This window comes from Drosophila miranda (genome assembly GCF_003369915.1).
Source record: "Drosophila miranda strain MSH22 chromosome Y unlocalized genomic scaffold, D.miranda_PacBio2.1 Contig_Y2_pilon, whole genome shotgun sequence".
In the NCBI taxonomy this organism is placed as follows: domain Eukaryota; kingdom Metazoa; phylum Arthropoda; class Insecta; order Diptera; family Drosophilidae; genus Drosophila; species Drosophila miranda.
Window position 1 is genome coordinate 23,400,935 of NW_022881614.1, and position 288,358 is coordinate 23,689,292.

The following is a 288,358-nucleotide window of genomic DNA, read 5'->3' on the forward strand; positions in this document are numbered from 1 at the left end:
AGAGCTTAAATAGTGTACAAATTAACGCTCCTCAAGTGGTGGCCTACAAGGATGCAGATATAAGAACAGACGTTGTCTGTAATGAGACTCTTGATATTATGAAATCCCTGCCCGACTTTGAGGGAAAGAATGAAACCTATGTCTCATGGAGGAAGGCTGCGCATACCGCATACAAAGTTTATGAGAAATTTGACGGTAGCTCAAAACATTATCAAGCTTTAGGAATACTGAGAAACAAAGTTAAGAACTCAGCTGATATGGTACTCTCTTCTTTCGACACTCCCCTTAATTTTAAAGCCATTATAGATCGACTAGACTTTACGTACGCAGATAAACGACCAATATACTTAATTGAACAAGAGATGTCAACGCTCCGGCAGGGAAATTTGACATTATTACAGTACTATGACGAAGTAGAAAAGAAACTGACCCTCCTTATAAACAAAACAATTATGACTAACGAAACCACTGTAGCTTCTTCATTGAATGAGAAATACAGAGCGGACGCTCTACGAGTGTTCATCTCAGGAACCAAGAAGACTTTAAGTGATGTTCTATTCTCGGCAAGACCAAAAGATCTACCCTCTGCTTTGGCATTGGCTCAAGAAGTTGAGGCTAATCATGATCGATATATGTTCGCTTCAAACTACGCCCGTAGCATAGAAGAAAAAGCTCAGAGAACTGAACAAAGACAGCATGGCAGAGAGAATTTAATGACGGACACAAGGCAAAGACAACTAGGGAAACTCCCACAGTATAGGAAACAAGAATTTTTACCAAAATCAGAACAGGTCCAACCAATGGACGTGGACACATCCTCACGTTTTAGGCAGACTACTCAGTATCAACAAAATAGCGCGCCTCAGAGACAAAACCAGTGGCAAAGTCAGCAACAAAACAACCAATCGGACTACAACAACCAGGGACAAAAAAACAAGCGACCGAACAATAGTAGCGCACGTTTTACGGGACCGAAACAACAAAGAATTAACCACGTAGAAGCAGAAGATACCCTACTCGATCAGGAAGAACAGGATTACCAAACTATAGCAAACGCCGAAGTTGATGGCATAGAAAACGACCTTTCAGATTATGACCATATTAATTTTTTAGACATAACTCCTTGCTTCCGTTCATAGAAAGGACAGTAGCAGGGAGAACAATCAAATTACTCATAGATACAGGAGCTTCCAAAAACTACATAAAACCATTAAAAGAACTAAAACATATTACCCTAGTAAATAAACCCTTCCGAGTGAAGTCAATCCATGGCTATAGTGGCATAGACAAAAAATGTATAATGCACCTTTTCAATACCAACTCAACATTTTTTTTACTACCAAACCTCACGACATTTGACGGTATAATTGGACTTGACCTATTAAAACAGAGTGACGTTCTACTGGACTTAAAGAATAAGAAATTAATAACAAACTTCGGTTCCGAAACAATCCAATTTTTAAAATGTGCAAACATAAATTTAACAAATGTCGAGGAAATACAGGTCCCTGAGACTATATCCCAAAAGTTTCAGCTGATGTTAGGAAACCGAACAGGGGTTTTCGCAGACCCAAATGAAGCACTCCCATATAATACAAATATCATTGGCACTATCCGAACAGAAAATGAAGATCCCATATATTCAAAATTGTACCCATATCCAATGGGCGTTTCAGAATTCGTAAATGCAGAAACTCAAGACTTGTTGAAAGGTGGTATAATACGACCGTCTCGGTCACCATACAACAACCCCGTTTGGGTTGTAGACAAAAAAGCTACCGATGAACAGGGAAATAAAAAAAAACGTTTGGTCATAGATTTCAGGAAACTAAATTTAACGAGGGGGAACGTTGTGAGTTGCTGCGGACACCGCAACTCTACGGTTATTCCCGATACTAAGTCAGTATGGCTCTCCTCCGGCAGACGCCGCTAATATTAAACGACACGACAAAGAGTGCGTGCGAGAGAGACAGAAAATCAGATTCAGCGCCCCCTTTGTGGGGGCGGAAAAGGGTGGGGCGAAATTCTGAGATAAAAGTTTTATAGTTAGATCTAACAGAAGTGCGGATACCAAATTTGGTTACTCTAGCTTTAATAGTCTCTGAGATTTGTGGATGCCGCAGATTTTCGTCCTTTGCGGGGGCGGAAGGGGGTGTGGCGAAATTTGGACACGAAACGGTCAAGGTCCGATATCACAGGAGTGTGGATACCAAATTTGGTTGCTCTGGCTCTTATAGGTTCTGAGATCCTTGAACTCATATTTTGCAATTGACAAAACCGACCATGAATGAAATTGTTTTCTTGATTCTGGCTATAATCATTAAACGATCTGGTTCAGATTTTGCACTGTAGAGGATATGGTCATCCTCACCGATTCTGCGTTTTTGGTTTTATCGTATCTTTAAAAATGTGGATGCCACAGATTTTCGTCTTTTGTGGGGGCGGAAGTGGGCGGGGCGAAGTTTTGAAATATTTTTGTAGCAGTGACATATCACAGAAGTCTGGATCCAAAACATCGTTGCTCTAGCTCTTATACACTCTAGAACATATAGTCATCCTCTACGATTCTGCGTTTTTGGTTTTATCGTATCTTTAAAAATGTGGATGCCACAGATTTTCGTCCTTTGTGGGGGCGGAAGTGGGCGTGGCGAAGTTTTGAAATATTTTTGTAGCAGTGACATATCACAGAGATCTGGATCCAAAACATCGTTGCTCTAGATCTAATAGTCTTTGAGCACTAGGCGCTGAAGTGGACGGACGGACGGACGGACGGACGGACGGACGGACGGACGGCAGAACGGACAGACGGACGGACGGACGGACGGACGGACGGACGGACAGACGGACAGACAGACAGGGCTCAATCGACTCGGATATTGATGCTGATCAAGAATATATATACCTTATGGGGTCGGATGCCCCAGATTTTCGTCCTTTGCGGGGGCGGAAGGGGGTGTTTCGAAATTTGGACAGGAAACGGTCAAGGTCCGATATCACAGGAGTGTGGATGCCAAATTTGGTTGCTCTGGGTCTTATAGGTTCTGAGATCCTTGAACTCATATTTTGCAATCGACAAAACCGACCATGAAACCTGTGTGTTAGAGAAAAAAAATGAAATTGTTTTCTTGATTCTGGCTATAATCATTATTCGATCTGGTTCAGATTTTGCACTGTAGAAGATATGGTCATCCTCCCCGATTCTGCGTTTTTGGTTTTATCGTATCTTTAAAAATGTGGGTGCCACAGATTTTCGTCCTTTGTGGGGGCGGAAGTGGGCGGGGCGAAGTTTTGAAATATTTTTGTAGCAGTGACATATCACAGAAGTCTGGATCCAAAACATCGTTGCTCTAGCTCTTATAGTCTTTGAGCACTATGCGCTGAAGGGGACGGACGGACGGACGGACGGACAGACGGACGGACGGACGGACAGACGGACAGACAGACAGGGCTCAATCGACTCGGCTATTGATGCTGATCAAGAATCAAGGTCGGAAACGATTCCTTCTGGACGTTACACACATCCACTTTTACCACAAATCTAATATACCCCAATACTCATTTTGAGTATCGGGTATAAAAACGAGGTGGAACGTTGTGAGTTGCTGCGGACACCGCAACTCTACAGTTATACCCGATTCTAAGTCAGTATGGCTTTCCTCCGGCAGACGCCGCTAATATTAAACGACACGACAAGGAGTGCGTGCGAGAGAGACAGAAAATCAGTCTGAGCGTGACTTCGGGGGCTGCGTAGCCAGTGCAAATTGATTTGTTCCTTTTGGCTATAAAAATGATCTGATCTGATCCAGATTCAGCAATCTGATAGATATGGTCATTATCTATGATTCTGCGTTTTTAGTTTTCTCGAATGTGCAATATTGTGGATGCAACAGATTTTCGTCCTTTGTGGGGGCGGAAAAGGGTGGGGCGAAATTCTGAGATATACGTTTTATAGTGAGATCTAACAGAAGTGCGGATACCAAATTTGGTTACTCTAGCCTGGCATAGAAAACGACCTTTCAGATTATGACCAGATTAATTTTTTAGACATAACTCCTTGCTTCCGTTCATAGAAAGGACAGTAGCGGGGAGAACAATCAAATTACTCATAGATACAGGAGCTTCCAAAAACTACATAAAACCATTAAAAGAACTAAAACATATTACCCTAGTAAATAAACCCTTCCGAGTGAAGTCAATCCATGGCTATAGTGGCATAGACAAAAAATGTGTAATGCACCTTTTCAATACCAACTCAACATTTTTTTTACTACCAAACCTCACGACATTTGACGGTATAATTGGACTTGACCTATTAAAACAGAGTGACGTTCTACTGGACTTAAAGAATAAGAAATTAATAACAAACTTCGGTTCCGAAACAATCCAATTTTTAAAATGTGCAAACATAAATTTAACAAATGTCGAGGAAATACAGGTCCCTGAGACTATATCCCAAAAGTTTCAGCTGATGTTAGGAAACCGAACAGGGGTTTTCGCAGACCCAAATGAAGCACTCCCATATAATACAAATATCATTGGCACTATCCGAACAGAAAATGAAGATCCCATATATTCAAAATTGTACCCATATCCAATGGGCGTTTCAGAATTCGTAAATGCAGAAACTCAAGACTTGTTGAAAGGTGGTATAATACGACCGTCTCGGTCACCATACAACAACCCCGTTTGGGTTGTAGACAAAAAAGCTACCGATGAACAGGGAAATAAAAAAAAACGTTTGGTCATAGATTTCAGGAAACTAAATTTAACGAGGGGGAACGTTGTGAGTTGCTGCGGACACCGCAACTCTACGGTTATTCCCGATACTAAGTCAGTATGGCTCTCCTCCGGCAGACGCCGCTAATATTAAACGACACGACAAAGAGTGCGTGCGAGAGAGACAGAAAATCAGTCTGAGCGTGACGTCGGGCGCTGCGTAGCCACTGCAAATTGATTTGTTCCTATTGGCTATAAAAATGATCTGATCTGATCCAGATTCAGCAATCTGATAGATATGGTCATTATCTATGATTCTGCGTTTTTAGTTTTCTCGAATGTGCAATATTGTGGATGCAACAGATTTTCGTCTTTTGTGGGGGCGGAAGGGGGTGGGGCGAAATTTTGAGATACACGTTTTATAGTAAGATCTAACAGGAGTGCGGATACCAAATTTGGTTACTCTAGCCTTAATAGTCTCTGAGATTTTTGAATATCCCCAGATTTTCGTCCCTTGCGGGGGCTGAGGGGGTGTGGCGAAATTTTGAAACAAACTCGTCTCGGTCCGATATATTAGGAGTGTGGATACCAAATTTGGTTGCTCTAGCTTTTGTAGTCTCTGAGATCTTGGCGCTAATGTTTTACTCTAAGCAAAGCCGCCTATGCTACGTGTGTGTTAGAGAGAGACAGGGCGAGAAAAATTGAAATTGTTTTCTTGATGCTGGCTATAATAATAATACGATCCAATTCAGATTCCGCAGTCTTAAAGATATGGTCATTCCCTACAATTCTACGTTTTTGGTTTTCTCATATCTTTAAAATTGTGGATGCCACAGATTTTCGTCCTTTGTGGGGGCGGAAGTGGGCGGGGCGAAGTTTTGAAATATTTTTGTAGCAGTGACATATCACTGAAGTCTGGATCCAAAACATCGTTGCTCTAGCTCTTATAGTCTTTGAGCACTAGGCGCTGAAGGGGACGGACAGACGGACAGACGGACGGACGGACAGACAGACAGGGCTCAATTTTCTCGGTTATTGATGCTGATCAAGAATATATATACTTTATGGGGTCGGAAACGATTCCTTCTGGACGTTACACACATCCACTTTTACCACAAATCTAATATACCCCAATACTCATTTTGAGTATCGGGTATAAAAACGAGGTGGAACGTTGTGAGTTGCTGCGGAGACCTCAACTCTACAGTTATACCCGATACTAAGTCAGTATGGCTTTCCTCCGGCAGACGCCGCTAATATTAGCCGACACGACAAGGAGTGCGTGCGAGAGAGACAGAAAATCAGTCTGAGCGTGACGTCGGGCGCTGCGTAGCCAGTGCAAATTGATTTGTTCCTTTTGGCTATAAAAATGATCTGATCTGATCCAGATTCAGCAATCTGATAGATATGGTCATTATCTATGATTCTGCGTTTTTAGTTTTCTCGAATGTGCAATATTGTGGATGCAACAGATTTTCGTCCTTTGTGGGGGCGGAAAAGGGTGGGGCGAAATTCTGAGATAAAAGTTTAATAGTTAGATCTAACAGAAGTGCGGATACCAAATTTGGTTACTCTAGCTTTAATAGCCTCTGAGATTTGTGGATGCCGCAGATTTTCGTCCTTTGCGGGGGCGGAAGGGGGTGTGGCGAAATTTGGACACGAAACGGTCAAGGTCCGATATCACAGGAGTGTGGATACCAAATTTGGTTGCTCTGGCTCTTATAGGTTCTGAGATCCTTGAACTCATATTTTGCAATTGACAAAACCGACCATGAAACCTGTGTGTTAGAGAGAGACAGAGCGAGAAAGAATGAAATTGTTTTCTTGATTCTGGCTATAATCATTAAACGATCTGGTTCAGATTTTGCACTGTAGAAGATATGGTCATCCTCACCGATTCTGCGTTTTTGGTTTTATCGTATCTTTAAAAATGTGGATGCCACAGATTTTCGTCTTTTGTGGGGGCGGAAGTGGGCGGGGCGAAGTTTTGAAATATTTTTGTAGCAGTGACATATCACAGAAGTCTGGATCCAAAACATCGTTGCTCTAGCTCTTATACACTCTAGAACATATAGTCATCCTCTACGATTCTGCGTTTTTGGTTTTATCGTATCTTTAAAAATGTGGATGCCACAGATTTTCGTCCTTTGTGGGGGCGGAAGTGGGCGGGGCGAAGTTTTGAAATATTTTTGTAGCAGTGACATATCACAGAAATCTGGATCCAAAACATCGTTGCTCTAGATCTAATAGTCTTTGAGCACTAGGCGCTGAAGTGGACGGACGGACGGACGGACGGACGGACGGACGGCAGAACGGACGGACGGACGGACGGACGGACGGACGGACAGACGGACAGACAGACAGGGCTCAATCGACTCGGATATTGATGCTGATCAAGAATATATATACCTTATGGGGTCGGATGCCCCAGATTTTCGTCTTTTGAGGGGGCGGAAGCTGGTGTTTCGAAATTTGGACAGGAAACGGTCAAGGTCCGATATCACAGGAGTGTGGATGCCAAATTTGGTTGCTCTGGGTCTTATAGGTTCTGAGATCCTTGAACTCATATTTTGCAATCGACAAAACCGACCATGAAACCTGTGTGTTAGAGAGAAAGAATGAAATTGTTTTCTTGATTCTGGCTATAATCATTATTCGATCTGGTTCAGATTTTGCACTGTAGAAGATATGGTCATCCTCCCCGATTCTGCGTTTTTGGTTTTATCGTATCTTTAAAAATGTGGATGCCACAGATTTTCGTCCTTTGTGGGGGCGGAAGTGGGCGGGGCGAAGTTTTGAAATATTTTTGTAGCAGTGACATATCACAGAAGTCTGGATCCAAAACATCGTTGCTCTAGCTCTTATAGTCTTTGAGCACTAGGCGCTGAAGGGGACGGACGGACGGACGGACGGACGGACGGACAGACGGACGGACGGACGGACAGACGGACAGACAGACAGGGCTCAATCGACTCGGCTATTGATGCTGATCAAGAATATATATACTTTATGGGGTCGGAAACGATTCCTTCTGGACGTTACACACATCCACTTTTACCACAAATCTAATATACCCCAATACTCATTTTGAGTATCGGGTATAAAAACGAGGTGGAACGTTGTGAGTTGCTGCGGACACCGCAACTCTACAGTTATACCCGATTCTAAGTCAGTATGGCTTTCCTCCGGCAGACGCCGCTAATATTAAACGACACGACAAGGAGTGCGTGCGAGAGAGACAGAAAATCAGTCTGAGCGTGACGTCGGGGGCTGCGTAGCCAGTGCAAATTGATTTGTTCCTTTTGGCTATAAAAATGATCTGATCTGATCCAGATTCAGCAATCTGATAGATATGGTCATTATCTATGATTCTGCGTTTTTAGTTTTCTCGAATGTGCAATATTGTGGATGCAACAGATTTTCGTCCTTTGTGGGGGCGGAAAAGGGTGGGGCGAAATTCTGAGATATACGTTTTATAGTGAGATCTAACAGAAGTGCGGATACCAAATTTGGTTACTCTAGCCTGGCATAGAAAACGACCTTTCAGATTATGACCAGATTAATTTTTTAGACATAACTCCTTGCTTCCGTTCATAGAAAGGACAGTAGCGGGGAGAACAATCAAATTACTCATAGATACAGGAGCTTCCAAAAACTACATAAAACCATTAAAAGAACTAAAACATATTACCCTAGTAAATAAACCCTTCCGAGTGAAGTCAATCCATGGCTATAGTGGCATAGACAAAAAATGTGTAATGCACCTTTTCAATACCAACTCAACATTTTTTTTACTACCAAACCTCACGACATTTGACGGTATAATTGGACTTGACCTATTAAAACAGAGTGACGTTCTACTGGACTTAAAGAATAAGAAATTAATAACAAACTTCGGTTCCGAAACAATCCAATTTTTAAAATGTGCAAACATAAATTTAACAAATGTCGAGGAAATACAGGTCCCTGAGACTATATCCCAAAAGTTTCAGCTGATGTTAGGAAACCGAACAGGGGTTTTCGCAGACCCAAATGAAGCACTCCCATATAATACAAATATCATTGGCACTATCCGAACAGAAAATGAAGATCCCATATATTCAAAATTGTACCCATATCCAATGGGCGTTTCAGAATTCGTAAATGCAGAAACTCAAGACTTGTTGAAAGGTGGTATAATACGACCGTCTCGGTCACCATACAACAACCCCGTTTGGGTTGTAGACAAAAAAGCTACCGATGAACAGGGAAATAAAAAAAAACGTTTGGTCATAGATTTCAGGAAACTAAATTTAACGAGGGGGAACGTTGTGAGTTGCTGCGGACACCGCAACTCTACGGTTATTCCCGATACTAAGTCAGTATGGCTCTCCTCCGGCAGACGCCGCTAATATTAAACGACACGACAAGGAGTGCGTGCGAGAGAGACAGAATTTCAGACGGACAGACAGACAGGGCTCAATCGACTCGGCTATTGATGCTGATCAAGAATATATATACTTTATGGGGTCGGAAACGATTCCTTCTGGACGTTACACACATCCACTTTTACCACAAATCTAATATACCCCAATACTCATTTTGAGTATCGGGTATAAAAACGAGGTGGAACGTTGTGAGTTGCTGCGGAGACCTCAACTCTACAGTTATACCCGATACTAAGTCAGTATGGCTTTCCTCCGGCAGACGCCGCTAATATTAGCCTGAGCGTGACGTCGGGGGCTGCGTAGCCAGTGCAAATTGATTTGTTCCTTTTGGCTATAAAAATGATCTGATCTGATCCAGATTCAGCAATCTGATAGATATGGTCATTATCTATGATTCTGCGTTTTTAGTTTTCTCGAATGTGCAATATTGTGGATGCAACAGATTTTCGTCCTTTGTGGGGGCGGAAAAGGGTGGGGCGAAATTCTGAGATATACGTTTTATAGTGAGATCTAACAGAAGTGCGGATACCAAATTTGGTTACTCTAGCCTTAATAGTCTCTGAGATTTGTGGATGCCCCAGATTTTCGTCCTTTGCGGGGGCGCAAGGGGGTGTGGCGAAATTTGGACACGAAACGGTCAAGGTCCGATATCACAGGAGTGTGGATACCAAATTTGGTTGCTCTGGCTCTTATAGGTTCTGAGATCCTTGAACTCATATTTTGCAATTGGCAAAGCCGACCATGAAACCTGTGTGTTAGAGAGAGACAGAGCGAGAAAGAATGAAATTGTTTTCTTGATTCTGGCTATAATAATTATACGATCTGGTTGAGATCTTACACTATAGAACATATAGTCATCCTCTACGATTCTGCGTTTTTGGTTTTATCGTATCTTTAAAAATGTGGATGCCACAGATTTTCGTCTTTTGTGGGGGCGGAAGGGGGTGGGGCGAAATTTTGAGATACACGTTTTATAGTAAGATCTAACAGGAGTGCGGATACCAAATTTGGTTACTCTAGCCTTAATAGTCTCTGAGATTTTTGAATATCCCCAGATTTTCGTCCTTTGCGGGGGCGGAAGGGGGTGTGGCGAAATTTTGAAACAAACTCGTCTCGGTCCGATATATTAGGAGTGTGGATACCAAATTTGGTTGCTCAAGCTTTTGTAGTCTCTGAGATCTTGGCGCTAATGTTTTACTCTAAGCAAAGCCGCCTATGCTACGTGTGTGTTAGAGAGAGACAGGGCGAGAAAAATTGAAATTGTTTTCTTGATGCTGGCTATAATAATAATACGATCCAATTCAGATTCCGCAGTCTTAAAGATATGGTCATTCCCTACAATTCTACGTTTTTGGTTTTCTCATATCTTTAAAATTGTGGATGCCACAGATTTTCGTCCTTTGTGGGGGCGGAAGTGGGCGGGGCGAAGTTTTGAAATATTTTTGTAGCAGTGACATATCACTGAAGTCTGGATCCAAAACATCGTTGCTCTAGCTCTTATAGTCTTTGAGCACTAGGCGCTGAAGGGGACGGACAGACGGACAGACGGACGGACGGACAGACAGACAGGGCTCAATCGACTCGGCTATTGATGCTGATCAAGAATATATATACTTTATGGGGTCGGAAACGATTCCTTCTGGACGTTACGCACATCCACTTTTACCACAAATCTAATATACCCCAATACTCATTTTGAGTATCGGGTATAATGAAGAATGGGTAGGGGGTGGGGGTATGGTACACTAGGGCGCGGGAAATGAAATAAAAGCTGTTATTTGTTTGATTTATACCACAAAATATAAAATTTACAATAATATAATTACACATTTATTTCCTTATTTTAAACAGGTTTATTATAAATTATAAAAATTATGCAAACGCCGTCGGTTCTCGACTTTTTTGTTTATTATAACTAAAACAATGATGTATCTAAATATACAATATAAGAAAAAATATATATATACTTAAATAAATATGCATAAATATAAATGCAATTGGTTTTACATATATTTTAAATCAATTGTCAATCGCGCGCTTTCCGACGGGAATCTGCCAAGCAAAATTTAGATGCCGGTCGCACCTTGAATACTCTCATGGACAATACCCATAAATTTTCTAATTCAATTATAAAATATCTTATGTACATACATATGTACATAAATATTAAAGTTTTTTACATTCGTATATTTTATTTTGATATATTTAATCTGCATTTTATGCTCTCACGGTTCGGGCAACGCGAAGGGGCACATGCCCATGCGGCAACACAACGGACCTTTTATAGGTCCAAGTGAGCTTGGGGGCGGGAGGCACTTATCCCCCCCCTCCCGGCTACCGCCTTAACCTAACCTAATCTGAATTTCGAGACAAAGTCTCACAAATTCAATTTAAAAAACGACGTGGAACGTTGTGAGTTGCTGCGGAGACCGCAACTCTACAGTTATACCCGATACTTAGTCAGTATGGCTTTCCTCCGGCAGACGCCGCTAATATTAAACGACACGACAAGGAGTGCGTGCGAGAGAGACAGAAAATCAGTCTGAGCGTGACGTCGGGGGCTGCGTAGCCAGTGCAAATTGATTTGTTCCTCTTGGCTATAAAAATGATCTGATCTGATCCAGATTCAGCAATCTGATAGATATGGTCATTATCTATGATTCTGCGTTTTTAGTTTTCTCGAATGTGCAATATTGTGGATGCAACAGATTTTCGTCCTTTGTGGGGGCGGAAAAGGGTGGGGCGAAGTTCTGAGATATACGTTTTATAGTGAGATCTAACAGAAGTGCGGATACCAAATTTGGTTACTCTAGCCTTAATAGTCTCTGAGATTTGTGGATGCCCCAGATTTTCGTCCTTTGCGGGGGCGGAAGGGGGTGTGGCGAAATTTGGACACGAAACGGTCAAGGTCCGATATCACAGGAGTGTGGATACCAAATTTGGTTGCTCTGGCTCTTATAGGTTCTGAGATCCTTGAACTCATATTTTGCAATTGGCAAAGCCGACCATGAAACCTGTGTGTTAGAGAGAGACAGAGCGAGAAAGAATGAAATTGTTTTCTTGATTCTGGCTATAATAATTATACGATCTGGTTGAGATTTTACACTCTAGAACATATAGTCATCCTCTACGATTCTGCGTTTTTGGTTTTATCGTATCTTTAAAAATGTGGATGCCACAGATTTTCGTCTTTTGTGGGGGCGGAAGTGGGCGGGGCGAAGTTTTGAAATATTTTTGTAGCAGTGACATATCACAGAAGTCTGGATCCAAAACATCGTTGCTCTAGCTCTTATAGTCTTTGAGCACTAGGCGCTGAAGGGGACGGACGGACGGCCGGACGGACGGCGCTACGGACGGACGGACGGACAGACGGACAGACGGACAGACAGACAGGGCTCAATCGACTCGGCTATTGATGCTGATCAAGAATATATATACTTTATGGGGTCGGAAACGATTCCTTCTGGACGTTACACACATCCACTTTTACCACAAATCTAATATACCCCAATACTCATTTTGAGTATCGGGTATAAAAACGAGGGGGAACGTTGTGAGTTGCTGCGGAGACCGCAACTCTACAGTTATACCCGATACTAAGTCAGTATGGCTCTCCTCCGGCAGACGCCGCTAATATTAAACGACACGACAAGGAGTGCGTGCGAGAGAGACAGAAAATCAGTCTGAGCGTGACGTCGGGGGCTGCGTAGCCAGTGCAAATTGATTTGTTCCTTTTGGCTATAAAAATGATCTGATTTGATCCAGATTCAGAAATCTGATAGATATGGTCATTATCTATGATTCTGCGTTTTTAGTTTTCTCGAATGTGCAATATTGTGGATGCAACAGATTTTCGTTCTTTGTGGGGGCGGAAAAGGGTGGGGAGAAATTCTGAGATATACGTTTTATAGTGAGATCTAACAGAAGTGCGGATACCAAATTTGGTTACTCTAGCCTTAATAGTCTCTGAGATTTGTGGATGCCCCAGATTTTCGTCCTTTGCGGGGGCGGAAGAGGGTGTGGCGAAATTTGGACACGAAACGGTCAAGGTCCGATATCACAGGAGTGTGGATACCAAATTTGGTTGTTCTGGCTCTTATAGGTTCTGAGATCCTTGAACTCATATTTTGCAATCGACAAAACCGACCATGAAACCTGTGTGTTAGAGAGAGACAGAGCGAGAAAGAATGAAATTGTTTTCTTGATTCTGGCTATAATCATTATTCGATCTGGTTCAGATTTTGCACTGTAGAAGATATGGTCATCCTCCCCGATTCTGCGTTTTTGGTTTTATCGTATCTTTAAAAATGTGGATGCCAGAGATTTTCGTCCTTTGTGGGGGCGGAAGTGGGCGGGGCGAAGTTTTGAAATATTTTTGTAGCAGTGACATATCACAGAAGTCTGGATCCAAAACATCGTTGCTCTAGCTTTTATAGTCTTTGAGCACTAGGCGCTGAAGGGGACGGACGGACGGACGGACGGACGGACGGACGGACGGACGGACGGACAGACGGACGGACGGACGGACAGACGGACAGACAGACAGGGCTCAATCGACTCGGCTATTGATGCTGATCAAGAATATATATACTTTATGGGGTCGGAAACGATTCGTTCTGGACGTTACACACATCCACTTTTACCACAAATCTAATATACCCCAATACTCATTTTGAGTATCGGGTATAACAACAGATGACAAATATCCCATTCCCAATATAGTTTCTATATTATCCAACTTGGGAACAGCTAAATACTTTACAACCCTAGATCTTAAATCTGGATTCCATCAGATTTTACTTGCAGAAAAAGATAGAGAAAAAACAGCTTTCTCCGTAGCAAATGGGAAGTATGAGTTCTGTAGACTCCCCTTTGGCTTGAAAAATGCACCTAGTATTTTTCAGAGGGCCATTGACGACGTGCTCAGAGAGCAAATTGGGAAAACTTGCTATGTTTATGTCGATGATGTAATCATTTTTTCCGAAAACATGGAAAGCCATGTCAAGCATATCGCATGGGTCTTAGACAAACTGTACGATGCCAATATGAGAGTTTCGCGCGAAAAATCGCACTTTTTCAAGGAGAATGTCGAATACTTAGGATTTGTCGTCTCAAGTAATGGTATAAAAACATGCCCCAATAAAGTGGAAGCGATTCGTAACTACGAACAACCAACCACTTTGTTCAACGTCAGATCATTCCTTGGACTTGCAAGTTACTATAGATGTTTTATTAAAGACTTTGCATCCATAGCTAAACCCATAAGTGACATCCTTAAGGGCGAAAATGGCAAGGTAAGCGCCGGACATTCAAAGAAAATACCAGTCAAATTAGACGAAAGTCAGTGCGCGGCATTCAATAAACTAAAAGAGATTCTGGCATCCGAAAGCGTAATGTTACTCTATCCTGACTATCCTTCGACTATCCTTCGGTCTGGGAGCCGTCTTATCACAAGACGGGAAGCCAATTACCATGATATCAAGGACACTAAATGATAGGGAACTTAACTTTGCAACAAACGAAAGAGAGCTGCTCGCTATAGTTTGGGCTTTGAAAAACCTCAGAAACTATCTATACGGAGTAAAAAATTTAAATATTTTTACAGACCATCAGCCTCTAACGTTTGCAGTTTCTGATCGCAACCCAAACGCAAAAATAAGACGTTGGAAAGCTCTCATAGACGAGTACAATGCAAATATCTTCTACAAGCCAGGAAAAGAAAACTTCGTCGCTGACGCACTATCACGACACAACATCCATACCTTAGAAGATGATGCACAGTCAGACAGGGCCACAATACACAGCGAAATATCACTTACATACACTATAGAATCAACAGACAAACCAATCAACTGTTTTCGAAACCAAATTATAATAGAGGAACATGAAGTAGCTTCAAATCGCACAACCATTTTGTTCGGTGAAAAGATCCGACATACAAGTAGTACATATTTCTCAAGTAGGGACTCGTTAATTAAAAAAATAAGTGACGCTGTCAAAAAAATGTCGTAAATGCAATCCACTGCGAATTACCCATATTAGCATTCATTCAACATAAATTAATAGAAACATTTCCAACAACAATATTCCGATACACAAAACATATAGTAAATGACATTTTGGACAAGAACGAACAAAAAGAAATAGTTATTACAGAACACAATAGAGCCCATAGGGCGGCACAGGAGAATGTAAAACAAATTTTACAAGACTATTTTTTCCCGAAAATGACCAAATTAGCAGTCGAGGATGTTGCAAATTGCAAAATTTGTCAAACGGCCAAGTACAACCGACACCCACAAAAACAAATACTTGGGGAAACACCCATACCCTCGTATGTGGGCGAAATGCTACATATCGACGTATATTCAACCGATAAAAAATATTTCCTCACATGCATAGACAAGCTTTCAAAATTTGCAGTTGTCCAACCCATCGCTTCAAGAACAATAGTTGACATACAATCAGCAATTTTACAACTTATCAATTTTTACCGGAACACCAAGACGATCTATTGCGATAACGAACCTTCCATAAAGTCCGAGACAATAAAATCATTATTAAGTAACCAATATAACATTCAAATTATAAATGCTCCACCACTACATAGTACTTCCAATGGACAAGTCGAAAGATTCCATAGCACCCTTAATGACATTGCGAGATGTTTAACAGCCCAAAGGAAGCTTACAAATACTGTGGAAACGATACTTCAAGCAACTATTGAATACAATAACACAGTTCACTCCGTAACGAAGAAACGTCCGGTCGATGTAATTCACTCGTCCTCCCCTGAACTTGAGGTGGAAATCAGGAATAGAGTTCATAAAGCACAACAACTCCAAATGAAAAAACTGAATGAAGTAAGACATGATAGACAGTTTCAAGTAGGTGACACAGTCCTTGTAAAAGCAAACAAACGATTAGGAAACAAACTGACACCTTTGTACACCGAAAATAAAATCGAGGCAGACTTGGGGACAACGGTCCTAATAAAAGGAAGGGTGGTCCACAAGGACAATTTAAGATAGACATCAGTTCATAATGAGTTCATATTCCTCTTCACTATTCAATATACAACAATAATAGAGGATACAGAAGAGTTAAGAAACCAATTCCTACAATCGCAAATGAGACATTACTTTCAAGAAACAGAATAATTATTTCATAATTAAAAGCATTAATGTTATCAGTTACACTTGCAAAGATAGGAATTGTTAACCCTTCCGTATTAGACTCTCACGATTTGAGAAGAATAATTAATGAACACTCTACGAATTTAACTATTACTGATTTAATAGAGGAAGCTAAAATCAAAGTTTTATTTAATAATAAACTCTTTCCTAAGCCTTAGGCTGGCGAAAATCCTCTAGCTGAACCCTCCACGAGGGTGCCGGCTGGGCAATGGACACTGCATTACCCGGGACAAGGGTAATGCACTGTCGCTTGCTCTGTCCGGGGTAATGCAGTGTCTAGCTAAGGCTATGGTCCGGCGTCTTCCCGATTCAAAGTCGGGGGAACCGAACCAGGGCCATGGCTAGAGGTGCCTGGCGGTCAGGCCTAAAACGCTAGGGGGTGGTCCCCCCGAAAAATATTAACCAGTATGGACCCTCGGGCCAAATATGGAGGCGAAGAAGGAGAAAGCACGGGTTGGGATGTCAACCCAAACGTCGGTGGGAAGCGTGACTGCTACCACCGGCGGGCACGGGGAGGAGCAATCCTCTCTGCGTGTCGCCAGCGGTCACACCTCAGACTTGGCGGGAGCAGGCCAAGTCAGTTGTAAAGCTACTGCCACAACAACAACAACAAAAACAACTCACTCCGCAGCCTGCAAGTTGAGCCGCACAGATGCCGTAGTCGACACAGACACGGATCTGGAGAGCGTGCTCTCTATGAGCAGGACGGAGGAAGAGAGCCTTCTCCGCTCACCGGAACCAGGCACCAGCTCCCTGCGTAGGGAAGGGCCGAAGCGTTCCAAGGAGGGGATGAAGGCCAAAGCACAATACAAAGCGGCCCTCAATATCAAAAGCCGGCTGCAAGGTAAAGTAGACATCTCCCAGGAGGAGAAGGTCAAGCTAGCCTGGGCCGAGCAGCGAGTAGAGGAGGGCCGACTACATTACGCCCAGATGCCACAGATGAGGGCGTCGAATGGCGAATATGCCAATAAGGTGGAGGAGATGATGGCCACCAAGAGGCAACGCTCGACTGAGAGTGCCATTAAAGACACTCCGGCGAGCAAGCGGCAACGCGGGCCCAAGAGTGCAGCCCCTCCACCGAAAGTGGCCAAGAAGCCATCGAAATCGAACGCGAAAGTCAGTTATGTGACCAAACGACATTTGATCGTGGCACTCATCGACCGGAGCGAGGAAAACGGCAAGATGTCAGCGGCACAGTGGAAGCTTGTGCACGCGCGTCTCGTCGACGCACTGTTTGCACACATGGAAGAAGACCCCGCGGCCCCTATGCCCACGTTCGATGGTGCTGGGTGGCTAAATGGGGTTAAGATCCTAAAGTGCAACGACGATCCAACCCTAAGGTGGCTGACGCGTACGGTCTGCCAACTGGAGGCGATGTGGGAGGGGGCCAAGCTGGAGGTTGTGGACCGGGAGCTTATCCCGTCCAAGCCTAAGGCGAAGGTACTCTTCCCCATCACAATCCAGGGAGACCGAGCGCTGAAGCTCCTTCAGCGGCAAAACGCGGACGCATACCCTGCAGGTAGGCGAGGTGGAAAAGGACTTAGGTCTCGAGTCCAACGTGGAGGCCGCCCAGGGTCTTGCGCTTGAGGACGAAGACGAGGAAGACGGTGACCTGACGTTAGTAGTCAACCCGTCGGATGCAAGTGAGCCAGCCACCCATGCTGAGTGTGCTGCAGCTAAACTTGCATAAAAGCAAGGTAGCGTCGGCGGAGCTCCTCATCGCCATGGAGCAAGGGCTCGCCGACATAGCTCTAGTCCAGGAGCCCTGGATTGCGACAGGCAATTCAGTGGCCGGACTAAAGTCCTCAAAACACAAACTGTTCTACGCAACATCGGTAAGCAGGAACAGAACCGTCGTACTCGTACGAAAGGGAATCCATGCTTACCTTATGTCTTATTACAGCACGGATGACCTGACGGTTGTGATGCTGGAAAGCGAGGAAAAGCGCCTTCTGGTGGCTTCCTGCTACATGGCTCACGACAGACCCGCACCACCCGACGAACTCAGGAGCCTGGTGACAGAAGCCGGCACCAAAAACTATCAACTCGTCATCGGGACGGATGCCAATGCCCACCACAATGTGTGGGGAAGCACCGACATCAATGATAGAGGTGAGTCACTCTTAGACTTTATACTTTATACTAATCTATATATAGCAAACGTCGGGGAGGAGCACACCTTCGTGGGTCCGACTTCATCCAACGTGCTAGACCTAACACTAGCAACGGGAAACAGTACTACGGTATCTAGCTGGAGGGTCCTTGAAAGACCCTCCTTCTCAGATCACAAGTACATTCAGTTTAAGTGCGGCTTCAAACATTCTTCGAAGGAAATAGTCTATAGAAACCCCCGGAATACAAACTGGGAAAAGTTTAAAAAGACAGTTACTTCGAAGCTCGCGAGTCCGGGCACAGTGAAATCCGCGGAGGACATAGAGAAGTCTCTAGAGACCCTATCCAACGCGTTGCTGGACGCCTACCACACATCGTGCAAACCCTCGAGGACGAAGAAGAGGTCCAAGCCACTCTGGTGGAGCCGGGATCTCTCTCTTCAAAGGGACAACCTCAAGGAATTCTTTAAGATCGCCAAACAAGCGAACGAAGGGATCGTCTATGAGGAATACAGACTCCTACTCAGGAGCTACAAGAAGGAAATACGTAAAGCACAACGGAACTCGTGGAGGACCTTCTGCTCCAACATCGAGAAAGTACCAGAAACCGCACGGCTACGGAAGCTGCTCTCTAAGCAGCCTACCATACAAAGCCAATTAAAGCTAGATGACGGACAGTGGACAGAGGGCAGTGACGAAGCCCTAACAGCACTAATGGAGGAACATTTCCCTGGTTGCACCGAGGTCGCTGATGCCAAAGAGCACCAGGACCTAGCAACCGAGAAACAACACCCCCCAACAGATTTGTTAACCACCAAGCGAATCCACTGGGCAATAGACTCCTTTGCGGGCACAAAAGCACCAGGACTTGACGGGATATTTCCAGCCATGATGCAGATGACCAAAGAGGCGATTACCCCATGGCTCTCCGCAATATTCACAGCTTGTATAAGTACTGGCTATATCCCTATCCAATGGAGAACCTCGAGAGTTGTCTTCCTCCCAAAGGCAGGAAAGTGCAGCCATGCGAGTCCCAAGGACTATAGACCGATAAGCCTTACCTCCTTTATATTAAAAACGCTAGAAAAGCTGCTGGACGTACACATCAGAAATGAGGTAGGGGGACTGATGTCAACCAACCAGCATGCCTATACTAAAGGGAAATCGGTGGAGACCGCACTACATTCGGTAGTAGCTACCATTGAGAAAGCCCTTCACAATAAAAAGTATGCACTGGGAGTATTCGTGGACATCTCCGGAGCATTCAACAACGTGGCTACGGAAGCAATAACAAATTGCCTGGTAGCAACTAATACACACCCAGCAATCAACCTGTGGATAAGGAACCTCCTAGGTTGCAGACGGGTGCAATCAGAGTGGGGCACGGCTTCCATGGTGAAAGAGGCACACAGAGGCACACCCCAGGGTGGAGTCCTGTCGCCCCTCCTGTGGAATCTGGTGGTCGGCGACCTCATCAAGAGATACGAAAGGAAGGCCCCAATAATAACAGCTTATGCGGACGACATAAGCATACTTATTACGGGTGTTTGCCCATCGACCCTCAGCTCACTAATGCAACGAACACTCAGGGAGATACGCGAGGGGGCGGAAGAAGTAGGACTCAGTATCAACGCGGACAAGACGGACCTCATCCTCTTTACCAAGAGGTACAAGGTACCGATATGGGGCATAGTTCAATTGGAAGGGAAATGAACAGATCAACTGATTACATGACCCCCCAAACATGCCTCGACGTAAAAACAACTGCATCCTTGGGACCTGAAGACTGGAAAATCGGAAGAGACCAAACGGAGCACCTCAATATATATACGGACGGCTCCAAGATGGACGGAGGAGTAGGAGCGGGCCTATACTGTACAGACCCTGAGATAAGGCTGTCATATAAGCTACCGGACCATTGTAGCATATTCAAGGCAGAGGTTTTTGCCATCAGGAAAGCAGCGGAAGTCGCTCTTCTCACTGAAAGAGCACACGATGCGGTCAACCTATTCGTCGACAGCCAAGCGGCGATAAGATCCATGCACTCGTCCGCAGTCAGTTCCAGAAATGTCTTGGCGAGCAGGGAGGCACTAGATACCCTAAGCACGACAAAGTCAGTGCGGATCTACTGGATTCCCAGCCACCAGGGCATCGAAGGGAACGAGACGGTGGACGTACTAGCTAAGGAAGGCGTCGGGCTGGCGAATACGAGAACCGAGAACGTGCCTGTCTCACTCAGAACGCTGCAAAGCGATCTAGAAAAGCAGGCCGGATCACAAACCGAATGTAGGTGGAGGAGTACCACCGCCTGCAGAACCTCGAAAATCATGTGCAAGGAACGCAATGACAAACTCAGCCACTACCTGCTGCACCTACCACGGAAGGACTGCAGATTATTAGTGGGAATATTAACGGGCCATTGCCTGGCTGCGGCGCATGCAACAAAGCTAGGCATCACAAACAGAGACAGTTGTAGGAAATGTGACGAACCTGGGGCAACCGAAACCCTGGAACATCTCATCTGCAACTGTCCTGCTCTCTTAAGGGCAAGGAGGAAGTACCTGGGCGCCCCAGTGCTGGCATCACTGGAAGATGCCTCCAAGAGGACGCCACAGCAACTACTGGCCTATGCGAAAAATACCTCGATCCTCGAGGACTTCAAAACCCACTAAACACTGCCGCGAAGGTTCATACCCCCCCCCCCCCCCCCCCCCCCCCCCCCCCCCCCCTATCCGGACAACTAAGGGCCATACTGGCCTATGTGGGGCCCCCTCTGAGGGCCGTCCGGGTCAACCTAACCTAACCTAAGCCTTACCTAGTTTGCAAAAAAAAAAAAAAATATTATGTAAGGTTAATCTGTAATCACCCTGTTGAGCACAACGGCATCACAATTAACTTCGCCGAAGACGAAAAATTGCCGACGGTGGTAACCATGTTACAGCTATCGGAAACTGCGCTACCACTCTTACAACAACATTCTGTAAAAAACTTCCCTACACAACTTGTGCGCAGCAACTACACTCCGGTGTCATCGCGCACTGTCCAGCCATCTCGAACCTGTAACACGCATCGATGATGGCATAATCATCATAAACGACATAGTGGATACAATCGATAAACCGAACTACGCGAGGAAGTCTCCAGGATCAACAGTATCCACATTCCTCGACATAACAAACCATGAAGACGTACCGAGCTTGCCGTACTTATAAAGGTTAAGTATGGAAACTTACGACACATCGACCAACTGGAATCAGGACTCGTAAGAAGACCGATAATATCTGGATTGGCTCCGAGAAACAGACGCCAACGTGACCTCCAAGTGCTAATTGACGGCTTAAAGGAATCCGAGGACGTCTTCCACTTAAGTGAAGGAGGAGGTAACACAATCGATCGAAAAAATATATAAAAACAAGATCAGCCGTTATACAGGGTATGTTGCCCAGCGACACCGGAGTTTTGGGTACGCAACAATGCTGCAGAACGAGCAGTGAGCGTCGGGAGTGCTGGGAACTTACTTGTAAGCAGTAGAGGAGTTCGGGGGGAGAAATCAACCGCCTATCTCAAACCGAATAAAATAAAATAAAAATTGAAAGAAATAAAATTAAAATTTACATGCATTAAATGATTGTCAAATCGTTATCTCCTGCTCAAGTTGGATATTTGGCCCACACAGTCTATAAAAATACTATACTATACTATTTCCAATAGTCATTTGTGGTGCTTAAATGTTTGGTATTATCGAAGGGAGGTTAGGTACTGTACTACCAAATCATAAAGATAATGATGTGAATAATAATTTTAATTCCCGATATGTCCAGTTTCGGCTTGGGACTTTGGCCCCTCTATAAATATAAATAGATATGTACATATGTATGCACATACTCGTATGCTGTCGTCTATTTATGTAAGGTGGCGCATTCTCTCGCCACTACTTCAGTGTGAAGAACTTCTCTCAAAAATTTCAATTGAATCTTATCAGGGTTACATGGGTGGTTAGCCCGATTACGTGTGTACTTACTTCAGACGATAAACGGCCTGAAAAACAAGTCTTATATGATTTGATTTTATAACATTAAAATGACCAAACCTGCGATAAGCAACAATTGAAAGGTTTTATCGCGTCTAACTATTTATAGTTGAAAGTGCAAGCATTCATACTATCATGGCTATCTAAATGATTGGTCTGCCTTAAAAGTCTGGAAAAAGAGTTAATTCCCACCAAGCCCAGACGAATGAAAGAGATCACAAGATGGCTCGTATATCTCCAGCGTGGACTTTGAGCCTCGGCCACTTGAAATTGCGACGATACGACCATGGCAGCACCAGCGCCAGCGCCAACGACGCATGTCTAACACGGCCGAGACAAAGGCAAAGCAAGGGAAAGGCAAAGACAAGGGTGGGGGGAACCAGTCGGGCCTCTCTGAAATATCATTCACAGCTGCCGCGGCAATTAGGAGGTCAATAGTACCTATCCTACCTGAGCAGCTTTTCAACTTAGGTAAACATTGGATTGGGGATCTGCCATTTGTTAGTCTTCTCTTTTGGATAAGGTTGTTTTCCCCTTAAATGCATACATACATATGTGTACATATGTACATTCTAGTGTTGTGTTGCTCATGAGTGAGTGAACAAAAAAGAGTTGTTCACTTAAGTGAGCAACTGTGCATGTTCCTTCCAAGTTGTTCTTTTTTGTTCACTTGTTCTTTGTTGTTCCCTTGTTCTTTTTTGTTCACTTGTTCTTTGTTGTTCACTTGTTCTTTTTTGTTCACTTGTTCTTTGTTGTTCACTTGTTCATTTTTACTCACTTGTTCTCTACTCACTTTTTGCGCAATTTTGCTCCTCAAAGGGCATTTTGCGATCTGGCAGCTTTGCTTTTTATATTACGGGCAAAGCTGTTTACAATTTTGAAAAATTCTCTATGTCGCTTATGAGGAAGTATAGTGAGATTTGGAACCATTTCGAGGAAGTTGGACGCCAGGAAGCCAAGTGCAAGTATTGCAAATCTATTTTGAGTTGCAAATCTCAAAGCAACTTAAGCCGCCATTTAAAGAGCAAGCACCCGGCGTCTATGGAGCCCGTTATCCGACAAAACACCGATGGCTCGATTTTTGTGCAAAGTGCGCAACCAAAAATAACAAGCTTTGCTGAAAGGCCTGTACCAGCGAGCAAAGCGCAGCAGATTGCTCTGCAACTTGTACGGATGATCGCCAAGGGTCATCACGCCTTGCGCTTGGTCGAAGAACCAGAATTTAAAAAATGTATTTCACGATGTGTCGCACGCCCCAAACTACATATAAGCTTCCGACGAGGAAAACATTAACCAGCTCCTTGATTCCCAAAATTCGTGACGAGTACACTGGGACGATAATAGAAGAACTACGTGCGGCCGCAGCGGTGTGCTTAACTACAGACGGTTGGACATCTGTAACCAACGAAAGTTATCTGGCTGTCACAGTACATTTTATCGATGAGGAATCAACGATGCTGACCTCCTATACAATTGCTTGTCAGGCCTTTGAAGCGTCGCACACTGCTGCGAGTCTGTGCAGCTTTTTGGAAAAAATTGTGACTGAATGGGATCTCAAAAACAAAGTCGCAGCAATAGCATCCGATAATGCACACAACATTGCTCTTGCTATTAGAACCGGCAATTGGAGTCATATACGGTGTTTTGCTCATACCCTAAATCTAATTGTCCAAAAAGCTCTAGATAAAATGAGCAGTGTGCGCAGAAAAGCTAAAGCTATAAGCGAATATTTTCATCGCAGCTCATCAGGCTTAAAAAAGCTTAAAGATTTGCAAGCGCTGCTTAAGTTGGCTGACCTCAAACTAACACAGGATGTGCCAACACGTTGGAACTCAACGTACAAAATGTTTGAACGGCTGTCTATCCTGAAGGAGGCAGTCGTGGCAGCTCTGTCATCAAGGACAGATTTAATTTTGGTATCAGAAGACTGGGATGTCATTGATGGAGTTCTTCCCGTATTAAAGCCATTTTATGAAGTTACAGAAGAGATCTCAGCTGAAAAAAACGTAACATTGTCAAAAATAATTGCTTTGACTGGATTACTTCAAAGAAAAATGGCTCAAATATATCCAACAGTTAAAAATAACCTAGTTGCCGAAGTAATCAACGAAATCATAAACGAGATGGACGGCAGGTTTAACGATTTCGAGGCTAATATTTTGTATGCGGAGAGCACTGTTCTGGATCCCAGGTTCAAAGGACGCGCATTTAAATCTGCGGAGGCCTTTAAAAAGTCAGTAGCGGATATCAACAAAAAATTGGCTCAAACGACACTCCCTGAACCTCCACAAGAAGCTTTAAGCAACAAAAAACAAGAAGAGGACACAATATGGGCTGAATTTGATACCACTTTTCAGCAAGTAAGCCAACCCACCAACAATACGGCAGCATCCATAAGAGAAATGGATAAGTACCTGGCTGAGGAGTACATCAGCCGAAAAGATGATCCATTGGTATGGTGGAATCAGCGGAAAGCGCAATACCCGCTACTTTATAACTATATGCTGAAGCGCCTCTGCTTAGTCGCCACCTCAGTGCCATGCGAGCGCATATTTTCAAGTGCAGGCGAAAGCATACGTAAAAGGCGCTCCCTTTTAAAGTCAACAACCGTTGAAAATTTAATTTTTTGCATAACAACATGTAAATCGGAAGTGAGTTCAACCTAATTTGTACTTGATTGCTTGTTTGCTTGATTAACATTTTTTTCTCTTATAGCGCTAAAATAAAGAAAACGAAAAGTATAAGAATTCCTATGAAAGGATCTCCTTTTTTTTAAGTTAGTATAAGAATTCTGTTCGGAGCAGAACCCAGGCGATTAGCTGCTTGCCAAATAGCACCTAATTCTTGGCCCTCAGCCGCTTATTTTGTTTGTTACTTATGTCTATGTCACTCATTTGTTTGTTAAAGCTTTGCGCTTGCTTGCCCTGCTAAACGCTCTCTGCCAGCTCGCTCTTCGCTATCTCCGCTTTGCGTCTGCCTACCGGCGTCGGCCGAGCGAAGCTGCGCTTAGCGATCGGAGCGGCAATGCAAAGGGCAGGCAAGCCACTCTTGCAATTTGAATGTCACGCATTAAAGAACATATCGTAATTTTATTTCTGCGCCGAGTTTTATTTAATTCGAAATAATTAGTCGGCCGATTGGGGATAAAAAACATTATCTCCACATAAAATTTGGTGACCCCGACGTGATCTCTGAGTTGCAGTGTCAATTAATAATCATTCGCGATCGACATTTGTTAGCCCTAGCAAATTTTCGGCGGTTAAGCACAATTCGGTGCTAAAACACACTTACTTACACCTACATACACGCATTGCTGGCTATTAATTTCTCTGTCGCGACAATTCGGTCAGTGCAGTGCGGTAGGCAGTGCAGCGAACTCACTAATACACACAAGCGGAGTACAAAGCGGAATCGGACAGCTCGCACAGCCGCACAGCTAAAGGCATTAGCTGTAATCCCTTTGCTTTCGGTTCCCACGTTTATACGTATACAGGGTGTCTTTTTCGGTCGTGCTGAGTGACTCTTTTAAAACCTCAACATGGCAGCACCTGAGCCTACCAATGTCGCGAACGCAGCAATGCCGAGTGATGTAGATTTCTACAAGCACAAGGCCGAGTCCATCGCGCGCCAACTAAAGGCCATGGATCGCTTTCTCACCAAGGAAGAGCTTGCCGAGCTAGATGAGGCAGAACTTCAAGCTCGCTTAGAGCAAATCGAGCGAATGAATGCGGATTTCGATGCCGCTCAAACGAGCCTTGAAAGGCTGGATTTCCTGCAGTTAGCCCATGATGCCCGACTGGACTTTTCGAATGTTTATGTGAAGGTTAGGTCCAGGCTGTCGCGGGAGTTGATGGCTGCTCGCACGGTAAATGTTGCCAATTGAACGGCTCGGCATACTCTCGAGGGGAATTCGTCGTTGTTCGCCTATAATAGTATAGGCCGTGCTCGAATGCCCGAGTTGCAGCTTTCGCGATTCGGGGGAACTATATGGATTGGCCAGAATTCCACTCGATGTTCGCGACAATGGTGCACAAAGACCATCGTATACCAATCATCGAAAAATTCCAATATCTTCGTGGATGTCTAGATGGTGCTGCGCTGGATACGATTCGTTCCTTGGAACTTTCTGAGGAGAATTACGACAAGGCGTTGAATTTGCTAATGTTGCGATTCGATAATAAACTGTTACATTTTCAGGCACACGTCAAGGCTATTTTCGGGCTGCAAGGGGTGGAGAAGGGCTCAGCTATCGGCTTGCGCGCGCTCAGCGACAAAATCAATTCGCACTTGCGTGCACTTCAGACCTTGGCGACCCCGCAGGAGATTTCGGATGGGTTGCTGATCTTCATCATAGGCACGAAACTGGACCACAAAACAAAGGAGAAATGGGAAGAGAACTTGCCGACGTCAGGATTGCCTCGGTGGTCAAGCATGGCCTCATTTTTGGAAGCGAGATGTCGGATGCTGGAGAATTTGGCATCAGCCATGGCAACAAGTCCTAGTCAACAGGTGGGAGAAGACAAACCTGTTACCCTTATCACCTCCAGTAACGACCATCCTAACCCCATATGTAACCATTGCAATTCCTCCGAGCATTACATATCTAGATGTCAGGCATTCCTGAATCTCTCTGCGTTTGAACGATACAAAGAAGCAAAGAAGAGCCGCTTGTGTTTGAACTGCCTCAACAAAGGCCATGAATTGCAGAGGTGCAGGTCAGGACTTTGCAGGCATTGCCAGGCCAAACATCACACGCTACTCCACATTCCATCGGGAACTGGTGCTTCATCTTCCTCTTCACCGGCCGAGGAATCGATCCAGCAAGAGGCCGCGACTGTGCTTCTAGCAAGCGGGTGTTCTAGCCCTCCCCCCTCGATCCAGAAATCTCAGCCTAGCCAGAACGTGTTGCTACCTACTGCCCTCGTCCATGTAACAGATCGTTATGGAGCACTTATCCCATGTCGTGCCATTTTGGATTCTGCATCACAGGCAAACTTTGTAACATCTAGACTTGCTGATCAGTTGCAGTTGGATCATCGCTCGTCTTATGTTCACATCTCTGGAATCGGAGATTCCATTCTACCTTCGAGCAAGTCTGTACATATAGTTGTACAATCCCAGGACGCAAGCTATCGAGCTTCCTTCGCTGCAATTGTCACCAACTCAATTACGGAAATGCAGCCTAACTTCGGCGTAGACGCAAAGGATTGGCCAATGCCGAATAATCTAAAACTAGCTGATCCTAATTTCTCCAAGCCCCAACGTATCGATCTGTTGATAGGTTCTGGTTTGTTCTTCGATTTAATGTGCGTCGGACAGATTCGACTATCGGCCCAATTGCCAACATTGCAGGAGACAAAACTTGGTTGGATAGTATCAGGAAGCATTGATAGCTCGGAGAATAAGCGTGCAGCTTTAACCGCTTTTGAAAATTCCTCGTGCATCTCTATTGACGATTTTCGACCCACAACGCTGGAGTACCAAAACTTAGAGCAGCAATGCAGGAAGCAGCTGCTCGAGTGCCAGGTGCAAGTGGAAAAACTGCGATCGGAGAATCAGGAACTGCAGCGCGAACTTTTCCATATATTAAAAACCTACATATCCACGCCAAATGAAATTCAACTTTCAACAGTTTCTACATTGCCAAATTTCCTGCCATTCTGTGCAATTACAGAGGTTCCCGATGATCAAGACGTAATCACGACAAGCCGCCTTCGTAAAGACGCGCCGATTGCTGCGTTCGACGATCATCCCAGCGTAGCCGCCAGCTGCGCCCAAGCAAGCATCTTCAAGAGGGCCGTTGGAAAAATAGCGGTTCTGCCCCTTCAGGATGGATCTGTTGAAAGCCTTTGCCTTCCAACGGGGGGTGAATGTTCGGAGTAGAACCCAGCCGATTAGCTGCTTGCCAAATAGCACCTAATTTTTGGCCCTCAGCCGCTTATTTTGTTTGTTACTTATGTCTATGTCACTCATTTGTTTGTTAAAGCTTTGCGCTTGCTTGCCCTGCTAAACGCTCTCTGCCAGCTCGCTCTTCGCTATCTCCGCTTTGCGTCTGCCTACCGACGTCGGCCGAGCGAAGCTGCGCTTAGCGATCGAAGCGGCAATGCAAAGGGCAGACAAGCCACTCTTGCAATTTGGATGTCACGCATTAAAGAACATATCGTAATTTTATTTCTGCGCCGAGTTTTATTTAATTCGAAATAATTAGTCGGCCGATTGGGGATAAAAAACATTATCTCCACAAATTCCTATGAAAAGATCTCCTTATTATACCCGATACTCAAAATGAGTATTGGGGTATATTAGATTTGTGGTAAAAGTGGATGTGTGTAACGTCCAGAAGGAATCGTTTCCGACCCCATAAAGTATATATATTCTTGATCAGCATCAATAGCCGAGTCGATTGAGCCCTGTCTGTCTGTCCGTCCGTCCGTCCGTCCGTCTGTCCGTCTGTCCGTCCCCTTCAGCGCCTAGTGCTCAAAGACTATAAGAGCTAGAGCAACGATGTTTTGGATCCAGACTTCAGTGATATGTCACTGCTACAAAAATATTTCAAAACTTCGCCCCGCCCACTTCCGCCCCCACAAAGGACGAAAATCTGTGGCATCCACAATTTTAAAGATATGAGAAAACCAAAAACGTAGAATTGTAGGGAATGACCATATCTTTAAGACTGCGGAATCTGAATTGGATCGTATTATTATTATAGCCAGCATCAAGAAAACAATTTCATTTTTTCTCGCCCTGTCTCTCTCGAACACACACGTAGCATAGGCGGCTTTGCTTAGAGTAAAACATTAGCGCCAAGATCTCAGAGACTACAAAAGCTTGAGCAACCAAATTTGGTATCCACACTCCTAATATATCGGACCGAGACGAGTTTGTTTCAAAATTTCGCCACACCCCCTTCCGCCCCCGCAAAGGACGAAAATCTGGGGATATTCAAAAATCTCAGAGACTATTAAGGCTAGAGTAACCAAATTTGGTATCCGCACTGCTGTTAGATCTAACTATAAAACGTGTATCTTAAAATTTCGCCCCACCCCCTTCCGCCCACACAAAGGACGAAAATCTGTTGCATCCACAATATTGCACATTCGAGAAAACTAAAAACGCAGAATCATAGATAATGACCATATCTATCAGATTGCTGAATCTGGATCAGACCAGATCATTTTTATAGCCAATAGGAAATCAATTTGCAGTGGCTACGCAGCGCCGGACGTCACGCTCAGACTGATTTTCTGTCTCTCTCGCACGCACTCTTTGTCGTGTCGTTTAATATTAGCGGCGTCTGCCGGAGGATAGCCATACTGACTTAGTATCGGGTATAACCGTAGAGTTGCGGTGTCCGCAGCAACTCACAACGTTCCCCCTCGTTTTTATGTTAGTATAAGAATTCCTATGAAAGGATCTCCTTATTTTAAAGTTAGTATAAGAATTCCTATGAAAGGATCTCCTTATTTTTATGTTAGTATAAGAATTCCTATGAAAGGATCTCCTTATTTTTATGTTAGTATAAGAATTCCTATGAAAGGAAATAAAAAGTTTGTTTTTTTCTTATATACATGTTTTTATACCCGATACTCAAAATGAGTATTGGGGTATATTAGATTTGTGGTAAAAGTGGATGTGTGTAACGTCCAGAAGGAATCGTTTCCGACCCCATAAAGTATATATATTCTTGATCAGCATCAACAGCCGAGTCGATTGAGCCCTGTCTGTCTGTCCGTCTGTCCGTCTGTCCGTCCGTCCATCCCCTTCAGCGCCTAGTGCTCAAAGACTATTAGAGCTAGAGCAACGATGTTTTGGATCCAGACTTCTGTGATATGTCACTGCTACAAAAATATTTCAAAACTTCGCCCCGCCCACTTCCGCCCCCACAAAGGACGAAAATCTGTGGCATCCACATTTTTAAAGATACGATAAAACCAAAAACGCAGAATCGGTGAGGATGACCATATCTTCTACTGTGCAAAATCTGAACCAGATCGTATAATGATTATAGCCAGAATCAAGAAAACAATTTCATTCTTTCTCGCTCTGTCTCTCTCTAACACACAGGTTTCATGGTCGGTTTTGTCAATTGCAAAATATGAGTTCAAGGATCTCAGAACCTATAAGAGCCAGAGCAACCAAATTAGGTATACACACTCCTGTGATATCGGACCTTGACCGTTTCGTGTCCAAATTTCGCCACACCCCTTTCCGCCCCGCAAAGGACGAAAATCTGGGGCATCCACAAATCTCAGAGACTATTAAGGCTAGAGTAACCAAATTTGGAATCCGCACTTCTGTTAGATCTCACTATAAAACGTATATCTCAGAATTTCGCCCCACCCCCTTCCGCCCCCACAAAGGACGAAAATCTGTTGCATCCACAATATTGCAGATTCGAGAAAACTAAAAATGCAGAATCATAGATAATGACCATATCTATCAGAGTGCTGAATCTGGATCAGATCGGATCATTTTTGTAGCCAAAAGCAAGAAATCAATTTTCAGTGGCTACGCAGCGCCCGACGTCACGCTCAGACTGATTTTCTGTCTCTCTCGCACGCACTCTTTGTCGTGTGGTTCAATATTAGCGGCGTCTGCCGCAGGAGAGCCATACTGACTTAGTATCGGGTATAACTGTAGAGTTGCGGTGTCCGCAGCAACTCACAACGTTCCCCCTCGTTTTTTTTTATACCCGATACTCAAAATGAGTATTGGGGTATATTAGATTTCTGGTAAAAGTGGATGTGCGTAACGTCCAGAAGGAATCGTTTCCGACCCCATAAAGTATATATATTCTTGATCAGCATCAATAGCCGAGTCGATTGAGCCCTGTCTGTCTGTCCGTCCGTCCGTCTGTCCGTCCCCTTCAGCGCCTAGTGCTCAAAGACTATAAGAGCTAGAGCAACGATGTTTTGGATCCAGACTTCAGTGATATGTCACTGCTACAATAATATTTCAAAACTTCGCCCCGCCCACTTCCGCCCCTACAAAGGACGAAAATCTGTGGCATCCACAATTTTAAAGATATGAGAAAACCAAAAACGTAGAATTGTAGAGAATGACCATATCTTTAAGACTGCGGAATCTGAATTGGATCGTATTATTATTATAGCCAGCATCAAGAAAACAATTTCATTTTTTCTCGCCCTGTCTCTCTCTAACACACACGTAGCATAGGCGGCTTTGCTTAGAGTAAAACATTAGCGCCAAGATCTCAGAGACTACAAAAGCTAGAGCAACCAAATTTGATATCCAGACTCCTATATATCGGACGGAGACGAGTTTGTTTCAAAATTTCGCCACACCCCCTTCCGCCCCCGCAAAGGATGAAAATCTGGGGATATTCACAAATCTCAGAGACTATTAAGGCTAGAGTAACCAAATTTGGTATCCGCACTCCTGTTAGATCTTACTATAAAACGTGTATCTCAAAATTTCGCCGCACCCCCTTCCGCCCCCACAAAAGACGAAAATCTGTTGCATCCACAATATTGCACATTCGAGAAAACTAAAAACGCAGAATCATAGATAATAGCCATATCTATCAGATTGCTGAATCTGGATCAGATCAGATCATTTTTATAGCCAATAGGAACAAATCAATTTGCAGTGGCTACGCAGCGCCCGACGTCACGCTCAGACTGATTTTCTGTCTCTCTCGCACGCACTCTTTGTCGTGTCGTTTAATATTAGCGGCGTCTGCCGGAGGAGAGCCATACTGACTTAGTATCGGGTATAACCGTAGAGTTGCGGTGTCCGCAGCAACTCACAACGTTCCCCCTCGTTTATTTTGTGGCGGTAGGTCAGTCCATCAAAAGACCCAAAACAAGAGCCAAACTCAAATTTCAGTTCTAGCGGCCAGTAATACTAAACACACACACGCAAAGTACGTGAGAATGCATGTGCACCCATACACTAAAACATGCTGGTGGCAAAACAGAACCAGACCTGAGAGAGTTCAAAAAAATCTGAAAAAGCATACAATCACATATTTTTGTCGAAACATATTGCGTGTGTACTAACACATGCAAAGATGTTCTCTCTGCGCTCTCTCTCTCTCTCATGATGACGTCACTCTGGGGTACTGAACGCGCTAGCCAGTGTGTGACGCTTTCGTTGTATGAACTGGCACATCTATATACTGTATGGTTAGTGGTACAACACAACAAGGCAAAACTTCCCATCTCTAAGAAAATATAATGATATTGACAAATTCTTTGAAAAAGAAAACATCAGCGCGTACCAAACACTAATTGACTTCATCGACGAAATTGATGTAAAGCTATAAACAGTACTCCAACATCTTCTATTCTTTGACTTGGCAATTTCCACCTTCAAAAGGCGGGCGGCCAAATAATCCCAAGCTACTCACGGGTAGCTTGGTAACTTAAACCCTAAAAAAAAAAAAAAAAAATAAAATAAAATAAATTTAATTGATTTCCAGTCCGTGACGCTACATACCGACGTGGGCGACATCAAAATAGAGCTCTTTTGTGATGCTTGCCCAAAAGCCTCCGAGAATTTCCTCGCCCTGTGTGCGAGCGACTACTACAGCGGCTGTGTCTTCATTCGAAATATAAAGGGATTCATTTTTCAGACCGGCGATGAACAGGTCTCACCGGCTCCGTTGTTGTTTTTGCAGCACACTGACCGCGGAATGGTTTCAATGGCCAACAATGGGCCGAACGCCAATGCCAGCCAGTTCTTTATCACGTACGCCGTCCAGCCGAACCTCGACCTGAAGTACACGCTGTTTGCTCGCGTTATCGACGGATTTGATGCCCTGGATGAGCTGGAGAAGCTGCCGGTTAACCCCAAGAACTACCGGCCGCACGTAGACAAGAAGATCAACGGCGTAACCATACACGTCAACCCCCTGGCGACGTAAGAGACCATGAGAACAAAGACAAATCCGTTTGCTTAAAATGAAACGTATTTATAGCTCTTAAGTTACATGATATCTTCACTAACAGACTAATTGGTTGAGAAACATACATAGAATATTGTGCAAAAGGGTCTAGGACTAAATCAGCCGAGTCAAAATAGTTAATATAAAATTGCATTGCTTTTAGAACTTTTTCATAGACTTTTGCACTTAATATGGAACTTACAATAGACAAATGTATAAGATGGATGTTAAAACGATCAACTAAAAAAGAGAAAACAAATGCTAACAAGAATCTCATACTACATGCAACTACATGGATTATGTGGAGGCGACGTTTTGGATTGATTTGGCGGGCTTCGGATGATCCTTGATGTGCTGCTCGAACATGCTGCGAATGTCGGCCAGTGCCTGGGAGATGTTCTCGGAGCCGCGTTGGACATCCTGAAAGATACATTTCGATCAGTTGGAGCTCGATTAGTAGTAATAAAAGCCAAGCCTTACCGTTTGCTGGCATGTTGTCTTTGCTGAGATATGGAAGAATATCAGAGTTTCTCCAGCTATGATGTAGGAGACACCATAACCGTCGTCGGCCACAGGTCCAAAGCCACCTCCGGCACTGATGCAGTTCGGATGCTTCTTCAAATCCATCTTTGGCGTCTGCCCATGGGGGGTCTGACTAGTCGACAAGCGCCACGGCTCGCTGAGCACTTCGTTGAGGAAGGGCGAGTCCACTTCCAAGTACTTGGACACAACGTACAAGCAGAAGAGATGCCTGTCAATGCCCCGTCCGCACATGGAATCCTGATAGCCCAGTTGGTGGCGATCGCAGGCTGCCTGTAGCATCTTGACGCGGTCGTCGTTCTGCGAATAGAAAAACCAATTAGGATTGGATCGAACTATATTATGGGCCACCTCTTACCGATATGCTTTGGTTTTGCATGGCTTTGACCCACGCTGCGGACTCGATGGTACACGGGCGCACTGTCTCAGTTCTACCCTCGCGGAATAGGCGCGTCATCGAAGCCTCATATGTCAGGGAGAATCGTCCCGCATCTCGGTAATAGGCCAACTGCAGGGCCATTTGAATGTAGGCATCTGGGGAGATGCGGCACTTATTCATGAATCCCTTGCCGTACTCCTGGTGCACCAGAATGCGCAGATTCACCTCATTGCTTAGCTTGGTCACGTCTATGGTGGCCTCATCAATTTTGGACAGGCAAGGTGTAAGATCCCAGCTCAGTCGTGTGGGCAGTGGGGGCTGGAACTCAGGTGTGCCCTTGGTGTCGCCAGCCTCGTCGTATCTGCAGGGTATGCGTTTGATTAGATCAAGAAGTATTTCTTTTTCTGTGAGGCAGTAAACGAAGGCAACGTAATTAAGAGGCTATGGTTAACCTTACGAAACAATGGTTAGTCACAGGAATATGGGAGAATTAGTTTGTGTTTGCGTTTTAGGTTGCTGTGGAATACAGTGTTCTGGGCTGGCTACATGGTAAGAACGTTTTCCACTGTATATCTGCCGCATACGGTGAGTGCGACAGTTTGAATGCATTTGAGAATCTTAAACATGTGCAGGCCCTCAAGGTTTCCCAAACCCACCTTTAATTACAATTTGAATTGTTTGGAAATTAAGTGTTTACCCATAAATATCATCACCAAATATATACTCCCATAGATGACCCAAAACCGGTGCATCGGCCCTATAAAAAATGCGTAAATTAAATCAATTGTTAGGCCACAACCAGAGTTAATTAAAAATATGTATGTATGTATGTTCATGTCAAAACCAAAGTCAAGAACTCAAATTGAACGCATCCAACCGACACCGACGCCGTCAAACGTAGGCGCGGTACAAAAAAGATCACTTTACCCATCCGATACAAGATCGTCGACGATCAGGTTCTCCCACATGTGTGAGGCAATGGCAGCGTCAGACCTTGGTCTGTGTGGGTTTCAAATTGTTCAAAGAATTTAGATTACGGCAAATCAAGGATACGAAACGAGACGAAACGTCTTTGTCTGAAAATAACAGAGTGGGAATTGCACTTACCAGGTGTGCTCCGCATTGAAGCCGACGCGTCCATTGGTGGCCACACAGACGGTGAAACACTTGTCGAACCAACGATTGTAGCCGTCGCCGTGGAGCAGCTTCTTTCCGAAATTGTCGAGAAGCTCGGGCCGCTCCAGATCAAATTCGAATGGTTCATCGTCCAGGGAGAGGACAAAGGCAGCAGATTCAATGGTCCGCAGGGAGAAATGGTTAACGCCTCGCGAGAAGAACGTGGTCCGAGCCTCGGCCCACTTCGAGCGATTCCAGGCGGTGAGTGCAGCCAAATGCTCCTCACCATCCAGGGGAGTGGCCTTGGCCTTTAGGATCTCCTCGATTTGACTAGAAAGAAGCAAATGTTAGTTTATAATTGTCTTGGGAATCTGATCACGGACTCACACTTGCAGCTCGAAAGGACGCAGGATGCGTCCCTTGTGGTAGATGATCATTTTATAGTAGCAACCCTTGTGCAGCACCACAATGTGATTGGAGTCCTTGTAGTGAATGATGCGATCTGTTTCCAAGCCCGGAACACGACCCGTATTGAAGGTGCCTACATACTGCCAAGAGCACAGAGGAATCATGCCCTGGACCATGATCTGCAGCAGAGAATTTCTTAATAGGTTTCAAGTGTTATATTGTTGTTTCACTTACAGGTTGCAGTTCCTGGTGCTCAATGAGACGACGGAAATTGAGAAGCATGTGGACCACGTTGGCCGCCCTGGCTGCCTGTTTGTTGGTCAGGTTCATGAAGATGGCATCCGTGCCGTAGAAGTTGCTGTTGACACAGAGGGGGCTGCGGCCGCGCAGATAGACATACTCCTCCCACCAATCGGAGACGTAGTTGGTGGACCCCCAACTCTTGTGGACGAGGTACCATTGCAGCTTCTTGCCAATATTCTGTTCGAACTCTTTGGCCAGGCGCTCCATTCTCGAGTAGTTATCATCGTCCAGCAGAGGTCGCACACTGCGCAGGTATCTCGTCATGGTGTCCTTGACGGATGGCAGCGGCAGACGTGGCAAGGAACCCTGAAAGGCTTGTTCCAGCTGGACAGGACTCGCACCACAGCCACCCACAACATGGTGGGCAGCGAAACGCGACTTCCCGGGGCCCTGGACTCATACATCCAGCCCTTGTACATAAGTAGAAGCTTCAGTGTGTAGCGCATGATGAAACAAATCGAGAGCCAGATCACCAGGGCAGCCAGGAAGCAGGCAGTTACCTGCCAGTTAGTTGTGTTGGAGGGAAGATGAACGAGTCCTCTGTTGGTCAGGTTGAAGGGAGCCTGGTAGCCGGCAAAGTGCAATCCAAGGGCAATGGCCGATATAAGCCATAGAATTTGGATGTGGGCCGGATAGACGCCGTTGCGCACGCCATTCTGAAACGAGGATACGGAACGGTTAATCCAAATATATCATTATCAAATGTATCGTTAAGCTTACCCTGGCACGAGCCAAGCGCTTCTTCCAGGAGCGGATTCCCGAGTTCCACACAAGATTGAGCACCGCGTGGTCATAGTTGATGTCGAAGCCCTCGTGGGTGATGGCAAACGAGAATGCAACGGCGGCATGGGCTTCAGCCATACCTGCAGGCAATCGGTGACGTCACACCCAATGTAAATGTTCTGCAGGAGATAGAGGGTTCAAAATAGGTTAATGTCTGCGCGATAATCTCTTCTTTTGTCTTAAACACTACGAGTTTGTATGTGTGAGTATTTCGTCATAATAACCACTTAATAGCTGAGCTGATAAGATATCTTTTGTATTGGCCAGACATCTGAAATAAGTGATTCATGTGTTGACCATCATCTTGGCCAGTTACCCAAGCTTAAATGGAATTTAAATGCGCTGCAGATCGTAAAACTACTTTCGGAATGCACTTTGCCATATTCATGTACGGAGGAGTGCAAAGTTCAGCAAAATATACTCGGATCTCGTTTAATAATTTGATTCGCTTCGCGCGATTCGATGTCATAACATTTTACATGCAATTGATGATTGACGTCACTGAAAGCGGTTTCATTCAAGCGATAACCCCAAACGAAGTTTGAGATAGCGTCCCTCTGGGACTCTAAGTCTGGGCAGCAGCACCCAGACGATTTTATAGCTAGCTGGATTGCTGATCACTTCTATATATGTTGGGTGGATAGGGTAGAAAGCAAACAGTTAAAATTTGGCCAAAAAAACCGACATTCGATCACTTGTAGCAGATCCAGTTCCTGTTTATATTGCAAACTGATTTGAGACCTACGAGTATTTGCTGTGTATAGACTCGTAATCGTATGCATTTTCAGTTTTTTAATTGTTATTGCTCAGCGTCTAATACTATAAGACAGCTATTGAAATTTATTCGTACGCCAAAGCACACAGCACATACATGTGTATGTATTGCTGTGCATTTCTACTTATAGTCTTCTATAACTATACAAATAGTAATATAGGGGAATTCTAATAATATCAATCACAGTATAGTGTTGCATGCGTTATGTTTCTAGATCAGATCAGATAAACCTTGGAGCGAGGTAAGCAAAAATGGCTGTGAAGGTCAGTGCAGTGGGTCTTTTATGCTATTGTCCATGTCCGTGCATATCAATAAACCAGTTCCAAAAACATCGAAGATCCCTTCAAGATATAAATTCGTTTTCGTTTGACCCAGATCGAGGCGGCGACGACTATGCGACGATGCCTTATAATTTGAGCAGCGCGCTGCCGGCTTTTATTTGTTTCCGTATGAGCGAGAGAGCAGCAATCACAACAGCAGCAACAGCAATAGCATAGACTAAAACAACAAATTCAAATACGATTTGCTGCCTTTTATTATAGTCGTAGTCGCAGCAGAGATCTCTTGCGCTGGGCCCGACACTGTGGTCGAGACGGTGCAAAGTCCAAACCGATTTTTTCATCATTGCTGTTCTGTGATGTGATCTGTGGTTTTTTAGATTGACCTTGCCTTCCCCATTCCCCCGCCCACTGTGTGTGTGTGTGTACGCGCGGGGGTGGCATGTGGCGGTGGGGCCAACACGGGTTTTATGTAACAAGCTACAAGTCCCCACCACAGCTGATAAGGCAGCTATCTCAAATTGATATGTATTTTTCAACTATCAAAAACATGTGGGAGAATTTGGGTCAAAAGAGAGAGAGAGGGAGAGAGATCATAATAGGAAAAGCAAACCGAGAAAACCCGCAAAAATGCCACAGTTGCAGAAAAAATGGCACTGTTTATCCACTATTTGTGTTTCTTCGCTGCGTTCGTTACGGTCGACCTTCAGCTTAATGGAAAACAAACCTTCTTTGTCAATTCAAATGTTTCCGAAGCCAATTCTCGAAATCACTTTCAAATTAATATCACTAACAGTGTTTCGAGAGAGAAACACACAAACAGCACAATGGGATTTTTATTCGAACAGCGAGTTCCCTTTAGCCTTGCCGTTTGCGGTTGGTTTGCGGGACCAGAAAAACAGAAAACAACTTGATCACTTGAACGGCCGAGCGCCAACTGAACCAAACTGTGCTCGCTGCACGCGCATGGCGCATGCCATGCAGGCGGCAAGAGACGAGTTTTGTGTGTCTGTGTGTGGGTGCGTCACGAATCGACGGGCTCGTGGAGTGTGTTGACCGATGCCGGCTTTTCCCCACGGTTCCTCTCCTCTCTGAGTGGATCGATAAAGGCTTATCAGAGTTTAGCAAATGGAGATCCTATGGTGGAAAATATATCTACATATTTACCTGCATTAAATGATTGTCAAATCGTTATCTCCTGCTCAAGTTGGATATTTGGCCCACACAGTCTATAAAAATACTATACTATACTATTTCCAATAGTCATTTGTGGTGCTCAAATGTTTGGTATTATCGAAGGGAGGTTAGGTACTGTACTACCAAATCATAAAGATAATGATGTGAATAATAATTTTAATTCCCGATATGTCCAGTTTCGGCTTGGGACTTTGGCCCCTCTATAAATATAAATAGATATGTACATATGTATGCACATACTCGTATGCTGTCGTCTATTTATGTAAGGTGGCGCATTCTCTCGCCACTACTTCAGTGTGAAGAACTTCTCTCAAAAATTTCAATTGAATCTTTTCAGGGTTACATGGGTGGTTAGCCCGATTACGTGTGTACTTACTTCAGACGATAAACGGCCTGAAAAACAAGTCTTATATGATTTGATTTTATAACATTAAAATGACCAAACCTGCGATAAGCAACAATTGAAAGGTTTTATCGCGTCTAACTATTTATAGTTGAAAGTGCAAGCATTCATACTACGCCCGTGGGGGGCTTGTGAAACTTGTGTAGTACGCAATTCGGCGGCCAAGGCTGATAAGGACGGGCGCGCAGTCCGATAATTCTAGGAATTGCCAAAATAACCTAGTGCAATCAGCGACGCGTTGGCACTTCTACCTGGTTGGCATGTCTGGGAGGCCTATGGCTATCTAAATGATTGGTCTGCCTTAAAAGTCTGGAAAAAGAGTTAATTCCCACCAAGCCCAGACGAATGAAAGAGATCACAAGATGGCTCGTATATCTCCAGCGTGGACTTTGAACCTCGGCCACTTGAAATTGCGACGATACGACCATGGCAGCACCAGCGCCAGCGCTAACGACGCATGTCTAACACGGCCGAGACAAAGGCAAAGCAAGGGAAAGGCAAAGACAAGGGTGGGGGGAACCAGTCGGGCCTCTCTGAAATATCATTCACAGCTGCCGCGGCAATTAGGAGGTCAATAGTACCTATCCTACCTGAGCAGCTTTTCAACTTAGGTAAACATTGGATTGGGGATCTGCCATTTGTTAGTCTTCTCTTTTGGATAAGGTTGTTTTCCCCTTAAATGCATACATCCATATGTGTACATATGTACATTCTAGTGTTGTGTTGCTCATGAGTGAGTGAACAAAAAAGAGTTGTTCACTTAAGTGAGCAACTGTGCATGTTCCTTCCAAGTTGTTCTTTTTTGTTCACTTGTTCTTTGTTGTTCACTTGTTCATTTTTACTCACTTGTTCTCTACTCACTTTTTGCGCAATTTTGCTCCTCAAAGGGCATTTTGCGATTTGGCAGCTTTGCTCATATTTGCGTTTACTTCACACTTTTTATATTACGGGCAAAGCTGTTTACAATTTTGAAAAATTCCCTATGTCGCTTATTAGGAAGTATAGTGAGATTTGGAACCATTTCGAGGAAGTTGGACGCCAGGAAGCCAAGTGCAAGTATTGCAAATCTATTTTGAGTTGCAAATCTCAAAGCAACTTAAGCCGCCATTTAAAGAGCAAGCACCCGGCGTCTATGGAGCCCGTTATCCGGCAAAACACCGATGGCTCGATTTTTGTGCAAAGTGCGCAACCAAAAATAACAAGCTTTGCTGAAAGGCCTGTACCAGCGAGCAAAGCGCAGCAGATTGCTCTGCAACTTGTACGGATGATCGCCAAGGGTCATCACGCCTTGCGCTTGGTCGAAGAACCAGAATTTAAAAAATGTATTTCACGATGTGTCGCACGCCCCAAACTACATATAAGCTTCCGACGAGGAAAACATTAACCAGCTCCTTGATTCCAAAAATTCGTGACGAGTACACTGGGACGATAATAGAAGAACTACGTGCGGCCGCAGCGGTGTGCTTAACTACAGACGGTTGGACATCTATAACCAACGAAAGTTATCTGGCTGTCACAGTACATTTTATCGATGAGGAATCAACGATGCTGACCTCCTATACAATTGCTTGTCAGGCCTTTGAAGCGTCGCACACTGCTGCGAGTCTGTGCAGCTTTTTGGAAAAAATTGTGACTGAATGGGATCTCAAAAACAAAGTGGCAGCAATAGCATCCGATAATGCACACAACATTGCTCTTGCTATTAGAACCGGCAATTGGAGTCATATACGGTGTTTTGCTCATACCCTAAATCTAATTGTCCAAAAAGCTCTAGATAAAATGAGCAGTGTGCGCAGAAAAGCTAAAGCTATAAGCGAATATTTTCATCGCAGCTCATCAGGCTTAAAAAAGCTTAAAGATATGCAAGCGCTGCTTAAGTTGGCTGACCTCAAACTAACACAGGATGTGCCAACACGTTGGAACTCAACGTACAAAATGTTTGAACGGCTGTCTATCCTGAAGGAGGCAGTCGTGGCAGCTCTGTCAACAAGGACAGATTTAATTTTGTCACCAGAAGACTGGGATGTCATTGATGGAGTGCTTCCCGTATTAAAGCCATTTTATGAAGTTACAGAACAGATCTTAGCTGAAAAAAACTTACCAGTGTCAAAAATAATTGCTTTGACTGGATTACTTCAAAGAAAAATGGCTCAAATATATCCAACAGTTAAAAATAACCTAGTTGCCGAAGTAATCAACGAAATCATAAACGAGATGGACGGCAGGTTTAACGATTTCGAGGCTAATATTTTGTATGCGGAAAGCACTGTTCTGGATCCCAGGTTCAAAGGACGCGCATTTAAATCTGCGGAGGCCTTTAAAAAGTCAGTAGCGGATATCAACAAAAAATTGGCTCAAACGACACTCCCTGAACCTCCACAAGAAGCTTTAAGCAACAAAAAACAAGAAGAGGACACAATATGGGCTGAATTTGATACCACTTTTCAGCAAGTAAGCCAACCCACCAACAATACGGCAGCATCCATAAGAGAAATGGATAAGTACCTGGCTGAGGAGTACATCAGCCGAAAAGATGATCCATTGGTATGGTGGAATCAGCGGAAAGCGCAATACCCGCTACTTTATAACTATATGCTGAAGCGCCTCTGCTTAGTCGCCACCTCAGTGCCATGCGAGCGCATATTTTCAAGTGCAGGCGAAAGCATACGTAAAAGGCGCTCCCTTTTAGAGTCAACAACCGTTGAAAATTTAATTTTTTGCATAACAACATGTAAATCGGAAGTGAGTTCAACCTAATTTGTACTTGATTGATTTGATTTTTTTAAGTTAGTATAAGAATTCTGTTCGGAGCAGAACCCAGGCGATTAGCTGCTTGCCAAATAGCACCTAATTCTTGGCCCTCAGCCGCTTATTTTGTTTGTTACTTATGTCTATGTCACTCATTTGTTTGTTAAAGCTTTGCGCTTGCTTGCCCTGCTAAACGCTCTCTGCCAGCTCGCTCTTCGCTATCTCCGCTTTGCGTCTGCCTACCGGCGTCGGCCGAGCGAAGCTGCGCTTAGCGATCGGAGCGGCAATGCAAAGGGCAGGCAAGCCACTCTTGCAATTTGGATGTCACGCATTAAAGAACATATCGTAATTTTATTTCTGCGCCGAGTTTTATTTAATTCGAAATAATTAGTCGGCCGATTGGGGATAAAAAACATTATCTCCACATAAAATTTGGCGACCCCGACGTGATCTCTGAGTTGCAGTGTCAATTAATAATCATTCGCGATCGACATTTGTTAGCCCTAGCAAATTTTCGGCGGCTAAGCACAATTCGGTGCTAATACACACTTACTTACACCTACATACACGCATTGCTGGCTATTAATTTCTCTGTCGCGACAATTCGGTCAGTGCAGTGCGGTAGGCAGTGCAGCGAACTCACTAATACACACAAGCGGAGTACAAAGCGGAATCGGACAGCTCGCACAGCCGCACAGCTAAAGGCATTAGCTGTAATCCCTTTGCTTTCGGTTCCCACGTTTATACGTATACAGGGTGTCTTTTTCGGTCGTGCTGAGTGACTCTTTTAAAACCTCAACATGGCAGCACCTGAGCCTACCAATGTCGCGAACGCAGCAATGCCGAGTGATGTAGATTTCTACAAGCACAAGGCCGAGTCCATCGCGCGCCAACTAAAGGCCATGGATCGCTTTCTCACCAAGGAAGAGCTTGCCGAGCTAGATGAGGCAGAACTTCAAGCTCGCTTAGAGCAAATCGAGCGAATGAATGCGGATTTCGATGCCGCTCAAACGAGCCTTGAAAGGCTGGATTTCCTGCAGTTGGCCCATGATGCCCGACTGGACTTTTCGAATGTTTATGTGAAGGTTAGGTCCAGGCTGTCGCGGGAGTTGATGGCTGCTCGCACGGTAAATGTTGCCAATTGAACGGCTCGGCATACTCTCGAGGGGAATTCGTCGTTGTTCGCCTATAATAGTATAGGCCGTGCTCGAATGCCCGAGTTGCAGCTTTCGCGATTCGGGGGGAACTATATGGATTGGCCAGAATTCCACTCGATGTTCGCGACAATGGTGCACAAAGACCATCGTATACCAATCATCGAAAAATTCCAATATCTTCGTGGATGTCTAGATGGTGCTGCGCTGGATACGATTCGTTCCTTGGAACTTTCTGAGGAGAATTACGACAAGGCGTTGAATTTGCTAATGTTGCGATTCGATAATAAACTGTTACATTTTCAGGCACACGTCAAGGCTATTTTCGGGCTGCAAGGGGTGGAGAAGGGCTCAGCTATCGGCTTGCGCGCGCTCAGCGACAAAATCAATTCGCACTTGCGTGCACTTCCGACCTTGGCGACCCCGCAGGAGATTTCGGATGGGTTGCTGATCTTCATCATAGGCACGAAACTGGACCACAAAACAAAGGAGAAATGGGAAGAGAACTTGCCGACGTCAGGATTGCCTCGGTGGTCAAGCATGGCCTCATTTTTGGAACCGAGATGTCGGATGCTGGAGAATTTGGCATCAGCCATGGCAACAAGTCCTAGTCAACAGGTGGGAGAAGACAAACCTGTTACCCTTATCACCTCCAGTAACGACCATCCTAACCCCATATGTAACCATTGCAATTCCTCCGAGCATTACATATCTAGATGTCAGGCATTCCTGAATCTCTCTGCGTTTGAACGATACAAAGAAGCAAAGAAGAGCCGCTTGTGTTTGAACTGCCTCAACAAAGGCCATGAATTGCAGAGGTGCAGGTCAGGACTTTGCAGGCATTGCCAGGCCAAACATCACACGCTACTCCACATTCCATCGGGAACTGGTGCTTCATCTTCCTCTTCACCGGCCGAGGAATCGATCCAGCAAGAGGCCGCGACTGTGCTTCTAGCAAGCGGGTGTTCTAGCCCTCCCCCCTCGATCCAGAAATCTCAGCCTAGCCAGAACGTGTTGCTACCTACTGCCCTCGTCCATGTAACAGATCGTTATGGAGCACTTATCCCATGTCGTGCCATTTTGGATTCTGCATCACAGGCAAACTTTGTAACATCTAGACTTGCTGATCAGTTGCAGTTGGATCATCGCTCGTCTTATGTTCACATCTCTGGAATCGGAGATTCCATTCTACCTTCGAGCAAGTCTGTACATATAGTTGTACAATCCCAGGACGCAAGCTATCGAGCTTCCTTCGCTGCAATTGTCACCAACTCAATTACGGAAATGCAGCCTAACTTCGGCGTAGACGCAAAGGATTGGCCAATGCCGAATAATCTAAAACTAGCTGATCCTAATTTCTCCAAGCCCCAACGTATCGATCTGTTGATAGGTTCTGGTTTGTTCTTCGATTTAATGTGCGTCGGACAGATTCGACTATCGGCCCAATTGCCAACATTGCAGGAGACAAAACTTGGTTGGATAGTATCAGGAAGCATTGATAGCTCGGAGAATAAGCGTGCAGCTTTAACCGCTTTTGAAAATTCCTCGTGCATCTCTATTGACGATTTTCGACCCACAACGCTGGAGTACCAAAACTTAGAGCAGCAATGCAGGAAGCAGCTGCTCGAGTGCCAAACTGCGATCGGAGAATCAGGAACTGCAGCGCGAACTTTTCCATATATTAAAAACCTACATATCCACGCCAAATGAAATTCAACTTTCAACAGTTTCTACATTGCCAAATTTCCTGCCATTCTGTGCAATTACAGAGGTTCCCGATGATCAAGACGTAATCACGACAAGCCGCCTTCGTAAAGAAGCGCCGACTGCTGCGTTCGACGATCATCCCAGCGTAGCCGCCAGCTGCGCCCAAGCAAGCATCTTCAAGAGGGCCGTTGGAAAAATAGCGGTTCTGCCCCTTCAGGATGGATCTGTTGAAAGCCTTTGCCTTCCAACGGGGGGTGAATGTTCGGAGCAGAACCCAGCCGATTAGCTGCTTGCCAAATAGCACCTAATTTTTGGCCCTCAGCCGCTTATTTTGTTTGTTACTTATGTCTATGTCACTCATTTGTTTGTTAAAGCTTTGCGCTTGCTTGCCCTGCTAAACGCTCTCTGCCAGCTCGCTCTTCGCTATCTCCGCTTTGCGTCTGCCTACCGACGTCGGCCGAGCGAAGCTGCGCTTAGCGATCGAAGCGGCAATGCAAAGGGCAGGCAAGCCACTCTTGCAATTTGGATGTCACGCATTAAAGAACATATCGTAATTTTATTTCTGCGCCGAGTTTTATTTAATTCGAAATAATTAGTCGGCCGATTGGGGATAAAAAACATTATCTCCACAAATTCCTATGAAAAGATCTCCTTATTATACCCGATACTCAAAATGAGTATTGGGGTATATTAGATTTGTGGTAAAAGTGGATGTGTGTAACGTCCAGAAGGAATCGTTTCCGACCCCATAAAGTATATATATTCTTGATCAGCATCAATAGCCGAGTCGATTGAGCCCTGTCTGTCTGTCCGTCCGTCCGTCCGTCCGTCTGTCCGTCTGTCCGTCTGTCCGTCCCCTTCAGCGCCTAGTGCTCAAAGACTATAAGAGCTAGAGCAACGATGTTTTGGATCCAGACTTCTGTGATATGTCACTGCTACAAAAATATTTCAAAACTTCGCCCCGCCCACTTCCGCCCCCACAAAGGACGAAAATCTGTGGCATCCACAATTTTAAAGATATGAGAAAACCAAAAACGTAGAATTGTAGAGAATGACCATATCTTTAAGACTGCGGAATCTGAATTGGATCGTATTATTATTATAGCCAGCATCAAGAAAACAATTTCATTTTTTCTCGCCCTGTCTCTCTCTAACACACACGTAGCATAGGCGGCTTTGCTTAGAGTAAAACATTAGCCCCTAGATCTCAGAGACTACAAAAGTTAGAGCAACCAAATTTGGTATCCACACTCCTAATATATCGGACCGAGACGAGTTTGTTTCAAAATTTCGCCACACCCCCTTCCGCCCCCGCAAAGGACGAAAATCTGGGGATATTCAAAAATCTCAGAGACTATTAAGGCTAGAGTAACCAAATTTGGTATCCGCACTGCTGTTAGATCTAACTATAAAACGTGTATCTTAAAATTTCGCCCCACCCCCTTCCGCCCACACAAAGGACGAAAATCTGTTGCATCCACAATATTGCACATTCGAGAAAACTAAAAACGCAGAATCATAGATAATGACCATATCTATCAGATTGCTGAATCTGGATCAGACCAGATCATTTTTATAGCCAATAGGAAATCAATTTGCAGTGGCTACGCAGCGCCCGACGTCACGCTCAGACTGATTTTATGTCTCTCTCGCACGCACTCTTTGTCGTTTCGTTTAATATTAGCGGCGTCTGCCTGAGGAGAGCCATACTGACTTAGTATCGGGTATAACCGTAGAGTTGCGGTGTCCGCAGCAACTCACAACGTTCCCCCTCGTTTTTATGTTAGTATAAGAATTCCTATGAAAGGATCTCCTTATTTTAAAGTTAGTATAAGAATTCCTATGAAAGGATCTCCTTATTTTTATGTTAGTATAAGAATTCCTATGAAAGGATCTCCTTATTTTTATGTTAGTATAAGAATTCCTATGAAAGGAAATAAAAAGTTTGTTTTTTTCTTATATACATGTTTTTATACCCGATACTCAAAATGAGTATTGGGGTATATTAGATTTGTGGTAAAAGTGGATGTGTGTAACGTCCAGAAGGAATCGTTTCCGACCCCATAAAGTATATATATTCTTGATCAGCATCAATAGCCGAGTCGATTGAGCCCTGTCTGTCTGTCCGTCTGTCCGTCCGTCCGTCCGTCCGTCCGTCCGTCCGTCCGTCCGTCCGTCCATCCCCTTCAGCGCCTAGTGCTCAAAGACTATTAGAGCTAGAGCAACGATGTTTTGGATCCAGACTTCTGTGATATGTCACTGCTACAAAAATATTTCAAAACTTCGCCCCGCCCACTTCCGCCCCCACAAAGGACGAAAATCTGTGGCATCCACATTTTTAAAGATACGATAAAACCAAAAACGCAGAATCGGTGAGGATGACCATATCTTCTACAGTGCAAAATCTGAACCAGATCGTATAATGATTATAGCCAGAATCAAGAAAACAATTTCATTCTTTCTCGCTCTGTCTCTCTCTAACACACAGGTTTCATGGTCGGGTTTGTCAATTGCAAAATATGAGTTCAAGGATCTCAGAACCTATAAGAGCCAGAGCAACCAAATTTGGTATACACACTCCTGTGATATCGGACCTTGACCGTTTCGTGTCCAAATTTCGCCACACCCCTTTCCGCCCCCGCAAAGGACGAAAATCTGGGGCATCCACAAATCTCAGAGACTATTAAGGCTAGAGTAACCAAATTTGGTATCCGCACTTCTGTTAGATCTCACTATAAAACGTATATCTCAGAATTTCGCCGCACCCTTTTCCGCCCCCACAAAGGACGTAAATCTGTTGCATCCACAATATTGCAGATTCGAGAAAACTAAAAATGCAGAATCATAGATAATGACCATATCTATCAGATTGCTGAATCTGGATCAGATCGGATCATTTTTGTAGCCAAAAGCAAGAAATCAATTTTCAGTGGCTACGCAGCGCCCGACGTCACGCTCAGACTGATTTTCTGTCTCTCTCGCACGCACTCTTTGTCGTGTGGTTCAATATTAGCGGCGTCTGCCGCAGGAGAGCCATACTGACTTAGTATCGGGTATAACTGTAGAGTTGCGGTGTCCGCAGCAACTCACAACGTTCCCCCTCGTTTTTTTTTATACCCGATACTCAAAATGAGTATTGGGGTATATTAGATTTGTGGTAAAAGTGGATGTGCGTAACGTCCAGAAGGAATCGTTTCCGACCCCATAAAGTATATATATTCTTGATCAGCATCAATAGCCGAGTCGATTGAGCCCTGTCTGTCTGTCCGTCCGTCCGTCTGTCCGTCCCCTTCAGCGCCTAGTGCTCAAAGACTATAAGAGCTAGAGCAACGATGTTTTGGATCCAGACTTCAGTGATATGTCACTGCTACAATAATATTTCAAAACTTCGCCCCGCCCACTTCCGCCCCCACAAAGGACGAAAATCTGTGGCATCCACAATTTTAAAGATATGAGAAAACCAAAAACGTAGAATTGTAGAGAATGACCATATCTTTAAGACTGCGGAATCTGAATTGGATCGTATTATTATTATAGCCAGCATCAAGAAAACAATTTCATTTTTTCTCGCCCTGTCTCTCTCTAACACACACGTAGCATAGGCGGCTTTGCTTAGAGTAAAACATTAGCGCCAAGATCTCAGAGACTACAAAAGCTAGAGCAACCAAATTTGATATCCAGACTCCTATATATCGGACGGAGACGAGTTTGTTTCAAAATTTCGCCACACCCCCTTCCGCCCCCGCAAAGGATGAAAATCTGGGGATATTCACAAATCTCAGAGACTATTAAGGCTAGAGTAACCAAATTTGGTATCCGCACTCCTGTTAGATCTTACTATAAAACGTGTATCTCAAAATTTCGCCGCACCCCCTTCCGCCCCCACAAAAGACGAAAATCTGTTGCATCCACAATATTGCACATTCGAGAAAACTAAAAACGCAGAATCATAGATAATAGCCATATCTATCAGATTGCTGAATCTGGATCAGATCAGATCATTTTTATAGCCAATAGGAACAAATCAATTTGCAGTGGCTACGCAGCGCCCGACGTCACGCTCAGACTGATTTTCTGTCTCTCTCGCACGCACTCTTTGTCGTGTCGTTTAATATTAGCGGCGTCTGCCGGAGGAGAGCCATACTGACTTAGTATCGGGTATAACCGTAGAGTTGCGGTGTCCGCAGCAACTCACAACGTTCCCCCTCGTTTATTTTGTGGCGGTAGGTCAGTCCATCAAAAGACCCAAAACAAGAGCCAAACTCAAATTTCAGTTCTAGCGGCCAGTAATACTAAACACACACACGCAAAGTACGTGAGAATGCATGTGCACCCATACACTAAAACATGCTGGTGGCAAAACAGAACCAGACCTGAGAGAGTTCAAAAAAATCTGAAAAAGCATACAATCACATATTTTTGTCGAAACATATTGCGTGTGTACTAACACATGCAAAGATGTTCTCTCTGCGCTCTCTCTCTCTCTCATGATGACGTCACTCTGGGGTACTGAACGCGCTAGCCAGTGTGTGACGCTTTCGTTGTATGAACTGGCACATCTATATACTGTATGGTTAGTGGTACAACACAACAAGGCAAAACTTCCCATCTCTAAGAAAATATAATGATATTGACAAATTCTTTGAAAAAGAAAACATCAGCGCGTACCAAACACTAATTGACTTCATCGACGAAATTGATGTAAAGCTATAAACAGTACTCCAACATCTTCTATTCTTTGACTTGGCAATTTCCACCTTCAAAAGGCGGGCGGCCAAATAATCCCAAGCTACCCACGGGTAGCTTGGTAACTTAAACCCTAAAAAAAAAAAAAAAATAAAATAAAATAAATTTAATTGATTTCCAGTCCGTGACGCTACATACCGACGTGGGCGACATCAAAATAGAGCTCTTTTGTGATGCTTGCCCAAAAGCCTCCGAGAATTTCCTCGCCCTGTGTGCGAGCGACTACTACAGCGGCTGTGTCTTCATTCGAAATATAAAGGGATTCATTTTTCAGACCGGCGATGAACAGGTCTCACCGGCTCCGTTGTTGTTTTTGCAGCACACTGACCGCGGAATGGTTTCAATGGCCAACAATGGGCCGAACGCCAATGCCAGCCAGTTCTTTATCACGTACGCCGTCCAGCCGAACCTCGACCTGAAGTACACGCTGTTTGCTCGCGTTATCGACGGATTTGATGCCCTGGATGAGCTGGAGAAGCTGCCGGTTAACCCCAAGAACTACCGGCCGCACGTAGACAAGAAGATCAACGGCGTAACCATACACGTCAACCCCCTGGCGACGTAAGAGACCATGAGAACAAAGACAAATCCGTTTGCTTAAAATGAAACGTATTTATAGCTCTTAAGTTACATGATATCTTCACTAACAGACTAATTGGTTGAGAAACATACATAGAATATTGTGCAAAAGGGTCTAGGACTAAATCAGCCGAGTCAAAATAGTTAATATAAAATTGCATTGCTTTTAGAACTTTTTCATAGACTTTTGCACTTAATATGGAACTTACAATAGACAAATGTATAAGATGGATGTTAAAACGATCAACTAAAAAAGAGAAAACAAATGCTAACAAGAATCTCATACTACATGCAACTACATGGATTATGTGGAGGCGACGTTTTGGATTGATTTGGCGGGCTTCGAATGATCCTTGATGTGCTGCTCGAACATGCTGCGAATGTCGGCCAGTGCCTGGGAGATGTTCTCGGAGAAGCGTTGGACATCCTGAAAGATAAATTTCGATCAGTTGGAGCTCGATTAGTAGTAATAAAAGCCAAGCCTTACCGTTTGCTGGCATGTTGTCTTTGCTGAGATATGGAAGAATATCAGAGTTTCTCCAGCTATGATGTAGGAGACACCATAACCGTCGTCGGCCACAGGTCCAAAGCCACCTCCGGCACTGATGCAGTTCGGATGCTTCTTCAAATCCATCTTTGGCGTCTGCCCATGGGGGGTCTGACTAGTCGACAAGCGCCACGGCTCGCTGAGCACTTCGTTGAGGAAGGGCGAGTCCACTTCCAAGTACTTGGACACAACGTACAAGCAGAAGAGATGCCTGTCAATGCCCCGTCCGCACATGGAATCCTGATAGCCCAGTTGGTGGCGATCGCAGGCTGCCTGTAGCATCTTGACGCGGTCGTCGTTCTGCGAATAGAAAAACCAATTAGGATTGGATCGAACTATATTATGGGCCACCTCTTACCGATATGCTTTGGTTTTGCATGGCTTTGACCCACGCTGCGGACTCGATGGTACACGGGCGCACTGTCTCAGTTCTACCCTCGCGGAATAGGCGCGTCATCGAAGCCTCATATGTCAGGGAGAATCGTCCCGCATCTCGGTAATAGGCCAACTGCAGGGCCATTTGAATGTAGGCATCTGGGGAGATGCGGCACTTATTCATGAATCCCTTGCCGTACTCCTGGTGCACCAGAATGCGCAGATTCACCTCATTGCTTAGCTTGGTCACGTCTATGGTGGCCTCATCAATTTTGGACAGGCAAGGTGTAAGATCCCAGCTCAGTCGTGTGGGCAGTGGGGGCTGGAACTCAGGTGTGCCCTTGGTGGCGCCCGCCTCGTCGTATCTGCAGGGGATGCGTTTGATTAGATCAAGAAGTATTTCCTTTTCTGTGAGGCAGTAAACGAAGGCAACGTAATTAAGAGGCTATGGTTAACCTTACGAAACAATGGTTAGTCACAGGAATATGGGAGAATTAGTTTGTGTTTGCGTTTTAGGTTGCTGTGGAATACAGTGTTCTGGGCTGGCTACATGGTAAGAACGTTTTCCACTGTATATCTGCCGCATACGGTGAGTGCGACAGTTTGAATGCATTTGAGAATCTTAAACATGTGCAGGCCCTCAAGGTTTCCCAAACCCACCTTTAATTACAATTTGAATTGTTTGGAAATTAAGTGTTTACCCATAAATATCATCACCAAATATATACTCCCATAGATGTCCCAAAACCGGTGCATCGGCCCTATAAAAAATGCGTAAATTAAATCAATTGTTAGGCCACAACCAGAGTTAATTAAAAATATGTATGTATGTATGTTCATGTCAAAACCAAAGTCAAGAACTCAAATTGAACGCATCCAACCGACACCGACGCCGTCAAACGTAGGCGCGTACAAAAAAGATCACTTTACCCATCCGATCCAAGATCGTCGACGATCAGGTTCTCCCACATGTGTGAGGCAATGGCAGCGTCAGACCTTGGTCTGTGTGGGTTTCAAATTGTTCAAAGAATTTAGATTACGGCAAATCAAGGATACGAAACGAGACGAAACGTCTTTGTCTGAAAATAACAGAGTGGGAATTGCACTTACCAGGTGTGCTCCGCATTGAAGCCGACGCGTCCATTGGTGGCCACACAGACGGTGAAACACTTGTCGAACCAACGATTGTAGCCGTCGCCGTGGAGCAGCTTCTTTCCGAAATTGTCGAGAAGCTCGGGCCGCTCCAGATCAAATTCGAATGGTTCATCGTCCAGGGAGAGGACAAAGGCAGCAGATTCAATGGTCGGCAGGGAGACATGGTTAACGCCTCGCGAGAAGTACGTGTTCCGAGCCTCGGCCCACTTCGAGCGATTCCAGGCGGTGAGTGCAGCCAAATGCTCCTCACCATCCAGGGGAGTGGCCTTGGCCTTTAGGATCTCCTCGATTTGACTAGAAAGAAGCAAATGTTAGTTTATAATTGTCTTGGGAATCTGATCACGGACTCACACTTGCAGCTCGCAAGGAAGCAGGATGCGTCCCTTGTGGTAGATGATCATTTTATAGTAGCAACCCTTGTGCAGCACCACAATGTGATTGGAGTCCTTGTAGTGAATGATGCGATCTGTTTCCAAGCCCGGAACACGAGCCGTATTGAAGGTGCGTTCATACTGCCAAGAGCACAGAGGAATCATGCCCTGGACCATGATCTGCAGCAGAGAATTTCTTAATAGGTTTCAAGTGTTATATTGTTGTTTCACTTACAGGTTGCAGTTCCTGGTGCTCAATGAGACGACGGAAATTGAGAAGCATGTGGACCACGTTGGCCGCCCTGGCTGCCTGTTTGTTGGTCAGGTTCATGAAGATGGCATCCGTGCCGTAGAAGTTGCTGTTGACACAGAGGGGGCTGCGGCCGCGCAGATAGACATACTCCTCCCACCAATCGGAGACGTAGTTGGTGGACCACCAGCTCTTCAGGACGAGGTACCATTGCAGCTTCTTGCCAATATTCTGTTCGAACTCTTTGGCCAGGCGCTCCATTCTCGAGTAGTTATCATCGTCCAGCAGAGGTCGCACACTGCGCAGGTATCTCGTCATGGTGTCCTTGACGGATGGCAGCGGCAGACGTGGCAAGGAACCCTGAAAGGCTTGTTCCAGCTGGACAGGACTCGCACCACAGCCACCCACAACATGGTGGGCAGCGAAACGCGACTTCCCGGGGCCCTGGACTCATACATCCAGCCCTTGTACATAAGTAGAAGCTTCAGTGTGTAGCGCATGATGAAACAAATCGAGAGCCAGATCACCAGGGCAGCCAGGAAGCAGGCAGTTACCTGCCAGTTAGTTGTGTTGGAGGGAAGATGAACGAGTACTCTGTTGGTCAGGTTGAAGGGAGCCTGGTAGCCGGCAAAGTGCAATCCAAGGGCAATGGCCGATATAAGCCATAGAATTTGGATGTGCGCCGGATAGACGCCGTTGCGCACGCCATTCTGAAACGAGGATACGGAACGGTTAATCCAAATATATCATTATCAAATGTATCGTTAAGCTTACCCTGGCACGAGCCAAGCGCTTCTTCCAGGAGCGGATTCCCGAGTTCCACACAAGATTGAGCACCTCGTGGTCATAGTTGATGTCGAAGCCCTCGTGGGTGATGGCAAACGAGAATGCAACGGCGGCATGGGCTTCAGCCATACCTGCAGGCAATCGGTGACGTCACACCCAATGTAAATGTTCTGCAGGAGATAGAGGGTTCAAAATAGGTTAATGTCTGCGCGATAATCTCTTCTTTTGTCTTAAACACTACGAGTTTGTATGTGTGAGTATTTCGTCATAATAACCAATTAATAGCTGAGCTGATAAGATATCTTTTGTATTGGCCAGACATCTGAAATAAGTGATTCATGTGTTGACCATCATCTTGGCCAGTTACCCAAGCTTAAATGGAATTTAAATGCGCTGCAGATCGTAAAACTACTTTCGGAATGCACTTTGCCATATTCATGTACGGAGGAGTGCAAAGTTCAGCACAATATACTCGGATCTCGTTTAATAATTTGATTCGCTTCGCGCGATTCGATGTCATAACATTTTACATGCAATTGATGATTGACGTCACTGAAAGCGGTTTCATTCAAGCGATAACCCCAAACGAGGTTTCAGATAGCGTCCCTCTGGGACTCTAAGTCTGGGCAGCAGCACCCAGACGATTTTATAGCTAGCTGGATTGCTGATCACTTCTATATATGTTGGGTGGATAGGGTAGAAAGCAAACAGTTAAAATTTGGCCAAAAAAACCGACATTCGATCACTTGTAGCAGATCCATTTCCTGTTTATATTGCAAACTGATTTGAGACCTACGAGTATTTGCTGTGTATAGACTCGTAATCGTATGCATTTTCAGTTTTTTAATTGTTATTGCTCAGCGTCTAATACTATATGACAGCTATTGAAATTTATTAGTACGCCAAAGCACACAGCACATACATGTGTATGTATTGCTGTGCATTTCTACTTATAGTCTTCTATAACTATACAAATAGTAATATAGGGGAATTCTAATAATATCAATCACAGTATAGTGTTGCATGCGTTATGTTTCTAGATCAGATCAGATAAACCTTGGAGCGAGGTAAGCAAAAATGGCTGTGAAGGTCAGTGCAGTGGGTCTTTTATGCTATTGTCCATGTCCGTGCATATCAATAAACCAGTTCCAAAAACATCGAAGATCCCTTCAAGATATAAATTCGTTTTCGTTTGACCCAGATCGAGGCGGCGACGACTATGCGACGATGCCTTATAATTTGAGCAGCGCGCTGCCGGCTTTTATTTGTTTCCGTATGAGCGAGAGAGCAGCAATCACAACAGCAGCAACAGCAATAGCATAGACTAAAACAACAAATTCAAATACGATTTGCTGCCTTTTATTATAGTCGTAGTCGCAGCAGAGATCTCTTGCGCTGGGCCCGACACTGTGGTCGAGACGGTGCAAAGTCCAAACCGATTTTTTCATCATTGCTGTTCTGTGATGTGATCTGTGGTTTTTTAGATTGACCTTGCCTTCCCCATTCCCCCACCCACTGTGTGTGTGTGTGGACGCGCGGGGGTGGCATGTGGCGGTGGGGCCAACACGGGTTTTATGTAACAAGCTACAAGTCCCCACCACAGCTGATAAGGCAGCTATCTCAAATTGATATGTATTTTTCAACTATCAAAAACATGTGGGAGAATTTGGGTCAAAAGAGAGAGAGAGGGAGAGAGATCATAATAGGAAAAGCAAACCGAGAAAACCCGCAAAAATGCCACAGTTGCAGAAAAAATGGCACTGTTTATCCACTATTTGTGTTTCTTCGCTGCGTTCGTTACGGTCGACCTTCAGCTTAAGAAAACAAACCTTCTTTGTCAATTCAAATGTTTCCGAAGCCAATTCTCGAAATCACTTTCAAATTAATATCACTAACAGTGTTTCGAGAGAGAAACACACAAACAGCACAATGGGATTTTTATTCGAACAGCGAGTTCCCTTTAGCCTTGCCGTTTGCGGTTGGTTTGCGGGACCAGAAAAACAGAAAACAACTTGATCACTTGAACGGCCGAGCGCCAACTGAACCAAACTGTGCTCGCTGCACGCGCATGGCGCATGCCATGCAGGCGGCAAGAGACGAGTTTTGTGTGTCTGTGTGTGGGTGCGTCACGAATCGACGGGCTCGTGGAGTGTGTTGACCGATGCCGGCTTTTCCCCACGGTTCCTCTCCTCTCTGAGTGGATCGATAAAGGCTTATCAGAGTTTAGCAAATGGAGATCCTATGGTGGAAAATATATCTACATATTTACATGCATTAAATGATTGTCAAATCGTTATCTCCTGCTCAAGTTGGATATTTGGCCCACACAGTCTATAAAAATACTATACTATACTATTTCCAATAGTCATTTGTGGTGCTCAAATGTTTGGTATTATCGAAGGGAGGTTAGGTACTGTACTACCAAATCATAAAGATAATGATGTGAATAATAATTTTAATTCCCGATATGTCCAGTTTCGGCTTGGGACTTTGGCCCCTCTATAAATATAAATAGATATGTACATATGTATGCACATACTCGTATGCTGTCGTCTATTTATGTAAGGTGGCGCATTCTCTCGCCACTACTTCAGTGTGAAGAACTTCTCTCAAAAATTTCAATTGAATCTTATCAGGGTTACATGGGTGGTTAGCCCGATTACGTGTGTACTTACTTCAGACGATAAACGGCCTGAAAAACAAGTCTTATATGATTTGATTTTATAACATTAAAATGACCAAACCTGCGATAAGCAACAATTGAAAGGTTTTATCGCGTCTAACTATTTATAGTTGAAAGTGCAAGCATTCATACTACGCCCGTGGGGGGCTTGTGAAACTTGTGTAGTACGCAATTCGGCGGCCAAGGCTGATAAGGACGGGCGCGCAGTCCGATAATTCTAGGAATTGCCAAAATAACCTAGTGCAATCAGCGACGCGTTGGCACTTCTACCTGGTTGGCATGTCTGGGAGGCCTATGGCTATCTAAATGATTGGTCTGCCTTAAAAGTCTGGAAAAAGAGTTAATTCCCACTAAGCCCAGACGAATGAAAGAGATCACAAGATGGCTCGTATATCTCCAGCGTGGACTTTGAACCTCGGCCACTTGAAATTGCGACGATACGACCATGGCAGCACCAGCGCCAGCGCTAACGACGCATGTCTAACACGGCCGAGACAAAGGCAAAGCAAGGGAAAGGCAAAGACAAGGGTGGGGGGAACCAGTCGGGCCTCTCTGAAATATCATTCACAGCTGCCGCGGCAATTAGGAGGTCAATAGTACCTATCCTACCTGAGCAGCTTTTCAACTTAGGTAAACATTGGATTGGGGATCTGCCATTTGTTAGTCTTCTCTTTTGGATAAGGTTGTTTTCCCCTTAAATGCATACATACATATGTGTACATATGTACATTCTAGTGTTGTGTTGCTCATGAGTGAGTGAACAAAAAAGAGTTGTTCACTTAAGTGAGCAACTGTGCATGTTCCTTCCAAGTTGTTCTTTTTTGTTCACTTGTTCTTTGTTGTTCACTTGTTCATTTTTACTCACTTGTTCTCTACTCACTTTTTGCGCAATTTTGCTCCTCAAAGGGCATTTTGCGATTTGGCAGCTTTGCTCATATTTGCGTTTACTTCACACTTTTTATATTACGGGCAAAGCTGTTTACAATTTTGAAAAATTCCCTATGTCGCTTATTAGGAAGTATAGTGAGATTTGGAACCATTTCGAGGAAGTTGGACGCCAGGAAGCCAAGTGCAAGTATTGCAAATCTATTTTGAGTTGCAAATCTCAAAGCAACTTAAGCCGCCATTTAAAGAGCAAGCACCCGGCGTCTATGGAGCCCGTTATCCGGCAAAACACCGATGGCTCGATTTTTGTGCAAAGTGCGCAACCAAAAATAACAAGCTTTGCTGAAAGGCCTGTACCAGCGAGCAAAGCGCAGCAGATTGCTCTGCAACTTGTACGGATGATCGCCAAGGGTCATCACGCCTTGCGCTTGGTCGAAGAACCAGAATTTAAAAAATGTAGTTCACGATGTGTCGCACGCCCCAAACTACATATAAGCTTCCGACGAGGAAAACATTAACCAGCTCCTTGATTCCCAAAATTCGTGACGAGTACACTGGGACGATAATAGAAGAACTACGTGCGGCCGCAGCGGTGTGCTTAACTAAGGACGGTTGGACATCTATAACCAACGAAAGTTATCTGGCTGTCACAGTACATTTTATCGATGAGGAATCAACGATGCTGACCTCCTATACAATTGCTTGTCAGGCCTTTGAAGCGTCGCACACTGCTGCGAATCTGTGCAGCTTTTTGGAAAAAATTGTGACTGAATGGGATCTCAAAAATAAAGTCGCAGCAATAGCATCCGATAATGCCCACAACATTGCTCTTGCTATTAGAACCGGCAATTGGAGTCATATACGGTGTTTTGCTCATACCCTAAATCTAATTGTCCAAAAAGCTCTAGATAAAATGAGCAGTGTGCGCAGAAAAGCTAAAGCTATAAGCGAATATTTTCATCGCAGCTCATCAGGCTTAAAAAAGCTTAAAGATATGCAAGCGCTGCTTAAGTTGGCTGACCTCAAACTAACACAGGATGTGCCAACACGTTGGAACTCAACGTACAAAATGTTTGAACGGCTGTCTATCCTGAAGGAGGCAGTCGTGGCAGCTCTGTCAACAAGCACAGATTTAATTTTGTCACCAGAAGACTGGGATGTCATTGATAGAGTGCTTCCCGTATTAAAGCCATTTTATGAAGTTACAGAAGAGATCTCAGCTGAAAAAAACGTAACATTGTCAAAAATAATTGCTTTGACTGGATTACTTCAAAGAAAAATGGCTCAAATATATCCAACAGTTAAAAATAACCTAGTTGCCGAAGAAATTAACGAAATCATAAACGAGATGGACGGCAGGTTTAACGATTTCGAGGCTAATATTTTGTATGCGGAGAGCACTGTTCTGGATCCCAGGTTCAAAGGACGCGCATTTAAATCTGCGGAGGCCTTTAAAAAGTCAGTAGCGGATATCAACAAAAAATTGGCTCAAACGACACTCCCTGAACCTCCACAATAAGCTTTAAGCAACAAAAAACAAGAAGAGGACACAATATGGGCTGAATTTGATACCACTTTTCAGCAAGTAAGCCAACCCACCAACAATACGGCAGCATCCATAAGAGAAATGGATAAGTACCTGGCTGAGGAGTACATCAGCCGAAAAGATGATCCATTGGTATGGTGGAATCAGCGGAAAGCGCAATACCCGCTACTTTATAACTATATGCTGAAGCGCCTTTGCTTAGTCGCCACCTCAGTGCCATGCGAGCGCATATTTTCAAGTGCAGGCGAAAGCATACGTAAAAGGCGCTCCCTTTTAAAGTCAACAACCGTTGAAAATTTAATTTTTTGCATAACAACATGTAAATCGGAAGTGAGTTCAACCTAATTTGTACTTGATTGATTTGATTTTTTTAAGTTAGTATAAGAATTCTGTTCGGAGCAGACCCCAGGCGATTAGCTGCTTGCCAAATAGCACCTAATTCTTGGCCCTCAGCCGCTTATTTTGTTTGTTACTTATGTCTATGTCACTCATTTGTTTGTTAAAGCTTTGCGCTTGCTTGCCCTGCTAAACGCTCTCTGCCAGCTCGCTCTTCGCTATCTCCGCTTTGCGTCTGCCTACCGGCGTCGGCCGAGCGAAGCTGCGCTTAGCGGTCGGAGCGGCAATGCAAAGGGCAGGCAAGCCACTCTTGCAATTTGAATGTCACGCATTAAAGAACATATCGTAATTTTATTTCTGCGCCGAGTTTTATTTAATTCGAAATAATTAGTCGGCCGATTGGGGATAAAAAACATTATCTTCACATAAAATTTGGTGACCCCGACGTGATCTCTGAGTTGCAGTGTCAATTAATAATCATTCGCGATCGACATTTGTTAGCCCTAGCAAATTTTCGGCGGTTAAGCACAATTCGGTGCTAAAACACACTTACTTACACCTACATACACGCACTGCTGGCTATTAATTTCTCTGTCGCGACAATTCGGTCAGTGCAGTGCGGTAGGCAGTGCAGCGAACTCACTAATACACACAAGCGGAGTACAAAGCGGAATCGGACAGCTCGCACAGCCGCACAGCTAAAGGCATTAGCTGTAATCCCTTTGCTTTCGGTTCCCACGTTTATACGTATACAGGGTGTCTTTTTCGGTCGTGCTGAGTGACTCTTTTAAAACCTCAACATGTGATATGTCACTGCTACAAAAATATTTCAAAACTTTGCCCCGCCCACTTCCGCTCCCACAAAGGACGAAAATCTGTGGCATCCACAATTTTAAAGATACAAGAAAACCAACAACGCAGAATCGTAGAGGATGACTATATGTTCTAGAGTGCAAAATCTCAACCAGATCGTATAATTATTATAGCCAGAATCAAGAAAACAATTTCATTCTTTCTCGCTCTGTCTCTGTCTAACACACAGGTTTCATGGTCGGTTTTGCCAATTGCAAAATATGAGTTCAAGGATCTCAGAACCTATAAGAGCCAGAGCAACCAAATTTGGTATACACACTCCTGTGATATTGGACCTTGACCGTTTCGTGTCCAAATTTCGCCACACCCCCTTCCGCCCCCGCAAAGGACGAAAATCTGGGGCATCCACAAATCTCAGAGACTATTAAGGCTAGAGTAACCAAATTTGGTATCCGCACTTCTGTTAGATCTCACTATAAAACGTATATCTCAGAATTTCGCCCCACCCCCTTCCGCCCCCACAAAGGACGAAAATCTGTTGCATCCACAATATTGCACATTTGAGAAAACTAAAAACGCAGAATCATAGATAACGACCATATATATCCGGTTGCTGAATCTGGATCAGATCATATAATTTGTATAGCCAAAAGGAACAAATCAATTTGCACTGGCTACGCAGCGCGCGACGTCACGCTCAGACTGATTTTCTGTCTCTCTCGCACGCACTCTTTGTCGTGTCGTTTAATATTAGCGGCGTCTGCCGGAGGAGAGCCATACTGACTTAGTATCGGGTATAACTGTAGAGTTGCGGTCTCCGCAGCAACTCACAACGTTCCCCCTCGTTTTTTAGTTGCTTCTTTTTCAAACAAGTTTCCATGCGATTCGTAGAGAAAATTCACTATTCGGTGCTGGCCGGGACTTGCGAACTGGTTGGTTTTGAATTTTGTCTGTGCGGGGGAGGGGTAATTGGGCAGCCCAGGTCGCTGGGGCAACAGAATCAGGCATTTTAAGGGTAATTTACCCAAATAAGAATCGGAAATGGGTTAGGGTTAAGGCTAATGGATTCACAAGCACTTACTAAGTTTTTGGTGAACGCAAACGCCCACCGTTGTAGTCTTGAAGTGAAGACAGTCTACGGATTCTTTTCTTAATCCAAATGCACATATCAAAGATCACAACTCGAAGAAAACAACAGAAAACAGCACAAAGCGCGGAAAAGACCCAAGAGACAGACGACGAAAACGGCAAAGGCGCGCGCGCAATGTTGTAAGCGTTCCGGTGGTTAAGAGAGAATGAGACTCGCTCGGAGAGCGGCGGCAGCAACAAGCGAGAGAGTTTCGACCATATGATCGAAGCAACAACAGAAGGGTTACTGCTGCAGCATACACGTAAATCCACACGTTACATACACAAATGCAAGTTCCCGACTACTGAGATATATTTAAACAGAGCAAGAATGCGCTTTCAAGCTTAACATCGTTCACTTGTACCGGTGTCTTAGATTAAATATAAACTGAAATTTTCAGATGGTTTTTGATATTAAGGAAAGTGGAGTCTTTTTGATCCGAGTATGGGCTGAACTACTCGACTGGTGCTGCCGACTGTTCGCCATCCTTGTCCTTGTTGGATAGGCCACGTATGCAGACGTCGTAGACAACCTCTTCGATCTTCTTCACGTCGTATTTGAGGGCATCAAAGCGTTTGCGTAAGCCGTCGTTCTTCAGATTGAGCAATCGAAAGCCCGTGTTCAAATCTCCAATAAAGTGCGAGATGTTCGGGGGGCGCTCATAGTCGCCCATCGTGACGGAATTCGTGGCAAACCGCGAGAGCTCCGACGCAAGCTGCAATATGCCCAGCAAATAGTCCTCGACGTCCAAGTGGAAGCCTTCACCGGGCTTGGTCTTCACTGTTGACAGAGCAATCGAATGCAAATTAAAAATGCTAAAGGCAGAAAATGTTTAATCCACTCACAGCCCAGCATTTCGGCCACTGTTTCGCGAGTCACCAAAAAGCCCGCCTTCAAGTAAATGACCAAAGCAATAAGAAGGTCCAGTGATCGGAGTATCTGGAGAGAGCAGAGCATTACACACCCACATAGGGGACCAAATATCTCTGACTCACCTGTAGTATTGCCCTGGTGGCACCAACGTGGCCAATTTTACATACTTCTGGGCACAGGCTTCGATTAGCTTCCGGGCCGAGCCGCAGGCGCCGCTAACTAAACGATAAAGGAGTTAGTGAGACCGACCAAGTTGCAAATGCGTCACCTACTTTGGCTTAAATCGCTGTGAATTATGTATCTGATTATCAACTTGATTTGCGCGTCCTTCGCCAGATGCTCGATTTCCCTCACCACAAGGCGGATATTCTAAAATGAAGGTTCCGGTAAAACTATTTTTTGGGTCTTGTAGGGCCACTTACCGCACGAAGCTCCTGCTCGTTGTCTATATACTTCTGGTAGTTTGAAAACATATTTATATTCACGAAATTCGTCATTTTGTTGTCTTTTTGATTGTTTATGCCGGTGTGGACGCTAGAGATGGGTGCAGAATAATGCGATAGTCAAGTCGCCATATCGATTATTAGGCAAGAAATCGATTGGTAGACGCAGTGCTGGAAAACGCTTTTCACATCCGAAGGCTTCAAGTTTCAATTAAAATCAAATAAAGATTGTGAAAAATGTCCTACGTACGTTCTCATCCACTTAAAGGGACCTACAAATATATTGAAGTTTGTTTTTTGCAGGGTCAAGGCTACAATCCCTACAATCAAGGCTATGCTGCACCGCCAGGCGCCTTTCCACCCCAAAACTCGCAGGTCTCCTCACAGGCACAGCAGTGGTTCGCTATGGTGGATCGGGATCGATCTGGAAAGATCAACGCTTCCGAACTGCAGGCGGCGCTGGTAAATGGACGTGGCGATCACTTCTCGGATAACGCATGCAAGCTAATGATTAGTAAGTTGTCTATTTTGGAGTCTCTATTGTGACGTCAGTCATCAGTGTGACGGCGTGAAGGAACTGCCAGCCGCCCCAAATGTAGAAGCACACGGGCGTGTTGGCTTAGATCGCCGGTCAGACACTATCTCGAATGTTTACCTAACTTTTGATACTTTTTATTATGTTTATTCAATCGCACTTAATGGCAAACTTACCCACTACTTGAAGGCATGTTCGACAACGACGCTAGCGGAACCATCGATGTTTACGAGTTTGAAAAGCTTTACAACTACATTAATCAATGGCTGCAGGTCTTCAAGACCTACGACCAGGACTCCTCTGGCCATATCGAGGAGAGCGAGCTGACTCAGGGTAAACTATTATAAATCATAATGCTATCATCGGTTGATGGTTACTAATGGCTTTTTCTTGCCCACAGCCTTCACTCAGATGGGCTTTCGGTTTTCGCCGGAATTCATCAACTTTCTGGTGAAGAAGAGCGATCCACAGACCCACAAGGAGGTTTCGGTGGACCAGTTCATTGTACTTTGTGGGCAAGTGCAGCGCTTCACGGAGGCCTTCCGTCAGCGGGACACACAGCAAAACGGAACAATCACTATAGGCTTTGAAGACTTTTTGACTGTGGCAATCGGTTGCTCATATTAAACTTCGAGCGAAGCAACTGTTCCAAAGCAATCAAAACTCTTGCACACGGCACAGCCTTCAAACACATATTTCTTATTCCGTTTACTGTGCATTTTGTTTAAATTTATATGGTGTTTTCTAGCTTAGATATTCATCGTCCTCTCACAGTCATGTTATTGCAATCTCCTGGTTCCAGAATCAGCTTTCAAAAGTATTTGTTATTACAGCTCGACTAACACATAGTACAAAGTGTCTTGCGCCTAAAATAAAGTACATATATTTATAAAACGAAATTTAAATGGTTTTATTGAAAGTAAAAATTGCATATCAAAAGTTTTTTGTAGAATAATAACCTTATCTTAGCAGTTTCACTGCCCCACGACTATATGTGTATATTCGTTGATATGTACATACATATGTGTATTGTATCTTCTTCGTGTATGCACGTTACTTATGGTGTTGAAAATTTGAGCGATTCAGTGTGACAATACAAAGCTTATGAGTAATGTACATATGTACGAGTATGACAAAACATTTAGACATTAATTTTGTTTTGGTTTTCGGCTTGGGAATCGTGAAGTGTTCCCTATTTCTTTTTGGTCATAGGTATACCATTTTTAAAGTACAAAAACTCAGTCTTTAAGTTGATAAATGTATGAATCGAATGTCTTAAGGGGAATAACGCAAATAAGATAATGGCTTTTCCAATGGCAAGTTCCAAACGATTCTCTGTAAAACTAGATCAGTCAGAGTACGGGTACATGCATATGTATGTCTATCAATAAAGATGGCATCGATTGAGGAGATCCGAGAATTGTCAAGGGTTTCTGTCTTAGGAAGCTTGATCAAACTTAATTAAGAGATCTTTGGGGCGGCAAGGGCGTGGAAATGTGTTTCGGGGGCAGGATCTTATAAATGTTTCGAAAATACAGATAAAGAGCCCTAAGAATACTTTTATTTCTGGACAACGGTGAAATGTTTGATAATATCTTAGTAATTAGTTGCCTTTTAAAAAAGATGCTTGTAAATATGTTGGGCATAAAAATCCTTAACTATAAAATTGTATAAAAATAAAGTCAATCGTGTTTCTCACATCTCACATAAGCTTATCGAATATCAGATTCAAAGTGTAAAATAATACGCGGCGTGAAATATTACTCGGTTTGCAGTTGTTGTCGTACGTTGCCTTAGGTCTAATTTGATTATCTGCTTGATTAGATTGGTTTACGAGTGCTTATATTATATAAATTATTACATTACAAGTAAACATTAAATATTTGGGATGACACATAAATGACAAGAAATATTATTCGTTAATTCGTCAAATCAAGACAAAAATGCGAGAGATTGCAGGTCTCCCTTGTGGTTGGTATGTGTATATGTTGGACAGGGTTACAAGTTAAATGGAAGATTCAGTTGGTCCCCATAAAAGTATTATTTGGTATCAAATCGCAAGCAGAGAGTTCTCTCCTACTTATTGCAGCCGCTCACGCCGTCGCCCTTCATGGAGTATTTGGAGCGGCGTTTGCTGGGCAGCTGGGGCAAGTCGGTGTGGTGTTTCCTGACATGGACGCCAAGGTTTCCGCGCTGCTTCGACTTATACGGGCAATAGGGACACTGGTGAGATGGCTCCTTGCCACCGCACTCGACATTCTCATGGCGACGCAGCGTAGACTTCCAGCGATATTTCTTGCCACAGTGACGGCACTCGTACACTGGTTCGCCATCCAGGCCGATCGCATTGGGACTGGTGATGCTCCCGTTGCTGCTGCTTCCACCATAGTCACTCAATGTGAACTCCAGATTGCGAAAGACTTGGGACTGGGCTTCCAGTATGGAGTTGGTGGATCCTCCGTGGGCACTCAAATGGAACATGTTCATCGAGCTGTTGCCGCACTTGCTCCTGCTCTGTTCCATGAGATGTATATCGTCAAAGGCATGGAAGCGGCCATCATCTTCATCCTCCGTTGATGATCCCGGCTCGTTCTCGCACTCCGAGTGGCGCAGATCCCGCTCCTGCTGCTTGCGCAAGAGGTTCTCCAATATTTTGGTTGGCGTGGTCTCGTTTCCAATTGCAGTCTCGACCTCCTCCTTGATGCGACGCTGACGTGCTTGCTGGCGCATGATCTCCTGCGCTCGAATCTGTTGCTGGAAGCTGTGCAGACCATTTCGCATCAATGCTTCGGCTATGACAGCCGCCTGTGGCTTCGGCGTTGGCGCAACTGGAGCTGTGGTTTTGTTGGCAACCAACACAGAAGTTGGTATGGCCCTCTCCCCACCCAGGCCAAGGCCCGTGGGGACCGCTGTCTTTAGAGAGTACTTGTTTCGCGGATGAAATGATGCAGCGCCAGCGGCAGCGCCCATGATCTCATCAGCATTCAAGTTTTTTGAAGCCGTATCGGAAGCGGAGCCGTAGACGGCAATGGCAGCTATGGTGGAAGGCTCCAATGTCTCGCCGGAAGTGGGAGACACCTGGCCATACTGAGTCACCTCTGCGTGGTCCAGTTGCTGCTGCTTGGGCACCTTGGCCGACTTGGTCTTGTAGAACTCGAACAACATGTCCGAGACTTCAGACACAGACAGACGCTTGCTACGCTGGAAACTGCGCTGGATCTCTACTGTTCCCACTCCTGGGGCGGTGTTCTCCTTTCTGCTTAAGTCTGCAATCGGAAACATATTTTTGATTAGTTTTTGGCAACAAACAATTATTTTTTTTTATTTTTAGATTCGCCTCTTTCTTTTCTAGTTCCTTCAGTATGAGCTTTGTCGAACGACTGATGAGTTGTGACAAATGATAAAAGGCTGCTTGGGTTAATGTTAGTGTTACGGCATGGAAAAGTGTTAAATGAAAGCATGCAACAAACTAAAAGCAAAATACGGTAAACTATTAGGTATATTAAGTAACGCAAACACATGTAATTTTGGTTTAGAATTAAATAAACAAGGGTACACGTAATTGTCACTTTTATTAATATTTTTAACACATTTTTGGCATAAATTAAATATGTAGCTTTTTTAAGACGGAGCAAATAATATTAAAATTGTTTTTGGTTTTTTTTTCTGTGGTGCTTCGATGTGATGATGTAATGATGATGTTGGAGATGTTTGTGGTGGGTGAGTTTTTTAACCGAAACCATTTTAAATGTATCTCATTACCTGCTATATCTGTGAAAATAGAGAAGAATAGGTTAGTGATGTCTTGAATTTCGATTCAATGTTTCGCTGGTATATCCATAATAGAGCTTCGTTGGTGTGTCTGAATCCACCTGTAAATAATCACAAATTCAGATTAATCAAATGGTTTTTAATATATGTTCCAGTGCTATTTGCTGTGGCTATTCGCGGATGGCTGGGTGCAGAGCTTTTGTTTATGCACTAATATCACAGTCGAATATTTATATAATGGCTAAGTCAACCTTTGCCAGCTTTCCCTTGCGCCCGCCACCCACGCACAACCAGCCGCGAAAAGCATCCACACTGCAACACAATCGAAACAGCACTAGTCGACGTAGCCTAGCTTACGAATTTCCAATCCCATCCAAGCACGAAGCGCAGACAACAACGTATTCGAGTCCTAAATCCTATGCGCAGCTGCAACGCGTACACACACGCACACACACACACTCAGGCGGTCGGAAAATTCTCGTCTTTGTGTGCGCGTGTGTATCTGTTGCACAGCAAGTGCAGGCCATCGCCTGCGAAGAATCCTTGATTTATTTTTACTCTGGTTTTCTACCTAACTCAACAGTTGTTGTTTTTGTTTCCGCTGTTCTCGTGCGTTCTGTTGTATCTTCAAATACATATGCATGTGTGTATCTATGAGTGCCGTGGCACAGACAGTTTAAGAGCGTGAGAGGAAAACTTTCTCTGAGAATAACTCTCTATTTGTATGTGTGTTTGTGAGAGAGAAAGCAATCCGAGCAGGCGCTCACAGAGCTTATGTCTAGCTTCCGGTGGTGTTTTTCTTGTTTATCCATACATATGCATGTTCACATGCATACATCTGTTCACAAAACAGTATTTCAAGGTCAGCCTAGGAAAACTTAAGGGAGGCTGACAACAGAAATGAATTTCTTTACATGCTCTTGTTCATGTATGCGTGTTGTGGAACTGCAGCTTGAAGCTGTTTCGTTTCTTAAGACCCTCACAGACATAATCAACATTTTCCATCGAATTTTCCTGGAATTTATCCCACACAAATAGCTTCGGAACCAGCCCTTAAAACTTGTGGGTCCTCATCGGGTCCTGCCAGTGCACGTATATATTTTTTTTTTTTATTGGGAAAACAATTTATATTTATAAAATAACAATTATGGATGGGAAGGGGCGGGGGGGGGGGGGGTCCGCTCCCGCGGGACTGCCGCTAGGCATTACTTCGCGGTGCGGGCTGTGGGGTCATCCTTCTGGCTTAGTTTGTCCGGCTTCGCTCCAGCCTGCGCAGCTCCTTGATCACGCTTGCTGCCATGTAGGCGACCGCGTTCCAAGATTGCTCATCGGCTAGCATCTGGGCGGTGAGGGTGTCCACACTCACTTCTGCAAGCGTCTCCCCTAGCCTCGTTCGATCTTGCGAGAAGCGGGGGCATACAAAGAAGACGTGCTCTGCATCCTCGTCGACTCCAGGCCCGCAGCAGCTGCAATACGGGTCGTCAGCATGCCTAAAGCGATGCAGGTACTGCTTGAAGCAGCCATGCCCCGTCAGCAGTTGGCCCACATAATGGTCCATTTGGCCGTGCCTTCTTCGCAGCCATGGGCTAAGCTGGGGAAGGAGACGTCTGGTCCACCTCCCTTTTGCCGCTTGGTCCCAGCGCCGTTGCCACTGGGCTATAGTGCGCTCTCGCCGCTCGCTGGCTACCTCCACTCCGCTCTGCCGCTCAGCTGCCAGGAGATCCAGTGGGACCATGCCTGCCACAATAAGTGCGGCGTCTTCAGACACCGTCCGGAAGCAGCATGTAACCCTCAGGGCACAGCGTCGGTATGCGCTTCTGCAGTCTCTGCTGTATGTGGAAACCATCATTGCTGGTGCCCACACTGCTGATCCATATAAGATTATGGAGGTGAACACCCCAGCGACGAAATGCCTGCTACGCTGCCGTGGTCCCCCTGTATTGGCCATCATCCTGCTTATGGCCGCCGTTGCTGCAGTCGCTTTTGCGCTGGCGTATTCCAGGTGGACCTTGAAGTTCAGCCTCTGGTCCATCATTACCCCTAGGTACTTTAGCGCAGGCTTGGTCCTGATGATCGTGCTACCGACTCTCACGCATGCCTGCTCGACCTTCTTTCTGCTGCTCATTAGCCCACCCTCCGTCTTCTTCTCCGCCAATGCTAGCCCGTTGGCTGCGAGCCAGGCCACTATCATCCCGACTGCTACGTTGGTTTTCTCCTCTACGTCTCTTACGTGTTTCGACACTGTCACCAGTGCTATGTCGTCGGCGAAGCCCACCAGGGTGCACCCTTCCGGTAATGTAAGCCGCAGGATATCGTCATACATCACGTTCCACAGTATCGGCCCTAGGACCGAGCCCTGTGGGACGCCTCCGGTGATTTGGTGATGTTCTGCTCCTTCTTCCGTGTCGTAGATCAGGACGCGGTCCGTGAAATAGCTTCGAAGAGTCCGTGTGATTTGCTCAGATATACCCCTCCTGGTCAGGGCCTCTAGGATGCTCTTCCAGCTGGCAGAGTTGAAGGCGTTTCGTACGTCTAGTGTACATACTATGCACGTATAGATGTATGCATGTGCATTTGTGTGTGTGTTTAGGCTTTGCAAAGGCAAAGCCCAAAGAGGACACCGATAATGCAGGCAGGCGGTCCGACCTTGAGCGGCACGCATGCGCATTGCCAAATGGAAAAAATCAACGGAAAATCACGTTGGAAGCGGGACTGCAAAAGCCATTTGACGTCCACTCGCACCAACACACAAGAAAATCAGGCAGACAGGCGGCAGTCAGGCAGGCAGACGAGAATGGAAAACTTATTTTTAGAAAAACACACACAGAAAACAAACGATCCATCCTGATTTATGTGTATACAGTGTCCGTCCCTCATTCTATGTTTTGCGTGGGTGAACAAATCATAGAGTAAGAGAGAGAGAGAGAGCGAGTGGGAGAGAGTCAGCGTCAGAGAGCGTTGCGAGTACAGTTAGTTTGTGGTTGCCCAGAATCTGTATGAATTGAGATTTTTGTACTTCTCTTCCCCTCTCAGCCATTGCCATCCCTATTGGGTCTGGCTGAAAACTATTGTTAATATAACCTGTTTGAAAAGGATTATATCCTTATCTTCATCTTTTTGTGTTGAAACCTGAATCTGATTGTGTTTTTACATTGAAAGGATCTTAGGATCTATGCGTTTACTTGCCTGTTCGATCCCCACCTTGATACTCCTTTGGTAGCTTATTATATTCAGCAGTTGAGCGAATTTCTGAGAATAAAATAAATAAGAAATAAAAACGTTAATGAAATAATAATTTAAAGTATAAATAAATAATACTAACCATTATAGAAAGAATAAAACGTAGTTCAGTGAAACAAAAAAAATGAAAATGAAGAAAGCCCTAATTAATAGTTTTTAAAATATGTTTTACTGAAATATTAATATATAGTAAAACGATAAATGTATGCGTATACGCTTAAGATTTGTTTCTTTTTATTAGCAATATGTAGAAAAGTTATTAGATTAGATTGGACCTGGTTTTATATACTATACCGACAATAAAAGTGGTAAAACTCCCCTCTCTAATACCTACATTGTACATATGTATCTAACTATTGTAATGAATTTAATTTTTAGATTTATCTGAGGGCAACTAAATGCTTTTCAAGCAAGATTACTCTGGTCTTAATAATTAAGCGAGTTTTAATTTTTGGTGCATCCTTAAATATAGAACAAGTTTTTGTATTTTTGGTCTCTTCATTTCAATTTGCTACGATTTCTTTTATCAAAATATACAAAATGATCCTGGAATCCAATTTTCTTGACGCATCATCCAGAGATGCTCAAACTAAATGAGAACCGAGTGCTCCTTGCGCATGTGCTCGTTGAGGAAGGCCTGGGAGCGGCACACTCGAGCGCAGAGCGGGCATCGGTTCGCTTCATACTGGGGGAAGCGCTTGGCGCTCTGGCGTGGTAGCTCACGGCCCGGCACCAAGCTAGTGGTGTCGATGGGTAGTTTCTGAGCGAGATAGTGCAAAGACCGGGCCGACGATATGGACGCCAGCTGTTGCAATGCTATCATGGCATCTGAGTTGCTGGCCAATGACTTGTTGCCATTTTTGTTGCTAGTGCCGACACGGTTCGTCGGCTCTTCGTTCTCGCTCTTTTGCTCCAGCGTCAGCGTCGGCGAAGGATTGGCTGAGTTGCGCTCCCTGGCTCCCACCTTTGGCAATGGCCTGGATGTGCTGGCGGCGGAATAGTCCGACTGGAGGCCCAAAGAATGGTGGTGGCCCTGGGTGCGCAAGTTATATTTTCTGTCAAAAACCTCTGTAACGAGAGAAAAAGGTTTGGGAAATCAAAATAAAAAATAGAAATCATAAGCTCAAACAACTGCATTCGCTAAAACTAAAATTTTGTAACGAAATAATGTGGGAAACAATACTATATTAAGCTACGCGACCCACACACATACATACACACACTCACGCAGTTGCACCCACACACGCATGTTCAGAAATCTATAAATTAGGGACTCAAACAAGAAATTTCGTTTATTTTACTAGTAAAAGAAATTAAAGACTCTGAGGAAGGAACTGAATAAACTGACTTAAATTGCAATCAACGATTCTTTTCTTTTCGTCTATTTATTTACAAAAGTCATTGTTTTCCGGGTTTGGCAATAACGAGAACTTGTCTATAATATGCATAATAATTGTTAACAAAACTTAAATGAACTCCTCCTCATGCTCCACTTTAATCTCAGACGTACAGAGGTATAGAGATTCGAGTTCTGTGGCTGCCGTCGCTTCTACTCCTGCTCCATCTGCAGTCTGTTTTGTGGTTTTGGCCTTCGGCTTTTGCTTGTGAATGGCTGGCTCTGCCGCCAGCTCGGCATCATGCAGCTTCTTGTGGCGGTTCAGATGGGATCGCCGCTTGAACCACTTAAGGCAGTAGTCGCACTGGAATCGCTTAAAGTCCTGACACTCCTCGCGCTGGTGCAGTGACAGACGATTCATCGTGTTGTAGTAGCGTCCGCACTGGCACAGTAGCTGGTTCTTGGGACCGTGCCGCACAAAATCTACAGACAGACATAAACAGAAACAGAAACAGGATGTGGTTGGTTTTTAGGCCTCTGCATATATCTATCACACAAAGTACAAGGGTTCGATTCACTCTAGTTCTGGTGAATTTGGTGATGAATACAACAAATTCTTTTCAGTTTGACATTTTTATTGGCTGATAAATGATTGGACTACTTAGCACTAGCAATCAGTATGAATACTAATATATGTAAATATGAATAGACCTTTTAGTTGGTGCAGCACTCTGCAGTCCTATCTGCAAATCCTTCCGCCTCGGCATAGTACAGTCCACGGGTCATGGTCCTAAATAGAGAGAGAGAGAAGCATATTAGTTTTTGATATTTGGTTTAGTCGCGTAGTTCAGATCGATAAATAAATGTCTTAGATTCGATTGTAAACATTTATTTATTAGTATTTATATTACTTTCATATACAAGGTTAATACGCAGTGATTGGGTTAGGGTTTAAAATATTACTTGTGTATGTATCGATTTTAAAATACTTATACGTTGAGCTAATTCAAAATTTGATTCTACAATACATATTGAGCAATTCAACTAGAACTTGACTTGACTTGAGAGTTTGATCGTGACTTAGTCCGTTAGCTTAAACGTATGTGATTACACTTTGAGATCGTAACTGTGGCTATATTACAAACTTGTTACAGACTACAGTAACACAACAACAAATGCTAAACACAGACTAGAATTCATGTAACCGTACAGTTCCATAGACCTAATTTCCCATATGAAGCGTCTCCACGGAATCAGAATGCTTCTGGTTCATGTGCTTACGTAAATCCGACTTGTATTTACACTTGTGCGGACAGTGCGGACATTTGAGGGCGGGCTCCACCCCGCACTCGTAGTTCTTGTGCCGCTTCAAGGAGCCCTTGATCTTGTAGGTCTTGCTGCACACACTGCAGGCAAACTTGCTGTCGTCCAACCCAAACTCATTTGAAACTTGTTGAAGAGTCTTGGTTGTGGCAGCATGAAGGGTATTTCCCAGCCCATTAATATACAACTTATCGTGATGTACGTGAGTCTCCTCATCGCCGTGCATCTTCTCCCCGTACTCGTCGTCCAGCATGCTCTCGTGTGAATCCACCTTCATCGCAGCTAGTTCCAGTTCACGCTCGGCGTCATCCGCATCGGCTAACAAAAGGCCAGAATCATGACTGGATACCACAGCAGTGCTGGCCATACTGGAAGGTGCCATTGATATGCTAGTGGCTCCATACTGCATCACATCGCGCAGGAGCATCTTACCCTCCAGGCGAGAAGTGTCTATCTTGATGTACTCCTGTCGGGCCTGCGTCTGCTGGATCGTCAGCTGGTGGCGCTGTGACTGCTGCTGTTGCTTCACTATCTGTATAGTGGTTGCCTGGGGCTTGTGGAGCAGGCTGGTGGTGTTTGTGTTCGTGGTGGCATTCTTTGTAAGTGCTGGTATCGTGTACTGGATGTTGCCCACTGGGTTGCCGAGGTCATCGGGCGGTAGCTCCACCACAACCGTCGCCCCCGACAGAAGTCTCGATCCTCCGCCATTGCTCAAGCCGTCGTAGTACTGAGAGTCTGGTTGGTGGATTGGGCTCCAGTGGAACTGGAAATTGAGTAGGGCACTGTTTCCAGAATGGTCCAGTAGCCATCTGCAAAGAGTGTGAAGCAACAGAAGAGGTTAGTTAGTAAGACGCTGGCCGAGTCCCTGAAGGATATGGAATATAATTACTTGTAGCATTAACAAGTGTCGCTGCTGGCTGCTGGACCCGTCCAATATGTTTTGGGATTGGTGGAGTGTGAGTTCAGGGATGGTGTGGATTATAAACTTGGGCTAGTTTGGGTTTTTTGCTGTAACGCATATATGATTTTGTTGTTTTGTTGTTTATTCTTAATCGCTTGCATTTACAATATAATAAAAAGTACACAATTTCTTGGTTAACTCGTACTCTGATTTTGTTTTGTAGAACCGATAACTATATTTATAGGCGTATATGTAGGTACATATGTTAGAATTTTAAATGTACAACTGAGGAATATTCATGTTGAAAAAGTGGCAAATAAATGGCGCTTTAAGTCTTTGATTGCTTCACATGCGAAAGCCCTAATTGCTGGCAAGAATATTTGACTTTGAGAACACCAACCACACTAGAACTAAGTATATATTTTTTCCATATGTCTGCATATGGGCTATGTATTTATATTTACTCGTATATGGTGCATGTACGTATGGGTGTATGTATTTAAATAAAATGGTCTTGGACCGATTCGGCTAACTTAGGCATAACTCAACATAAAGAAAGTAAAACGAGAGAGTTAAAAAGTTAAAACGGAATGCGCTCAGAGAAATTGTATGTAAGTTAAAAGTTCTTTAAGTAATTTGTGCAGGAATGTGGCTGGGAGGCTGGGAGTGCCACAAGGCTGGGATCGATTGGTTGGTTTGTTTGTTGGTGGGTGCGAGCACAGGCACAGGCACAAGTACGCGTTGGAGGTAGCTACTACTTGGACAAGCAACTATTGTCATTATTCATTTGGTAAACATTTCACATTACGCCTCTCGAGATGCTGCTCATCGGGTCAGCTTCATTAGCCATCATCGTCGTAGTCGTCGTCGTCCTCGTCGCTCTCCGGTATGGGCACAGCCGTGATGGTCAGATCGCGACCAGCAAAGTCAAAGTTGATTTCACACAGTGCTGCGGCCAGATCGCTGTCCATTCCCCCAACATCGTTGTCACCATCATCGGCATCGCCGTCGCCATCGCCATCGCCGTCGCCAGTTGCCTCGTCGTTGCTCATGTCATCCTCATTCCGTATCACATACAGGCTTTCCTCATCGTCGCGAGACTGCTCATAGAGCATGCAATGCTTGCGCTTGGCGTGGCGCAGCACGTGATCCTTGCGGCGCGAGCGGTACTCGCAGGACACGCACTTGTACTTCTTCTGCTTGAGGCAGTACTTTCGCACGTGCTCCTGCAGTTTCTGTGGCGACTTATAATAGCGGTTGCAGTGCTTGCACTGCATGAAGGAGTCGCGGGAGATGCCCGCACTGGGATTGGAGGCACGCAGACTGCTGCTCTGATTGTTGCTCGACGTTGTGGTGGTGGCATTGGTGGCGTTAGAGTTTGTGTTGGCATTAGTTCCACTGCTATTGTTGTTGAGATAGCCATAGTAGTCGTCGTGGCTGGCGGTGTCACTCGTCGAGGTTTCCACGCCCAGGAGACTGCCCAGTATGGGATAGATGTCTGCTGTCAAAACAAAAAGGAGAACGAAACAAAATCAAATTAATGGCTGGCAAGCAACTGATCAAACATACACTTAAGCTATGTAGAAATAGTTTAGTAAAATAATATAGAGATCTTAGTGTTGTTTGGCTACTACCCAATAAGCGCCGATGATCATGATGATTCTGATGATGAAGGCGATGTTGGTGACTGTTGTTCGTGGTGGTATTTCATTGCGGTTGATGGAGTTTAGCGGTGTGGGGGATGGATGATGGTGATGGTGACTGATATTGATGGTGTGTGGTGACGTTATGGTATGGTTGACACAATCCCCAGAGCGCTCTATGTATGCACAAAAGCCACTCAAGCATTTCTATAAACTAAAACCTGAGAATATATACAGAACAAAAGAATAAATCACAAAATCAGATGTTGGTGTTGGTGTCGTTGGTGGGATTTTCAAAACTACAACAATACAGCAAATCAAATTACATTTATCATATATTTTGTGTGTTATATAACTATGATCTATTCACTCTTCAATACAATATCAAGGTCATGCATTTGAGGGCCACCCAAGGGTCTTCTGTCTCCTTGAAGTCGATCCATTATAATCCACCTAGAAGAAGAGAAAAATCGATATTAGTTCAGGGTTTTTAAAGAGTTTCACTTGATAATGGCTGGACCAGGAAACTAAGAGGGAGAAATGGAAATCGTCAAACAGATTTATGAATTTTTTGCAGTTTTTTTTTCTATCATTTAATATATTTTTTAATTTACTTTTATTTGTTGGTTGGTTTTTGCCTGTTCACTTATAACAATTAGATCGTTTTACTTGTTTAACATTTAAAATAGTTTCACAAATTTTGTTTAAGGCGTTTCTCGGCTTTATACACAATTACATAATTAAATTTACTCTGAATTCGTACTAGATTTGATTCGTTTTGTTAAAATGGTTTAAGCACACTTTTCATAGTCTAACTGGCATTTTGAATGTCCTTTGTTTCGTTAGATTTGTTTACTGTGTAAATATATTGGTATCTCTTCTTCATTCGTTAATCTAAATTGCAGTGCAAAAGCAATTTGGTTTTCGTTATGTATACATTTCATTTGAATTTTCTGTTTTCATTTTTTTTTGATTTTGTAAATTTTTTTCTTGGCGCAAACTAAGATATGGTACATTGGTTACAACTCGAATCGGTTGGTGTTTGATGCTTCTTATTTTCAACATTAACAATTCGTAAGGCGTGCGTCAACAGCAATAACATCCATTTCTCATTTCTTTAATTTTTCCTTTTGTTAACCTATGGCTAATATATTTATTGATTTTCTTGTGTTTGCGGTGTGCTTTGAATTTAGTTCCCCATTTTCGTTTCACTAGATTTTTGCAGCAATAGAATAAAATAATAGTTTACGAACTAAAGAAATAACGAATAGAAAATGATTCTTAATAGAGACAAACAAAATATCCGATTTTCATCAGTTATATATGTTGTTTGTATTATGTTTGTGTGTTGAGTGTGTGAGTGTTTGTGTGTGTGTGTTTGAAAAGAAAGCCCTTCTCATTTCCGTAACCGACCTATTGCCCTCCCAATCTGCGATCTCCCCTGCTTCGATCTGATCAGATCTGTTCCTTGCTTCGTTTCGCTTCGCTACGTTTCAATCACAATTAATCACATCGATCCATATATATATATATATGTTTTGTTTTGTTTTGTTTGTTTGTATGTATGTAGCTATCTATATATACATAGATATATGTTTCTTTATATATAATTTTACATTCACAGCTCCTAGTTTACAACGTTTTAAAAATGTGTATTTTGTGTGTGTTTTGGATGTTTTTAAATCTTTGATATTAATTATGAACAGAAATAATAAGAATACATTAGTAGAAAAAGAGTTATCTGGGTTAGTACAAGTTCTCGAAAAATATTTCACTTTTTCTTGGATGTATGTGTCTATGTTTTACATAAAATGGTACGGCCAGGTAGTAGCTTTTCGCAAGAGGCCTCCTACCCATCTAAATCTGCTCAAACTTTGATGTTTGCCTATGTGCTAGCTGTCTGTATTGTGTTTTGTTGGTGTGTTAGTAAAATGTTTTTTTTTTTTTGTTAATCAAATTATATAGAAATTTATCACATGCTTTTCTTTACACTTTAACTATACGACTCGAAAGCTTGCCATTATGGACCACATAAGAGTATGGTATTTTCTTTTTCTTTTCTCTTGTACGAGTATATGGGTCAATTCGAGTCCATCACATGCGCTGTTGATAAATTATAAAATAGGTGTGACTGATGGACATCCATCTTCCATTATAGTTTTTTTTTTTTGTAACGTAAAAATTAGATGTTTCCGCTTAGAAAAGTAGCTAAAAATATTATGTTTTATAGATAAATAAGAACCACAACCTTAATAGACAAAAATAGATACATATTGGGAAGTTCGTGAAGTGCACATCGATCTTCGTGTTCTATAACAAATGATAAACAGAACTCTAGAATCTGACTAGCGCAACACGGCGACTTGAATATACATATGTATATAAATATTTAACCAAGCAGAAAACCAATGGAAGTTATTTGAAAATTGTCAACGAATTCAAATTTGAAAATTTCCTCAACTAATTCGAATACTGACCGATATGAATTTTGTTTTTTTATGATTTTTTATATTTTTCTGTCAACAATTTGAACAAATTTGTTGTATTCGCATATATATTTTGTGTTGGTATTGTGCCAGTTTGTTGTCTGTAGATTAATTTACATCTTTATCACATTTATTTTTTTTTGTTTCGCGAGAACTGCTGATCCGACAACAAACTGCGGTATGCGCCCCTCTGTTTGTTTGCTATTTTGTATGTTTTACATTTTTTGAATTATTTGAATTTAAAATTGTTTTTCTATATATGTGTTAGGGGTATTAGGATGAAGTACCTAAGCAACTCGATTATACAATTAAGCTTTTTCATTTGTATATTAAAAATTATAAAAATGTTAGTGTGTGTGTGTGTGTGTGTATGACTATGTGTCTGTGTGTGAGTGTGTGAAACAAACTCTGTCGATTTCTATAATAACTATATATAATCGTAATCGTAATCGTATCGTTTTATAACAAGGGTTCTCTGCAGCATTCACTTCGCTCGTTTCTCAATTTTGACAACAAAATAATTATGTTAAGAGAAAATATACAATGTTATGATTACTATTAATTACAATGAGGACTATATTCTTTATATCACATACCAATTTATTTTTCTGACTGTGACTCGATGCGAGTTTCCCCAACCCATTTACATTGCCAATTCCCTCTTTCCACCCTCTTCCATGCATCCCTTCCTCGCACTTGTACATGCTGCTTTAATGTTATTTAAAAATAATTAATAACTGATTTTTGTTTCGTCCTAAAATTTTTTGCCTTGTGTAGAGAAGCGCCCCCGCCCAAAGCCACACTTATTTCGTTTCCTTTCCTTTCGTTTCGTTTTCTCTTTTTGGTCAAATTAAAATTCCCGCTCTCACATATCGTGGTTCATAATTAAATCATAACTTAAAAATTTTCATGGAATGAGCACAAGATTAATTAATAAAAATTTCTGTGTTTCTTTGCTTTTGAAAAAAGAGTAGATAGAGATCGTTGAGTTTCAACTACTAGCTATAATTTGTTTGTTTTGGGGGTGCGGTCCTAAGCAAACCGTCAATCTTTTTGCAAATTTGAATATAGTTTGTGAATATAGGCAAACGAAAACATGTAAAAAAGCGAAGAACAACGATTGTTTTATGTTTTATGTTTGTTTTTTTTTTGTTTTGTTTTGTTTTGTTGTTTTGGTGCGCATAAAATATTGCACGTATGCCTTCAATGTGGTCTAACTTACGGTCTACGTCTGACTCTAACTCGGACTCCGACATCTGACTTCTGACTCCGACTGTAACTGCCGTGTATCTATCTACGTTTAGTGGATCCCTTTCGTAGAACTAACCTAAGGCGCGTGAGAGGGCGCTGCACTAGAAATTACACTAAGATTAATGTGAATGTTTTTTTGCGTTTGCTGCTGCTACAATAAAATGCATAACTTTCCCCATCCACAATCAAGAAAAAATTCATTGAGATCATTGAGTTTTCCAAAGGACTTATACATCATGCAACATGCTGCACGCCCGCTCTCTCACGCGCCTCTCAAACAATTTGCTCCCCTCAGCTCTGCCAATTCGGAAAAACAAAATTAATTGTTGCTGTTGCTGTTATTATTACTGTTACTGACAAAAATATCAAACAAACTAAAACAAAAACAAAAAGTAAAAATATACGATAATGAGCTAAGAATTAGGATTGGTTAATATTCCATCACTATATACAAAGTTACGAGTTAGTTATCTGTATATATATATATATATATATGTATATATATATATATACATATATATATATATATATATATATATATGTATATTTATTTAGATACATATATATGAAGTATATGTAAAAACGACTATATTTTTCAAGATCATTTGGAAAATTATATAAAACCGCACTCTGGACTGGACTGGACTGGACTGTGGTTAGGACTCTGACTGAAGCTGAGCTGACACTGAACCTCAACATAGACCTAAACCTGAGCTGCGCTACGCCTTCAATCCTGCGATCCTATTCTGGTTGTGGGGTCTTAGCTTGATCCCAGATCTGGGTCAACAGCAACAAGTTGTTTGAGAGCCTGGCGTCGTGGATTGCCATTGCAGCATTTGTTGTATCATCGATGTTGGTGGGTGCGCATGTGGAGCACAAGATTGTGTTTGTGCTTCGATTTCTTGTGACAAATGGGGCACTCGAACTTTGGCTCCACGCCGCACTCGAAGCGCACATGTCGATTGAGGCTGTGCGGGCGGGCGTATGTGTTGCCGCATCTGTCGCAGGCGTAGGCTCCGACACCTCCTCCGCTCCCACTAGTATTCCAATTGCCACCCGATCCACCGGCTGCTGCTGCCGCTGCCGCCACCGCTGCAGCCGCTGCCGATGTAGAGGCTCCACCTGTGGAGGAGGCACTTGTGTTGTTGGCCGCCAGGCCAGCAGCCGTCGCAGCGGCTACTATAGAAGCAGCAGCACTGCTCGATGGGTCTGCTCCGGAGCCAGATATCATTCCCCCGCTGCTACTGCTGTAGCGGTGCGTTGGCGTGTCTGGGCGTGCCACTTGGCCCGTTCCAGCTGTATATATCAGCTGTGGCAGTGGACGACTGTGCGGAGTATGCAGATGGGTGTACTGTCCTCCTCCGGCCTTGGCAGCGGCCAACAGTACTTTGGCAAAGTCTATACGCAGGTCGCAGGGTTCATTGTCCTCTTCATTGCTGTCGTCGTTGTCTCCGTTTCCGTGCCTTTGTTGCGACTTGGGCACCAGCTGGTGCCCTGTGCAGTGCGTGGGAGTGGCCCGGCCACTGTCGATCCGGAGGTCATGCTCGTTATGGTCGTCCATGCCCGCACTCGGCTCAAACTTGATGACGCCCATGGGCGTCTCGTTGGGACTGGTGTACGGACTGGTCTTCAGGTCCATCAGGCTGTAGCTCCTGTTCGTGGGTGACAAACGGCCGAAGTCTGTAGAAAATGGGTGATACAGAAAGCAGGGAAACTATTTTAGTTTTTCATTATTTTTACTTCGGTTTTCAAAGATTGCATGTCTCCTCTCTAGATGGAAATTATAAAAATACCTAAAACTAATTGGAAGTAAATAAATAATTAAGGGCTTGTATCTTTTTTGTTGGTTTTTTTTTTTGGTTATATGTATGTTGCTTTAGTGAGAGATATGGTACTATGGATTGGAGTGGAGTGGACTGAACTGGTGTGCGTGTGTGTAAATTTGTGAATGTGTGTGTGTCTTGTGTGTGTGTGTGTGTGTGTGTGTGTGTGTGTGTCTTGTGTGTGTGTGTCTTGTGTGTGTGTGTGAGCTTTTTTGTGAGTAGGCTGTAAAGTAAATGTATTATTAAATATTAAATTAAAACACAATGAGTACAATAATAAATGTCGAGAAAACAGTTGGAGAGCTAAGCACAAAAAAAAGATTCAATAGAGTTTTGCTCATGTTACAAGTGAGAAATGGTTAAATATATATATATATATCATCTATAGGAATGTGTGTTGGGTGGTTAGTGACAAAAACAATTAAAAAATAATAGAGAGGGCAGAAGACATATAACTACTGGAGCTTGGAGACAGAACAGGACAGCAGGACAGCCTCCTCAGAGCTTCCTTGGCCTAAAGTGCATGGTCCTTTTTTTAAATTATATTGTATAAATAAATACGCATGCAACATTAAAATGTAGGAAAGAAAACTTAAGAGATTATAAATAAATAAGTTGAAAAGAATTTGATAGAAAATTGGGTATTTATAAAATACAATTCTATACAAACTAAGTTGGTTTTCGTTTTCTCATTTCATATTTTAATTTGTTGATAATTAAATTCTAGATAGTATATTAATTAGATAGATGTATACGCTTCACAATCGCTAGGAGAAGACAGGTAGAGATAGAAGAAACTTAAAGTTAAACCTTCGGCAATACAAACGAATGGAATGTGAACAAAAAACAGAACAAACTACAAATCTAGTTCCATACATAGTCATATAGGTATAGTTACTTCGTCTAACAGATACATATATGTATAAGGTCTAGGAAGGATACATATATATATATACATTTACATTTATATATATATATATATATATATATATAAATACTATATAAACTATAGATCTGCATAACTATGTATCCTTCCTAGACCTTATACATATATATATATATATATATGTAGTATGTTGTAGTAGTTAAGCATGCAAACAACAATAAGAGGGAGAGGCAACACCATAACTGCGTTGTTTGGCTGTCGTTCATCAGGCAACATCACATCCACATCATCATCAACATCACATCACATTCATCCACCTGAAATAGAGATCTGATTAGTATGGATTCATAGCAAGGGTACGAATGCCTAAGACTATGTATCGGAATGAGGGTAGAGACAGGTGGAGAATGGCGAGTGAATATCTGTGGAGTGTCTGTGGATGGAATGGAATGAGAAAGTTCTATAGAGGAATATGCAGTTAAAATAAGTACAACTTCAGTGTTTGGTATTTTGTTTTTGACATTTGCTTTTAATTGTATTTCGAAATTTCTTTGGTTTTTGTGTTGGGTTTTTGGTTTTAATACATTTTTCCGGCCATAATTACGATTTTCAGTTGAGAAATACATATTATTATAATGGTAATACAGAATCTCTCTTGCAGGTTTATAGAGGTATTTGTTCCTTTTTTTTCTTTCTCAGTTTTTTTGTTGGATTGGGGCTTACATTACAATAAGGTAGGGGAATCTGATGGAACACTTATCTCCTGTCCTGTCTTGTCCTGTACTTCCCTGTGTTTCTATTTTCAGTGCCGGTTCAGATTCGTGATTCTGTTCATTTAAATCTGACAATTTCAAAGCATACTCGTACATGCGCTGATATTTCGAATTAATTTTGTAAACATTGTTATTATCAATTATCAATTATAATTTGTGTCTAAATTGAAAATATTATTCCGTTATGGTTTTGTTTTGACTAGATAATCAATCTTTAAAATGTTTCTAACAAATTAAAAAGCTATTGCGTATGCAAACGTAATATAAAACCAAAAATACATATTAATATTAAGTATCTTTAGAGGGGCATTTGCTTTATGCCATGCATATAGTTAGGGGTCTTTTACTTCCATACTTAATATAAAAGTTTCCGTTTTGGTTCACAAATGTTGCTGTGACGACTAGTTCAAGTAATTTTCTGTTGGTTTTCTTTGTTGCATTTTTTTTTTTTGGGTTTTTTTTTCTGGGAAAAAATGTACACATATTTATATGTTTTTCGTGAGAATTGTCTAAAGCAATACAATATTTTTGTTGTTTTGGTTATTTAGGTTTTTTTTTTGTTTTTTTTTTGTATGACAATCTATTCCTAAATTTGTTTTGTTTTTCTTGTTATACCCGATACTCAAAATGATTATTGGGGTATATTAGATTTGTGGTAAAAGTGGATGTGTGTAACGTCCAGAAGGAATCGTTTCCGACCCCATAAAGTATATATATTCTTGATCAGCATCAATAGCCGAGTCGATTGAGCCCTGTCTGTCTGTCCGTCTGTCCGTCCGTCCGTCTGTCCGTCCGTCCGTCTGTCCGTCCCCTTCAGCGCCTAGTGCTCAAAGACTATAAGAGCTAGAGCAACAATGTTTTGGATCCAGACTTCTGTGATATGTCACTGCAACAAAAATATTTCAAAACTTCGCCCCGCCCACTTCCGCCCCCACAAAGGACGAAAATCTGTGGCATCCACATTTTTAAAGATACGATAAAACCAAAAACGCAGAATCGTAGAGGATGACTATATGTTCTAGAGTGTAAAATCTCAACCAGATCGTATAATTATTATAGCCAGCATCAAAAAAACAATTTCATTCTTTCTCGCTCTGTCTCTCTCTAACACACAGGTTTCATGGTCGGTTTTGCCAATTGCAAAATATGAGTTCAAGGATCTCAGAACCTATAAGAGCCAGAGCAACCAAATTTGGTATCCACACTCCTGTGATATCGGACCTTGACCGTTTCGTGTCCAAATTTGGCCACACCCCCTTCCGCCCCCGCAAAGGACGAAAATCTGGGGCATCCACAAATCTCAGAGACTATTAAGGCTAAAGTAACCAAATTTGGTATCCGCACTTCTGTTAGATCTCACTATAAAACGTATATCTCAGAATTTCGCCCCACCCCCTTCCGCCCCCACAAAGGACGAAAATCTGTTGCATCCACAATATTGCACATTTGAGAAAACTAAAAACGCAGAATCATAGATAATGACCATATCTATCAGATTGTTGAATCTGGACCAGATCAGATAATTTTTATAGCCAAAAGGAACAAATCAATTTGCACTGGCTTCGCAGCGCCCGACGTCACGCTCAGACTGATTTTCTGTCTCTCTCGCACGCACTCTTTGTCGTGTCGTTTAATATTAGCTGCGTCTGCCGGAGGAGAGCCATACTGACTGAGTATCGGGTATAACTGTAGAGTTGCGGTGTCCGCAGCAACTCACAACGTTCCCCCTCGTTTTTTCTCTGTGTCTGTGTCTGGTCCCAACGACATCGTTTGGCTTCCTTAACGAAAGGAAAGATTGTGGAAAAAGCCAAGTCAGTTTCAGATATCCACTGCGAAAACTCAAGTTGAAGGAATAACTAAAATTTGTACTAAGAGAAGATGTTCAAAACCGTCCTCAGCCGTGGCCCCGACTCACGTAATTTGGATTTTATACAAGTCCAAATATCTCTTAAACACTGTCCTGCTGGAATACCAAGGTGTAGCTGCTGCTGTTGCTGTTGTTGTTGGTGCTAATGCTGCCGACGTTGCTGGTGGGCACAGCTAGTGGTGGCGGTTGAGCGGACTGGGGTTTCTTCTCCTCCTCGACGTCCTTCTCGCGGTCCCGGCACTTCGTGTTGAGATGGCGCTTCAGATTACTGTGGACGTTGGTGGCATATCCGCACATCTTGCTGCAGAAGTAGCGCGGCGGCAGGCCGCACTCGTTCTTCAGGTGACATTTGAGGCTATTCTTCCACTTGTACGTGCGGTTGCAGTTGCGGCACACCCACGGCTTTTCAATATCGGCATTGTAGATCATGTCGGCGGAGTGCTCAAGCGACTCCTTCCGTGTGCGCTTGTTTTGCACCAGGATGCGGTAGCGGTTGTCGTCCGAGTGGGACCAGTGAAGATTGAGGTTCTGCGCATCTATGGGCAGGCTCAGCTTGTGGCCCAGCAGCGTGGAGTTAGCCGTGGTGATGCTGGCCCCGCTGCTTGTCCCAGCGGTCGACGCATTCATATGGTTGGGTCCCGAGATCGTCGTTATTGTGGCTGGTATGGTCGGCAGCTTGATCTGCAGCGATTGACTGGTGGGTTGGAGCTGCAGGTGCTGCAAGTGCTGTTGCTGTTCTAGCAGTTGCTGCTGCTGCTGGGCACTGAGCACGATCTTCTTCACGCCCGTCCCGGAGCCCGACTTCTGCTTATCGTTGGACTGTTTAGCGTGCTTTTGGGTGGCCGCGGCTGTCGTCAGCAGATCATCGTCATCGTTGTCCATCAGATAGCTGTCCTCGAACTCCTCGTTCTCAATTTTCACCGCATCGTAGGTCCAGGACAACGGACTGGCCAGCTTTAGATCATAGTCAAAGGTGTTTTCATCATCAATGGCCTCGTTGCAGACGGTCTCGTCACCATTGATCGACATGTTGTCGGGGTTCTCGATCTTTACAATCACCTCAGTCATGGTCTCATCGATGCTGTCCAGCTCCACGCCAGCAGCAGCCAGGGCAGCAGCCGAGGCAGCATCAACATTGCAGTTGCTCGAAGAGCTCTTGTTGCCACTATTGGCCGGCGTGATGCAGGCGATTGTTGTGCGTCCGATGCTGCCGATCCTGGTGACCGTTTTGGTCAGTGTCTGGGTCACATTGCTCTTGCTGATGTTATTATTGATGTTGTTGCCAGTGGAGCTAGAGGCCTTCTTGGCAACTGATGCTGATGCTGCTGCTCCTGCTGCTGCCGCAACTGCTGCTGCCGTCGTCGTCGTCTTAATGGGCGTTGATGTCTTGTTAGCATCGTTTTTGAGTGACTTTTTGGACTGTGTTAGTTTGTCTGATGTTAGTTTTCGTTTTATTTGGTCGATGTTAGTCATGAAATAGAAATTCAGAATGTAAGTTAATGGATTTGTTAAGGAATGTGTTTATATATAAAAAAGACATGTATAAGAACTCATGATGTTGTGTCTGTGTGTTCAGCAACAAAAGAAAATGAAGACTGCAAAAGAAAAAATCGTTGTAAATTTCAAAACGAAGTACAAAAAAATCGGATTAACAAATGAAACAAATCAAGTATCAAGAAAAGTGTGAATGTCAATTGGTGTGCATCAAAGTACCTGTCAGAGTATCGTCAGAGCTCTTCCCAATGACGGACTGATCGGCCAGCATGAGCCAGTTGCGCACACGTATCCGGGACTCTCCGCCTTCATCTGGAAACACGTTAGACAACAATGGGTATTACGTTAGTACGAGTTAATTACATTCACAAATTGTATAGCTTATAAGAACGATTGATGTGTGCCTAAACTGAATGATTCCTAACCTTTTTATATTTGTTTTATTTTTAGTTTAGTCAATAGTTTGTGTTGTAAAATGAAGAGTTGCTAAAAATGAAATAAAATTTGTTTTCTTAAAATAATAATTATAATACTTACAAGCAGTACATAAAAAACGCTACAAAATCTGTGTGTGAAAACGAAAACGTAAGTAATGTACATCAACGTAAGGCCGATAGATAGATGGATAGAATCTATCTGGGAACGCACATAGCACACAAGTTTTGTTTCTTTTGCGTTTTATTACATGGAATTGTATATTTTTCACATTGAATTTGGGGTTTTTATCAATTTACAAAAAGAGTTTTACAAACAAGTTATAGAAGAAATTATATATATATTTTATATATATAAGGGTATGCTACTTCTGTTGCTTCAATGAGTATTTGTCATCTTATTAAGTTTTATACATAGTTTTATTTAAAACTACACATTTTATTTGTATAAATCTGCGTTTTCCTATTGTTCAACAATATTACATTCGAAAATTTTGAATTTTCCGTCCTTGCCGTAATGTTTTCATTAACAAATTTCCTTTCGTTTATTCTTCATTGTATAAAGAGACGCTAATTTTAGCCCAACACCGCGATAAAGTAACCAATGTTTTTTTTAAAGAGTTTTAGTTTCTTAAAGAAAGAGAGAAAAGAGCATTCGAGATTTTCCATCGTCTCCGTTTCCGTCTCCGTCTCCGGCTCCTCCTCCTATTTTCCGTTTTTCAATTAAATTTTAATTATTCATTTAGAAGATATTTTTTGTTGCACAGTTTTACTGGCCGCACATTTCTGTTTGGGTGTTCGTATCTGTTTTTGTGAATGTTTGGAGCTGTTGTCGTTGTAATTAAAGCTTAATAAAATCATCTATGGAATGTATTTCGTTGTAGTGGAAAGCAAGGTATAAAATAAATTAGGCTTGACTACTTATGAATGTGCCGAGTAATATATTAGTTATCGCACACATTCGTATCGTATTAATAAGGTATCAAAAAAATAATAAATAAAGTGCATGTGACGTATTTGTGGCGGTGTTTTGTTGATTGTTGTTTCCGTTTATGTAGTGCTGTAGTTGCTGTTGCTGTTGTGGTTGTCGTTGTCGTGTATTCAGTAGCTCAGCTACTTGATCTTTTCTTGCTTTTGTGTTTGAGTTATTGAATTGGGATTCCCGTTCCCGACCTCCAACTAAGTACCTGAGTTTAAATGTCTAAAGACCATTTAAATCCTGACCTCCTGCTCATCCTCATCCTCTTGACTTTTACTTAAATTCCTGCCTTAACCTACTTTATATGGCTTTACACAACTACGAACGTTTGCTTATCGTAGATTTTAAATTACAATTTACGCGAATTGCTTCTGGTTTCCATCCATTTGTGAAGGCACTTTCTTCGTTGACTACCAAACGCGCTCTCCCACCCTCTCTTACACTAACTCTATAAAATGTTTTTGAGCTTAGTACATGTTGTGTTTAGCCTAAGACATCGTCATAATAGCAAATATTTCAACTTGAGGTAAATTGTTGTTTAAAGAGGCTAATTACTGACTGACTGACTGACTGATTGATTGACTGACTGACTTTATGTGTGGGAACCTGGTCTGAATCTGTTTTGGCACTGCTATAAATTACTATGGGTTTCCAAAGGATTCTTCCCCTTGATCCATGTACAGGCATCTAGTAAGAAGCTCTGCCATGATCTTTAAAGTATTCCCACGTGGACTTTTTAATTGTTGAGCTGTTCAATAAATTGAGGGCTAATGCATTGTTTACGTCTGCACTGTATCTAGGGTGGTGGAATAAATATCTATCGGTTAAACTCCACGCACATTACGCCGTGCATCAGGCTACAGGTAAAGGTAACGAGTACCGTTCTGGGCTCGTTTTCGTGTGCCTTTCCCTAGTAATATCTTAATATGGTCTGAGTTCTCGTTACTTTTTCATCTTACATATCCATTGAGTTGGCTGCTGCTACTACTACTGCTGCTCCCTGGCTATACATCTTTTATATATGTATGTGTCTATGTCTATGTATATGTATGTATGTAGAGCTAGGCTAAACTATATATTTCGCTAATCCAAAACCGTTTCATTGTACAAGATTTGTCTTTCTTCTTTCGTTTTGTGGAATGTTGCAATTTTAAAATTTTATTATATTGTGTAAAATCATTTTACTGATCACGTTTCTGTTGCTCTTACGGTTGCTCCAAGTTGTAGAAATTATAGATTTTCAAATCGGTTTTGTGTAAACAATTAATAACAAATAACAAAAAAAAAGTATAATATGTGAAATGGCGTAAATGTTTGTGCTTTGCAACAAATTGTTTTCTTCCTCTCGAACACTTTTATCGAAATTTTCAGGCATCTTAAAACATTATTTCATTTTCGTATTTTGTTTTGTTTTCTTGTTTGTTACTTTGTTTGTTGGTTGGTTTGTTAAAATTAATTTGGCACACTGATTCCGTTTTCCCGAGAGCATGGTGTGTGATTTCGTGCTTTACATAATTTTCTTCTATTTGATAATCCCTGATTCTGTTTAGATTTAGTTTTCTTCATCGTACTCGTAATAACTGCTCAACTTTAACTCTTTATCCTCCATTTATGAGAAGTGCGGATGCAGCTCCGTGGCACTAGCCAGGGCAGCCGCTGCGGCTGCCGCCACGGTTGCAGCAGTGACTCCTCCTCCGCCCACTCCACTGCTATCGCCATCTAGGGCTTCAGAGCCAGCGAAGCTTTTCACATCCTCCAGCTTGAACTTCTCCTTGTGCATGCGCTCCATGTGGCGACCTATGTGCATCTTCTGCTTGGCCCGGTACACGCAGAAGGGACACTGGAACTGCGGTTCCTTGCCGCACTCCCATTTCTGGTGGTTCCGCAGCGAGGACTTCAGCTTGTAGACACGGCCGCAGACTGGGCATGGGTGTCCAGCACCATTGTCGGCTCCGCCCAGTGATCCGTTGTTATTGCCGTTGGATGGGGTCGCGCTCGATCCGGACCCAGCTAGTCCGACCACCGATCCGCCAGCCTTCCCTGCCGTGCTGCCGCTAATCAGATTGTTCATGGCGCTGATGCTGTTCAGGATGTTGATATGGCAAAGTCCAGCTGGGCCGCCAACATCCGCAAAGGTCACGCCTCCACTTAGGTTGGCCTGGTAGTCGCTGCTGTTGCCATTCCCGGAGCTGGCCTGATCATCGCCGTAGCTCAGCTCGGCCCTGGTGTTGGCCCCCGCCGCTGCCGCCGCCGCAGCCGCTTGCTTCTCGGCCACTGCCTTTAGCATCAGGGAGGTGGCTTCCTCCTCGGTGAGGTGCTTGAGCTTCCCACCACCGCTGGTCTTGTGGGGCTTTCCGCTGCTGTGACCGCTGTGGTTACGCGGCGTAGAGGCGGCACTGGGCTCGCTCTTGGGCACACAATCTGTGGGCGTATTTCGTTCACCGAGCGGCTCCTTGAGGACCAGGCTCTGGGATTGCTTCTCGACAGAGAGGTCTGTGGGAAAGACCAGGGGCTGCACGCCTTCGCTTAGGGTGACCAGGGGCATTGCCAGCCGAGCGTTCCACTCGTTCCAGGTGAGTCCCGCAATGCGCGTAATACTCAGATCTAGTTTCGGTTTCGGTATTGGTTATGGGTTTTGGGTTTTGCAAATCGGGTTGATGGTTTTGTTGGTTGATTTATTGTTGTGTTTTTGTTGCATGTGTTTGTTTTTTTTTGTTTTTGTTTGGTTTTGGTGGAGTGGGGGTGGGTGTGTCGCAGCGCACAACATATGAAAATAAAAACGAGAAAAGAAAAACAAAAGAAAAAAAGAACGAAAATAAATAGTAATACTTTTGACTGGTCACAAGAACTGAAAGAAACCTCGATGATCACTCGAGGAAAAACGATTAAGAACAAACATAACACAGAACGATACGGATTAAAATCAAAAGAATTAGTCAAAGCATTGGATATGTGTGAATGGATGGATGGATGGATGGATGGATGGATGGATGGATGGATGGGATGGATACATTTGTGTATAGAAAGCATTAGGATCATGGCATGAATGGCAAATTAAAGTACAAATAATAAACATATATACAGAGAGGTAAAAGAAAACTCTTTCAAACAACATTGAGCAAAATTGAGGCCAATTAGTGCAGGGTGTAAACGTATTTATTTTAAATTAAATTTTAAAAATCAAAAAGGACAACTAAATTTATTGAACTGTAGCTGGAGTGCTGCTGGGGTGGTGGTGGGGTTTGTTGTAGTTTGGTTTTTGCTTCAGCACATCAATAGACACGGCTGGGATTGGATACAGGTTCAGGTTCAGGTACAGGTTCGGTTTAAGTCTGGTTACTTTTTAGTGGCATACAGAAACGAACGTTTAGGTCTTGGGCACTTGTATATATATATATATATATATATATATATATATAAATATATATGTACGTAATACGTATAGAGTATTGGAATAGCAATTGTCTCCTTTCACAACTTTTTTGCTTGTTTTACTTAAGTTTAGCTCGCATTTAGCTCGATTCGAGGCTCCAGGTCAGTAACCCTCCCTCCAGGTTCAATGGATCACCTAAAAGAAGAGAGAAATACATTAGTTATGCTCTGACCAAAACAGATGATGGGTCAGGCAGTAAAGACAGCTGGCTTTCTTGCTGATACGCGCCCCGTATCTGGTGAAAATCTCATCGGTCAGGTCACCTGCAAAAAGAGAAATATGTTAGTATGGATTCTGTACAAGGCTCTCCTTCGCCTGGCCACAAACATCAAAGCTTTGGTATTGTTTATTCTTTTTTTATATAATTTTATTTTACCTTTTGTTTTTTACAACTATTCTTTCAAAACATAATTTCTATTTGTAAACATAATAAATGTTTATTTTCAATTGATAAAGTTTTACACACACAAACGTTTAAAATGTTTCTTATATTTCTTGTTGTTTTGTTGTTTGAGAAAGTATGCTAAAGTGTTGGGGGTTGTAAATTTGTAGATATACAATCAATTTAACTAAGTTCGGCTAGATCTGTCAGAAGGGTTTTGCCTTTCAATTCGTATTTACGACTGAAATTTACCAAATCGGTTTTTTTTTTACATTATTTATAGTAAATATATATATATAATTTTCTTGAAAACAAAGTTCTACAATGTTAATTTTGTAAGCCTCCAATTTAGACACGTTGGCTATTTATATTTTGCAACATTTACACAATAATTTGTCGGTTAGCTCCACTTAAATAGGTTACATCAAAATTTTTGTGATATTTAATAATATATAAATGAAGGCTGTGTGCTCTTTTCTCCACTAAACAAAACAAAACAAAAATCAACTGCTTTTGCCTTCTGCCAGTTCCAGTTAATATTTTGATAGAAAACTTGGCTATTTAAAGTTTCTAGTTGGCTGTGAGAAGACACACACACAGAAACACGTTGCTAATTATAATTAATTAATGTTTTAAATCTACATACTTTCCATCTAATTGTTTTGTATATTCTTTGTTATTTCCATGAAAATACTTGCACATTTATTGACCATATTTCTCTTAAGATGCTGACTTTTTGGGGTTTTTGTGTGGTTTTTTTTGTTGTTTTTTTTTGTAATTTTTTAAATTACGATGAATCATAATCATAATATATTATATTAATGTGAAGACGTCCAAATTAAAGCCTAATGAAATTGAATTGAATGCACACAGAACGGAGCTCTTTTGGTTCTTCCTTTCGAGAACTGGGGAAATCAACTCTCCAACTTAATAAAAATAATCAATAAATAAGAAAGTTAAGATTAAAAAAAAATGTGTAAACGAGAATAGGCTGATAAAATTGTAAAATTAAGAAACTGGTCTAAAAGTCATAGAACCTCAATGAATAATTTATTTCCCCTTAACTTGTGTAGGTATACTCACTCCTGCCCCCTGGGCTGCGCTCCTACATCCGCGCTTACTTGCGACCGCGCTTGCTCTCTAGCTGCGGCTTCTCCGGATGGTGCTTGCGCACATGGACCCCGAGATTGCCTCGCTGCTTGGCCTTGTAGGTGCAGTAGGGACAGGGATGACACGGCTCCTTGCCGCCGCACTCGACGTTCTCGTGACGGCGTAACGTGGACTTCCAGCGGTACTTCTTGCCGCAGTGGCGACAGATGTAGCGCGACTCGGGATCATCGCAGGGACCCAGGGACGAGTCGCTCAGCGACAGTTCGTAGGTCATGCCGGAGGGGTCGCCGCCAGCATCGGACTCCTCCTTCATGGGTCGTGTGGTAAGAATGGTGTAGCTCTTGCTGGAGTCGTGCATGCCCATCTCCTCGGGTATGATGGTCTCCACATCGTCCTCCTGCAGCTCGATGCTCGAGTGGTGCTGGTGATGATGCTGCTCGTGGTGGTGGTGCTGCTGCTGATCTGTCTGCACCACCGTCTGGATGTGGTGCGTCTGCAGCTGTGTGGCATGAATGTGATGAGTCTGCGGCTCGTGCTCCTGTTGGTGTACGGTATGCAGCTCCTGCGGCTCGTGCTCGATGGTGGTTATGTGCGTCTCCCCGCCAGACGTCTGCATATGCTCCGTGATCTCCGAGGGAGCGAAGCCAATGCCAATCTTGGTGCCGTCCGGCAGCTCAATGTCGTCAATCTCGGCATACTTCACCAGGTCACTGATCATGGCCGCCGACGCATTCGGATTGTTCAAATCGATCTCACTAATCTCATACTTGGTGCCATCGGACATCTCGTGGTGCTGGTGCTGGATGGCCTCATGGGTCTCCACTATCTGCATATTGCTCATCGTCGGCCCAATGATCTTGCCACGCGTGTAGCGTATCCTCGAGGAGATGTTCGGCTTCTGTTCCGTCAGCTGTACGTTGCGCAGACCCACCAGATTAATTGTCTGCCCCGAATGGGATGTGATTATGTTTTGTACTTGGGCATGCGTCGGCTGGCTCTGCAGCTGGTGATGGTGCTGCTGATGCTGGTGCTGTGAGGTCTGGGGCACTTCCTCGATCAGGATATGCTGGTGTTCCTGATGCGACTCCTGTGGCACATGCTGGATGATGTGATGTGGGTGTATGATGGTCGAGCTTGTGTGGGGATGATGGGCTATAGTGGTGGTGGTTGGTATTATCTTCTTAATGTTGATTAGTTCTGGAATTGGACGTAGAAATGGAGATCGTTCATTAGTATGATTGCCAATGTTTCAATTTGTTCGATTTCAGGGAATTTCCAGGATAAACTGCCTCACGAGACTAGGGAAACTGGTAGCCCCTAAGGCCCTTCATACGATTGCAATGAATATCAGTTTAAATCAAGAACTTACCGCATTCCGATGAGGGCAGCTTAATGGGAGTGCTGGTGGTCAATGCGCTCAGCGTGGGCTTGACATCCGAGTGAGCGGCTGCCGCATTCAGGAGCTCCGTGATGGTGGGCGTGGGCAGGCCAGCCGGTCCGGTGACAGTGACCGCTGCTGTTGTTTGTACTAACGATCCCTGATCCTCATCGGTGCCCAACTTGGCCGCCGTGATGTTGCCCAACTTCTTCACGTGCAAGACAAATCCGTCCTTGTTCTGTGTGATGACAATATCGTTGCTCTCCAGTAGGCAATCGTCCAGCTCGAATTCGTCGGGAGTGCTCTCGGTCTGCTCGCCCTTGTCCTGTTTGGAGGCTGCAGAATGGGAGGTAGGTGCTTGATTAGTGAGTGTTTGGGGAGTACTATTTTACCGCTTAGTGGAAGTTATGCTCAGCTCAAAAACGTCTTGAATCCTGTCACAAAGCTTTTCTTCTTTAGGTTCGTTTTATTTTTATTTGAGTTCGGCAAAAACAAGCAATCAATTTTCGGTTTCCAGTGTTTGAGTTTTCGTTTTCATTTTCGTTTGGTTTTGGTTTTTAGTCTTAGCACTAGGTTGATATTGTATTGGTAGTTTAATGTATGGGTGTGTGTGTTTAGTGAGTTGTGTTTGCTGTACAGCACAATAAAATGAGAACCAGGACAAACAAAATACCACAGCCAAATATAAAAAAAAAGGATAAAACCCGTGCTCCTAATTATGCTTAACTTACTTAGGGACTACAGTAGAATTCAATAATGACACGTTTCAATTTTGGTTACAAATCGTATTTTTATTAACATTAAGGCGCTTCGGCTGTCTCTCAATTCTCTCCTCTCGCTTCTCCCTCGCTTTTGCTTTTCGCTCCCAGACAACTTACCTGCATGCCACATGCGCTCAGTCAGAGATCAATTCACAAACTATGTATTTATAATCCTATTTCAACTAGCCTTCCGCCCACCCCCTCGAACAGGCCCCGAGGCAGAGCCTGTCCCGCCGGTGCTGTGTCTTCACGTGCATATTGAGGCTATGCTTGTAGCGCGCCACGTACGAACAGTGCCGGCACATCTCGGTGGGCGGGCGATCGCACTCGTAGCGCAGGTGCCGCGAGAGGTTCTTCTTGTAGGTATAGGCCTTCTCGCAGCGCGGACAGATGTGCGAGCCGGACGAGGAGGCCAGGTTGTTCAGCGAGGTGACCGACTTCACGGACAGCGTCCAGGCGTTCTCTACAAGAGTTGGGAGAAAGAGACAATAGGTTAGCGAATGCGTAACTGTTCCAGATTGTCATTTAAACTAAGTCGGAGGTGTACAAAACTCGGGAGGAATGATGGTAAATGATATATGTATGCATATGTATCGATGTTCTATAACCACTACCGTTCAATCAACTCCAGCCAGCGATAGATAGTTATAGTAGCGGAAAGGTACTGAATGTCTATTGGCAAATGCTACGAGAAGGCTGCAAACTACTCTAACCCGAAGGGGCAGGTAAACAAGTAATCAAATCTTACCATTCCGGACACACAAACTCAACACTCATTTAGATATCAAAGTAAAATATATGTATATGCAATGGTCAGAGCAGTAGGTTGTGATCCACAGTTTCAGTTAGCAATGGCGCCCTCACCCCCCAGGATGGTGCCATTGACCTGACTCTTGTGGCGATCTAGACCAAGAGAGCTGCTCGCACATCTGTAATTATATAAGGAGATACGATAGTGATTAATTTGCACGGAAACACTTTACAGGCGGCTGCTGCCCCGATCTCAATCAGGAATACAATTATTTTCTTTTCTTTTTGGGGTTTCAACATTTCAATATCAATCTTTATTATTCTTGTTGTTTTGTTTTTTTTTTTTTTGGTTTTTTGTTGTTTTTTTTTGTTTGTTTGTTTCTCTGTTAGCACTTTCATCGAACAATGTGTATATAAACGATTCCAAAATATTGCAAAAATAACAATTTTTAGGGGTATTAAATGGGGTTTCACAATTTCTTGAAAAATGAAAACCGAATCTCAAATGGTTTGTTTTTCTGTTTCTGTTTTTGTTTTTTGGTTACATCAATTTGTTCTTTTGTTTGTTTAATGCTATCGTCTGTTATTACAATTATTAATAATCGTTAATTGGTTTTGGCTTTTAAGGTACTAACAATATCATCTCTCCATCAATGTATGTTGTTTTTTTTCGGTTTCTCATTGTATTATTAATTTTTATTGTTGTATAAATTTGTTTCATAATTTCGCCTTTTCCGTGGTTTTCGTTAACAATAAATATATGTATATATATACCATCATTTTTATCAATTTACTTGTTTTTTTGTTAAATATTACTCTACAAAAAATAAACAACTTCCGTTCGTACAATTAAATTCTCCTTCTCCTCCTTCTTCTACTCGTTTTACTCCTTCTCATTTTATTCTTGGTTGTTTGGTTGCTGTTCTGTTCATTATTGTTTTTGGTTTGACTATGTATAGTGTGTATATATATATATATATATATATGTCCATTAGATTGTTATCGCAATTTCTTTGTTTCAAATACACATTCACTAAAACGTTTCTTGTCTGCTTGGTTTTGATTGTTCATTTTTTCTAAAATATATATATATATATATATATATGGTATATATATATGGTATATATATATGGTATATGTATATGGTATATGTATATGTCCTTGTATATATGTGTGTGTATATATATATATATTTTTGGTTGGTTTCTTTGGAGTATATTTTGTTCATTATTTTGTAACTTATAAAGTTTTAAGCAAATTTTTTGTTTTGCTTGTTTTTTGTTTCGTTTTTCATAACAATATAACAAAAGTTAAAAAATAGGGAGTTCTCTGGTTAAATTAGTGTGAAACGATATAATTGTATATGTGTAAAACAGTGTTAAAACTAATTTAAGGAAAACGATTCAACAAAAGATTTATCCGAAACATTTCATGTCCCATACTCGTGTGTTCGTTTCATTTGCCTATAACTTTAACAGCAGAAATAATAATAATAATTTAGCTACTCGCAACAAATCTTAGTGAATTATTTTAACAAAAATAAGCACATAAATAATGCAGGTAATCGGATAATAGTAATTCTCAAATAAATTTCAACTAGTTGGAAAACGATTCTTTCCCCTATTGCCTCAATCTCCGATGGCTTCAAAGGTCCCCGTCCCGCCCTCCCTACCTCCCACAACCTGTCTTGATCGTCTTTGGATTTTAAAAATTGTTCTTTATGAGACTATTCATTTCAGAAATTGACTTTGGCAAATAGTGGCACAAGACAAACCGTCGACACGAACCTTTGAAATACTCGTATTATTGCACTTCGATGTTTATCTTTGATTATTTTTGACAAAATTTGTAACCAAATTGAATTGAATCAATCAAAAACTTGCCTTTGGTATTAGTATACATATGTATATGCATTGCGGGGGGAAGTGAACAAGTTCTAACGCTGGTCGACTCAAGCTCCAAAAACTCCACTGACTTAGGGATCTAGGGACGAGTGATCGATACGCTCCGATCAGCTAGAGGAGAGGAATTATCTTGATCTTCCGCTACAACTTTCGGTGGATTGGTAGGTATATATAATAGCTTTCTACATGCACAGATTCACATAGCAAATTGGTCAGCGTCAGCGAAGGGGGTCAGCGTTTCGTAGGGACAAACAGACGGACATGAAGTGGTGATGCTATCCTCCTAAAAGATCGATTCAGCCAGTTCAGGGGGGCATGGGAGCTATTCGTCGACCAGTTATGACTGCAGTTAGTAGTTCTCTATAATTGATTTTCATTCGTTTTATATACCGCTCTTAATGGTATGTATAATTTGTCTAGTTAATTCGAGTTCATATAGTTTTCAATGCTTCTATTGCCGTATATATATATATATATATATATATATATCTGTTTATTCTGTTTATTGTACTGTCATATATGTGTGTGTGTGGCTGTGTTTATCATATATGTATATGTATGGTTTGTTTATTATCTGCAACCCAAGGATTAACAATCAACAAGCAACAAACAATATTATCCTCGCTCTATAGATACATATGTGTATAGACAGATGTACATACATATATACATATATGTACATATATATAGTATATACAACAGATCTATAACACTCCCTTCCCCTGGTTCCTAACTATAAAATATTTTAGTTGCCTCCGCTTAGGTTATACATACAATATATTCTCATATAATTTCAATAATTTATCTGTTAGTTACATGTACATATATTAAAATTTGTTTGATAATGGCACTCTCATAGCATTTAGTTGTCACTTTTCAACAAAATTGCACTAAATCAAAAGCTAACAAAGAAAAACTAAATTACGCTTTTGCAACAGAATCCTCGTCGTTCCTCTGCGAATACAACAAATCATACTGGTTGTACATACATATATGTTTATATATGAGTATATGGTTCGATCTCTTCTATGGCTTTATGCAGCATTGAATTTTTGCAGTTTTTCAGTTTTGGTGGAGAATTTCTAATGGCACAAAATGTTATATTTCTTGTTTCTAGTACAAAAACTTGCTTTCCAATTGGCACACACACTGACACGCTCTTCTCTATCACACACATACAAACACACATACAAACACACACACAATTACACGCATACACGGCCCTCAGCCTGACTTCTTTTTTTTTAACAATTACAACATTCGTTTTCCCCTCTATATTCCTTTTCTGAACAGACAACATTTTGCTAATATAGCAGTATATATAATTCTATATACATATATATATATATATATGTGTTGGTTTTTATATGTATATGTTTTGTATATATGTATACAAACTCTTTCTCCTATTTTTTGTTTTTTTGTTCTTGGAACCATGTACCTCTGACCACCTCTGACTTTATAAAACTCACGTGTATATGTATATATCCTTTGCTGTGTATATAGAGTGCACGGATGACTCACCTCTACATACACAGCATGTGTGTTGGTGTGCCTATGTACTGGGGGGGATCTCCGTCTCCGTCTCTGTCCCACACAAAACTAACAACAGATTACATACTCATAACGTATATGGATTACGTTTCGTTACGTTGATTTTATGATTTTCTTGATTCGTCCTTATTGTTTTTCCGGTCAGGGACTATCCTCACTCTTCCGTTCTGCACATTTTGCGGTCGTGTGTGTGGCATAACAAGAGGGGTTTCATTGGTATTATCATTATTATTATTATTATATTAGAAATATATATATAATAGATATATATTTGGCAACAAATAAACACAGTACGTTATATGTATTCTGTTTTGCTTTAGTTTTCCTCTCGCTTCTATGCTTTCTCTCATCTCTCATTTCTCATTTGTTAGTTTCACTATGGTTCGCCTTCTTCCGGTTTCCTTTCTTTGCTTTCTATATTATTTATATATTTTAACTAAAATTACGTAGTTTTGGTTAGTTTGACTAAAATTGTTTTGCTCTTAGCTTCCTTGCGTGTATGTTTTTTTTGTTGCTTTTTGTTTTTTGTTTTGTTCACTTTTTAATTTTTGTTCTTAACGTTTTTTTGTTTTCTTTTGCCTCTCTGTTGTTCTATTCCTTAATTTATTTACATTTTTGTAAATATATATATATATAAATATATAAAAGAGAACAAAAATGTAAATAAATTAAGGAATAGAAAATTTTATATATATAAAAGATATATATATATATATATTGTTTTTTTTTTATTTCTCTCTTTTCCATTTTACTAAAATTCTATAAAATGTTCACTGACTGCACACACATATACATACACATACACGATGTGCCGCGTGCGGCAACGGATTGCGCCAACCCGCTGCTTCAAGGGCATGGCCTATGGACACACTGCAGCCAGGTGCAGATCCAAGCGGCCTGTGTCAAGCAATGCATGCTACAAATGTGGTGGGGAGGGGCACAAGCACAACCAGTGCAACAACCCGCCAATGTGCATACTATGCGCTGGCAAGCCAGGAGACGTCCGCTCAGCAGCCCACTCGGCCCTCAGCCGCAGCTGCCCTGAGTATAAGAAGGCACTAGCAAAACTGGTTGATGGTTAAGCTCCTGCAGCTCAACCTAAACCACTGCCGAGCTGCTCAGGATCTGTTGGCGCAAACAGTCCTGGAGCAGAAGATCGACATAGCGCTACTCAGCGAGCCGTACGGCAAAAAACACGAAGGAGTCTGGCAGCAAAGCTCAGACGGAGGAGCAGCAATCTGGAGCTGTGGCCCACAACCAGGCCAGCTTACCCACAGAGCATCCAGAGTGGGATATGTGAGAGCTAAGCACAGCGGGACTTTTGTCTACAGCTGCTACATAGCACCAAGGTTCACGCAGCAGGAGTATGAGGCGATCATCAGCAACATCGCTAACGACGCACGAGGCAAATCGCCGGTCCTGATAGCGGGCGACTTTAACGCCTGGGCCACGACTTGGGGCAGCGCCAAGAACACACCCCGTGGGACATCGCTCCTGGACGAGTTTGCAAGCCTGAACGTCTGTCTCCTCAACACAGGAACCACACCAACGTTCAGCAAAGCAGGGCGGGAGTCTATTATAGACCTCACCTTTGCAAGCCCAGAGCTCGCACGCCACGCGAAGTGGCAAGTGCTGAGTGCTTACACCCATAGCGACCACTTAGCCGTAATGACGGAAACCTTTGCACCCAGGAACACAACAAGGATACAGCGGGCGCTCCAGGCCGGGTACAAGGAGGAAAGCCTGAGCAGAGCCGCGCTCCTCTCGGCAGCAGAAAACCTAAGAGCCGCCGGGGATGCTGAAGCATCCGCGCTTGCCGTTTACAGGACCGTCAAAGCGACCTGTGATGCAGCCATGAAAAAAAGAAAGATCGGAGGAAGCAGGCAACGGCGTGCCTACCAGCGAGCAAGAGGCTCCGCCCAATTTGTCAGAAATGGCGCGGCATTCAAGGCTTAAAGAAAAGAGCTGAAGGAGGCCATCAGAAGCAGCAAACTCAAATGCTTCAAGGAGCTCTGCGATGCGGCCGATGCGGAACCTTTTGGTGGAGCATACAAACTAGTCATGGGGAGATTAAACAGACAGCCTATGCCCAAGGATCCGTTGCATATGAGAGAGATAGTCGGCACCCTATTCCCTAGACAAACACCCTTACAAGAGGAAGCTAGGGTAGAAGGAGCTAGCCTGAGGGACACCACCACCATCATCACTGCCAGAGAAGTACTGGAGGCCACGGGTAAGCTGAAGATCGGCAAAGCGGCAGGTCCAGATGGAGTCCCTAATGCAGCACTAAAATGCATAATTAGAGCCCATCCGGAAGCATTCGCCACAATGTACACCCAGTGCCTAGCGGAGCGGACAGTCCCACGAGCATGGAAACGGCAAAGGCTGGTTCTGATACCCAAGCCAGGCAAAGAGCTCAACGACCCATCGTCATACCGGCTGCTGTGCATGCTGGATACCATGGGCAAGATTTTCGAGAGGATGGTATGTAACCGACTGGAGGCGGAACTGGCTGAGCGTCGCGGACTTTCCGACCTCCAATTCGGGTTCCGCAAGCAGAGGAGCACCACTGACGCCATCGAGATGGTGACAAACCTTGCCAGGGAAGCCATGGCAGGAACGCGATGGGCTGGAGGCGACAAAAAGTACTGCCTAGTATGTACACTAGCCGTACGAACCGCCTTCAACTCTGCCAGCTGGAAGAGCATCCTAGAGGCCCTGACCAGGAGGGGTATATCTGAGCAAATCACACGGACTCTGCGAAGCTATTTCACGGACCGCGTCCTGATCTACGACACGGAAGAAGGAGCAGAACATCACCAAATCACCGGAGGCGTCCCACAGGGCTCGGTCCTAGGGCCGATACTGTGGAACGTGATGTATGACGATATCCTGCGGCTTACATTACCGGAAGGGTGCACCCTGGTGGGCTTCGCCGACGACATAGCACTGGTGACAGTGTCGAAACACGTAAGAGACGTAGAGGAGAAAACCAACGTAGCAGTCGGGATGATAGTGGCCTGGCTCGCAGCCAACGGGCTAGCATTGGCGGAGAAGAAGGCGGAGGCTGTGCTAATGAGCAGCAGAAAAAAGGTCGAGCAGGCATGCGTGAGAGTCGGTAGCACGATCATCAGGACCAAGCCTGCGCTAAAGTACCTAGGGGTAATGATGGACCAGAGGCTGAACTTCAAGGCCCACCTGGAATACGCCAGCGCAAAAGCGACTGCAGCAACGGCGGCCATAAGCAGGATGATGGCCAATACAGGGGGACCACGGCAGCGTAGCAGGCAGCTCATCGCTGGGGTGGTCACCTCCATAATCTTATATGGATCAGCAGTGTGGGCACCAGCAATGATGGTTTCCACATACAGCAGAGACTGCAGAAGCGCATACCGACGCTGTGCCCTGAGGGTTACATGCTGCTTCCGGACGGTGTCTGAAGACGCCGCACTTATTGTGGCAGGAATGGTCCCACTGGATCTCCTGGCAGCTGAGCGGCAGAGCGGAGTGGAGGTAGCCAGCGAGCGGCGAGAGCGCACTATAGCCCAGTGGCAACGGCGCTGGGACCAAGCGGCAAAAGGGAGGTGGACCAGACGTCTCCTTCCCCAGCTTAGCCCATGGCTGCGAAGAAGGCACGGCCAAATGGACCATTATTTGGGCCAACTGCTGACGGGGCATGGCTGCTTCAAGCAGTACCTGCATCGCTTTAGGCATGCTGACGACCCGTATTGCAGCTGCTGCGGGCCTGGAGTCGACGAGGATGCAGAGCACGTCTTCTTTGTATGCCCCCGCTTCTCGCAAGAACGAACGAGGCTAGGGGAGACGCTTGCAGAAGTGAGTGTGGACACCCTCACCGACCAGATGCTAGCCGATGAGCAATCTTGGAACGCGGTCGCCTACATGGCAGCAAGCGTGAACAAGGAGCTGCGCAGGCTGGAGCGAAGCCGGACAAACTAAGCCAGAAAGATGACCCCACAGCCCGCACCGCGAAGTAATGCCTAGCGGCATTTATATATAAAAGAGAAAAAAAATGTAACTAAATTATATATATACACATTATATATGATGATAATTATTGTTGAAACTGAGCATTAAATATATATATATATATATATATATATATATATATATATATATAATTTAATTATATATGTATATATTGTTGTTCTAGCTTGTTCAATATTGGTTTTTTGTTTCTTTTTCAACTCGTTTAACTAAGTATTCCATTTGCTTATTTAATGCTCAGTTTCAACAATAATTATCATCATATATAATGTATATATAGATTGGTTGGTTTTCCCTTTCTTTATAAATGATGTGGCATCCAATAAATTCGTTTTGTTGTTGTTATTTGTAATTGTTCTTGGTTTTTTGTTTTTTGTTTTTGTTTTTGAATTCCTTTTCCTTTAGCTAATGGTTCTATATATCATTCTGTTCTTGTTTTTTCTTGTGTTGCGTGTTTCTTTTGTTATACATATATATTCATGTTCAATGTTCATGTTCTTTTCACGTCATTCGATCATTGCTTGATCCTCTGCCTATTGGGATAACGCTTATTCTAATTGATTTTAAAGAACACATTATCTCATAAGTAATATTTGACACAGACACCGGACTCAAGGTGCCGCTTTAGGTGGGAGCTTTGTGAAAATGCTTTGCCGCACATCAGACAGCGAAATTTTTTCTGTCCACCACATTCATATCTAGGGAAACGTTGATATAGATAGATAGATATAGACATATGCATATGGTATGCCCGACACTCACCTGATATGTCGTTGCAAGGAGCTGGCGTCCTTGTAGCTCTTCAGGCAATTGAATCTCGGGCACTGATACCGTCCGTCCGGGTTGATGAACTTGAACAGATCGGAGAACTTCAGCTCGTACCAGTAGTCGCGGATCAGGGAGTGCGCCGAAGTGCCAGTCGGCGGCGGGGTCTGGCTCGAGTTGGATGCGTAGCTGCTTGGAGCTTTAAAGGAGGATGTTTAAGCAAATATATAGAAGGAGAAGAAAGAGAGAGATATATATCTTATGAGTCTGGGGCGTTCTGCTTACACAACTACAGAGGAAATTCGTATATTTCGATAAATTCGTATTTATTTTGAAAAATTAACAAGAGTTCCAGTAAAGTTTTTGGTTTTTTTTTTAAGTTTAGAAAAATATTTTGCAAGAAAGTTAAGTTTTGTATAAGTTTTCAGTATAAACAATAATATGAATAATAAAAAGTTTGTGATATTTACAGTTAGTTTGTGTTGCGGGGTGTTTGGTTGAATTTTAATATTTTGTATTTTGTGTTTTTTGGGCGTGGGCGTGGCATGGTGGCATGCTGAAGCGTGAGCTAGCAGCATTGCAGATTGGCTTTTTTTATTTTATTGGTTGGTTGTTTGGTTTGAATGAGCGCTGTGGGATGATGCTTGTCTGAAGATGATCATGATGATGGTGCTTGATATGGGTCGGTCTGCAAAGAAACATGTTTAGTAAACTTGGCCAACAAGAGATAAATAGAGAGAGAGAGAGACGGAAAGAGAGGAGAGTAGAGTGGATTGGGGGAATGATGCAGCGACAGATCCCTAGTCATTGAAACGATTTCTTTTTCAATACTATTTTATTCGAGTTACAAAAATATTCATATAAAAATACTTAGTTACGGCTCTCGAGTATAAAAATATATATAAATATCTATATATATGTGGTTAAGTGGCTTACATCACTAGCTATATATCGTTTCGGTTTCTATACTCTGGTTTGGTCACAAATTCGTTTCACATTTTTTTGCTTTTTGTTTTTTTTTTTAAAGGTTCACAAAATATATATCTATGTATATATGTATATAGTATGCATGTATATTTAACTGTAGAGTTGGGCTTTAATTTTGTTTTTGGCTGCTTTGTAAATATATATTTGAACTATTTGTGTGTGTGTGTGTGTGTGTGTGTTTGCTGTTGTTCAGTTATGTTTAGTTTTTGTTTAGTTAAGTTGCAATTGTACTGTTGGTTACGATTCATTTGTCTTTTGTTTGAGATCCTTCTTGTCTATAGGTAATCCATAATCCTAGCTAGCAAAGGAACTTAGATCGTCTACGAACTATCATCTACAAAGTTTTGTTAGTCAGTTAATTTTGTGACTAGGACTATGTATCGAAAAATGTTTCGTTCACTTTTGTTTCGTTCTTTCTTAGGAATGCAAATTGGGTTGGCAACCCAGCCCCCCCCCCTTCCCCTTCCCCACCCACCCGACTACTCTCAGTAGTGTTGTGTTTCCCTCCCTGACTTAGTTTTGTTCACGTTTTGGTTTCGGTTTTGTTTGGACTTTGGCTTACTTGGCTAACAACTTAAGTTAACTTAAAGGAAATGAGAGACAGACAAGCTGAAGTTAGAAGCATAAGTTAGTGGTGGCTGAAAAAATCCGTGCTTAACTTAATCTAAATTACGAATGTTTATGAGATCCGAACGCGACTGCAATGATTGCAGGAATTGGGCAAAACACACTGAAATCCCGAATAGAAACCCGGCACGAAACTGTCCCTTGAGGGCCATTCTGAGCAGTGGATCATTGCAGTCGGTCCTGGCTAGTTCGCGCTTGAAACTTAGGGTATAATACTAATGGTATTTGCATGTGCAAATGGCGTAAAAACTAAACCTCAACGAAAGCGGAAGGTTTTGGCGGACTGGCGCGTGTAGCATAGCCCCTTTATGCGGTGGCCTCCCACTTGGTCTGAATGCCGGAGGCCTGCATCTGGAAGGCCAGCGGCAGGAAGTCCTTCTTCACCTTGGCAAAATGGGTCTTGATGTGCTTGGTGAGGTTGTCGCTCCGCTTGGCCGCATAGTTGCAGCTGGGACACTGGAAGATCGGCCGCTCGGTCGTGAAGCGGCACTCGAATCGACGATGGCGGCTGAGACTCTTGCGGGTCTTGTAGGATTTGCCGCACTGGTCGCAGGCGTGCTGGTACCAGGTCAGGACGAAATCTGTAAATGTAAATGGGTGTGCATGACAGAGAGAGGTGGGAGAGACAGAGATAGAGAGGGAGCCAGAGGGGACGTTGGTGGGGAGCAGGGACACGCACAGAGGAGTGGGTGGAAGTGAGTGAGTGGGTGGGTGGAAGTGATTGAGTTCGTGAGTTGAGTCGCATGATTCACAATGATTCGTTGTTTATTGATTCCTGAATATATTCTAAATTATTAGCAGATAATCGTGATTGACTGACTGTATTATCTGTCTGAGTGGCTGATATTTTCTGCGTTTCTTAATTTTTTTTTTTTTTGAGCAAGTCAAGTTTGTTAATCTACAAATAAAATATCAGGAAAAAAAAAACAAAAAACAATTAATATAAATTCACATATATAAAATGACTTAAAAACATCTCAAGCATTCCAAAAGAAAATTTATTAACTATTTAGACGGGGAAAAAAACGAAAAGGAAAACGAAAAATGTATGCATACATATACATATATATATAAAACACATTTAGATCGCTTAAAACTATAAAAAGATCATCCCAGCAATAGATATGACATAGACATACGTATATGTGTATGTATATGTTATGTATGTAGATGATATAAGAACCCAGATGGAACCTTCTTAAGTATTAGAATAAGTCTGTGTAAGAAAAAACATCAAGTGTTAAATAATTTATTTTTGTTTAATATTTCATCGAAAGACACACAAATACATTATCAAATGGAGATGTAGATCTAGGTGTAATTTTAAAGATAGAAATTGGAAGTTAGAAAAACGCTCGGCAGAACAAAAAGCGCATAAAGGACACTCACACGCAACACACACAACAGAGACGCCACAGAAAGCAGACACATGAGAGAACCCAAGCAAGAGAGTGAGAGCAAGAGAGAGAGAAATAGACAGATACACGAGGTATGTTTGGGAGCATGCTTACAGGGTACAATACAATGCGAAACAGAACTAGAGATTCAGTTTTATATGGATAGGATATAGAATTCCTTCTAGTTCCGTTTCGCACAGTACCGGGGGGGTGTTTGTGTGTGTGTGTTTTTTTAGGTAGTTGGAACCCAGACAAAAAACAGTTCGAGGCGAGAGTTTTACACAGAACAAAGATATATGTATATATATATCGTGGAATATATATAAAAAAAGTTAGTAGATATAGTAGATAATACTGTAAGTGACAGACTTTTGTTTTCTTTGCGCTTCGATCGCTGCAGTAGACGGACGTCCCCAGACAGAGATGCCTTCTGGCCGCCGCCGCCTCACAGATAGTAGTATTTGAGTAGTAGGCAGTGGTTTTTTTTGGAGTAGTAGTAGATGTAGAGTAGTGGAGTGGTAGTACAACAGTTTTTGTAGAGACATCTAAAAGAAATTTAGTAATAAAATAGGTTAGTGAAAATTCGCACAACAATCGCCAGAAAACGAAAGAAAACTGAACGGTAGGGGAATGTGAACAGAATGTGAAACCAAAAACGAAAGCATTGTGGAGCAGGAGGAATGAACAAAAGATGGAAATGATGATGATGATAGGGGGGAGAGAAAAATAGAAGAGAAAAATGCCTAAAAAGGGAACAATAAACATCCCGTTTGGCTGTAATTAAATACATACATGTAATATATTTCTGTGGTTCTTTAGTTTGTTTTTTGTTAAAAAATATAATTTTTTTTTTATTTCGTTTGGACTTTGGATATATTAGGCATTAAGTGTAGGTCTACATTCTACGAGTACATGGTATAAAAATAACTTAACTAGTCGTACAATTTGGTGGCATATCATTTGGAATAGGTGCATTAAAATTACAAAATACACCCCAGCACCGTCCTCTTCTTCTTTTGCGAGAGGACAGGGGGGAGCTGGGTTCGTTGGTTGAGTATTTTGGAGTTGTTTTTCTTTTTTGGATTCAATCAAACTGGAATTACTCAACTTGTAGTAAGAAGATTTGATTCCTGTCTCGTTTTTGGTTTCGTCCTTTCTCTTACGTGACTAACAAATGTTTCGATACATATACATACAAACATACATGTATCCCATTCCATCCTATCGCTGGATGTGGGCGGGCGTATAGGAAATCCTTATATAAATACAAATTCGTGACGGTTCAAGTTCGTTTCGGTTATAGGAAAGATTTCATTATCGATTTCCAATTTTCAATTTTCGATTTTCGAGATGGCGTGTTTCAACATTGTAATAAGAGAATTGTAAGACACATTTCGCTTGCGACAAAAGAATACATAGTCTACATAAATTAAAATGGATCTTCGAAAGAGGTTCGTCTTTGAAGATCGGAATGTCTGGAATATCTGGCTGAGATTCACACAAGCTTACATGGTAGGGGGACATACGAGTTACAAATCAAGTTAAAATACATTTAAATATACATTTATAGCCTACAAATATGGCGAGCTGACTCTTCGACAAAATTAGATGAGAAGTTTCGAGATTCGAGTTTCAATAAATTAAGTATAGTAGACAGGGGGGGTGGGGGGACAGAACATATGACTTTGGTTGCTCTGATAGGCGATCTCCTTTTAATTGTTGTTATAAGCAAATGGCATGGTGTTCATCAATCGCTCCTTGAGCAACGAGTTCGAGATGATCTGCAGGCCCAGCTTCATGTTCCAATCCTCGCTCATCAGGTGCTGCACCTTGCTGGGGGTAACCGGTTCCGGCTTGATGTTCAACTCTGTTGCAGATCCCCCCACGGCGCCTTCTGCCGCCTGCTCGCCTGCTCCTCCTCCGACATCGTTGTTGTTCTTGGCTGCCGCTTCAGCGGCTGCGGCTGCAGCTGCAGCAGCGGCGGCGGCTGCGGCCGCCTGCTCTTCGACCACGGCAGCAGCTGCCGAGATGGCCGTAATGACTCCAGTCAGCCCGTAGGTCGGTATCGACACCATGTGTGGCGGCAGTGGTGAAGTGCAACGCGAGCCGGACAAATTCTCGTTCTCGTAGTTCTCCTTGCGCAGCGATAGGTTCTCGGGATTGGGGCTCTCGCAGTCGTTGAGCGAGCCCACGCTGCCCACACTCGCACCGCAGTCGCCGCCCATGTGAAGGCCCAGATTTCCGGCCTTCAGGTCCATGACACTTCCGCTCGTGCTGTCGCGACCGCTCGAGGTGCGCGACCCGCTGCCTGTCGTCAGCTGTGCGATGGCCGGCGGTATGCCGTGCTTTGAGACCAGATGCCGCACCATGTGGTACTTGCGGCGGAAACGGGAGCTGCAGAATTTACAGTTGAAGCGCGGCGGAATGCCGATGCACTCGTCGCGCATGTGCCGCTGCAGGTGACGCTTGCGCAAATAGCTCTTGTTGCACACAGCACAGTGGAAGCGCTCCCTGTTATTGTCCGAGTCCTGGTCCACGTCATCGCTGCCGAACACACTGTGCTTGAAGTCGTAACTCAGGTCTGAGATCGAACAGATCAATCAGATGAAAGGAGATCCCGTGGTTGGTTGGTTCATTGGTTCATTGGTTAGTGGGTGGTGATCGTGGGTGGTGATCGTGTGTGGAGGATGTGTGATTTTTGGAGGATTAGGTGTTCGGTGATTGATTGGGTTGGTGATTATGGTCAATTTTCATTGATTTGTTATTTGTGATGGGAGGATTCGATTCGATTGATATTTTTGTGGTTTTTTTTAGTTTAGTTTATTTTATTTTTTTTTTTTTTTTGGTTGTATGAAATGAAAGTGAAAAGAAAACGAAAAGAAACGTGTGAAAAATCATAAACAAAGGTCCAGATTAGGCTTAGTCTGAAACTCCATTTGCTGCAAATGTTGCTCGTAATTTTAGCTTAAACTAAACTTAATCATCAATCGTTCAGTTCATTCGTTCATTTCTGCGGTCTGAGAAGTTGAAGGAAAACTAATGCAAATCATACATTGTTCGGTTAAATTCAAATGTCTAATCAAGTTTACATAAGTGGTTGTAACAAAGGACTACAGAGAGAGGACTACTCTAAACAATTTTCAAAAACAAATATCTGTCTCTCCCTCTCCATCAAAGACAAATAAACAAATTACAACAACTTAGTAGATAATACAAATAAAATAATTAAGAAATTCTCTAAGAATTTTGTTTAATTTAACAATACTAAACTATAATAAATAGATGTAAAAAAAAAAGAAAAACTATACATTAAAACAGATTTCTTTATGTAGGTATATTTTGGTTTCATCAAGTGAGGCTCTGGACATCACTGGCTCTAAAAATACATAAACTTTCATGGAATAGATGGTAGGCATATATTTGAAAACAACAACAATCAACTTTTTCGTTTCAATAAATATTTGTACACATATATTTAACTTCAGATTTGTTTGACTAAGCGCAGACACAGACTTCGGGCTCTCTCGCCAGGGCGGGTGGTACACAGTCCAGAGAGATTGAACAACATTTCTTAACTATATAACAGCCGGATTTGACCTCGATCTCCTTCGGAATTATATTCCCCACATCCTAGAGCCTAGACCTTCTTCAGCTGGTGGATGCCATGCTTCTGCCTGAGATGCAGCTTTAGGTCGTAGCGCCAGGTGCAGCTGAAGCTGCAAAACTCACAATGGAACTGTATGCTTGACTTTTTTGTGACTGTTGTTGTTGCTGTTGTTGTTCTTGTTGTTGTTAGCAATATGGTTGCGTTGCAGCTTAATGGCAGCTGTAGCTGCAGCTGTGGCTGCGGCTGGGGTGATTGCCGTCGCACTGCGCATGCTGCTCTTGAAAATGCTCGCCACCTGAAAGGCAGACATTTGACAGCTGCTGCAGTTCCTGGCAATGCAGTGGAGGTTTCTGCTGCTGATGCTGCTGCTGCTGCCTCCTGGCTGCAGATGGCCAACCGCCGCCGCCTCACTCTGGCTGGTGTGGCCGCACTTGTACATTCTGCGTATCGTCACCTCTGGCTCACAAATCTCACCTACCACATGGCAGTTATTATTGCTGTGATTGTGATTATGGTTCTGGGTGTGGTTGTTGTTACTGCTGCCGCTGCTGCTGTCAGCTGATGCTGGCTTCTTTGTTGCCGCACTGGCCGCCGCCACAACTGCCGTGGCAAAATTACAGTAAAGCGTCCTTAAATCTGTAAGAATTGTGATTGGGTTTTGTCTAAGATTTGCTGAGAATGATCGATTTCTTACAGAGAAAGAGAGGGTAGCAAGAGATAGGTGTTGGAGAGAATGTTTCGTGATTATGTCGTGTCTTCGCTGTTTCTGGTTGCAGTCGTTTGTTCATTTTTTACAGTGTACTTTGGCTTAAAGCTATAGTATATAGTATTTGTGGATTGGGTTAGCCGACGCAGCCATCACATGGATATAAAAGTCTCTCCTCGGTTAAACTTAATTTAAACACAAAAACGTGGGGGAACGTTGTGAGTTGCTGCGGACACCGCAACTCTACAGTTATACCCGATACTTAGTCAGTATGGCTCTCCTCCGGCAGACGCCGCTAATATTAAACGACACGACAAAGAGTGCGTGCGAGAGAGACAGAAAATCAGTCTGAGCGTGACGTCGGGCGCTGCGTAGCCAGTGCAAATTGATTTGTTCCTTTTGGGTATAAAAATGATCCGATCTGATCCAGATTCAGCAGTCTGATAGATATGGTCATTATCTATGATTCTGCGTTTTTAGTTTTCTCGAATCTGCAATATTGTGGATGCAACAGATTTTCGTCCTTTGTGGGGGCGGAAGGGAGTGGGGCGAAATTCCGAGATATACGTTTTATAGTGAGATCTAACAGAAGTGCGGATACCAAATTTGGTTACTCTAGCCTTAACAGTCTCTGAGATTTGTGGATGCCCCAGATTTTCGTCCTTTGCGGGGGCGGAAGGGGGTGTGGCGAAATTTGGACACGAAACGGTCAAGGTCCGATATCACAGGAGTGTGGATACCAAATTTGGTTGCTCTGGCTCTTATAGGTTCTGAGATCCTTGAACTCATATTTTGAAATTGGCAAAACCGACCATGAAACCTGTGTTTTAGAGAGAGACAGAGCGAGAAAGAATGAAATTGTTTTCTTGATTCTGGCTATAATAATTATCCGATCTGGTTGAGATCTTACATTCTAAAACATATAGTCATCCTCTACGATTCTGCGTTTTTGGTTTTATCGTATCTTTAAAAATGTGGATGCCACAGATTTTCGTCTTTTGTGGGGGCGGAAGTGGGCGGGGCGAAGTTTTGAAATGTTTTTGTAGCAGTGACATATCACAGAAGTCTGGATCCAAAACAACGTTGCTCTAGCTCTTATAGTCTTTGAGCACTAGGCGCTGAAGGGGACGGACAGCGGACAGACGGACAGACAGACAGACAGACAGACGGACAGACGGACAGACAGACAGGGCTCAATCGACTCGGCTATTGATGCTGATCAAGAATATATACATATACTTTATGGGGTCCACTTTTACCACAAATCTAATATACCCCAATACTCATTTTGAGTATCGGTTATAATAAACAACTGTGGCACCAACAAAATGTTCGACATGAATATATCGTTGTTTAAATAAATGTTATTTACCAAGAAACAAAAAAAAATACAAAAAATCAGACATCACGGTTGTGGTTTGGTTTTAAAAAACGTGGCATTTATTTCTGGTTTAAGTTTTCTCCTGTCTTGGCTTAAGTTTATACAAAAAATATATGTATATTTTTATATATATTTTTTAAATGATTTGATTTTAGTTTTCAACTTTTTTTTTGATTTTGCGCTGGAAAAAGAAAAAAAAAATCTCTCGTGTGACAGCCAAGGGGTTAAAAAGATTTATATATAATATGCATATGTACTATATATGTAAATGCAAAGTAAATCAAGCCGAAAGGTCAAAGTTCAACTCATTTTTTTTTCTCTGTGGCTGTAGCTGTGGCTGCTGAGCTCTTTGGTTAATTGGATTAGTAGAGATGAGCAGGTGACTGGACAGAGGACACAAAAACAAGGAGCGGAGCGGAGTGGCGGCGGCTGCATCAGCGGCAGAGAGGAGAACCCCCCCCCCCCCCACCTACAATCCATCCCCCTTGAGCAGTTCTGAACGATTGCTGCCGGACGCCGACGCAGACGCAGAAGCAGCAGCAGCCGTCGCCTGTTTCAGCGATTGCTGTTGCAGCTGTGTGAACTGCAGAAAGGCCTGTTGCTGCAACTGCTGGCGATAGTAGCTGCTGGCACTGGTCTCCTCCAGCAACTGCTGCCGCGATTGCTGCGGCGGCAGATCTTCGTCGTCGTCGTCCTCGACCAGAAAGATGTTCGTCTCCCCATCATCGACGGCTGCCTCGTCCAGCAGGTCCACAACATCCTCCGGCTTGATCTCATTGGAGGCTGAGGTCGAGGACACAGATGCCGCTGCAGCGGCCGCCGCCCTCTGCTGACGCTTGAAGAGTGACCTCATGACAATCTCCGGATGCTTCTTGCGCACATGCTGGCGCAGATGATCGGCGCGCTTCGTGCTATGGCCGCACACGGAGCAGACCATGCTCTTGCCCTTACCGCACTCTTGGCGTAGGTGGCGGCGCAGGGTGCCGTGCCTCCGATAGGTTCGATAGCACTGGGGGCAAGTAAAGTTCTCCTCGTGGCCATGGCCGTGGCTGTGCCCTGTGACAGCCAGTATTCCTGGAAAATTGTCAAATTGCGGCGTCTGAAAATGATGCCCCGATCCTCCTACTACTCCCTGCTGGTAGGGAAAATCGTCGTCGTCTTCCTGCCGGCTGCCATTAACCTGCTGCTGGTGCTGGCTGGACGAAGAGTCATCTATCGAGTGCAGCTGCAGGCCTGAAATTTGTTTTTGTTTTTCGTGGTTGATATCTTTTTTGACAAATTTCGGTTGTTTTTTGTTTTCAAATTCTTCATATTTCTTGGAGGGATTGAAATGTTAATTCTTTGTTGATCGGATCATGCTTTTTCTTAGTTTTTTGTTGTTTTTTTTTTTTAATTTTTAATTTTGTTTAGTTTTTTTATTATTTGTATTATATTTTCAAGGCAAACAAGCAATTTTGTTATTCGAGTTCTCAAAATGCCAGATTAATAGTTATTATTAATTATTATCGAAAGCATTAATATTTGGTTGGTTTTTGTTGGTTTTGTAAATTAATAAATTAATTTCGGTTTTAATTGTGGTTTTTTCTTCTTTTTTTTTCTTGTCAAACAAAAACAAATTTCAAACAGGCGTAAAAACAATGCACAGCAGCATAACAAAGGGCGGGGAGCGGGCGGGGCAGGCGGTATTGGGCGGGTGGGTGTGTTAACGGTTAATCAAGACAGGAAAAAAAAGAGAGGGACAGCGGCAGATCAGGAGAGGAAGAGACAGAGATCACTTCGATTGTGTGTGCGTGTGTGTGAGCAAAGAGCAAATAAAAAGTACTGTCTGAAGGAGACAAGACACAGCTGCTGCCTCGTTTGAACAGGTCTTAATGCTCTTCAGGTGATATGGAATTATGAAATGGGGGGGAGGGGGAGGGAGAGGAGACAGATACAGATACAGAGAAAGAGTAAAAAAGAGTATGGGGGGGGGGGATATGTAATGAGTGCGTGACATGAGTAAGTGTTGGTGCCTGTGTGTGGGTGTGTGCATGTGAATATTTCGGCAAGCACAAAAACAATCATAATCATCCAAAAATTATATAACATACACTACTGGCCAAAAAAATAAGTACATCGGTGTCGTGCTAGTTTGTTATGGAATAGCTCGAATGTTTGTAAGTGTATGGATGCCAATTGTTTATATTTGGAAAGTTTAAAGTCTAGCCAAATATTTAAATCAAAAATTAAAGTGGGGAACCATCTTAATAAAATTCTATTCATACATTTTTGCAGAAAGGGCATTTTTGGTCTGGCCAAAATAATAAGTACACTGGTGTTATTTATATATTTGAAAGGATTGGATAAGGATTTGGTCAAAGGATTGTTGGTTTTTATTGAGTTCCTTCATATTTAAGTACATGAGAGTTAACAAAAATTCTTTAGATATGCCGTACTCCTGAAGAAAGGAAGTTTTCCATAAGTCTTCAAAAAGAAAGGAAAATTCTCCGGGAAATTGCGAAAAGTCTTGGACGATCGGTATTCTTGGTTCAGAATACTTTAAAATCTAAAGTGCTTATTGAAAATCGAGCATTGAAGAAGAAATCTTTACAAACAACGGATACCCGCATCATCAGTCTTGCAAAAAAGGATCAGTTCATGTCTTCCAAGGCCAAATACGCTCAAATTGGGAAAGAAAAATCAGGTCTGATGGTTCGTCGGAGACTACAATATACAGACCTAACAGGACGTATAGTCCGAAAAGTTCCCTTACTCCGAGTAAAAATTTTGAAGATGAGGCAAAAACTCGTTGAAAATCATTTGGCATGGTCTGGGTCAGGTCAGATGGGTCTTAAAAGTGGAATAATATATTATTGAGAGACGAAACAAAAATAAATCTTTTTGATAATGACTCCAGAAGATGTATACAAGGACCCAAAGGCAAAGAATTTGACTTCCGGTACACAAAGAAAACGGTTAAGAACGGAGGCTGATGTATAGGTATCTGAGGCTATTTTTCTTGGCATGGCGTTGAGCCGGTACATCGCATAACTGATCATGTGATCCAATTCGGGTATAAAAACATATTGACAGACATTATACAACCTAATGCTGTGGAAAACATGCCCTTGAGATGGGTCTTTCTACCAGAAAATGACCCAAAGCACACCTCAAAGGTGGTGAAGGTTTGGTTTACGGGAAAAAATGTAAACGTTACGGCTTGGCTAAGTCAGTCTCCTGACTTAAACCCATTTGAAAACCTTTGGGGTGACTTAAAACGTCGAATTGGTAAAAATGCTTTTCGAAAAGAAAAAGAATTTTGGAGAATTTGTGCAAAAAACGTGGTGTGAGATTTCAGTGGAGACTTGCCGCAAACTTATTGCTAGTATGCCAAGAAGAATGGCCGCAATCATCCAAAATAAGTGTGGCTATATAGGATACTATTAAAAGATTATAAATTATAAGAAAAAAGGGTAACAATTTTGATACGCTTTTAGTTTTTTGCTTTGGAGAATTGCTGTACTTATTATTTTGGCCAGCCCTTATTTATGATTTTAAGGTTTAATCGATCATAAAATATATATTTGAAATGAAAAATGCTTATGATAAACATTTCTATAGTCTATAGTATATAGTAGGTTAGAAAACTAAAAGTAAATTTGATTTTTTAATTATGTTTATTAAAAAAGTTTTATAGGACGTGAAAGAAAGCTCATAAGCGTGTACTTATTATTTTGGCCAGTAGTGTATATAGATATGGCTTCAAATGACGGTTGATTGGGACTTTTTGGGTTGGGATTTCCCCCCTCCCCTTTTTGGCCTGTCGCGAACAACAATACTAATTTCTTCACTCGAACCACAACTCGAAACAACTAAAAGAAGAGGCACAACCGGCCGTGGGGCTATGCTCTCATTAATCGGTTAAAGTTTTTGGGGAATAGATAATAATCGTCTTTAATTTCGCTGTCAAAGAGAGGGAGGGTATACTCCCTCCTCTCCTCTTCCGTGCCAGTCTAAAACAAATATTTGGTTATGTGCTTCTTAACCTTGCAGTGGCGGTTCAGCGAGTCCTTGCGCTTGAAGCCCGCATCGCAGACCTCGCACCGAAAGTTCTCCAGCATCCCGCACTCGAACTCCAGGTGACGCTTGAGCGCCGACAGCCGGGAGTACGAGTTGGGGCACTGCGGACACTGCAGCTTGCCGTCGTCCCGCTGCTCAGCGTTCCGCGCCAGCGTCGATGCCGAGCTGCTGTGCACTGTCGGCGGGGGAACGAGCTTCCTGGCGCCACTGGCTCTCTTCTTGCGCGCCCGCAGCTTGCTCCGCCGCGTCTGCATCTGCGGTGGGGAGGAGAGCGGCAGTGGCATTGCAGCTGGGGGCGGGGGCGGCGGAGGCTTCATGTCGCCCTCATAGTAAAACATTTGGTTTAAGCTCAACTCGAGCAGACCTGCAATTAAAGGTTGGAGCAAAGAGCAAATAGAGAAACAGAGCACACACAGAGAGAAACAGAAAGAGTGAGAGAGACAAACAGAGAGCAGCGAGCGAGCAACTGATCGAGCGAGCAACTGATCGAGCGAGAGCGGTAGCGAGACGACAAACACTTAACAAATTTCAACGGTATCTTTCTAACAGTAACACTCTCTCCTCCTCTACTCTACTCCACTCGACTCGTGCTTTCCTTCTTTCCTTTCACAGAGATTCTCCTCATTGCGAATGAATTTGTTCAATTCCAACCCATTATTTATTTGTAGCTTTTGCAAGAATAGTCGATTTTTACATCATTACAACAATTACACACATATGTTAATCGCATATCCTCCTCTAGGATCCGATCCTTATTCTTCATCTTCTTCTTCTTCTATTCTTTCTTTACGGCGCCCTTGTGCACATAGTAGTAGTGGTCTTGCAGCTTGAAATTATAGTGGAAACCGCGTCCGCACATGCGACACACATACTTCTTCGGCTGGTTGCACTCTTTGCGCATGTGCCGCGTCAGCGTGCCTAGCACCTGGTACCTGCGACCGCACGTCTGGCACACAAACGGTGCTGCCTTTGCCGTCATAGCCACAGCATTAGCCGATGTCGATGGACGGGACGGGGACGCCTGAGACCAAGGATCGCCACTGCCGCTGTCCGCGTTGACATTTCTATGGGGGAAACGGAACGGAGAGAACATGGCAGAGAGTGGATTGGTGGGTGGATTGGCTAGATTTCAGATTTCAGATTTTGAAAGCTCATCAAATGGGGTAAGCACAATTTACCTGCGCGACTTGGACGAGGAGGCGGCGATCACCTCGCGCTTGCGCCGTGACATCGTATGGGTGGAGGTGGATGTGCAGGCAGGTGTCTGGCTCTGGTGGGTCTTTTTGCGGGCCATGCGCTTTGAGCCCCCTCGCACGGCAGTAATTTTGGGCACAACAAATCCGTCTATAAACACCAACAAAAGCAATGACAGCGAGAACGCGTTCGTGCGTCAAGTGTGTGTGTGTGTTTGTGAACAAGAGAGCGAGGGTGTAAAGAGAGAAAAAAAAGCAAATAGAGGGTGGTCAAGTACATAAATATCCATCTATCCAGCTATCCACCTATCCGCACTCCTACGAAAAAAGCTCTTTTGCGTCTCTGATAGTTTCCTATTCCAAAAGTCGATTAGATCACAAAAGATATACATATATACAGCAAAAAAACGAGGGGAAACGTTGTGAGTTGCTGCGTACACCGCAACTCTACAGTTATACCCGATACTAAGTCAGTATGGCTCTCCTGCGGCAGACGCCGCTAATATTGAACCACACGACAAAGAGTGCGTGCGAGAGAGACAGAAATCAGTCTGAGCGTGACGTCGGGCGCTGCGTGGCCACTGCAAATTGATTTCTTGCTTTTGGCTACAAAAATGATCCGATCTGATCCAGATTCAGCAATCTGATAGATATAGTCATTATCTATGATTCTGCGTTTTTAGTTTTCTCGAATGTGCAATATTGTGGATGCAACAGATTTTCGTTCTTTGTGGGGGCGGAAGGGGGTGGGGCGAAATTCTGAGATATACGTTTTATAGTGAGATCTAACAGAAGTGCGGATACCAAATTTTGTTACTCTAGCCTTAATAGTCTATGAGATTTGTGGATGCCCCAGATTTTCGTCCTTTGCGGGGGCGGAAGGGGGTGTGGCGAAATTTGGACACGAAACGGTCAAGGTCAGATATCACAGGAGTGTGGATACCAAATTTGGTTGCTCTGGCTCTTATAGGTTCTGAGATCCTTGAACTCATATTTTGCAATTGGCAAAGCCGACCATGAAACCTGTGTGTTAGAGAGAGACAGAGCGAGAAAGAATGAAATTGTTTTCTTGATTCTGGCTATAATAATTATACGATCTGGTTGAGATTTTACACTCTAGAGCATATAGTCATCCTCTACGATTCTGCATTTTTGGTTTTATCGTATCTTTAAAAATGTGGATGCCACAGATTTTCGTCGTTTGTGGGGGCGGAAGTTTTGAAATGTTTTTGTAGCAGTGACATATCACAGATGTCTGGATCCAAAACATCGTTGCTCTAGCTCTTATAGTCTTTGAGCACTAGGCGCTGAAGGGGACGGACGGACGGACGGACAGACAGACGGACGGACGGACGGACGGACGGACGGACGGACGGACGGACGGACGGACGGACGGACGGACAGACGGACAGACAGACAGGGCTCAATCGACTCGGCTATTGATTCTGATCAAGAATATATATACTTTATGGGGTCGGAAACGATTCCTTCTGGACGTTACACACATCCACTTTTACCACAAATCTAATATACCCCAATACTCATTTTGAGTATCGGGTATAACAAGAATGTGGTATATTTTTGGGCCCGTGCCACCCAACCAAGACCTTGGGCAAGGATTATTCAATAATAATTCCGATTGAGATCAAGATCCTGACCCTGTTCAGAATTCTACTGCTTTCAAAGTGTGCACTTGTACACCTTTTGAATATAAATAATTGTATGTAGGAATCGCAGGATGAAAATATTCATAATGAAGATTGAATAATGGAATATTTAAGGGAAGTCTGTAAAAGGAATATCTGAAGCTTGAACTTGCCAGGAAAATGGATTCAACGAAAATTAATATCTCGGATGTAAGGAATGCAAATGATCTGATAAATCATATATTCAGAGAAAACTTCTCGATAAAACTGTTTTGCAAGCTGTCTATATACCCTCTTCTGACCTGACCTACTGGCCCTACACTCTTTTCTTATCTTTTTGTACATACTTATATCATAATTCTTATGCAAGTTGAAAATGTAAAGGAAAGTGGAGAGAGACAGGGTGGGAGGGAGGTTGGCAGGAAAGAAAAGTTCAGATAAAAAGACATTTACCACAGTTACAGAGAAAGTGCCATTTGCCTATAAACTACAGTATACAGAAGCTTTAGATTTTAGTCAAAGAACATACAAATTTTGGATTCCATTTAAATATTAAAAACAACAACAAAAGCACACTTTCCACATATACACAGAGAGAGAGAGAGAAAGCAAGCAAATATCCTTGGAGCTTTTCCTAGTTACAGAACACACAAAATTATCATTTGTCCGACTGTGTGTGTGCATGCCTGTGCTTTGGCAATAAATTCAATTGTGAACTAGGTCAAGGCCATGCCAACAGCTTCTAACTGGGCCAAAAACCAAAAAGAGCGTGGTCCAGCGACATAAAAAATCACTCTAGAAATACTGAATCGGCTAACAGGACCGAAAAGAGCCCAATTGTCCCATTTAAGCAAATAATTAGCACAAAACTAAACTAAGCAAACGACAATCTAGTGTATCTACACGGAATGGTGTACAGATATAAACTTCTAGAGCATTTACCTGGTTAAAAGTAGCCATGTTCTACACCCATTTAATTCCTTAGAATTCTATCAACTGCATACAGCAAAAAAAAATACAAATCTATAGAGTTTCAGACTGGAAATGTAGAGTGTCTCAACTACTGGTACTAGTCTAGAATGTGAATATTCATAAAAATCAGGGTACAGTACTCCTCTGCGGCGGATAAACCGATATTCCGTAGTTGGTTTAGAGACATTCGATTTCAAGTCAAGCAACTTTCTACGAAGCAAAAAATTCCCAAAAACCGGGTAAAATATACAAATTCTTCTTAGATAATATTAAAATTAAACGTCGTCATGATCAGCATGATCGTTGCCTTTACACGGATGCAGCGCGAAAATAAATAGCAAACGGGCTGAAAACAACGAAAGAACGAGCAGAACAAAAAAAAGCCACAACAACCAGCCAACGAGATAAATTCACAGAGATATGAACATTAATATTATTGCTTCATTTCGCTTTCATTCCCCTTGCACCCCCCACTTCTTTCCCACCTTTTGATCATCAACAAATAACCGCAATGCTGATTAAAGCAAGAGAGAGGGAGAGAGAGCGAGCGAGGGCAGAGCAAAAGCTCGCAATCTCATACATAGAAATCATTTTTAGCCGACCTTGAACTTGAAAGAACTTGAACGAACACGACGACAGCAGCAGCGACGACGACTACGACGACGAATGCCTCGAGCATTGTGTGTTGTTGCCGATTGAACAATTAACAAAACTGCAGATAGGTTGGTGGCGAGAGGAGCTGGAGAGAGCGGCAAGAGGGGCAGTAGCAACAACAGCTTTATGGATATTCAAATAAAAAATACTCTTAGACCTCACCTCTAGAGCCAAAAACAAAGTCAAAAACAAGATTCTTGTACAGAAAACAGAAACAAACGGGTGATTAGGGGTGGCAGAGGAGATTATGGGGCAGCGAAGAAAACTAAATGAGAGCTTTTAAAGCCTTTTCAGCTTTTAAAGAAAGAGAGAGCGAGCCCAAATCATATAACATTTAATGAATGGCCCAAATCTGCATAGGTCTACAACTAGATCAATCTCTAGAGCGATATTAGGTATTATCTGTGTAGATCGATTCTTTCATTCCAGAGCATTGTAATGTGGTTTGGGATTCGTGTTTGATGTTTTGTGGTTGGCAACGCTTTGAGCAATTTCCGTTTCAAACGTTTCCGTCGAGAAACAAACACACGCCAAACGCAAAATTAAGTTTCAAGTAAAATATATAGAGTGTGTACAATGTAAGTTTAATGTGTAGGTATACTTAAAAATAAACCAGAAAAAAAAAACGTATTCATGTAAATGTATAGGTAGCATCGGAATTACACTATAGCTTACCCTGGGCAGCGGGGCGTCTCAAAGAGCGCCCAATCCCGCTCACATCCGCTTTTCACAGCCATTTTGTAAGCGGGAAAAACGTGCACATTACCTGGAATTTTGCTGGAAATTTGTTTCTTGATGGTGGAGTAGAGGATGGTTTGGAATCTGGGATATGGGGATATGGAAACTGGGGACGGATGGAGGAATGGTTGAACGAAAATAAACTTAAAATACAAAAATTTATTTCATTTTTGCATGTCACTTCGCCCAACCGATACCGTTGAGCGAAGCATACTTACCTGGGGGATACCTGATCTGATCCGGCCAAAGACGTGGCTCCGCTGCAGACTGCTGCCTGGGTCTCGTGCAGATGCCTAAAGCCGCAACTGTACCTCACCATCCACCGGATGGCTACAAGCTTTGTATCTGGCACTGACTTGACCTGCAACAGACAGCAGCATCTCTGTGGTGGTGGGGCAGTCCATTTCAAGTCTTCGACGCCGTTGACTGATTACACTTTTGCACTTGACTTTTCAAAGGTTGGGGTTTAGGGTTTGGGGTTTGGTTTGGTTTTTACAGGAATGCGCGACTATGCGAAACTCTGTTCTCTCTGTGAAGGCCACAGGGAACGTTTGCGCATAGCTGGAGAATACTGATGGATACCGGAGAGGCGGAAGCGCGGAGAAGCGTGATAGGAACGCGCCCGGGCTTTGGAGCGTGAGCCCCAAAGCGTGATCGGAAAAGCTTACAGACTAGCATAAAAACTAAATACAAATTCATATGGAAAATAAACAGAAAGAAAAAAAGTCCCGTCAACCAAAATAAAGCAAAATATATACATATGTATGTATGTAGTAATAGATATAGGTACTAAAATACAATTTAAAACTGCATGCGTATTTTGTTCATAAATATATAGGTAAATAAATTATAAAAAACATTGTGTAAAACATTAGCACGCGCTGAGAGTTCTTTGGGGGCAGAGGACAATCAAAATATATGACACAATAATGTGGGCGAGAAATGATAATGTGTGGGCGTGGACATGGGCATGGTCATAGGCGTGGACGTAGCTGTGGCGTGTGCTGTTGTGTGTATTGATGCTTCAAAACAAAGCAAAAGCAATATATTGACAACAAACAAAAACTCGGTTAGTTTCAAAAACAAATTGCTGGAAGTGTGGACAAACTTTTGACGCGCCTGCACTGGTTGGTCGGTGGAAAGCAGCGAGAGCTTATTGCTCTCTCTCTCTCGGTTCTCGTTCTCGTTGTTATTGCCAGAGCCCTGTTCTACACACATACAGGCACACATAGACAGCAGCTTAGAAGGAGAGAGCGATAGATAAGGCAAGAGACGTTGGTAAAGGAGCAACGAGAACACATTGATCGCTCACATACACATGGGTACTCACACAGAGCCACACACAGCAGTGGCACAGAAAAGTTTTCTCCTTAAAAGCTAACTTAAATTAATGAAGGAAATTTTATTTTCATCTGATTGTGTGTGTTTATCTGTGTTTGTGAGCGTGTGTGTGTGGGTGTGTGTTAATGAACTTTGCTCTGCAGCTGGCTTAATGTTTTCTCAGGGTGAAAAACGAGTGGCACGACAGAAGACAGAAGGAAGTAGGAAGTGGAGGAGGAAGAGAGAGATAGTGAGAAGGGCGACGAATATATGGGTAAATAATAAAATTGTTTAAATATATACAGTAAAGAAAATAAGGGTTAAACAAACAAACACCAATTTGGTAAATGATTACAATAAAAATTCAACAACAAATGATCGTACATACATATACAAATATAGATATATAATGGTAAAATGATAATGTGGTATTGGTGAGGGGATGTGTGGTTTTGGGGTTGTGGGTGGTGGGTTTTGGGTGTTGGGTGGTGGTAGTATTGCAATCAAACATGTTTTTTTGTTTTTTATGTGTGCTCATTTTCGAGGGTGTGTTAATAAAAAAATCAATCGTTATATAATATATACAAAATACTAGTCATACGAATTATGTGTGTGGGTGTTTGTGTGTGTGTCGTAATTGAATAAATTATGGATTGTTAGGAAATCATAAATATATATAATAAAAGAAGAGTTTAAGTAATACTTTCAGCTTGCCCAAATATTTTTTCTGGTTATTAATAATTCTGTTTTTCTATTTTTGGTGTTTTGTTCTTTTGCGGCGGGGAGAGCGATGGAGATGTTTGTTGCTCTGTCGCTCACCCCCTCGCAGATTGGATATTGTTTGGTAGTTTCGTTTATACTTTTCTTGTTGCTTGCTTTTTAGCGTCTAATTATGCGGAAAACAAAAAAAAAATACACAACTTCTCTAATTTAAGGCTTTCTTTCGAACGTTTTCAAGAGCTTTTTTCGGAGCACGACTTTTGTGGCACAAACAATTCAATTGTCAAGTAAATATCATTGTATATGTTTTATGTGTATATATAGAGGTATATATAGCAGGTTTGTGTGTGGAAATTGGAGTAGTGACCTTGAGTGGATTCTTTTTTGAAATATAAGCTCTCGTTGTTCTTGTTGTTGCTGTTGTCGTGCTCTCTGCCTTTTTTGATTCTCTTTTCTTTACTCATTGGCTAACGGTGTCTATGCTAGGCTTTGCTTTTTCATTTGTTTTGTTCGTAGCTCATTTCTTCTGGCTTGATATAGAGGCAGCAAAAACTCACCTTGTGGATCCCGTTGCTGTGCATCCTGTGCCATAAGTCCGAGTTCGTCCTGAGATCTGTCGTGTTGCCATGTTGCATATGCTGCAGGGAGGGGAGGGAGGAGGAGAAGGAATGTATTGTTAGTATTGTGTCTATTAGTATCTCTCGCGAGAACTCACTTTGACTAGATCCTTCGCCACCCTGGCTGGTGCCGGCCGTCTGGTCCAGCTCCTCCATTGTCATATCCTCCTCGTCCAGTGTCAAGTCCTCAACATTCTCGTCGTGCGTATCGTCATCGTATTCGGCCTTGGGTTCGATAACCATTTCCGAGCCCACGGGCGACACGCTGTTGTCCTTGACCTTCTGTTTGTGATTGGACGATGACTTATCGACGACGGCTGTCAGTTGCTTGACCACGACACCAGTGTGCACGGCTCCAGCGGACGCACCAGCGCCTGAAGCGGCCGGAGTGACGCCCCCGGCAGCTGCGCTCGCCTCCTCCATATCCTCGGCATCACCGACGTCGCCTTGGGCGCCTTGGCTCTGTGGTTGTACGTTCTCGGTGTTGATGGCATCGCTGGTCTGCTGCTGCAGCAGTTGTTGCTGCTGGCCGGCTGCTGTCGCAGTGGCGGCGTGAGCTGGGGCGGCTGTCGATGATGTTAGTTTAGCGCTTTCAGTCTTTTTGGTAACGTTGGTGCTGGTCAATGGCTGCTGCTGGGTCGGGACTTGGCTGGTGCCGGCCACGTTGCTGCCGCCGCCGGGCATCTGGGTGCTGACCAGGGCGGAGACGGCGAGGCCTGCGCTTGTCTGTTGGAGGATAGACTGATTCGAGGCGGCGGCCTGCAGAACAGACGAGTTGGAGTTGTCTTGGGCATCTGCGGGGAGGGACGATTGGTTAGATCAACCTGCCACTTACGAGGGAATTCCTTTTGCAACACTCACCGTTCTCCAGGCTGCGACGTCTGACTTTTCGACGACGGCGCGACGGACTAGACGAGCCCTCGCGCGATCCGGACACATCCCCAGAGGTGTCCATTGCCCCGCCGGTGGCCAGGCGAGCGCGCTTTGTCTGTTCCAGAGTGTAGGCGCCGCTCATCTTGCCACCGCGATGATGCTGAGAGGACTCTGGCTTGGGGGCGGCCGCGGAGCTGCCACCGCCGGTGCGGTTGTCGGACAGACCCTTGATCTGCAGCGACTCGGCTGCCTTGAGAAGTGCGGCCAGCTGGTCCTGTGAGATGTTGACCTCGCCGCGGTACATGTAGTCCAACATGGCGCGGAGCTCCTGGTACTTGACATCCTTGAGTATGAAGATCGGGTGCTTGTCATACTGTTCTTGGAGTAAGGTCTGCAAATCGCGAGGAGGGAGGATGTCATTGTAGTCATTGTGTGCTCTCTGATAACGGTGGACAGGGAGTTTTGAATACTTACAGCAAAGTAGGGACTGCAGGCGGACAGAACCACCTTGTGGGCCTTGAGGATCTTTCCCTCGGCGGCGAGCGTGCAGTCGACTAGGGTCTCGTTTTCCAGCAGCGTGTCGAATACGCTGATCAGCGTGCTCTGGTGGTTGTTCCAGCGCAGGCAGAACTGCTGATCGTCGTCCATCTTGGGGCGGTATGTGGACACAGTTGATACGTGAAAGGCGGGTTCACAGCGGGGTGGTGGTGGGGCGGAGGTAGCCCACGTCCTGTGGGCTTTTGTGCTTCCGTTCTCGGGTGGATAAAGCAACCTAGTTATAGAAACAGTTAAAGTTGGGGAAACAGCTCTTCCTCCTCTTCCTCCGATGATGATCTTTTATCACTTATGCTGCAAGGAAAAATACCAGGAAAAAAAATTACAGTTAGTAAAATGCATATACTCTGAATATTGCAGATTATTCCGCGCCTCAAGGTCAAGTTCATGTTCATGTTAAATATTTCAAAGCTAAAATGTCTGCCATCTCGTTTCCACAAGCCCACACATACGCACACATGTCTACACTTGCCTGGCAAGATTATTGTTATTTGCATTCCACATCATACAAATGCATACATACATTTGTACATATGCATGGATGTACATATGTATGAAAAAAAGAAGAAAACACGCACACTAGAGCGCCCGCTTTGACGCCCAAACACACAACTGCAAATGCAATTTTTCGTGTTCCTTTTTCTTCTTGTTAATTTTTCAACTTTGCTCTTTCCCCCACAACGGAACTGGCGACTGGCTCTCTCTCGCTCTCTTTTTCTCTCCCTCTCGCAAAACGGCAAGCGACGCCAACTGAGAGCCAAACGGATTTGCGGCGATGTTACAGTTGCTGCTCCAGCTCCCGCCTCTTGTGCTAGTGTTGGAGATCTATGAGTAGGATAAACGACGACGAAGAGACTTCGTGACGACCGACAAAAAAAAAACCCCCCAGCATTAAGCATAAAGAGGGGAAGTTTCACAGCAGGCAGCGCAGCTTTTGTCAAGTTGCGTCGCTGCAGGCACACGTACGTATGGTACGTATGGGAGTGTGTGACTGTGTGCGCGCTGAAAGGTTTTTTCTTCGTTGTGGAAAATTTCACAAGTAGACACACTCATGCACACACTGTGCCAGACGAATATTTATGATGGTTTTCATTTTCCACAAGCACGCACACACACAGGCATATGCCTGATAATTTTGAAAGTTGAAGTGTGGAGCAATCGCCACATTCTCGTCGTCCCGTTTCATTTTTTTTATGGTGTGCATTTAAAAATAGAACATTTTTCATTAGAAGCGAGGCACACCAACACACTGGCACATAGATATGGACGGCTGGGAACATAAACCAATTTCACAATCGCTCCCCCCTTTGCTTAGCAAACGAGCAGCAGCATAGCATATACTCCACAGAATTTATCACGGGCACTTACTAAGTAAATAATTCGCACTAAAAGGTTTTTCTATTCCGCTTGCCGTTGATGTACGCTGTCCGTGCAAGTGTTCGTGTATGTGTATGTAATTTAGTAGTGTGGACAGCAACCGCACGCGTTGTTCGCGATCTGCCGCAAAACCAAACAAAAACGGCGAGCAAACGAACGGTACTGAAACGACGACGCAAATGTGATGGCAACTGAGCAAGCGACCGTCGGCCCTCGGCGTCGCTGCTCTCGTTCGTTTTACGCTCTCTCTCTCCCTCTCGGTCGGAACCAATGGCCTCCCAGCTAACGAAGTTGTTGCAGCCAGCCCGCGTGCGAGAGCGAGAGAGCGAACACGAGTGAGCGTCACTCTCCTTTGGGGGCACGTTATGAAATTGCCAGGCAGGCAGGAGAGAGCAGAGCAGGTAGGCAGAGAAGAGCAGAGACTGGACAAAAGGAGCCTTTACAAAAACTGCACTGCAGCAGCAATCGTGCCGAACGCGAGCAAAGAAAATATAACGGGAACTACACGAAACACTCACTCACGCACACACACACACACACTCACAGGTAGTGGCGAGACAATCGAATTCGCCGCAAACAAGTGATTTTCGGCTGCGCTGCCTGATGAAGATGAGTGGTTTTTCAAAATGGAAGCGAAAATTATTTGCCAGATGGAGCAGCATCATTTCAACTCTCGTTCTTCTTTTTGTTTTTTTTGTTTTTATTGTTGTGCGTTCATTTCCTGTCGTAATTTAATCATCAGTTCATAAGAAAAGAGCCAGCTGCAGCCCCAGAGAAGGGGGAGCGGCAAAGCGAATATAGAAATTCCCAAATGGGAGAGAAAACCTAACTGTGCTCGTGCCAACATTCCAGCAACGAGCGCAACAGAGACGGCACCACACATACATACATACATATGTACATACGTGTACAAATGTGCTACGTGACGCACTCGCCAATTGAGGCTCCCTTTTCCACTGGCACAATTATGTACATGTTGTGTATTTGGTTGGTTTTCAATCAGTTTTTTTTTGCCAAAACGAAAAGGGAAGGGAATCATCCGATCTAGGCGAAAAAAAAACGAGGGGGAACGTTGTGAGTTGCTGCGGACACCACAACTCTACAGTTATACCCGATACTAAGTCAGTATGGCTTGAAGTGACAGAGCGACAGAAAATCAGTCTGATCGTGACGTCGGGCGCTGCGTAGCCACTGCAAATTGATTTGTTCCTTTTGGCTATAAAAATGATCTGATCTGATTCAGATTCAGCAATCTGATAGATATGATCATTATCTATGATTCTGCGTTTTTATACCCGATACTCAAAATGAGTATTGGGGTATATTAGATTTGTGGTAAAAGTGGATGTGTGTAACGTCCAGAAGGAATCGTTTCCGACCCCATAAAGTATATATATTCTTGATCAGCATCAATAGCCGAGTCGATTGAGCCATGTCTGTCTGTCCGTCCGTCTGTCCGTCCGTCCCCTTCAGCGCCTAGTGCTCAAAGACTATAAGAGCTAGAGCAACGATGTTTTGGATCCAGACATCTGTGATATGTCACTGCTACAAAAATATTTCAAAACTTTGCCCCGCCCACTTCCGCCCCCACAAAGGACGAAAATCTGTGGCATTCACATTTTTAAAAATACGATAAAAACAAAAATGCAGAATCGTAGAGGATGACTATATGTTCTAGAGTGTAAAATCTCAACCAGATCGTATAATTATTATAGCCAGAATCAAGAAAACAATTTCATTCTTTCTCGCTCTGTCTCTCTCTAACACACAGGTTTCATGGTCGGTTTTGCCAATTGCAAAATATGAGTTCAAGGATCTCAGAACCTATAAGAGCCAGAGCAACCAAATTTGGTATCCACACTCCTGTTAGATTTCACTATTCAACAGTGACAGAGTAGGTAAAACTGGAGAGAGGGAGGGCGGGAAGAGTAGGAGGAGAGGTGGAGGAGGCCACAACAGCAGTCGCATGAAAAAGGATCTCTCTCGCTATCGCTCTTAGTCTCCGTCGCCGTCTCTCTTTCCCCTTGTGTCGGGCGTGCGCTCTTTGCACATTGCAAGGTTCTGTTTTTGCGCAGATGGTGGAGGATTATAAACGAACGAAAAAATGGGATCCTTGCGCCGTAATGGCGTCGTTGCCTGCTATTGCTGCTGCTGAGAGAGTTGGAAGCGAGAGATGGTTCGGCTGTGCGTGTGTGTGTGTGTTTGCATGTGTCTGTGTGGAAAAAGTACAGTTGGGTCCAAGGCGCGCATTTCTTTTGGGTTTCATCTTTTTCTTAGTGAATGCGAGAGACCGGGAAAATGCGAGAATGGGGGATGGTAAAAACTGAGCTTGTGTTGAGGTCTACTATCAAACGATGTCCAAGTAACGGTTTGCGGAACATTGTTAGCGAAAATCTCAACTGGAGTTCAATCTTGCAACCGCATTCTGAATGTTGGGATATGGAAATTGCATCCTCAACACTTTTGTAATATGCTGCTGCATGAAGGACGATGATGATGATGATAAAACAAGGTCGGTTTCTTGTGTTAAGATCTACTATCAAACTACGTTCAAATTTCATTATACGAAACGTTGTTAGCGAAAAACTCAACTGAAGATATAATCTTGCAACCGCTATAATTACTATATGGAAATCTTATCCTCCATAAGTTTCGAGTATTGCATTGGGTCTGAGAGTATCGAATGGGTCCTGAGAATACTGTGTTGAGATCTACTATCAAACTACGTTCAAATTTCATTATACGAAACGATGTTAGCGAAAAACTCAACTGCATTTTTGGTGTTGCAACCGTTCTGTCGTATGGAAAGTGTACTAATTTCCATACTTTACAATGAACGAGATGTTGAATGGTGTATGTTGGCTGGAAATGTGAAGAGATCTACTATCAAACTATGCGCCAGTGTCCGCAGACGTCACGCAATGTTAGCGAAAAAATCTTCTATGATTAATCTAGGCAAACAGGATGGCTTAGAGAACTCATTGAATCGGATTCAATGCCAACATGCTCGAGTGCCGAATGGAAATGCAAGGGTAGGGATGCGATGCGATATGATGATTGGATTGGATGGGATGGGATGGGATAGCGGATAATAAAAAGATGTCGGTCCGGTACGTCCCCCCCTTCTAAGCACGCGCCAGACGGCAACCCCGAAAACTGGTTTTGGTCCCTTCAGAGCGGAGCGGGAGAGGGAACACGAAAAAGGGTCCAAAAAAAGTCTAGCTCAGCATTTTTGGGGTTTCAATCATCCGCTAAGCAACTGCAGCGCAACGGATGTTGTTCCTGGGTCTGGGTCTGGCCTGCCCGATCCCCCCTTCTCCCTCTTTGGGCGGGCAGATGTTGGACCATGAGCCACAACTGTCGTCCTTTTTTCCACAGGAAGTGCCTTAAAAGGCTGGAAATTGGAAACTGCAAGGCCCCATGGGGTTTCGCTCCCTCTCTCGCTCTCTCTCTCTCTTCCCATATTTATGTGAGTGAAAAGTCTGTCGGCTCGAGTGTGATTTCAATATGAATGCCCCTCTGGGCACCGCCGCCTGCGCCTGGCCTGTTCCCTGCCTGGTTTTTCTGTGTTCTTAAAAAGTCAAAAGAAAAACCGGTTCTGCAGAACATAAGAACTGAGCCATTTCGAAAAACGGCGACGCTGGGCGCACAGCGACGGCGACGGCAGGCGGGTGGTGGTTGGAGGTTGGAGTCGAGTAAAGTCGGTCCCCGATCGCATTGAGTTGTTGGCAGAGAAAACCAGTTTGAGGAACTCATTTCACATCGGCGCCAGAAAAATCGCCATGACACAGACACAGACGGACGGACCTCACACGGATTCAGAAAATCAAATTTAAAATGGAAATAATAAATAATAATGAAATGGGAAGGCGGCGAAAGAGAAAGAGGGGCACCAGTAGCAGCAGCAGCAGAAGGCGACTGGCACTGGGGCTGGGTCTGGCCAAGAACAAAATATAAAACTCCCCCCACAAGATTTGCATAAAGTGGAATCTTTTTTTTTTAGCTCGTTCCAATCTCCGCCTCTGTAGCTGTATCTGTGCGAGAGGTGTGCCTCTGTGTGCGAGACATAAAATTTGTATATTTACGACGTAAAAATAAACCGCCGCAGATTCGATAGTCGATGGTGTGCTGTGCGGTGGTGGGGCGACTGTGGCTGGCTGTGGCTCTGCCGGCGCAGGCACTGACTTTCAATAATTTAATTTCTGGCATTTTAGTATAGCAACAACAACAGCCGAAACCCAGAACATAACTCCCATCCCTCTCCACAGCCAAGGCCCCCACCAATAGCCTCCGACAACCCACGTAGAAGTCGCGCGCGTCTGTCCCTCATTTGTTTATTTTTACACCCTTTCTGCTTTTCGCCATTCGATCGAGAGAAGGGGGAGAGGGTCGAAGAGCATATCCACTGATGGATGGAAGTTGTACGTAGAAGAAATAGAAATATTAGCGAGGGATCGTAATCAGTCATACATTATATTGGATTCTATGAAGTTTCCCTCACTCTCTTTCTGGGATTTTAAAAAATGTATTTATAAGTTGTCATTGAAAGTGTATCGAACATTCCGTTTCTCATTTTCATCTTTTCCCTGTCCGCTTAGTTCTGGTGTTTCGGTTGCCTGGCCGCAGAAAATGTCGTTTTTGCCATTAAAGCAGCGAAAAGCGAAGACAAACAGCCATAAGCTGAGCCGCCACAAAACTTGTTTTTCGAAAAGGCATCCAAAGTGAATGTTAAGGGCTTTGTTGGACCTGTGTGTCAGACAGAGTGAGAGAGAAGTCGGGTCGGTCTTGGGTGGAGGCTATATACTCTACTGGCCAAAATAATAAGTACACGCTTATAAGCTTTCTTTCATCTCCTATAAAACTTTTCTAATAAACATAATTAAAAAATCAAAATTACTTTTAGTTTTCTAACCAACAATAGACTATAAAAATGTTTATCATAAGCATTTTTCATTTCAAATATATATTTTATGATCGATAAATAAGGGCTGGCCAAAATAATAAGTACAGCAATTCTCCAAAGCGAAAAACTAAAAAGCTTTCCAATTTTTTACACTTTTTTCTTATAATTTATAATCTTTTAATAGTATCCTATATAGCCACACTTATTTTGGATGATTTCGGCCATTCTTCTTGGCATACTAGCAATAAGTTTGCGGCAAGTCTCCACTGGAATCTCATACCACGTTTTTTGCACAAATTCTCCACAATTCTTTTTCTTTTCGAAAAGAATTTTTACCAATTCGACGTTTTAAGTCACCCCAAATGTTTTAAAATGGGTTTAAGTCAGGAAACTGACTTAGCCAAGCCATAACGTTTACATTTTTTCCCGTAAACCAAGCCTTCACCACCTTTGAGGTGTGCTTTGGATAATTTTCCGGTAGAAAGACCCATCTTAAGGGCATGTTTTCCTCAGCTTAAGGTTGTATAATGACTGTCAATATGTTTTTATACCCGAATTGGATCACATGATCAGTTATGCGATGTACCGGCTCAACGCCATGCCAAGAAAAATGGCCTCATATACCTATACATCGGTCTCCGTTCTTAACCATTTTCTTTGTGTACCGGAAGTCAAATTCTTTGCCTTTGGGTCGTTGTATACATCTTCTGGAGTCATTATCAAAAAGAATTATTTTTTGTTTCATCTCTCAATAATATATTATTCCACTTCTAAGACCCATCTGACCCAGTCCATGCCAAATGATTTTCAACGACTTTTTGCATCATCTTCAAAATTTTTACTCGAAATAAGGGAACTTTTCGGACTGTACGTCCTGTTAGGTCTATATATTGAAGTCTCCGACGAACCATCAGACCTGATTTTTCTTTGCCAATTTGAGCGGATATGGCCTTGGAAGACATGAACTGATCCTTTTTTGCAAGACTGATGATGCGGGTGTCCGTTGTTTGTAAAGATTTCTTCTTCCATCCTCGATTTTCAATAACCACTTTAGATATTAAAGCATTCTGAACAACAAATTCCGAGCGTCCAAGACTTTTCGCAATTTCCCGGAGAATTTTCCTTTCTTTTTGAAGACTTATGGAAAACTTCTTTTCTTCAGGAGTACGGCCTAACTAAAGAATTTTTTTAAACTCTCATGTACTTAAATATGAAAGAACTCAATAAAAACCAACAATCCTTTGACCAAATCCTTATCTAATCCTTCAAAATTTATAAATAACACCAGTGTACTTATTATTTTGGCCAGACCAAAAATGCCCATTCAGCAAAAATATATGCATAGAATTTTATTAAGATGGTTCCCCACTTTAATTTTTGATTTAAATAATTGGCAAGACTGTAACCTTTCCGAATATAAACAATTGGCATCAATACATTTACAAACATTCGAGCTATTCCATAACAAACTAGCACGACATCGATGTACTTTGTTTTTTGGCCAGTAGTGTATCTATTGGAAGCCAAATTTGGTCCGCTGAAAATTTGCTTCGCTGATGAGAGGTCGGTCGGTCTTCATTTTGGTTGTGTTGTTGTTCGCTTTTTGGGCATACTATTGTAATTTAATGTGGGTTCTGATCTGAAGCTGAAAGTTTTTCCACACTGAACGGATGTCAAAACAATACTTTTGGCTCGTCTAAACTCACGCAACAAATACTTAGGGATAGGAAAGGCAATAACACATCAAATGGAAGCTTTTTCGGGAAGGGAAGGTGTACTAATGTTCATGGCAGTTTCGGCACCGCACCTCCTTCCAAATGAAAGTGATTTTATCACGCACCACACCACCCGAAAGGCCAGAGACAGCGCGGTAATCAACAATAACAAAAAGTGAAACACAAAAGTTCAACGAACTTTTTCACTAATGGCATCGGCGGCGGCGCAAAAAGTGAAAATATAATAAAAACTAACAAAAAGTAAAAGCTGAACACAGAGCCCAAAGAGCAGGTGACGATAACGGGCCGCAAAAAGTCTTCTTATTACGGTTTACTATACTAATAATAATAGTAGCAAAGAATCAAGAATAAAGCAAAATATCGGATAGGAGAATTGTGCTGGCTAAGGCACGCGTGTGTGTAGGTCAGTGTAGGGTGCGAAGCCCACTCGCAAGGTCATTTCATCTCATCTCATTTCGGTGGGCTCTGTGGGGGCATACAGGCATACATTTTGCTGAATCTGCAGAGGCCAAGATCAGATCGGATCACGATAAGGAGAATGCAGCAGAGCAGGAAAACTAGTAAACAGAGAAGTGATGAGAAAAACATTGGCAGCTTTCGGGGAATTTTGCGTTTTTCTTTGCGATTTCTACACTTGTTGCGCAAAAAAGCTCTTTGCTCTTCAGCGTTTTTTGTTTTTTATGGGTCTCGCATTTTGTTATTATTCTGCACATGTGCGTGGAATGTAAACAAATGAAACTTTTGCAAAGCTGCAAAGCCGTGTGAAGTTTGGCAACGTTGCGCGCACCTTCTAACGGAGCAATGGCAGGCAACATGGCGGACGGCAAGGCAGAAATCGCGCGAGTTGCCGATAACGGTACCGCGACACCCCCACCTAAACCCCCCGGGCCATGGCAATGTTCCACTGAACGACTATGTCATTCAACCCGGACACTGTAATGTTTAGCTCAACACTTTGACTGTTGCAACATTCTACATACCGCGGCACAAACAACCGCCTACACATCTTAACATGAACAACATGGAAACTGGAACCCGACATCCGGCATAATGCCGACTCGGCGGTTTCACATACGCTAGCCCGTTGCAACATTTTATACTTATGTATGCCTTATGTACTAAACTCAAAGCCTCTGCGAAGGTTTCCTAAGAACATTATTAATAAACTCAGAACACTTCAATTTTGAACTCAAACCCGAACAGTCATACTTTATTCAAACTCAAAACACCAATCTTTGGAAAAGACAGAAATATAAACCCATACAAGAACAACCAGGACCATCTACAAGAAGAAGAAGGACGAACTGGTAACTGGCGCAGCCGGACTAAGAACCGAGGATCGCAGGATGATCTCTTACATTGGATTAATATTAGCAATGTAAAGCAGGTGAGCACCCAGTGGCAACGTTATGAGTGAAAGAAAAGTAAACTATAAAGAAGTTTAAAAGACAAATAATAAATCTTATAATGCATAAAGTGGTGTGTGACAATAAAAGAAAGAAAAATAATATACAAATGTGGCGGCACTATCCGAAAGGCAAATGCCGAGCACCGCTGTTGTGCAGAAAAACTTAAATATATATATACATATACACGTACCCCCGTGCAAAACAAAATCTAGTGCAGATCATTGCCGTGGGTACCGGAAAAAATTAGCTAATCTGTGTAACTGTGCAACAAATCTAGTGCAGATCATTGCCGTTATACTAATTAATACGTTAAATAATATGCAACAAAACATATACATACATCCACATATACAAGGACCACTGTGCAAAAATCTAGTGCAGATCATTGCCGTGTGTACCGAAAAAAAATTTTTTTCTTTAACTAATCTGTGTAACTGTGCAACAAATCTAGTGCAGATCATTGCCGTTATACTAATTAATACGTTAAATAGTATGCAACAAAATTTATACATACAAGTTAAAGTACCCAATTCTATTGAGCTCTTATACGAGTTGTAAACAATCTTTGGCTTTCCAAAACGAAAACAATTTCAATCTTGGGCCTCCGCCTAATTGATTTCTAAGATGTACAATCTCAAGGGCTCCCGCCGCAATCCCAATCTTTGACACTCGCCTAAATGGAAAACCAATGTTTGCCCACACCCGGCTTCTCATAAACAATCTCACTCCCGGCTTTCTGCAGATCCTGCACTTTAGGCATTTTACAGTTCTCTCTTTGGATGACGAAATCCAATACTCGGGATGGCGAAATCAATTGAAATGTTTATAGAAAAACTATTCCCGAAAGGGATCAACTATGCAAAGATCAGAAAGTTCAAGTCAGTCTTGATCCAGAAGCGACACCGCAAAGTCGAGCTAAAAATTAAGATCGCGCAAACCCTTTGCCCGGAATCCTTTGTGACCCTCTACTTAAATCTATATCAGTGAATTTATAAGTAAAATAAAAACTTTTTAAAAACACAATCCGCTACCGCAGTTATTTAATTGGCGCCCAACGTGGGGCGACGTTGTATAAAAAGCACCGAATAATGAAAGTGTTGCGTCGTGCCGAAACCCGAAGGACAATTAATTAGTGGAATAAATCCTTCAGATATAAAAACGCGGAGTGACTGTGAGATATAAGATAAAAAAGGAGATAAAAAGGAAACAAACCGGAGCTTAGGGTGTGCAAAAATAAATACAATATACAATACAAATACAAATACAAATACAATACAAAATACAAATAAATACAAAAGCTAATCAAGACAATTCAAAAATACAAAAAAACCAAAAGAACCAAAGTTTTTAAACAAAACCAACCAAACCAAAACACAAAGAAAGTGAAACTATCAGCTAAACCAAAGATGGAAGACCCCCAGAAGACCCAGTTAAACAAAGAAATTTAAGAAGGAAGACCCGTTCGAAGACCTGTCAGCCAAATCAAGAAGGAAGACCCGTTCGAAGATCTGTCAGCCAAACTAAGAAGGACGACCCCTACCGGATAGTCCGTGAGCAAAAGTTGTATTAATAAATATATAAGTTCAATTAGGTTATATTAGATTATAAAAACAAACATATAAGAAAAATTTAAGGTGGATCAACTAACTTTAGATTTTGAAAAACTAAAAATGATTAACTCACAAACAAGGACCAATCTCACTGCAGATCTGGTCAAACAATTGATAGCACTTCAAATTTCACAAGTACAGGAGCAAATTGTAAATTTAAAACAACAAATAGAAACTAAATACGATCAGGTATCAGATTATCAGGCAGAAGCAATAGACGAGACAATAAAAGATGACACCACATTAAAGGTAATAGAATCCCTACCAATTTTCAATGGTGGATTAAACCAATACGTAGGATGGAGGGAAGCTGCAGAAACTGCAGTGAAGTTATATAAGAAAGGAAGTAAGCAATATTATATTGCCTGAACAATTTTGAGAAACAAAATAACAGGACCAGCACATGACGCACTGACCAACCACGGGACAGTTTTAAATTTTGATGCCATACTTTCACGACTTGACTTTGTTTACAGTGACAAGAGACCAATTTACATAATAGAACAGGAGTTAAGCGTTCTCCGACAAGGGAACCTTTCAATAATAGATTTCTATAACGAGGTTAACAAGAAAATGACCTTGTTAATAAATAAGACAATAATGACTCACGGAAAGGACAGTGAAATCACGAAAGAATCAAATAAGAAAATTAGAGACAATGCCTTACGCATTTTTGTCACTGGCCTAAACGGCGGCATTGCAGAAATCCTATTTTCATTGAATCCCCCAGATTTACCGAATGCCTTGGCAAAGGTACAGGAATTGCAATCAAATAACATTCGGGCCCAATTTACCTCCCAATTCAGTGGCCCCAGAAATTCAGGGAATAATAACTACAATACATTAAGATTCAACCAACGACAACCAAGGACTAATAGTTCACCATTCGACCAAAAAAAGGATCTTCAGAGGAATAACATGTCATGGGGACAACCCTATTTCTTGGGTAATAGACAACAAAATCAGGCCCCAGAACCAATGGATGTAGACGAATCGATACAAATCAAGAACCGACAGAACAGCAATCAATTCAGGGGAAATAATAATAATAGAAATTATCGGGAGAATACTAACGGTTATTATAGGAGAAATAATAACAATTATAACCAAGCTCAGCATTTTAGGGCAAACGTAGTACCGAATAATCAGTCTAACGAAAATCAGGCGCAGAAACGAAAGCCAAACGAAATGTCGGAACAACCGGCTAATAAAGCAATGCGGATAAATAACATTGAGGAGGACCATTTTTTAGATCAGCCCCCGAAGTAGGTCTGCCCTACTTAAAAAGAGTAGATAAAAAATAAACAGAGAATTAAAAGTTTTGATAGATACGGGAGCAACTTCCTGTTATATAAAAAAGGGAATTTACGAAAATAAAAAAGAATTATCAATTTATAAGAAAGTTTCTACAGTGAATGGGTTTTCAATAATTAAATATTTCCATAATATAACTATTTTCAACACAAAACAAGTGTTTTATGAAATAGATGGAATGGAGGCAGATTTACTAATAGGATTTAACCTATTAAAGAAAATCGGAGCTGTTATTGATACAGGAAAGGGGACTTTAAGTTATAAAGACAATGAGGAGAAACTAATATATGACGAGGTCCTTTCTTTAAACAAATTAACCTTTATAGAAGGAAAAACCATCCTTCCGTTGAAGGAATATATAATAAAAAAATATTTTGAAGAAGAAAAAGAAATGAAAAGTGATTCAGTAAAGGTAGAAGGAAGTTTATATAGCTTGGGATCAAAAAATCCTGAGCACGCCGACGAAGAATTATCCGTCAATAGTTTGGGATTCAAATATCCTGAACCCGCCGTCGTAGAAATATCCGACATTCAAAATTATGCAAATTCTGAATTGAAAAAAATGAAATTGTATAACACAATAACCTACAAAGAGGACAATTTAGAAAATCTCAGAGAGAAAATGGTATCTATCATCGAAGAAGACCATGCCAATATAAATTTACAGTTACCGTTCAGAACGGATATAAAAGGAGAGATTAACACTGAACATGATAGACCGGTATATGGCAAGCAGTATCCATACGCTTATTCGGTTAACGATTTCGTTAATAACGAAATAAGTAAAATGTTAGATGAAGGTATAATCAGATCTAGTAAAAGCCCATATAATTCACCGGTAATAGTAGTACCAAAGAAGGGAGTAAATGAGGACGGAACTCCTAAACATAGATTAGTAATAGACTTTAAGAAACTTAATGAAAACACCATACCGGATAGATACCCTATGCAAGATCCTTCAGTAATCCTTGCCAATTTAGGTAAGGCAAAGTATTTCTCGGCCATTGATTTAGAGTCAGGTTTCTATCAGATTTTAATGAGGGAATCAGATATTGAAAAAACATCTTTTTCCATAAATAACGGCAAATATGAATTTCTAAGAATGCCTATGGGATTGACGAACGCTCCCTGAATTTTCCAAAGGGCAATGGACGATATACTTAGAGAACAAGTTGGGAAAACTTGTCACGTCTATATGGACGATATAATAATATTTTCAAAAACTATAGAACAACATTATAAAGATCTAATTCATATAATACAGATATTGCAAAACGCTAACATGAAAATTTCCCTAGAAAAGTCTAAATTCTTTCAATTGGAAACCAAATTTCTGGGATACATTGTTTCCCAAAATATCATTAAAACAGATCCAGACAAAATCTCCACAATACAAAACTATCCAATTCCTAAAAATATCAGAGAGCTACGTAGCTTCTTAGGACTAACAGGGTATTACAGAAAATTTGTCCGAAATTATGCTACAATTGCCAAACCATTAACAAAATATCTGAGTGGAGTAAATGGGAAAGTTTCACGAAGGGCATCCAAGAAAACATTAAAACAGCTGGATGAACCAGCAATGGGAGCATTTAATAATTTAAAGGACAGTTTAATAGCACATATTGAATTAGTACAACCAGATTACAATAAAAAATTCACATTAACCACAGATGCATCGGACATAGCAATAGGTGCAGTTTTGTCGCAAGATGGGAATCCCATAACATTTATTTCTAAAACTTTAAGTAAAACCGAGCAATTATATGCTACTAATAAAAAGGAATTATTAGCTATTGTATGGGCATTAAAAAATTTGCGAAATTATTTATACGGAGTGAGTGGAATTGAAATACATACAGATCACCAACCTTTGTCCTTTGCAATGTCGCAAAAAAATCCAAATGTTGAAATGAAACGTTGGTATTACTTCATAGAAAGTTTCACACCAAAAATCATTTATAAGCCAGGCTCAACTAACGTTGTAGCGGACGATTTATCTCGGATTAAAATAAATCATATGACAGATAGTGATGTCGACCAGACAGATTCAGAATCAGACATAAATACTCAGCATTCAGCAGAGAGTAGTTTTGAAAACGTCATTCAAGAGACTAGCAAGCCTCTAAACCAATTTAAACAGCAGCTACTATTAGCGCAAGGGAGATTCACAGTTCATGAGTTAGTAAGAGTTTATGAAAATACCCGACATATTATTGAATTTGATACGGTAGACAATCTGCTAATCATTTTAAAAGAATTTATTTAGCCTCACTTAACCACAGGAATACACTGCACTTTAGAAGATTTATACTTTATCCAAAATAAGCTAAAGGAAAACTTCATAAATAAATTTCTCTTCACGAGAAAGTTCCTCCAAGATGTAGTAAATTCAGAAGATAAAGCTATAATTATAGAAGAAACACATTGCAGAGCCCATAGAGGACTAGACGAAAATTACAAACAAATAACTAAGCTGTATTATTGGCCAAACCTGCACAAAAAATTAAAAGAATATATAAAAAATTGTGAGATCTGTAACAAAAACAAATATCACAGACACCCTGTAAAAATTCCAATTGGGGAAGCTCCCATTCCAGCAAAAGAAGGAGATCAATTACACTTAGACATATACTATGCCCAAAACCTAACATTCATAACTTGTATAGATTCTTATTCCAAATACTTGGTGGTCAAGGAAATTCAAAGTAAATTAAACATTGAAAATAAGGTAATGGAAATTTTGCAACACTTTCCGTTAGCAACATCTTTAATGACTGACAACGAACCAAGCTTTACTTCAGCACAATTTAGATCATTCATACAAAGAAGTAACTTAACTATTTATTATGCTGATCCCAGACACAGCACCTCAAATGGTCAGGTAGAAAGGGTACATTCCACACTAACAGAAATAGCGCGGTGCATCAAGGATGAACTAAATCTAACAGATTATTCAGAAATAATAATAAGGGCGGCACTGAAATATAACCTGACGATACATTCAACGACCAATCAAATGCCATATGACATATTGTATAACAAAATAGAACACAAGCATAATCCAATATTACTTAAGGAAGCTCAGACCAAAATGCTTAAGCTACATAACAAAGATAGAGGAGAAAAAGATTATAAAATAGGAGAAGTAGTTTATGAAAAGAAATTCGGGGAAAGAAATAAACTTCAATCCCGATACAAAAAGCAGGTAGTTAAGGAAAATCGACCGAATAAAATTATAATCAACAATAGAAACAGAATTATACATAAACATAACATCAAATATTAAATATTTTTTTTCCAGAAAATGTATGCGAATATACTAATACTGACTTTTGTTATATTGACGACTTCGGAAGTAATTGACTATACGCATAGTGACTATCTATTGCTCAAAGACGACAGAGACGTTTACACTTATGAAACATACGCTGAACTTTTCCATATTACTAATTTGAGTTTTTATAGAGAGATAATTGATAAAGAATCCAAATATGTCAGCAAATCAATTAATTCAGACGATGAGTGGGAAATATCAATGGACTTAAGTCTATTAAAATTAATGATTTCAGAATTAGTTCCAAAACGGAATGAAAGGGGAATAAATGAATTAGGTACCATTTGGAAATGGATAGCAGGCAGCCCTGATCATGACGACTTTTTGAAAATACAAAATAAAGTAAATGAATTAACTGAAAATAATAATAAACAATTTGTAATAAATTCCAAATTTTTCAAAGAAATTGAATTGCTATCAAATTCATTAAAAAATGTCATCTTCAATGAAGAAACGATACTGAGAAAGCATCGTTTAAAATTAATAACTTTTGACCTACTAAATTTAGTGATACCATAACCCTCGTAAAAGTAAACATTTTCAATACAAAAATTTTAAATAAAAACGAAATAGAGGACATTTATAAGCATGAAAAACATCCTGTTGAACTGTCTGATATGCTGGACATTGCAACGGTTAAAATAATTCGAAATGCTGATTTAATAATCATTTACATAAAATATCCTCAAATTAAAGATATTTGCAAGTTTTACCATGCAAGAGCCATCTCACAAAATGATGGAATGTTAGTTATAAGTGAAAAAGTTTGTGAATGTAAGGAGAAATACTATTTAATGAATAATTTTAAAAGTGAAACTTTTAACAATTACGCACAAATAAATTTAAAGAAGACCTGTTTCACCAATTTACTTAATGGCTTTAAAGCCAACTGCACTAAAAAAAGGGAAAAAAAAACAAAGAAATAGACATCATTCAGGATGGTGCCATATTAGTTTCAGGCAAAAATATCGTAGACAATACTACTTTGTTAGGATCGTATCTCCTTATATTCAACAACACAATTGTAATAAATAATATAACTATTGGCGCAAAAGGTCCACGGATGTTTCGTGCTTTTTATGATTTTATTTTAATTTTATTTACTTAATTCTTTTCAACCTCCTCGTCTTGTCGATACCGCCAAAAGTGTTCATTGAACCCCAGCTCCGATCACTCGTTCTCTCATAGTTCTAGTTCGCTGAACTAGAACTATCGGATGATAATTCATATCGATACTTACGATATTTCGTACAACGTTAATAGTAAATACAATTGTAGAGTTATAATACTAAACAATCTAACAATACTAAACAATCTAACAGCTCGGCCATCCTGACAATTAGATCGCCCTCGATCGTAAATATGTAATTAAGAGTAATTTTAATTTAATGTGTATATATATAAATTGTTAACTATTTAAGTAGGAGTCACTTTCACACTGATTACGCCAATCTGCCCATTTCCTTAATCGTCATGCCTCTATAATGCCCTCATACGGGATTTGACTTATTTGGCAGTTTTCAATGTCATTTAACACATATCTGTCGTTCGGCAATACCTTTTTGATGATGTACGGACCCCTGTACTTCGGAACAAATTTTTTATTTGTACCTATTGTGGTGTCAATGTTTCTCATTACAACGAAATCGCCTTCCAAGAACTCAATATGATTTTTGTGATTCCTTTCAAAATACTCTTCACTCTTCTGCTGACAATGCTCGATTTTATCCAAAGATTTCTTACGTACTGATTCTAAATTGCTTTGAGTTCGGTATTGTTTATCATCTAAGTATTCTGTTAACGCGTCAATATTACAACCCCTCTGTTGGACTCCGAATAACAACACTGAAGGCAATTCTTTCGTGGTCGAATGGACTGAGTTATTAATTGCATATTCAGCCTTTATTAAAAGTTTGCTCCAATCTTCGTGATTTATTGGCTCAGTTATTTTGGCGAGCATAGCTTTCATAGTTCTGTTAACCCGTTCTACCTGACCATTCGCTTGGGGTGAAGCAGTTGCCACTTTCACGTGTTCTATATTATTTTCTAGCAAAAATTTACTAAATTCTAATGATGTAAAACACGTTCCTCTATCGCTGATAATTCTACGTGGACGACTATAAAATTGAAAATACTTTGAAAAACATGTGTTGACTTCTTTAGTGCTTGTCGTATTTACAGAAAACAATTTTACAAATTTCGTAAAGGCGTCAATGATAACTAATACATGCTTCTTCTTTGATATAACAGCGGGAAGTGGTCCAAAATGGTCTACGTGTAAGGTGTCGAATGGGATTGGTCGCTTAGGAATATTGTGAAGTGTTCGATTATTCGCATGTGTGGGCACTGAAAACATGATACAATTTAAACAATTTCCTATAAACAAATCGATTTTAGATCTCATATTCGGGAACCAATAATGTCTTAAGATTTCTTTCATACATTTCTCGGTTCCTAAGTGACATAAGTTTTCGTGAACTCTTTTGATTATTTGCGTTTCCATTTCAGCTGGGACATAAAACAGCTCAACGTCGTTCTCACCTATTTTATAAACAATTCCGTCGCTCAATGAAAATTTCTTAACAGGTCCATGCTCCAATTGTTCTTTTAATTTTCCTATATGGTTGTCCCTGTTTTGTGTTATCTGAAGCTGAAGATTAATGTCGTCGCACTCAATCACGGAAACTATTCGGTCTTTGTTATCACTTTCATGAATTGTCACTATTGGTTCATATTCAAAATCTTAATTAAGCGCTGAAGGATACCTACTTAAGGTGTCCACATGGGACATATATTTTCCACTACGATGTTTTAAAGTGTAATTATAATTTGCTAGCTCTATGGCCCATCTGGCGATATTTGAATGAAGACGTCCCTTTCCTTAACATAAAACTACTGAGTTACAATCTGTTATAATTCTAAACGGAATCCCTTCTAAATAAATTCGAAATTTCCTCAATGAATAGATCACAGCTAACGTTTCCAGTTTGAAACTTTCGTATCTTGCCTCTAGTTTTGTCGTTCTCTGTGAAAAATATGCTGTTGAGTGAAACTTATTGTCATCTTGTTTCTGCAACAAAATTCCACCAAAGCCTTCACTACTTGCATCACAATGCAATTCTGTTTCTCGATTTGGATTATACAGAGCTAATACTGGTGACGAAATCAGTTTTTCTCGAAGATATTCAAAAATTTGTATGCATTTGTCTTGAAGCTCAAACTTAGTTCCAGGTTTTGTAAATTCTTGTAATGGTTTTGCTATTTTTGAGTACGCAGGGATGATACGCCTAAAATAAGAGAATAATCCCAAAACCTTTTGCATTTCATGGCGATCTTTTGGCAATGGCAGATGCTTAATGGTTGCTGTCTGTTCACAGTTTGGGCTTATTCCCCTACCAGAAAGGGTATATCCCAAGAACTCAATACTTTCATAACCAAATTGACATTTACTAACCTTAATTTCTAGTCGATATTCTGCGAGAATTCTTAAAACTCTACCTACTGTTATAAGATGTTGTAATGGTTGTAAAATCTAATGATGTAATTGCTTTTATTCAAAGCAAAATAAAAGCCGTGGGTTTAAAGGTGGAGAAATTTACCTTCTCTTATGCCAGGGAGATAGCCTCGTTTAAGATAAGCATCTCCCCAACTCAATTTGACACCATTTGCTCCGCCAAATTTTGGCCGGAGCATTTGGTGGTGAAGGAGTTTAAGGCTAAGAAGAAGAATAGGCCCCCCATATCCCCATATGATACAATTTAAACAATTTCCTATAAACAAATCGATTTTAGATCTCATATTCGGGAACCAATAATGTCTTAAGATTTCTTTCATACATTTCTCGGTTCCTAAGTGACATAAGTTTTCGTGAACTCTTCTGATTATTTGCGTTTCCATTTCAGCTGGGACATAAAACAGCTCAACGTCGTTCTCACCTATTTTATAAACAATTCCGTCGCTCAATGAAAATTTCTTAACAGGTCCATGCTCCAATTGTTCTTTTAATTTTCCTATATGGTTGTCCCTGTTTTGTGTTATCTGAAGCTGAAGATTAATGTCGTCGCACTCAATCACGGAAACTATTCGGTCTTTGTTATCACTTTCATGAATTGTCACTATTGGTTCATATTCAAAATCTTAATTAAGCGCTGAAGGATACCTACTTAAGGTGTCCACATGGGACATATATTTTCCACTACGATGTTTTAAAGTGTAATTATAATTTGCTAGCTCTATGGCCCATCTGGCGATATTTGAATGAAGACGTCCCTTTCCTAAACATAAAACTACTGAGTTACAATCTGTTATAATTCTAAACGGAATCCCTTCTAAATAAATTCGAAATTTCCTCAATGAAGAGATCACAGCTAACGTTTCCAGTTTGAAACTTTCGTATCTTGCCTCTAGTTTTGTCGTTCTCTGTGAAAAATATGCTGTTGAGTGAAACTTATTGTCATCTTGTTTCTGCAACAAAATTCCACCAAAGCCTTCACTACTTGCATCACAATGCAATTCTGTTTCTCGATTTGGATTATACAGAGCTAATACTGGTGACGAAATCAGTTTTTCTCGAAGATATTCAAAAATTTGTATGCATTTGTCTTGAAGCTCAAACTTAGTTCGAGGTTTTGTAAATTCTTGTAATGGTTTTGCTATTTTTGAGTAAGCAGGGATGATACGCCTAAAATAAGAGAATAATCCCAAAACCTTTTGCATTTCATGGCGATCTTTTGGCAATGGCAGATGCTTAATGGTTGCTGTCTGTTCACAGTTTGGGCTTATTCCCCTACCAGAAAGGGTATATCCCAAGAACTCAATACTTTCATAACCAAATTGACATTTACTAACCTTAATTTCTAGTCGATATTCTGCGAGAATTCTTAAAACTCTACCTACTGTTATAAGATGTTCGTTCAAGGACTTGGAACCTATAGCGATATCGTCCATATAAACTACTACATTACCCTCGCGAATTAATGGTTGTAAAATCTAATGATGTAATTGCTTTTATTCAAAGCAAAATAAAAGCCGTGGGTTTAAAGGTGGAGAAATTTACCTTCTCTTATGCCAGGGAGATAGCCTCGTTTAAGATAAGCATCTCCCCAACTCAATTTGACACCATTTGCTCCGCCAAATTTTGGCCGGAGCATTTGGTGGTGAAGGAGTTTAAGGCTAAGAAGAAGAATAGGCCCCCCATATCCCCATATGATACAATTTAAACAATTTCCTATAAACAAATCGATTTTAGATCTCATATTCGGGAACCAATAATGTCTTAAGATTTCTTTCATACATTTCTCGGTTCCTAAGTGACATAAGTTTTCGTGAACTCTTCTGATTATTTGCGTTTCCATTTCAGCTGGGACATAAAACAGCTCAACGTCGTTCTCACCTATTTTATAAACAATTCAGTCGCTCAATGAAAATTTCTTAACAGGTCCATGCTCCAATTGTTCTTTTAATTTTCCTATATGGTTGTCCCTGTTTTGTGTTATCTGAAGCTGAAGATTAATGTCGTCGCACTCAATCACGGAAACTATTCGGTCTTTGTTATCACTTTCATGAATTGTCACTATTGGTTCATATTCAAAATCTTAATTAAGCGCTGAAGGATACCTACTTAAGGTGTCCACATGGGACATATATTTTCCACTACGATGTTTTAAAGTGTAATTATAATTTGCTAGCTCTATGGCCCATCTGGCGATATTTGAATGAAGACGTCCCTTTCCTAAACATAAAACTACTGAGTTACAATCTGTTATAATTCTAAACGGAATCCCTTCTAAATAAATTCGAAATTTCCTCAATGAAGAGATCACAGCTAACGTTTCCAGTTTGAAACTTTCGTATCTTGCCTCTAGTTTTGTCGTTCTCTGTGAAAAATATGCTGTTGAGTGAAACTTATTGTCATCTTGTTTCTGCAACAAAATTCCACCAAAGCCTTCACTACTTGCATCACAATGCAATTCTGTTTCTCGATTTGGATTATACAGAGCTAATACTTGTGACGAAATCAGTTTTTCTCGAAGATTTTCAAAAATTTGTATGCATTTGTCTTGAAGCTCAAACTTAGTTCCAGGTTTTGTAAATTCTTGTAATGGTTTTGCTATTTTTGAGTAAGCAGGGATGATACGCCTAAAATAAGAGAATAATCCCAAAACCTTTTGCATTTCATGGCGATCTTTTGGCAATGGCAGATGCTTAATGGTTGCTGTCTGTTCACAGTTTGGGCTTATTCCCCTACCAGAAAGGGTATATCCCAAGAACTCAATACTTTCATAGCCAAATTGACATTTACTAACCTTAATTTCTAGTCGATATTCTGCGAGAATTCTTAAAACTCTACCTACTGTTATAAGATGTTCGTTCAACGACTTGGAACCTATAGCGATATCGTCCATATAAACTACTACATTACCCTCGCGAATTAATGGTTGTAAAATCTAATGATGTAATTGCTTTTATTCAAAGCAAAATAAAAGCCGTGGGTTTAAAGGTGGAGAAATTTAACTTCTCTTATGCCAGGGAGATAGCCTCGTTTAAGATAAGCATCTCCCCAACTCAATTTGACACCATTTGCTCCGCCAAATTTTGGCCGGAGCATTTGGTGGTGAAGGAGTTTAAGGCTAAGAAGAAGAATAGGCCCCCCATATCCCTTCCAAACCTTTCCAGTGTGCCACCCTCAACCTCAACCTCAACTTCCTCTTCCTCAACTTCCCGTCTTGCTTCCACCTTTCCAAAAAACTAACTTCTCTTTTAGTAACCTATCAGAATGTAAGAGGCTTGCGTAGTAAGCTCAGCATTCTTTTCCGGGATAGTGTTGCATTTGCTTCCCACGTTATTGTGTTTACTGAAACCTGGTTAAAGCCGGACATTCTTAGTTCCGAGGTTTTGGCAGGTCGGTACACAACTTTTAGAAAGGACCGTTCGTCTCGACGGGCAGGGGGGGTTCTAATTGCAGTGGACTCTTACTTCACGTCGGAACACTTCACAGTCCAAGTTCAACAGGAACTGGAATTCCTGTGTGTAAAACTGATTCTTCCCGCTTTCGCTATATTCATTACTTGCTCGTATATCCCACCTTCTTCGGATATTTCAATTTATGAGCAGCACTTTTCCGCTTTAACCGCTGTTTCTTCCTCGCTATCTGATAAAGATCGTATGATAGTTCTTGGTGACTTCAACTTGCCAGGAACTGTTTGGTCTTCGGTAAACGAGTCTAGTATCCTAGTGCCCATGTCACGACATGACTTTGTTGACGGCTTGCTTGACCTATCCCTGTCTCAAGTCAACCATGTGAAAAATTCCTTGGGTCGATTGCTTGATCTGTGCTTTGTATCGGATCCGACCATAGTGTTGTTAACCCGAGCCCTTCCGCTCACTATACCTGAAGACGCCTACCACCATACTTTCGAGGTGTCGCTAGATATAGGACCAACTGTATTGGATCGGTCGAGTAGGCTGCCCGAACGTGTCCGCTGCTTTCGTAAAGCCGAGTTTGCGAAGCTTAATAACCTCATTAGGGATTTTGATTGGTCCGCTTTGTACTTGTGCACTGATATCATAAAAGGCACAAACATTTTTTACAATGCTCTGGCACATTTTTCGATTCTTTTGTCCCGCTTTCTTGTCCGACTAGATCTGGAAAACCCCCTTGGTTTACCAAAGAGTTATCCAGTCTAAAAAACTTAAAATCAAGACTTTATAAAAAATTTCAAGAAGTGGGTTCTCCTACTTCTCACTCTCGCTATGTATTAGCTCGGTCAAACTTTTCAGTTCTTAATGCTCAATGCTATAAGAACTACCTATCTCGATGCAGGATACGTTTTTCTCAGGACCCTAAACAGTTTTACAGCTTCGTAAACAGTAAGCGTAGAACCTCCGCACACCCATCCTCGCTATCATTTTGTAATACGTCGGCAAATAATGATCAGGCAATTGCCGATCTTTTTGCCCAATTCTTCCAAACCACCTATTCTGAGGAAAGCTACTCTGGTCATCCGTACCCATACGGTTTACCGAGGTCGAACGGCATTTTCAGTCCCTTGTTAAATGAATGTTCCCTACTTCATGATCTTCGACTAGTTAAGCCGGTGTTTTCACCGGGTCCAGACGGGGTTCCAGGTTGTGTACTCAGGTACTGCGCCGAGGCTCTGTGTGGACCTTTGCTTAAACTATTCACCCTATCCATTGATTCTTCTTGCTTCCCCCCGATCTGGAAGGAATCGTTTATAATTCCTCTCCATAAAAAAGGTAGCAAGTCTGATGCAAAAAATTATAGAGGTATAGCAAAGTTATCCGCTATTCCTAAAATGTTTGAGAAGGTTTTAACTCCGCACTTGCAACATCTCTGCAAGTCACTTATATCTCCAACTCAGCATGGATTTATAAGGCGGCGATCAACCACCACGAACTTGTTAGAGTTTACCTCTTTCATTACTAAAGGCTTTCAATGTAACTTACAGACGGATGTTATTTACACCGACTTTAGTAAAGCATTCGACTCTGTAAACCATTCCCTTTTAGCGCATAAAAACCTCCTAAGATGGATTTCTAGCTATCTTTGTTCTAGGTCTCAAAGAGTCCTCTTCAAAAACTCCCTCTCTTTCCCAGTAAAGGTTTCTTCGGGAGTACCACAAGGCAGCCATCTAGGCCCCTTACTCTTCACACTCTTTATTAATGACTTACCTTCAGTATTAACATACTCTCGAGTACTTATGTATGCGGATGACTTTAAACTCTGTGTCCAGTACAAGGACATTTCATTTCATTCTCGCTTGCAATCCGATCTCAATAACTTTCAGTCATGGTGTTGTGCAAACTTGTTACACCTTAATGCCTCGAAATGCAAAGTTATGACATTTCATCGTTCTAGCCCTTTGTTGGCTCCCTACACCCTATTTGGTGGTTCTCTTGAGAGAATTACCCTGGTGGATGATCTGGGTGTTATGTTAGACCCCAAGTTAAAGTTTTCCGAACACATTTCTACCATGGTAAGAATACGGCTCCTGTGTATGGTGCCCTCAGTACAAAGTACACCAGGACCGTATAGAATCAGTACAGAAAAACTTTTTACTCTTTGCTCTGCGGGGCCTTAACTGGGATGCGGGTGTAAGACTCCCATCTTACTCTAGTAGACTACTATTAGTAATCCTCCCATCCTTAGTTAACCGTAGAAAAATGCTTGATGTGATATTTATGCACAACTTGATCAGGGGTGACATAGACAGCCCTGATCTGTTGAGCCGCATAAACTTCACGATTCCTATTAGACTGACTAGAAATTTTATACCGTTGTTCCTTCCACTTTGTAGATCGAATTATTCCTTGCATGAACCGTTTAGGGTCTTATGCTCGGATTATAATTCCCTCTACCATATTATATCCACCACTAATTCTCTTCCTCTTATTAAATTATTAATCCCTACACACCTTTCTATTAATTAGTATCTGTAGTGGTATTTGTACTTTGATTGCATGCTTAGTTTCTTAGTAAGTTTAGTACTAATTTTCCTCGAATGTTAGTCTAATAGCTATCTTTCTTGCATGTTCGCGTTTGGTTCGGCTACGCACCGCGCGTCATGCGGCAGCGCCCCTCGGTCGGTTGGGCGGGAGGGGGGCGGCGTTTTGCCTGGGATCCGCGCGTAACAGCCTTCTGCTGGTGTCACACGGTCAGTGTGACAGTCATACGGTCATACAGTCATTGTATGTCAACGTCCACACAAAATGAAATTAATAAATCTCATAAATACTGCTGGTGCATTCATAAGTCCAAAAGGCATTCTTGTGTATTCATATTGTCCGCTAGATATGACAAATGCTGTATACTGCACCGAACTCTCTGCTACTTTTACTTGGTGATAACTGTGTTTCAAATCTAAAAGTGTAAAAATTGTGTTCCCTTCTAATCTCTCTAAGCAGTCGTCTATTAGTGGCAATGGATATCCATCACGAATGCAAATCTTATTAAGCTGTTTGTAATCTACACACATTCTTTTTTCCCCTGATTTTTTCTTAACTAATACTATTGCAGAGCTGTAAGGCGATTTACTTTCTCTTATGAAGCCTTTTTTCAATAGTTCATCTATTTGGGTATCTACTTCTTTTTTCTCCTGATATGAAAGTCTTCTCGGAACAGTGCGTACAGGTTCTTCTGATTTAAGTTTGAGATTCATTTCGTAGTTATGTTGAATTGCTGGAATGTTAGTTAAGTCTGAATAGTTAAGTTTTATCAATTCTGTGGAGATAATGTTTTTTATCCCCAATCGGCCGACTAATTATTTCGAATTAAACAAAACTCGGCGCAGAAATAAAATTACGATATGTTCTTTAATGCGTGACATCCAAATTGCAAGTGTGGCTTGCCTGCCCTTTACATTGCCGCTCCGATCGCTAAGCGCAGCTTCGCTCGGCCGACGTCGGTAGGCAGACGCAAAGCGGAGATAGCGAAGAGCGAGCTGGCAGAGAGCGTTTAGCAGGGCAAGCAAGCGCAGAGCTTTAACAAACAAATGAGTGACATAGACATAAGTAACAAACAAAATAAGCGGCTGAGGGCCAAGAATTAGGTGCTATTTGGCAAGCAGCTAATCGGCTGGGTTCTGCTCCGAACATTCACCCCCCGTTGGAAGGCAAAGGCTTTCAACAGATCCATCCTGAAGGGGCAGAACCGCTATTTTTCCAACGGCCCTCTTGAAAAGGCCTTTTTGAGTGCGGATGACGGCTACTCTGATGGTTCCATCTTTTCCTGGGATGACGCTCTCAATGCGGCCAAGCGGCCACCTTAATGGTGGCAGCGTTTCCTCCTTGATCATGACGAGCGCTCCTAGCTTGATGTTTGGAGACGATGACCGCCACTTGCTCCGCTCCTGAAGAATCGAAAGATACGCCGTGCTCCATTTTCTCCAAAACGCCTGCTTCATTTGACACAGCCGCTGCCATCGACTAAGTAGGTTGACCCGGAGATGCGCCACATCTGGCTCGTCGAATGCAGCTTTCGGGGCTCCATTGAGAAAGTGGTTTGGCGTGAGCACATCTAGATCATCGGGACTTTCTGTAATTGCATAAAGCGGACGGGAATTTAACAAAGCAGAGATTTCACAAGCCAAGGTCTGAATTTCATCAAGAGTAAAAATGTAGGTCCCGACGATGCGATGAAAATGATATTTAGCTGCTTTAACAGCCGCCTCCCACAAACCCCCAAAATGAGGTGAGCGAGGGGGGATGAATTTCCAGTCGATTCCACTAGAAACGCAGAGATGTGACACAGCCGACGTATGAGGATCGCTGAGGAACATTTGCCGAAGCTCCAAAAGCTCATTTTTTGCTCCTACAAAATTTGTAGCGTTGTCTGACCAGATGATTCGAGGTTTGGGACGTAGACTTATAAAACGCCTTAATGCTGCCAGAAAGGATTCTGTAGATAGATCCCGAACGACTTCCAAATGAGTTGCTTTGGTGCTAAAGCATACGAAGACAGCGATGTAACATTTGATAGGAGGCCTGCTTCTGACTTCCGACTTGTGATAAAAGGGTCCGCAAAAATCAACGCCCGTTGTGTGGAATGCTGGATTAGTCCTTACGCGATCCGCAGGCAAGTTTCCCATGATATGTTCCCTCAGCACTGGCTTCAAACGAAAGCATCTAACACATTTGCTAATGATTCCCGCAACATATTTGCGTCCGCCAATAGGCCAGAATTTTTGCCGAAGCAGTCCGAGCAATCCTTGAGTTCCTGCGTGGAGAAACCTTTCGTGAAAGAAGATAATAATAGAGACAGTGACAGGATGTCCCTTAGGAAGCAGGATCGGGTGCTTCGCGTCGTAGTCCAATTCGGCATTTTGGAGGCGGCCTCCAACACGCAGCAATCCAAAGCTATCCAGAAATGGATTCAGTGAGGCCATCGTGCTTTTTGGGGGTAGGGCCTGTTTGCTGGCGAGGGCCCTTATCTCTTCCGAAAATTGTTGCTGCTGTATTGCCCTTATGAGCAAATGCGTACCATTTTTGATGTCGATTACGGTAAGTTGACCCTTCGACCGCGCTATGCCTTTGTCCTTGAGAATGTAGAATCGATATATGTAAGCAAAGACGCGCTGCATGGATCCGAATGAGCTTTGAAATTTGCAATCGTACGATACATCCCTTTCGTTTGAAACAACCAATGCTGCATGACGACGTTCTGGTACATCGGTCGGCAATTGCAAGCCTGCAGGCCACTCTGAGCTCTCAAGACGCAAGAATGGTGGTCCAGAGATCCAAAGGCTGCTATCCATTAGTTCAGCGGGCGTGGCTCCACGTGATATGATGTCGGCAGGATTCAACTTTGTGGGCACGTGATGCCAAGTCATTCCAGCGGTGAGCTCCTGAATCCGCTGAACTCGATTAGAAACAAATATATTAAAATTCAATGGTGATTCTCGAATCCAGGCAAGGGCTATGGACGAATCCGACCAGCAATGTATTTGGCATGGAGCTGATAATCCCTTAACTATGGTGGACACTAGTTCGGCTAATACGAGGGCAGCGGACAGCTCAAGCTTGGGGATAGTCATACTTTTCAAGGGCGCGACTCTGGATTTAGAGCATAAGAGATGACTTTGCACAATGCCAAGAGCTTCCGAACGCATGTATACACAGGCGCCATATGCTGCTTGGCTCGCATCACAAAACGCGTGCATTTCTAATCTGGCTTGCTGCCGAAGCACGTAACGTGGAAACTTAAAGTTTTTAACCATCGACAACTGCGAAGTCAGCTCAATCCAAGTCGTATGTAGATCCTGGGGCAGGCTTTCGTCCCAATTCAATTTTAGGCTTTCGTTCCATAGCGACTGCATAAATATTTTAGCTTTTGTGATGATGGGAGAGATGAGCCCTAGAGGATCGTAGAACCTAGCTAGTGTAGACAGGACCGAACGCTTCGATATTGGGCCTGCAGCGGTTCCGACGTGAGCGAAGCTAAACAGAAGATTGTCCGTGGTGGGATCCCAAACTAGACCAAGCGCCTTGGTTACTTCAGTCCCGTCATGAAAGGTAAGGAACTTTTCGCGATCCGCTTCCGATACGCCTTCCAAAGCAGCGGGTTCATTGGAACACCATTTACGTATGGGAAAACATCCTTTCGAAAGTAGCTCCTTTACCTGCTGACGAATTTTGATGACAGAATCAATGCTGTCCCCTCCAGATATGAGATCATCGACATAGAAATCTCTTCGAACAACATCAGCGCCAAGCGGAAAACGCAACTCTTCATCATTTGCCAATTGATGCATAGCACGAATTGCTAAGAAAGCGGCAGGTTTGGTTCCGTAAGTAACAGTCTCCAACTTGAACACCTGAATCTCCTCCTTCGGGTCATTGCGCCATAGGATGCACTGCACGTGCGTATCGGGATGGGAAACGCGTACACAGCGGTACATTTTGCAGATATCGCCACACAAGGCGACTTTAAAAAGGCGGAAACGAAGCAGAGTTATCAGAATTTTAGGTTGGATGGTGGGTCCAGCCATAAGCGCATCATTCAGTGATACTCCAGACGCTGTTTTGGCAGATCCATCGAACACTACGCGTAATTTGGTGGTTGTACTATCCTGCTTGTGGACGCAATGGTGAGGCAAGAAGTACTGCGGGAGGTCTGACTGCCGCGAAGCTGGCGACATGTGTCCTAAATCACGATACTCCTGAAGAAACTCCATATATTTTGCCTTAAGCTGTGCATTTTTTGCTAGCTTCCTCTCCAAGTTGAGAAATCTACGTAGCGCCTGCTGATACGATTCTCCTAATTCCTCTAGACTGAATTTGGTTGGCAAACGCACGGAGTAAGCTCCGGACTCTAGGCGAATGCAGTTTGTGACGAAATGCTGTTCGCAATGAACATCTTCCTCCGAAATTGATGAGGGCGAATAATCTCCATCGACTTCCCAAAACCGCCTTACAATATCGCACAAATTAGTCTCGCAAGCGGAGATGACAGGGGGATCTTCAACGGCTGCTAGCGCCGCACGGGCTTTCTCAGAGTTTTTAATACTTCCTGACACTATCCAGCCAAGTTTCGTCTTCTGCAATGTTGGCAATTGGTCTGACAGTCGAATCTGTCCAACGCACATTAATTCGAAAAACAAACCAGCACCTATCAACAGATCGACACGCTGGGGCTTGGCGAAATTAGGATCAGCTAGTTTTAGGTTATTTGGCATTGGCCAATCCTTTGCGTCTAGGCCGAAGTTAGGCTGCATTCCTGTGATTGAGGCAGTGATAATTGCAGAGAGGAAACCGCGATAGCTTTCGTCTTGAGATTGCAGGACGATGTCCACAGCCTTGCTGGATGGTAGAATTGACTCTCCAATACCGGCGATTTTAACGTGAGACGGGTGAGGATCTAACTGCAGCTGATTGGCGAGTCTCGATGTTATAAAGTTAACCTGAGAAGCGGAATCTAAAATGGCACGACATGGAATAAGCGATCCAAAACGGCCCCTGACATATACGATTGCAGTAGCTAGCAGCACGTTTTGGCTAGGCAGAGATTTTTGACTCGAGGGGGAGGGCTAATATATTTGCTTGCTACTAGGGCACTTGCAGGATCATGCTGGGTCGATTCCGTGCTCGGCGACGGCAACTCAGCGTCAGAGCCCGACTGCATGTGGAGCAGTGTGTGATGCTTGGCTTGGCAATTTCTACATGCCCCTGACTTGCAGCGTTGCAATGAATGGCCTTTGTTGAGGCAGTTTAGACATAAATGGCGCTTCTTCACCTCCTTGTATCGAGAAAAAACAGGGAGATCTATAAATGCCTGGCATCGGGATATGTAGTGATCGGAGGATTTGCAATACTTGCATGTTGAGCTATTATGATCGTTAATGGAGGTGATTAGGGTGCTAGGTTTACTTTCTCCCACCTGCTGGCTAGGAATTGTTACCATAGCCGATCCCAAATTTTCCAGCATCCGACATCTTGCTTCCAAGAATGAGGCCATGCTTGACCACCGAGGCAATCCTGACGTCGGCAAGTTCTCTTCCCATTTCTCCTTGGTCTTGTGGTCCAATTTCGTGCCTATGATGAAGATCAGCAACCCATCGGAAATCTCCTGCGGGGTCGCCAAGGTCTGAAGTGCACGCAAGTGCGAATTGATTTTGTCGCTGAGCGCGCGCAAGCCGATAGCTGAGCCCTTCTCCACCCCTTGCAGCCCGAAAATAGCCTTGACGTGTGCCTGAAAATGTAACAGTTTATTATCGAATCGCAACATTAGTAAATTCAACGCCTTGTCGTAATTCTCCTCAGAAAGTTCCAAGGAACGAATCGTATCCAGCGCAGCACCATCTAGACATCCACGAAGATATTGGAATTTTTCGATGATTGGTATACGATGGTCTTTGTGCACCATTGTCGAAAACATCGCGTGGAATTCTGGCCAATCCATGTAGCTCCCACTGAATCGCGGAAGCTGCAACTCGGGCATTCGAGAACGGCCTGTACTATTATAGGCGAACAACGACGAATTCCCCTCGAGAGTATGCCGAGCCGTTGAATTGGCAACATTTACCGTGCGAGCAGCCATCAACTCCCGCGACAGCCTGGACCTAACCTTGACATAAACATTCGAAAAGTCCAGCCGGGCATCATGGGCTAACTGCAGGAAATCCAGCCTTTCAAGGCTCGTTTGAGCGGCATCGAAATCCGCATTCATTCGCTCGATTTGCTCTAAGCGAGCTTGAAGTTCTGCCTCATCTAACTCGGCAAGCTCTTCCTTGGTAAGAAAGCGATCCATGGCCTTTAGTTGGCGCGCGATGGACTCGGCCTTGTGCTTGTAGAAATCTACATCACTCGGCATTGCTGCGTTCGCGACATTGGTAGGCTCAGGTGCTGCCATGTTGAGGTTTTAAAAGAGTCACTCAGCACGACCGAAAAAGACACCCTGTATACGTATAAACGTGGGAACCGAAAGCAAAGGGATTACAGCTAATGCCTTTAGCTGTGCGGCTGTGCGAGCTGTCCGATTCCGCTTTGTACTCCGCTTGTGTGTATTAGTGAGTTCGCTGCACTGCCTACCGCACTGCACTGACCGAATTGTCGCGACAGAGAAATTAATAGCCAGCAATGCGTGTATGTAGGTGTATGTAAGTGTGTTTTAGCACCGAATTGTGCTTAACCGCCGAAAATTTGCTAGGGCTAACGAATGTCGATCGCGAATGATTATTAATTGACACTGCAACTCTTCGATCACGTCGGGGTCACCAAATTTTATGTGGAGATAATGTTTTTTATCCCCAATCGGCCGACTAATTATTTCGAATTAAACAAAACTCGGCGCAGAAATAAAATTACGATATGTTCTTTAATGCGTGACATCCAAATTGCAAGTGTGGCTTGCCTGCCCTTTACATTGCCGCTCCGATCGCTAAGCGCAGCTTCGCTCGGCCGACGTCGGTAGGCAGACGCAAAGCGGAGATAGCGAAGAGCGAGCTGGCAGAGAGCGTTTAGCAGGGCAAGCAAGCGCAGAGCTTTAACAAACAAATGAGTGACATAGACATAAGTAACAAACAAAATAAGCGGCTGAGGGCCAAGAATTAGGTGCTATTTGGCAAGCAGCTAATCGGCTGGGTTCTGCTCCGAACAAATTCCATGAATTTACTACGTTCTTTATCAGTTCGCTTTGGGTCGATATTATAGCTGTCCTCTTCTTTTGTTATTTCAATACTATATATATACGGTATATCTATGTCGGTTCTCTCTAATGATTCACTTGCCATATGCTTTTGCTCGTTATCTTTCAATAAAAGGTCAATGTTATTACAATTCAATTGGTCACTAATCTTATTCTCATAATTTTCATCCTTTAATAATCCATTCTTATTGATATCTGATAACATCATCTCACTATCTCTATTTGTCAATACTACATTTTCAATTTGGTCACTCTCAATGTTCACTAATACTCTATTTTTATCTAAGTCACTGTTCACTAATACTCTATTTTCATCTAAGTCACTGTTCACTAATACTCTATTTTCATCTAAGTCACTGTTCACTAATACTCTATTTTCATCTAAGTCACTGTTCACTAATACTCTATTTTCATCTAAGTCACTGTTCACTAATACCCTATTTTCATCTAAGTCACTGTTTACTAATACTCTATTTTCAATTGAGACCATATTGCTTTGCGTAACTCGCTTTACATTTTCAATTTCATTTTCAAAAATTAATTTTATTCCGTAATTTTCAAGGAAACTGCGCCCCAGAAGGACATTAGACGAAATATAGTTGTTTGGTACAACGAAAAATATAAGTTCTTTTCAATGTTATGAAAAACTAAATTGACAATTATTTTTCCAAAAATGCTTATTCTCGAACCGTTAACTCAAAAATACTCTGTCGGTCTTAGTACACCATCAAAATTTTCATAAAGTATCGCCGAGCGCTGCATCAAATTAATAGCGCTACCGGTGTCCAACATGCCAGAAAGAAATTTAATTTGATACCTGCGTTTTATATCAGTGTAAAAATATACCCCTACCTGATTAACAATAGGAACAAAAATATTGTTCTCCTCTCTGTCGTCCATTGGCGGGTTGCTGGCTGTACCCACGGATCGCTGGGTTGGCATAGGCTTCTGTTGGCAATCCTTCACCTGGTGCTGCATGGATCCACACTGGAAACACGATCCCTTCTCCCGCTTAGGTGCGGGACACGATGAAGCATAATGGCCATGTGCTGAACAATTATAGCAGCGCACCTGGCTCCGGTCATTTCCGGAAGCGGTCATCCCAGTGCGCTTAAAATTCGTCTGGGTACTCTTCCTCAAAGCCTCGTATTGTCGAGCTAGCTCCTTAAGTTTTCCGATGGTCGACGCTGAATACAATAAGGCGATACTGGAAGATCGATCACGAAAACCATCAACGATGAACTGCACTGTCAATTTCTCTTCGATGTCGGCACGCATAGCAATTTCTTCCATGCGAAGAATATATCCCATTACGGAGTTTTTCTCCGGGTTGAAAAAGGTTTCCTTCAACAGAAGTACCACGTCGGCAGTTGAATTGCTGCGGCCAAAAGTTTTTAGGAAGTTTCCCTTAAACTCGTCGTAAGTCTTTGATTTGTCGACACGCATGAACAAGTCCGCCTATGTTCCCGCCTTCATCAACATGCGCACACAACGAAGCTTAAAATTGTTGCTTTCGTTCACGCCTCCGCAAATCCGTTCAAAATTCAAGACCCATTCAGAGGCTTCATCATTTTCACTGGCAGAAAAAGGGGCAATAAGTTGCTTGACCATTCGGATGTCATCGGTCATATAGTTGTCCATTACCATTAAAGCAGCCAGTTTCTTCTTTTTCTCAGCCACCCTTATTGCGGCGTCAAGTAATTCTTCTTCTTTCATATCGTCGATCTGCTCATTTTCAGACACTTTTCCATCCGATTCAATATCCGATTTATTCACCGGACTTTCAGAAACTTCGTCCATTCCACCACTTATGGCAAGCTTACGAAGTTGCCTTAGTGTTGCGCTGGCTGGAAAAATGATCTCCTTCTCCAGCAACCACTCTACAATTTTTTCTTTGTCAATGTTTGCCATGGTTTCCTCGGCCATTTATAAAATGTGGAAAATACTCGTTGTCGGGGATGCCAGTAGACAAATACTTATGTAGGCAGATACTTTAAAGGGCTACGATCCCACTTCTGAAGTTATTGGCGCAAAAGGTCCACGGATGTTTCGTGCTTTTTATGATTTTATTTTAATTTTATTTACTTAATTCTTTTCAACCTCCTCGTCTTGTCGATACCGCCAAAAGTGTTCATTGAACCCCAGCTCCGATCACTCGTTCTCTCATAGTTCTAGTTCGCAGAACTAGAGTTATAATACTAAACAATCTAACAATACTAAACAATCTAACAATAACCCACATAAATGATAAGGGTAAAATTCTAAGATATATATCGCATCATAGATATAGCGATTTTGAATTAGTTGATTATATACAATCGAATGATAAGCAATTTTCTTTTGATAATGTTAATATTTTAAATCCCCTTATAACATTAGGTAATACGGCCTTACCATTAACAACATTATTCTTAATCATTTTGATATTGATAATGTTATTTTACTTCGGCTATAAATTAACCAAATTTGTACTTATTAAATCAGTAAGAATACCGTCAGAAGAAATAGTGGAAAGCAACATTCAAATACTGTCAGAAGAAATTAGAGCTCTATCAGAACTTCAAAATGTATCGGGACGAAACATTTAAGAATGGGGGGAGTTAACGTACCCAATTCTATTGAGCTCTTATACGAGTTGTAAACAATCTTTGGCTTTCCAAAACGAAAACAATTTCAATCTTGGGCCTCCGCCTAATTGATTTCTAAGATGTACAATCTCAAGGGCTCCCGCCGCAATCCCAATCTTTGACACTCGCCTAAATGGAAAACCAATGTTTGCCCACACCCGGCTTCTCATAAACAATCTCACTCCCGGCTTTCTGCAGATCCTGCACTTTAGGCATTTTACAGTTTTCTCTTTGGATGACGAAATCCAATACTCGGGATGGCGAAATCAATTGAAATGTTTATAGAAAAACTATTCCCGGAAGGGATCAACGATGCAAAGATCAGAAAGTTCAAGTCAGTCTTGATCCAGAAGCGACACCGCAAAGTCGAGCTAAAAATTAAGATCGCGCAAACCCTTTGCCCGGAATCCTTTGTGACCCTCTACTTAAATCTATATCAGTTAAGTTAGAAGTAAAATAAAAACTTTTTAAAAACACAATCCGCTACCGCAGTTGTTTAATTGGCGCCCAACGTGGGGCGACGTTGTATAAAAAGCACCGAATAATAAAAGTGTTGCGTCGTGCCGAAACCCGAAGGACAATTAATTAATGGAATAAATCCTTCAGATATAAAAACGCGGAGTGACTGTGAGATATAAGATAAAAAAGGAGATAAAAAGGAAACAAACCGGAGCTTAGGGTGTGCAATTAATTAATGGAATAAATCCTTCAGATATAAAAACGCGGAGTGACTGTGAGATATAAGATAAAAAAGGAGATAAAAAGGAAACAAACCGGAGCTTAGGGTGTGCAAAAATAAATACAATATACAATACAAATACAAATACAAATACAATACAAAATACAAATAAATACAAAAGCTAATCAAGACAATTCAAAAATACAAAAAAACCAAAAAAACCAAAGTTTTTAAACAAAACCAACCAAACCAAAACACAAAGAAAGTGAAACTATCAGCTAAACCAAAGATGGAAGACCCCCAGAAGACCCAGTTAAACAAAGAAATTTAAGAAAGAAGACCCGTTCGAAGACCTGTCAGCCAAATCAAGAAGGAAGACCCGTTCGAAGATCTGTCAGCCAAACTAAGAAGGACGACCCCTACCGGATAGTCCGTGAGCAAAAGTTGTATTAATAAATATATAAGTTCAATTAGGTTATATTAGATTATAAAAACAAACATATAAGAAAAATTTAAGGTGGATCAACTAACTTTAGATTTTGAAAAACTAAAAATGATTAACTCACAAACAAGGACCAATCTCACTGCAGATCTGGTCAAACAATTGATAGCACTTCAAATTTCACAAGTACAGGAGCAAATTGTAAATTTAAAACAACAAATAGAAACTAAATACGATCAGGTATCAGATTATCAGGCAGAAGCAATAGACGAGACAATAAAAGATGACACCACATTAAAGGTAATAGAATCCCTACCAATTTTCAATGGTGGATTAAACCAATACGTAGGATGGAGGGAAGCTGCAGAAACTGCAGTGAAGTTATATAAGAAAGGAAGTAAGCAATATTATATTGCCTGAACAATTTTGAGAAACAAAATAACAGGACCAGCACATGACGCACTGACCAACCACGGGACAGTTTTAAATTTTGATGCCATACTTTCACGACTTGACTTTGTTTACAGTGACAAGAGACCAATTTACATAATAGAACAGGAGTTAAGCGTTCTCCGACAAGGGAACCTTTCAATAATAGATTTCTATAACGAGGTTAACAAGAAAATGACCTTGTTAATAAATAAGACAATAATGACTCACGGAAAGGACAGTGAAATCACGAAAGAATCAAATAAGAAAATTAGAGACAATGCCTTACGCATTTTTGTCACTGGCCTAAACGGCGGCATTGCAGAAATCCTATTTTCATTGAATCCCCCAGATTTACCGAATGCCTTGGCAAAGGTACAGGAATTGCAATCAAATAACATTCGGGCCCAATTTGCCTACCAATTCAGTGGCCCCAGAAATTCAGGGAATAATAACTACAATACATTACGATTCAACCAACGACAACCAAGGACTAATAGTTCACCATTCGACCAAAAAAGGGATCTTCAGAGGAATAACATGTCATGGGGACAACCCTATTTCTTGGGTAATAGACAACAAAATCAGGCCCCAGAACCAATGGATGTAGACGAATTGATACAAATCAAGAACCGACAGAACAGCAATCAATTCAGGGGAAATAATAATAATCTTAGAAATTATCGGGAGAATACTAACGGTTATTATAGGAGAAATAATAACAATTATAACCAAGCTCAGCATTTTAGGGCAAACGTAGTACCGAATAATCAGTCTAACGAAAATCAGGCGCAGAAACGAAAGCCAAACGAAATGTCGGAACAACCGGCTAATAAAGCAATGCGGATAAATAACATTGAGGAGGACCATTTTTTAGATCAGCCCCCGAAGTAGGTCTGCCCTACTTAAAAAGAGTAGATAAAAAAATAAACAGAGAATTAAAAGTTTTGATAGATACGGGAGCAACTTCCTGTTATATAAAAAAAGGGAATTTACGAAAATAAAAAAGAATTATCAATTTATAAGAAAGTTGCTACAGTGAATGGGTTTTCAATAATTAAATATTTCCATAATATAACTATTTTCAACACAAAACAAGTGTTTTATGAAATAGATGGAATGGAGGCAGATTTACTAATAGGATTTAACCTATTAAAGAAAATCGGAGCTGTTATTGATACAGGAAAGGGGACTTTAAGTTATAAAGACAATGAGGAGAAACTAATATATGACGAGGTCCTTTCTTTAAACAAATTAACCTTTATAGAAGGAAAAACCATCCTTCCGTTGAAGGAATATATAATAAAAAAATATTTTGAAGAAGAAAAAGAAATGAAAAGTGATTCAGTAAAGGTAGAAGGAAGTTTATATAGCTTGGGATCAAAAAATCCTGAGCACGCCGACGAAGAATTATCCGTCAATAGTTTGGGATTCAAATATCCTGAACCCGCCGTCGTAGAAATATCCGACATTCAAAATTATGCAAATTCTGAATTGAAAAAAATGAAATTGTATAACACAATAACCTACAAAGAGGACAATTTAGAAAATCTCAGAGAGAAAATGGTATCTATCATCGAAGAAGACCATGCCAATATAAATTTACAGTTACCGTTCAGAACGGATATAAAAGGAGAGATTAACACTGAACATGATAGACCGGTATATGGCAAGCAGTATCCATACGCTTATTCGGTTAACGATTTCGTTAATAACGAAATAAGTAAAATGTTAGATGAAGGTATAATCAGATCTAGTAAAAGCCCATATAATTCACCGGTAATAGTAGTACCAAAGAAGGGAGTAAATGAGGACGGAACTCCTAAACATAGATTAGTAATAGACTTTAAGAAACTTAATGAAAACACCATACCGGATAGATACCCTATGCAAGATCCTTCAGTAATCCTTGCCAATTTAGGTAAGGCAAAGTATTTCTCGGCCATTGATTTAGAGTCAGGTTTCTATCAGATTTTAATGAGGGAATCAGATATTGAAAAAACATCTTTTTCCATAAATAACGGCAAATATGAATTTCTAAGAATGCCTATGGGATTGACGAACGCTCCCAGAATTTTCCAAAGGGCAATGAACGATATACTTAGAGAACAAGTTGGGAAAACTTGTCACGTCTATATGGACGATATAATAATATTTTCAAAAACTATAGAACAACATTATAAAGATCTAATTCATATAATACAGATATTGCAAAACGCTAACATGAAAATTTCCCTAGAAAAGTCTAAATTCTTTCAATTGGAAACCAAATTTCTGGGATACATTGTTTCCCAAAATATCATTAAAACAGATCCAGACAAAATCTCCACAATACAAAACTATCCAATTCCTAAAAATATCAGAGAGCTACGTAGCTTCTTAGGACTAACAGGGTATTACAGAAAATTTGTCCGAAATTATGCTACAATTGCCAAACCATTAACAAAATATCTGAGTGGAGTAAATGGGAAAGTTTCACGAAGGGCATCCAAGAAAACATTAAAACAGCTGGATGAACCAGCAATGGGAGCATTTAATAATTTAAAGGACAGTTTAATAGCACATATTGAATTAGTACAACCAGATTACAATAAAAAATTCACATTAACCACAGATGCATCGGACATAGCAATAGGTGCAGTTTTGTCGCAAGATGGGAATCCCATAACATTTATTTCTAAAACTTTAAGTAAAACCGAGCAATTATATGCTACTAATAAAAAGAAATTATTAGCTATTGTATGGGCATTAAAAAATTTGCGAAATTATTTATACGGAGTGAGTGGAATTGAAATACATACAGATCACCAACCTTTGTCCTTTGCAATGTCGCAAAAAAATCCAAATGTTGAAATGAAACGTTGGTATTACTTCATAGAAAGTTTCACACCAAAAATCATTTATAAGCCAGGCTCAACTAACGTAGTAGCGGACGATTTATCTCGGATTAAAATAAATCATATGACAGATAGTGATGTCGACCAGACAGATTCAGAATCAGACATAAATACTCAGCATTCAGCAGAGAGTAGTTTTGAAAACGTCATTCAAGAGACTAGCAAGCCTCTAAACCAATTTAAACAGCAGCTACTATTAGCGCAAGGGAGATTCACAGTTCATGAGTTAGTAAGAGTTTATGAAAATACCCGACATATTATTGAATTTGATACGGTAGACAATCTGCTAATCATTTTAAAAGAATTTATTTAGCCTCACTTAACCACAGGAATACACTGCACTTTAGAAGATTTATACCTTATCCAAAATAAGCTAAAGGAAAACTTCATAAATAAATTTCTCTTCACGAGAAAGTTCCTCCAAGATGTAGTAAATTCAGAAGATAAAGCTATAATTATAGAAGAAACACATTGCAGAGCCCATAGAGGACTAGACGAAAATTACAAACAAATAACTAAGCTGTATTATTGGCCAAACCTGCACAAAAAATTAAAAGAATATATAAAAAATTGTGAGATCTGTAACAAAAACAAATATCACAGACACCCTGTAAAAATTCCAATTGGGGAAGCTCCCATTCCAGCAAAAGAAGGAGATCAATTACACTTAGACATATACTATGCCCAAAACCTAACATTCATAACTTGTATAGATTCTTATTCCAAATACTTGGTGGTCAAGGAAATTCAAAGTAAATTAAACATTGAAAATAAGGTAATGGAAATTTTGCAACACTTTCCGTTAGCAACATCTTTAATGACTGACAACGAACCAAGCTTTACTTCAGCACAATTTAGATCATTCATACAAAGAAGTAACTTAACTATTTATTATGCTGATCCCAGACACAGCACCTCAAATGGTAAGGTAGAAAGGGTACATTCTACACTAACAGAAATAGCGCGGTGCATCAAGGATGAACTAAATCTAACAGATTATTCAGAAATAATAATAAGGGCGGCACTGAAATATAACCTGACGATACATTCAACGACCAATCAAATGCCATATGACATATTGTATAAGAAAATAGAACACAAGCATAATCCAATATTACTTAAGGAAGCTCAGACCAAAATGCTTAAGCTACATAACAAAGATAGAGGAGAAAAAGATTATAAAATAGGAGAAGTAGTTTATGAAAAGAAATTCGGGGAAAGAAATAAACTTCAATCCCGATACAAAAAGCAGGTAGTTAAGGAAAATCGACCGAATAAAATTATAATCAACAATAGAAACAGAATTATACATAAACATAACATCAAATATTAAATATTTTTTTTCCAGAAAATGTATGCGAATATACTAATACTGACTTTTGTTATATTGACGACTTCGGAAGTAATTGACTATACGCATAGTGACTATCTATTGCTCAAAGACGACAGAGACGTTTACACTTATGAAACATACGCTGAACTTTTCCATATTACTAATTTGAGTTTTTATAGAGAGATAATTGATAAAGAATCCAAATATGTCAGCAAATCAATTAATTCAGACGATGAGTGGGAAATATCAATGGACTTAAGTCTATTAAAATTAATGATTTCAGAATTAGTTCCAAAACGGAATGAAAGGGGAATAAATGAATTAGGTACCATTTGGAAATGGATAGCAGGCAGCCCTGATCATGACGACTTTTTGAAAATACAAAATAAAGTAAATGAATTAACTGAAGAAATTGAATTGCTATCAAATTCATTAAAATATGTCATCTTCAATGAAGAAACGATACTGAGAAAGCATCGTTTAAAATTAATAACTTTTGACCTACTAAATTTAGTTGATACCATAACCCTCTTAAAAGTAAACATTTTCAATACAAAAATTTTAAATAAAAACGAAATAGAGGACATTTATAAGCATGAAAAACATCCTGTTGAACTGTCTGATCTGCTGGACATTGCAACGGTTAAAATAATTCGAAATGCTGATTTAATAATCATTTACATAAAATATCCTCAAATTAAAGATTTTTGCAAGTTTTACCATGCAAGAGCCATCTCACAAAATGATGGAATGTTAGTTATAAGTGAAAAAGTTTGTGAATGTAAGGAGAAATACTATTTAATGAATAATTTTAAAAGTGAAACTTTTAACAATTACGCACAAATAAATTTAAAGAAGACCTGTTTCACCAATTTACTTAATGGCTTTAAAGCCAACTGCACTAAAAAAAGGGAAAAAAAACAAAGAAATAGACATCATTCAGGATGGTGCCATATTAGTTTCAGGCAAAAATATCGTAGACAATACTACTTTGTTAGGATCGTATCTCCTTATATTCAACAACACAATTGTAATAAATAATATAACTATTGTCGCAAAAGGTCCACGGATGTTTCGTGCTTTTTATGATTTTATTTTAATTTTATTTACTTAATTCTTTTCAACCTCCTCGTCTTGTCGATACCGCCAAAAGTGTTCATTGAACCCCAGCTCCGATCACTCGTTCTCTCATAGTTCTACTTCGCAGAACTAGAACTATCGGATGATAATTCATATCGATACTTACGATATTTCGTACAACGTTAATAGTAAATACAATTGTAGAGTTATAATACTAAACAATCTAACAATAACCCACATAAATGATAAGGGTAAAATTCTAAGATATATATCGCATCATAGATATAGCGATTTTGAATTAGTTGATTATATACAATCAAATGATAAGCAATTTTCTTTTGATAATGTTAATATTTTAAATCCCCTTATAACATTAGGTAATACGGCCTTACCATTAACAACATTATTCTTAATCATTTTGATACTGATAATGTTATTTTACTTCGGCTATAAATTAACGAAATTTGTACTTATTAAATCAATAAGAATACCGTCAGAAGAAATAGTGGAAAGCAACATTCAAATACTGTCAGAAGAAATTAGAGCTCTATCAGAACTTCAAAATGTATCGGGACGAAACATTTAAGAATGGGGGGAGTTAACGTACCCAATTCTATTGAGCTCTTATACGAGTTGTAAACAATCTTTGGCTTTCCAAAACGAAAACAATTTCAATCTTGGGCCTCCGCCTAATTGATTTCTAAGATGTACAATCTCAAGGGCTCCCGCCGCAATCCCAATCTTTGACACTCGCCTAAATGGAAAACCAATGTTTGCCCACACCCGGCTTCTCATAAACAATCTCACTCCCGGCTTTCTGCAGATCCTGCACTTTAGGCATTTTACAGTTCTCTCTTTGGATGACGAAATCCAATACTCGGGATGGCGAAATCAATTGAAATGTTTATAGAAAAACTATTCCCGAAAGGGATCAACGATGCAAAGATCAGAAAGTTCAAGTCAGTCTTGATCCAGAAGCGACACCGCAAAGTCGAGCTAAAAATTAAGATCGCGCAAACCCTTTGCCCGGAATCCTTTGTGACCCTCTACTTAAATCTATATCAGTTAAGTTAGAAGTAAAATAAAAACTTTTTAAAAACACAATCCGCTACCGCAGTTGTTTAATTGGCGCCCAACGTGGGGCGACGTTGTATAAAAAGCACCGAATAATAAAAGTGTTGCGTCGTGCCGAAACCCGAAGGACAATTAATTAATGGAATAAATCCTTCAGATATAAAAACGCGGAGTGACTGTGAGATATAAGATAAAAAAGGAGATAAAAAGGAAACAAACCGGAGCTTAGGGTGTGCAAAAATAAATACAATATACAATACAAATACAAATACAAATACAATACAAAATACAAATAAATACAAAAGCTAATCAAGACAATTCAAAAATACAAAAAAACCAAAAAAACCAAAGTTTTTAAACAAAACCAACCAAACCAAAACACAAAGAAAGTGAAACTATCAGCTAAACCAAAGATGGAAGACCCCCAGAAGACCCAGTTAAACAAAGAAATTTAAGAAAGAAGACCCGTTCGAAGACCTGTCAGCCAAATCAAGAAGGAAGACCCGTTCGAAGATCTGTCAGCCAAACTAAGAAGGACGACCCCTACCGGATAGTCCGTGAGCAAAAGTTGTATTAATAAATATATAAGTTCAATTAGGTTATATTAGATTATAAAAACAAACATATAAGAAAAATTTAAGGTGGATCAACTAACTTTAGATTTTGAAAAACTAAAAATGATTAACTCACAAACAAGGACCAATCTCACTGCAGATCTGGTCAAACAATTGATAGCACTTCAAACTTCACAAGTACAGGAGCAAATTGTAAATTTAAAACAACAAATAGAAACTAAATACGATCAGGTATCAGATTATCAGGCAGAAGCAATAGACGAGACAATAAAAGATGACACCACATTAAAGGTAATAGAATCCCTACCAATTTTCAATGGTGTATTAAACCAATACGTAGGATGGAGGAAAGCTGCAGAAACTGCAGTGAAGTTATATAAGAAAGGAAGTAAGCAATATTATATTGCCTGAACAATTTTGAGAAACAACATAACAGGACCAGCACATGACGCACTGACCAACCACGTGACAGTTTTAAATTTTGATGCCATACTTTCACGACTTGACTTTGTTTACAGTGACAAGAGAGCAATTTACATAATAGAACAGGAGTTAAGCGTTCTCCGACAAGGGAACCTTTCAATAATAGTTTTCTATAACGAGGGTAACAAGAAAATGACCTTGTTAATAAATAAGACAATAATGACTCACGGAAAGGACAGTGAAATCACGAAAGAATCAAATAAGAAAATTAGAGACAATGCCTTACGCATTTACGCATTACACATAAATGATAAGGGTAAAATTCTAAGATATATATCGCATCATAGATATAGCGATTTTGAATTAGTTGATTATATACAATCGAATGATAAGCAATTTTCTTTTGATAATGTTAATATTTTAAATCCCCTTATAACATTAGGTAATACGGCCTTACCATTAACAACATTATTCTTAATCATTTTGATATTGATAATGTTATTTTACTTCGGCTATAAATTAACCAAATTTGTACTTATTAAATCAGTAAGAATACCGTCAGAAGAAATAGTGGAAAGCAACATTCAAATACTGTCAGAAGAAATTAGAGCTCTATCAGAACTTCAAAATGTATCGGGACGAAACATTTAAGAATGGGGGGAGTTAACGTACCCAATTCTATTGAGCTCTTATACGAGTTGTAAACAATCTTTGGCTTTCCAAAACGAAAACAATTTCAATCTTGGGCCTCCGCCTAATTGATTTCTAAGATGTACAATCTCAAGGGCTCCCGCCGCAATCCCAATCTTTGACACTCGCCTAAATGGAAAACCAATGTTTGCCCACACCCGGCTTCTCATAACCAATCTCACTCCCGGCTTTCTGCAGATCCTGCACTTTAGGCATTTTACAGTTTTCTCTTTGGATGACGAAATCCAATACTCGGGATGGCGAAATCAATTGAAATGTTTATAGAAAAACTATTCCCGGAAGGGATCAACGATGCAAAGATCAGAAAGTTCAAGTCAGTCTTGATCCAGAAGCGACACCGCAAAGTCGAGCTAAAAATTAAGATCGCGCAAACCCTTTGCCCGGAATCCTTTGTGACCCTCTACTTAAATCTATATCAGTTAAGTTAGAAGTAAAATAAAAACTTTTTAAAAACACAATCCGCTACCGCAGTTGTTTAATTGGCGCCCAACGTGGGGCGACGTTGTATAAAAAGCACCGAATAATAAAAGTGTTGCGTCGTGCCGAAACCCGAAGGACAATTAATTAATGGAATAAATCCTTCAGATATAAAAACGCGGAGTGACTGTGAGATATAAGATAAAAAAGGAGATAAAAAGGAAACAAACCGGAGCTTAGGGTGTGCAATTAATTAATGGAATAAATCCTTCAGATATAAAAACGCGGAGTGACTGTGAGATATAAGATAAAAAAGGAGATAAAAAGGAAACAAACCGGAGCTTAGGGTGTGCAAAAATAAATACAATATACAATACAAATACAAATACAAATACAATACAAAATACAAATAAATACAAAAGCTAATCAAGACAATTCAAAAATACAAAAAAACCAAAAAAACCAAAGTTTTTAAACAAAACCAACCAAACCAAAACACAAAGAAAGTGAAACTATCAGCTAAACCAAAGATGGAAGACCCCCAGAAGACCCAGTTAAACAAAGAAATTTAAGAAAGAAGACCCGTTCGAAGACCTGTCAGCCAAATCAAGAAGGAAGACCCGTTCGAAGATCTGTCAGCCAAACTAAGAAGGACGACCCCTACCGGATAGTCCGTGAGCAAAAGTTGTATTAATAAATATATAAGTTCAATTAGGTTATATTAGATTATAAAAACAAACATATAAGAAAAATTTAAGGTGGATCAACTAACTTTAGATTTTGAAAAACTAAAAATGATTAACTCACAAACAAGGACCAATCTCACTGCAGATCTGGTCAAACAATTGATAGCACTTCAAATTTCACAAGTACAGGAGCAAATTGTAAATTTAAAACAACAAATAGAAACTAAATACGATCAGGTATCAGATTATCAGGCAGAAGCAATAGACGAGACAATAAAAGATGACACCACATTAAAGGTAATAGAATCCCTACCAATTTTCAATGGTGGATTAAACCAATACGTAGGATGGAGGGAAGCTGCAGAAACTGCAGTGAAGTTATATAAGAAAGGAAGTAAGCAATATTATATTGCCTGAACAATTTTGAGAAACAAAATAACAGGACCAGCACATGACGCACTGACCAACCACGGGACAGTTTTAAATTTTGATGCCATACTTTCACGACTTGACTTTGTTTACAGTGACAAGAGAGCAATTTACATAATAGAACAGGAGTTAAGCGTTCTCCGACAAGGGAACCTTTCAATAATAGATTTCTATAACGAGGTTAACAAGAAAATGACCTTGTTAATAAATAAGACAATAATGACTCACGGAAAGGACAGTGAAATCACGAAAGAATCAAATAAGAAAATTAGAGACAATGCCTTACGCATTTTTGTCACTGGCCTAAACGGCGGCATTGCAGAAATCCTATTTTCATTGAATCCCCCAGATTTACCGAATGCCTTGGCAAAGGTACAGGAATTGCAATCAAATAACATTCGGGCCCAATTTGCCTACCAATTCAGTGGCCCCAGAAATTCAGGGAATAATAACTACAATACATTACGATTCAACCAACGACAACCAAGGACTAATAGTTCACCATTCGACCAAAAAAGGGATCTTCAGAGGAATAACATGTCATGGGGACAACCCTATTTCTTGGGTAATAGACAACAAAATCAGGCCCCAGAACCAATGGATGTAGACGAATTGATACAAATCAAGAACCGACAGAACAGCAATCAATTCAGGGGAAATAATAATAATCTTAGAAATTATCGGGAGAATACTAACGGTTATTATAGGAGAAATAATAACAATTATAACCAAGCTCAGCATTTTAGGGCAAACGTAGTACCGAATAATCAGTCTAACGAAAATCAGGCGCAGAAACGAAAGCCAAACGAAATGTCGGAACAACCGGCTAATAAAGCAATGCGGATAAATAACATTGAGGAGGACCATTTTTTAGATCAGCCCCCGAAGTAGGTCTGCCCTACTTAAAAAGAGTAGATAAAAAAATAAACAGAGAATTAAAAGTTTTGATAGATACGGGAGCAACTTCCTGTTATATAAAAAAGGGAATTTACGAAAATAAAAAAGAATTATCAATTTATAAGAAAGTTGCTACAGTGAATGGGTTTTCAATAATTAAATATTTCCATAATATAACTATTTTCAACACAAAACAAGTGTTTTATGAAATAGATGGAATGGAGGCAGATTTACTAATAGGATTTAACCTATTAAAGAAAATCGGAGCTGTTATTGATACAGGAAAGGGGACTTTAAGTTATAAAGACAATGAGGAGAAACTAATATATGACGAGGTCCTTTCTTTAAACAAATTAACCTTTATAGAAGGAAAAACCATCCTTCCGTTGAAGGAATATATAATAAAAAAATATTTTGAAGAAGAAAAAGAAATGAAAAGTGATTCAGTAAAGGTAGAAGGAAGTTTATATAGCTTGGGATCAAAAAATCCTGAGCACGCCGACGAAGAATTATCCGTCAATAGTTTGGGATTCAAATATCCTGAACCCGCCGTCGTAGAAATATCCGACATTCAAAATTATGCAAATTCTGAATTGAAAAAAATGAAATTGTATAACACAATAACCTACAAAGAGGACAATTTAGAAAATCTCAGAGAGAAAATGGTATCTATCATCGAAGAAGACCATGCCAATATAAATTTACAGTTACCGTTCAGAACGGATATAAAAGGAGAGATTAACACTGAACATGATAGACCGGTATATGGCAAGCAGTATCCATACGCTTATTCGGTTAACGATTTCGTTAATAACGAAATAAGTAAAATGTTAGATGAAGGTATAATCAGATCTAGTAAAAGCCCATATAATTCACCGGTAATAGTAGTACCAAAGAAGGGAGTAAATGAGGACGGAACTCCTAAACATAGATTAGTAATAGACTTTAAGAAACTTAATGAAAACACCATACCGGATAGATACCCTATGCAAGATCCTTCAGTAATACTTGCCAATTTAGGTAAGGCAAAGTATTTCTCGGCCATTGATTTAGAGTCAGGTTTCTATCAGATTTTAATGAGGGAATCAGATATTGAAAAAACATCTTTTTCCATAAATAACGGCAAATATGAATTTCTAAGAATGCCTATGGGATTGACGAACGCTCCCTGAATTTTCCAAAGGGCAATGGACGATATACTTAGAGAACAAGTTGGGAAAACTTGTCACGTCTATATGGACGATATAATAATATTTTCAAAAACTATAGAACAACATTATAAAGATCTAATTCATATAATACAGATATTGCAAAACGCTAACATGAAAATTTCCCTAGAAAAGTCTAAATTCTTTCAATTGGAAACCAAATTTCTGGGATACATTGTTTCCCAAAATATCATTAAAACAGATCCAGACAAAATCTCCACAATACAAAACTATCCAATTCCTAAAAATATCAGAGAGCTACGTAGCTTCTTAGGACTAACAGGGTATTACAGAAAATTTGTCCGAAATTATGCTACAATTGCCAAACCATTAACAAAATATCTGAGTGGAGTAAATGGGAAAGTTTCACGAAGGGAATCCAAGAAAACATTAAAACAGCTGGATGAACCAGCAATGGGAGCATTTAATAATTTAAAGGACAGTTTAATAGCACATATTGAATTAGTACAACCAGATTACAATAAAAAATTCACATTAACCACAGATGCATCGGACATAGCAATAGGTGCAGTTTTGTCGCAAGATGGGAATCCCATAACATTTATTTCTAAAACTTTAAGTAAAACCGAGCAATTATATGCTACTAATAAAAAGAAATTATTAGCTATTGTATGGGCATTAAAAAATTTGCGAAATTATTTATACGGAGTGAGTGGAATTGAAATACATACAGATCACCAACCTTTGTCCTTTGCAATGTCGCAAAAAAATCCAAATGTTGAAATGAAACGTTGGTATTACTTCATAGAAAGTTTCACACCAAAAATCATTTATAAGCCAGGCTCAACTAACGTAGTAGCGGACGATTTATCTCGGATTAAAATAAATCATATGACAGATAGTGATGTCGACCAGACAGATTCAGAATCAGACATAAATACTCAGCATTCAGCAGAGAGTAGTTTTGAAAACGTCATTCAAGAGACTAGCAAGCCTCTAAACCAATTTAAACAGCAGCTACTATTAGCGCAAGGGAGATTCACAGTTAATGAGTTAGTAAGAGTTTATGAAAATACCCGACATATTATTGAATTATATACGGTAGACAATCTGCTAATCATTTTAAAAGAATTTATTTAGCCTCACTTAACCACAGGAATACACTGCACTTTAGAAGATTTATACCTTATCCAAAATAAGCTAAAGGAAAACTTCATAAATAAATTTCTCTTCACGAGAAAGTTCCTCCAAGATGTAGTAAATTCAGAAGATAAAGCTATAATTATAGAAGAAACACATTGCAGAGCCCATAGAGGACTAGACGAAAATTACAAACAAATAACTAAGCTGTATTATTGGCCAAACCTGCACAAAAAATTAAAAGAATATATAAAAAATTGTGAGATCTGTAACAAAAACAAATATCACAGACACCCTGTAAAAATTCCAATTGGGGAAGCTCCCATTCCAGCAAAAGAAGGAGATCAATTACACTTAGACATATACTATGCCCAAAACCTAACATTCATAACTTGTATAGATTCTTATTCCAAATACTTGGTGGTCAAGGAAATTCAAAGTAAATTAAACATTGAAAATAAGGTAATGGAAATTTTGCAACACTTTCCGTTAGCAACATCTTTAATGACTGACAACGAACCAAGCTTTACTTCAGCACAATTTAGATCATTCATACAAAGAAGTAACTTAACTATTTATTATGCTGATCCCAGACACAGCACCTCAAATGGTAAGGTAGAAAGGGTACATTCTACACTAACAGAAATAGCGCGGTGCATCAAGGATGAACTAAATCTAACAGATTATTCAGAAATAATAATAAGGGCGGCACTGAAATATAACCTGACGATACATTCAACGACCAATCAAATGCCATATGACATATTGTATAAGAAAATAGAACACAAGCATAATCCAATATTACTTAAGGAAGCTCAGACCAAAATGCTTAAGCTACATAACAAAGATAGAGGAGAAAAAGATTATAAAATAGGAGAAGTAGTTTATGAAAAGAAATTCGGGGAAAGAAATAAACTTCAATCCCGATACAAAAAGCAGGTAGTTAAGGAAAATCGACCGAATAAAATTATAATCAACAATAGAAACAGAATTATACATAAACATAACATCAAATATTAAATTTTTTTTTTCCAGAAAATGTATGCGAATATACTAATACTGACTTTTGTTATATTGACGACTTCGGAAGTAATTGACTATACGCATAGTGACTATCTATTGCTCAAAGACGACAGAGACGTTTACACTTATGAAACATACGCTGAACTTTTCCATATTACTAATTTGAGTTTTTATAGAGAGATAATTGATAAAGAATCCAAATATGTCAGCAAATCAATTAATTCAGACGATGAGTGGGAAATATCAATGGACTTAAGTCTATTAAAATTAATGATTTCAGAATTAGTTCCAAAACGGAATGAAAGGGGAATAAATGAATTAGGTACCATTTGGAAATGGATAGCAGGCAGCCCTGATCATGACGACTTTTTGAAAATACAAAATAAAGTAAATGAATTAACTGAAGAAATTGAATTGCTATCAAATTCATTAAAAAATGTCATCTTCAATGAAGAAACGATACTGAGAAAGCATCGTTTAAAATTAATAACTTTTGACCTACTAAATTTAGTTGATACCATAACCCTCTTAAAAGTAAACATTTTCAATACAAAAATTTTAAATAAAAACGAAATAGAGGACATTTATAAGCATGAAAAACATCCTGTTGAACTGTCTGATCTGCTGGACATTGCAACGGTTAAAATAATTCGAAATGCTGATTTAATAATCATTTACATAAAATATCCTCAAATTAAAGATTTTTGCAAGTTTTACCATGCAAGAGCCATCTCACAAAATGATGGAATGTTAGTTATAAGTGAAAAAGTTTGTGAATGTAAGGAGAAATACTATTTAATGAATAATTTTAAAAGTGAAACTTTTAACAATTACGCACAAATAAATTTAAAGAAGACCTGTTTCACCAATTTACTTAATGGCTTTAAAGCCAACTGCACTAAAAAAAGGGAAAAAAAACAAAGAAATAGACATCATTCAGGATGGTGCCATATTAGTTTCAGGCAAAAATATCGTAGACAATACTACTTTGTTAGGATCGTATCTCCTTATATTCAACAACACAATTGTAATAAATAATATAACTATTGTCGCAAAAGGTCCACGGATGTTTCGTGCTTTTTATGATTTTATTTTAATTTTATTTACTTAATTCTTTTCAACCTCCTCGTCTTGTCGATACCGCCAAAAGTGTTCATTGAACCCCAGCTCCGATCACTCGTTCTCTCATAGTTCTACTTCGCAGAACTAGAACTATCGGATGATAATTCATATCGATACTTACGATATTTCGTACAACGTTAATAGTAAATACAATTGTAGAGTTATAATACTAAACAATCTAACAATAACCCACATAAATGATAAGGGTAAAATTCTAAGATATATATCGCATCATAGATATAGCGATTTTGAATTAGTTGATTATATACAATCAAATGATAAGCAATTTTCTTTTGATAATGTTAATATTTTAAATCCCCTTATAACATTAGGTAATACGGCCTTACCATTAACAACATTATTCTTAATCATTTTGATACTGATAATGTTATTTTACTTCGGCTATAAATTAACGAAATTTGTACTTATTAAATCAATAAGAATACCGTCAGAAGAAATAGTGGAAAGCAACATTCAAATACTGTCAGAAGAAATTAGAGCTCTATCAGAACTTCAAAATGTATCGGGACGAAACATTTAAGAATGGGGGGAGTTAACGTACCCAATTCTATTGAGCTCTTATACGAGTTGTAAACAATCTTTGGCTTTCCAAAACGAAAACAATTTCAATCTTGGGCCTCCGCCTAATTGATTTCTAAGATGTACAATCTCAAGGGCTCCCGCCGCAATCCCAATCTTTGACACTCGCCTAAATGGAAAACCAATGTTTGCCCACACCCGGCTTCTCATAAACAATCTCACTCCCGGCTTTCTGCAGATCCTGCACTTTAGGCATTTTACAGTTCTCTCTTTGGATGACGAAATCCAATACTCGGGATGGCGAAATCAATTGAAATGTTTATAGAAAAACTATTCCCGAAAGGGATCAACGATGCAAAGATCAGAAAGTTCAAGTCAGTCTTGATCCAGAAGCGACACCGCAAAGTCGAGCTAAAAATTAAGATCGCGCAAACCCTTTGCCCGGAATCCTTTGTGACCCTCTACTTAAATCTATATCAGTTAAGTTAGAAGTAAAATAAAAACTTTTTAAAAACACAATCCGCTACCGCAGTTGTTTAATTGGCGCCCAACGTGGGGCGACGTTGTATAAAAAGCACCGAATAATAAAAGTGTTGCGTCGTGCCGAAACCCGAAGGACAATTAATTAATGGAATAAATCCTTCAGATATAAAAACGCGGAGTGACTGTGAGATATAAGATAAAAAAGGAGATAAAAAGGAAACAAACCGGAGCTTAGGGTGTGCAAAAATAAATACAATATACAATACAAATACAAATACAAATACAATACAAAATACAAATAAATACAAAAGCTAATCAAGACAATTCAAAAATACAAAAAAACCAAAAAAACCAAAGTTTTTAAACAAAACCAACCAAACCAAAACACAAAGAAAGTGAAACTATCAGCTAAACCAAAGATGGAAGACCCCCAGAAGACCCAGTTAAACAAAGAAATTTAAGAAAGAAGACCCGTTCGAAGACCTGTCAGCCAAATCAAGAAGGAAGACCCGTTCGAAGATCTGTCAGCCAAACTAAGAAGGACGACCCCTACCGGATAGTCCGTGAGCAAAAGTTGTATTAATAAATATATAAGTTCAATTAGGTTATATTAGATTATAAAAACAAACATATAAGAAAAATTTAAGGTGGATCAACTAACTTTAGATTTTGAAAAACTAAAAATGATTAACTCACAAACAAGGACCAATCTCACTGCAGATCTGGTCAAACAATTGATAGCACTTCAAACTTCACAAGTACAGGAGCAAATTGTAAATTTAAAACAACAAATAGAAACTAAATACGATCAGGTATCAGATTATCAGGCAGAAGCAATAGACGAGACAATAAAAGATGACACCACATTAAAGGTAATAGAATCCCTACCAATTTTCAATGGTGTATTAAACCAATACGTAGGATGGAGGAAAGCTGCAGAAACTGCAGTGAAGTTATATAAGAAAGGAAGTAAGCAATATTATATTGCCTGAACAATTTTGAGAAACAAAATAACAGGACCAGCACATGACGCACTGACCAACCACGTGACAGTTTTAAATTTTGATGCCATACTTTCACGACTTGACTTTGTTTACAGTGACAAGAGACCAATTTACATAATAGAACAGGAGTTAAGCGTTCTCCGACAAGGGAACCTTTCAATAATAGATTTCTATAACGAGGTTAACAAGAAAATGACCTTGTTAATAAATAAGACAATAATGACTCACGGAAAGGACAGTGAAATCACGAAAGAATCAAATAAGAAAATTAGAGACAATGCCTTACGCATTTTTGTCACTGGCCTAAACGGCGGCATTGCAGAAATCCTATTTTCATTGAATCCCCCAGATTTACCGAATGCCTTGGCAAAGGTACAGGAATTGCAATCAAATAACATTCGGGCCCAATTTGCCTACCAATTCAGTGGCCCCAGAAATTCAGGGAATAATAACTACAATACATTAAGATTCAACCAACGACAACCAAGGACTAATAGTTCACCATTCGACCAAAAAAGGGATCTTCAGAGGAATAACATGTCATGGGGACAACCCTATTTCTTGGGTAATAGACAACAAAATCAGGCCCCAGAACCAAAGGATGTAGACGAATTGATACAAATCAAGAACCGACAGAACAGCAATCAATTCAGGGGAAATAATAATAATAGAAATTATCGGGAGAATACTAACGGTTATTATAGGAGAAATAATAACAATTATAACCAAGCTCAGCATTTTAGGGCAAACGTAGTACCGAATAATCAGTCTAACGAAAATCAGGCGCAGAAACGAAAGCCAAACGAAATGTCGGAACAACCGGCTAATAAAGCAATGCGGATAAATAACATTGAGGAGGACCATTTTTTAGATCAGCCCCCGAAGTAGGTCTGCCCTACTTAAAAAGAGTAGATAAAAAAATAAACAGAGAATTAAAAGTTTTGATAGATACGGGAGCAACTTCCTGTTATATAAAAAAAGGGAATTTACGAAAATAAAAAAGAATTATCAATTTATAAGAAAGTTGCTACAGTGAATGGGTTTTCAATAATTAAATATTTCCATAATATAACTATTTTCAACACAAAACAAGTGTTTTATGAAATAGATGGAATGGAGGCAGATTTACTAATAGGATTTAACCTATTAAAGAAAATCGGAGCTGTTATTGATACAGGAAAGGGGACTTTAAGTTATAAAGACAATGAGGAGAAACTAATATATGACGAGGTCCTTTCTTTAAACAAATTAACCTTTATAGAAGGAAAAACCATCCTTCCGTTGAAGGAATATATAATAAAAAAATATTTTGAAGAAGAAAAAGAAATGAAAAGTGATTCAGTAAAGGGAGAAGGAAGTTTATATAGCTTGGGATCAAAAAATCCTGAGCACGCCGACGAAGAATTATCCGTCAATAGTTTGGGATTCAAATATCCTGAACCCGCCGTCGTAGAAATATCCGACATTCAAAATTATGCAAATTCTGAATTGAAAAAAATGAAATTGTATAACACAATAACCTACAAAGAGGACAATTTAGAAAATCTCAGAGAGAAAATGGTATCTATCATCGAAGAAGACCATGCCAATATAAATTTACAGTTACCGTTCAGAACGGATATAAAAGGAGAGATTAACACTGAACATGATAGACCGGTATATGGCAAGCAGTATCCATACGCTTATTCGGTTAACGATTTCGTTAATAACGAAATAAGTAAAATGTTAGATGAAGGTATAATCAGATCTAGTAAAAGCCCATATAATTCACCGGTAATAGTAGTACCAAAGAAGGGAGTAAATGAGGACGGAACTCCTAAACATAGATTAGTAATAGACTTTAAGAAACTTAATGAAAACACCATACCGGATAGATACCCTATGCAAGATCCTTCAGTAATCCTTGCCAATTTAGGTAAGGCAAAGTATTTCTCGGCCATTGATTTAGAGTCAGGTTTCTATCAGATTTTAATGAGGGAATCAGATATTGAAAAAACATATTTTTCCATAAATACCGGCAAATATGAATTTCTAAGAATGCCTATGGGATTGACGAACGCTCCCAGAATTTTCCAAAGGGCAATGGACGATATACTTAGAGAACAAGTTGGGAAAACTTGTCACGTCTATATGGACGATATAATAATATTTTCAAAAACTATAGAACAACATTATAAAGATCTAATTCATATAATACAGATATTGCAAAACGCTAACATGAAAATTTCCCTAGAAAAGTCTAAATTCTTTCAATTGGAAACCAAATTTCTGGGATACATTGTTTCCCAAAATATCATTAAAACAGATCCAGACAAAATCTCCACAATACAAAACTATCCAATTCCTAAAAATATCAGAGAGCTACGTAGCTTCTTAGGACTAACAGGGTATTACAGAAAATTTGTCCGAAATTATGCTACAATTGCCAAACCATTAACAAAATATCTGAGTGGAGTAAGTGGGAAAGTTTCACGAAGGGCATCCAAGAAAACATTAAAACAGCTGGATGAACCAGCAATGGGAGCATTTAATAATTTAAAGGACAGTTTAATAGCACATATTGAATTAGTACAACCAGATTACAATAAAAAATTCACATTAACCACAGATGCATCGGACATAGCAATAGGTGCAGTTTTGTCGCAAGATGGGAATCCCATAACATTTATTTCTAAAACTTTAAGTAAAACCGAGCAATTATATGCTACTAATAAAAAGGAATTATTAGCTATTGTATGGGCATTAAAAAATTTGCGAAATTATTTATACGGAGTGAGTGGAATTGAAATACATACAGATCACCAACCTTTGTCCTTTGCAATGTCTCAAAAAAATCCAAATGTTGAAATGAAACGTTGGTATTACTTCATAGAAAGTTTCACACCAAAAATCATTTATAAGCCAGGCTCAACTAACGTAGTAGCGGACGCTTTGTCTCGGATTAAAATAAATCATATGACAGATAGTGATGTCGACCAGACAGATTCAGAATCAGACATAAATACACAGCATTCAGCAGAGAGTAGTTTTGAAAACGTCATTCAAGAGACTAGCAAGCCTCTAAACCAATTTAAACAGCAGCTACTATTAGCGCAAGGGAGATTCACAGTTCATGAGTTAGTAAGAGTTTATGAAAATCCCCGACATATTATTGAATTTGATACGGTAGACAATCTGCTAATCATTTTAAAAGAATTTATTTAGCCTCACTTAACCACAGGAATACACTGCACTTTAGAAGATTTATACCTTATCCAAAATAAGCTAAAGGAAAACTTCATAAATAAATTTCTCTTCACGAGAAAGTTCCTCCAAGATGTAGTAAATTCAGAAGATAAAGCTATAATTATAGAAGAAACACATTGCAGAGCCCATAGAGGACTAGACGAAAATTACAAACAAATAACTAAGCTGTATTATTGGCCAAACCTGCACAAAAAATTAAAAGAATATATAAAAAATTGTGAGATCTGTAACAAAAACAAATATCACAGACACCCTGTAAAAATTCCAATTGGGGAAGCTCCCATTCCAGCAAAAGAAGGAGATCAATTACACTTAGACATATACTATGCCCAAAACCTAACATTCATAACTTGTATAGATTCTTATTCCAAATACTTGGTGGTCAAGGAAATTCAAAGTAAATTAAACATTGAAAATAAGGTAATGGAAATTTTGCAACACTTTCCGTTAGCAACATCTTTAATGACTGACAACGAACCAAGCTTTACTTCAGCACAATTTAGATCATTCATACAAAGAAGTAACTTAACTATTTATTATGCTGATCCCAGACACAGCACCTCAAATGGTCAGGTAGAAAGGGTACATTCCACACTAACAGAAATAGCGCGGTGCATCAAGGATGAACTAAATCTAACAGATTATTCAGAAATAATAATAAGGGCGGCACTGAAATATAACCTGACGATACATTCAACGACCAATCAAATGCCATATGACATATTGTATAACAAAATAGAACACAAGCATAATCCAATATTACTTAAGGAAGCTCAGACCAAAATGCTTAAGCTACATAACAAAGATAGAGGAGAAAAAGATTATAAAATAGGAGAAGTAGTAAACTACAATCCCGATACAAAAAGCAGGTAGTTAAGGAAAATCGACCGAATAAAATTATAATCAACAATAGAAACAGAATTATACATAAAGATAACATCAAATATTAAATATTTTTTTTCCAGAAAATGTATGCGAATATACTAATACTGACTTTTGTTATATTGACGACTTCGGAAGTAATTGACTATACGCATAGTGACTATCTATTGCTCAAAGACGACAGAGACGTTTACACTTATGAAACATACGCTGAACTTTTCCATATTACTAATTTGAGTTTTTATAGAGAGATAATTGATAAAGAATCCAAATATGTCAGCAAATCAATTAATTCAGACGATGAGTGGGAAATATCAATGGACTTAAGTCTATTAAAATTAATGATTTCAGAATTAGTTCCAAAACGGAATGAAAGGGGAATAAATGAATTAGGTACCATTTGGAAATGGATAGCAGGCAGCCCTGATCATGACGACTTTTTGAAAATACAAAATAAAGTAAATGAATTAACTGAAAATAATAATAAACAATTTGTAATAAATTCCAAATTTTTCAAAGAAATTGAATTGCTATCAAATTCATTAAAAAATGTCATCTTCAATGAAGAAACGATACTGAGAAAGCATCGTTTAAAATTAATAACTTTTGACCTACTAAATTTAGTTGATACCATAACCCTCTTAAAAGTAAACATTTTCAATACAAAAATTTTAAATAAAAACGAAATAGAGGACATTTATAAGCATGAAAAACATCCTGTTGAACTGTCTGATCTGCTGGACATTGCAACGGTTAAAATAATTCGAAATGCTGATTTAATAATCATTTACATAAAATATCCTCAAATTAAAGATATTTGCAAGTTTTACCATGCAAGAGCCATCTCACAAAATGATGGAATGTTAGTTATAAGTGAAAAAGTTTGTGAATGTAAGGAGAAATACTATTTAATGAATAATTTTAAAAGTGAAACTTTTAACAATTACGCACAAATAAATTTAAAGAAGACCTGTTTCACCAATTTACTTAATGGCTTTAAAGCCAACTGCACTAAAAAAAGGGAAAAAAAAACAAAGAAATAGACATCATTCAGGATGGTGCCATATTAGTTTCAGGCAAAAATATCGTAGACAATACTACTTTGTTAGGATCGTATCTCCTTATATTCAACAACACAATTGTAATAAATAATATAACTATTGGCGCAAAAGGTCCACGGATGTTTCGTGCTTTTTATGATTTTATTTTAATTTTATTTACTTAATTCTTTTCAACCTCCTCGTCTTGTCGATACCGCCAAAAGTGTTCATTGAACCCCAGCTCCGATCACTCGTTCTCTCATAGTTCTAGTTCGCTGAACTAGAACTATCGGATGATAATTCATATCGATACTTACGATATTTCGTACAACGTTAATAGTAAATACAATTGTAGAGTTATAATACTAAACAATCTAACAATACTAAACAATCTAACAGCTCGGCCATCCTGACAATTAGATCGCCCTCGATCGTAAATATGTAATTAAGAGTAATTTTAATTTAATGTGTATATATATAAATTGTTAACTATTTAAGTAGGAGTCACTTTCACACTGATTACGCCAATCTGCCCATTTCCTTAATCGTCATGCCTCTATAATGCCCTCATACGGGATTTGACTTATTTGGCAGTTTTCAATGTCATTTAACACATATCTGTCGTTCGGCAATACCTTTTTGATGATGTACGGACCCCTGTACTTCGGAACAAATTTTTTATTTGTACCTATTGTGGTGTCAATGTTTCTCATTACAACGAAATCGCCTTCCAAGAACTCAATATGATTTTTGTGATTCCTTTCAAAATACTCTTCACTCTTCTGCTGACAATGCTCGATTTTATCCAAAGATTTCTTACGTACTGATTCTAAATTGCTTTGAGTTCGGTATTGTTTATCATCTAAGTATTCTGTTAACGCGTCAATATTACAACCCCTCTGTTGGACTCCGAATAACAACACTGAAGGCAATTCTTTCGTGGTCGAATGGACTGAGTTATTAATTGCATATTCAGCCTTTATTAAAAGTTTGCTCCAATCTTCGTGATTTATTGGCTCAGTTATTTTGGCGAGCATAGCTTTCATAGTTCTGTTAACCCGTTCTACCTGACCATTCGCTTGGGGTGAAGCAGTTGCCACTTTCACGTGTTCTATATTATTTTCTAGCAAAAATTTACTAAATTCTAATGATGTAAAACACGTTCCTCTATCGCTGATAATTCTACGTGGACGACTATAAAATTGAAAATACTTTGAAAAACATGTGTTGACTTCTTTAGTGCTTGTCGTATTTACAGAAAACAATTTTACAAATTTCGTAAAGGCGTCAATGATAACTAATACATGCTTCTTCTTTGATATAACAGCGGGAAGTGGTCCAAAATGGTCTACGTGTAAGGTGTCGAATGGGATTGGTCGCTTAGGAATATTGTGAAGTGTTCGATTATTCGCATGTGTGGGGACTGAAAACATGATACAATTTAAACAATTTCCTATAAACAAATCGATTTTAGATCTCATATTCGGGAACCAATAATGTCTTAAGATTTCTTTCATACATTTCTCAGTTCCTAAGTGACATAAGTTTTCGTGAACTCTTCTGATTATTTGCGTTTCCATTTCAGCTGGGACATAAAACAGCTCAACGTCGTTCTCACCTATTTTATAAACAATTCCGTCGCTCAATGAAAATTTCTTAACAGGTCCATGCTCCAATTGTTCTTTTAATTTTCCTATATGGTTGTCCCTGTTTTGTGTTATCTGAAGCTGAAGATTAATGTCGTCGCACTCAATCACGGAAACTATTCGGTCTTTGTTATCACTTTCATGAATTGTCACTATTGGTTCATATTCAAAATCTTAATTAAGCGCTGAAGGATACCTACTTAAGGTGTCCACATGGGACATATATTTTCCACTACGATGTTTTAAAGTGTAATTATAATTTGCTAGCTCTATGGCCCATCTGGCGATATTTGAATGAAGACGTCCCTTTCCTAAACATAAAACTACTGAGTTACAATCTGTTATAATTCTAAACGGAATCCCTTCTAAATAAATTCGAAATTTCCTCAATGAATAGATCACAGCTAACGTTTCCAGTTTGAAACTTTCGTATCTTGCCTCTAGTTTTGTCGTTCTCTGTGAAAAATATGCTGTTGAGTGAAACTTATTGTCATCTTGTTTCTGCAACAAAATTCCACCAAAGCCTTCACTACTTGCATCACAATGCAATTCTGTTTCTCGATTTGGATTATACGGAGCTAATACTGGTGACGAAATCAGTTTTTCTCGAAGATATTCAAAAATTTGTATGCATTTGTCTTGAAGCTCAAACTTAGTTCCAGGTTTTGTAAATTCTTGTAATGGTTTTGCTATTTTTGAGTAAGCAGGGATGATACGCCTAAAATAAGAGAATAATCCCAAAACCTTTTGCATTTCATGGCGATCTTTTGGCAATGGCAGATGCTTAATGGTTGCTGTCTGTTCACAGTTTGGGCTTATTCCCCTACCAGAAAGGGTATATCCCAAGAACTCAATACTTTCATAACCAAATTGACATTTACTAACCTTAATTTCTAGTCGATATTCTGCGAGAATTCTTAAAACTCTACCTACTGTTATAAGATGTTCGTTCAACGACTTGGAACCTATAGCGATATCGTCCATATAAACTACTACATTACCCTCGCGAATTAATGGTTGTAAAATCTAATGATGTAATTGCTTTTATTCAAAGCAAAATAAAAGCCGTGGGTTTAAAGGTGGAGAAATTTAACTTCTCTTATGCCAGGGAGATAGCCTCGTTTAAGATAAGCATCTCCCCAACTCAATTTGACACCATTTGCTCCGCCAAATTTTGGCCGGAGCATTTGGTGGTGAAGGAGTTTAAGGCTAAGAAGAAGAATAGGCCCCCCATATCCCTTCCAAACCTTTCCAGTGTGCCACCCTCAACCTCAACTTCCTCTTCCTCAACTTCCCGTCTTGCTTCCACCTTTCCAAAAAACTAACTTCTCTTTTAGTAACCTATCAGAATGTAAGAGGCTTGCGTAGTAAGCTCAGCATTCTTTTCCGGGATAGTGTTGCATTTGCTTCCCACGTTATTGTGTTTACTGAAACCTGGTTAAAGCCGGACTGTCTTAGTTCCGAGGTTTTGGCAGGTCGGTACACAACTTTTAGAAAGGCCCGTTCGTCCCGCCGGGCAGGGGGGGTTCTAATTGCAGTGGACTCTTACTTCACGTCGGAACACTTCACAGTCCAAGTTCAACAGGAACTGGAATTCCTGTGTGTAAAACTGATTCTTCCCGCTTTCGCTATATTCATTACTTGCTCGTATATCCCACCTTCTTCGGATATTTCAATTTATGAGCAGCACTTTTCCGCTTTAACCGCTGTTTCTTCCTCGCTATCTGATAAAGATCGTATGATAGTTCTTGGTGACTTCAACTTGCCAGGAACTGTTTGGTCTTCGGTAAACGAGTCTAGTATCCTAGTGCCCATGTCACGACATGACTTTGTTGACGGCTTGCTTGACCTATCCCTGTCTCAAGTCAACCATGTGAAAAATTCCTTGGGTCGATTGCTTGATCTGTGCTTTGTATCGGATCCGACCATAGTGTTGTTAACCCGAGCCCTTCCGCTCACTATACCTGAAGACGCCTACCACCATACTTTCGAGGTGTCGCTAGATATAGGACCAACTGTATTGGATCGGTCGAGTAGGCTGCCCGAACGTGTCCGCTGCTTTCGTAAAGCCGAGTTTGCGAAGCTTAATAACCTCATTAGGGATTTTGATTGGTCCGCTTTGTACTTGTGCACTGATATCATAAAAGGCACAAACATTTTTTACAATGCTCTGGCACATTTTTCGATTCTTTTGTCCCGCTTTCTTGTCCGACTAGATCTGGAAAACCCCCTTGGTTTACCAAAGAGTTATCCAGTCTAAAAAACTTAAAATCAAGACTTTATAAAAAATTTCAAGAAGTGGGTTCTCCTACTTCTCACTCTCGCTATGTATTAGCTCGGTCAAACTTTTCAGTTCTTAATGCTCAATGCTATAAGAACTACCTATCTCGATGCAGGATACGTTTTTCTCAGGACCCTAAACAGTTTTACAGCTTCGTAAACAGTAAGCGTAGAACCTCCGCACACCCATCCTCGCTATCATTTTGTAATACGTCGGCAAATAATGATCAGGCAATTGCCGATCTTTTTGCCCAATTCTTCCAAACCACCTATTCTGAGGAAAGCTACTCTGGTCATCCGTACCCATACGGTTTACCGAGGTCGAACGGCATTTTCAGTCCCTTGTTAAATGAATGTTCCCTACTTCATGATCTTCGACTAGTTAAGCCGGTGTTTTCATTGGGTCCAGACGGGGTTCCAGGTTGTGTACTCAGGTACTGCGCCGAGGCTCTGTGTGGACCTTTGCTTAAACTATTCACCCTATCCATTGATTCTTCTTGCTTCCCCCCGATCTGGAAGGAATCGTTTATAATTCCTCTCCATAAAAAAGGTAGCAAGTCTGATGCAAAAAATTATAGAGGTATAGCAAAGTTATCCGCTATTCCTAAAATGTTTGAGAAGGTTTTAACTCCGCACTTGCAACATCTCTGCAAGTCACTTATATCTCCAACTCAGCATGGATTTATAAGGCGGCGATCAACCACCACGAACTTGTTAGAGTTTACCTCTTTCATTATTAATGGCTTTCAAGGTAACTTACAGACGGATGTTATTTACACCGACTTTAGTAAAGCATTCGACTCTGTAAACCATTCCCTTTTAGCGCATAAAAACCTCCTAAGATGGATTTCTAGCTATCTTTGTTCTAGGTCTCAAAGAGTCCTCTTCAAAAACTCCCTCTCTTTCCCAGTAAAGGTTTCTTCGGGAGTACCACAAGGCAGCCATCTAGGCCCCTTACTCTTCACACTCTTTATTAATGACTTACCTTCAGTATTAACATACTCTCGAGTACTTATGTATGCGGATGACTTTAAACTCTGTGTCCAGTACAAGGACATTTCATTTCATTCTCGCTTGCAATCCGATCTCAATAACTTTCAGTCATGGTGTTGTGCAAACTTGTTACACCTTAATGCCTCGAAATGCAAAGTTATGACATTTCATCGTTCTAGCCCTTTGTTGGCTCCCTACACCCTATTTGGTGGTTCTCTTGAGAGAATTACCCTGGTGGATGATCTGGGTGTTATGTTAGACCCCAAGTTAAAGTTTTCCGAACACATTTCTACCATGGTAAGAATACGGCTCCTGTGTATGGTGCCCTCAGTACAAAGTACACCAGGACCGTATAGAATCAGTACAGAAAAACTTTTTACTCTTTGCTCTGCGGGGCCTTAACTGGGATGCGGGTGTAAGACTCCCATCTTACTCTAGTAGACTACTATTAGTAATCCTCCCATCCTTAGTTAACCGTAGAAAAATGCTTGATGTGATATTTATGCACAACTTGATCAGGGGTGACATAGACAGCCCTGATCTGTTGAGCCGCATAAACTTCACGATTCCTATTAGACTGACTAGAAATTTTATACCGTTGTTCCTTCCACTTTGTAGATCGAATTATTCCTTGCATGAACCGTTTAGGGTCTTATGCTCGGATTATAATTCCCTCTACCATATTATATCCACCACTAATTCTCTTCCTCTTATTAAATTATTAATCCTTACACACCTTTCTATTAATTAGTATCTGTAGTGGTATTTGTACTTTGATTGCATGCTTAGTTTCTTAGTAAGTTTAGTACTAATTTTCCTCGAATGTTAGTCTAATAGCTATCTTTCTTGCATGTTCGCGTTTGGTTCGGCTACGCACCGCGCGTCATGCGGCAGCGCCCCTCGGTCGGTTGGGCGGGAGGAGGGCTGCGTTTTGCCTGGGATCCGCGCGTAACAGCCTTCTGCTGGTGTCACACGGGCCACTTGACGGTGCAGTAACTGCATCGCCTCTTGAAAGATGCAGTCATTGCATGTCAACGTCCACACAAAATGAAATTAATAAATCTCATAAATACTGCTGGTGCATTCATAAGTCAAAAAGGCATTCTTGTGTATTCATATTGTCCGCTAGATATGACAAATGCTGTATACTGCACCGAACTCTCTGCTACTTTTACTTGGTGATAACTGTGTTTCAAATCTAAAAGTGTAAAAATTGTGTTCCCTTCTAATCTCTCTAAGCAGTCGTCTATTAGTGGCAATGGATATCCATCACGAATGCAAATCTTATTAAGCTGTTTGTAATCTACACACATTCTTTTTTCCCCTGATTTTTTCTTAACTAATACTATTGCAGAGCTGTAAGGCGATTTACTTTCTCTTATGAAGCCTTTTTTCAATAGTTCATCTATTTGGGTATCTACTTCTTTTTTCTCCTGATATGAAAGTCTTCTCGGAACAGTGCGTACAGGTTCTTCTGATTTAAGTTTGAGATTCATTTCGTAGTTATGTTGAATTGCTGGAATGTTAGTTAAGTCTGAATAGTTAAGTTTTATCAATTCCATGAATTTACTACGTTCTTTATCAGTTCGCTTTGGGTCGATATTATAGCTGTCCTCCTTCTTTTGTTATTTCAATACTATATATATACGGTATATCTATGTCGGTTCTCTCTAATGATTCACTTGCCATATGCTTTTGCTCGTTATCTTTCAATAAAAGGTCAATGTTATTACAATTCAATTGGTCACTAATCTTATTCTCATAATTTTCATCCTTTAATAATCCATTCTTATTGATATCTGATAACATCATCTCACTATCTCTATTTGTCAATACTACATTTTCAATTTGGTCACTCTCAATGTTCACTAATACTCTATTTTTATCTAAGTCACTGTTCACTAATACTCTATTTTCATCTAAGTCACTGTTCACTAATACTCTATTTTCATCTAAGTCACTGTTCACTAATACTCTATTTTCATCTAAGTCACTGTTCACTAATACTCTATTTTCATCTAAGTCACTGTTCACTAATACCCTATTTTCATCTAAGTCACTGTTTACTAATACTCTATTTTCAATTGAGACCATATTGCTTTGCGTAACTCGCTTTACATTTTCAATTTCATTTTCAAAAATTAATTTTATTCCGTAATTTTCAAGGAAACTGCGCCCCAGAAGGACATTAGACGAAATATAGTTGTTTGGTACAACGAAAAATATAAGTTCTTTTCAATGTTATGAAAAACTAAATTGACAATTATTTTTCCAAAAATGCTTATTCTCGAACCGTTAACTCAAAAATACTCTGTCGGTCTTAGTACACCATCAAAATTTTCATAAAGTATCGCCGAGCGCTGCATCAAATTAATAGCGCTACCGGTGTCCAACATGCCAGAAAGAAATTTAATTTGATACCTGCGTTTTATATCAGTGTAAAAATATACCCCTACCTGATTAACAATAGGAACAAAAATATTGTTCTCCTCTCTGTCGTCCATTGGCGGGTTGCTGGCTGTACCCACGGATCGCTGGGTTGGCATAGGCTTCTGTTGGCAATCCTTCACCTGGTGCTGCATGGATCCACACTGGAAACACGATCCCTTCTCCCGCTTAGGTGCGGGACACGATGAAGCATAATGGCCATGTGCTGAACAATTATAGCAGCGCACCTGGCTCCGGTCATTTCCGGAAGCGGTCATCCCAGTGCGCTTAAAATTCGTCTGGGTACTCTTCCTCAAAGCCTCGTATTGTCGAGCTAGCTCCTTAAGTTTTCCGATGGTCGACGCTGAATACAATAAGGCGATACTGGAAGATCGATCACGAAAACCATCAACGATGAACTGCACTGTCAATTTCTCTTCGATGTCGGCACGCATAGCAATTTCTTCCATGCGAAGAATATATCCCATTACGGAGTTTTTCTCCGGGTTGAAAAAGGTTTCCTTCAACAGAAGTACCACGTCGGCAGTTGAATTGCTGCGGCCAAAAGTTTTTAGGAAGTTTCCCTTAAACTCGTCGTAAGTCTTTGATTTGTCGACACGCATGAACAAGTCCGCCTATGTTCCCGCCTTCATCAACATGCGCACACAACGAAGCTTAAAATTGTTGCTTTCGTTCACGCCTCCGCAAATCCGTTCAAAATTCAAGACCCATTCAGAGGCTTCATCATTTTCACTGGCAGAAAAAGGGGCAATAAGTTGCTTGACCATTCGGATGTCATCGGTCATATAGTTGTCCATTACCATTAAAGCAGCCAGTTTCTTCTTTTTCTCAGCCACCCTTATTGCGGCGTCAAGTAATTCTTCTTCTTTCATATCGTCGATCTGCTCATTTTCAGACACTTTTCCATCCGATTCAATATCCGATTTATTCACCGGACTTTCAGAAACTTCGTCCATTCCACCACTTATGGCAAGCTTACGAAGTTGCCTTAGTGTTGCGCTGGCTGGAAAAATGATCTCCTTCTCCAGCAACCACTCTACAATTTTTTCTTTGTCAATGTTTGCCATGGTTTCCTCGGCCATTTATAAAATGTGGAAAATACTCGTTGTCGGGGATGCCAGTAGACAAATACTTATGTAGGCAGATACTTTAAAGGGCTACGATCCCACTTCTGAAGTTATTGGCGCAAAAGGTCCACGGATGTTTCGTGCTTTTTATGATTTTATTTTAATTTTATTTACTTAATTCTTTTCAACCTCCTCGTCTTGTCGATACCGCCAAAAGTGTTCATTGAACCCCAGCTCCGATCACTCGTTCTCTCATAGTTCTAGTTCGCAGAACTAGAGTTATAATACTAAACAATCTAACAATACTAAACAATCTAACAATAACCCACATAAATGATAAGGGTAAAATTCTAAGATATATATCGCATCATAGATATAGCGATTTTGAATTAGTTGATTATATACAATCGAATGATAAGCAATTTTCTTTTGATAATGTTAATATTTTAAATCACCTTATAACATTAGGTAATACGGCCTTACCATTAACAACATTATTCTTAATCATTTTGATATTGATAATGTTATTTTACTTCGGCTATAAATTAACCAAATTTGTACTTATTAAATCAATAAGAATACCGTCAGAAGAAATAGTGGAAAGCAACATTCAAATACTGTCAGAAGAAATTAGAGCTCTATCAGAACTTCAAAAAGTATCGGGACGAAACATTTAAGAATGGGGGGAGTTAACGTACCCAATTCTATTGAGCTCTTATACGAGTTGTAAACAATCTTTGGCTTTCCAAAACGAAAACAATTTCAATCTTGGGCCTCCGCCTAATTGATTTCTAAGATGTACAATCTCAAGGGCTCCCGCCGCAATCCCAATCTTTGACACTCGCCTAAATGGAAAACCAATGTTTGCCCACACCCGGCTTCTCATAAACAATCTCACTCCCGGCTTTCTGCAGATCCTGCACTTTAGGCATTTTACAGTTCTCTCTTTGGATGACGAAATCCAATACTCGGGATGGCGAAATCAATTGAAATGTTTATAGAAAAACTATTCCCGGAAGGGATCAACGATGCAAAGATCAGAAAGTTCAAGTCAGTCTTGATCCAGAAGCGACACCGCAAAGTCGAGCTAAAAATTAAGATCGCGCAAACCCTTTGCCCGGAATCCTTTGTGACCCTCTACTTAAATCTATATAAGTTAAGTTAGAAGTAAAATAAAAACTTTTTAAAAACACAATCCGCTACCGCAGTTGTTTAATTGGCGCCCAACGTGGGGCGACGTTGTATAAAAAGCACCGAATAATAAAAGTGTTGCGTCGTGCCGAAACCCGAAGGACAATTAATTAATGGAATAAATCCTTCAGATATAAAAACGCGGAGTGACTGTGAGATATAAAGATATAAAGATAAAAAAGGAGATAAAAAGGAAACAAACCGGAGCTTAGGGTGTGCAAAAATAAATACAATATACAATACAAATACAAATACAAATACAATACAAAATACAAATAAATACAAAAGCTAATCAAGACAATTCAAAAATACAAAAAAGCCAAAAAAACCAAAGTTTTTAAACAAAACCAACCAAACCAAAACACAAAGAAAGTGAAACTATCAGCTAAACCAAAGATGGAAGACCCCCAGAAGACCCAGTTAAACAAAGAAATTTAAGAAGGAAGACCCGTTCGAAGACCTGTCAGCCAAATCAAGAAGGAAGACCCGTTCGAAGATCTGTCAGCCAAACTAAGAAGGACGACCCCTACCGGATAGTCCGTGAGCAAAAGTTGTATTAATAAATATATAAGTTCAATTAGGTTATATTAGATTATAAAAACAAACATATAAGAAAAATTTAAGGTGGATCAACTAACTTTAGATTTTGAAAAACTAAAAATGATTAACTCACAAACAAGGACCAATCTCACTGCAGATCTGGTCAAACAATTGATAGCACTTCAAATTTCACAAGTACAGGAGCAAATTGTAAATTTAAAACAACAAATAGAAACTAAATACGATCAGGTATCAGATTATCAGGAAGAAGCAATAGACGAGACAATAAAAGATGACACCACATTAAAGGTAATAGAATCCCTACCAATTTTCAATGGTGGATTAAACCAATACGTAGGATGGAGGGAAGCTGCAGAAACTGCAGTGAAGTTATATAAGAAAGGAAGTAAGCAATATTATATTGCCTGAACAATTTTGAGAAACAAAATAACAGGACCAGCACATGACGCACTGACCAACCACGGGACAGTTTTAAATTTTGATGCCATACTTTCACGACTTGACTTTGTTTACAGTGACAAGAGACCAATTTACATAATAGAACAGGAGTTAAGCGTTCTCCGACAAGGGAACCTTTCAATAATAGATTTCTATAACGAGGTTAACAAGAAAATGACCTTGTTAATAAATAAGACAATAATGACTCACGGAAAGGACAGTGAAATCACGAAAGAATCAAATAAGAAAATTAGAGACAATGCCTTACGCATTTTTGTCACTGGCCTAAACGGCGGCATTGCAGAAATCCTATTTTCATTGAATCCCCCAGATTTACCGAATGCCTTGGCAAAGGTACAGGAATTGCAATCAAATAACATTCGGGCCCAATTTGCCTACCAATTCAGTGGCCCCAGAAATTCAGGGAATAATAACTACAACACATTAAGATTCAACCAACGACAACCAAGGACTAATAGTTCACCATTCGACCAAAAAAGGGATCTTCAGAGGAATAACATGTCATGGGGACAACCCTATTTCTTGGGTAATAGACAACAAAATCAGGCCCCAGAACCAATGGATGTAGACGAATTGATACAAATCAAGAACCGACAGAACAGCAATCAATTCAGGGGAAATAATAATAATCTTAGAAATTATCGGGAGAATACTAACGGTTATTATAGGAGAAATAATAACAATTATAACCAAGCTCAGCATTTTAGGGCAAACGTAGTACCGAATAATCAGTCTAACGAAAATCAGGCGCAGAAACGAAAGCCAAACGAAATGTCGGAGCAACCGGCTAATAAAGCAATGCGGATAAATAACATTGAGGAGGACCATTTTTTAGATCAGCCCCCGAAGTAGGTCTGCCCTACTTAAAAAGAGTAGATAAAAAAATAAACAGAGAATTAAAAGTTTTGATAGATACGGGAGCAACTTCCTGTTATATAAAAAAGGGAATTTACGAAAATAAAAAAGAATTATCAATTTATAAGAAAGTTGCTACAGTGAATGGGTTTTCAATAATTAAATATTTCCATAATATAACTATTTTCAACACAAAACAAGTGTTTTATGAAATAGATGGAATGGAGGCAGATTTACTAATAGGATTTAACCTATTAAAGAAAATCGGAGCTGTTATTGATACAGGAAAGGGGACTTTAAGTTATAAAGACAATGAGGAGAAACTAATATATGACGAGGTCCTTTCTTTAAACAAATTAACCTTTATAGAAGGAAAAACCATCCTTCCGTTGAAGGAATATATAATAAAAAAATATTTTGAAGAAGAAAAAGAAATGAAAAGTGATTCAGTAAAGGTAGAAGGAAGTTTATATAGCTTGGGATCAAAAAATCCTGAGCACGCCGACGAAGAATTATCCGTCAATAGTTTGGGATTCAAATATCCTGAACCCGCCGTCGTAGAAATATCCGACATTCAAAATTATGCAAATTCTGAATTGAAAAAAATGAAATTGTATAACACAATAACCTACAAAGAGGACAATTTAGAAAATCTCAGAGAGAAAATGGTATCTATCATCGAAGAAGACCATGCCAATATAAATTTACAGTTACCGTTCAGAACGGATATAAAAGGAGAGATTAACACTGAACATGATAGACCGGTATATGGCAAGCAGTATCCATACGCTTATTCGGTTAACGATTTCGTTAATAACGAAATAAGTAAAATGTTAGATGAAGGTATAATCAGATCTAGTAAAAGCCCATATAATTCACCGGTAATAGTAGTACCAAAGAAGGGAGTAAATGAGGACGGAACTCCTAAACATAGATTAGTAATAGACTTTAAGAAACTTAATGAAAACACCATACCGGATAGATACCCTATGCAAGATCCTTCAGTAATCCTTGCCAATTTAGGTAAGGCAAAGTATTTCTCGGCCATTGATTTAGAGTCAGGTTTCTATCAGATTTTAATGAGGGAATCAGATATTGAAAAAACATCTTTTTCCATAAATAACGGCAAATATGAATTTCTAAGAATGCCTATGGGATTGACGAACGCTCCCAGAATTTTCCAAAGGGCAATGGACGATATACTTAGAGAACAAGTTGGGAAAACTTGTCACGTCTATATGGACGATATAATAATATTTTCAAAAACTATAGAACAACATTATAAAGATCTAATTCATATAATACAGATATTGCAAAACGCTAACATGAAAATTTCCCTAGAAAAGTCTAAATTCTTTCAATTGGAAACCAAATTTCTGGGATACATTGTTTCCCAAAATATCATTAAAACAGATCCAGACAAAATCTCCACAATACAAAACTATCCAATTCCTAAAAATATCAGAGAGCTACGTAGCTTCTTAGGACTAACAGGGTATTACAGAAAATTTGTCCGAAATTATGCTACAATTGCCAAACCATTAACAAAATATCTGAGTGGAGTAAATGGGAAAGTTTCACGAAGGGCATCCAAGAAAACATTAAAACAGCTGGATGAACCAGCAATGGGAGCATTTAATAATTTAAAGGACAGTTTAATAGCACATATTGAATTAGTACAACCAGATTACAATAAAAAATTCACATTAACCACAGATGCATCGGACATAGCAATAGTTGCAGTTTTGTCGCAAGATGGGAATCCCATAACATTTATTTCTAAAACTTTAAGTAAAACCGAGCAATTATATGCTACTAATAAAAAGGAATTATTAGCTATTGTATGGGCATTAAAAAATTTGCGAAATTATTTATACGGAGTGAGTGGAATTGAAATACATACAGATCACCAACCTTTGTCCTTTGCAATGTCGCAAAAAAATCCAAATGTTGAAATGAAACGTTGGTATTACTTCATAGAAAGTTTCACACCAAAAATCATTTATAAGCCAGGCTCAACTAACGTAGTAGCGGACGATTTATCTCGGATTAAAATAAATCATATGACAGATAGTGATGTCGACCAGACAGATTCAGAATCAGACATAAATACTCAGCATTCAGCAGAGAGTAGTTTTGAAAACGTCATTCAAGAGACTAGCAAGCCTCTAAACCAATTTAAACAACAGCTACTATTAGCGCAAGGGAGATTCACAGTTCATGAGTTAGTAAGAGTTTATGAAAATACCCGACATATTATTGAATTTGATAAGGTAGACAATCTGCTAATCATTTTAAAAGAATTTATTTAGCCTCACTTAACCACAGGAATACACTGCACTTTAGAAGATTTATACCTTATCCAAAATAAGCTAAAGGAAACCTTCATAAATAAATTTCTCTTCACAAGAAAGTTCCTCCAAGATGTAGTAAATTCAGAAGATAAAGCTATAATTATAGAAGAAACACATTGCAGAGCCCATAGAGGACTAGACGAAAATTACAAACAAATAACTAAGCTGTATTATTGGCCAAACCTGCACAAAAAATTTAAAAGAATATATAAAAAATTGTGAGATCTGTAACAAAAACAAATATCACAGACACCCTGTAAAAATTCCAATTGGGGAAGCTCCCATTCCAGCAAAAGAAGGAGATCAATTACACTTAGACATATACTATGCCCAAAACCTAACATTCATAACTTGTATAGATTCTTATTCCAAATACTTGGTGGTCAAGGAAATTCAAAGTAAATTAAACATTGAAAATAAGGTAATGGAAATTTTGCAACACTTTCCGTTAGCAACATCTTTAATGACTGACAACGAACCAAGCTTTACTTCAGCACAATTTAGATCATTCATACAAAGAAGTAACTTAACTATTTATTATGCTGATCCCAGACACAGCACCTCAAATGGTCAGGTAGAAAGGGTACATTCTACACTAACAGAAATAGCGCGGTGCATCAAGGATGAACTAAATCTAACAGATTATTCAGAAATAATAATAAGGGCGGCACTGAAATATAACCTGACGATACATTCAACGACCAATCAAATGCCATATGACATATTGTATAAGAAAATAGAACACAAGCATAATCCAATATTACTTAAGGAAGCTCAGACCAAAATGCTTAAGCTACATAACAAAGATAGAGGAGAAAAAGATTATAAAATAGGAGAAGTAGTTTATGAAAAGAAATTCGGGGAAAGAAATAAACTTCAATCCCGATACAAAAAGCAGGTAGTTAAGGAAAATCGACCGAATAAAATTATAATCAACAATAGAAACAGAATTATACATAAACATAACATCAAATATTAAATATTTTTTTTCCAGAAAATGTATGCGAATATACTAATACTGACTTTTGTTATATTGACGACTTCGGAAGTAATTGACTATACGCATAGTGACTATCTATTGCTCAAAGACGACAGAGACGTTTACACTTATGAAACATACGCTGAACTTTTCCATATTACTAATTTGAGTTTTTATAGAGAGATAATTGATAAAGAATCCAAATATGTCAGCAAATCAATTAATTCAGACGATGAGTGGGAAATATCAATGGACTTAAGTCTATTAAAATTAATGATTTCAGAATTAGTTCCAAAACGGAATGAAAGGGGAATAAATGAATTAGGTACCATTTGGAAATGGATAGCAGGCAGCCCTGATCATGACGACTTTTTGAAAATACAAAATAAAGTAAATGAATTAACTGAAAATAATAATAAACAATTTGTAATAAATTCCAAATTTTTCAAAGAAATTGAATTGCTATCAAATTCATTAAAAAATGTCATCTTCAATGAAGAAACGATACTGAGAAAGCATCGTTTAAAATTAATAACTTTTGACCTACTAAATTTAGTTGATACCATAACCCTCTTAAAAGTAAACATTTTCAATACAAAAATTTTAAATAAAAACGAAATAGAGGACATTTATAAGCATGAAAAACATCCTGTTGAACTGTCTGATCTGCTGGACATTGCAACGGTTAAAATAATTCGAAATGCTGATTTAATAATCATTTACATAAAATATCCTCAAATTAAAGATATTTGCAAGTTTTACCATGCAAGAGCCATCTCACAAAATGATGGAATGTTAGTTATAAGTGAAAAAGTTTGTGAATGTAAGGAGAAATACTATTTAATGAATAATTTTAAAAGTGAAACTTTTAACAATTACGCACAAATAAATTTAAAGAAGACCTGTTTCACCAATTTACTTAATGGCTTTAAAGCCAACTGCACTAAAAAAAGGGAAAAAAAAACAAAGAAATAGACATCATTCAGGATGGTGCCATATTAGTTTCAGGCAAAAATATCGTAGACAATACTACTTTGTTAGGATCGTATCTCCTTATATTCAACAACACAATTGTAATAAATAATATAACTATTGGCGCAAAAGGTCCACGGATGTTTCGTGCTTTTTATGATTTTATTTTAATTTTATTTACTTAATTCTTTTCAACCTCCTCGTCTTGTCGATACCGCCAAAAGTGTTCATTGAACCCCAGCTCCGATCACTCGTTCTCTCATAGTTCTAGTTCGCTGAACTAGAACTATCGGATGATAATTCATATCGAGGCCACGGGTAAGCTGAAGATCGGGAAAGCGGCAGGTCCAGATGGAGTCCCTAATGCAGCACTAAAATGCATAATTAGAGCCCATCCGGAAGCATTCGCCACAATGTACACCCAGTGCCTAGCGGAGCGGACAGTCCCACGAGCATGGAAACGGCAAAGGCTGGTTCTGATACCCAAGCCAGGCAAAGAGCTCAACGACCCATCGTCATACCGGCTGCTGTGCATGCTGGATACCATGGGCAAGATTTTCGAGAGGATGGTATGTAACCGACTGGAGGCGGAACTGGCTGAGCGTCGCGGACTTTCCGACCTCCAATTCGGGTTCCGCAAGCAGAGGAGCACCACTGACGCCATCGAGATGGTGACAAACCTTGCCAGGGAAGCCATGGCAGGAACGCGATGGGCTGGAGGCGACAAAAAGTACTGCCTAGTATGTACACTAGACGTACGAAACGCCTTCAACTCTGCCAGCTGGAAGAGCATCCTAGAGGCCCTGACCAGGAGGGGTATATCTGAGCAAATCACACGGACTCTGCGAAGCTATTTCACGGACCGCGTTCTGATCTACGACACGGAAGAAGGAGCAGAACATCACCAAATCACCGGAGGCGTCCCACAGGGCTCGGTCCTAGGGCCGATACTGTGGAACGTGATGTATGACGATATCCTGCGGCTTACATTACCGGAAGGGTGCACCCTGGTGGGCTTCGCCGACGACATAGCACTGGTGACAGTGTCGAAACACGTAAGAGACGTAGAGGAGAAAACCAACGTAGCAGTCGGGATGATAGTGGCCTGGCTCGCAGCCAACGGGCTAGCATTGGCGGAGAAGAAGACGGAGGCTGTGCTAATGAGCAGCAGAAAAAAGGTCGAGCAGGCATGCGTGAGAGTCGGTAGCACGATCATCAGGACCAAGCCTGCGCTAAAGTACCTAGGGGTAATGATGGACCAGAGGCTGAACTTCAAGGCCCACCTGGAATACGCCAGCGCAAAAGCGACTGCAGCAACGGCGGCCATAAGCAGGATCATGGCCAATACAGGGGGACCACGGCAGCGTAGCAGGCAGCTCATCGCTTGGGTGGTCACCTCCATAATCTTATATGGATCAGCAGTGTGGGCACCAGCAATGATGGTTTCCACATACAGCAGAGACTGCAGGAGCGCATACCGACGCTGTGCCCTGAGGGTTACATGCTGCTTCCGGACGGTGTCTGAAGACGCCGCACTTATTGTGGCAGGCATGGTCCCACCGGATCTCCTGGCAGCTGAGCGGCAGAGCGGAGTGGAGGTAGCCAGCGTGCGGCGAGAGCGCACTATAGCCCAGTGGCAACGGCGCTGGGACCAAGCGGCAAAAGGGAGGTGGCCCAGACGTCTCCTTCCCCAGCTTAGCCCATGGCTGCGAAGAAGGCACGGCCAAATGGACCATTATTTGGGCCAACTGCTGACGGGGCATGGCTGCTTCAAGCAGTACCTGCATCGCTTTAGGCATGCTGACGACCCGTATTGCAGCTGCTGCGGGCCTGGAGTCGACGAGGATGCAGAGCACGTCTTCTTTGTATGCCCCCGCTTCTCGCAAGAACGAACGAGGCTAGGGGAGACGCTTGCAGAAGTGAGTGTGGACACCCTCACCGACCAGATGCTAGCCGATGAGCAATCTTGGAACGCGGTCGCCTACATGGCAGCAAGCGTGATCAAGGAGCTGCGCAGGCTGGAGCGAAGCCGGACAAACTAAGCCAGAAGGATGACCCCACAGCCCGCACCGCGAAGTAATGCCTAGCGGCAGTCCCGCGGAAGCGGACCCCCCCCCCCCCCCCCTTCCCAGCCATAATGGTTATTTTTTAAATATAAATTGTTTTCCCAATAAAAAAAAAAAAACAACAATACACACATTAATATATACACAAATAAGTTAAGTTCCCATTTCCTATTTGAACTAATGCTAAGTAAAGGAAAGTCAAATTTTTAATACTAGTAGTCTCTTTCGCAAATGTCAAAGGGTAACATAGTCAGCAAGACCAAGTCTAGACTAGGCCTTAGGAGCAGCACAAGCTTACCAGAAATAAGGGAAGAAGCAGAACCCACACGGACAGTAACAATGACGGACTCTGGTAACGTAACCAACCAGTCTAGAAGCAGTAGCCCTGCAGTGGGGTTAGCGGCTAACCTAGAAACTGCTAGCACGTCCCTCAACACTTCCATCAGCATGACCCTTAACCCGACCGATGTACTGGCCTTCGTGAAGCAACTACCTACTTTCGACGGAACCCCCGGTACCCTAGACAGGTTCATCACCAGCGTAGAGGAGGTCATTATGCTAATTAGGGGGACAGACCAGACACCGTATGGGCAATTGCTACTACGGACAATTCGGAACAAAATTTCAGGGAGACCGGACCAAGCTCTAAGCAATCTCGGTACCAAACTCGAATGGGACAATATCAAACTGAATCTAAACCACATGTACGGTTGCAAGAAAACAGAACCCATAATCATCCGAGAAATCCAAAATCTTCCTAATAACTTGCCATTGGGGAAACTTTTCTTCGAAATCACGAAGCTAAGGAGCCAACTGTTGAACCTTGCCCCCACTAATGGCCCACTGATGGAAGGCACAAGTGCGGCGGATAGGAAAACCTTTTACGACGGAATATGTCTCCACGCATTCTTAGTGGGGCTCCGTGACCCCCTCAAAATCATGATCAGAACTAGGAACCCAGCTACCATCGAGGAGGCATACGAATGGTGCCAAGCCGAAAGAAGCTTCTACTATCAGGGGGAGAACAGGGCACAAAGTACCGGTAACAACGTAAATAGAACTAGACCACCTGAAAGAAACCCCAACCAAACTTATAACACACCCAATCCTAGATGGAACAATAATTCCTCCAACTCCCCGAACTCTAACCCATTTAGACAGCAGCAGAACTAAGGAAATTAACCAAAACAATCACAAACACGTAAAACAAAAAAAAGAAACAAAAAAATAATACAAACAAAAAAAAAACACACAAACAGTAAAGTAAAAGTTTACACCATGCATTAACTACCCCTTAAACTAAACTCTTACAGACTAACGCTAGGGTATGCACAACGACTTTTGCTCGACGTTTTGGATAAGGACCAGCCGTTAATAAAGGTCAACCTGGGACCGGCTAGAGTAGTAAATTCATTTAAAACTATAAAGCACGTCATCCACTTAAACGATTACGAAGTAACAGCAGAAAAACTTATCAAAGTAATTGATAACTTACCTAACGACAACGAATTCTCTGACCTAAAACTAACATTGCATGAAAAGATTCAGCAGGTGTTAGAAAGATTGAGCACCTTACTCCCGCATAACAGACCGAGGAGGGGATTGATTAACGGACTAGGTAGCATAGTGAAGATCGTTTCAGGCAATATGGATGCCGACGATGAGACAAAAATAACCAACAATTTCGCAGATATTAACAAAAATTTAGAGCTCAGCCAGAAATTTAGGAAAGAGACACTAATTAGATTTAACGAGGGGAACGTTGTGAGTTGCTGCGGACACCGCAACTCTACGGTTATACCCGATACTAAGTCAGTATGGCTCTCCTCCGGCAGACGCCGCTAATATTAAACGACACGACAAAGAGTGCGTGCGAGAGAGACAGAAAATCAGTCTGAGCGTGACGTCGGGCGCTGCGTAGCCACTGCAAATTGATTTGTTCCTATTGGCTATAAAAATGATCTGATCTGATCCAGATTCAGCAATCTAATAGATATGGTCATTATCTATGATTCTGTGTTCTATCTTTCTATCTTTGTGTGGGCGGAAGGGGGTGGGGCGAAATTTTGAGATACACGTTTTATAGTAAGATCTAACAGGAGTGCGGATACCAAATTTGGTTACTCTAGCCTTAATAGTCTCTGAGATTTTTGAATATCCCCAGATTTTCGTCGTTTGCGGGGGCGGAAGGGGGTTTGGCGAAATTTTGAAACAAACTCGTCTCGGTCCGATATATTAGGAGTGTGGATACCAAATTTGGTTGCTCTAGCTTTTGTAGTCTCTGAGATCTAGGCGCTAATGTTTTACTCTAAGCAAAGCCGCCTATGCTACGTGTGTGTTAGAGAGAGACAGGGCGAGAAAAAATGAAATTGTTTTCTTGATGCTGGCTATAATAATAATACTAGGCGCTGAAGGGGACGGACGGACGGACGGACGGACGGACAGACGGACAGACAGACAGGGCTCAATCGACTCGGCTATTGATGCTGATCAAGAATATATATACTTTATGGGGTCGGAAACGATTCCTTCTGGACGTTACACACATCCACTTTCACCACAAATCTAATATACCCCAATACTCATTTTGAGTATCGGGTATAAAAAGGGACCAGCACCAACGGCATATCCGGCATAGGAGGAGGAGGAGGGTTGCAAATGTGGTTAACAGGCGCAGAGCAGAGGGGATCATGCTTGGCTGCCGTTGCCAGACGCCCAACGCCCGATGCCCGACACCCGACGCCCGACCACCCACCCCCTGACGGCCTGTCGTCCTTGATTGCTGCTCGTAATGTAATTGTCCGCTGTGTTTCTTTCTGGGTGGTAGGGTAGGGAAAATCGATAATCCTGGGCGGATCGGAAGGGGAAATGTGCGCAGTTGGCACCCCGATGATGCTGATTACGAAAATGGGAAAGCTGAGGCGGATGGATGGTGAGGGAACTGTCGGTTTCAGTCCGGTCCGGTCCGCCTTTCTTTCACGATTCTGCGTTTTTAGTTTTCTCGTATCGTCGAAATTGTGGGTGCCACAGATTTTCGCCCTTTGTGGGGGCGGAAGTGGGCGGGGCAAAGTTTTGAAATATTTTTGTAGCAGTGACATATCACAGAAGTCTGGATCCAAAACATCGTTGCTCTAGCTCTTATAGTCTTTGAGCACTAGGCGCTGAAGGGGACGGACAGACGGACGGACGGACGGACGGACAGACAGACAGGGCTCAATCGACTCGGCTATTGATGCTGATCAAGAATATACAGTGGGTAACTTTAATATTCGGCATTTTTTTTTTTCAACTTCAAACGCGAATAAAATGCATTAAACTACAAAAAAATAAAAAAATTTTAATGAGGGAATAAAGCTTGAAGTTTTACCTTTTCAGAGAGGTATATATAATAATGATTTTATTTTAAATGAAGATAGAAAATATAATTAAACAAAACAAATTCTTTATGATATCGGCTTCTTCGCGCTTAGTCAACTTGTTCGGTTGTCCGGTTTGCTTATTGATGCGATTCTTCCTTCATTTTTGAACCTGCGGACGATGTCACCGATCGTATTCAGCTTCATTTTCAGAATTTGGGCAGTTTCTTTGTAGGTCTTGCCCTCTAAATGCAACTGGAGCACAAGTTTTCGCTGCTCCAAAGATGAATTAATCCCTTTACGGCCCATTTTAATTTTAGGTGGAACAATTCGATTTAGCGGTGTGCTTGCTGATCATGAATGTAAGTCAAGTGTTTGTTTTTCGGGGAAACCCATTTTTTGTGCCATTTGGGGCTATTTGGAGTTGCCACAGGGTTTTATAATGCGATTTCCCAAAAATGCCGAATATTAAAGTAACGCAAATTTTGAGCTTTTTTTTTGTTTTATTATATTTTCTATCTTCATTTAAAATAAAATCATTATTATATATACCTCTCTGAAAAGGTAAAACTTCAAGCTTTATTCCCTAATTAAAATTTTTTTATTTTTTTGTAGTTTAATGCATTTTATTCGCGTTTGAAGTTGAAAAAAAAAAATGCCGAATATTAAAGTTACCCACTGTATATACTTTATGGGGTCGGAAACGATTCCTTCTGGACGTTACACACATCCACTTTTACCACAAATCTAATATACCCCAATACTCATTTTGAGTATCGGGTATAATTAAGATCAACATGCCACATATTCAAAACTTAACGACATTAACCTCAAATAAGGAATTGAGCCTCCAAGACTTACACCTAAACGATCTGGAGAACAGCCTGGAGGTTATCCGACTAAGAGACCAAGCAACTGCACACTTGACAGCCGTTTATGTGCTCATCGGAATCCTGCTCATAGCCACAAACCTCGTATGGATCGTCAAACGCAGAACAATAACTTTCACACCCGCCAGCCTGGACTCCGTTGTAACTCCTGCCACGGCTTCGTTGGCAATACCCTCATTGTGGCCATCGTTCCAAGTTAAGGGGGAGGAGTTACCGATAACGGTACCGCGACACCCCCACCTAAACCCCCCGGGCCATGGCAATGTTCCACTGAACGACTATGTCATTCAACCCGGACATTGTAATGTCCAGCTCAACACTTTGACCACTTTGACTGTTGCAACATTCTACATACCGCGGTACAAACAACCGCCTACACATCTTAACATGAACAACATCGAAACTGGAACCCGACATCCGGCATAATGCCGACTCGGCGGTTTCACATACGCTAGCCCGTTGCAACATTTTATACTTATGTATGCCTTATGTACTAACTCAAAGCCTCTGCGAAGGCTTCCTAAGAACATAATTAATAAACTCAGAACACTTCAATTTTGAACTCAAACCCGAACAGTCATACTTTATTCAAAATCAAAACACCAATCTTTGGAAAAGACAGAAATATAAACCCATACAAGAACAACCAGGGCCATCTACAAGAAGAAGAAGGACGAACTGGTAAATCGCGCGCGAGACGACGAAAATATGAAAAATGAAAATGTAAACGTGTCTGTAGAGCACAAAGCAATAAAACAACAAAGATAAAAAAAAAGCCAAGCAAAAGAAGTGTAGCACAAAGTGGAAACCAAAATATGTGGCGAACAGGCAGGCACAGGAAGAGAGAGTGAGGAGAAGAGACAGAGCGCCAACTTGGCGCGTGTATACGTGTGTTTGTGTGAAAAGTGCAGAGAAAATTTCACGCTTTTTTTCTCGAACAAACATAAAACGAAAAGCAAACGAAGTCGGGCCCCGAGCACCGAAAGCCACAGAGTGAGAGGGAGTAAGAGTAAGAGAGAGAGAGAGCTCACCGCGACGTCGCAGCATTGAACAAAATATTTTATGTGTGGAGGGGTCTCTGTCTCTGCCGCTACCTCTGCTTCTGTCTGACAAAGGGGGGAAATCCAAGATGGCGGCCACACATAGAGTTAGAAATGTGGAAAACGTGCTCTACTTGGGAGTCGAGTCTGAATATTTTCCGTTTATTTGTGGACCTACACGGTACATTTGAAAGAGCTTTTGTTCAACTGTCACACTGCTGAGCGCGTATGGCACTCTGTTTTCCGCAGTTAATTAGAAAAAGCTTATGTAACGCACTCACTCTCTCACACAGCTAGCTGCACTCTCTCTCTCGCAGTGAAACATTTTCTCAGTGCAACACTTGACCTCATTTGCATGGAAAGCGAGTACGTACGTACATATGTGCGTGCGTCTGTGTTCATGAAAATTAATGAAAATTGCCCGTCATTTACTTCAAAATGCATACAAAGCGAGAGCCAAATGCTCTGCCCTGCTTGTGGAAAAGCTTTCCCCCCTAGAAAATCGATATCAACCAGCTGCAGACATTGGAAATATCGATTTGATATGCAAAAAATCCCTCACCCGACAACTCACACACACACACACATTGATAGATGCTTTGAACACAGATTAGAAGGTACAGTTCTAGGCAGTGCATTTTCGCATTTTGTCATATCAGAAGTAATATTGTTAATTATACACACCGAAATAGAATCACAGGCAGCACGTAGTCGTCGATTTATGAAACTTTGCACATAGAATATGTATACAATTTAGGTGTTGATTTTCCAATAAGTGCACACACACATGCGACGGAAAAAAGCAATAAAATCGAATTTATTTTTATTAAAACGAGCCAAGTTCTGGTTTCCGCAGTACGTGTTGTATATGTATGTACATAAGTATGTGTGCTCATATGTATTTTCCTTGCTGCTGCTGCGGAGTAGGCAGAGCAGAGCAGAGAGGAAGAGTAGAGCCACACCGCACAACAGGAATTGTGAACGCGCGGAGTGGAAGTGACGGAGTGACGTGAGCGAACAGAAAGTGTTTGCCTCTAACCTGAGCCATGATGCAATTATACAAGGTGGTCTCGTCGGCAAAAGTTAGTCCCTTAACGTATGCTAGCAATAAGTGCACATAGTATAGTGAGTGTGAGTGAGACGGTATATGTTGATGTTGATTAACCTTGAGTCGAGCTTGAAAGCATTAATTAGCATCTGGAACGATGCTGGGAATATTGATTATCTGCAGGGGCTTTGTGGCACCACAGTTCCCATGTAGTAGGTCGGTAGGCTGGCAACTCTGTTCTATGTGAAGCCATAATGTTCGCCAAACCAAACCCGAATGTTGCAAACTACCGTTGCCGAACGAGCACTCTTTCTCTATCTCTCTCTCCCTATCGTTGTGTGTGCATCGTACATCCTAATGTATGTGTGAGGTGCATTTTCTACTAAAAAGTGCAAATTATATGATGGAAATGTGGGGACTTTTTATGATCGCTGGCTGGTTTATTTTGGGCTTTCAGAATGAATTCATCGGTGTAAAATTATGCGCCATAACCTTTAACGGTTTACCGTTTAGCGCACTCGTGCGAAATTCTACAGGTCTAACCGTACTAATTGATCGAACGGTGATAGTTTGGGTGGGGGAAATTATGCTCACTCACCTGCTTTTTCACTGGAAAGCCTTCGTCCCGTCTCCCTCTTTGGCACAGAACAGGCCGAGCATCACGTAGGAGCGATTTCCTTGCACACTTTTTCCACTCTCCTCTCACGCTATATCCTACGAGAAGAAGACGCACAGACGAACGCGTTTCAAAAGTATAATTATCTCGGTCTTGTCTCTTTTTAATTATTGTACAACAAATTATATTTAAGCAAACTGCAAACGAAACTGTCACTCTGTTTTTCTTTATTTTTTGTGTATTATTTTATGTAATGCGCGCTGTATGGAAAATTAGAAACAGTGTTTTGGGGAGTGGGAGGTAACAGTGAACAACAACGACCGAACGAACGAACGGAGCAACGACAACGATATTATTCCTGAGAGTGCCGTTGGTTAATGAATTTGCTGCAAAAAGGTATTGTGCGAGCAGCAAGAATAGAAGTCGAAAAAGCTACACACACACACACACACACACACACACATCGAAATACTTATCTATATGTGTATGTGCGACACGAAATTTCTGCTTTTGTTGTTCTTTCTGGCGGCGCTGCATTCGAAAAACCGAAGATCGTTTGGGCGCTAGAACAAGTGAGCGAACGCGAGTCGCACATGTATGGGTAAGCATGAGAGAGAGAGAGAGTGTGTGAGTGGGTGAGTGAGAGGGAGCGATGACCATACAGTTGATTGCTTTTTGCAACTGTTCTCGAGTAGGGGAGGGGGTGGGGGATGTGGAAGAAGGAAGTATTGCTAAATGAAAAAGCAAAGAAAATGCTTGGTGGCCTTGTATATTTTGTGTGTCGGTTCTCGTGGGGGATGGGTTCATATTTATGTATAGGTGTGTATATGGGGGAAATATGTATGGAGTTCTGTTGACACGAAATATAATGCAAACAGATCGGATCATAGTCTTATGTACATATGTACATACATACAGTATGTCAAGAAACTCTTTACACACTGAAAATAAATTAAATTTTTTGACTTTGGATAAGAAAATAATGGCCTTTGGTTCAAATTTATCAAATTTTTTTAATTCATAACCATTCAGGGATTAATTATAAAGTAGTTAGTGAAAAAAACACCACAACGGACCTTCTACAGGTCCAAGTGAGCTTGGGAGGGTTTCATCACTCCCCCAGGCTACCGCCTGAACCTAACCTAGTGAAAAAAAAATAACGAAACTATAAATAGGTAACTTACAAAACAACAAAAACAATGATTACTCTATTCACTATATTCACTATATGCTATGTACATGAGTTTTTCTTGCAAAACTAAACCAAACGAGGGGGAACGTTGTGAGTTGCTGCGGACACCGCAACTCTACGGTTATACCGATACTAAGTCAGTATGGCTCTCCTCCGGCAGACGCCGCTAATATTAAACGACACGACAAAGAGTGCGTGCGAGAGAGACAGAAAATCAGTCTGAGCGTGACGACGGGCGCTGCGTAGCCACTGCAAATTGATTTGTTCCTATTGGCTATAAAAATGATCTGATCTGATCCAGATTCAGCAATCTGATAGATATGGTCATTATCTATGATTCTGCGTTTTTAGTTTTCTCGAATGTGCAATATTGTGGATGCAACAGATTTTCGTCCTTTGTGTGGGCGGAAGGGGGTGTGGCGAAATTTTGAGATACACGTTTTATAGTAAGATCTAACAGGAGTGCGGATACCAAATTTGGTTACTCTAGCCTTAATAGTCTCTGAGATTTTTGAATATCCCCAGATTTTCGTCCTTTGCGGGGGCGGAAGGGGGTGTGGCGAAATTTTGAAACAAACTCGTCTCGGTCCGATATATTAGGAGTGTGGATACCAAATTTGGTTGCTCTAGCTTTTGTAGTCTCTGAGATCTAGGCGCTAATGTTTTACTCTAGGCAAAGCCGCCTATGCTACGTGTGTGTTAGAGAGAGACAGGGCGAGAAAAAATGAAATTGTTTTCTTGATGCTGGCTATAATAATAATACGATCCAATTCAGATTCCGCAGTCCTTAACTACGATTCTACGATTTTGGTTTTCTCATATCTTTAAAATTGTGGATGCCACAGATTTTCGTCCTTTGTGGGGGCGGAAGTGGGCGGGGCGAAGTTTTGAAATATTTTTGTAGCAGTGACATATCACAGAAGTTTGGGTCCAAAACATCGTTGCTCTAGCTCTTATAGTCTTTGAGCACTAGGCGCTGAAGGGGACGGACAGACGGACGGACGGACAGACGGACAGACGGACAGGCAGACAGACAGACAGGGCCCAATCGACTCGGCTATTGATGCTGATCAAGAATATATATACTTTATGGGGTCGGAAACGATTCCTTCTGGACGTTACACACATCCACTTTTACCACAAATCTAATATACCCCAATACTCATTTTGAGTATCGGGTATAAAAATACCACAGAATTAGAAGTAATCTTTATATATTATGTAAAAAAACATTTTAATATAACTAAAAATGTTGAAGAAAAATTATTAATGGCTGCATAAAATTTAAATATTAATATATCAGTAAAATCATTTTATTTTAAAATTTTAAAACCCACGGGCCTGTTAAGGGTTAATCAACATCAACATATACGGTCTCACTCACACTCCCTATGCTATGTGCCCTTCACTCGCACTTATTGCTAGCATACGTTAAGGGACTTACCTTTGCCGACGAGACCACCTTGTATAATTGCATCATGCCCCGGCCGACAGCTTCCCCCTTTCCGAGAAGGGAAATATTGACGCTGCCAAAAATATTTGTTGTTAATGGAACTTTCTTGTTTTTTTCGCTTGGCAAATTTATGCTTATTTCTCTTCTTTTGATTCTTTTCTTCTTATTACTTTTTGGGTCAATGAGAGTAGAGCCAGAGAGAGCGTTGAAAAGAGAGTCGAGGCTGTTGGTCCGGGTGAAAGAAAGGCGGACCGGACCGGACTGAAACCGACAGTTCCCTCACCATCCATCCGCCTCAGCTTTCCCATTTTCGTAATCAGCATCATCGGGGTGCCAACTGCGCACATTTCCACTTCCGATCCGCCCAGGATTATCGATTTTCCCTACCCTACCACCCAGAAAGAAACACAGCGGACAATTACATTACGAGCAGCAATCAAGGACGACAGGCCGTCAGGGGGTGGGTGGTCGGGCGTCGGGTGTCGGGCATCGGGCGTTGGGCGTCTGGCAACGGCAGCCAAGCATGATCCCCTCTGCTCTGCGCCTGTTAACCACATTTGCAACCCTCCTCCTCCTCCTATGCCGGATATGCCGTTGGTGCTGGTCCCTTTTTATACCCGATACTCAAAATGAGTATTGGGGTATATTAGATTTGTGGTGAAAGTGGATGTGTGTAACGTCCAGAAGGAATCGTTTCCGACCCCATAAAGTATATATATTCTTGATCAGCATCAATAGCCGAGTCGATTGAGCCCTGTCTGTCTGTCCGTCCGTCCGTCCGTCCGTCCGTCCGTCCGTCCGTCCGTCCCCTTCAGCGCCTAGTGCTCAAAGACTATAAGAGCTCGAGCAACGATGTTTCGGATCCAGACTTCTGTGATATGTCACTGCTACAAAAATATTTCAAAACTTCGCCCCGCCCACTTCCGCCCCCACAAAGGACGAATATCTGTGGCATCCACAATTTTAAAGATATGAGAAAACCAAAAACGTAGAGTTGTAGAGAATGACCATATCTTTAAGACTGCGGAATCTGAATTGGATCGTATTATTATTATAGCCAGCATCAAGAAAACAATTTCATTTTTTCTCGCCCTGTCTCTCTCTAACACACACGTAGCATAGGCGGCTTTGCTTAGAGTAAAACATTAGCGCCTAGATCTCAGAGACTATAAAAGCTAGAGAAACCAAATTTGGTATCCACACTCCTAATATATCGGACCGAGACGAGTTTGTTTCAAAATTTCGCCACACCCCCCTCCGCCCCCGCAAAGGATGCAAATCTGGGGATATTCACAAATCTCACAGACTATTATGGCTAGAGTAACCAAATTTAGTATCCGCACTCCTGTTAGATCTCACTATAAAACGTATATCTCTAAATTTCGCCCCACCCCCTTCCGCCCACACAAAGGACGAAAATCTGTTGCATCCACAATATTTCAGATTCGAGAAAACTAAAAACGCAGAATCATAGATAATGACCATATCTATCAGATTGCTGAATCTGGATCAGATCAGATCATTTGTATAGCCAATAGGAACAAATCAATTTGCAGTGGCTACGCAGCGCCCGACGTCACGCTCAGACTGATTTTCTGTCTCTCTCGCACGCACTCTTTGTCGTGCCGTTTAATATTAGCGGCGTCTGCCGGAGGAGAGCCATACTGACTTAGTATCGGGTATAACCATAGAGTTGCGGTGTCCGCAGCAACTCACAACGTTCCACCTCGTTCTGTTTAGGGGGTTAGTTGGGCAAAGAGCTTTTATGTGTATGCCGTGTGCACATGCTGCTGTCAAGGACAGAGACCAACCCTAAAGCGGGGAGCGATGGCACTCCATTCGGATCACAAGCACTCGACGACGGCGGGTGGTAGGGTAGGGTGCGAGGGTGGTCGGTCGGTTGGTCCCCTTTGCCCTCCCTGTCTTGTGTGGGGTGGAAACTTTCACATGGAGATCCTGCTGCCGCCGCAAGGGTTGCTTGGCGGGACAAAATCCCCCATTTTGCTGCCCCGAAAACAAAGCGTCAGCTGCGTTTTGCCGATCACACAGGGGGCTTGGACTTGGCGCAAAAAAAAGGAGTAGAGTTGCATTTAACCCCTAAAAAAGTTCAACAAACCCCGCGAATTGGATACAGAAAGGGAGGGGTCCTTGTCCTGTCCTGAGGTTGCATGCATCCTGGATATTTCCTATCCCCAAAGCAGGAGCAGGGAAACACAACAGCTGCAGATCCAACGACCAAAACCACCCCTAACAAAGCGAGCAGAGCAGCGATGCGATCGTTGCATGCTTCTCCGATCAGCTTGATCGATCCATTCCACCCTTGGGTACACACACACACACACACACACACACTCTCGTAAGCTGTGGCAGGCGGCCGCCCAGTTCCAGCCGCCACTCAACTCCTTTAAATTCAATTGACAAAAGGAAATGAACATGAACATGCAAAAAAAAGAGAATAAATGTATTATACAGCCACACACACACACACACAACTTACAAAAACGAAACGGAACACACGAAAAACAGATTAATGGAGAACAGAGCAGGCAAAGCGCTCGTGAGGGGCGCATAAAAATGGGAAAATTCAAGGTACCCGCCCGAATGGAGAGGGGGCCAGGGCAGAGCAGATCGCCGGCGGGAGCCAACGCAGCACATCTTCTCTTCTTGGCTGTGCATATGTACATACAGTACATACATACATATGTACATGCATATAGGCTGTATAGGTTCTATAGAAATTGTGGCCATGTTGCCAGCGCGCTGACTTTGCATTTCCAATTTACATTTGGATGCATGTGCAGCAGCAGCGGCGGCAGCAGCAGTCGACGAGCCGACAGCGGTATGAAGAAGCAGAGCGAAAAAGCAAACTGAAAAAAAACCGCAAACAAGGCGACGGCGAATTCGCTTCGATCAGGAATGATCGACCATGCAGGTACCCCACACTGGCAGAGACTTGATTGGCTCTTATATCCTTTGCACATCTAAAATGGCTTGTACTCGTCCCCAAAACAAGGGATAACCATTACACACTTTATCATAGGTCTGATACACCCAGAGATTTTCACTTCGTGCTGGGTATTTCGAGACGACTTCAAGGTTAGCCATGCCCCCCGAGAGCGAGTAGAGTTGGCGTCCGTCCCACGCACTCTGGCTGCTTTCTTTTTGATTTTCTTTGCCAGCTTCTCCTTCTTCCACCTCATTATACATACATATATACATACATACATACATATGTATCTACAGTGCATATGGGACGAGTATGCATGTAAATGAGTTTCAGCACAATACATAAAAATAAACATTTTTTTTGTGCTTGCATTTTTTGTTTTCCCCCTTGTCTTGTGCAATTTCTGTGCTAAATTTAAACGCAAAAAAGGAATTTTTATGGAACAGCTGTATTCGCCTTCAAAAAAAAAAGAAGAAGAGGAGAAAGAAGTAGAAACAAAAGATAGTAGACCGAAACGCGGTATAAACCACAAGAACATCAAGGATATGTAGGGATCCACACAGAAATATGTATTTAGACGAGGGGGAACGTTGTGAGTTGCTGCGGACGCCGCAACTCTACGGTTATACCCGATACTAAGTCAGTATGGCTCTCCTCCGGCAGACGCCGCTAATATTAAACGACACGACAAAGAGTGCGTGCGAGAGAGACAGAAAATCAGTCTGAGCGTTACGTCGGGCGCTGCGTAGCCACTGCAAATTGATTTGTTCCTATTGGCTATAAAAATGATCTGATCTGATCCAGATTCAGCAATCTGATAGATATGGTCATTATCTATGATTCTGCGTTTTTAGTTTTCTCGAATCTGAAATATTGTGGATGCAACAGATTTTCGTCCTTTGTGTGGGCGGAAGGGGGTGGGGCGAAATTTAGAGATATACGTTTTATAGTGAGATCTAACAGGAGTGCGGATACCAAATTTGGTTACTCTAGCCTTAATAGTCTCTGAGATTTTTGAATATCCCCAGATTTTCGTCCTTTGCGGGGGCGGAAGGGGGTGTGGCCAAATTTTGAAACAAACTCGTCTCGGTCCGATATATTAGGAGTGTGGATACCAAATTTGGTTGCTCTAGCTTTTATAGTCTCTGAGATCTAGGCGCTAATGTTTTACTCTAAGCAAAGCCGCCTATGCTACGTGTGTGTTAGAGAGAGACAGGGCGAGAAAAACTGAAATTGTTTTCTTGATGCTGGCTATAATAATAATACGATCCAATTCAGCTTCCGCAGTCTTAAAGATATGGTCATTCTCTACAATTCTACGTTTTTGGTTTTCTCATATCTTTAAAATTGTGGATGCCACAGATTTTCGTCCTTTGTGGGGGCGGAAGTGGGCGGGGCGAAGTTTTGAAATATTTTTGTAGCAGTGACATATCACAGAAGTCTGGATCCAAAACATCGTTGCTCTAGCTCTTATAGTCTTTGAGCACTAGGCGCTGAAGGGGACGGACAGACGGACAGACGGACGGACGGACAGACAGACAGGGCTCAATCGACTCGGCTATTGATGCTGATCAAGAATATATATACTTTATGGGGTCCACTTTTACCACAAATCTAATATACCCCAATACTCATTTTGAGTATCTGGTATAAAAATGTATGGTATTATAGAACACTCGTAGAAGTACGGTTCTGTACCTAAAGCTACTCGTAATGCCAGTTTAAATGGAGATTCTACATATGCATACCAATTGAGAACTTTTTCCAGAATTAAATGGACGGTTATACATTAATCTTCGATAGAAAAGGATTTTTGCATGGGTCTTTTGGACTTTGGATTGTTAGCTATTAGTTGTACTCGAACTTCAGAAGGCTTAACCTCCATAGAACAATTCGTTTTTAGTTATTAGAATATTTAACCGGGTCCTGGGATGGGAATCTCAGTGTTTGAGATGCCAAGCTTTTTTGGCACCTATGTGTTTCAAAAATGAAAAGAGATTTCGGGTTAAACTTTATAATTCGTATTTAATCTTGGTGGCTTAGCGGAAGCCGATTGCTTGCTATTGCCAGATAAACTTTATGCGAGATCGATATGCAACCAATGCGCAGAGGGGTTAGCATAGAACTAAACTATAGACGACGGTGTAGATCAAAGTGATTGCCGAAGTGGCGGCAGCAGATCAAAGTAGTTGCCGAAGTAGCGGCGGCAGAGAGCCCCTTTAGCGGGAGAGCGCAGCAGCTCTGCAGAACGTCAACGTTTTACAACATAGGCGGCTCTCTCTGCTCATACAATAATAATGTTAAAGTTACGGTTATTCTTCAGCGGCTGGCCCGAACAAACTCCCCCCGTTGGGAGCTAGTCTCTCAACAGATTCCTTAAGGGGCAGCAAACATAGCCGAGTGACGGCCCTCCTGATGTTTCCTGAGGATGTCTTCAGGTCAGCGACGCTACACACTCCGTCCTTGCCCAAAACGACATCGACCACTCTAGCCAGTGGCCAACGCATTGGAGGAAGATTTTCGTCCTTCACAAGAACGAGGTCGTTCTTGCAGAAGTTTTGCGCGGGGGTACGCCACTTCGCGCGCTCTTGCAAAAGAGTGAGATACTCTTCGCGCCAACGGCTCCAAAATATTTGCTGTAGTTGGGTGACCCGCTGCCAGCCATCCAGACGATTGTAGTTCAGCTTCGTTAGGTCAGGCTCGAGGGGTTGCTCATGGGGGCCGCCTAAAAGCAGATGAGCAGGAGTCAAAACGTCTAAATCATCAGGATTTTCTGAAAGCGAGAGCAAAGGGCGAGAGTTAACAATTGCAGTGATCTGACAGATCAGAGTGCGCAGCTAGTCGAAGCTAAGCACAGATGGTCCAACTGAGCGGTACAGGTGATATTTTGCGGTCTTCACGGCCGCTTCCCACAACCCGCCAAAATGCGGAGAGCGAGGTGGGATGAAACGCCAGTCGATCGAGTCAGCCAAGCAGGATTCGTGGACCTCCTTCATATGCGGTTCGCTCAGACAAAGCTTCTTTAGCTCCAGAAGCTCGTTCTTGGCCCCAACGAAGTTTGTCGCATTGTCCGACCAAATTTGACTTGGCCTTCCTCGACTGGAAGTAAAACGCTTTAGTGCGCCTAGAAACGATGCGGTGGTCAAATCCTTTACGAGCTCCATGGGTATAGCCTTAGAAGTGAAACAGATGAATACGCTAATGTAGCACTTGATCGGAGGCCTCGTGCGGATTTCTGATCGGTAGAAAAAAGGTCCACAGTAATCTACTCCAGTGACTTCAAAAGCTCGAGATCCTTCCAAACGTTCCTTAGGTAGGTCTCCCATGATGTGTTCGACCATGCGCGGCCTAGTCCTGAAGCATCTCACACATCTGCTGACGACCCTTGACACTGCCTTAACACCTCCAACCTGATGACCATGAATCCTGAAATCTCCTCAGCAGTTCCCAATGTCTGCAACGCTCGCATGTGTAAATTGACTGCATCCGAAAACTCCCGAAGCCTTTTAGCAGAAGGCGAGTCTACCCTCTTTAGCCCAAGAATCTTCTTGATGTGTGCCTGGAAAACAAGTCTTTTGTTATTAAAGCGTTTATTAAGTATATCCAGAGCCGCACGATAATTGGCACTGGAGAGCTCTAACGATCGAACCGAATCCAAAGCCGCATCAGCGAGGCAAGAGCGAAGGTGCTGGAATTTCTCGATGTCACTGAGATCCGCATCCGCTTCAATCACCGATTTGAACATTGCCTTAAAATCCGAGAACTCGACGTATCCACCAGAAAATTTAGGCACCTTCAGCTCAGGAAGTCGCTGCTTGTGAGCCATGATGATGGTACTATGTCCGGAATGGCTTGGCAGAGTCGTAGAATGGGCAGCGGCGTGTGACTGGCTTACTTCAACAGCAGCCAGCAACTCAGCTTTCAACGATATGAAAAGAGTATCGAAGATTTTGCGCAGCTCACTCCCAATCTCGTTTTGATCGAGAACCTCCAACTCATTATGGGCCTTATTAAATTCCTCTCGAATTTCTGCCAACATATCAAGGCGCACCTCGACTTCCGCGGCGGTTAGCTTATCGATTTTATTCCCCGCGAAGGATTCGCCAAGCCTGTGCAATCGATCATATAATGACTGACTTTTACGCTTATACAAATTCAGTCTGGAATCAGCCACCACAATATTTCCGCCCGCGCCTGTATTCGGATCGTTGTCCATGTTAACCGTTGTGCAATTCGACACAACAACGGAAAATGAAATACCGCTTAAGCGACGATCTATAGACACGAAAAGTCAAGAACCGCGGCTGCAGCTGCGCAGAGAATGAGAGATTCGACGCTTAAAGTACCGGAATTTGTCTATAAATATACCAGCCGCACTCTCACTGAATTTGCACTTTAAACTGTTTTTCAACGTGCACCCAAATTTATTTGTTGGTAGTTAAACTACCCAACAGCAAAATATTGTATAAATAATAAGTGTTTTAACGGAACGCGATTAAGCAATGGTTTTATATCACGTCGGGGGGTCACCAATGATTGAGATGCCAAGCTTTTTTGGCACCTATGTGTTTCAAAAATGAAAAGAGATTTCGGGCTAAACTTTATAATTCGTATTTAATCTTGGTGGCTTAGCGGAAGCCGATTGCTTGCTATTGCCAGATAAACTTTATGCGAGATCGATATGCAACCAATGCGCAGAGGGGTTAGCATAGAACTAAACTATAGACGACGGTGTAGATCAAAGTGATTGCCGAAGTGTCGGCAGCAGATCAAAGTAGTTGCCGAAGTGGCGGCGGCAGAGAGCCCCTTTAGCGGGAGAGCGCAGCAGCTCTGCAGAACGTCAACGTTTTACAACATAGGCGGCTCTCTCTGCTCATACAATAATAATGTTAAAGTTACGGTTATTCTTCAGCGGCTGGCCCGAACACTCAGCATACACCTTTTTTTCTAGAGTTTTGGATATTTTTAATTTTTGTCAAGGTGTTTCCTCCTGAGGTTTTATTTCATTATCCATCATTACCTTAAACAACTTGAACGTTTCAGCAATTTTCTGGCAGCATAAAACTCAACAACTGTTAGAAAAACGTTACGGTTTTTTTTTTAAATATAATATGTTTTATGTGCGTGTCCTTAAACCTTAAAATATATTTAATTGAAATCTAATAATATTTTACTCATAAACTAGTGCTTTCTCATTTAAGGGGTTCCACAAATATGGCTAGAATTGTAATAGACAAATTCAGTAAATTCCATTTTTAGGGTGCGGCCTACATACATAGATTTTCACTCTGCCTGTTGTTTGCCAGCTTCAGAATGGAAAAAAAATGTGCCAAAAAAAAAAACCACCAAAAAGCCAAACGAGTTTTGGGAGTCTTTGGATCTTCCACCTTTCCAACTCGACAAATATTTTCTTCGCTCCGTCATGCCAAAAGCAGAAAACCCAAATTTTCAACTTTTATTTCTGTTAATTTCTTGATATTCGGAATTTCTCAGATTTCGATGATCTTCGGCTGCGCGGGCGTCGACGTCGACGACGTCGTCTTTTAAGTAGAAGCTGCTTTGGAGAATGGAAATCAACCTGAAATTGTTTTGAGATGATAAATATAATTCTGGGTTCACCTGGGACGTGAAATAGTAAATTTTGTTCTATCTTTGAGGTGAAAGATAATGTAAAATTCAGTTATTTGCAGGCTTAAAAAATTAGAATTTAATATAATAACAAATATATTATTATACCCGCCTGATACTCAAAATGAGTATTGGGGTATATTAGATTTGTGGTAAAAGTGGATGTGTGTAACGTCCAGAAGGAATCGTTTCCGCCCCCATAAAGTATATATATTCTTGATCAGCATCAATAGCCGAGTCGATTGAGCCCTGTCTGTCTGTCCGTCTGTCCGTCCGTCCGTCCGTCCGTCCCCTTCAGCGCCTAGTGCTCAAAGACTATAAGAGCTAGAGCAACGATATTTTGGATCCAGACTTCTGTGATATGTCACTGCTACAAAAATATTTCAAAACTTCGCCCCGCCGACTTCCGCCCCCACAAAGGACGAAAATCTGTGGCATCTACATTTTTAAAGATAGTATAAAACTAAAAACTCAGAATCGTAGAAGATGACTATATCTTCTAGAGTGCAAAATCTGAACCAGATCGTATTATTATTATAGCCAGAATCAAGAAAACAATTTCATTCTTTCTCGCTCTGTCTATCTCTAACACACAGGTTTCATGGTTGGTTTTGCCAATTGCAAAATATGAGTTCAAGGATCTCAGAACCTATAAGAGCCAGAGCAACCAAATTTGGTATCCACACTCCTGTGATATCGGACCTTGACCGTTTTGTGTCCAAATTTCGCCACACCTCCTTCCGCCCACGCAAAGGACGAAAATCTGGGGCATCCACAAATCTCAGAGACTATTAAGGCTAGAGTAACCAAATTTGGTATCCGCACTTCTGTTAGATCTCACTATAAAACGTATATCTCAGAATTTCGCCCCACCCCCTTCCGCCCACACAAAGGACGAAAATCTGTTGCATCCACAATATTGCACATTCGAGAAAACTAAAAACGCAGAATCATAGATAATGACCATATCTATCAGATTGCTGAATCTGGATCAGATCGGATCATTTTTGTAGCCAAAAGGAACAAATCAATTTGCAGTGGCTACGCAGCCCCCGACGTCACGCTCAGACTGATTTTCTGTCTCTCTCGCACGCACTCTTTGTCGTGTCGTTCAATATTAGCGGCGTCTGCCGGAGAGAGCCATACTGACTTAGTATCGGGTATAACTGTAGAGTTGCGGTGTCCGTAGCAACTCACAACGTTCCACCTCGTTATACCCGATACTCAAAATGAGTATTGGGGTATATTAGATTTGTGGTAAAAGTGGATGTGTGTAAGGTCCAAAAGGAATCGTTTCCGACCCCATAAAGTATATATATTCTTGATCAGCATCAATAGCCGAGTCGATTGAGCCATGTCTGTCTGTCCGTCTGTCCGTCTGTCCGTCCGTCCGTCTGTCCGTCTGTCCGTCCCCTTCAGCGCCTAGTGCTCAAAGATTATAAGAGCGAGAGCAACGATGTTTTGGATCCAGACTTCTGTGATATGTCACTGCTACAAAAATATTTCAAAACTTTGCCCCGCCTACTTCCGCCCCACAAAGGGCGAAAATCTGTGGCATCCACAACTTCGACGATACGAGAAAACTAAAAACGCAGAATCATAGAAGATGACTATATCTTCTAGAGTGCAAAATCTGAACCAGATCGTATAATTATTATAGCCAGAATCAAGAAAACAATTTCATTTTTTCTCGCCCTGTCTCTCTCTAACACACACGTAGAATAGGCGGCTTTGCTTACAGTAAAACATTAGCGCCTAGATCTCAGAGACTATAAAAGCTAGAGCAACCAAATTTGGTATCCACACTCCTAATATATCGGACCGAGATGAGTTTGTTTCAAAATTTCGCCACACCACCTTCCGCCCCCGCAAAGGATGAAAATCTGGGGATATTCACAAATCTCAGAGACTATTAAGGCTAGAGTAACCAAATTTGGTATCCGCACTCCTGTTAGATCTCACTATAAAACGTATATTTTAAAATTTCGCCTCACCCCCTTCCGCCCCCACAAAGGACGAAAATCTGTTGCATCCACAATATTGAGGATACGAGAAAACTAAAAGCGCAGAATCATAGATAATGATCATATATATCAGATTGCTGAATCTGGATCAGATCAGATCATTTTTATAGCCAAAAGGAACAAATCAATTTGCACTGGCTACGCAGCACCCGACGTCACGCTCAGACAGATTTTCTGTCTCTCTCGCACGCACTCCTTGTCGTGTCGTTTAATATTAGCGGCGTCTGCCGGAGGAGAGCCATACTGACTTAGTATCGGGTATAACTGTAGAGTTGCGGTGTCCGTAGCAACTCACAACGTTCCTCTCGTTTTTATACCCGATACTCAAAATGAGTATTGGGGTATATTAGATTTGTGGTAAAAGTGGATGTGTGTAACGTCCAGAAGGAATCGTTTCCGACCCCATAAAGAATATATATTCTTGATCAGCATCAATAGCCGAATCGATTGAGCCCTGTCTGTCTGTCCGTTTGTCCGTCTGTCCGTCCGTCCGTCTGTCCGTCCCCTTCAGCGCCTAGTGCTCAAAGACTATAAGAGCTAGAGCAACGATGTTTTGTATCCAGACTTCTGTGATATGTCACTGCTACAAATTTATTTCAAAACTTCGCCCCGCCCACTTCCGCCCCACAAAGGACGAAAATCTGTGGCATCCACAATTTTAAAGATATGAGAAAACCAAAAACGCAGAATCGTAGAGAATGACCATATCTTAAAGACTGCGGAATCTGAATTGGATCGTATTATTATTATAGCCAGCATCAAGAAAACAATTTTATTTTTTCTCGCCCTGTCTCTCTCACACACGTAGCATAGGCGGCTTTGCTTAGAGTAAAACATTAGCGCCTAGATCTCAGAGACTACAAAAGCTAGAGCAACCAAATTTGGTATCCACACTCCCAATATATCGGACCGAGACGAGTTTGTTTCAAAATTTCGCCACACCCCCTTCCGCCCCCGCAAAGGACGAAAATCTGGGGATATTCAAAAATCTCAGAGACTATTAAGGCTAGAGTAACCAAATTTGGTATACGTACTCCTGTTAGATCTTACTATAAAACGTGTATCTCAAAATTTCTCCTCACCCCCTTCCGCCCACACAAAGGACGAAAATCTGTTGCATCCACAATATTGCACATTCGAGAAAACTAAAAACGCAGAATCATAGATAATGACCATATCTATCAGATTGCTGAATCTGGATCAGATCAGATCATTTTTATAGCCAATAGGAACAAATCAATTTGCAGTGGCTACGCAGCGCCCGACGTCACGCTCAGACTGATTTTCTGTCTCTCTCGCACGCACTCTTTGTCGTGTCGTTTAATATTAGCGGCGTCTGCCGGAGAGAGCCATACTGACTTAGTATCGGGTATAACTGTAGAGTTGCGGTGTCCGCAGCAACTCACAACGTTCCCCCTCGTTTTTTGTTGCTTTCGAAACTGTCATCCGTGTAATGTTTTTAAATCTAGTTATTACTACAGCATTGACACTTGAGACATATTATTTTCCGCACTTAAATTCTTGATAAATCGGAGACAAGCGAAGCGAATGTGCAAGGGGCTTGCCCCGTAGTATAAAAGTGATGAGGATAACAAAATATTTTATGAGGTGGAGATAGATATATGCATTATATCATGGCGATGGGGAATACATGAAAACACAAAAGAGATCATAAAGAGTGACCAGAAAACTCCAAGGAAGTAAATTAGGGAGAAGAGACTAATCAAACCATGAACTTAGGGCTTATCCATCTATAGATATATATCTTTATCTGTAGTGATCGATATAGGTTTAACCTTCTATATTCTTCGCGTTTTGGACAGCAACGACAAGTTCTTGATCGTGCTAACTTCTATGTCTACCGAGGCTGTAATTGTTCTGTCTGCCTTGCTATGCGATCAGTATGGTTTATTTATGGGATTGTGGGAGCTATGGCATGAATCATCACCATTTGGGAATTACACACAATACTCTAGAGCTGCTGCAGGCTCTGGTTTCTGCTGCTGTTTCGGGGTAATGTTTCATATAATGTTCATAATGTGTAGGCAGAATCTCAAGAAGCGCAATTATAGTTTCCGAATTAGTTTCGCAAAGTACAACAAAGCAACTAAGGCTGAAAACTACCCTGTTTGAGATGCCAAGCTTTTTTGGCACCTATGTGTTTCAAAAATGAAAAGAGATTTCGGGTTAAACTTTATAATCCGTGCTTAATCTTGGCGTATCTGGACAAGCCGATTGCTTGCTATTGCCAGATAAACCTTATGCGAGATCGATATGCAACCAATGCGCAGAGGGGGCAGCGCAGAGGGGTTAGCATAGAACTAAACTATAGACGACGGCGTTAGATCAAAGTGATTGCCGAAGTGGCGGCAGCAGATCAAAGTAGTTGCCGAAGTGGCGGCGGCAGAGAGCCCCTTTAGCGGGAGAGCGCAGCAGCTCTGCAGAACGTCAACGTTTTACAACATAGGCGGCTCTCTCTACTCATACAATAATAATGTTAAAGTTACGGTTATTCTTCAGCGGCTGGCCCGAACATACTCCCCCCGTTGGGAGCTAGTCTCTCAACAGATTCCTTAAGGGGCAGCAAACATAGCCGAGTGACGGCCCTCCTGATGTTTCCTGAGGATGTCTTCAGGTCAGCGACGCTACACACTCCGTCCTTGCCCAAAACGACATCGACCACTCTAGCCAGTGGCCAACGCATTGGAGGAAGATTTTCGTCCTTCACCAGAACGAGGTCGTTCTTGCAGATGTTTTGCGCGGGGATACGCCACTTCGCGCGCTCTTGCAAAAGAGTGAGATACTCTTCGCGCCAACGGCTCCAAAATATTTGCTGTAGTTGGGTGACCCGCTGCCAGCCATCCAGACGATTGTAGTTCAGCTTCGTTAGGTCAGGCTCTAGGATTTGCTCATGGGGCCGCCTAAAAGCAGATGAGCAGGAGTCAAAACGTCTAAATCATCAGGATTTCCTGAAAGCGAGAGCAAAGGGCGAGAGTTAACAATTGCAGTGATCTGACAGATCAGAGTGCGCAGCTAGTCGAAGCTAAGCACAGATGGTCCAACTGAGCGGTACAGGTGATATTTTGCGGTCTTCACGGCCGCTTCCCACAACCCGCCAAAATGCGGAGAGCGAGGTGGGATGAAACGCCAGTCAATCGAGTCAGCCAAGCAGGATTCGTGGACCTCCTTCATATGCGGTTCGCTCAGACAAAGCTTCTTTAGCTCCAGAAGCTCGTTCTTGGCCCCAACGAAGTTTGTCGCATTGTCCGATCAAATTTGACTTGGCCTTCGTCGAGTGGAAGTAAAACGCTTTAGTGCGCCTAGAAACGATGCGGTGGTCAAATCCTTTACGAGCTCCATGTGTATAGCCTTAGAAGTGAAGCAGATGAATACGCTAATGTAGCACTTGATCGGAGGCCTCGTGCGGATTTCTGATCGGTAGAAAAAAGGTCCACAGTAATCTACTCCAGTGACTTCAAAAGCTCGAGATCCTTCCAAACGTTCCTTAGGTAGGTCTCCCATGATGTGTTCGACCATGCGCGGCCCAGTCCTGAAGCATCTCACACATCTGCTGACAACCCTTGACACTGCCTTAACACCTCCAATGGGCCAATATTCCAGCCGAATTTTGGATAGCAAGGCGCGAGGTCCGGCATGGAGGTTTCTTTCATGATAATATCTTATCAGCGCAAAGGTAATGGAATGTCCCTTTGGCAGAATGAGCGGGTGCTGAGCGTTAAATCCTAGCGATGAGTTGCCAAGACGACCTCCAACTCTAAGTAGTCCAGAATGATCGATGAACGGGTTTAGCGAACTAATAGAACTGGATTTCATGACTTGACCATTGCGCCGAAGCTCCTTTATGTCCATCCACAAATTTGCCAGCTGAATGTGTCGAATTAGAAGATGCGTTCCTTGCCGAATATCAGAAACGGTGAGTCCTGGATGCCTAAGACGATGTATAAATTTATGCATGTAGGCGAATGTGCGCTGCTTGCGAAAGAATGAATTCGCAAATTTGCATCCGGACGTGAGATCGGCATGTGGAGACGTGATTAGCAATCCTCTCTTGCGAAGCTCCAAAGTTGCTATGTTGTTAGATGGAGATACAGGCCACTTATCCTTGGAGCCTAGCAAAAAGGATGGGCCGTGAAACCATAGCTCTGACTGGATAAGATGGTTGGGAAGCGAGCCTCTCGAGAGAATATGAGCAGGATTTAAAGATGTGGGAACATAGCGCCATTCCATGGCTGCCGTCAACTCCTGAATTGATGCCACTCGATTTGCCACGAAAACTTGAAATTTAGCTGGCTCGTCCCTAATCCAAGATAATGCTGTTGTCGAATCCGAGCAGCAATAGAACCGACCTGTAAAGATTCCCATGTCCTTCACATTCTGCATGATTTTCGCAAGCAAATGGGCTCCACTTAATTCCAGCTTAGGAATCGATATAGTCTTTAGCGGCGCCACTCGCGACTTTGAGCACAAAACGTGGCTCAAAGACTGGGCTTCCCTGGACACGACATACACGCAAGCGCCATATGCTTCTAAGCTGGCATCACAGAATCCGTGAACTTCTGTAGCCACACTAGAACGAAGAACCAAGCGAGGAAATGAGATCCGAGAAATGCTTGCCAAACTATTTCTCAAGTCCATCCAAGTTGAATGCAACGCTGAGGGTAGGCTTTCATCCCAATCCAAATTTTCTCTCCAAAGCTGCTGAAGGAAGATTTTGCACCTGACAATGACTGGATTTATCAATCCAAGAGGGTCGTAGAACCGCGCAATCGTAGATAAAACCGACCGCTTTGATGGCTTTGAGTTTGTGTCCAGTGCGGACAAGGCAAAAAGCAGCTGATCCAAAGCAGGGTCCCACGCTAAGCCGAGAGTTTTGGCAATGTCGCTTCCATCATTAAACTTTAGGAACTTCTCTATGTCATCTTCAGGGGTTCCCTCAAGTACTTCCTGGTGACTGGAGCACCATTTCCTAAGTCTAAAATTACCACGGGACAGTAAAGCTGATGTTTGGTGCATCTTGTCCATGACCTGTGCGACCGAATTACCGCCCGAAATAAGGTCATCCACGTAAAACTCCTGCCGCAGAGCAGCTGAGCCAAGAGGGTAGGACTCACCCTCGTCGATGGCCAGCTGGTGCATTGCGCGGACCGCTAAAAATGATGCAGCCCTCGTCCCGTATGTGACGGTGTCTAATGGGTAGACTTGAACCTCGGACTCGATGGAATCGCGCCATAGGATGCACTGATACAAATTGTCGGGTGGAGACACTCGTACGCAGCGGTACATTTTACAAATGTCCCCAGTGAGAGCGACTGGATATGTTCGAAAGCGAATCAATATGTTAAACAATGCAGGCTGAATAACAGGGCCTGTCATCATCACATCATTTAAAGAATATCCAGTTGCTGTAGCTGCGGATCCGTCGAAAACGACACGGAGTTTTGTCGTCGTACTGTCCTCCTTTAGGACACAGTGATGAGGCAAGAAATATTTGCAGCGACTACGGGAATCAGGGTTGACTTGGTGCTTATGATGCAAATCAATGTACTCCCTCATAAAGGCGGAATACCGCTCCTTGAGTGTAGGATTACGCTCCAGTTTTCGCTCCAGACTGATGAACCGTCGATAAGCCTGAGCATAAGATTCTCCTAAACGATCAGTATTGTTACTTAGCGGCAGACGAACTGCATACTCCCCGGATGGCAACCGTGAAAGGTGGCTTACGAAATGTGCTTCACAATCGTCTTCTTCTTTGGTATTCAACCCAGCCTCCACACAATTCTCGACTTCCCAAAACATACGAAGAGTTTTATCCAACCTTGCTTCCATCTCAGCTATCGAATCTGGACAATTGTGCGTAGCCAAAAGCGCCGAGCTTGAGAGGCAGTCCATCGGTGAGTTTGATTTGCCCTACGCAGAGGAGATCATAAAAAACGCTCGCACCAATGAGAAGATCAACCCGTTGAGGATTGAAAAATGCAGGATCAGCGAGCTGAATGTTAGATGGAATACGCCAATCGGATACATTTACTGTCATACTTGGTTGAGAATCGGTAATCGTGGGGGCGATGAGAGCAGTAAGTGTAGTTGTGTAAGCAGAGGTGCGAGAATGCATACAAATGCTTATGGTGGATCCCTCAGTAGAAACGCTGGTATCGCCCAGCCCAGACACAAGTGCAGACGATTGAGTTCTCCTAAGCTGAAGCTGCTGGGCGAACCTGGATGTGACGAGATGCAGCTGCGATCCTGAATCTAAGATGGCACGACAAGGAACTAAAACGCCAGACCGATTCTTTACGAGAACCACGGCTGTAGCAAGAAGCACGACATCAGAGTGAAGACCTTGGGCAGCAAGAGAGGTAGACGAAGGTAGAGACGAGCTGCTAGCAGAATTTTGAGCAACGGAAAGAGTGTCCGGTTGATCGGGAGGAGTAATACCTGGGCAGCCTTGTGTTGTGGGCTGTATACTATCGAAGTGCAACAAACTATGATGCCTACCGCCGCATACTCGACATTTTCCACTATTGCATGCGCGGGTCCGGTGCCCCGGCTTTAGGCAATTGAAGCATAGGGAAAGCTTCTTCACTTTGTGGCGCAGCAACGGTAAGAGATTTCCGAATATCTTGCACGAGTATATTCCATGGCCCGCTGAGTGGCAAAAGACGCATACAGACGGGTCGGCGGAAGAGTTGGAAGCTACAAACGTTTTCTTAACCAGCGTATAGGAATGGTTTTTTCCCACCTGATCGCTACTAGCGTGTGTCGCTGTGGCATATTCCAACCGCTCCATTTTCTGGCAGCGTTGCTGCAAGAATTTGAAGAATTCCTCTGCGGTAGGTATAGCATCCGACGATGTGTGCTCCTCCCATTTGGTTTGCGTCTTCGAATCCAACTTCTGCAGCAGCATGTTGATAACCATGAATCCTGAAATCTCCTCAGCAGTTCCCAATGTCTGCAACGCTCGCATGTGTAAATTGACTGCATCCGAAAACTCCCGAAGCCTTTTAGCAGAAGGCGAGTCTACCCTCTTTAGCCCAAGAATCTTCTTGATGTGTGCCTGGAAAACAAGTCTTTTGTTATTAAAGCGTTTATTAAGTATATCCAGAGCCGCACGATAATTGGCACTGGAGAGCTCTAACGATCGAACCGAATCCAAAGCCGCATCAGCGAGGCAAGAGCGAAGGTGCTGGAATTTCTCGATGTCACTGAGATCCGCATCCGCTTCAATCACCGATTTGAACATTGCCATAAAATCCGAGAACTCGACGTATCCACCAGAAAATTTAGGCACCTTCAGCTCAGGAAGTCGCTGCTTGTGAGCCATGATGATGGTACTATGTCCGGAATGGCTTGGCAGAGTCGTAGAATGGGCAGCGGCGTGTGACTGGCTTACTTCAACAGCAGCCAGCAACTCAGCTTTCAACGATATGAAAAGAGTATCGAAGATTTTGCGCAGCTCACTCCCAATCTCGTTTTGATCGAGAGCCTCCAACTCATTATGGGCCTTATTAAATTCCTCTCGAATTTCTGCCAACATATCAAGGCGCACCTCGACTTCCGCGGCGGTCAGCTTATCGATTTTATTCCCCGCGAAGGATTCGCCAAGCCTGTGCAATCGATCATATAATGACTGACTTTTACGCTTATACAGATTCAGTCTGGAATCAGCCACCACAATATTTCCGCCCGCGCCTGTATTCGGATCGTTGTCCATGTTAACCGTTGTGCAATTCGACACAACAACGGAAAATGAAATACCGCTTAAGCGACGATGTATAGACGCGAGAGCGAGAATGCAACACACGAAAAGTCAAGAACCGCGGCTGCAGCTGCGCAGAGAATGAGAGATTCGACGCTTAAAGTACCGGAATTTGTCTATAAATATTCCAGCCGCACTCTCACTGAATTTGCACTTTAAACTGTTTTTCAACGTGCACCCAAATGTATTTGTTGGTAGTTAAACTACCCAACAACAAAATATTGTATAAATAATAAGTGTTTTAACGGAACGCGATTTAGCAATGGTTTTATATCACGTCGGGGGGTCACCAATGTTTGAGAAGCCAAGCTTTTTTGGCACCTATGTGTTTCAAAAATGAAAAGAGATTTCGGGTTAAACTTTATAATTCGTATTTAATCTTGGTGGCTTAGCGGAAGCCGATTGCTTGCTATTGCCAGATAAACCTTATGCGAGATCGATATGCAACCAATGCGCAGAGGGGGCAGCGCAGAGGGGTTAGCATAGAACTAAACTATAGACGACGGCGTTAGATCAAAGTGATTGCCGAAGTGGCGGCAGCAGATCAAAGTAGTTGCCGAAGTGGCGGCGGCAGAGAGCCCCTTTAGCGGGAGAGCGCAGCAGCTCTGCAGAACGTCAACGTTTTACAACATAGGCGGCTCTCTCTGCTCATACAATAATAATGTTAAAGTTACGGTTATTCTTCAGCGGCTGGCCCGAACATACCCTAATAACGTTAAATGAGAACGCCCCGTTCCCGTTTTCGTCAACATTCCACACACAAAGGCAGCAACAGAAACAGAAACTGAAACAAGCGGAGCCCAGATCGAGCGGTTGGGTATGGGTTGGCAGGGGGTGGGGTAGTTGGTAGGTGGTAGTGCCAGGCAACGCAAAAGGGATAGACAGATGCATACACAATCCTCTCTGGGTGGGGTGGGAGTGCCCTGAACAGAGAGCATGAGATCCGCACGAGCCAGCCTCGTGCCAGAGAGAGGCGAGACAGACAGGCCGACCCGACACAACGCCAGAGCGAGAGAGGAAGAGCGCGAGAGAGCGCACGAGTTACCAGTTCGTCCTTCTTCTTCTTGTAGATGGTCCTGGTTGTTTTTGTATGGGTTTATATTTCTGTCTTTTACAAAGATTGGTGTTTGAGTTTGAATAAAGTATGACTGTTCGGTTTCGAGTTCAAAATTGAAGTGAAGTGTCTTTATTAATTATATTCCTAGGAAGCCTTCGCAGAGGCTTTGAGTTTAGTACATAAGGCATATATAAGTATAAAATGTTGTAACGGGCTAGCGTATGTGAAACCGCCGAGTCGGCATTATGCCGGATGTCGGGTTCCAGTTTCGATGTTGTTCATGCTAAGATGTGTAGGCGGTTGTTTGTGCCGCGGTATGTAGAATGTTGCAACAGTCAAAGTGGTCAAAGTGTTGAGCTGGACATTACAATGTCCGGGTTGAATGACATAGTCGTTCAGTGGAACATTGCCATGGCCCGAGGGGGTTTAGGTGGGGGTGTCGCGGTACCGTTATCGGTAACTCCTCCCCCCTTAACTTGGAACGATGGCCACAATGAGGGTATTGCCAACAAAGCCGAGGAAGGAGTTACAACGGAGTCCAGGCTGGCGGGTGTGAAAGTTATTGTTCTGCGTTTGAAGATCCATACGAGGGTTGTGGCTATGAGCAGGATTCCGATGAGCACATAGACGGCTGTCAAGTGTGCAGTTGCTTGGTCTCTTAGTCGGATAACCTCCAGGCTGTTCTCCAGATCGTTTAGGTGTAAGTCTTGGAGGCTCAATTCCTTATTTGAGGTTAATGTCGTTAAGTTTTGAATATGTGGCATGTTGATCTTAATTTTGTCTGCTATGGTGGTGGCAGCGTCGACATATTTGATGCCGTCCGCGGAGATTGAGCAGTTCTCGTAGTGGATGACCATGGAGCCGCTGAACGTCTTGTCTGACATGCAATCGGACGTAATATTTACATTCTTGGCGTTGAAGATTAGTAGTAGACCCTTTATTGGTACGAATATTCGCGGTTGGTTTCCGCCGTTGACGATATTGCAAGTCGCTTTGTTATTGTTGAGTAGGTTGATTAGACAGTCTGGATTTGTCGGAGCTGTCGGGGTTTCACATACATGCAATAATGTATTGTGGGAGAATTACAAATTTTGTGTTGTTGAACGGTAAGGGTATTAATCGGTACAATTGGTATTGTTCCTGTGATAGCATGGGTATTTTAATTTTTAAAGTTAGAGTTTTGTTTACTGTTGTTGATTCCAGTGAAAGTACGTTATACATTTCATGGTCTAATTCTATTGTAATATTTTGTTGTGACAGTAATTGCTTAATTTTTTGAATCTCCTCTGAATTTAAGATATATTTTGGGATTAATTTTAATTTGGTGAATAGCAGGCTCTCCGCTATGTTGCTTAGGTGATTATATAATGTCTATACTATAAGCTATTCGATTGATATATTTTATAAGGTGTATAGTGTGTTGTTCTGAATCTAGTTCTTTAGAGATTTTATTTTGGTAAGTAATTATGAAATTACTGATCGCCTTTTGTTCGATGTTGATATGGTTCGTAATATTTTTAAATCTAATTAGTGTCTCTTTCGTAAATTTCTGGCTGAGCTCTAAATTTTTGTTAATATTTGCGAAATTGTTGGTTATTTTTGTCTCATCGTCGGCATCCATATTGCCTGAAACGATCTTCACTATGCTACCTAGTCCGTTAATCAATCCCCTCCTCGGTCTGTTATGCGGGAGTAGGGTGCTCAATCTTTCTAACACCTGCTGAATCTTTTCATGCAATGTTAGTTTTAGGTCAGAGAATTCGTTGTCGTTAGGTAAGTTATCGATTACTTTGATAAGTTTTTCTGCTGTTACTTCGTAATCGTTTAAGTGGATGACGTGCTTTATAGTTTTAAATGAATTTACTCCTCTAGCCGGTCCCAGGTTGACCTTTATTAACGGCTGGTCCTTATCCAAAACGTCGAGCAAAAGTCGTTGTGCATACCCTAGCGTTAGTCTGTAAGAGTTTAGTTTAAGGGGTAGTTAATGCATGGTGTAAACTTTGACTTTAGTGTTTGTGGGTTTTTTTTTTTTTGTATTATTTTTTGTTTTTTGTTTTTTTTTTTTTTGTACGTTTTTGTGATTGTTTTGGTTAATTTCCTTAGTTCTGCTGCTGTCTAAATGGGTTAGAGTCCGGGGAGTTGGAGGAATTATTGTTCCATCTAGGATTGGGTGTGTTATAAGTTTGGTTGGGGTTTCTTTAATGTGGTCTAGTTCTATTTACGTTGTTACCGGTACTTTGTGCCCTGTTCTCCCCCTGATATTAGAAGCTTCTTTCGGCTTGGCACCATTCGTATGCCTCCTCGATGGTAGCTGGGTTCCTAGTTCTGATCATGATTTTGAGGGGGTCACGGAGCCCCACTAAGAATGCGTGGAGACATATTCCGTCGTAAAAGGTTTTATTATCCGCCGCACTTGTGCCTTCCAACTGGTGGCCATTAGTGGGGGCAAGGTTCACAGTTGGCTCCTTAGTTTCGTGATTTCGAAGAAAAGTTTCCCCAATGGCAAGTTATTAGGAAGATTTTGGATTTCTCGGATGATTATGGGTTCTGTTTTCTTGCAACCGTACATGCGGTTTACATTCAGTTTGATATTGTCCCATTCGAGTTTGGTACCAAGATTGCTTAGCGCTTGGTCCGCTCTCCCTGAAATTTTGTTCCGAATTGTCCGTAGTAGGAATTGCCCATACGGTGTCTGGTCTGTCCCCCTAATTAGCATAATGACCTCCTCTACGCTGGTGATGAACCTGTCTAGGGTACCGGGGGTCGTCGAAAGTCGGTAGTTGCTTCACGAAAGCCAGTATATCGGTCGGGTTAAGGGTCATGCTGATGGAAGTGTTGAAGGACGTGCTAGCAGTTTCTAGGTTAGCCGCTAACCCCACTGCAGGGCTACTGCTTCTAGACTGGTTGGTTACGTTACCAGAGTCCGTCATTGTTACTGTCCGTGGGGGTCCTGCTTCTTCCCTTATTTCTGGTAAGCTTGTGCTGCTCCTAAGCATGGTTTATTTATGGGATTGTGGGAGCTATGGCATGAATAATCACCATTTGGGAAGTACACACAATACTCTAGAGCTGCTGCAGGCTCTGGTTTCTGCTGCTGTTTCGGGGTAATGTTTCATATAATGTTCATAATGTGCAGGCAGAATCTCAAGAAGCGCAATTATAGTTTCCGAATTAGTTTCGCAAAGTACAACAAAGCAACTAAGGCTGAAAACTACCCTAATAACGTTAAATGAGAACGCCCCGTTCCCGTTTTCGTCAACATTAAACACACAAAGGCAGCAACAGAAACAGAAACAGAAACTGAAACAAGCGGAGCCCAGATCGAGCGGTTGGGTATGGGTTGGCAGGGGGTGGGGTAGTTGGTAGGTGGTAGTGCCAGGCAACGCAAAAGGGATAGACAGATGCATACACAATCCTCTCTGGGTGGGGTGGGAGTGCACTGAACAGAGAGCATGAGATCCGCACGAGCCAGCCTCGTGCCAGAGAGAGGCGAGACAGACAGGCCGACCCGACACAACGCCAGAGCGAGAGAGGAAGAGCGCGAGAGAGCGCACGAGTTACCAGTTCGTCCTTCTTCTTCTTGTAGATGGTCCTGGTTGTTTTTGTATGGGTTTATATTTCTGTCTTTTACAAAGATTGGTGTTTGAGTTTGAATAAAGTATGACTGTTCGGTTTCGAGTTCAAAATTGAAGTGAAGTGTCTTTATTAATTATATTCCTAGGAAGCCTTCGCAGAGGCTTTGAGTTTAGTACATAAGGCATATATAAGTATAAAATGTTGTAACGGGCTAGCGTATGTGAAACCGCCGAGTCGGCATTATGCCGGATGTCGGGTTCCAGTTTCGATGTTGTTCATGTTAAGATGTGTAGGCGGTTGTTTGTGCCGCGGTATGTAGAATGTTGCAACAGTCAAAGTGGTCAAAGTGTTGAGCTGGACATTACAATGTCCGGGTTGAATGACATAGTCGTTCAGTGGAACATTGCCATGGCCCGAGGGGGTTTAGGTGGGGGTGTCGCGGTACCGTTATCGGTAACTCCTCCCCCCTTAACTTGGAACGATGGCCACAATGAGGGTATTGCCAACAAAGCCGAGGAAGGAGTTACAACGGAGTCCAGGCTGGCGGGTGTGAAAGTTATTGTTCTGCGTTTGAAGATCCATACGAGGGTTGTGGCTATGAGCAGGATTCCGATGAGCACATAGACGGCTGTCAAGTGTGCAGTTGCTTGGTCTCTTAGTCGGATAACCTCCAGGCTGTTCTCCAGATCGTTTAGGTGTAAGTCTTGGAGGCTCAATTCCTTATTTGAGGTTAATGTCGTTAAGTTTTGAATATGTGGCATGTTGATCTTAATTTTGTCTGCTATGGTGGTGGCAGCGTCGACATATTTGATGCCGTCCGCGGAGATTGAGCAGTTCTCGTAGTGGATGACCATGGAGCCGCTGAACGTCTTGTCTGACATGCAATCGGACGTAATATTTACATTCTTGGCGTTGAAGATTAGTAGTAGACCCTTTATTGGTACGAATATTCGCGGTTGGTTTCCGCCGTTGACGATATTGCAAGTCGCTTTGTTATTGTTGAGTAGGTTGATTAGACAGTCTGGATTTGTCGGAGCTGTCGGGGTTTCACATACATGCAATAATGTATTGTGGGAGAATTACAAATTTTGTGTTGTTGAACGGTAAGGGTATTAATCGGTACAATTGGTATTGTTCCTGTGATAGCATGGGTATTTTAATTTTTAAAGTTAGAGTTTTGTTTACTGTTGTTGATTCCAGTGAAAGTACGTTATACATTTCATGGTCTAATTCTATTGTAATATTTTGTTGTGACAGTAATTGTTTAATTTTTTGAATCTCCTCTGAATTTAAGATATATTTTGGGATTAATTTTAATTTGGTGAATAGCAGGCTCTCCGCTATGTTGCTTAGGTGATTATATAATGTCTATACTATAAGCTATTCGATTGATATATTGTATAAGTTGTATAGTGTGTTGTTCTGAATCTAGTTCTTTAGAGATTTTATTTTGGTAAGTGTTTATGAAATTACTGATCGCCTTTTGTTCGATGTTGATATGGTTCGTAATATTTTTAAATCTAATTAGTGTCTCTTTCCTAAATTTCTGGCTGAGCTCTAAATTTTTGTTAATATTTGCGAAATTGTTGGTTATTTTTGTCTCATCGTCGGCATCCATATTGCCTGAAACGATCTTCACTATGCTACCTAGTCCGTTAATCAATCCCCTCCTCGGTCTGTTATGCGGGAGTAGGGTGCTCAATCTTTCTAACACCTGCTGAATCTTTTCATGCAATGTTAGTTTTAGGTCAGAGAATTCGTTGTCGTTAGGTAAGTTATCGATTACTTTGATAAGTTTTTCTGCTGTTACTTCGTAATCGTTTAAGTGGATGACGTGCTTTATAGTTTTAAATGAATTTACTACTCTAGCCGGTCCCAGGTTGACCTTTATTAACGGCTGGTCCTTATCCAAAACGTCGAGCAAAAGTCGTTGTGCATACCCTAGCGTTAGTCTGTAAGAGTTTAGTTTAAGGGGTAGTTAATGCATGGTGTAAACTTTGACTTTAGTGTTTGTGTGTTTTTTTTTGTTTGTATTATTTTTTGTTTTTTGTTTTTTTTTTTTTTTTGTACGTTTTTGTGATTGTTTTGGTTAATTTCCTTAGTTCTGCTGCTGTCTAAATGGGTTAGAGTCCGGGGAGTTGGAGGAATTATTGTTCCATCTAGGATTGGGTGTGTTATAAGTTTGGTTGGGGTTTCTTTAATGTGGTCTAGTTCTATTTACGTTGTTACCGGTACTTTGTGCCCTGTTCTCCCCCTGATATTAGAAGCTTCTTTCGGCTTGGCACCATTCGTATGCCTCCTCGATGGTAGCTGGGTTCCTAGTTCTGATCATGATTTTGAGGGGGTCACGGAGCCCCACTAAGAATGCGTGGAGACATATTCCGTCGTAAAAGGTTTTTTATTATCCGCCGCACTTGTGCCTTCCAACTGGTGGCCATTAGTGGGGGCAAGGTTCACAGTTGGCTCCTTAGTTTCGTGATTTCGAAGAAAAGTTTCCCCAATGGCAAGTTATTAGGAAGATTTTGGATTTCTCGGATGATTATGGGTTCTATTTTCTTGCAACCGTACATGCGGTTTACATTCAGTTTGATATTGTCCCATTCGAGTTTGGTACCAAGATTGCTTAGCGCTTGGTCCGCTCTCCCTGAAATTTTGTTCCGAATTGTCCGTAGTAGGAATTGCCCATACGGTGTCTGGTCTGTCCCCCTAATTAGCATAATGACCTCCTCTACGCTGGTGATGAACCTGTCTAGGGTACCGGGGGTCGTCGAAAGTCGGTAGTTGCTTCACGAAAGCCAGTATATCGGTCGGGTTAAGGGTCATGCTGATGGAAGTGTTGAAGGACGTGCTAGCAGTTTCTAGGTTAGCCGCTAACCCCACTGCAGGGCTACTGCTTCTAGACTGGTTGGTTACGTTACCAGAGTCCGTCATTGTTACTGTCCGTGGGGGTCCTGCTTCTTCCCTTATTTCTGGTAAGCTTGTGCTGCTCCTAAGCATGGTTTATTTATGGGATTGTGGGAGCTATGGCATGAATAATCACCATTTGGGAAGTACACACAATACTCTAGAGCTGCTGCAGGCTCTGGTTTCTGCTGCTGTTTCGGGGTAATGTTTCATATAATGTTCATAATGTGCAGGCAGAATCTCAAGAAGCGCAATTATAGTTTCCGAATTAGTTTCGCAAAGTACAACAAAGCAACTAAGGCTGAAAACTACCCTAATAACGTTAAATGAGAACGCCCCGTTCCCGTTTTCGTCAACATTAAACACACAAAGGCAGCAACAGAAACAGAAACTGAAACAAGCGGAGCCCAGATCGAGCGGTTGGGTATGGGTTGGCAGGGGGTGGGGTAGTTGGTAGGTGGTAGTGCCAGGCAACGCAAAAGGGATAGACAGATGCATACACAATCCTCTCTGGGTGGGGTGGGAGTGCACTGAACAGAGAGCATGAGATCCGCACGAGCCAGCCTCGTGCCAGAGAGAGGCGAGACAGACAGGCCGACCCGACACAACGCCAGAGCGAGAGAGGAAGAGCGCGAGAGAGCGCACGAGTTACCAGTTCGTCCTTCTTCTTCTTGTAGATGGTCCTGGTTGTTTTTGTATGGGTTTATATTTCTGTCTTTTACAAAGATTGGTGTTTGAGTTTGAATAAAGTATGACTGTTCGGTTTCGAGTTCAAAATTGAAGTGAAGTGTCTTTATTAATTATATTCCTAGGAAGCCTTCGCAGAGGCTTTGAGTTTAGTACATAAGGCATATATAAGTATAAAATGTTGTAACGGGCTAGCGTATGTGAAACCGCCGAGTCGGCATTATGCCGGATGTCGGGTTCCAGTTTCGATGTTGTTCATGTTAAGATGTGTAGGCGGTTGTTTGTGCCGCGGTATGTAGAATGTTGCAACAGTCAAAGTGGTCAAAGTGTTGAGCTGGACATTACAATGTCCGGGTTGAATGACATAGTCGTTCAGTGGAACATTGCCATGGCCCGAGGGGGTTTAGGTGGGGGTGTCGCGGTACCGTTATCGGTAACTCCTCCCCCTTAACTTGGAACGATGGCCACAATGAGGGTATTGCCAACAAAGCCGAGGAAGGAGTTACAACGGAGTCCAGGCTGGCGGGTGTGAAAGTTATTGTTCTGCGTTTGAAGATCCATACGAGGGTTGTGGCTATGAGCAGGATTCCGATGAGCACATAGACGGCTGTCAAGTGTGCAGTTGCTTGGTCTCTTAGTCGGATAACCTCCAGGCTGTTCTCCAGATCGTTTAGGTGTAAGTCTTGGAGGCTCAATTCCTTATTTGAGGTTAATGTCGTTAAGTTTTGAATATGTGGCATGTTGATCTTAATTTTGTCTGCTATGGTGGTGGCAGCGTCGACATATTTGATGCCGTCCGCGGAGATTGAGCAGTTCTCGTAGTAGATGACCATGGAGCCGCTGAACGTCTTGTCTGACATGCAATCGGACGTAATATTTACATTCTTGGCGTTGAAGATTAGTAGTAGACCCTTTATTGGTACGAATATTCGCGGTTGGTTTCCGCCGTTGACGATATTGCAAGTCGCTTTGTTATTGTTGAGTAGGTTGATTAGACAGTCTGGATTTGTCGGAGCTGTCGGGGTTTCACATACATGCAATAATGTATTGTGGGAGAATTACAAATTTTGTGTTGTTGAACGGTAAGGGTATTAATCGGTACAATTGGTATTGTTCCTGTGATAGCATGGGTATTTTAATTTTTAAAGTTAGAGTTTTGTTTACTGTTGTTGATTCCAGTGAAAGTACGTTATACATTTCATGGTCTAATTCTATTGTAATATTTTGTTGTGACAGTAATTGTTTAATTTTTTGAATCTCCTCTGAATTTAAGATATATTTTGGGATTAATTTTAATTTGGTGAATAGCAGGCTCTCCGCTATGTTGCTTAGGTGATTATATAATGTCTATACTATAAGCTATTCGATTGATATATTGTATAAGTTGTATAGTGTGTTGTTCTGAATCTAGTTCTTTAGAGATTTTATTTTGGTAAGTAATTATGAAATTACTGATCGCCTTTTGTTCGATGTTGATATGGTTCGTAATATTTTTAAATCTAATTAGTGTCTCTTTCCTAAATTTCTGGCTGAGCTCTAAATTTTTGTTAATATTTGCGAAATTGTTGGTTATTTTTGTCTCATCGTCGGCATCCATATTGCCTGAAACGATCTTCACTATGCTACCTAGTCCGTTAATCAATCCCCTCCTCGGTCTGTTATGCGGGAGTAGGGTGCTCAATCTTTCTAACACCTGCTGAATCTTTTCATGCAATGTTAGTTTTAGGTCAGAGAATTCGTTGTCGTTAGGTAAGTTATCGATTACTTTGATAAGTTTTTCTGCTGTTACTTCGTAATCGTTTAAGTGGATGACGTGCTTTATAGTTTTAAATGAATTTACTACTCTAGCCGGTCCCAGGTTGACCTTTATTAACGGCTGGGCCTTATCCAAAACGTCGAGCAAAAGTCGTTGTGCATACCCTAGCGTTAGTCTGTAAGAGTTTAGTTTAAGGGGTAGTTAATGCATGGTGTAAACTTTGACTTTAGTGTTTGTGTGTTTTTTTTTGTTTGTATTATTTTTTGTTTTTTTTTTTTTTTTTACGTATTTGTGATTGCTTTGGTTAACTTCCTTAGTTCTGCTGCTGTCTAAATGGGTTAGAGTTCGGGGAGTTGGAGGAATTATTGTTCCATCTAGGATTGGGTGTGTTACAAGTTTGGTTGGGGTTTCTTTAATGTGGTCTAGTTCTATTTACGTTGTTACCGGTACTTTGTGCCCTGTCCTCCCCCTGATAATAGAAGCTTCTTTCGGCTTGGCACCATTCGTATGCCTCCTCGATGGTAGCTGGGTTCCTAGTTCTGATCATGATTTTGAGGGGGTCACGGAGCCCCACTAAGAATGCGTGGAGACATATTCCGTCGTAAAAGGTTTTATTATCCGCCGCACTTGTGCCTTCCAACTGGTGGCCATTAGTGGGGGCAAGGTTCAACAGTTGGCTCCTTAGTTTCGTGATTTCGAAGAAAAGTTTCCCCAATGGCAAGTTATTAGGAAGATTTTGGATTTCTCGGATGATTATGTGTTCTGTTTTCTTGCAACCGTACAACCTTGCTTGTGCAAGGCCTAGTCTAGACTTGGTCTTGCTGACTATGTTACCCTTAGACATTTGCGAAAGAGACTACTAGTATTAAAAATTTGACTTTCCTTTACTTAGCATTAGTTCAAATGGGAAATGGGAACTTAACTTATTAGTGTATATATTAATGTGTGTATTGTGTGTATATTACTGTGTATATTGTGTATATATATTGTGTGTATTGTGTATATATATTGTGTGTATTGTGTATATATATTGTGTGTATTGTGTATATATTATTCTGTATGTATATTAATATATATTATATTATTATTATTATATATTACTCAAAATGAGTATTGGGGTATATTAGATTTGTGGTAAAAGTGGATGTGTGTAACGTCCAGAAGGAATCGTTTCCGACCCCATAAAGTATATATATTCTTGATCAGCATCAATAGCCGAGTCGATTGAGCCCTGTCTGTCTGTCCGTCTGTCCGTCTGTCCGTCTGTCCGTCCGTCCGTCCGTCCGTCCGTCCGTCCCCTTCAGCGCCTAGTGCTCAAAGACTATAAGAGCTAGAGCAACGATGTTTTGGATCCAGACTTCTGTGATATGTCACTGCTACAAAAATATTTCAAAACTTCGCCCCGCCCACTTCCGCCCCCACAAAGGACGAAAATCTGTGGCATCCACATTTTTAAAGATACGATAAAACCAAAATAGTGAGATATATATATATAGTGAGATCTAACAGAAGTGCGGATACCAAATTTGGTTACTCTAGCCTTAATAGTCTCTGAGATTTGTGGATGCCCCAGATTTTTGTCCTTTGCGGGGCGGAAGGGGATGTGGCGAAATTTGGACACGAAACGGTCAAGGTCCGATATCACAGGAGTGTGGATACCAAATTTGGTTGCTCTGGCTCTTATAGGTTCTGAGATCCTTGAACTCATATTTTGCAATTGACAAAACCGACCATGAAACCTGTGTGTTAGAGAGAGACAGAGCGAGAAAGAACGAAATTGTTTTCTTGATTCTGGCTATAATCATTATACGATCTGGTTCAGATTTTGCACTGTAGAAGATATGGTCATCCTCACCGATTCTGCGTTTTTGGTTTTATCGTATCTTTAAAAATGTGGATGCCACAGATTTTCGTCTTTTGTGGGGGCGGAAGTGGGCGGGGCGAAGTTTTGAAATATTTTTGTAGCAGTGACATATCACAGAAGTCTGGATCCAAAACATCGTTGCTCTAGCTCTTATAGTCTTTGAGCACTAGGCGCTGAAGGGGACGGACGGACGGACGGACGGACGGACGGACGGACGGACGGACAGACGGACAGACGGACAGACAGACAGGGCTCAATCGACTCGGCTATTGATGCTGATCAAGAATATATATACTTTATGGGGTCGGAAACTGTAGTGTATTGACACTCAGACTTAAGCACGCGTTGTCTTCAGGATTATCTTTTATTCTATATCCCTTGGATGGTGTGACCGTATATAGATATTAATATAATCCCTAACACGCCTCTCCTTAGATGTTTAATATACATGTCATTTACAAATCTATTTTCCTATAACAATTTGATTTGTGTACTTAATCTAATTAGCGTATATAAAATTTATGTGATTTCGTATTTTTCTTTCTTCTTAATCTGTTTAGTATTTGTTTCAGTGTTTAATTTGTACATAATTTGATTTCATAATTCCTTTCTTTATATTATTTTATTGTTAAATACGCTTTACTACCTTCCCTGCCTCACGTGGTCTCAACTCTCTCCTGGTGGGTGTTGGTTGAGAAACTATTTGTTCATTGTTGGTTTTGGAATTGTCATCTACTGAACAATTGCTTTCGACATCAGGTGTTTTCGCATTAGGCGATGTATGATTGTTAGTGCTTTGGTTTCTAATTTGATCCAGGTGACGTTTTATTTCTCTGTTATTGTTCGCCAAAATACAACAATACGAACGCGGGCCCAGTTGTTGTTTTACAGTTGCCTGAGTCCAGCTTGCTTTGTTAGGATTTTTGTAGTCCCTAACCATAACTTTTTGACCCTTTAAAAATTCTGTGCTTCGTCTACCTTTGTGATTTACAACGCACTCAGTCTGTTTTTTATTTATTATGCTTTCGACCGTAGGTGGTTTTAACAACGAAAATCTTGTTTTTAGTGTACGACCAAAAAATAATTTAGCAGGAGATTCGCCCGTAGTACAATGAATCGTATTTCGGTAATCGATCAAAAATCTATTTAAAATTGTATTAAAATCTTGTCTTTCATTAGCCTTTATGTTTGCATATAGTGATTTCTTAACAGTCTTTACAAAATTTTCTGCTTGACCATTAGTCGCTGGATGTCCTGGAGCAGTAAAAATGTGATTAACACCATTGTTTTTCATAAACGTTTTAAAATCATCAGAAGTAAACTGTCGTCCATTGTCACTAACTAACACGTCTGGTAAACCATATCGACAAAATACTTCTCTAAGCTTGTTGATAGTAAACAATGAAGTTATTTCCTTCGTTTTGAATACTTCTGCCCATTTTGTATAAGAATCTATAATAACCAATAAATGAAAACCTCTAATTGGTCCTGCAAAGTCTATGTGTACTCGACTCCAAGCCTTTCCTGTGGATTTCCACGGTATTAACAGACTCTTTTCTGGACTTGATTGTAGTTCCTGACAAGGAATACAATCTCGAATTAATTTCTCAATTTCAGAATCCATGCAAGGCCACCACACATAAGAACGTGCTAACATTTTGGTTTTTACTATTCCCAAATGCGATGCATGAAATTCTGCTAAAATAGCTTGTCTCAGTTTGGTTGGAATTACTACTCTGTGTCCCCATAAGATACAATCATATTCCACTGAAAGTTCATTTGTTTTAGAGATGTAGGCAGAAAAATTGCTGCCTTTTAATCTTGTCTTCGAACCAGTGTTAATTGCCTCACAAACTTTTGATAATATTGGGTCACGTCGTGTTTCACGAGCTATTTCTTTGAAGCTAATTTTGAACACCTTTTCGGACTGTATAAAATGTATGTAATTATAGTCTTCGTTTGGTACAGCCGTTTCCCATTGAGGCATTCTTGAGAGTCCATCTGCTATATTTAAGGTCCCCTTTATGTGTTCAACTGTATATTGAAAACCTGACAAAGTCAGTGCCCATCTTTGCATTCGTGCAGAGGCCATCAATGGAAGTCCTTTCAGGTCTCCAAATATGCTTAGTAATGGTTTGTGATCTGTTCGAAGGATGAACTTGTTTCCTAAAAGATACTGTCTTAATTTACTCACACAGAACACTATAGCCAGGGCCTCTTTCTCGATTGTACTGTAATTATGCTCGCTTTTGGATAATGCTCTTGATACAAATGCTATTGGTTTGATATCTTCATTGCATTTATGTGATAAAACACCTGAAACTGCATGACTGCTAGCATCAGTCGTTAATACTAACGGTTGATCTGGGTTGTAGTGAACTAAAACTTGTTCAGAAGTTACTTCTTTCTTTACCTCTTCATATGCACTCTGACATTCGCGTGTCCAATTAAATTTTGTATTTTTCTTTAATAATGCATATAAAGGACTCATTATCTGAGCGAAATTATTGATAAACTTTGAATAATAATTTACCATGCCTATGAAAGCTCTAAGCTGTGATACGTTTTCCGGAGCCGGTGCAAACAATACACTCGCAACTCTATCATTGTTTTTGCTCAGTCCTATCCTGTCAATTGAAAATCCTAGGTAACAAATTTTGGATTTAAAGAACTCACATTTCTTGTCATTTAATTTAAGTCCAACTGATTTCAGTTTTCTAAGTACAGCTTTTAGGTTTGAAATATGTTCTTGAAGATCTCGTCCTGTAACTGTTATGTCATCTTGATAAACCACAACTCCTCGCATACCCTGAAACAACCCTTCCATTGTTTTTTGAAAAATAGCTGCTGCAGTTTTTATACCAAATGGTAAGCGTTTAACTTTCAATAGTCCAATATGTGTGCTCCAAGTACACAAATTTTGAGATTGCTCATCTAAATTTAGCTGATTGTAAGCATTTGACAGGTCAAGTTTTGAATACAGTGTACCCCCTTCAAGCACTGCAAAAATGTCGTCTATTCGAGGTAGTGGATACTTTACGTCGACTAAAGACCGGTTTAATGTAACCTTATAGTCACCACAAATTCGTATGTCACCGTTTGGTTTTAAAATCGGTACCAAAGGTGTTGCCCATTCAGAACTAACAACTTGCTCTAAAATTCCATCATCTATGAATTTTCGTAACTGCACTTCAATCTTTTCTTTCCATGCTAATGGTACTGACCTAGGCTTGAAAAATATTGGTTTTGCATCTTCTTTTAATAGTAACGATATCGTATTCGTAGTATATGAACCTAAACGAGGCTCAAAAACTTCAGCAAACTCCGATTTAATCTGTTCTGTAATTACAGAATTTGGTTCATTTACGTACACATTGTTCACCTGCATTAACTCAAAATTAAAAGCTCTCAAAAATGTTCTACCTAGCAAAGGTGGACTCACTGCATTGGTTACAACAACAACAATTTGTTTTTTTAGACCTCGATATTCGATCGTACTCACCAATAACTTTGATTGAATCTCCATTGTAATCTACATATGGAACTAGACATTTTCTAAGTGGTCTGCTGGTATTTAAGCTTTCGTAAAATGTTTTTGGAACCAATGTGCACGGTGCACCAGTGTCGCAAGCAATTTTCGTTATGTTTCCATCAATTTTTACAGGTAAATAATATACTCCACTAGTTGAGGTTGTATCAACGCTATAGATAGAAAAGTTATAATTATCATTATCAAAATTATTATCAGAATAGGTGTCATGTTTTGTTTGAGATACATAATTTACGGATTTTTTTGATTTATTTTTACAAATGCTCGCCAAGTGACCTATTTTTCCACAGCTGTGACATTTGCATGCCTTATACTTGCAATTGTTTGAGTTATGATTTCGCCAGCCACAGTGTGTGCATGGCTGCTGCTTCTTTTCTCTGCCAGCGTCGCAGTCGTTTTCGCCGTCGCCGTCACCGTCGCTTCTGCCGCCTCTGTAACTCACGTTTCGGTTGCCCTTGAAATGACTTCTGCCGATGCTCTTTGCTTGATCTCTGTTCTCGCCTCTTTGCCTCTGCCATTGACTAGTCCCGTTCTTTTGATGCATGTAGTTGACGTTGTGTTCTGTCTTCCTTGTGCTGATCTTCGTCTCCATGATCATCGCCTTCTTGAGTGCATCAGCCAGAGTTAGATTTTCGTCTTCTTCACATATTCTTTCATATATAGGGTTGGGAAGGCTCATCACAAATTGGTTTAATACAAACGCTTCCAGATTTGAGCCAAATTTGCATTCCAATGCCAATTGTTTAACTCGAGCATACCACTCCGCTACAGTCTCATCTTCACTTTTTGTGGACATGTGAAATTTTTTTCTTTCTCTGAATATGAGTGTAGGTGGTGTGTAGTGTGTTTTTAAAATTTCACATAATTCTTTGTATGCTTTTGATACGGGTGATACCGGATTGCACAAACTATGTAGTACAGTGTAAGCCGCTGTACCGATCGACTTCAACAAAACTGCCTTTTTTGTGTTTTCCTCTTTCACATTCAATTCGCACAAATGTATGTCGAATTTTTCCTTCCAAATGCAGAACGTTTCTTGGTGTGGCGAAAACTCAGCAATTGTTGCCATTTGATAGAATGTTGGTGCTTCATTTTTCGTCATGTTGCTATTCATATATTATATGCACTTTTAACATGTGTATGTATACGTTTTATTTTATCCTCGTCGCCAATTATGTAGTGTATTGACACTCAGACTTAAGCACGCGTTGTCTTCAAGATTCTCTTTTATTCTATATCCCTTGGATGGTGTGACCGTATATAGATATTAATATAATACCTAACAGAAACGATTCCTTCTGGACGTTACACACATCCACTTTTACCACAAATCTAATATACCCCAATACTCATTTTGAGTATCGGGTATAAAAATGCATAATCATAGATAATGACCATATCTATTGCTGAATCTGGATCAGATCGGATCATTTTTGTAGCCAAAAGCAAGAAATCAATTTTCAGTGGCTACGCAGCGCCCGACGTCACGCTCAGACTGATTTTCTGTCTCTCTCGCACGCACTTTTTGTCGTGTGGTTCAATATTAGCGGCGTCTGCCGCAGGAGAGCCATACTGACTTAGTATCGGGTATAACTGTAGAGTTGCGGTGTCCGCAGCAACTCACAACGTTCCACCTCGTTTGTATATGAATTCTTAAATAGAGTAAAAGTGTAAAGTGGTAAAATGTGTACAACAATTTATTTTACTTGTTTGTCGTTCCCCTTTTTGAGAGAATTTGTTTAAAATTGTTGAAGTCTGTAATATATGTGGTAAGTGTATCGTTTATAATGTATATTTGCGTGGACCCAGTGGCATGTTAATAAAGGGTATAGAAAAGTTTTTTTTTTTTTTTTCGCCACCGATTTTTGTGGTGCGCAATGTTGTTTTGATATAAAGTGATATGCTGTGTTTTTATACCCGATACTCAAAATGAGTATTGGGGTATATTAGATTTGTGGTGAAAATGGATGTGTGTAACGTCCAGAAGGAATCGTTTCCGACCCCATAAAGTATATATATTCTTGATCAGCATCAATAGCCGAGTCGATTGAGCCATGTCTGTCTGACCGTCTGTCCGTCCGTCCGTCTGTCCGTCTGTCCGTCCCCTTCAGCGCCTAGTGCTCAAAGACTATAAGAGCTAGAGCAACGATGTTTTGTATCCAGACTTCTGTGATATGTCACTGCTACAAAATTATTTCAAAACTTCGCCCCGCCCACTTCCGCCCCCACAAAGGACGAAAATCTGTGGCATCCACAATTTTAAAGATATGAGAAAACCAAAAACGCAGAATCGTAGAGAATGACCATATCTTAAAGACTGCAGAATCTGAATTGGATCGTATTATTTTTATAGCCAGCATCAAGAAAACAATTTCATTTTTTCTCGCCCTGTCTCTGTCTAACACACACGTAGCATAGGCGGCTTTGCTTAGAGTAAAACATTAGCGCCTAGATCTCAGAGACTACAAAAGCTAGAGCAACCAAATTTGGTATCCACACTCCAAATATATCGGACCGAGACGAGTTTGTTTCAAAATTTCGCCTTACCCCCTTCCGCCCCCGCAAAGGGCGAAAATCTGGGGATATTCAAAAATCTCAGAGACTATTAAGGCTAGAGTAACCAAATTTGGTATCCGCACTCCTGTTAGATCTTACTATAAAACGCGTATCTCAAAGTTTCGCCCCACCCCCTTCCGCCCACACAAAGGACGAAAATCTGTTGCATCCACAATATTGCACATTCGAGAAAACTAAAAAGGCAGAATCATAGATAATGACCATATCTATCAGATTGCTGAATCTGGATCAGATCAGATCATTTTTATAGCCAATAGGAACAAATCAATTTGCAGTGGATACGCAGCGCCGGACGACGCGCTCAGACTGATTTTCTGTCTCTCTCGCACGCACTCTTTGTCGTGTCGTTTAATATTAGCGGCGTCTGCCGGAGGAGAGCCATACTGACTTAGTATCGGGTATAACCGTAGAGTTGCGGTGTCCGCAGCAACTCACAACGTTCCCCCTCGTTATACCCGATACTCAAAATGAGTATTGGGGTATATTAGATTTGTGGTAAAAGTGGATGTGTGTAACGTCCAGAAGGAATCGTTTCCGACCCCATAAAGTATATATATTCTTGATCAGCATCAATAGCCGAGTCGATTGAGCCCTGTCTGTCTGTCCGTCCGTCTGTCCGTCTGTTCGTCTGTCCGTCTGTTCGTCTGTCCGTCTGTCCGTCCCCTTCAGCGCCTAGTGCTCAAAGACTATAAGAGCTAGAGCAACGATGTTTTGGATCCAGACTTCTGTGATATGTCACTGCTACAAAAATATTTCAAAACTTCGCCCCGCCCACTTCCGCCCCCACAAAGGACGAAAACCTGGGGTATCCACAATTTTAAAGATATGAGAAAACCAAAAACGTAGAGTTGTAGAGAATGACCATATCTTTAAGACTGCGGAATCTGAATTGGATCGTATTATTATTATAGCCAGCATCAAGAAAACAATTTCATTTTTTCTCGCCCTGTCTCTCTCTAACACACACGTAGCATAGGCAGCTTTGCTTAAAGTAAAACATTAGCGCCTAGATCTCAGAGACTACAAAAGCTAGAGCAACCAAATTTGGTATCCACACTCCTAATATATCGGACCGAGACGAGTTTGTTTCAAAATTTCGCCACACCCCCTTCCGCCCCCGCAAAGGACGTAAATCTGGGGATATTCAAAAATCTCAGAGACTATTAAGGCTAGAGTAACCAAATTTGGTATCCGCACTCCTGTTAGATCTTACTATAAAACGTGTATCTCAAAATTTCGCCCCACCCCCTTCCGCCCACACAAAGGACGAAAATCTGTTGCATCCACAATATTGCACTTTCGAGAAAACTAAAAACGCAGAATCATAGATAATGACCATATCTATCCGATTGCTGAATCTGGATCAGATCAGATCATTTTTATAGCCAATAGGAACAAATCAATTTGCAGTGGCTACGCAGCGCCCGACGTCACGCTCAGACTGATTTTCTGTCTCTCTCGCACGCACTCTTTGTCGTGTCGTTTAATATTAGCGGCGTCTGCCGGAGGAGAGCCATACTGACTTAGTATCGGGTATAACCGTATAACTGTTGCGGTGTCCGCAGCAACTCACAACGTTCCCCTCGTTTTCTTCTCTTTTCCTTCTCTTTTTTATACCCGATACTCAAAATGAGTATTGGGGTATATTAGATTTGTGGTGAAAGTGGATGTGTGTAACGTCCAGAAGGAATCGTTTCCGACCCCATAAAGTATATATATTCTTGATCAGCATCAATAGCCGAGTCGATTGAGCCATGTCTGTCTGTCTGTCCGTCTGTCCGTCCGTCCGTCTGTCCGTCTGTCCGTCCGTCCGTCTGTCCGTCCCCTTCAGCGCCTAGTGCTCAAAGACTATAAGAGCTCGAGCAACGATGTTTCGGATCCAGACTTCTGTGATATGTCACTGCTACAAAAATATTTCAAAACTTCGCCCCGCCCACTTCCGCCCCCACAAAGGACGAAAATCTGTGGCATCCACAATTTTAAAGATACGAGAAAACCAAAAATCAACGCAGAATCGTAGAGAATGACCATATCTTTTAGACTGCAGAATTTGAATAAGATCGGATTATTATTATAGCCAGCATCAAGAAAACAATTTCATTTTTTCTCGCCCTGTCTCTCTCTAACACACACGTAGCATAGCCGGCTTTGCTTAGAGTAAAACATTAGCGCCAAGATCTCAGAGACTATAAAAGCTAGAGCAACCAAATTTGGCATCCACACTCCTAATATATCGGACCGAGACGAGTTTGTTTCAAAATTTCGCCACACCCCCTTCCGCCCCCGCAAAGGATGAAAATTCGGGGATATTCACAAATCTCAGATACTATTAAGGCTAGAGTAACCAAATTTGGTATCCGCACTTCTGTTAGATCTCACTTTAAAACGTATATCTCAAAATTTCGCCCCACCCCCTTCCGCCCCCACAAAAGACCAAAATCTGTTGCATCCACAATTATGAGGATACAAGAAAACTAAAAACGCAGAATCATAGATAATGATCATATCTATCAGATTGCTGAATCTGGATCAGATCAGATCATTTTTATAGCCAAAAGGAACAAATCAATTTGCACTGGCTTCGCAGCCCCCGACGTCACGCTCAGACTGATTTTCTGTCTCTCTCGCACGCACTCTTTGTCGTGTCGTTCAAATTAGCGGCGTCTGCCGGAGTGGCTCTCTCTCCTACTGACTTAGTATCGGGTATAACTGTAGAGTTGCGGTGTCCGCTGCAACTCACAACGTTCCCACTCGTTTTTATTATCACCTTGTAGGCCCTTCCCCAGATGTCATGCTCCGCTGAGTCGCAGAGTTCCAGGAAGCACTTCCGCTTGCTATCCCGGATGGCTAGCTTCAGGTCCCTGAAGCGGGCAGCTGTGTATTCGCCCTGGAGTTGCGTATAATTTGCCCGGCCACGCGCTCTCTGGTACTGCCTGCGGGCCTGCAGGCATTTCCGTCGCGAATCCTTAATCAGCTGGTTCCACCAGTAAACCGGCTGGTGATGACTCCTGTACTCGTAGCGTCTCTCCATGCTCGCCCTGCAGGCGTGCAGCACTGCCTCCATCACTCTGTCCGCCTCGCTAGAGGCATCGGCCGCTGGCGGTGGGGTGACCAGGTTCGCGGAAAAGTCCGCTGTGTTGAGTGATCCGGCTTTGAAGCCCATCCTTGCTACCTGGGGGTTCCTGCCTGGCGGGCGTCACTCCTCGTCCTATACGGCTCACTAAGGATAGCTACGTCCACCTTTTCCTCCCTGGTCGTTTGGCTCAACAGATCTTGAGCTGCCGCGCAATGGTTTAGGTTCAGTTGCAGGAACTTCACTTTATACGCTGGGTACGAGCGCCTCCCTGCACCATTGCTTTGTGCTTGCCGTTCACTGACCCGGCATCTGGTCCAAGCAATCCTCAGCCTGCCCTCTTTGAGCAGTTCCTTGGCGACCGACGGTGGGAGGCAAACTATTGCCATTTGCGTGCCGGCGAAGGCCTGTCTAAGGCTTTTGACCGCACTGGTAACCACCTCTTGCCCCGCCTGTTTTGCAATTGCAGCAACAACATCCTCTTTTGTGACCAGGGTGTCGAGATCCCTTATCTCCACGCAGGATTCCTCTGACACGGCTCTGATGCCCACTTGGTTTCCCAACGCCAGCTGGATGTCTTCTTTCGTCCCCTCGTTGCTGCTGCTGCACACGCCCCTCAGTTCAAGCAGTAGATCTCCTTTCGCTGTTCGCCTGACCCGGTTGACGTTTTCGCTGACGGCCTTCAGCTTGTCGTCCTGCCGCCTGGTGACCATCCGCAGCATATCGCTGTATGTTAGGTTGCCCCGAGGTTGGATGATTATGACATCCGGCCTGTGTCTCCTTTCGGTCCGCTCCCGCTTTGATTTTCTGTCGACGAGTTGCCACTTCTGCAGCTTACTACTGGGGGTATCCCCTCTGGTTACTGGTGCGGTTGTGGGAGTGCTCTCGCCGCCCGCTGTCGCATGTCAGTCGCATGTCGCAGCATCAGTTTGTGGGGGACTCGGATCTGCGGCGGTCCCTTGTGCCGCTTTGGTGAGAAACGCCTGCTCTTGTGTGACTCCTCTCGTACCCGCTTGTACACGCTTCCTCTCTTATCCGCCTCCCTCTCTGGCGAGGTCTGTGAGGCCTTCTCTACCATCTGTGGGTTTCCCTTCAGCGTTTTCCCTTCATTGGAGGGTTTCTCCTTGGTCGAGCTCTCCCAGCATTTAACCACCGTTGTTTGCAGGTCTGCTATTCCTGCCGCGAGATCCCTCATGGCAGTGTTAACGTGCCGCTGCTCGCTCATCATGGTTGTCAATTCTTTTACTCTCTCGCCTAGGCTGATGAGTGATTCCCTCATATTGGGGACTCCTGGGTCTTGCTCCCAGTCCACTGTGCGATTCGAGCGACTCTTTCGGCCGCCGGGGCAGATTTAGGTGGCGATCTTCCTATGATATTCCGTCTCCCGAATACCACGTCCTCTGAAATCTCGATTTGCTGAGAATTCAGCACATCAGTCAATTTATTTATAGTTGAAGTCATTTCCTAGTCCCAACTCTAGTCCGTTGTCGACAGCTGTATTGCGTAGTCACCTTCATGATCCCATGGGTACCTTTCCGAGAGTGAGGTCCATGCGAGGGTTGACTCTGGGCCTTATGGGCTGCAGAGTTCAGTCCCAGATCGGTATTGATTGGGATGGAATCAACCAAACCTACGCAGCCAACTTAATGGTGCAGCTGCCGAGCGTTAGAAGAGGCCTGCCATGGTTTTAACGGGACGGGGGCGGCAAGGACATTAGCCCATGAGCCATTTCAGCAGCGTATCAAGCTGCCTATTGAGGTCATGGAATGCCGTTGCCGTCAGCCCTATAGCAGAAAAATTCTTAAGTGGCTTCCAGTATACCATACGGAGCACCTTACTGGGTTCGGTGCTACAAGCAGGTTGGTAGCCTGCCATTTCCCTTTTGCTGTCCGCTCGCGTGTGCTTTTCGCAGGATGCCCGTCGGTTGGAGCAGCCTTTTGCCCGTCTTTTGCGTCCGTTATAAAGCGCCCTCTGGCTGAGGGTAGTCGCCTGGCGGCTCCGGTAGATCTGCGCACTGCGGTAGCTGAGAGGTAGCTCTAATCGACCTTGTTGGATCGCCATCAGCGCCCTGTGCTGTCGTTTTTCGGCAACGCGTCAGGGCTGCTGTTTGCTGCGAAGCACCGATCAGCAGCTGGCGGCTCGATCAGCTGGCATGACTTGTTACAATTTGCAACAAAGCAGACGGCACGTAACATAGAGTGACATTTGATTACAACACTAGTGGCATGCTTAGAATGAGAGACAAAGAGGGCAAAATCTCACCCCTCGCCCCTGGCCAATTCCATATTTTATTAGGTAGTGAAGAAACGGAAGGGAAAAGCGTTTACATGATATATACAGTAGGATAGAAATTAGTAGTATAGAAAGAAGTATTAGGTGCTTAAGTAGGTATGTATGTTTGGTTTGCCAGGTGCTCCTGCGGGACGACCGTCAGGTATTGCGTCGCAGGGCCCGGGCGGGCACTCTATGCCCCTCCTGTCTGCCGTCTTCTGGCGCGCTCGGCCTCGCGTAGCTTACGCATTACAACGCACGCAAAGTTGCATACAGCCTCCCATTTGCGCGTGTCTTCCAGCATCGCTCTCACCAGTGTTTCCTTTGTCAGCCTTTCTCCACAGCAGTCCTCCATCCTCTCTCTCTCCGCTGCGAATCTCGCGCAGTTGAAGAGTATGTGCTCCGCGTCCTCTGGCGTTCCGTCGCAGGCAGGACACTCTCCGTCTGTTTCGTGGCCAAACCTATGCAGGTATGCTTTAAAGCAACCGTGGCCGCTTAAAAGTTGCGTCAGGTGGAAGTTTACACTCCCGTGACTTCGCTTGCACCACTCTTCGACTCTTGGGATTAGGGTGTGCGTCCATCTCCCCTTCGTTGACTCCGTCCATCTGCGCTGCCACTCGGCCATTGTTTGCTGCCGCTCCCGTTGTCCGATTGCGTCCCTATTTGGCTCCGCCGGCGCTATATCTCTTCGCTGCGAGTATATTTTGGCCGCGGAAAGCACTGCATACTCGCAGGGCTCCCAGCCGATATGTTGCCTGGATCTTCCTCATATAGGCTTTTGTGTTGGCCGCCTTCGCCCAGACCGCTGCACCGTATAGTATTGTAGCTTTTAGCACGCTGTGTAGTAGGAGCCGCCGTCCTTGCTTCGGGCCCCTCGTGTTGAGCATTATTTTGTTTAGTGCCCTGCCCAGTGCCGCAGCTCTTATGCTCACCTGGCTGAGGTGCTCACGGAAGCATAGCCGTGTGTCCAGCATCACTCCCAGGTACCGTATGGCTCTCACGGACTCTATCCTGCAAGATCCCACGTTCACCAGCGCTGTTTCGGTTTTTTTTTCGGCTGCTGATCAGGACTACTTCCGTTTTGTGGTCTGCCAGTTGTAGCCTAGCGGAGCCCAGCCACTCTCTGATTCTCCTTATTGAGGCGTCACATTTACCTTCCGCATCCTTGAGATTTTTTGATACGGCCACTAGTGCCACGTCGTCGGCGAACCCTATCATTTTCGTGTCCTCGGGTACTTGCAGACGCAGGATGCCATCATACATAGCGTTCCAAAGTAGTGGCCCAGTGACCGATCCTTGTGGGACGCCACCAGTTATCTCGTGTCTCTTAGTACCTTCTTCAGTCTCGTACATTAGCCCCCGGTCCCGGAAGTAGTCTTGGACCATGCGCATGAGATGGCCTTCAACTCCAAAGCCCGTTAGCGCCCTCAGGATGCAATCCCAGTTGGCAGTGTTGAACGCGTTTCGTACGTCTAGTGTCACCACTATACAGTATTTTTTGGCACCGCCCTTCCAACGGGTGCCTTCGATTGCCTTTGCTGCAATGTCTGCCACCGTTGATAGCGCGTCTAGTGTGGAGTGGCCCCTGCGGAAGCCAAATTGCATTGGAGACAGGTCGCCCCCTCGCTGGATGGCTCGCTCTAGCCTTGTGCATCTGCTGAACATCCTTGCGAACATTTCCGGGTGGAACGACCTCCAGAACGACCTCTTCCGTCCTCGGCTAGCTCGTCTAGGACGGCCGAGAACTCGTTAGCCTGCAGGCTCGGCGGTAGGTAGCAACTGTAGACCCAGAGTTCCTCGATCTTAGCTCTGACGTAGTGATTTGCGGACTCCACTGATTCCATCCGGCTCGGCCGTCTTCCGCAGACCCAGATCGCCGCCTTTCCTGAAGCATCCACTACAAAGTTAGCGTCACTCCTCGTCCTGTACGGCTCACTAAGGATAGCTACGTCCACCTTTTCCTCCCTGGTCGTTTGGCTCAACAGATCTTGAGCTGCCGCGCAGTGGTTTAGGTTCAGTTGCAGGAACTTCACTTAATACGCTGGGTACGAGCGCCTCCCTGCACCATTGGGCATCTCCTGCTGCCAACATAGTGCTTGGTGTCCTGCCGGTTTCCCTCTGTACATACAGAGCACTTTGGCTCCTTTTGGCACGTTGCTGCTTTGTGGCCGCTCTCGCCACACTTGAGGCAGCAGCCCGAGCGGTCAACAGCGCTTGTGCAGTTCGCCGCTATATGGCCGAACTGTAGACATTTATAGCATCTCCTTTGTGCCTGCCGTTCACTGACCCGGCATCTGGTCCAACCAATTCTCAGCCTGCCCTCTTTGAGCAGTTCCTTGGCGACCGACGGTGGGAGGCAAACTATTGACATTTGCGTGCCGGCGAAGGCCTGTCTAAGGCTTTTGACCGCACTGGTAACCACCTCTTGCCCCGCCTGTTTTGCAATTGCAGCAACAACATTCTCTTTTGTGACCAGGGTGTCGAGATCCCTTATCTCCACGCAGGATTCCTCTGACACGGCTCTGATGCCCACTTGGTTTCCCAACGCCAGCTGGATGTCTTCTTTCATCCTCTCGTTGCTGCTGCTGCACACGCCCTTCAGTTCAAGCAGTAGATCTCCTTTCTCTGTTCGCCTGACCCGGATGACGTTTTCGCTGACGGCCTACAGCTTGTCGTCCTGCCGCCTGGTGACCATCCGCAGCATATCGCTGTATGTTAGGTTGCCCCGAGGTTGGATGATTATGACATCCGGCCTGTGTCTCCTTTCGGTCCGCTCCCGCTTTGATTTTCTGTCGACGAGTTGCCACTTCTGCAGCTTACTACTGGGGTATCCCCTCTGGTTACTGGTGCGGTTGTGGGAGTGCTCTCGCCGCCCGCTGTCGCATGTCAGTCGCATGTCGCAGCATCAGTTTGTGGGGGACTCGGATCTGCGGCGGTCCCTTGTGCCGCTTTGGTGAGAAACGCCTGCTCTTGTGTGACTCCTCGTACCCGCTTGTACACGCTTCCTCTCTTATCCGCCTCCCTCTCTGGCGAGGTCTGTGAGGCCCTCTCTACCATATGTGGGTTTCCCTTCAGCGTTTTCCCCTCATTGGAGGGTTTCTCCTTGGTCGAGCTCTCCCAGCATTTAACCACCGTTGTTTGCAGGTCTGCTATTCCTGCCGCGAGATCCCTCATGGCAGTGTTAACGTGCCGCTGCTCGCTCATCATGGTTGTCAATTCTTTTACTCTCTCGCCTAGGCTGATGAGTGATTCCCTCATATTGGGCATGGACTCCTGGGTCTTGCTCCCAGTCCTCTGTGCGATTCGTGCGACTCTTTCGGCCGCCGGGGCAGATTTAGGTGGCGATCTTCCTATGATATTCCGTCTCCCGCATACCACGTCCTCTGAAATCTCGATTTGCTGAGAATTCAGCACATCCGTCAATTTATTGATAGTTTAAGTCATTTCCTTTAGTGGGTCCCAACTCTAGTCCTTTGTCGACAGCTGTATTGCGTAGTCACCTTCATGATCCCATGGGTACCTTTCCGAGAGTGAGGTCCATGCGAGGGTTGACTCTGGGCCTTATGGGCTGTAGAGTTCAGTGCCAGATCGGTATTGATTGGGATGGAATCAACCAAACCTACGCAGCCAACTTAATGGTGCAGCTGCCGAGCGTTAGAAGAGGCCTGCCATGGTTTTAACGGGCGGGGGCGGCGAGGACATTAGCCCATGAGTCATTTCAGCAGCGTATCAAGCTGCAGAAAAATTCTTAAGTGGCTTCCAGTATACCATACGGAGCACCTTACTGCGTTCGGTGCTACAAGCAGGTTGGTAGCCTGCCATTTCCCTTTTGCTGTCCGCTCGCGTGTGCTTTTCGCAGGATGCCCGTCGGTTGGAGCAGCCTTTTGCCCGTCTTTTGCGTCCGTTATAAAGCGCCCTCTGGCGGAGGGTAGTCGTCTGGCGGCTTCGGTAGATCTGCGCACTGCGCCCCCTGTAGGTAGCTCTAATCGACCTTGTTGGATCGCCATCAGCGCCCTCTGTTGTCGTTTTTCGGCAACGCGTCAGGGCTGCTGCAGGGCTGCGAAGCACCGATCAGCAGCTGGCGGCTCGATCAGCTGGCATGACTTGTTACAATTTGCAACAAAGCAGACGGCACGTAACATAGAGTGACATTTGATTACAACACTAGTGGCATGCTTGGAATGAGAGACAAAGAGGGCAAAATCTCACCCCTCGCCCCTGGCCAACGACCGGGATTTTCCGTATGCAGTGTCTGGATTTTTAAGCTGGGCTGAGTTTGTGCGCGCTATAGGTGACCATTTGGTACGTAGTCCTACCCTGTGTCCGCCTGTTTCCTGACCGAGCTTTTTTCTTGCAGGTTTTCCTGCTATTTGCGGTCCACACGGGAGCACCGGGAAAAACGCGTCCGCACCTTGATACTTTAACACTGTCGCCTATCGTCCTTGTATATGTGGATGTATGTATATGTTTTGTTGCATATTTTTCAACGTATTAATTAGTATAACGGCAATGATCTGCACTAGATTTTTGCACAGTGGTCCTTGTATATGTGGATGTATGTATATGTTTTGTTGCATATTATTTAACGTATTAATTAGTATAACGGCAATGATCTGTACTAGATTTGTTGCACAGTTACACAGATTAGTTAAAGAAAATTTTTTTTCGGTACACACGGCAATGATCTGCACTAGATTTTTGCACAGTGGTCCTTGTATATGTGGATGTATGTATATGTTTTGTTGCATATTATTTAACGTATTAATTAGTATAACGGCAATGATCTGCACTAGATTTGTTGCACAGTTACACAGATTAGTTAATTTTTTCCGGTACCCACGGCAATGATCTGCACTAGATTTTGTTTTGCACGGGGGTACGTGTATGTGTATATATATATTTAAGTTTTTCTGCACAACAGCGGTGCTCGGCATTTGCCTTTCGGATAGTGCCGCCACATTTGTATATTATTTTTCTTTCTTTTATTGTCACACACCACTTTATGCATTATAAGATTTATTATTTGTCTTTTAAATTTCCTTTTCTATCACTCATAACGTTGCCACTGGGTGCTCACCTGCTTTACATTTCTAATATTAATCCAATGTAAGAGATCATCCTGCGATCCTCGGTTCTTAGTCCGGCTGCGCCAGTTACCAGTTCGTCCTTCTTCTTCTTGTAGATGTATGGGTTTATATTTCTGTCTTTTACAAAGATTGGTGTTTGAGTTTGAATAAAGTATGACTGTTCGTATAAGTATAAAATGTTGTAACGGGCTAGCGTATGTGAAACCGCCGAGTCGGCATTATGCCGGATGTCGGGTTCCAGTTTCGATGTTGTTCATGTTAAGATGTGTAGGCGGTTGTTTGTGCCGCGGTATGTAGAATGTTGCAACAGTCAAAGTGGTCAAAGTGTTGAGCTGGACATTACAATGTCCGGGTTGAATGACATAGTCGTTCAGTGGAACATTACCCTGGCCCGAGGGGGTTTAGGTGGGGGTATCGCGGTACCGTTATCGGTAACTCACGCGAAAGCGCCATGAAGTATGTTTGGTTTTTCGTCTTTTGCCTCACGTCTTGTGCTTATGAGAGAGGGAGAGGGGGAGGCAGGCAGGAGCGAAGGACCCTTGCTTGAACCAACTGTGAAGCGAAGCTTAATTTGCCGCTGCAATTAAATTTAATTAACAAATATACATTGCAAAATGTGGACAACTCTTCACTCAGCTGAGCATTATGTCATAGACAAGGTGAGCCAGCCAGCCAGCCATCGCTGTGGGAGAGCTCTACACACTCACAATCCAGGTAGAGAGTGGGGGACTGCATGACGCATCTTGGCCTTGGAACTGCAGATTTTGGATTTTCGAGCTGTGGAACTTTTATGGCAATCGAGAGATTAGTAATCTTTGGGGGGGCCAGTTTCCTCCTCGATCTCTCGCCGATATTCAAAGTCTTGCTGCCCGTCAAAGCATACCGCAACACGCTTAAGGGCGGTGGAAGTTGTTAAAAATCCAGCACCTGTCGTTTCCCCCACATCAAACGTACAATATACATAATAGCCCGCATACAGTAGTCGCTCGGAAGTTGGAACCCTTGGCCTTGTGATTTGTTTCCCTCTTCCACTACGACTTCGTCTGTTCGTCGCTCCCCAGAAGCCAACAACAACATACACAGCCTTTCAGTAGAATCTAGCAGCAAAATAGCCCATCTTTGGCGTAGTACTTATGAAAAACGATATCACAGGATATTCTTTAGAGGAGAAGTACTAGATTCTCGATATTTCCTATTTGGCGACTACTGTGCCTGTACATGTGTGTGCATGCACTTCTAGAGTCTAGTTCGTCAGTGTGAGTGGGCTAGGCATCCATTGAAGGGCTTCGTTGTGAAATACACGTCAATAAAACCTGCAACTAGAATGGGATAGAGATAGCTAATAGCAGTACTACATGCATACATACAGTCAGCACAACATTTATTCGGACACTCGTCTATATCAACTTTCTTTATAAATAACTTGAAAAGTATTTAAGTTTGAAAAAAAAATTTTATTTCATTATGAACATGGATATTACTACTACTAATTTGAAATCTAACGAGGGGGAACGTTGTGAGTTGCTGCGGACACCGCAACTCTACAGTTATACCCGATATTAAGTCAGTATGGCTCTCCTCCGGCAGACGCCGCTAATATTAAACGACACGACAAGGAGTGCGTGCGAGAGAGACAGAAAATCAGTCTGAGCGTGACTTCGGGTGCTGCGTAGCCAGTGCAAATTGATTTGTTCCTTTTAGCTATAAAAATGATCTGATCTGATCCAGATTCAGCAATCTGATATATATGATCATTATCTATGTTTCTGCGTTTTTAGTTCTCTCGTATCCTCAATATTGTGGATGCCACAGATTTTCGCCCTTTGTGCGGGCGGAAGTGGGCGGGGCAAAGTTTTGAAATATTCTTGTAGCAGTGACATATCACAGAAGTCTGGATCCAAAACATCGTTGCTCTCGCTCTTATAGTCTTTGAGCACTAGGCGCTGAAGGGGACGGACAGACGGACGGACGGACAGACGGACAGACAGACATGGCTCAATCGACTCGGCTATTGATGCTGATCAAGAATATATATACTTATGGGGTCGGAAACGATTCCTTTTGGACGTTACACACATCCACTTTTACCACAAATCTAATATACCCCAATACTCATTTTGAGTATCGGGTATAAAAACATAAAAAACCTTCTTTGGCATATCAAAAAAAATTAAAAGTATCAAAAAGGCCACTTTTTTACGCACAACAATTATTCGGACTTCATTTCCGATGTGAACAAAAAAAAAAGATTGGAGTTCGCAAAACTTCACTTAAATAAGCCAGATTCTTTTTGGGAGAATGTTATATTTAGTGAGGAGTCTAAATATAATATATTCGGACATGATGGACCATCCAAAGTATGGAGAAAGGATAATCAAGCCATGAAAGAGAAAGACCTCATCCCAACAGTGAAGCATGGCGGTGGAAATGTAATGGTTTGGGGGTGTATAGCAGCAGCTGGACCTGGGCAAATGGTGTTTATTGAGACCAAGATGGACAAACACATCTACAAGAAAATTTTGACTGACAATTCAATGGCGAGTGTCGAAAAATTGGGTCTTGAAGCGATGAATTTCTTGTTTCAACAAGACGATGACCCCAAAAATACCTCGTTTTTGGTTCAAGAATGGCTGTTGTATCAGTGCAAGCAGTTAAAAACGCCGCCGCAGTCACCAGATCTGAACCCCATAAAGCATGTTTGGGATTTGTAGAAAAAAAAATTAGGAAACATAAAATTTCCTCCAAGGAAATCCTTAAAACGGCTCTGATGACGGAATGGGAGAAAATTAATCCCAATGAAACCAATCATTTGGTATAAAGTATGCCCCGACGTCTAAAAGCTGTTATTGAAGCTAAGGGCGGCCCCACAATATATTGAAATCAGAAAAAATTGGGGACAATAAGTTTTTTTCGTACAAAATAAAAAGTGTCCGAATAATTGTTGTGCGTAAAAAAGTGGCCTTTTTGATACTTTTAATTTTTTTTGATATGCCAAAGAAGGTTTTTTATGTTTTTAGATTTGAAATTAGTAGTAGTAATATCCATGTTCATAATGAAATAAAAATTTTTTTTCAAACTTAAATGCTTTTCAAGTTATTTATAAAGAAAGTTGATATAGACGAGTGTCCGAATAAATGCTGTGCTGACTGTATATCTATATGTACAGGTATGCAGGTGCATACATATATCCACGCGTATGTCGGTATGGCATGCATGTAAGAAAAGTTCTAGGGCAGGTTTCCTTTTTGCTTTTTTTTTTTGCAAAAACATAAGATAATGGCTGCGAAGAAAGACAGAGAGAGAGAGAGAGAGAGAGAGAGAGAGAGAGAGAGCAAGCGAGTGGGGGGCGGAACACTGATAAATCTATTGTTTGTCAGCTTGTCATGTGAACTGAACCGCTGTTCAGGGCCTGCAATTTTTATGTACAGTGGGTAACTTATGTACTTATGACACGAAATTGCTGTGCATACACTCTCTCGCACACACACATACACACACACACTCATAAAAGCTTTTCGACTCCCACACGCACTAACACACAAACACAAACACCACACACACACTCATAAAATCTGCCCACAAACTTACATAAACTTTTCTATCGAGAAAGAAACAAAAATAAACCACCTTCCAATGACGTCAATCGCTCTGTATATGGTGCCTTTCGTTAACTTTTTGCCCCTTCAACTTTTTCTCATGCTGAAAATCCACCAGGGATCTTTTGTGTGTTTCTTTTTTTGTTGTGCCTCTCTGAATGGGTGGTGGGTGGAGTCTGGAACGAAATGAAGAGGAAGTTTTCATAGATATGAATCAATAAAAAGATACGGCAGATCAGATATATGTTGAAGTGTGCCTATTATTTCGACCTAAAGTGTGGAGCTACACCCACAGCACCTCGTGACACGACATGGTTGAATGCGCCACCAACATTAACTCCTCCCTAATTTCTCTCACATATACATACATATGCATGTTTTGTTTCCACATCAATTTCCGAAACGACCTCGGGGGTGCACGGACTCGACTCCCTCCCCACTGGCTCTCCGGTGGGTGACCATCCCGATTCGATCGATTTTTCCGAGTGCATGGCAGCTAATGGGAGCTTAATGGCTTCAGCATTGGGGCGATCATGCTAGAAATTATGATGGAAAAACTCGATTGGGGGTCTGTGGTTGTTTTTGTGGAGCCACTACTAGAACATGCAATTATTTTAATGTATTCGGCCTTGGGGCTAATGAATGTCAATTAGCTTGCATTTGAGCGACTGACTCCGGCGGTGCACGTAACGTAAGCCCGCTTTTACCCCAATCCACGCATCCGAAATGTATGCAAATGTATCTATGTATCTTTCGCTTTGTGAAAACCGTAAAGCAGTCGTTTTGTATGCGCGATCAATGGATAGGCGTTCAGTCGAGCGGTTTTTTTTTTGGTTTTGTTTATGGTGTCACCCGCCAATTACTCCCTGCCACTTCCGCACCCACACCCACGCCCACCCGCCCACTCACTTGCGCATTCAGCTAGGGAAAAACTGCAACTCATTTGAATGGTTTCGCCTTCATTATGCAAATGCCGACTTTGGTCGCGAATATTTATTTCCTAATTATAAATACATAAAGATAACTTTGCTGGAGACTTTGGCTGTCACACACACATGCACACATTTGGGGATTTGGACACTTTTTAGGTGCGAAATGCGGTTAAAAGAACATTTATTTTGATCAGCATTGCTTTGAAGAGATTTTGAATTCGAAAATGAACCGCCAAACTATCGATTACGCGACACCTATCGAAAGTGTCACACTAGTCTGATTTTGTAGGTGGCGCTGTCTGCCCTAGAACGGTCTGGCAACACTAACCATACCTTTTTTATCATATATCATGCGAAATTGCATGCAAGTGTGAGCGAGACAAACAGTGTCATAAATGGAAGCACTAACCATACAGTATATAGATGTGCCAGTTCATACAACGAAAGCGTCACACACTGGCTAGCGCATGATGCAATTATACAAGGTGGTCTCGTCGGCAAAAGTTAGTCCCTTAACGTATGCTAGCAATAAGTGCGAGTGAAGGGCACATAGTATAGTGTGTGAGTGAGACGGTATATGTTGATGTTGATTAACCCTTAACAGGCCCGTGGGTCTTAAATTTTTAAAATAAAATGATTTTACTGATATATTAATATTTAAATTTTATGCAGCCATTAATAATTTTTCTTCAACATTTTTAGTTATACTAAAATGTTCTTTTACATAATATATAAAGATTACTTCTAATTCTGTGGTATTTTTTTTATATGCTTTTTATAATTTTGTTGTTGTCGGGACATAAGGGTTAAGAATATATCAAAAAATTCGTCCGTGAACAACCTTCATCATCAACAAGCAAGCATGCACTGACGATAAGGGACAACACGAACGAACTTCGGCTCCCGAGGAGACCACCTTGTATAATTGCATCATGGGCTAGCGCGTTCAGTACCCCAAAGTGACGTAATCATGAGAGAGAGAGCGCAGAGAGAACATCTTTGCATGTGTTAGTACACACGCAATATGTTTCGACAAAACATATTTGATTTGGGTCTTTTGATGGACTGACCTACCGCCACATAATAAATGAAGAATGGGCAGGGGGTGGGGGTATGGTACACTAGGGCGCGGGAAATGAAATAAAAGCTGTTATTTGTTTGATTTATACCACAAAATATAAAATATTACAATAATATAATTACACATTTATTTCCTTATTTTAAACAGGTTTATTATAAATTATAAAAATTATGCAAACGACGTCGGTTCTCGACTTTTTTGTTTATTATAACTAAAACAATGATGTATCCAAATATACAATATAAGAAAAAATATATATATACTTAAATAAATTTGCATAAATATATATATTTCTTTCTATATCTATACATCTTGGTATTGTATAGTCTTTGATACTACTGTTACCGCTCAAGTGGAAAGCTGAAAAATCATCAAGTCAAGGAAACAATAAAGCATGGACGAGGAAGCCTGACGGTGTAGGGCTGCTGCACTTGGTGGAACGTTCCCCAATTGGTTAAAATCGATGGAATAATGAAGAAAGAGTATTATCTTCATATTTAGGAACCCATTGTGTCAAATTTTATAGAGAAATGTGTCTTCCCCACATCCGAAATCACTTTATAGCAAGACGGTAGCCCGACGCACAACGCTAAATTCGTGAAAAATCGTCCCAATAACTCGAGTTTTCACTTAATCCAGTGGCCTGCTCAATGGCCCAGATCTAAATCCCATTGAAAATCGATGGGCTCTGTTTAAAAAACACTGGAAAAGTAGGAGTCTGCACCAAAGGGATTGGGTGAGTCTTTGGGAGCGCGAGAGGTCGGAGTGGCGCATGATACCTTGCCAGCACCTACTAAATTTAGTCGAGAGCATGCCCATACTTATTTGGAATATGATAAAAGCTAAGTCCCTTTGGAACAAATATTTTTAAAATTGGTTAATACTTTGGCGCTCTTAATCTCCTTCACTGTCAAAAATGAAGGAAATTCTTTCTTTTTGGTTTTGATTTGAATAAACCTCAATACATATGCAATGACTCTTTCTAGTTTATGCATACACGAATATTTTTGTAATAATTCACAAAAAATGTTATTTTTTGCATTACCATTGTTGTGCTCACAACTAATTTTTCTTCAATTTCCTCTTTTGGCCAATGTTCCTTAGATTTCGCCAAAAATTGAGGCCCTTTCCACCAAATCTTAAAATCTTTTAGATTATCTGCACTAATGCCCCTTGATGCTACATCTGCTGGATTGTCTTCAGTTCTAACGTGTCCCCATTTAATTTCCTTAATCTTTCTTACTTCGTCAGTTCGACGCCTGATAAACTTGTCTTTATTGTCTCCATTCTTTATCCAGGCTAGAGTAATAGTAGAATCACTCCAGGCATAACACTCTACATTACTTCCAACCGCTACTTTCACCCGTTGAATTAATTTTGCCAGAAGATGTGCTGCACAAAGTTCTAATTTTGGAATAGTTTTCCGATTTTTCTTTGGATTAACTTTGCTTTTGCTGGCTATTATAATTGTAGAACTATCTACCTTGGCATACACTACGGCAGCATAAGCCTTTTCGGATGCATCGGCAAACCCATGAATTTGCATCGACTTATTGTGCTGAGAATTTAGCCATCTCGGTATCCGAATGCTCTCTAACTCTGTTAAACTATTTTTAAACGAATTCCATTCCCGAGTATCCTGTTCTAATAATTCTTCATCCCAATTTTTGTCTGCTAGCCAAAGTTTTTGAATAAACAATTTTCCGACAAGTGTCACTGGAGACAACCAGCCTAAGGGGTCATATATCTTGGCTAAACTAGATAATACTATTCTTTTGTTATTTGTCTTAATTGGTTCATAGTGGAAACTGAACCTAAACTCGTCTTTAACCGGTTCCCATTGTAGTCCTAATGTTTTGACGGATTCATTCTCCTCAATGGTTAATACTTTATTTTCTTGGTCATCTCTAATGCCTTCTATAATTTCTGGGATATTTGTTATCCACTTTCTTAAGTTAAACCCAACCTTATTAAACTCCCGGGTAACTTCCTTTACATGCTTTTTAGCATACAGTATCGTGTCGGCACCTGTCATCAGGTCGTCCATATAAAAATCATTCTTTATGATTTCCCTAATTGCTTGATTTTTGCAATTATCTGCTATTGCAACAAGCACCCTGGTTGCTAAGTAGGGTGCTGAAGCTGTACCGTACGTAACGGTTGTACGTTTATAATCTTTTAACTTTTCGTCTGGATTATCTCTCCAAATTATATGCAAATATTGTTTATCAACATTAATTTGCCGGTACATTTTTTCAATGTCCCTGCGGACAAATGGCCATTTACGCCATTTCACCATAATATCGAAGATATCTTTTTGGACCCTTGGTCCAACCCACATGATATCATTTAAACTTTTATTGTTTGTGGTTTTTGCTGAAGCATCGAAAACCACCCTAAGCTTTGTCGTTAGACTGGAATCTCTTATGACTCCTTGATGGGGTAAATAATATTTCCCATCTTCTTTCCATATGTCCTAAGTTTTTATATTCATGCATGAACTTTACATAATTTTCTTTTAATGTTTTATTATTGCTGAGCTTTCTTTCTAAACTATAAAATCGCGCTATAGCTTGGTGTTTTGAATCTCCTAGATCCTTTTATTTTTTAAATGGTATTTTTACCACATACCTACCATTCTCATCTCTTCTTGTTGTTTCCAAGAAATGCTCCTCGCACACATCTTCTACGTCATTCTTTTCACTTTCCAATTCCCAGAACCGCTCTAAGTCCCCAACTTCAATTGTTGTCGCCACAATAAATGTATCACCTTTTGATTTGGTGCAACCGGATATAATCCATCCGAATTCTGTATTTTGTCCAAGTAGTCCGTCTATTTTTATACCCGATACTCAAAATGAGTATTGGGGTATATTAGATTTGTGGTAAAAGTGGATGTGTGTAACGTCCAGAAGGAATCGTTTCCGACCCCATAAAGTATATATATTCTTGATCAGCATCAATAGCCGAGTCGATTGAGCCATGTCTGTCTGTCCGTCTGTCCGTCCGTCCGTCTGTCCGTCCGTCCGTCTGTCCCTCTGTCCGTCCCCTTCAGCGCCTAGTGCTCAAAGACTATAAGAGCTAGAGCAACGATGTTTTGTATCCAGACTTCTGTGATATGTCACTGCTACAAAAATATTTCAAAACTTCGCCCCGCCCACTTCCGCCCGCACAAAGGACGAAAATCTGTGGCATCCACATTTTTAAAGATACGATAAAACCAAAAACGCAGAATCGTAGAGGATGACCATATCTTTTAGAGTGTAAAAACTCAAACAGATCGTATAATTATTATAGCCAGAATCAAGAAAACAATTTCATTCTTTCTCGCTCTGTCTCTCTCTAACACACAGGTTTCATGGTCGGCTTTGCCAATTGCAAAATATGAGTTCAAGGATCTCAGAACCTATAAGAGCCAGAGCAACCAAATTTGGTATTCACACTCCTGTGGTATCGGACCTTGACCGTTTCGTGTCCAAATTTCGCCACACCCCCTTCCGCCCCCGCAAAGGACGTAAATCTGGGGCATCCACAAATCTCAGAGACTATTAAGGCTAGAGTAACCAAATTTGGTATCCGCACTTCTGTTAGATCTCACTATAAAACGTATATCTCAGAATTTCGCCCCACCCTTTTCCGCCCCCACAAACGACGAAAATCTGTTGCATCCACAATATTGCAGATTCGAGAAAACTAAAAACGCAGAATCATAGATAATGACTATATCTATCAGACTGCTGAATCTGGATCAGATCGGATCATTTTTATACCCAAAAGGAACAAATCAATTTGCACTGGCTACGCAGCCCCCGACATCACGCTCAGACTGATTTTCTGTCTCTCTCGCACGCAATATTAGCGGCGTCTGCCGGAGGAGAGCCATACTGACTTAGTATCGGGTATAACTGTAGAGTTGCGGTGTCCGCTGCAACTCACAACGTTCCCCCTCGTTATACCCGATACTCAAAATGAGTATTGGGGTATATTAGATTTGTGGTAAAAGTGGATGTGTGTAACGTCCAGAAGGAATCGTTTTCGACCCCATAAAGTATATATATTCTTTTCAGTTCTTAATGCTTAATGCTATAAGAACTATCTATCTCGATGGACCCTAAACAGTTTTACAGCTTCGTAAACAGTAAGCGTAGAACGTCCGCACACCCATCCTCGCTATCATTTTGTAATACGTCGGCAAATAATGATCAGGCAATTGCCGATCTTTTTGCCCAATTTTTCCAAACCACCTATTCTGAGGAAAGCTACTCTGGTCATCCGTACCCATACGGTTTACCGAGGTCGAACGGCATTTTCAGTCCCTTGTTAAATGAATGTTCCCTACTTCATGATCTTCGACTAGTTAAGCCGGTGTTTTCACCGGGTCCAGACGGGGTTCCAGGTTGTGTACTCAGGTACTGCGCCGAGACTCTGTGTGGACCTTTGCTTAAACTATTCACCCTGTCCATTGATTCTTCTTGCTTCCCCCCGATCTGGAAGGAATCGTTTATAATTCCTCTCCATAAAAAAGGTAGCAAGTCTGATGCATAAAATTATAGAGTTATAGCAAAGTTATCCGCTATTCCTAAAATGTTTGAGAAGGTTTTGACTCCGCACTTGCAACATCTCTGCAAGTCACTTATATCTCCAACTCAGCATGGATTTATAAGGCGGCGATCAACCACCACGAACTTGTTAGAGTTTACCTCTTTCATTACTAAAGGCTTTCAATGTAACTTACAGACGGATGTTATTTACACCGACTTTAGTAAAGTAAACCATTAAGTAAACCTGTAAACCCTTCCCTTTTAGCGCATAAACTTGACCTTTTAGGGTTTCCGCCCAACCTCCTGAGATGGATTTCTAGCTATCTTTGTTCTAGGTCTCAAAGAGTCCTCTTCAAAAACTCCCTCTCTTTACCAGTAAAGGTTTCTTCGGGAGTACCACAAGGCAGCCATCTAGGCCCCTTACTCTTCACACTCTTTATTAATGACTTACCTTTAGTATTAACATACTCTCGAGTACTTATGTATGCGGATGATGTTAAACTCTGTGTCCAGTACAAGGACATTTCATTTCATTCTCGCTTGCAATCCGATCTCAATAACTTTCAGTCATGGTGTTGTGCAAACTTGTTACACCTTAATGCCTCGAAATGCAAAGTTATGACATTTCATCGTTCTAGCCCTTTGTTGGCTCCCTACACCCTATTTGGTGGTTCTCTTGAGAGAATTACCCTGGTGGATGATCTGGGTGTTATGTTAGACCCCAAGTTAAAGTTTTCCGAACACATTTCTACCATGGTAAATAAGGCCATGGGCGTGCTTGGGTTTATAAAGAGGTGGTCAAAGGAATTTGACGACCCCTATATAATAAAGACTCTCTATACCTCGCTTGTTCGTCCGATCTTAGAATACGGTTCCTGTGTATGGTGCCCTCAGTACAAAGTACACGAGGACCGTATAGAATCAGTACAGAAAAACTTTTTACTCTTTGCTCTGCGGGGCCTTAACTGGGATGCGGGTGTAAGACTCCCATCTTACTCTAGTAGACTACTATTAGTAAACCTCCCATCCTTAGTTAACCGTAGAAAAATGCTTGGTGTGATATTTATGCACAACTTGATCAGGGGTGACATAGACAGCCCTAATCTGTTGAGCCGCAGAAACTTCACGATTCCTATTAGACTGACTAGAAATTTTATACCGTTGTTCCTTCCACTTTGTAGATCGAATTATTCCTTGCATGAACCGTTTAGGGTCTTATGCTCGGATTATAATTCCCTCTACCATATTATATCCACCACTAATTCTCTTCCTCTTATTAAATTATTAATCCTTACACACCTTTCTATTAATTAGTAACTGTAGTGGTATTTGTATTTTGATTGCATGCTTAGTTTCTTAGTAAGTTTAGTACTAATTTTCCTCGAATGTTAGTCTAATAGCTATCTTTCTTGCATGTTCGCGTTTGGTTCGGCTACGCACCGCGCGTCATGCGGCAGCGCCCCTCGGTCGGTTGGGCGGGAGGAGGGCTGCGTTCTGCCTGGGATCCGCGCGTAACAGCCTTCTGCTGGTGTTACACGGGCCACTTGACGGTGCAGTAACTGCATCGCCTCTTGAAAGATGCAGTCATTGCCGAACCGATTGAGCCATGTCTGTCTGTCCGTCTGTCCGTCTGTCCGTCCGTCCGTCTGTCCGTCTGTCCGTCCCTATTAGCGCCTAGTGCTCAAAGACTATAAGAGCTAGAGCAACGATGTTTTGGATCCAGACTTCTGTGATATGTCACTGCTACAAAAATATTTCAAAACTTCGCCTCGCCCACTTCCGCCCCCACAAAGAACGAAAATCTGTGGCATCCACAATTTTAAAGATATGAGAAAACCAAAAACGTAGAATTGTAGAGAATGACCATATCTTTAAGACTGTGGAATCTGAATTGGATCGTATTATTATTATAGCCAGCATCAAGAAAACAATTTCATTTTTTCTCGCCCTGTCTCTCTCTAACACACACGTAGCATAGGCGGCTTTGCTTAGAGTAAAACATTAGCGCCTAGATCTCAGAGACTACAAAAGCTAGAGCAACCAAATTTGGTATCCACACTCCTAATATATCGGACCGAGACGAGTTTGTTTCAAAATTTCGCCACACCCCCTTCCGCCCCCGCAAAGGACGAAAATCTGGGGATATTTACAAATCTCAAAGACTATTAACGCTAGAGTAACCAAATTTAGTATCCGCACTCCTGTTAGATCTCACTTAAAAATGTATATCTCAAAATTTCGCCCCACCCTCTTCCGCCCACACAAAGGACGAAAATCTGTTGCATCCACAATATTGCACATTCGAGAAAACTAAAAACGCAGAATCATAGATAACGACCATATCTATCAGATTGCTGAATCTGGATCAGATCGGATCATTTTTGTAGCCAAAAGCAAGAAATCAATTTGCAGTGGCCGCGCAGCGCCCGACGTCACGCTCAGACTGATTTTCTGTCTCTCTCGCACGCACTCTTTGTCGTGTCGTGTAAGGGGAGGGGAGCCATACTGACTTAGTATCGGGTATAACTGTAGATTTGCGGTGTCCGCAGCAACTCACAACGTTCCCCCTCGTTCGTACTAAGTTTAATATTTGCGCAGCTTCTTCTGAAATTATGGTACATTGCGACCCACAATCAATGAGAGCTCTAAGGTTTTGATAGCCACCATTCCTTGCCCTTACTTTTATAAGTGCTGTGGCTAAGAACGCTTGTTCTTTTGTCAAGCAAGTTTTAACATTTTCCCTCTTTTCGTAGGAAATATGGAGCATCGTATGATGAGGTTTTTTACAAATCCCACATAAAATTTCAGAAAAGCATTTCTTATACATGTCATGCCTACAGCATTTTGTGCAAAGGCGCTGTTTTTTAATAAACTGGCCTCTATCTATCGGACTCATTCCCTTAAACTTATAGCAGTGAATTATGGTATGTCCTGCCATTTTACATAACGGACAATTTTCTTTTATTTTACCATATTGCACTACTTTTTTCAACGGTTTCCACTCTTTATCCTGCGACGTGTAAAGAGAAGTGTACCGTTGTTCTAAAAATTCCATCACATCTGGCAATGCTTGGATCTCTTTTGTCCTTTTTATATGACTGTGGAGATAATGTTTTTTATCCCCAATCGGCCGACTAATTATTTCGAATTAAATAAAACTCGGCGCAGAAATAAAATTACGATATGTTCTTTAATGCGTGACATCCAAATTGCAAGTGTGGCTTGCCTGCCCTTTACATTGCCGCTCCGATCGCTAAGCGCAGCTTCGCTCGGCCGACGTCGGTAGGCAGACGCAAAGCGGAGATAGCGAAGAGCGAGCTGGCAGAGAGCGTTTAGCAGGGCAAGCAAGCGCAAAGCTTTAACAAACAAATGAGTGACATAGACATAAGTAACAAACAATTCACCCCCCGTTGGAAGGCAAAGGCTTTCAACTGATCCATCCTGAAGGGGCAGAACCGCTATTTTTCCAACGGCCCTCTTGAAGATGCTTGCTTGGGCGCAGCTGGCGGCTACGCTGGGATGATCGTCGAACGCAGCAATCGGCGCTTCTTTACGAAGGCGGCTTGTCGTGATTACGTCTTGATCATCGGGAGCCTCTGTAATTGCATAGAATGGCAGGAAATTTGGCAATGTAGAAACTGTTGAAAGTTGAATTTCATTTGGCGTGGATATGTAGGTTTTTAATATATGGAAAAGTTCGCGCTGCAGTTCCTGATTCTCCGATCGCAGTTTTTCCACTTGCACCTGGCACTCGAGCAGCTGCTTCCTGCATTGCTGCTCTAAGTTTTGGTTCTCCAGCGTTGTGGGTCGAAAATCGTCAATAGAGATGCACGAGGAATTTTCAAAAGCGGCTAAAGCTGCACGCTTATTCTCCGAGCTATCAATGCTTCCTGATACTATCCAACCAAGTTTTGTCTCCTGCAATGTTGGCAATTGGGTTGATAGTCGAATCTGTCCGACGCACATTAAATCGAAGAACAAACCAGAACAGATCGATACGTTGGGGCTTGGAGAAATTAGGATCAGCTAGTTTTAGATTATTCGGCATTGGCCAATCCTTTGCGTCTACGCCGAAGTTAGGCTGCATTGCCGTAATTGAGTTGGTGACAATTGCAGCGAAGGAAGCTCGATAGCTTGCGTCCTGGGATTGTACAACTATATGTACAGACTTGCTCGAAGGTAGAATGGAATCTCCGATTCCAGAGATGTGAACATAAGACGAGCGATGATCCAACTGCAACTGATCAGCAAGTCTAGATGTTACAAAGTTTGCCTGCGATGCAGAATCCAAAATGGCACGACATGGGATAAGAGGCCGGTGAAGAGGAAGATGAAGCACCAGTTCCCGATGGAATGTGGAGTAGCGTGTGATGTTTGGCCTGGCAATGCCTGCAAAGTCCTGACCTGCACCTCTGCAATTCATGGCCTTTGTTGAGGCAGTTCAAACACAAGCGGCTCTTCTTTGCTTCTTTGTATCGTTCAAGCGCAGAGAGATTCAGGAATTCCTGACATTTAGATATGTAATGCTCGGAGGAATTGCAATGGTTACATATGGGGTTAGGATGGTCGTTACTGGAGGTGATAAGGGTGACAGGATTGTCTTCTCCCACCTGCTGGCTAGGAATTGTTACCATAGCCGAGCCCAAATTTTCCAGCATCCGACATCTTGCTTCCAAGAATGAGGCCATGCTTGACCACCGAGGCAATCCTGACGTCGGCAAGTTCTCTTCCCATTTCTCCTTGGTCTTGTGGTCCAATTTCGTGCCTATGGTGAAGATCAGCAACCCATCGGATATCTCCTGCGGGGTCGCCAAGGTCTGAAGTGCACGCAAGTGCGAATTGATTTTGTCGCTGAGCGCGCGCAAGCCGATAGCCGAGCCCTTCTCCACCCCTTGCAGCCCGAAAATAGCCTTGACGTGTGCCTGAAAATGTAACAGTTTATTATCGAATCGCAACATTAGTAAATTCAACGCCTTGTCGTAATTCTCCTCAGAAAGTTCCAAGGAACGAATCGTATCCAGCGCAGCACCATCTAGACATCCACGAAGATATTGGAATTTTTCGATGATTGGTATACGATGGTCTTTGTGCACCATTGTCGAAAACATCGCGTGGAATTCTGGCCAATCCATGTAGCTCCCACCGAATCGCGGAAGCTGCAACTCGGGCATTCGAGAACGGCCTATACTATTATAGGCGAACAACGACGAATTCCCCTCGAGAGTATGCCGAGCCGTTGAATTGGCAACATTTACCGTGCGAGCAGCCATCAACTCCCGCGACAGCCTGGACCTAACCTTGACATAAACATTCGAAAAGTCCAGCCGGGCATCATGGGCTAACTGCAGGAAATCCAGCCTTTCAAGGCTCGTTTGAGCGGCATCGAAATCCGCATTCATTCGCTCGATCTGCTCTAAGCGAGCTTGAAGTTCTGCCTCATCTAACTCGGCAAGCTCTTCCTTGGTGAGAAAGCGATCCATGGCCTTTAGTTGGCGCGCGATGGACTCGGCCTTGTGCTTGTAGAAATCTAAATCACTCGGCATGGCTGCGTTCGCGACATTGGTAGGCTCAGGTGCTGCCATGTTGAGGTTTTAGAAGAGTCACTCAGCACGACCGAAAAAGACACCCTGTATACGTATAAACGTGGGAACCGAAAGCAAAGGGATTACAGCTAATGCCCTTAGCTGTGCGGCTGTGCGAGCTGTCCGATTCCGCTTTGTACTCCGCTTGTGTGTATTAGTGAGTTCGCTGCACTGCGTGTATGTAGGTGTATGTAAGTGTGTTTTAGCACCGAATTGTGCTTAACCGCCGAAAATTTGCTAGGGCTAACGAATGTCGATCGCGAATGATTATTAATTGACACTGCAACTCAGAGATCACGTCGGGGTCACCAAATTTTATGTGGAGATAATGTTTTTTATCCCCAATCGGCCGACTAATTATTTCGAATTAAATAAAACTCGGCGCAGAAATAAAATTACGATATGTTCTTTAATGCGTGACATCCAAATTGCAAGTGTGGATTTCCTTCCCTTTACATTGCCGCTCCGACCGCTAAGCGCAGCTTCGCTCTGCCGACGTCGGTAGGCAGACGCAAAGCGGAGATAGCGAAGAGCGAGCTGGCAGAGAGCGTTTAGCAGGGCAAGCAAGCGCAAAGCTTTAAAAAACAAATGAGTGACATAGACATAAGTAACAAACAAAATAAGCGGCTGAGGGCCAAGAATTAGGTGCTATTTGGCAAGCAGCTAATCGGCTGGGTTCTGCTCCGAACATTCACCCCCCGTTGGAAGGCAAAGGCTTTCAACAGATCCATCCTGAAGGGGCAGAACCGCTATTTTTCCAACGGCCCTCTTGAAGATGCTTGCTTGGGCGCAGCTGGCGGCTACGCTGGGATGATCGTCGAACGCAGCAATCGGCGCTTCTTTACGAAGGCGGCTTGTCGTGATTACGTCCTGATCATCGGGAGCCTCTGTAATTGCATAGAATGGCAGGAAATTTGGCAATGTAGAAACTGTTGAAAGTTGAATTTCATTTGGCGTGGATATGTAGGTTTTTAATATATGGAAAAGTTCGCGCTGCAGTTCCTGATTCTCCGATCGCAGTTTTTCCACTTGCACCTGGCACTCGAGCAGCTGCTTCCTGCATTGCTGCTCTAAGTTTTGGTACTCCAGCGTTGTGGGTCGAAAATCGTCAATAGAGATGCACGAGGAATTTTCAAAAGCGGCTAAAGCTGCACGCTTATTCTCCGAGCTATCAATGCTTCCTGATACTATCCAACCAAGTTTTGTCTCCTGCAATGTTGGCAATTGGGTTGATAGTCGAATCTGTCCGACGCACATTAAATCGAAGAACAAACCAGAACCTATCAACAGATCGATACGTTGGGGCTTGGAGAAATTAGGATCAGCTAGTTTTAGATTATTCGGCATTGGCAAATCCTTTGCGTCTACGCCGAAGTTAGGCTGCATTGCCGTAATTGAGTTGGTGACAATTGCAGCGAAGGAAGCTCGATAGCTTGCGTCCTGGGATTGTACAACTATATGTACAGACTTGCTCGAAGGTAGAATGGAATCTCCGATTCCAGAGATGTGAACATAAGACGAGCGATGATCCAACTGCAACTGATCAGCAAGTCTAGATGTTACAAAGTTTGCCTGTGATGCTGAATCCAAAATGGCACGACATGGGATAAGTGCTCCATAACGATCTGTTACATGGACGAGGGCAGTAGGTAGCAACACGTTCTGGCTAGGCTGAGATTTCTGGATCGAGGGGGGAGGGCTAGAACACCCGCTTGCTAGAAGCACAGTCGCGGCCTCTTGCTGGATCGATTCCTCGGCCGGTGAAGAGGAAGATGAAGCACCAGTTCCCGATGGAATGTGGAGTAGCGTGTGATGTTTGGCCTGGCAATGCCTGCAAAGTCCTGACCTGCACCTCTGCAATTCATGGCCTTTGTTGAGGCAGTTCAAACACAAGCGGCTCTTCTTTGCTTCTTTGTATCGTTCAAACGCAGAGAGATTCAGGAATTCCTGACATTTAGATATGTAATGCTCGGAGGAATTGCAATGGTTACATATGGGGTTAGGATGGTCGTTACTGGAGGTGATAAGGGTGACAGGTTTGTCTTCTCCCACCTGCTGGCTAGGAATTGTTACCATAGCCGATCCCAAATTTTCCAGCATCCGATATCTTGCATCCAAGAATGAGGCCATGCTTGACCACCGAGGCCTATGATGAAGATCAGCAACCCATCGGATACCTCCTGCGGGGTCGCCAAGGTCTGAAGTGCACGCAAGTGCGAATTGATTTGGTCGCTGAGCGCCCGAAAGCCGATAGCCGAGCCCTTCTCCACCCCTTGCAGCCCGAAAATAGCCTTGACGTGTGCCTGAAAATGTAACAGTTTATTATCGAATCGCAACATTAGTAAATTCAACGCCTTGTCGTAATTCTCCTCAGAAAGTTCCAAGGAACGAATCGTATCCAGCGCAGCACCATCTAGACATCCACGAAGATATTGGAATTTTTCGATGATTGGTATACGATGGTCTTTGTGCACCATTGTCGAAAACATCGCGTGGAATTCTGGCCAATCCATGTAGCTCCCACCGAATCGCGGAAGCTGCAACTCGGGCATTCGAGAACGGCCTATACTATTATAGGCGAACAACGAAAAATTCCCCTCGAGAGTATGCCGAGCCGTTGAATTGGCAACATTTACCGTGCGAGCAGCCATCAACTCCCGCGACAGCCTGGACCTAACCTTGACATAAACATTCGAAAAGTCCAGCCGGGCATCATGGGCTAACTGCAGGAAATCCAGCCTTTCAAGGCTCGTTTGAGCGGCATCGAAATCCGCATTCATTCGCTCGATCTGCTCTAAGCGAGCTTGAAGTTCTGCCTCATCTAACTCGGCAAGCTCTTCCTTGGTGAGAAAGCGATCCATGGCCTTTAGTTGGCGCGCGATGGACTCGGCCTTGTGCTTGTAGAAATCTAAATCACTCGGCATGGCTGCGTTCGCGACATTGGTAGGCTCAGGTGCTGCCATGTTGAGGTTTTAGAAGAGTCACTCAGCACGACCGAAAAAGACACCCTGTATACGTATAAACGTGGGAACCGAAATCAAAGGGGGTACAGCTAATGCCTTTAGCTGTGCGGCTGTGCGAGCTGTCAGATTCCGCTTTGTACTCCGCTTGTGTGTATTAGTGAGTTCGCTGAACTGCCTACCGCACTGCACTGACCGAATTGTCGCGACAGAGAAATTAATAGCCAGCAATGCGTGTATGTAGGTGTATGTAAGTGTGTTTTAGCACCGAATTGTGCTTAACCGCCGAAAATTTGCTAGGGCTAACGAATGTCGATCGCGAATGATTATTAATTGACACTGCAACTCAGAGATTACGTCGGGGTCACCAAATTTTATGTGGAGATAATGTTTTTTATCCCCAATCGGCCGACTAATTATTTCGAATTAAATAAAACTCGGCGCAGAAATAAAATTACGATATGTTCTTTAATGCGTGACATCCAAATTGCAAGTGTGGCTTGCCTGCCCTTTACATTGCCGCTCCGATCGCTAAGCGCAGCTTCGCTCTGCCGACGCCGGTAGGCAGACGCAAAGCGGAGATAGCGAAGAGTGAGCTGGCAGAGAGCGTTTAGCAGGGCAAGCAAGCGCAAAGCTTTAACAAACAAATGAGTGACATAGACATAAGTAACAAACAAAATAAGCGGCTGAGGGCCAAGAATTAGGTGCTATTTGGCAAGCAGCTAATCGGCTGGGTTCTGCTCCGAACAATGACTTTCATGTAATTGTAAGGTATCTTTGTTGAATTTTTTCAACACAATGTGCGCGAAAATCACATCAACTTCTTCTGTTAAGTGTGACTTTAATTTAATTAAATGTATTGACTCGTTTATAGAATCAGAAAACCATTTAATATGTTTCGCTGAATCGTGATCTAGCATTGGTAAGTCTAGTAAACGATTCAGCTGATCCGAAAAAATTTTTCGCTTATTTTCATACCGCTTGGTCAGCAATTCCCAAGCGGCATTATAATTCTCCAGCGGCCCAGTTAAAAGGTGAGCTACCATACTCCGTGCCTCACCCTTTATCGCGATTTTCAAATAATTGAATTTTAGAGATGTACTCAGACTATCTCTGTTATGAATTAATGTAGGAAACGAAGGAAAGAGAGAGACACGAAGCGGTCGTGTTTTCGTCGTGTCGTCGGGATAGAGCAGTAATCGGCTCTGAGAGAGCCGATAGCAAGAGAGAGAGATTAGTCAGTTGTCAGTTCAGCCACGCATCAGACGTACACGCATATAATTAGTCACAAACATACTTGTAAAACTTGGAGCTGTTATAATTTTAACTCCAACATACTTATTAAATAAATGTTACTCGTTGCCATCAAGCAACTTAAACTACTACAAATTGGGGGCTCGTCCGAAAATAAGCCCAAGACAACAACATTTGCAAGTGAGATTTGTGCGTGTATTTGGAAATTTTGGCGAACACGAGGCTAGAGCTACAAGGAGACAAGCGGCACAGAGACGACAATCTGAGCGCGTTCGTTCCAAAGAGAGCAGAAGAGACAAAACGACGGCAGACGGCAGCAAACACAGCAAGAATCAAAACCTTCGTTGTTGTTGTTGTGCATTGCGTCTGAGAGGCTAGAGCTACAAGGAGACAAGCGGCACAGAGACGACAATCTGAGCGCGTTCGTTCCAAAGAGAGCAGAAGCGACAAAACTACGGCAGACGGCAGCAAACACAGCAAGAATCAAAACCTTCGTTGTTGTTGTTGTGCATTGCGTCTGAGAGGCTAGAGCTACAAGGAGACAAGCGGCACAGAGACGACAATCTGAGCGCGTTCGTTCCAAAGAGAGCAGAAGCGACAAAACTACGGCAGACGGCAGCAAACACAGCAAGAATCAAAACCTTCGTTGTTGTTGTTGTGCATTGCGTCTGAGAGGCTAGAGCTACAAGGAGACAAGCGGCACAGAGACGACAATCTGAGCGCGTTCGTTCCAAAGAGAGCAGAAGCGACAAAACGACGGCAGACGGCAGCAAACACAGCAAGAATCAAAACCTTCGTTGTTGTTGTTGTGCATTGCGTCTGAGAGGCTAGAGCTACAAGGAGACAAGCGGCACAGAGACGACAATCTGAGCGCGTTCGTTCCAAAGAGAGCAGAAGCGACAAAACGACGGCAGACGGCAGCAAACACAGCAAGAATCAAAACCTTCGTTGTTGTTGTTGTGCATTGCGTCTGAGAGGCTAGAGCTACAAGGAGACAAGCGGCACAGAGACGACAATCTGAGTGCGTTCGTTCCAAAGGAAGCAGAAGCGACAAAACGACGGCAGCAAACAGCAAGAATCAAAGAACATTGATTGTTGTTGTGTTGCACTGCGTCGGACGGAGACTACAACTACAAGAAAAGACAAGCAGCAGTTCATTTTGTAACAGCAGAAGCAGCGACGATTCGGGAAGCGACAACGAGTTAACGGCGAACAGCGAGAGCAAGGCAAGGCAACAAAGAGAGGACGGCAACAGCGACATCGACAGGCAAGCGAGATCTGGATGTGGTGGTGTGTGTGCGTCAAATTTGGAGTCTGGAAAGTTCTGCGCAGAAGCGAGAGTTAACAAGGGTAAACCCATAGTAAGGTGAGCGTTAACAGAGAAGCGATCGTTAACAGTGACGACTTTAAAGGCGTTTTCGAAATCGATGTTAACTGGAAAATTGTTAACAGGCCAGCAGTAATAAGGTTGTTTAAGTTGATTTAATTACATTTTCTTAGATATAAGCTAATATCAATTATTTTGTATTTAAATCGTCACGATGCAAGTTGAAGAGATAATGACACTGAGAGTCGCAGATTTGCGAGAGAAGTTAAGAGAGCTTGCGTTGCAGACGACGGGACGAAAGCGCGATTTGCAAGATAGACTATTAATACATCACGGCTTTCCAGTTGAGGATGAAGAAGAGTCAGAGGATGAGTCCGTAGTAACAGCAGAGGATGATACCGTAGCAGTTCAACCAGGTACGCGACAGGCAGAGTATAAATCTTGGTTTACGCTAAAAGACGTGGAAGGTAGTGTGTCACAATTTTCTGGTTCTAATAACCCCGACATCAATCAATGGATAGAGGAATTAGAAGAATGCGCAGCTACTGTTCAATGGAGTCAATTAAAATTATTCATTTATGCCAAGCAGTTGTTAGTTGGTGCAGCAAAATCTTTCGTTCGTAGTTTGCGTGATATTCGTAACTGGAATTCGTTGAAGGCAGCTCTGTTGGATGAGTTTAGTGTTAAACTGTCGTCCGTAGAAGTACATAGAATGTTGCAAAAGCGCCAGCAGAAAAAAGGAGAGTCGTTGCATGAGTTTTTGTATGCGTTAATGGAGATAGCCAAGCCAATTAAACTAGATGATGAGAGTTTAATCGAATATTTTGTGGATGGTATACCAGACGCTAGGGCAAGTAAGGCAATGCTGTACCAAGCTAGAAACTTAAAGGAGCTTAAATTTCAGATCGATGTTTACCAGAAAGCTAGAGGCGGATCCAAGCCGATGAGTAAGAATTGGCCGCTGAGTAATAAAAGTGAGAGTTCGGTGAAAGGGTCGATGGCAGAGAATTTTAGGAAATGTTTTAAGTGGGGAGACAAATCGCATTTGAGGAAAGATTGTCCCAAAAATGATTTTTGTTGTTTCAAATGTGGCCAACCAGGACACCGTGCTGCAAGCTGTAATGTCAAGGTCGAAACCAGACAAGAAAAGAGATCGAATACGAACATTATTCGAGATAAGGAAGTCGTCAATAAGCCGTCAGGTATTTTCACTCCATCAGGTTTGGAATTAAAGGATATTAAGTACGCGAATTTGGTATTCCAAGGTTTGATTGATACTGGAGCAGATTTGTGTTTAATTCGCAGGAGGGTATTTTTGAAATTTGGAAATCTTGAACTGATCGGCCAGGAGAAATGTTTAACAGGTATTGGAGATAGTCAAGTTGTAACTTTTGGTAGCTTTTCGATACCAGTGAAAATCGATGAGATTGGAATGGAGGTAGAATTTCATGTCATTCCAGACGAGGATATTGGTTTTGAAGCCATTTTAGGAAGGACTATTCTGGATCATGTGGACATGCAAGTTTCTAAGACAGGAACAAGATTTGTTCGTAGAGTTTGTGGCGAGGATAAAGATAAGAAACTTGATCAGGTAGCATCGTCCTCATGCGTGGAATTGTTTAATGAATATTGTTCGGAGCAGAACCCAGCCGATTAGCTGCTTGCCAAATAGCACCTAATTCTTGGCCCTCAGCCGCTTATTTTGTTTGTTACTTATGTCTATGTCACTCATTTGTTTGTTAAAGCTCTGCGCTTGCTTGCCCTGCTAAACGCTCTCTGCCAGCTCGCTCTTCGCTATCTCCGCTTTGCGTCTGCCTACCGACGTCGGCCGAGCGAAGCTGCGCTTAGCGATCGGAGCGGCAATGTAAAGGGCAGGCAATCCACACTTGCAATTTGGATGTCACGCATTAAAGAACATATCGTAATTTTATTTCTGCGCCGAGTTTTATTTAATTCGAAATAATTAGTCGGCCGATTGGGGATAAAAAACATTATCTCCACATAAAATTTGGTGACCCCGACGTGATCGAAGAGTTGCAGTGTCAATTAATAATCATTCGCGATCGACATTCGTTAGCCCTAGCAAATTTTCGGCGATTAAGCACAATTCGGTGCTAAAACACACTTACATACACCTACATACACGCATTGCTGGCGATTAATTTCTCTGTCGCGACAATTCGGTCAGTGCAGTGCGGTAGGCAGTGCAGCGAACTCACTAATACACACAAGCGGAGTACAAAGCGGAATCGGACAGCTCGCACAGCCGCACAGCTAAAGGCATTAGCTGTAATCCCTTTGCTTTCGGTCCCACGTTTATACGTATACAGGGTGTCTTTTTCGGTCGTGCTGAGTGACTCTTTTAAAACCTCAACATGGCAGCACCTGAGCCTACCAATGTCGCGAACGCAGCAATGCCGAGTGATGTAGATTTCTACAAGCACAAGGCCGAGTCCATCGCGCGCCAACTAAAGGCCATGGATCGCTTTCTTACCAAGGAAGAGCTTGCCGAGTTAGATGAGGCAGAACTTCAAGCTCGCTTAGAGCAAATCGAGCGAATGAATGCGGATTTCGATGCCGCTCAAACGAGCCTTGAAAGGCTGGATTTCCTGCAGTTAGCCCATGATGCCCGGCTGGACTTTTCGAATGTTTATGTCAAGGTTAGGTCCAGGCTGTCGCGGGAGTTGATGGCTGCTCGCACGGTAAATGTTGCCAATTCAACGGCTCGGCATACTCTCGAGGGGAATTCGTCGTTGTTCGCCTATAATAGTATAGGCCGTTCTCGAATGCCCGAGTTGCAGCTTCCGCGATTCAGTGGGAGCTACATGGATTGGCCAGAATTCCACGCGATGTTTTCGACAATGGTGCACAAAGACCATCGTATACCAATCATCGAAAAATTCCAATATCTTCGTGGATGTCTAGATGGTGCTGCGCTGGATACGATTCGTTCCTTGGAACTTTCTGAGGAGAATTACGACAAGGCGTTGAATTTACTAATGTTGCGATTCGATAATAAACTGTTACATTTTCAGGCACACGTCAAGGCTATTTTCGGGCTGCAAGGGGTGGAGAAGGGCTCGGCTATCGGCTTGCGCGCGCTCAGCGATAAAATCAATTCGCACTTGCGTGCACTTCAGACCTTGGCGACCCCGCAGGAGATTTCCGATGGGTTGCTGATCTTCATCATAGGCACGAAATTGGACCACAAGACCAAGGAGAAATGGGAAGAGAACTTGCCGACGTCAGGATTGCCTCGGTGGTCAAGCATGGCCTCATTCTTGGAAGCAAGATGTCGGATGCTGGAAAATTTGGGATCGGCTATGGTAACAATTCCTAGCCAGCAGGTGGGAGAAAGTAAACCTAGCACCCTAATCACCTCCATTAACGATCATAATAGCTCAACATGCAAGTATTGCAAATCCTCCGAGCACTACATATCCCGATGCCAGGCATTTATAGATCTCCCTGTTTTTTCTCGATACAAGGAGGTGAAGAAGCGCCATTTATGTCTAAACTGCCTCAACAAAGGCCATTCATTGCAACGCTGCAAGTCAGGGGCATGTAGAAATTGCCAAGCCAAGCATCACACACTGCTCCACATGCAGTCGGGCGCTGACGCTGAGTTGCCGTCGCCGAGCACGGAATCGACCCAGCATGATCCTGCAAGTGCCCTAGTAGCAAGCAAATATATTAGCCCTCCCCCCTCGAGTCAAAAATCTCTGCCTAGCCAAAACGTGCTGCTAGCTACTGCAATCGTATATGTCAGGGGCCGTTTTGGATCGCTTATTCCATGTCGTGCCATTTTAGATTCCGCTTCTCAGGTTAACTTTATAACATCGAGACTCGCCAATCAGCTGCAGTTAGATCCTCACCCGTCTCACGTTAAAATCGCCGGTATTGGAGAGTCAATTCTACCATCCAGCAAGGCTGTGGACATCGTCCTGCAATCTCAAGACGAAAGCTATCGCGGTTTCCTCTCTGCAATTATCACTGCCTCAATCACAGGAATGCAGCCTAACTTCGGCCTAGACGCAAAGGATTGGCCAATGCCAAATAACCTAAAACTAGCTGATCCTAATTTCGCCAAGCCCCAGCGTGTCGATCTGTTGATAGGTGCTGGTTTGTTTTTCGAATTAATGTGCGTTGGACAGATTCGACTGTCAGACCAATTGCCAACATTGCAGAAGACGAAACTTGGCTGGATAGTGTCAGGAAGTATTAAAAACTCTGAGAAAGCCCGTGCGGCGCTAGCAGCCGTTGAAGATCCCCCTGTCATCTCCGCTTGCGAGACTAATTTGTGCGATATTGTAAGGCGGTTTTGGGAAGTCGATGGAGATTATTCGCCCTCATCAATTTCGGAGGAAGATGTTCATTGCGAACAGCATTTCGTCACAAACTGCATTCGCCTAGAGTCCGGAGCTTACTCCGTGCGTTTGCCAACCAAATTCAGTCTAGAGGAATTAGGAGAATCGTATCAGCAGGCGCTACGTAGATTTCTCAATTTGGAGAGGAAGCTAGCAAAAAGTGCACAGCTTAAGGCAAAATATATGGAGTTTCTTCAGGAGTATCGTGATTTAGGACACATGTCGCCAGCTTCGCGGCAGTCAGACCTCCCGCAGTACTTCTTGCCTCACCATTGCGTCCACAAGCAGGATAGTACAACCACCAAATTACGCGTAGTGTTCGATGGATCTGCCAAAACAGCGTCTGGAGTATCACTGAATGATGCGCTTATGGCTGGACCCACCATCCAACCTAAAATTCTGATAACTCTGCTTCGTTTCCGCTTTTTTAAAGTCGCCTTGTGTGGCGATATCTGCAAAATGTACCGCTGTGTACGCGTTTCCCATCCCGATACGCACGTGCAGTGCATCCTATGGCGCAATGACCCGAAGGAGGAGATTCAGGTGTTCAAGTTGGAGACTGTTACTTACGGAACCAAACCTGCCGCTTTCTTAGCAATTCGTGCTATGCATCAATTGGCAAATGATGAAGAGTTGCGTTTTCCGCTTGGCGCTGATGTTGTTCGAAGAGATTTCTATGTCGATGATCTCATATCTGGAGGGGACAGCATTGATTCTGTCATCAAAATTCGTCAGCAGGTAAAGGAGCTACTTTCGAAAGGATGTTTTCCCATACGTAAATGGTGTTCCAATGAACCCGCTGCTTTGGAAGGCGTATCGGAGGCGGATCGCGAAAAGTTCCTTACCTTTCATGATGGGACTGAAGTAACCAAGGCGCTTGGTCTAGTTTGGGATCCCACCACGGACAATCTTCTGTTTAGCTTCGCTCACGTCGGAACCGCTGCAGGCCCAATATCGAAGCGTTCGGTCCTGTCTACACTAGCTAGGTTCTACGATCCTCTAGGGCTCATCTCTCCCATCATCACAAAAGCTAAAATATTTATGCAGTCGCTATGGAACGAAAGCCTAAAATTGAATTGGGACGAAAGCCTGCCCCAGGATCTACATACGACTTGGATTGAGCTGACTTCGCAGTTGTCGATGGTTAAAAACTTTAAGTTTCCACGTTACGTGCTTCGGCAGCAAGCCAGATTAGAAATGCACGCGTTTTGTGATGCGATCCAAGCAGCATATGGCGCCTGTGTATACATGCGTTCGGAAGCTCTTGGCATTGTGCAAAGTCATCTCTTATGCTCTAAATCCAGAGTCGCGCCCTTGAAAAGTATGACTATCCCCAAGCTTGAGCTGTCCGCTGCCCTCGTATTAGCCGAACTAGTGTCCACCATAGTTAAGGGATTATCAGCTCCATGCCAAATACATTGCTGGTCGGATTCGTCCATAGCCCTTGCCTGGATTCGAGAATCACCATTGAATTTTAATATATTTGTTTCTAATCGAGTTCAGCGGATTCAGGAGCTCACCGCTGGAATGACTTGGCATCACGTGCCCACAAAGTTGAATCCTGCCGACATCATATCACGTGGAGCCACGCCCGCTGAACTAATGGATAGCAGCCTTTGGATCTCTGGACCACCATTCTTGCGTCTTGAGAGCTCAGAGTGGCCTGCAGGCTTGCAATTGCCGACCGATGTACCAGAACGTCGTCATGCAGCATTGGTTGTTTCAAACGAAAGGGATGTATCGTACGATTGCAAATTTCAAAACTCATTCGGATCCATGCAGCGCGTCTTTGCTTACATATATCGATTCTACATTCTCAAGGACAAAGGCATAGCGCGGTCGAAGGGTCAACTTACCGTAATCGACATCAAAAATGGTACGCATTTGCTCATAAGGGCAATACAGCAGCAACAATTTTCGGAAGAGATAAGGGCACTCGCCAGCAAACAGGCCCTACCCCCAAAAAGCACGATGGCCTCACTGAATCCATTTCTGGATAGCTTTGGATTGCTGCGTGTTGGAGGCCGCCTCCAAAATGCCGAATTGGACTACGACGCGAAGCACCCGATCCTGCTTCCTAAGGGACATCCTGTCACTGTCTCTATTATTATCTTCTTTCACGAAAGGTTTCTCCACGCAGGAGCTCAAGGATTGCTCGGACTGCTTCGGCAAAAATTCTGGCCTATTGGCGGACGCAAATATGTTGCGGGAATCATTCGCAAATGTGTTAGATGCTTTCGTTTGAAGCCAGTGCTGAGGGAACATATCATGGGAAACTTGCCTGCGGATCGCGTAAGGACTAATCCAGCATTCCACACAACGGGCGTTGATTTTTGCGGACCCTTTTATCACAAGTCGGAAGTCAGAAGCAGGCCTCCTATCAAATGTTACATCGCTGTCTTCGTATGCTTTAGCACCAAAGCAACTCATTTGGAAGTCGTTCGGGATCTATCTACAGAATCCTTTCTGGCAGCATTAAGGCGTTTTATAAGTCTACGTCCCAAACCTCGAATCATCTGGTCAGACAACGCTACAAATTTTGTAGGAGCAAAAAATGAGCTTTTGGAGCTTCGGCAAATGTTCCTCAGCGATCCTCATATGTCGGCTGTGTCACATCTCTGCGTTTCTAGTGGAATCGACTGGAAATTCATCCCCCCTCGCTCACCTCATTTTGGGGGTTTGTGGGAGGCGGCTGTTAAAGCAGCTAAATATCATTTTCATCGCATCGTCGGGACCTACATTTTTACTCTTGATGAAATTCAGACCTTGGCTTGTGAAATCTCTGCTTTGTTAAATTCCCGTCCGCTTTATGCAATTACAGAAAGTCCCGATGATCTAGATGTGCTCACGCCAAACCACTTTCTCAATGGAGCCCCGAAAGCTGCATTCGACGAGCCAGATGTGGCGCATCTCCGGGTCAACCTACTTAGTCGATGGCAGCGGCTGTGTCAAATGAAGCAGGCGTTTTGGAGAAAATGGAGCACGGCGTATCTTTCGATTCTTCAGGAGCGGAGCAAGTGGCGGTCATTGTCTCCAAACATCAAGCTAGGAGCGCTCGTCATGATCAAGGAGGAAACTGTGGCAGCTTTAAGGTGGCCGCTTGGCCGCATTGAGAGCGTCATCCCAGGAAAAGATGGAACCATCAGAGAAGCCGTCATCCGCACTCAAAAAGGCCTTTTCAAGAGGGCCGTTGGAAAAATAGCGGTTCTGCCCCTTCAGGATGGATCTGTTGAAAGCCTTTGCCTTCCAACGGGGGGTGAATGTTCGGAGCAGAACCCAGCCGATTAGCTGCTTGCCAAATAGCACCTAATTCTTGGCCCTCAGCCGCTTATTTTGTTTGTTACTTATGTCTATGTCACTCATTTGTTTGTTAAAGCTCTGCGCTTGCTTGCCCTGCTAAACGCTCTCTGCCAGCTCGCTCTTCGCTATCTCCGCTTTGCGTCTGCCTACCGACGTCGGCCGAGCGAAGCTGCGCTTAGCGATCGGAGCGGCAATGTAAAGGGCAGGCAAGCCACACTTGCAATTTGGATGTCACGCATTAAAGAACATATCGTAATTTTATTTCTGCGCCGAGTTTTATTTAATTCGAAATAATTAGTCGGCCGATTGGGGATAAAAAACATTATCTCCACAAATATAAAGGCATTTGCAAGTCAAGTATTGACGAAGTTGAGAAGGAGTTTTCAATTGATGTTGGTAATCTCTTTGAAGTACATGCTAGAGAGGTTAGGGGTATGGTAGGAAAGTACCAACCTCAGAGAAATGTAGATGCGCCGATAAAAATGAAAATTAGGTTAGTGGATGAGATCCCAGTTTCCAAGCATCCGAGACGATTACCGTTGTGTGAACAGGAAATCGTGGACAAGCAAGTGGAAGAGTGGCTGGCTCAGAAGATTATAAAGCCAAGTACATCGGAGTATGCATCACCAGTAGTGTTGGTTCCGAAAAAGAACGGTAGCAAGAGACTATGCTGTGATTACCGAAAGCTGAATGATAACTTTCCAATGTCACATATGGATACAGTGTTGGAGAAACTGCAGGGTGCAAAGTATTTCACCACGTTGGATTTAACGAATGGTTTTTTCCATGTGCCTGTAGAAGTCGAGTCTCAAAAATATACGTCTTTTGTGACTCAGAATGGTCAGTTCGAATTTTTATATGTACCATTTGGAATTTCAAATTCTCCAGCGGTGTTTACCAGATTTATAATGGCTGTGTTGAGAGATTTGGTAAAGAATAATGAAGCA

The 288,358-nt window shown here is 42.1% G+C and overlaps 6 protein-coding genes, 1 long non-coding RNA gene and 3 pseudogenes across 30 annotated transcripts; 4 read left to right on the forward strand and 6 right to left on the reverse strand.

Annotated features, from left to right (window-relative positions):
• Positions 1 to 21,923: 21,923 nt before the first annotated feature.
• Positions 21,924 to 33,667, forward strand: LOC117193893 (peptidyl-prolyl cis-trans isomerase-like 3). The gene is made up of 3 exons (XM_033398576.1): positions 21,924 to 21,940; positions 32,723 to 32,756; positions 32,925 to 33,667. Exons 1-3 carry the CDS (start codon positions 21,924 to 21,926, stop codon positions 33,366 to 33,368), a joined length of 495 nt encoding a protein of 164 aa, XP_033254467.1. The 3' UTR covers positions 33,369 to 33,667.
• Positions 33,396 to 38,912, reverse strand: LOC117192365 (annotated as a pseudogene).
• LOC117193894 (peptidyl-prolyl cis-trans isomerase-like 3) lies at positions 37,287 to 50,790 on the forward strand. Its single transcript, XM_033398577.1, has 3 exons — positions 37,287 to 37,306; positions 49,848 to 49,881; positions 50,048 to 50,790. Exons 1-3 carry the CDS (start codon positions 37,287 to 37,289, stop codon positions 50,489 to 50,491), a joined length of 498 nt encoding a protein of 165 aa, XP_033254468.1. The 3' UTR covers positions 50,492 to 50,790.
• LOC117185892 lies at positions 50,519 to 61,512 on the reverse strand (annotated as a pseudogene).
• Positions 61,513 to 61,669: 157 nt separating this feature from the next.
• Positions 61,670 to 62,778, reverse strand: LOC117192366 (annotated as a pseudogene).
• Positions 62,779 to 62,849: 71 nt separating this feature from the next.
• Positions 62,850 to 64,131, forward strand: LOC117192369 (peflin-like). Its single transcript, XM_033397033.1, has 4 exons — positions 62,850 to 62,943; positions 63,001 to 63,211; positions 63,422 to 63,565; positions 63,633 to 64,131. Exons 1-4 carry the CDS (start codon positions 62,935 to 62,937, stop codon positions 63,857 to 63,859), a joined length of 591 nt encoding a protein of 196 aa, XP_033252924.1. The 5' UTR covers positions 62,850 to 62,934; the 3' UTR covers positions 63,860 to 64,131.
• A 634-nt stretch (positions 64,132 to 64,765) lies between these two features.
• On the reverse strand, positions 64,766 to 209,171 carry LOC117185802 (longitudinals lacking protein, isoforms N/O/W/X/Y-like). Of its 24 annotated transcripts, none has more exons than XM_033397024.1 (7): positions 208,069 to 208,407; positions 125,453 to 125,827; positions 124,967 to 125,369; positions 124,204 to 124,899; positions 124,046 to 124,126; positions 71,754 to 72,062; positions 70,456 to 71,311 (listed from the first exon to the last, which is right to left on the reverse strand). In XM_033397024.1, coding segments are annotated over exons 2-7 (1,665 nt in total). In that variant the 5' UTR covers positions 125,627 to 125,827; positions 208,069 to 208,407; the 3' UTR covers positions 70,456 to 71,309. The 24 variants fall into 24 exon arrangements, with proteins under 24 accessions (XP_033252903.1, XP_033252915.1, XP_033252913.1 ...); XM_033397011.1 differs by lacking the exons at positions 70,456 to 71,311; positions 71,754 to 72,062 and adding exons at positions 84,396 to 85,965; positions 86,246 to 86,338 and having other exon boundaries at positions 208,069 to 208,408; XM_033397029.1 differs by lacking the exons at positions 70,456 to 71,311; positions 71,754 to 72,062 and adding exons at positions 86,090 to 86,127; positions 86,246 to 86,338 and having other exon boundaries at positions 208,069 to 208,170.
• On the reverse strand, positions 158,623 to 160,060 carry LOC117192367. Its single transcript, XM_033397031.1, has 2 exons — positions 158,732 to 160,060; positions 158,623 to 158,654 (listed from the first exon to the last, which is right to left on the reverse strand). Exons 1-2 carry the CDS (start codon positions 159,323 to 159,325, stop codon positions 158,646 to 158,648), a joined length of 603 nt encoding a protein of 200 aa, XP_033252922.1. The 5' UTR covers positions 159,326 to 160,060; the 3' UTR covers positions 158,623 to 158,645.
• LOC117192368 lies at positions 191,494 to 192,931 on the reverse strand. The gene is made up of 2 exons (XM_033397032.1): positions 191,603 to 192,931; positions 191,494 to 191,525 (listed from the first exon to the last, which is right to left on the reverse strand). The coding sequence occupies exons 1-2, from the start codon at positions 192,194 to 192,196 to the stop codon at positions 191,517 to 191,519; spliced, it is 603 nt and encodes a 200-aa protein (XP_033252923.1). The 5' UTR covers positions 192,197 to 192,931; the 3' UTR covers positions 191,494 to 191,516.
• Positions 209,172 to 257,446: 48,275 nt separating the features above from the next.
• LOC117193427 lies at positions 257,447 to 286,972 on the forward strand. Its single transcript, XR_004474588.1, has 3 exons — positions 257,447 to 257,686; positions 257,742 to 257,840; positions 286,933 to 286,972. It is a non-coding gene; the product is annotated as an uncharacterized LOC117193427 (long non-coding RNA).
• Positions 286,973 to 288,358: the final 1,386 nt, after the last annotated feature.

What these genes read in the sequence shown, in the direction of transcription:
- LOC117192369 (XM_033397033.1), top strand. An exon ending in CGCATGCAAGCTAATGATTA is followed by an intron (nt 63,212 to 63,421) that starts GTAAGTTGTCTA and finishes CACTACTTGAAG; the next exon opens with GCATGTTCGACAACGACGCT. An exon ending in GGAGAGCGAGCTGACTCAGG is followed by an intron (nt 63,566 to 63,632) that starts GTAAACTATTAT and finishes TCTTGCCCACAG; the next exon opens with CCTTCACTCAGATGGGCTTT.
- LOC117192367 (XM_033397031.1), bottom strand. Translation starts at nt 159,325, where the DNA reads ATGCGTGTCGACAAATCAAAGACTTACGACGAGTTTAAGGGAAACTTC.
- LOC117185802 (XM_033397010.1), bottom strand. Translation starts at nt 125,626, where the DNA reads ATGGACGACGATCAGCAGTTCTGCCTGCGCTGGAACAACCACCAGAGC. An exon ending in CCTGCAGTCCCTACTTTGCT is followed by an intron (nt 125,370 to 125,452) that starts GTAAGTATTCAA and finishes CGCGATTTGCAG; the next exon opens with ACCTTACTCCAAGAACAGTA. An exon ending in GCTGCCCTCATCGGAATGCG is followed by an intron (nt 93,562 to 93,733) that starts GTAAGTTCTTGA and finishes GTCCAATTCCAG; the next exon opens with AACTAATCAACATTAAGAAG.
- LOC117193893 (XM_033398576.1), top strand. An exon ending in ACTTCATCGACGAAATTGAT is followed by an intron (nt 32,757 to 32,924) that starts GTAAAGCTATAA and finishes ATTGATTTCCAG; the next exon opens with TCCGTGACGCTACATACCGA.
- LOC117193894 (XM_033398577.1), top strand. Translation starts at nt 37,287, where the DNA reads ATGCACTTTGCCATATTCAT. An exon ending in ATGCACTTTGCCATATTCAT is followed by an intron (nt 37,307 to 49,847) that starts GTACGGAGGAGT and finishes CATCAGCGCGTA; the next exon opens with CCAAACACTAATTGACTTCA. An exon ending in ACTTCATCGACGAAATTGAT is followed by an intron (nt 49,882 to 50,047) that starts GTAAAGCTATAA and finishes ATTGATTTCCAG; the next exon opens with TCCGTGACGCTACATACCGA.
- LOC117192368 (XM_033397032.1), bottom strand. Translation starts at nt 192,196, where the DNA reads ATGCGTGTCGACAAATCAAAGACTTACGACGAGTTTAAGGGAAACTTC.